Genomic DNA, 288,358 nt, shown 5'->3' on the forward strand with positions numbered 1-288,358 from the left:
ATATCGTATAAAGAATGTTGCCTACGTCATAGTAAGACTAACGTCAAAAACGTATCAATACGCCTGACGTTACGTTTGAATTTTGTACAATATTACGTCCTTTTAAAGGTTAAATGATCGTTTTTATCTACAATGAAGTGTAAATAATTAAATTATAAGCAATGAATTCAATATTTATTAGTTTTATACGATATAAAATGGTTTGGAACAGTTTACGCTTTTTTATAAACCGCTTCGCGGTTTATAAAGCGTAAACTGCCCCAAACCATTTTATATCGTATAAAACAAATAAATATTGAATTCATTCCTTAAATAAAAATATTTACATTCTACTGTGTTTTTCCATTAAATTCTGTGATCTTCAAATGCCTCTAAATGCAACAAGTAGTCAAAGGTCAAATTGACAAGTTTTATTATGACGTCACAAGCGTTGAACGCTGTAAACTGCAACGTCACAAGCGAAAATCAAAGTTCACGCTTGTGGCTGTTACTGTGGCTCTTCCATTAATATTAACTTACCCTTAGGATAAGATAGGAATTTTAAGGTATGGATCACATTTGCAGACAAGGCAGGAAGTTTAAAAAAATGTAAATATAAGCATTAAATCATGATTTTTTGAAGTATACACTCTCATAACTGCAGCGGTGTGTGCATACAAATTTTCATAACGCGCTAACGCGCGTTACTCAATTTGTATGCACACACCGCTGCAGTTATGAGAGTGTATACTTCAAAAAATCATGATTCAATGCTATATTATGAGTTTACTATGACGGTCAACTCTTTACGTCGATTCCTATTGTGACGTCAGCAAACCCGCGAGCTACGTTAAATTTTTAACGTCGTAAAATAAGGGAAAAGATTCTTCAAATCAATTATGACGTCATAATGGTTCTAGCACCAAAAAGACACTTTGGAATCGTTTACAAGATCTTGACCCAAATCGATTAAAAAAATTTATTTTTCAAAATAAACTCATCGAATAAACAGTTACAAAACTAACTGACATGACTTGAAGAGCTTAAATTACCGAGACAGCCGTCTGTCTCGGGCAAGTTGTACAGTGATGATAGCATATCAAACCACAGGCTAAATGTAACTAACAAACAATAGAAAAAAGCAGCCCTTCATTTACATATCCACGTGCCGAACATAAACATGTGGCTTAAGTTTTTGTGCTTCAGTCACACTTTATATGAATGAAAGACATTTATTGTAAACAAATGAACAATTAAAACAGTTAAATGTAAAATATTGAAAATAAGAAAAAGGAGTGTCATGATTTATATAATCAAAGTACTGAAGTAATGACGGGATTTGATTTTATCGATTATTATTTATCTTAAAATCAACGATATGTTATTTTGCTTGGCAAGTAGTTTATAATCTCTATTTGAATTACGCACATTTTTATAGTATGGATTCTCGGACTTTCGAGAAAACCTCTTCGAGTTATGACTCATGTTGTGTTATATTAAAAAATAGAATTGATTTCATCCATCTGTGTATCGGTATTCGAAATATTTCAAAAAGTGTATGGATCCAACCAATAATGAACTCTAGTCTCGTTCAACCAGATGCTCGACTGTCTCCGATAATCTCCGACAGGTAAGAGATACCAGGTCACGTGATAGCTTGATGATGCAAGCTCTAAATATAGACTGACTCTCTGCTTGTCGGAGATGTACGGAGACATCCGATGGTTGAACGAGACTATATTGAACTCTGGCGTAGGAATACATACGACTGCAATACACTTCTAAATTGTTCGTACTGTTTAAAATCTGACTATTTCTTAGGTATTTATAAATAAGTTTCCTTAAAAAATGCTTCAGCGTACATTACATCGAATTTATCGATTATTTTCAAGAACTACCTCTTGTCAGCGGTGATGATTTATGCTTAGGTCCAAACACTGTTTCAGTTTCGGTTTGCCAGAGTAACTGCATAGGAGAGTTGATTAAAATCAACTCCCAAAAATAGATACTTACGTGACATATATTCGAACACAAAAACATTAGAAAAATGTTTCAGATATATAACAGATGAAGTTGAAGACTGCTGTTATGATTATGTAAAAATCGGGAACTTTTGTACAGGTAAAAACATCAATTTGATTTTTAAACAGTTAAATTACTGTGGAATCATTAGAATTCGTGGTGGCTCAATTTTCGTGGATTTCGTGGGTACCTCTCATCCATGAATTAACATCCTCCACGAATAATATATTAGGGTTATAAAGTCATATTTCGTTTTGTAGGTATAAGAAAATACACGAAATTACGTCCCCACGAACCTATAAAATTTCAGCAATCCACGAAAATTGGCCCCCACGAAAATTAATGATTCCACAGTAATACTTTTTACTGGCTAGACCAAATTCAACAGAACTGTTCATACATGTACGTTTGTTCAATAACTTAACTTTATTAGTAATATCCATCTCTATGTACTTTCCATTGTAAACTACTATACAGTTGTAAATTGTTATACTTGGTAAGAACCTCGTAAGTTGTAAGAACTTGTGTTCGAACCATTTGTATATGTTTATGCAATAAAATATGTTCAGACCAAACAGTTAATACGATGATTTTGAAATAGAAAGAGGGATTACACTGTATAAATACACTTATATATTGATAATAGTTGTTGCAGATATATCCCAATATAGAATTATTTTTGCAAGAAACATAAAAATCAGAATTATCAGGGTTTTAGTAATATCTATATTTTTCAGCATACATATGTTTTCTATGTAGCTTGTCCAGCTGGTTATTTTGGAGAGAACTGCTCCAAACCGTGTCCTTCACAAATGTATGGTTTTCGCTGCACCCAAGAATGCACTTGTTTCCATTGTCATCCTGTCCATGGATGCAATGAAAGAAACGGTAAAAATATCAGCCAATTTCGGTCCCTTGCAGTCGCAATCTTTTTTTATAAGTACAAGATACATAAAAGTAAATAGTGCGTTTTTGTTCTTTCTATGTTGCATTCAAACTACTTGTTGTAAAATTTGTCCTTCTGTCCATGAATGTGCTGTAAGAAAAGAAAACAGCTTCTGATTTTTCACTATACTGGACCAATTTTTTTCAATTTCATTTGCATTTTAGAAACAAAGACACAAGAACCTTCAAAACCGACGACTATTTTTGTACCAGATGAAGTGAAATATTTCAAGCATTCAGTGTCTTCTTTTCACTTGCGGATTATAATCATATCGTGTGGGACATTTATATCTCTAGTGTTTCTGTCGTTGATTGTACGCGAAATACGCAGATATATCCTACTATAGATCTGATCTGTAGGATATCCAAAATGTTTTTGATGATAATATCTAATCAGATATGACAGGAAACAAAAGTGACATTGAATTACAGTGGAATCATTTTTATTTATGGGGGTCAATGTTTGTGGTCAGCCGAAATTTTCCTAGTTCGTTGGAATGTAATTTTGTTGTTAGTGTAATTAGGGTAATTTTAATAAATATTAAACAAATAAGTGTTTATTAGGTTCGTGGGGTGTACATTCGAGGGCAAGGGTTACCCATGAAAGCCACGAACATTGGTCCCCCACGAACAGTGATGATTCCACAGTAAACGAACATTATCGGCATCGACTAACAAGCTTTGCATGTGTTTATAGCGACTCCAAAAATGCTAATTATATACCAATGCCAATTTAATGTTGAAGCAATAGGAATTGCAGCACGGAGTCTATCGCCAAAATTCGGAACGTATTGGTACTTTTTGTATTCAAATGAAAAATGAATTTTGTTTGAAAGGCGGATGTGGTACATTTATATGTCTAGTTCTGTTGTTAACAAATGTGCGAATACATCTTAATACTCTGATCTATCGGACACATTAAACAATTTTTCTGATGATAAAATATCTAAAAGGATATAGCAGAAACCAAACGTGACATCAAACTGAATGAAAATATATAATCTCAATCAACTAATAAATAAACCATAAGCCTAAAAATGACACTGATAATTAAGGAATAAGGAATCATTCTTTGAGTATTATGAGGTGATAATTTTGGTTGTGGCGTGATCAAGTCCAATAATATTCGAAGAATGATTCTTTATTACTTATACGAGTATTTAAATAATTTTCAGCCATTATCCGATTAAATCTTTAAATATAAAAAAGCAAACCTCGCTGGCGCCCCATTTGAAGTTATTGGACTGTGTAGTACAAAATCGATACGTAGCGTTATCACAGGCAAAGACACTGAGACATGTAAATTATTGCATATTACAAACAAAAACCAATTCAATATTAATGCAATATTGCAATATTAATAGATACTGCAGCTTGGAGTCTAAAGCCAAAATTAAGAGCACGTTTGTGATTTGTGATTTCAATTTAAAAATGAATTTTGATTGAAAGGCGGAAAATTATAGACGATTTTTTTTTTATATAAATAGATATATTTTGAGCGTTTCGTCAAGCAAGTTGCAGGAAATATTTTTGCTTTTGTGAAGATCATTTTAATTCACAAACTAAACGAAGTATATTTTTTTCGATAATGATACGTAACGTAATCTTGTATCTTATCAAAATAATTATTTTTTATAATGATCATTGTTTTCCATATTCAAGTTTGTTTCTATGATTATAAACAGAATGTTCTCAGTACAATATTGACATTTCCTGTTTTATTTTTATGACTGAAATCCTTTTTGATGATTTTCTATTTATTTATGTAAACAAAATACACCCCTTCATGCGGAAAAGGATTATATTAACTCTATATATATATATATATATATATATATATATATATATATATATATATATATATATATATATATATATATATATATATATATCTGACGAAGCAACATTGAGATTAATAAGAGAGTTTCAAAAATTTTGAAGTAAAATAATAAAAAACCAAAGTTACCACTGATCTGCAGTGTAATTTTTTTCTTCAAATGAATTCATTAAAATCTGAGGTAAAATTATGTTTTGCGTGATATACTATGATGAATTAACAAGAGGCCCATGGGCCACATCGCTCACCTGAGTACAGGCAACTCTGGTACATGTGCAGTTGGTAAAATTATTGTGCACTTTAATTTAGCAAGTTTTCGGAAAAGTTTCAGCTTTCCTGGTTTTATGGTTCATGAGAAGAAGAGTTTTGAAAAATTTCTCGAACATTTTCATAAATTCCTAATTATCTCCCTTTGCAAAAGGGCGTGATCCTTAATTTTCACAACTTTGAATCCCCTTAGGCTAAGGATGCTTTGTGCCAAGTTTGGTTGAAATTGGCCCTGTGGTTCTAGAGAAGATGTTGAAAATGTGAAAAGTTTACAGACAGACGGACAGACGGACGGACGACAGACAAAATGTGATCAGAATAGCTCACTTAAGCTTTCAGCTTGGTGACCTAAAAACTAGCGATGTGCTTTGAGATTCCACTGCTTTGGTATGTGATTTCAGTGCTATGTTATGATATATAAATGCTATGCTATGGTGTATGGTTGTGTTTGGAGTATGTTGTAAAAGTTATGCTTGAACTAACTGTATAGTGTCAAGCAACTCACAAGCCCCCCCCCCCCCCCCCCCAAAAAAAAAAAAAAAACCAACCCAAAAAAACCCCAAACAAACAAACAAACAAAAACACGAATCTTTCCCAGCTAGTCTCTATTATAGTTTTATAAGAGATATATTTTACAAATGAAATAGTAAGTAAGTAAGGAATTTATTTATTTATAGTGACATGTGTATACATTTCCAGGTGTAATATTAACAACAGTCAGCATAGATTAAACACCCGGCCCGTCGGGACTATATGCCACTTTGAACACATAATACACGAAAAAAGAAAAGAAAATAACACAGCATCAAGCGGTAAACAAAGATATGATTGAAAATATACATGTATGAGTATAAAACTTTCTTCAGAACCTTGAGTTTGTATAGTTTATATAATACAGTGTATGTTTATTTTATAAACAATAAAGATTGTCTACGTGTAAAAGAGTGATACTATATAGATAGTGCATGTTTGGGAGGGTAACTGTTGAAATCGGCACCCCGAGAAAACCACTGTCAACCGACGCGAAGCGGAGGTTCACAATGGTTTTCGAGATGTGTCAATTTCAACAGTTACCCTGGCTCCCAAACAGGCACTATTTATTTTATTATACTGAATGTCTTAATTTTAAAGAGAATTTTACTGCTTTTATATAGAAATGAAGTGAATTCTACGACGAACCGTACGCGCATAATTTAGGCGCATGTAAAAATTCGTTGTGTTACCCGTTGCCAAGTGTGTTGCTAACGCTGAGGGTAATAGAACGGATTACCAACTGAGTCTTAGCCAATCAGATTTCAGTATTTAACATGAAAATATAATAAAAGTATTTGGCAACCTGCCGAGGATAATTTGAAATAAGAACAATTAGTGCATCTGTATCTGACAAATCTGTAATTGATTAAACCCAGTATTTTCGAAAATGATTCTTCTATAGTCGTTATATAAAGGACAATGTAATAATCAAAGTACTGAAGAACTGACGGGAGTTGATTTTATCGATTATCATTGATTTTAAAATCAACTTATCTTGCATGGCAATTATTTTCTAGTCTGTATTTGAATTACGCGCTTTTTTATTCTATGAATTTTTAAACTTTTCCGACAAGAATTTCGAGAAACCCCATATGAATCAAGTTGTGAAATATTTAAAAATAGTTTTCAATCTATGTATCAATTCTAAAAATCGTATGGATCCAAGCACTATTGATATCGAATTCTTGTCTCGCTCAACCAGACGCTCGGCTGTCTCCGTTAATATCTGACAAGCAAGAGAGCCTCTCTGCTTGTCGGAGATTTACGGAGACAGCCGAGCGTCTGGATGAACGAGACTTTATTAAACTCTGGCGAAGAAACATATGAGACTACAAAAATATCTAAATTGTTCGTATTACATAAAATCTGACTATTTTCAAAGTGTTCATATAGATAAGTTTTCTTGAAAAACAATGCTTCAGCATACACTACATCGAATTTTTTTTATTACTTTCAAGAACTATGTCTTGTCAGCGGTGATGATTTGTGCTAAGGTTCAAACACTGTTTCACTTTCGGTTTGATAGAGTAACTGCATAGGAGAGTTGATTAAAATCAACTCCCAAAAAGTGAATTTCGTTTTCTATACTATTTTTAAAACAAAAAGTACAAATTCGCTCTTCAACAGGTTCACCGTACCGTGGTATCTACCCGTCTCAATTCTCAATGGCAAAATCCCACATCTTAACTGAGCCAAAATTGATCGCAATTGTTTAGGTATATCTAAAACTACATAATATTCTCTACCAAAATATGTTTTAAAAAGTGCTTAAGTACGTATAGTTTTGGAATATTGCTAATCTCACTGTTCCAGAAATTTGAATAAAAGAAGTGCATTTTTGATTGAACTATATTTGTGTCTCCGGTCATTCTAGAGTCAAAGTAGTAATCTAAATCTAAACAGTGAAACATTTCTTTTAAATCACTACACCAATTATTCCTACATCTGTTGTAATCAATTTCAAATACATTTCTTGCGATCCGTTCATTGTCAAAGGACAAAACTCTATTCCAATATCTAATTACATTAATCCAACGTCTATATTGACTAGGTATCCATCCAGTGTCTTCATAAATTGACAAAGTTGGCGCAAAACGATGAACTCCAAGAAAATAACGAATACCTCTATTTTGAATGTTATCTATCGATTGAAATTTTTTGAACCCCCAGACACTGGATACATAGTCCAAAACTGGAATAGCACAAGAGTAGAATAATTTCTCGTATGAGTTAAACCTTAAGTCTTTATTATTATGTATTGAGGAAATAATCTTCCCAAGAACACGCCCCCGTTTTGCTAGCCTTTCTCCATTTTCTATAAAGTTTCCTGAGTAAGTAAATGTTATTCCCAGATACTTATAATTATCAACTGTTTCTAGTTTATTAGACCCAATAGTAAATTCAAAATTCGTTGCTCTTGCCCTACTTTTTCTAAAATGCATACATTTTGACTTGTTGGGGTTTATAAGTACACTCCGACGTCTGCACCACTCCTGTAATTTATTTAATATACATTGTAAATCTTCTGTAGATTTGGCTATCAAAGCACTATCGTCTGCGTGTTATAACATGGATAATTTACGATTTACAAGATATATTCCTACATCTAGATTATTAATTTCCTTAGCAAGGTCATTGATGAAAATTGTAAATAAGGTTGGAGATAAATTATCCCCTTGTTTTACACCAGTTTTACAATCAAACCAATTTGTGAGGACACCATTAATTCGTACACATGATTCTGAGCTCTGATATATATTTTTTATCGAATTATACACTTTACCATCTATGTTATTGATTAACAATTTATATAACATCATATCCCTATCGACAAAGTCGAAACATTTTTGTAGATCAATAAATGCAACATAAATGTTTGAGTTGTTATGTATTAAGCTATTCAAAGTAAATAAGTGATCCTCGCATGACCTATCTTTTCTGAAACCGTTCTGTTCGTCTGCTAATACGTCTTTCGACTCTAAATTACACACGATTCTTTTGTTTATAAAAGAACTGTAAAGTTTACTTATGCAGGACAAGAGGCTCACTCCACGGTAATTCATAGGGAGACGTTTATCTGATGTAGGATCCTTGAGGATCGGACAAATTATTGCTTTCCGCCACACCGACGGAATAATGCCTGAATCAAAAATATGTTGAAAAAGATGCAGCAACGTTTCGATGACTACGGGGAATTTTAGGACACTGTAAGGAATTCCGTCGAATCCATGTGATGATTTAGATTTGGCGTACATCACAACATTAGATATTTCTTGAAAAGATATTTCGCAATTTATTTCTTCATTAACCTGAAAAGACTCTTCTTCCATGTTGATTTCTTTAGTATATTTATCAGATTTCGTAATATTGTAATGGTCGTTATCAAATTCGTTGCTTGTGCCTCCATTATACAAATTTTCAAAATCGAGTCGCCACCTTTCTAACACGTCCTCTTCGTTTGTTATAATATTGCCATCGTTGTCTAATACCTCCATTGGTATACTGTGATGTTTCCTGGGTCTTAGATTTTGTATTTTGTTCCAAAAGTCGTTGGGATTTCTAGAGCTCATGTTTTCAATATCATTAGCAACTGATCTTCTATATGCGCGTTCAGTACGTCTAAGAGATTTATCAAATTTATCTCGTGCTTTGATGTATTTCCTTCTTAAAACAGATTTGACTTTCCTTCCACCGTTATATCGTAATAATTTATTTTCGGTTTCTCTAGTGGTTTTCCAAAATTCAGCGCATTAAGATTGCTTGAAATCGTAATATTTTTTTATAAATACAAAATTTTTGTTTAAATGATATTTAGTACTTATATTTACACTTGCAAATGTTTTCCCTTATATAACACTGTTTGCGCAACTGTTTGCAACATAACATCATTATGGGTCAAGAGGTCAAAGTAGCACATGAATAATCTAGGTCACTACTTTTTCTATGTTCTCAAACTAACCGACTTTTGCTTCGGGCTTTATGGAATTTGATCACGTGACCAGTCCGTATTTATATCCCGATATACATCCAACGATGATACCATATTTCTTGAATATTATAAAAATCCTATACAGTTATGTGAATAATCAACCAGTAAGTGTTATTGTCAGAAAATAAATGTCAACTAGAGATGTTTGTGAAACATTTATGGCCCCCTCCCTTGGAAACATCCACAAAGAAAATGAACGTAAACTGCAAATGATTGGAATATTTTTAAGTCCAATGGGCATAACTCTGTCGAAAATTTCACAATCGTACCCAATATCCAACTTGACCTAGACATTATATTATGTTAAACCTGTATACCAAATTTCATTTCAATATAATCATCCTCTGCGGCGAAAATGAGCGGAAACTGCAAATAACTGGAATTCTTCTACGTCCAAGGACTACAATTTTGTTGAAAATTTCACAATTGTACGCAATATCGAACTTGAAATAGATATTATCATGATAAACCTGTATACACAATTTCAGTTCAATATGTTCATCCTCTGCGAAGAAAATGAACGGAAACTGTTGGTGGACCGACCGACAGACAGACGACCCCCCCCTTTCTTCGAAGGAGGGAGAGGATATTAAAAATTGATTCAAAAATATTTTATTTTTATGATAGAGTTAGCCACACAGGCGTTTCGAAATTTGATGTTGACACAAGTACCTACTAGTAATGAAATGGATTATCTGAAGAATGCAATTGGTAAACCATTTGTTATACATGTAATAACATTTGTATTAGATATGTTACTTCTGGATATCATCTTTTTATTTCCATGCCAGGCACGTAGCATCGTTTTTGAAAGTGGGGGGGGGGGGGGGGGCAGACTCATCCAAAATATCTTGACAAGCAAAAAAAAAAAAAAAAAAAAAAGGAAAATTTAAAGTTTCCCAAAATCTTCAAAAATCCTAATCCGGGGGGGGGGGGGGGGGGGGGGCTGGCGTAGTATATAACTTACATTCTACCAAAAAAGTTTCACTCTTCATTTCCTTATTCTCTTATCAAGTTTTTACATACTACCAAAAAAGTGGGGGGGGGGGGGGGCAACTCCATGATTCTTCAAATTTTAAAAAAAATTGTTGCTGCGAGAAAAAGTGGGGGGGGGGGGGGGGCCAGGCCCCCCCTGCCCCCTCCCCCCCCCCCCCTGATGCTACGTGCCTGCATGCATGAGACGTTGTGTGACATACATGTAGTATGGAGATGAACTTTATTTAGCTAGATTTAGCAACCTATTTTTACACTTTAGATGCATAGATATAATACCAGTGAAGCTTTGACAAATTGCTAATTTAAAATAACAGATTGGAACCTACCGAAATGATGATACTAATTATCGTGAAAAGATAATGTAATCTTTGATAAATGGTCACAATGTTAGATCGGTCATGCTGTTAACATGTAAATCATACTCATACATCTAGTCGGGTGTGACGTGTTATTAAACATCAATTGTCACAGGTTTCCAATGCAAACATTACGGGAAATGTATAGTGAATGTATACATGTATTTATCAAATTGAACGGATATATATCTACTTATATCGCAATCAATAAACAAATTAAACAGAAGTCTAAAATTGACACCAATAATGCATGTTACCAAGAAAAACCAATTCAATATTAACATTTCTTATATGAATTTCTAGCAATTTTTTTTCTCCTTAGATATTTATATTTCTTAGAATAAACTCAGCTGTTTATAAAAGGGCGTGCAGGATTAAACAAAATTAAAGGATCTAATGGGATCTCACTATGTTTAAAGAATCTGAGTGTAATCAATGAAATCTTTCCAAATACATGTATAACTATAGGTCAGTTTAAAATACATGTATCTGTATTTTATTTAATACTGGAACTTATTGCATCAGGTAAAAAATTATTATTTTTCCACAACGCTGTTTTTACACACGAGTTATCATTATCATAATTTGAATATATTATCGTTATTCACACATGTTTTAAACATTGTATATCTCTATGTAATAAATGATTTCAGACATCTTAGGTTTGCATATTACATATACTAAGATAACCTAAGTTTGACTTAGGATGTACCTCAATTTTCCTGAAATTTGTCTTAGAAACTTTGTTAAAAAGAATCTGGGAAACTTTCGGATGCATGTAGATTTGAAAATATTAACTTTGGGTACGTAAAACCCAAAGGCTTACGTGTGAGTATCTATTATTGCCGGTACCCATTATTGCCGATCGCATAAAAAAACCCCAAAAACAATATCCCATTCGTTGTTTTTGAATTACGGACCAACATATATATTAATGATGCGATTCTTTAAGACACTAAGAGCTTGGAAGAAAGGAAATATGCATCAAACATATCGTAAATCACCATAAAAATGTAAGCTTATGAAAACGTTTCCTTTCGTACCCGGGCAATTGCACGTGTTACTGAATGTTCGACTTAAAATCCAATTTATTATGTAATGAAAAAACTCCAAAATGCTGGATATTTTGCAAAGCAATTAAAATCTGGATATTTAAAAACAATTAGTCTTTTATTTAAAGCATCATTTTTTTCTCTTATCTTCATCTTGCATTACTGGTAGCAGGTACAGCTGCTTCTTTTGGACCGAACTGCTTCAAACCGTGTCCTTAACAAAGTATGGTCCAAGCTGCACTAAAGCTTGCACTTGTTCCTATTGTCAACCTGTCTCTGGATGCTAAGAAAGAAACGGTAAAACATCATATGATTAAATTCCGTGAATTACAAGATATTAGTCGGATGTTCTTTAGATTATTTTACTTTTATGATGGAGGCAACACAGTTGTTTCGAAAATTTACCAGATAAAGTGGAATATTCGAAGAAAACCACTGATAAAATATTTTCATGTACAACATCCGAAATATACATATTAAGTAGTTGATGAAAGACGTAACAATACTGAGTAGCTTGCTTTTTTCTTGTCACTGCATGCTTGATTATACCAGCGAGAAAACAGATTCACGTTTGTTTGATAAATATAACCATCAAGAAATGGTTGTAAGGTCTTTCTTAACTGTCCCAGTTATCAAAAACTTAAATGGATTTCTGAAGAACAACTGTTAATGCAGAAAAACGAATTGGGGAACATGTTCCAATTTCTCTTTTTGTACACGTCTAATCTCCTTACCAGCGGAAATTAACATCAACATAAAATATGCGAGGTTCCATGTACATGTAAAAAGTATGATGGGAAAAGTGACAACATCTTATGGTGGCTGTGTGGTCAACAATTAATTCAATGCAATTCATGACTAAGCTAAGTTTTCTGTTGAGAGTGGTTAATAGTTAACTTTGGTTAATGGTCAATCTATATATTTATAAAAGTTACTGAAAACACGTGTGTTTGTTTTGAATTAAGTGGGCGTGTCGATATTACATATCGATTGGCTGTTTACGGGTGAATAGGGTGAATTATTCCGTGCTACGCATGAATTGTACACATATAAAGTAGAATTCGGGGTTTTTTAAAGTTATTCGAAGTTCGATGCCACTTTGCAACAGACTATCCCCACCCACCCCTCCCAAATGATAACATTGAATTTCTGTCAGTTTTTTTTGTTTCTACATGATTTTTTCTTCTTTTGTAGAATGAGTATGATTGTACTTGTTTATGAAAGTAAAGAGACTGAGAGCCGTTTACGTTGTACTATATTATACATTATACGATTATTAAAGTCTGTTGCATTCGCGCATGCGAGCTTATCCTATAAATTATGTGTTTGTGTTTTATTTTATAAATAATTTATGTTCGGTTGAACTGGTGAATAAGAACATAATTTATAATATTCAGTTTCATATATAATTCATGCAATATGCATGCAGTTTATTGCTACAAGCAAACAATGCACTGGAAATTAAAGTTAATTTTCAAGAAGAAGTTAAAACTGTAAAATTGTTAACGGACAACACATGACAACAGCTTTCACATTCTAGGTGTTTTTTCCTCTGAAGAAAAGAAAAAACAAGATGCTTAAAGAATTATATAACATTGGAGTTTAAATTCATTTCCTTTGTACAAATTACCCCCAGCCCAATTATGGCCCTACACCCTACCCCCAGGGATCATGATTTGTAGAAACTTGAATCTACACTACCTAAGGATGCTTTTACAAAAGTAACAGCTTTTCTGGCCGACTGGTTTTAGAGAAAAAGATTTTAAAAGATTTTTCTCTATTTATTCCTTTGTAAATATCTGACCCTAATTGTGACCCCGGGACTAATGATGGTCATCTCCTAAATGTGCCAGAGACATCTATTCAGATGTCAGGTCCTCATCCATCAGCAAATGTGCCAGGTGGCAATTATTTTTACAAAAATATTTTTTATAGAGTTTGGTCAGTAAAATCTTAGGTTATGATAGGGTAATTTCTGAATATTTCTTTCCTTTTTAGTAAATATTGTATGCATGATTCTTTTCTACATGAAAGAGCAATTTCAAACATTAATACAAGAATAAAAGAATGGAAGACCATTTTATTGCAATGCAGCAAGTGTCTTTAGTTTTATTTCTTTTTTGAGTTTTATGCAAGACCGATGTCTCCAAACTTCATTTGGGAGACTTAATAATTAAAATATACTTACTTCTTCCTTAAGATGTGCACCTGATCCTGCTTTTTTCAGAATAGCTCTTTTCCATGACGGTTTTGGATGCAACCAAGCCAATACAAAAATTCACTGACTTCTGCTCTATCGGCTGCTTTCAGCATTTCAAAAGGTCTCGTATAGTGAATGTTTCCTCGACTTTTGAGTAGAGAACCTGCTTTATGATGTTCTTTTGGCATTTTTAGGTAGACAAATATGAACTGCAAAGTTAAGAAATATAGAAATATATTGAAAGAGTCCAAAATCCATTTCCACTAGAACAAGAGGCCCATGGGGGGGGGGGGGGATATCACTCACCTGAGCAACAAGAGCTATTAAAATAAAATCAGCTTTATGGAGTAATAAACAAACAAGTATTTATTTTTTATCCACAAAAAAACAAACACATGTCTCCCCTTCTCTCCTAGGTTTTTAATATGACTTAGCTGGACCCTACCAAAAATTTGACCCTGACCTACTTTTTGAATTTTCAAGGTCAAATTTAAAATGATTGTTTGGTTAATCCTGAATGTACACTGGTTAACTAACATACTTTTTCACTTATTAATTTAGATCGATCACAAGTCCAGCGGCTTCATCGTTTCTCCGAGTAACATTTGTCATAACTCTAATCAGCAAGCAGAAGCAGCATTTGGAATCAAAGACAGGCTATCCATTCTAACACAAATCTATTTGTTTCATCTGATTACAAGCCATTCACATCTTCTTGCTTATTCATTTTAGTTTAATTCAATATAATTATTTTATTTGTGCATCTACCAAAAAAAAAAAATACAATTTGAGAAAATACAACTTGCATTGTTACAATAAAAATGATTTCACCAATAAAGAGGAATAATAGATGGTCCCCATCATTAATTACAGACTAGCTAGTCTATTGTTTGAAAATGCATAATATGAAGATTTTGACCCCCACCTTTATTTGAATTCATTATTAAAAAAATGTCTAACCTATTAATGTTTTTATATAAAATAGATAATAACATTACAAACCTAATTTACAAAACTTTTAGGCCTTGTTTCCTCTCCTGCCACTCCAGCTACTAGCTGTTCACTTCAGAAAAAATTTCTTCTGTAAATAATCCTATAAATCACCCCATCCACCTAACTGCCTAATTATGACCCACAGGGGTAAAAACAATACTTATAAACATAGAATTGGGTATTTTAGCTTTATTCTTATCTATTTGTCTTTTGATATTTCAAAAGAACTATTTAAGCGTTGTTTTATACTAATGTCTTATTTTTTTTATGAACTTTGAACCTGTTAGGGCCTCTTTATGACCCCCTGGCTAAGGTGAGCTAAAACTATGTGGAAACATTCTCAGGTAGTGTATTATCAAGTTTGTTCAAGTCATTATCCCTGGAGGTAAGGTGGGGCCACAAAGCTACAATTTTTCATATTTTTTTTCAGATGATTTTAAAGAATTAAACCTTTTATGTTAATTTCTGTGTAAACATTTGACCCCCCATTGTGGCCCAACCCTACCCCTGGGGATCATAATTTTAACAAACTTGAATCTACACTACCTAAGAGAAAGCTTCCAAATAAGATATTTAACTTTACTAGCCAAATGGTATTTGAGAAGAAGATTTCTATTATAGATTTTTCTCTATATGTTCCTATGTAAAAATTCTGCCCCTCTCCCTCTATATTGTGGCCCCACCCTACCCCAAGGATTCATAATTAATACAAACTTAAATCTATACTACCTACTGATACTGAAAAATCTTCTCAATCTTCTCAAATAAGCTGTGACTACAGGTCAGCTCTGTTCTCATCAAAAGTTGTTGATGAGTGCTTCGCTTGTCATTAATGTTTATATACAGTTAACAAATGTAACAACATAATGACAAAAAAAAAATAAGGAAAACTTACTGTGGTTTCCATAAATACTATTCCCAGGGAATTTGGATACAAAGCTGAGCTCTCTGTTTCTGCAATAAGCTCAGATCCAACTTGCCCAAGAACACAAGAGTCAAGTCGATCTTCCAGACATTCAGATGAGAGATTGTTGATTGGTTTTCCTTTCACCTAAAAATATGACAATATATATTATTATACTTTCATGTTAAACAATAATTCTGATTGGATTAGACGCAGTTGATAATCCGTTCTATTACCCTCAGCTTTAGCAACACCCTTGGCAATGGGTAACACAACAAATTGTTACATGCGCGTAAATCATGTGCGTACGGTTTGCCGTAGAATTCACGTCATTTTTATACAAAAGCAGTAAAAATTTCTCTAAAATTAAGACATTCAGTATAATAAAATAAATAGTGCCTGCTTGGGATGATAACAGCTGAAATTAAAACCCCTCTAAAACCATTGTCAACCTCCGCTTCGCGTTGGTTGACAATGGTTTTCTCGGGGTGTCAATTTCAACTGTTACCCTCCCAAAGAGGCACTATTTATATAATGAAATATTAAAACTATCAGCAATCATGTTTGGAAATTTAATTTAAGAATTATTTTATTCAGATATAATACATATAGATATACTGAATACACTATAGTTACTGTATACCTGTGTTAAGTACATCTCTTTTCAATTGTTTTTTTTACTAGAATACTTTTAAAGACTTTATATTAATCTTATGTAAAATTTTTACCTGCCCCCCATCCCCCAAATTGTGGCCCACACTACCCCTATGGATCATGATCGACCAATCTTGTATCTAATTTACCTATACTTAAAAGATTTTTTAAGTGTTAATAAAAGAACATTTCATCTACCCAAAACTAAGTTTTGTATTGTTGAAATTGAAGTAAAGTTACAGAAAATATGAATAAAACTTAATGTTAGACAATTTTTCTATGTTATGGATATAAACTTCTGGGTACTATAATTTTGGAACCAAAATTACCACAATTAAAATTTTCCAGAAAAAAACTTTCCATCTCTCGAACTATTGATCTCTCAAAGTTTAATCATGGTCCCTTGGAGGTCGAGTTATCCAGAGTCATCTGTATGTAACATATGAGAAAATATTTATTCTGAATATGTTTAAGTTGAACATGCAAGATGAAGATGTTTGCTTCATAATATAATATTTACATTTTCTGGTGTCTTTGTTTGTGAAAACACTATGAATCGATTTTGTAATGGATAGTCTACTACATTTCACCAATGACTATCTCAATAGCTTAATTGTACAGTTGCTGAAATTATATAAATATTAGTAATCAGGAATCTTCTTTGAATATTATGAGGTGATCATATACAGCCGATGTGATCAAATCTATCATAAAGCCCTTCATGCTTGGATTTGATAACCCAAACCGTATTTGATCACCTCAAAATACATAAAAGAAAGAAGTCTTTCTATTCTGAAGGGCCAGCACCTTTCACTTGATTTCAGAAAAAGCTCATGTAACCTTTTAACACACAATTTGTTCAATCTTATAATATATTCATTACTACATTAAATAAATTGTCAAAAGTTTCAGTGCTAAAGAGCAGAAATTAAAAAAAAAAATTTATGGAACATTACTGGAATTCTCAGGTACATGTATTATGCACATCTACACATTGTGTCCTTAATCTCTACAATGTTTCTTGAAATTCTGTGCAGCTGCTAATGTTGAATTGCGCTTACAGCAGGAGTGACAAATAGGACAAAAAACATTATATCTCCTGCAACAATGTGTGTGGGCTAAAATTAAGTCTGTTTTTCTGTTGGAAATGGAAGACCTTCATCAAATACCTCAACTACAAACAGCAGTGTACAATTCTGTAGGTTTCGTCCTTCTTGTGGCACCGGTGTTAATGGATATGCTAAATCTGGAGTACTATTCACTATTTTATCACCAATAACAATGATTTTTTTCATCACTCCTCTGCAATAAAAAAGGCTGTAGATAATCAAAGATTATTTTGGAAAATTATGTCAGGCCTGTGGGCCTCTTCTTTGAATTCAAATAAATATACGTAAGTACATGATTTAACATCTGCTTGTGTAAAAAAGACATAGGTAAGGATTCTTAAAGCAAGAGGCCCAGGGACAACATCGCTTACCTGAGCAACAATGGCCTAACTGATCAGAAAAGCTACAGACTCCGACACATGCTACTACAACTTGAAAACGAACAATACCGTTCTTTGCAAGAAATGAACCGTACAAATTAAATCTGCTCTAAATAAAAGTATGTATGTAATCTTTTGTTCTTTAAAATGCATAAAAAATCTCTCCACTCTTTTCAGCAGATTCATTGATAGTCTGAGTTGTTCGGATTTTGCAACTTCCAGTCGTACAATCCCTACATGGCTTTTGAGCTTCACACAACGTAATAAAATACAATTGCTCTTAATTAAAAATAATATATCGGATTTAAGTAAAACTGTTCTTTTAAGCAATAAAAAACCTTCTGCAACAAAATTGTGTTTCTTACTAAAATCTTTAAATATGTAATTTTCTTTATTTTACCAAATACAGTTAATTTGGCATTGTATAATATAAATATATAAATAGAATTAATATATGATGCTTACTTTTCAGACTAGAGGTGACCCAAAATCATGTCTACTTAAAAGCAGAGGTTTAAAGATCGACCTCTTTAAGTGGAACCCTCTGTAATGTGAATAGCTTCAAGAACGCAGGTGGTCTTAAGATAAAACTTGATGACATATCAGGATTACAATGGCAAACATACATATTCATAATTTTATATATACATACTTTTGTTCCAGAAAGAAAAGCCCACCAAACATTGCCCAATTATGTTTGAAAACACTCTCAGAAGGTTGTCTTATTTCAGTGCTTCTTTCTGCATTTTTCCTTCTCATATATTTAGATTTTCTCCTTTTCTTTTTGATAGACCCTTTTCTTTCTGTAACAGAGTCATCCTCATCAGTTGGAAACAAAGTGGTTTTGATAACCGACAACGTTGATGACAAAAAGGTTTTAACACCTAGGAGCCATTTTCTGTCCAACCTTTACAGAAAAAAATAAATTCTTCATAATACGAGGGTCAATCAAAAAATACAAAGACAATGTTGTTGTCTGTCATATAGTTTTCACAACTAACACATTAAATCAAACTATTCCACCAGGGGATGCTGGTTAACCAAGGTTCAATAATAACTAGGCATTGGACAAGGGAGTTAGCGTATATCAGGTTTTTTCCACGTCATGTTTTTTCCGCAAATCAGAGCCTGAAACGGTATATAAAATTTACGCAAATCAAATTTTCACTATTTCACAGTCACATTGAAAATATAATTCACAATTGTTTAAACCTTTGAGGTAAGAGGGGAAAAGTATCTAAATTGTCGCTCTTTGTAAGGAAAAATTCGGACAATGAAACCATTTACACGATTTCCTTAATGTGAAATAATTATTGATATTATTTTCAGAGACGCAAACAGTCATAGATAAATAAATCATGTACCGTTTCATATACCAGTAGCTCAGGTATTATAATTAGACATCTGTTTACGCAAGGAAAGTGACTGTTTTAACTAGCTTGTCAATGGATTATTGAATAAACAATGAGGCTTACAAATCTATTATCTGGTGCTTGTCTTCCGATCCCGCAATTTGTACCTCTAACTAAACTAACTGAACATAGTTCATTGTACTTTTAATTACCTGTTTACTTTATCAGGAAAGAGAGAACTCTATTACAAAAACAAAACTTTGTATCAAATTTACGCTGATTTATTTTCCGCGATTCGGAAATTGTCGCAAACAATGCGGAAATTGGATACACATGGAAAAAACCTGATATACGGTAATTCCCTGCTCAACCTACATAAAAATATGTAAAATTCATATACAATGCAACAGAAATGAATGATAAATGTTATTACTTATTTATAGCCAGTAATAAAAGTTGAATATGAATACCACTTACCAATCAGTGAGATCCATTTTTTTGTCCACTTCTTTTGCCTTTTCGAAGTCAGATTTTATATCTTTTACAATTTTGTATTCCCGATGCATTTTGAGCATAAAGCAATCATTGATCCTCTTTTTAATTTCATCAAAGTCCCAAGAAAACAACAAACTCTCCTTGGTAAGTCTGCTAAACTTTTTCACAGAGTTTTCAAAATCTGGAATGTCTGGAAATGTCTCCAAAATGTCAGTTTTAATATTCTGCATTAGTTCCTCGAGAGGGTCAAATTTTTCATTATAAAAAATGTTGATATTTTTTAAATCTATGTATTTTAATTTACTGGCAGGAAAAGTTCCTTCCTTTTCATCCGTTAATCCTCCTTCTGAAGAACTTTCGTCAGTGTTGTCATCATTTTCATCAGATGTAAAAAACCATTCTGCTGAAGAAGATGACCTTAAAGATGATGCCCTTTTCTTTGCAGAGCTTTCCTTGTGTTGCAGTTGTGCTGTTTTACTCTCTTCAACCTTTAAACAAAATTATAAAATTATACATTATAGACATATAACATCTGCCATAATTCAGGTATCTTTGGGTTAAGTTCAGGCCCCTGGGCCATAAAAAGTTAGACGAGCTCACTTTTGATCTCAGTCTCTCTTTTACATAAGGAATATATAGTGGAAAAGTGAGACTAAGATCGAAAGTGAGCTTGTCTAAGTTTTATGGCCCCGGGGCCAGATCAGAAAAACTAATTAAAACCTTTTTTCCATTTTTTCCAGTTCGGTTTACTTTTAGGTCATCTGAGTCACTCAGGTGACTTAAATATTACAATTGGTCTTCGTCCCTTATCGTTCATCATCTGTTAACAATTTCAGATTTTTAACATCTTGAAAACTACAAGGCCAATTGTTAACTTTGGTTTGAAGCATCTCTAGGATAAGAGGAATATAAATTGTGAAATTTATGACCATACCACCTTAGGGCCTCATGGGAGGGCCAAAATAACCAATTAAAGTGAAATTGTATTAAATCTTAGATAATCCTCTTCTCTGACTATATTCATATACAATTTAGAAAAACTAAGTGCATGCATGGTTACCATAATGATGATTATAAAACTCTCTACCAAAATTGTGCAATTAATTGTCCCTTGGTCAGGGTTTCAGGCCCTTGGACGGGGCAAATATAGCCCTTTAGTGAAAATCTAATAAATCTTAGAATAACTTCTTCCCTCTATCCAAAGCAACGGGAGATAAAACTAAATGCATGAATCTGATGTTCATGAAGCCCTCCACAAAGATTGTGAAATTCTTTGCCCCTGTTTTGATGGTTCAGGCCCTACGTTGGGGCTAATATGGGCATGTACTAAATTGAAAATGTATTTATAATCTTAGAAACTCTTCTTCTCTTCATTCACAGCGGGGGAGATAAACTGAATGACATTGTATGGACATGATATTCATGAAGCTCTCTACCTAATTTATGAGATTCAGGACACTTGGGTAGGGCCAATATGATCTCAAAGTGAACAACTATTGAACTTTAAAATATTTTCTTCTGTACTTTCACAGCCGAGGGAGATAAACTAAATATATTGTTATTATGTATATCCCCGACCGACCCTAAAAATATGCCCCGACCCTAAACATTTTATCATCGATATATTAATCCGGATATCAACGATTCCGGTTTTACTTTTAGAAATTCTAATCTTTGTCACTTCCGTGTTTGAGAAAACACATACTCTACACCAAATTAAAGATTTATTTTGACAGCGATTTCTTGTGGAAAATGGCATCGTGCTTGCCAAGCACATTGTTGGCAATAATAATTCGAAAGTGTCATCACCGGGGGGGGTAAAAACTTGATGTGACGGTAAAAAACGATGCATCATTGTTCAGTGTTTTTGACATGTATCACGAGGGGCCATCTGACTGGCCTAAAGGCAGCAAAACTTCGATTTTGTGCTGGCCAAGTAAGCCACATACAAAAGACACAGATCCATATGAGGTCCAAGGCAGTGTATCGGTGGGAGATTTGGTTGGATTTCAGTGTCAAGTGTCAAGTTTCAGGATACACAGGAAGGAAGACCTTCATTAAAAGGTGAAAGTGAAGAAAGCAAATAAGATTCAGGAGATGGACCAAGAGAACACATGGAGGCACCGGAGAGAGATGATGAAACAGAAGAGTCGAATCAGGAGGTATTAGATGTAAATGAACCCAGTAATTTATCCAAACCAGAGCTTCAAGTCATAGAAGAGCCAAAGTTTGCAGACTTCCGCCTTACTACGCCTCAGCATGCAAGAGCAACAATTCTTTGTGTAGAGTGCAGAAAACCAAGAGTATTATACTCCAAGCATGTGTTAACCGAAAGACAGATGGTTTCTCTAGTAATCATACTCAGCGAATTTGATTATACTTGTGGTGCCCCTATTACACCGCCACACCATTTACTGCATGGAGTTGTGATGACGAGATCTCAAATGTCATGTGCATCCGCTGTTGAAGTAACATACTTCAGTGGAGACATTGGTAGAAAAGACACATGTTGCCATTGTGGAGCAGAGGGAGGCGAAATATCATAAGATTATAAAAAACAATATAAAAGTGTTCTTCCTCTGTGCAATGACTGCTATACTCTGGGAAAATTGCCAGTTGTAAGCCGCCCTTTTGGCAGAAAAAAATAAACTCATCTTTTCCAACTTGTTTATTGTTGTTGAAGTGAAAAAAAAATAAAATGTTTAAATAAAATAAAATGTTTTCCTTACCTACGTACCCTATTTTTTTTCAAGCTGGAATAGGAAACACACTATCAATTTATTTTGGCCATATGTATTTTTTTTTAGGTCACTTGATTGAGTCACTCGGGTAACCTATTGCCGTTTGTTCTATTTACAGAAATCTAGCTACTATAATTTCCTGTTCATTGTATGCTTGCATGAACTTTAAAATATTTACGGTTTGTTATTGTCATTTTTTCATGAAGAAACAAACTGAGTGTATGCATATTGTGTGCATTAAACATGAAACTGAATATTATAAAAGATTGACCATTAAAGGCGTGCAGGTTTTTTTATTTACCAAAAGTTTACAATGTTTGGTCCCTGAAGCTAGGGAATAGATAATCCAAGATTCCTAGGAATCTTTCCCCCCCCCCTTTTATGGCATAGATGTTTCTCAAACATCAGACAATAAAAGGCTGACGTAACAGTCAGAGGAGTCAAAGATTAGGGTTAAAACTCCAAAATGAAGCTTTAAATGCAAAAATGAGACCCTCTGCCACTTAGCATAAGGGCTATGGTATTCGGGTGACCATCACGGCCTGTAGGCCTCTTGTTATGTTATATAATGACATTATCAATTCAATTTAAAAGATTGATGGATGAACAGACAAACTTTTGTATAAACAGACATACTGATGGATGAACAGAATAATGGATGAACTGACTGACTAATGAATGTCGGATGAACAGACTGATTAATTCACACATGAAATAAGACTGATGGATGAACAGATTGACTGAGTGACTAACAGACCACAGGTGCTTGACGACAGAACCCCCCACCCTACCCCCGATTTAGACCCATGGGTTAGTTGACTCTCATTTTAATTGAACTTCCTTTAATCACATAAACAACTTGTTCCTTTCAAAATATATGAAAATCAGCAGAAAATAATCGATTTGTGTAAAACTCACTCCAACCTGCACATAATTATGAAAAGAAGAAAGGTATGCCACTCCACTAGGTAACTGCAACGGAAGTAAACATCTTCTGGTCACTATGGTACGATGAAATCCAATAAAATCGATTTTACATGTATTGACACATGAAGTAACTCCTTGGATTTTATCCTACCAGATTGAACATTACGTCACTGAAAGATGTTGGCTTCCGTCTCAGTAAAGGCCCTGTCACACCAAGCTGCATCCCCATGGCGTGTTTACAGCGTTGTATAATTCATGGAATCGCCGTAGGATCGCAAGGAAAATTCAGAAAAAATGTACAGTTTTATTTGAAAATTTCACATGTGGAGATGTCACGGCGTCCTGACAGCGACCGAGGCGTTCTTACAGAGCTCCCATGGTGTGTAACTGCATTTCCATGGAGTTCTTGTTGCCGATTAACTGCGCTCTCGCTGAGTCTCCTCCGAGCGCTCATGACGTGCTAGGAGTTTTGACTGCGCGCCACAGCGTGCTCTGCGCGCTGACTGCATGCACAAGATGTTCTTTACTTCTTGGTTGATTAATATTAATTTGTACAATTGTATGGGGAACAAACAAGAATTTACAACTAGTAAATAAATGATTAAAAAATTGTTTTGATTTTATGAAAAGGTTCATTGTTATTGAAGCATAACTACTTCTAAACAATTTGTGAAGAGCTAGGACAAAACTCTTAGTAGTCAGGTCTACAAAAAAGATCTGCTTTTAGTTGTTAGAAAACATAGAAAAGGTGTGAAAACATCAAAACCAAATGGCTTGAATTCCATCTACGTCCACTGATAGGTCTTCGAATACTAGCAAATGCTACTTTTTACATAGTCATCTACATCCAGTTTGATAATTATTACATCACTTGCTATTGTACAACAACCATTGTTCGAGTTTTTGTGGTCTTGATGACAACGCACTAGAAACGCTATGGGAGCGCAGTATAATCGCAGAAGAAACGTCACGAGCGCAATGAACGCAGCAACAACTCTTTGGGGTCGCTGGGTGAACACAGCCAAATGAAAAACAACTTGTTCATATGCTGCGGATGCGCAGTGAGAGCACGATAGAGACGCAGTGAGATCCCATAGGACTCCGTGAGGTCTCAATGCAAGCGCAATTGACCTATCACTGTGTCTAGAGTGCGATTAGCTGCGTTCCTTGAGAGCGCCGACGGAGCTCTCGTGGCGCTGTTGGAGATCTTACGGCGCTGTCACGGCGACCTCACTACGCTTCTACGGCGTGTTTATCAGAACGCAGAGCCACAGCGCGTACTTTGTGCATGTTCAAAGTCACTGTGTAACAGAGGCTAATGAATGAACAGAACTATTACAACAGTGCTCATTCAGAGATAACATAATGAAAATATTTCTATTTACCTGAACTCCTGATGATGAGGATTCACTGTATTCTTCGTTTTGTAGTTTTCTTTTCTTTTTACCAACAGTTTTGGATTCTGTTTTTACAAATGACTCCATGTCTCTTAAAATAAAGAATAAACATGGAATTATGTTCAAACCACCCCAATCTGCCATGAAAATAAATGCAGATAGGGAGATTATTTGCAATAATTTCAGTCCATGCAAGTGAACTATTCTTGAGATTAATAGAGTTGTTTTTAATTACAAAAATACATGTAGCTTACTCTTTAAAATTAATTCATGTTTTATCTAAAAACCAAAATTCTGCATTGATTTGAAAGAAGGGTCAGTAAATACTTCATGCTGAAAAATTATCTGGAGATCTGTGATGTAGATACTTGTATCATCCATTATATGTATGAACTACTTTTAAAATTAATGAAAAAAAAAAAAATAGACAATACATCTTAGCAATTGAAATTAGCATTCTCTTTAGAGACGTGGCCAGTCATATACACAAGTCTTCATTCACAGGATAGAGGTTTTGTCTGTCTACTTTTCTAAAGTCAATAATTCAGACATATGCAGATAGAATCAAAATAACAAAAAAAAAATGCAGATAAAATCTAGCTGTCCCAATATTCTTAAAGATTGCTTAATTATTTGTTCTTCATAAATACCTCAAACAATATGCATTAACTAGAATGGAAAAAAAATACAAATTTTTGTATTTCAATTGCCCGCCCTCTCACTCTACATTGTTGGGATATGGAGATTCGCATTGCAATTGATATAAAATAAGGTCTGGATGATAACACTTAAAAATTGTGCGATAAAGGGTTGCATTTAAAATACACTATACGTAATTTGTGTATTAAAATATATACCGTTTCCTGATGAAACGCACTGTCTAATTACAAGATCCAATAACTGAATAAGCAACCAAAGCCTAGCTACTCAGCAGCAAAAAGCTGCTCAGCAATAACGATATTTGTTTACGTTTATCGACTATTTAAACAGAATTTTCCGATCCCGATTGATAAAAAAATCTAACGATGGCCCCTAGCCCAAAGTATGACTTGTGCCGCCCATATGACATCGGATTCTTGATCGTGAATGGCTCAGGTTGCACCACAAAATGCACTAATCACTTGTTATCATTGTCATCATCTTATTGGAATCGATGCGATGGAGAAAAAAATCAGATATCTTGTCCGTCTGATTAAAATCAAACTTTCGACTAGCTCCTTTATAATTTGATGGATTGCTTCCACGTGACAATCAAAATAAAGGAGTATTGGAAGTTTGATTTTATTCAGACTGATTTCTTGCACAATTTTACAAGAACGTTTATAACTTAACTTCAAGAAATGTATGTAAGGTCTTTGTTAACTCTCCTAGATATCAAGAGCATTAATCAGTAATTTCTGAAAATTAAATGACTAAGTGAGGTTACATGTAAACGGAAAAGTAAAAAAATAAAAAATAAATTGACATCTTAAGAAGACTGGATGGTGCATATTTAATGCCTAAAAGGTTTAATGCCTAAAAGTTTTACACATGATTCATTAAACTATATATATACTTCGTAAAGCAGAAGTCAACAGTTTTGAGTATTTTCCTATATGTTGATTCAGTGCTCTTCTAAAACAAGACCAAAACAGTCAATAAATGGAACATGGTCACGGCTGTTCAGTCTGTTTAACTTTATTTGAAACATATTTTTATTCATTAATTATATGAAACATTAAGGACTTTTTCCCGACAAAACATTCCGTTTCCTGTTTAATTCAAGTAACTTTGCCTTTTTATACACACTAATATGAAGCATTATATGCGCAACTAACAAACAATTAAAAAATTGTTTACGACAAATTGATTTTAAACTAATATAGCAATTGAAACATAATGATTATAATACAAAACTATTCCTGCTAGTGTCTAATAAAGTTTTATAAGAGTTATATTTAACAATTGAACTTTTTACCGGGAAGAAATATACATTGGAAAGTTTTTGTGGGGAAAACTTTTTGATATAGTTCATATAGCTTTTATGTAATTGCTGACCCTAATCATTGAAGAATGTCTGCTTGTTTCGTGTTTTGCTGCACAATCACAGTCTTACTGATGTTCTCAGTTGAAGGAGAAAGTTGCTCCGAAGGGTAAGTTTGTCCAATATAATCTCTATTTATACCTTTCATCTAATCATGTTATATATCAACATCAAATCAAAATCAGACTATTATCAAAATTCATCGAATCAAAACTGATTCAAAGACTGATTCCAAATGTCCATGATACTGAATATACTACTGATTCTTAATATTGATTTATACTATTGTTTTCTTTTTATTTTACGCGAGGACTCAGTTTCGCAATTCCGCTCTTTTGCATCAAATCGCAACATGTAAAATCACATGAACCAATTTTTTCTTATAATTCCATATAGCCCAAAACTTTTTGAAAAATAAAAGCGATCGAGATTTTGAAATTTGCGACAGATTTTACGCGGATATTAATTCATGGCGTTTAGTAAGAAGTTTAAAGTATTTTAAAATGTCCCAAGCGCTAAATCAAAAACAGTTAATAAAATGTTGTTATCTACATGTACATACATATAAGCTAGATTATATACATGACCTTAAATCGACTGTAAATTTGTGGATAGCTTCATCTTCTTCATTTATTCAAATTGTGATTTGTTTATTAAAGTAAGTAATTTAAAGTAAGTGATTTATCTTTTCTAGTGACATTTCTGCATATTTACAATTGTGTTGTCTAATATGATTATTTATCAAACAGCTGTATATTTATATAAAGGCTTACTACGACAAATAAGAAAGGCACGTATCATTGGGTTTGAAAGTGGGCGGGGGGGGGGGGGGGGGGGCACACTTGCCCTAAATTCTTGAGATGCAAAACACTGTATCCTTCATTTAAATAATCATCCGAGGGTATGTCAATTTAAGAGTTCCGATTTCTTGAAAAAGTGTAAACAGATTGACAGATCGAATTTTGAACTAATCATCATATTATAGAGCTTTAAATTTAATTTGTTATAGTATTGTTATTTTGTTGAAGGAAGTTGTATGTAAGAAAAATTGTTTCAGTACTTTAACCGATGGAGCTGAAGACTGCTGCTATGGTTTAGTCAAAATTGGGAACATTTGTAAAGGTAAAAAACATCAATTTGCTTTTTAGAATAATTAATACAATGATCAAATTTATTTCTTTATATTGAAATTGAAAAAAGAAATGTCGGAACACTGCTTTTGTTTGCTTCAATAGGCGGTGGATGTTACCCATATAAAACATCTTTGATATTACAATGTGTATTACCTGCGCGTGACCTAAGATGTGAACAAAACATTTGACTATAATTTACATTTACCCCCCCCCCCCCCTTTATCAAATTGCATTGATTTATTTGGGTGATATTTACGCATAACACAGAAGACCTAATCATCAAATCTGGTGCGTATGAATACAGTCTTCCTTTAGTATATCTCGAAGATCCTCGCGACTTCATGCCAGATCACGACCTGATATCATACCTACGCTGTTTAATATTTCTTGATGTAAATATATTTTAACAGTAAAATGAATTCAATTGATTGATTTCTTAGTATACCAAAAGTAAATTTATCAAATTACAGAGTGAAAAAAAATTTCTTATAAGTTATCAAATCTCTGAGCACTATTTTTCAGCATGATTCGGCTGTTCCAATGGCTCCTCCGTTAATTGCACATTACTCGTTGAATAAATCGTTTTGAAAAATCAACATGTTTCCAGAAAGAGAATAAATGTTAAAAACGAAAATATAAGCTTTGAATCATTATGTTTTGAAAGATGTAATCTCACAACTCCAACAGTGTGTGCAAACAAATTTTCATAACGCGCTAGCGCGCGTTCTTCAATTTGTATGCACACACCCTTGCAGTTATGAGACCATATCTTTCAAAAAAAATAATAATTCAACGCTTAAATAACTTAAACCATCTGACGGTTAAAAAAAGTCAATGTAATAAGATAATACTGGCGATGACTTTAAGCAGCTGACATTAAAAAAACACCCCGAAGTAAAGATGATGAGATAGCACTGAATTTGATGTCTATTTAAAGTCGCAAAAACATAAAAAAAAAACCAATTGTTGCTGTTTTGATCAGATGATCCGATGATTTACCTGCCTCCGAAAAACAAGTTATATAATTATTCATTTCGCTCTTCGGGCTTCGTGAATATTGTACTTCTTGTGTAGCTAAATGCATCGAATTGACCTCAAAACACCAATAATGTTAGTATATCATATTATGATTTTTGCAAATGAAAACAATAGAAAAAAGAACATTAAACAATATGTAATTTTATTTCATTATATTAAATTTATATGTTAAAAGTGATATTTGTTTTCTTTTATCAAACATAATTATATATTTCATGTAGCGTGTCCAGCTGGTTATTTTGGAAAAAACTGCTCTAATCCGTGTCCTTTACAATTGTATGGTCCAGACTGCACCCAAATATGCTATTGTTCCTATTGCCATCCTGTCTATGGATGCGATGCAAGGAACGGTAAAGTATATCATTATACATTATCATAGTTTTAATTTTGCAAAGCCTTTACTAAATATACTTTGACCTTTTAAAAATTCAAAATCATTGATTTTTATGCTAGATACAGCAACACAGACTTATCAAACTTTCAAACTATCAACTTCTATATCAGATGAGGTGAATGATTCCAAGACTAAAATGGGTAAAACATTTTTTTTTACAAGCACACGTGTAATAGAAATGCTTCTTATAATTATCAACGCCTCTTCAATTTCTTTGCATAAAGAGTGACACAATTTAGAGATACATGTTTATTTTGCTACGGTTAGTACACCGTATTACGTGTGGTTATACTAGCACTAGCAGCTTTATATATAAGATACTCACAAAAGTTTTCACTAAAATGAGTGCTAATTAGAAACTTGAGAAAACGTGTTTCAAACGGTGATAACTGGGCGTAAATATCAAAGGGCTTGCCAATAATTATGTCCTTTCCGATATATTTCATTTAATATAAAGTAGTCATGTTGTACATTTTTCTGATGAAATGAAATATATCGAAAAGGACAATTACTTTCACTGTTTATTAGTCATCCCAACTTTTAAAAAATATTGACATGTAGCATGCCTATCTAGTGCCTTTTAGAGACTCTTATTTGATTGCATCCAAAAACCTATTGTGTTTTCCTTGTCTTCCTATACATAAATGCGGTGCATAAAATGAAAGCAACAACTCAGAATTTTACAGTTTTAGGAAAAATCTTGTTAAATATCATTTGTATCCTAGACACAATGACACAAGAGCCTTCAAAAATGATGACAATTAATGTACCAGATGAAGTGAAAGATTTAAAACGGATTATAATCTTATCGTGTGGGACTTTAATATCCGTGGTGCTTCTGTTGTTGATGATACGCGAAATACGCAGATATACCTTACTATAAATCCGACCAGTCAAATATCAACAATTTTTCGATAATAATAAATCTATTCAGATTTAGCAGTAACCCAAATCGACATCCAATTGAACGAACATTATTGGTATCGCCAAACAAGCTAAAGATGAGACTAAACATTACACTTAAAATGCAAGAATTGATGCCAAAGAATATTGAACAAGGACCGTAAAAACCAGCGGATGGGGCATGCCATATTGTTGAGTATCACAGGTTTGATAATTAGCGGAAGATATCCCATCTTTGACACTTTGTGAATGCATACTACTTGCCAAATTATCATGTTTTATAAGTTCAGATCGATTTTAGCCACAATACTGAGTTTTCCATTTTTATATTGCATAATTAGGATCGTGGCAAATTCTGTATGTTTATTTAGTCACAATCCTTTCTAACACATGATTGTATTGTGTTTTTTGTCTGTTGTATTTTGAACTGTTTTAATAGTTTTTTTGGCATGATACTTTATTATTCATGCAGGCTTAATAAAATACCATTTCAATTCCTCAAACAATATGTGTTGTAATTATGTCAAACAAAGCACCATCCTATCAAATATCCATAAAGAATACTGCAACACGGATTGTATAGCTACAATTCAAAGCGAATTTGTGATTTCAACTCAAAAGTCAATTTTGTATAAAAGGCATTAATTATACGGAAGAATATATGTAGCGCATTCTTTCAAGTGGGTTGTTGGGGAATATAGTTTTCCGTCAATTTAAAATTAATTGTCATTTACAAAATATACGAAATTTTTATTCATGTAATGATAGAACAAAAATGTATTCGTTTATCTTATCAGATTTTTTTTAAAAAATTTGTTGTTTTTCATAATTCTGAATTGCGATGTCATCCCCAACAATCTTACCTTGATCCCAACTTATGACAGTTCAATGCTTTACATACAGGTGCTACTTTCTAAGATCAAATTTTACATTAAAAAATATATAATTATTCCAATTTATGCAAAAAAAAAGGAAAAAAAGGGATAGGAAAGTACCTCAGAACACACTTTGATGAGAACACTTGAGTTAAAAAATGGATCACAAAACTAGATTATTCATCTGATTAGGAATTTAACGAATTTGTTACCATTTGATGAAAACTATTAGAAATATCTGAAAGCATTTTAAAAAATTTCTTTTAATATAAGGTTTATTTAATTATTGCTATTTGATATGTTGTTATCGCGTTTAATGGCAACAATAAATAAACAAAAATCACCTCCATGCATGTTTTGAAATGAGGAATAATTGTAACGAAATGAAATAAATATAAACTACGTGATATTATAAGCAGCTTTCAGGCCGTGGAATATACAAGCCTTATTATTCAACGTAAATTGGTAAAATGGAAACCAGACTGTTTCTACATTGTGCAATGATAATGTACAAAATATTCACAGTATAACATTGACATCAGCATATTCATAGTAATACTGTAAATTCCTAATTAAAAGCGAGGAATTAATATCAGCGTAAAATCGCGAGAAGCTCGTCTCGCGAATTCAGTTAAAATTTCGCTTTTAATATTCCGACACATGTAAACTACATGAAACTATGATAAAATTTCGGCATTCGCGATTTCATGTTCTCGCGATTTGATGGAGAATCGTTGAATCGCGGATATAAGTACTCGCGTAAAATAAGGAATCTACAGTATTTGCTTTCTTTTATGTTTGTTTATAAGGATTTTGTATTTCTTTACACATTCTTGTGAAAAAAAATCTATCGCACATGCGGTAGAGTGAACATTGTATGAAACTAAATTGAGATTAATAAGTGGGAACCTCCGGTAGGGGCACAAAAAACAAATTTTATGTCTGAAAACTCGAGTTTAAATAGTAAATAATGTTAAGTTACGTGTACTTTTCATAAATTCACTAAGCCTCCTACTGGTTACATCTGCGATGAAATTTATGTCAAAACATAAACACACTACTCTACCTAATAGTGAAATAGTATTTATGAGTATCCGTGATATCGGACTATGGTAAATAGTCACAGGAACTATTCAACGGCGGCATTCGATTTCCCTTGTTTTAAAGCTCGAAACTCTTCTGGTGGAATCCAAATCGCGCTACGTACAATGGAGTAATAAATGTCCGATTACTCTTATTAGTTTACAAAAAAAAAAAAAAAAAAAAAATCAGCATCGCCGTAAATTTTTCTTCGGTATAATGAAATACACTGTACCTACTTACTGTATATTGGATAATAACAAGTGTACTTTCCATCCTTCGACAGCAACTTTTCCCTTGTCGAGGGGTACAATAATCTGACTATCGTCGACATAGCAAGTAAATAGGTATATATTATACTATATTTATTCAGAAAGAGATTGATATAGTATAAAGGAGGCCATCACCACCCATCCCACTTAATTGAACATATTAAATATGTAACAACAAGATGACTGCTCTGAATTTTATCTATTCGAAAGAATGTACATGTATAACATATTGTATTTATTGTGTTTCTCCTTCACAATTAATGTTGGATTACTTGTATATATAATAAACTTGATGACTTATGTTAGTTATACGTATACCCTCAAGGTTTATGTACGAAGGTACATGCAACAGGAAATGCTCGCTTGGTTTTTTCTGCTTTTTTTTCATAACGTCAAATTAGCTATAACCGTTATGTGTTGAGGAAGAAGTAAACAGCATTTTTTGCTGATTGAAAGACGTATGACGTGAATAGGATAAATATTCTGGTACAATTCTTCTTGATCCAAATCAAACTCCGTGGTCTTCACAGGTATGTGGCAACTCTCTCTCTCTCTCTCTCTCTCTCTCTCTCTCTCTCTCTCTCTCTCTCTCTCTCTCATGTAAACATTTTTTTCTGGTCTCACTGGGGCATTAATTGCATAAGTTTAATTTGTTTATCATTTGCAATAATATGTGGGTAGTCCTGTCATTTATAAATTTTTTTTTCAATGATTTAAAAGAAATAACCACTCAGTATAAAAATTAAAAGTTAAATCGAATTATTAATAAAAAGAAAGCTTTTAAAATTGTAAAACATTATAATAATAACAATGAAAAATTGACAATAAAATATTCGTATACGAGGGATGTTCGGAAATTATATCAACTCTCTATTTACTTTTGCTAATCGACAGTATTCTGTAAAATTTGACATAGACGTTGAATAAAATAGACAATAAAGTGTTGATAAAAAATAGTTTTTTTTTTCTTTCAAAACGGCACATAAACACCTGGTGCAGAACGCATGCTCAAAGAAAAGATATCTAAAACTACTACTCAAAGCTGCTAAATAGACCTACAAGATAGGAAGATTTGATAGGAAATTCATATCAATATATAAATATGCCCTTTTGCCTTCATTGTAGCGAACTGTTGTAGAAGTCAAAACTAGAATGATTTGAAAAATTGACCGCAATATATAATTATAAGTGTATGTGTATTGTATTACATAAATTTCCATAATATTTTGACGCCAAAAGCGGCGTAGCTGACAAATTATAAAATCTTTGGAAAACACCTTATCATTGCAGACCAATAAGCTTTTTCCAATACGGTGAAAGGTGTAAGTATATAAGTCATATTGATTTATTAACTAAAAAGTAAGCTCTTCTTGCACTTGACCTAATTTAATACAACAGTATTACATGCAGAATAACCTCGGAAGACTTTTCACATTACAAAGACATGTATCAATTGTACAAATTTTATTTACAAAAAAAAAAAAGGATACAGAGCCCGTGTACAGTTGGCTTCCTAAGATGCTTTTTCGTTCTTTTAATTATATTGACAATGTGTTTAGAAGATTAAAAAAAAAAAAAAACAAAGCATTAAAATGATGTTTCATAAGTCAGAAAATGCTTCATGCAGGTGAAACGATCTTATGACGTGGCTGACTTGAATATTTGTACATAAGTAAAATGAGTAACGTTTTGCCATTTTCATTCTATGGTCTGCTTTTCTTAAACGGTAACATAAACCTTGGACAATTTTCCAGATAGCACCTGTGCCCACACATACCCCCGAATAGAAAGACTGTATGAAGACGAGACAGACTCATACTGTTATGAATCACTTGACCAAGATACCGGGTGCAATGATTCATTATGAACTAAAAGTGACACTTGTACACGCGTATACAGTCCTAATCGACGTCTTCTTACAATGAATAATAATAACACGTGTTGATGTCTCTGTACATATGTTTCCTACAGTGGACGTCTTGACAATCTATATGACATAACAAAATTATCCGTTTCGCTACCTTACAAAACACATTCTTTTAAGGAAAGGTCCCTCTGAATGTTTTTGGCTCTTAGAATAAAAATGAACCAAGTCATTCATATAAAAACATGGTACAAATTGCGTTTGAATTGTATTTTCAATTGATGTTTGTAAATATAACTCATTAAAAATCGTATACTTTTGATGCGTTTAAGGAGCGTACATTTTTAATAAAGTAAAAAAATTTTTAAACTGTAAAAATACACACATGTATCTCACAATGAAACTCATATAATACTAATTATAAATTTTTTACTTTTCTAAAATAAATTTTGGATTTGCTCAAAGGCTTAATTTTCAGAAACACTATCAGTAAACATACTTTTATTTTCACGCTCGGTTCTTGCAATTTTCAATTGTTTTCAACTTTTGGACTGAAATTGCAAAAACACAATCCAACAACTCTGTGCTTCATTTCAGTATTAAGGTAATAAACCACATTAACTCTATTAGCTGTACAAAAAATATCCCTATAGCTTGCAAGGAATAACGAAGATTCAAAACATGAGCTATTTAATAACCAAATGATAAAAGAAAGATTTCTTTTATCATTTGGTGTTTAAATAGTTCTCTGTGTGTGTATATGTGTGTTGCGTGTTGTATGTGTGTATTATTCAGTAGTATATTAATACTATAACTGTTTGCTATTCCCTTATAAATATTTTTCTATATGAATCTTACGTATGAAAAGTCAAATTAAACGAATGTTTTTTCAACCAGTCTGACAATTTCAATGTTGACCGGTCTACTAGTCCAACGTCAAAACTGTTTGAGTTTTTGTCCAAATTCGGGAGATCGGAAATAGCCGAAGATGAGTGCAGAAAGAGTTGCATTTGGTATGATACAAAAAACGACGTCACAGGCATATTTAAGTCATATATTTTAAGTGAAGAGTATAACAAAACAGTCATTGACTGGGATATGGGCAGCGTATGAATTGTTGGACCTAAAATTGATATTGTAGGGTTCGGTCTGCGGCATCAGATAACATTTTTACCTTGGGGACCAATGATTCATATGTTGCCCTCATACCCAGTCATTAACTGTATAAAATATAATCGCTGCATAACAAGGTCAAAATGTACCCCCTTTGCCACCTCGGTTGCTTAAGCATGTTAAAAACAACTTTGCTTAAAACACATCGTATATTGACATATGCAAGCAATTGAGCATGCTTAATCGGATAAATGATGGGCCGTTGATGTGACCTTAAATTACTGGTAAAATAACAGTACGGTATGAAGAATATAAATTTAAAAAAGCGATGATCTTAACTTCAACTCACATTAATCTTTTATGATACACTTTGTGGTCAAACAGCAATGGAGAGGAGACGCAAGTCAGAACATTGCTTGATATGAGGAACATACATGCATGCTTAACTCTTCATTTATGCAGTTTGAAACGAAAAAAAAGTTTCAATCTTTTTGAGAAATAACTTTACCCGTGAATGACTAGAATATACAAAACACTATCTGCAGTGGTAGAAGTAAAAATGGACCAATTAGATAATTTTTATGACTTTAAATAAATATGTTTTATGCTGATACCAAACAAAAGCTTCTTTTCTTATGAAATTAAACTAGGTCTAATCAAATACTTTATTCAGGAAGAAACATGGGAATACTAAGGCTGAACGTCAGAATCACTCTCTGTATTCTTTACTTGATAAAAGTCGTTCTTTCTCAAGGTAAGATTTCTTTTCTTTTCACTTTCATATCACCTACAACTTCGCAGAATGTTGACAGAAATGCTTTTGCTAATCTAATTTATAGAAGAAGATATGTAATGTTTTCTTACCCCTTAATTTCAATTTTTTTTCCTGTTAACTTTATTATTAAATTATACAAATTTAAAAGAATATATATTTTGAATATCTTTAGGGAAGTTGTTGGGAAGGAGTAGATAGTTCCGTGGTATCAGTATAATCTCTGTCTCAAGAAATCCTTGTTATTGCAGAGGAAACAGTGTTAACATGCAGTTCCACACCGCAGGAAACTGTGCTGAACAATTTGCGCGAAGTCTTTAAATATCCAGAGTCCGGACAATATCAACAGTAAGCATTGCAATGAGTATGTTATTCCTTCTACCAGTGAGTGCGAGGTATTCGTTTCTTTTGATACATTTTTTCAATAATATTGAACTATTAAAAATACATTGTATTTCAGTCAAAACCTGAAATATTGATAATTATTCATATCGTTTAAAATTCATCATTTATAGATATAATTGATCACTTATAAACTGATCTAAGGAAAGTTGATAAACTCAGTTTATAGCTGGTAAGTAATGCTCATCTTTGAGTAATGTTATATATTTGAATGCATTCGATAATGTTTTCTAAAACCATAAAGAAATTCTCAAAATTTTTGCTCCGATTCATTATCAAGTTTTCATAATCATATGTATATTTCATATTTAATCTGACCAGCGGTATGTTGATCAAAGTGGAATGCCAAAATTTGTTTTTTCTGCTTAAAGTAGCTTAAAACAGTCTAGTCGCAATATGGAGCTAAAAATCAAGGTCGTATGTCGCGTAAGGCATGGTATCCTAAATTATGTATTTCCAAATAAAATATACAATGTATAAATGTATATTAATTAAGGCACCAATCAAACAAGGCTTATATACTCAACAAGGCTCAATGGTCTAGGACATTTTTCAAGGTCATATATATATATATATATATATATATATATATATATATATATATATATATATATATATCAGGCTTGGGGCGAATTACATTGTAAAGTAATGCATTACATTACCATTACTTCATGAATTTGGGCATTAAATTACCATTACCATTACTTGATTTTCTTGAAGTAATGCATTACATTACCATTACATGAGTAAAGTAATGCATTACCATTACCATTACTTTTTTTTTTTAAAGTAAAGCTAATAAAGAGTTTTTGCAAATGTTTCAAATATACAACACTCTTTAACATATCTACAGCTTCATGCTCAGTATCAGGTTCAAAATCAATGAATAAACAAGAGTCATTTTTTATTTGCTCAATATATAATCATATTGTAGCAATATGAACAACATATTACATAAGTAAAATGATATTTATAGACATTTGGCATGATACAATATCAGATATGAAATAGAGACACAGGATAACATGCGTAACAAAAACAATTTATGAAATAATGTTGCGGTTTTTAAAAGCTTAATATAGATATATCCCAAGATTACACAAATCTTTATAATTTTGGACACTTAATTTTATTACTTTAGAAACAGATCCTTTTTCCCAGTTATATTTAAGGTCTTCCGTTTTCCAACGGAAGACCTTATTGTTTTCGTTCGGTTTCTTTTTCCCTATTATTATTATTTTTTTTTTCTTACAAAATTTGTGCAGGCGATTTCTCGGAAATGGCTGAACCGATTTTCGTGAAACTTTCAGATCTAATAGATATTAGTCCGAACTTAATATACATTTTTTTATTTTGATGACGTCATTTCCGTTCTTGAGAAAATGACGTTTTAGCGATTTTCAGAGGGTCGGCTTGTCCAGGGATCTCCTCCTAAACGGTAAAAGATATTGAGTTCAAACTTTCAGGGATTGAAGACAAGAGATTGTAGATGTGCAATTTGGCATTTATATTTGTCATGCTCAAAAGGCGTTAAAGCTCGCCTGGTCCGGAAAATTGAGACTAAAAAAACGTCGTAATTTTTCATGGTTTTCTTAGTTTATCTCTTTTCTGAAAAATATTTTGTTAAAACATGTAATGCAAAAAAAGTTTATATTTACAAGACCTTTCATTTGATATCAAGAAAACGGGGCTGGCCCCTAATATTAGGGAACCAAAGGGCTCTAAAGTCTTTCATCTGTAGCCTTTTACTGAGGGATATTTTGTGAACAGTTATAGAAGCAAATATGTTTATTTTACAGTTATGTATCCAAGCAATGTAATGATTTTATCATGTGTTACGTAATTAGGGGTTTTTAGGGGCCAAAATTATAGAATTTTGATCACATATATCTCAGAAAGGAAAAATATTTTAAAATGCAGTATAGAAGAAAAGATGCTCAGAATGATGTATTAAATCATATGCAATTTTCAAAATTTCGTTAAACGGTCCCTATAAGGAGTTCAGGGATCAGCCCCTAAAATGTTCTTTCTCATATATCTCAAGAACGGTAACGAATTTCTAAAAAGTTGTTGAACAAAATGTATTGAGATTTTAATGACCTTTTATTTGATATCAAGAAAAAGGGGCTGGCCCCTCAAATTAGGGGACCAAAGGGCTCTAAAGTCTTTTATTTGTAGCCCTTTACTGAGGGATATTTTGTGAACGGTTATAGAAGCAAATATGATTATCTCACAGTTATGTATCCAAGCAATGTAATGATTTTATCATGTGTTACGTAATTAGGGGTTTTTAGGGGCCAAAATTATAGAATTTTGATCACATATATCTCAGAAAGGAAAATTTTTTTGAAATGCAGTATAGAAGAAAAGATGCTCAAAATGATGTATTAAATCATATGCAATTTTCAAAATTTCGTTAAACGGCCCCTATAAGGAGTTCAGGGATCAGCCCCTTAAATGTTCTTTCCCATATATCTCAAGAACGGTAACGAATTTCTAAACAGTTGTTGAACAAAATGTATTGAGATTTTAATGACCTTTTATTTGATATCAAGAAAAAGGGTCTGGCCCTTCAAATTAGGGGACCAAAGGGCTCTAAAGTCTTTTATTTGTAGCCCTTTACTGAGGGATATTTTGTGAACGGTTATAGAAGCAAATATGATTATCTCACAGTTATGTATCCAAGCAATGTAATGATTTTATCATGTGTTACGTAATTAGGGGTTTTTAGGGGCCAAAATTATAGAATTTTGATCACATATATCTCAGAAAGGAAATTTTTTTGAAATGCAGTATAGAAGAAAAGATGCTCAAAATGATGTATTAAATCATATGCAATTTTCAAAATTTCGTTAAACGGTCCCTATAAGGAGTTCAGGGATCAGCCCCTTAAATGTTCTTTCTCATATATCTCAAGAACGGTAACGAATTTCCAAACAGTTGTTGAACAAAATGTGTTGAGATTTAAATGACCTTTTATTTGATATCGAGAAAAAGGGGCTGGCCCCTAAAATTAGGGGACCAAAGGGCTCTAAAGTCTTTTATCTCTAGCCCTTTACTGAGGGATATTTTTTGAACGGTTATAGAAGCAAATATGTTTATCTTACAATTATGTAGCCAAGCAATGTAATGATTTTATCATGTGTTACATAATAAGGGGGTTCTAAGGGCCAAAATTATAGAATTTTGATCACCAATATCTCAGAAAGGAAAACTATTTTGAAATGCAGTAAAGAAGAAAAGATGCTCAGAATGATGTACTAAATAATATGCAACTTTCAAAATTTCGTTAAACGGCCCCTATAAGGAGTTAAGGGATCAGCCCCTTAAACGTTCTTTCCCATATCTCTCAAAAACGGTAACGAATTTCTAAACAGTTGTTGAACAAAATGTGTTGAGATTTAAATGACCTTTTATTTGATATAAAAAAAAGGGGCTGACCCCTAGAATTAGGGAACTAAAGGGCTCTAAAAATTTTCAACTGTAGCTCTTAACTGAGGGAAATTTAATGAAAGGCTATAGAAGCAAATATGTTTATCTTACGGTTCTGTATCAAAGTAATGTATAATGATTTTATCATGTGTTATGGAATAAGGATTTTTTAGGGGTGATCAGTCCATAAACTATGACCAGCTATATCTCAAAAAGGAAAATATTTTGAAATGCAGGGTAGAAGGAAAGATGCTCAAAATGATGTAATTTACAAAATGCAACCTTCAAAATTTGGTTCAGCGGCTCCAATAAGGAGGTTAGGGACTGGCCCCTAAAAATTTATTTTCTCAGATATCTCAAGAACGGTAACGAATTTCTAAACACTTGTTGAACAAAGCTCTTATCCCTGAAACAAAATAGTATCTGGCCCATAGAATGTAGACCCCGTTGTTCTATTCTATATCATGTTTAGCTGTTAAATAGCAAAATCAAGATCGAACATGTATCTCAAATTCTAAAATCAGACGGAAGACCTCCTCGTTGCTCGCAACGAGATCGTGTCTAGTTTTTAATATATTTTAATCGTATTTCTTTTTACGGAGGACACTTTAAGACAAAAGATTGCTGTTGCACTTTATGATCGAAGTTTCAAAGGGTTCATCTTTTAAATGCATCCATCTTCCGGGCTATACTAAATAAATGTTTTGCAGGAGCAGTCAAAGCTTGGACTGGAAAATACTGTTTGACGATCTTTATCTTAGGATTTATTAAGTGCAATAATAGATTATATACATAAATCTTGTATTTTCTATAAGTCCAAACTAATGTACAGTGTAATTAATATACAAGAGAGAGAGAGAGAAAGAGAGAGAGAGAGATAGATAGAGAGAGAGAGAGAGAGAGAGAGAGAGAGAGAGAGAGAGAGAGAGAGAAAATAAGTAAGATTATTTTCAAATGGGTTATAATATTGGAAGTGATATTGATTTTCATCATGGATGGACAGTGAATTCATTTTGCTTTTAAAGGTGCATGTCTGTCTCCTATTCTATTGTGACATAGCGAAGGGAAGGGGATTGGGGTGTTTAGCACTTCTTATAACAATAGATTGTTTTGATACTTAGATTATCCTGGGGGCATAGTGTGTTGTTGACACATTTCTTATTGAAGTGCAAACTAATTGGAGTAAATTGTTTAAAAACTCTTAATAACAACACTCTTAAAAATGTTATGAAATTGTGCTGTTATCTTTAGTAATATAAACAATTCAAATATTAATTTTAAAAAACCTTTTTTAATAAAACATGTACAATTAAAACATTTTTTTCTCAATTAGAATTATTTCTTTCTTCTTTAAAAATAAATTTAATAAAATTCAATTTCAACTATTCATTTATTCATCACATTTTTTAAAGTGAACATGCATAAATATGCATAGTAATGCAAAGTAATGCCATGTAATGCCACCATTACACTAGATTTTGGAAAGTAATGCATTACATTAGCATTACTTGTAATGCTAATTCTGAGGCATTACACATTACTAGCATTACTTTGAAAACATGTAATGCATTGCAATGCATTACCATTACATTTAGCATTACCCCAAGCCTGATATATATATATATATATATATATATATATATATATATATATATATATATATATATATATATATATATATATATATATATATATATATCTCATACGTGTGGTGTATATTACCCGTGCGATAAACCTTTGCTATATCACACGGGTGATGCTATATCAAATACTTCCGGTCGGAACTACTTTTGACACAGCCCCTCGCTTCAACGCTTCAGTGACCTATTTTCGAAAATTTGCTAGTACTTTCAACATAACTATATCTACTACAAAAATTAATATAAAATTGATTTTGTCAAAGTTACAAATATGAAGGAAAACACATAACTGCGTAGCACAGGCGTCGGAACCGGGGGGCTATTGTGAGGGGGGGGGGGGGGGGGAGGTTAGCCCCCCCCTACCTTTTTTGCAAAGATATTCAAAACCGTAACCACAAGACCCTTTTTTCTTGTTTATCAAGATTTTTGATAAATTTAGCCATTTCCAACTTTCAATTTGCTTTGTGAAGTTTATAAAACAAACACAGTTACAAATTACGTTAACTGTCAAGGATTGAGTTCATCCTGACGACGCGATGAAAACAGAGCGCTCTGGTTGTGTTTATATACAAGAACTTACCGAAATAATGTTTCATAAGACTTTTATTCCACCACCAGTAAGCATCCTTATTCTTGAATCATAAGGCTAGCCTAGTGTTTGTTTTATGAAACATCATGCATCAACAACTGTTCCTCGTTCGAGTCAATTCAAACTAACGAGCATTCGCAACTTTGTGTATGTCAACAAAACTGATTATTCAAGTCTTCTAATCGGAATTTCCATTTAATCAAGTGAATAAGCTCTAAGAAAAATTATCTAGAGCTAAAAAATTATTTTAAGGTTTATTTCAGTGAAACTTTACATTAAAACAGTTAGATTTATCTCAGGAATGACGTACTAAATTGTATTGCGCAAGGTCACAATAGCCGCATAACACAACGTTGCATCATCGTTTTTAATCTTTGATAAAAAAATCCAATTTGGGTCACACAAGGGACTGTCTCAAAAGCTTCATAATATAAATCAAATTGTATGAGATAAATAGAACATCTATAATTGTGTGATTTTATATTTGCTCTATCCAACTCGTTGAAATGGTTATATTCGCTCGGCAAGCCTCGCGAATATATATCCTCGGAGGTCCATGAGTCGTTACCCTAAGAATGTCTTCCACTTTAATCACTTAATGAAAATTTTGACACTAAATTATTAATAGCATATCTAAAGTACATCTATTTTTTCGTAAAACTTTACACTGTATTCATTATTTTTTATTTGATAAACAAAGAAGTGAGCAGTCTAAGCACCAACGAAGCGGAGATGGCCATTTTGAAAACTGGTCCTAGAGTCGTGACGTCAGATATAAACAAAACTATGGGGCCAAAACAATTTGAACATTAGTTGATAATGGACAATAGTGCTAACAATAACGAATTGCACAATATAGCAAATTATGAAAATAAATTATAAATATTTTATAAGTTACAAATTAAACAATATAGCCTAATAAACCGTAACACAATAACACCGGATACTTTCAAAAAACTAGTCTCTGGGTCAACTTTATGCAAAACTCTATCTCTGAGAGTAGCATTGATGCCTTTTTCACTGAAATTTTCATGTTCTTTAACCATTTTGTATGCATTTGTGAAATTTGTTGGGGAATACATTCAGTTATTGTTTCTTTTTGGAAACGGGATTAACCTAACAATAACACAAAACAAACTTCAAATGCTATAAGGAACTTTACTTCTTTTAACTTAAAATTATCCTTGTTTGGCCTTGAATGTTTAAATCAGATCACATGAATTTCATTGACTGGATGTCAAGAAAAGAGACAACCGCTGTTACATTCTTAAATTTTAGGTTTAGACGAGTATTTTGGCCATTTTCATCTGTAACTTTATTTGGGAATAAGAAATCTCAGCAATAGTTGATAAATAAAATTTGAAGTAAATATGTTACCTTTTTTGATCGCATTATCGATTGCTGTATAGTAAGAAGTTATGTCACATATTGTAGTAAATTTTTTTTTTCACGGAATGCCTAGCCTAGAACCTAATCTCGAGAAATACGCAAAGAAAACAAAAGGGACACGACTCAAGGACCGTAACGAATTTAGGACCTCCGACGATACACCATTTCAACTCGTTGGATAAAGCAAATATAAAATCACACAATATAGATATCCTCTCTCTCTCTCTCTCTCTCTCTCTCTCTCTCTCTCTCTCTCTCTCTCTATATATATATATATGAACTTGAGTCGCATTTATTTGATTATTATCCGTTTACAACAACTATATGATTATGGAATTACTTTGTGGAAACCTTCACATTGTGGTGATAGGGAAAAAAAAGGAAGATAGGTCGCATCTGACCTTAACAACAAAACGTGCAAACGGTCGTCGCCATTTTTATTGTCATGTGACCGAAAGAGGTCCAACATGGTAACGTATTATTACATCCGAGGTTTTTACTCGACTTGACAGAGAGGGCCGAGCGATGACCTGATTGTGTACATCTATTGATATATCATTTAACTATACAGCATCAATTATAAGCTTAATGAGTACTGTAGAATTACTCTTGTCTATAATGCAGTTCTGTGTCAGAACTTCCTTTTTTTACAGAGGGGGAAGCTGCAAGTGGTTATTCAGTGCTCCAGAGACAGATCTGAAAATAAGATATCGGTTTACTACCATAAATGTAGATTGCGGTGACGTATTAAACACCTATGACGGTGAGTACATTAAATGTTAAATGAAGAAATTTTATTACTCTTAAGGTAGTATAAAACAGATAAGCTAGAATTTCCCTATCGTTTGAATTTCTGATATTTCAATATTTTGTTATTTGGAATGGAATATAAAAATATGTAAAATTAGGAAAAAATCCGCCCTGACAATTTTTGCCCACGTCGCCTCAAACCTACCATTTGAATTCCCTCTCAGTGGAGTGCAAAATGAAATAGTCATTGTTCGAATTTGTTTTTTTTAAGTTGTAATATCCCTCTGCTATTAATTTTTACCATATGTTTAAAAAAAACCATTTCGTATTTATTTTCATCAAAGTCAATACCAAGAGATTTAAATGAAAGAAAGTTATTGCGATGAAGCGCTGCTAGATTTCTCAAAAATTGATACCGTATGTGATCATAGTATGAAGAAAATTAGACATAATGATTCAAAAATCCAAAATTTTACCATCGCAGCATAAAATTAAAAATATTCAATGTACATGTGTATATGAAAATAATATGTAGTTATATACAATGTCAAATCGTGTTACAAAACATATTGAAGCGCTGAGTTTTAGTTCAAAATAGCACTTTGTTGTATAGGTTTGTAGCAAAAACTGCTTCAATCAGCAAGAGTTATCTTTATTACAACTACTGAAGGTTTTACATACAGTATATGATAAATTACAATAGTTTTTAATTTTTCAGAAAAGGTTTTCTGTTCTTAAATTTGGATACGATAGTAATAAATGGATCCATACGTTTTATAATGATAAAAATGAAAACCAGAGCACTTTGTTATAACACAAAAAGGGGATCAAATGAATGATACTCAAGTTATTGGTATAATCTCAATATAGGAACATATTATCTTAAATGAAATGTGATATTGTTCCTTTTATAATTTTGTTTTCTCATATCTGTTCTCTCAGAATAGAAAACCCTTATTCAATTTTAGACATTTGAAAAGCTGTAAGTTTCAAATGATGATGACTAAGTCTGCTTAAAGTTGTGGTTTAGTTCTTTCCTCTTTCTGTATTTGAATTTAAATAAATGTCGCCTTCCGGCATAAAATGGGGCCCTGCACCGCTATCTTGTTTTTACATGCTTTAATAATTAGGAGTTAACAGAAACAAGGTGTGAATATTTTCTACATAAGTTATCTCTCCTATCAGAGGGACATTCCACTTTAAGTTATTACAAGTGTGTTATACTATTAATATCCTGGTGCAAAAAATATGTAAAAATAGCACTTGTAAAGCATCTTTTAAGACGAAAACTTGCAACACTTGACAGTTTCTAAAAAGAATATGTATAGTTCAAATTTGAATGAAATTAAGCAGTATGACTGTCATCACCCCGTAATTGAAACATTATCAAAATAATGAAAATTTGACTGTGGGTTTTAGATTCATTGAGGTTTAAGTATATTTGACGGATGTTAAAATTGATAAAAATCCTGTCTTCATATTTTACCGTTGACCTTTAGATATGACCTTCAAATTTAATGGGCGTAAAGCCTGAACACTGACGATGATTGTTTTCAAAAGACTGGGCTGGGTTTTACAAAAGTATCGTAAGATTTGTCATAAGACGGATCTTCAGATTGTCATAAGATCTGACTTGTGACAATCATAAGATCTATCACTTGCGTTTCAAAAAATAATCTTAAGTGTTATAAATCTTAAGATATGGTAATACGTGTATATATTTTTAAAACATATACAACTTTTAATGCGATACGTTGAAAATAATGCACTCACACTGGGATTATTTTCAATTCATTATTTATCTATAATTTATGTTGATTTTTAAAACATATTTAACTTATCTAAACAATTTTCATATGTTGTACTTTAAAAAAAACAACACCTTTTTAAGTTTTTAAAATTAGATTCAGTTGCATTTAAGCTTTTTTCGGAAGTAAAGGAATTGTTGTCTTGCTATACTAGTATACAATGTACGCACATTTGATAACATTTTGAAAAAAATACAAATTAAAATATGATATTTTAACCGAAAATAAGAGATCTAAAATATATTGAAATCATACATTTAGCAATACACATGTGATCTACCCCTGCATTTGTGTCTAAACACGAAAAAACACCAAAGCCTCGTGTTTGACATTTTGTTTTCAAAACAAAACTCCGCTGTCTCAAATGCTTTAAAGCGAGATGCATGGAAAGAACACAACAGGGTACGTTAGGACGGGGGAAGAAATGAAGAAGAAGTGGATTTGCTTGAGCAGTGAACGTAGGAAAAAGCTAGCTTTGAATAGGAGAGAGCAGAGAAAGACGGGAGGTGGGTTTTTGCCATCAGAAGCTACACTACGACCCATAGACAAGAAGAAGGGAATTATCGGAGAAACGTTCATATCCGGAGTTGAAGGTGGCATTAATGTCCTAGACACTTTTACGACCACGGATGCATTATATGTATCTCCAAGTAACATGACACATGCCTCAATAGGTAATTACATGTGCACTAAGCTATTTTGAAACACGCCTCTTTGACGTGGAATTACTAACATAATTTTATATTCTAAATACTTAAAGAAGTAATATTAATATTTACATTGTTTTGCATTGTATATAGAATTTTTTTACAGAATGCCAACCTTCAGTTGGAAACTCGCGTGTAAGCGGAAAGGGCACACAAAGAACCGTTAGTAGTGAATCGCAGCAAAGGGATGACCTCATGACGAGACTTGTGAAAGAAGAAGAGGATGAGTATTGAGAAAAGAAGACTTGAGAGAGAGGAAAGAAGACTTGACACCGAGGAGAAGCGTCTCAAGATTGAGGACCGGCGTCTTTCGATTGCTGAGCAACAGCTTCAGATACAGCGTTAGCAGCACTCGATTCACCTGTGTCAACTCGGAATAGTAAATAATGCCACCCCAAATGCCACCCTTTGACTGAAAATGAGTAATAAATTGAAAATATGTGTTTGATTCATTTTATATCTTGTTCATTAAGCATCCCTTAATTAAAAATATATAAATATACACGAATATACACATTTTAATCCAATTAGTCCAATAAGTGAACAAACTTGTTTGTCACAGGTTCATTTTAAAGCGGAGTAAGGAATCATACACATTAATGACATCATGGTTTTAGGAAAAAATTCACTGAAGTTACACAAATTCTTTCTTCGAACTAAGGCCTTAATATCGAATATGGATCAGTCTTCGACGAACCTCCATCCCATCGTTATTTGGGCCTTGATACACACAATTGTCTGGCGAAATAAATCGATTTCCCTGAGGGTTCTGTGGTCGTGGTGCCGGTCCATGCTTAATAATACATATTTTATATAAAACCGCACAAGCAGTAATGATTCGGCATGCTCTTGACGGATGAAAGAGATGTGTTCCCCCTGAATGTCGATGCAACGAAAACGCATCTTTAGAACCTCTTTCAATTGAATTTCTCGACCTGGCATGGGCCTCGTTATACGCTTCTTCGTTGGCGTTACTTGGGTTCAAGCCAGGGGTCAACAAATATTTTTTAAGGGGTATGCACTGGCGTAGAATTTGTCCACACAAAAGCATCGTTTGATGAACCAGGCCATCTAGCAACTTAGTTGGTGAATTTCAAACTAGCATCACAAACCGCCATAACGTTCATAGAGTGAAATTTTTTCCGGTTGACAAAGAGATATTCGTCATCTTTTGGAGCTTTTATAGGAATATGAGTTTAATCTACGGCACCAATGACATAAGGGAAATTGGATATGCGGGAAAAGCCCAGTATAGTGTCTTTTATGCTGCTGTCATCGCGTGGAAATCTTACATAATTTGGGCTTAAAGTTACTTAAAGTGCTTATGTTACAGTATTTACAATTCTAGACACACTAGGTTTGCTTATACCATGGACATCCCCGTAAACAGTCTGGAAGTTCCCACTGGCATAAAATCTGAGTGCCACCATGACTTGCAGGGATGAGGGTATGGCAAGTTACCTACGGTTGGGTGTTCCAGATGGACCCTGAGCTCCACACAAAAATCTAGTATCGAGCAGAAAACGCGGAAGTCGAAACTTATCTTTTATATCTACGTCGTCCATATAGTCAAAGTGATTATTTCTATCTCTAAACACCCGTTTTTTCTTAATTGTTTTCTGTTTTGAATCAAAACAAAGGCTGCCGCCATGTTAAGTTTGGACTTATGACATGTATATGATTGTCTTAAGATTAAGACGGATGATAATCGTAAGATATGACAGTTTTGTGAAACAGCAAAGATGAAAACTTTTCGCAAAGTTTGGTCTTAAGACAGATCTTAAGTCATAAGGTTGTTTTGTGAAACGGACCCGTCTTTACTATGAACGGAACATAAGTTACACATTTTCAAATGATTGAAGGCTTAAATGCACAAATATTAAATGACCACCATTCCAATGTACAACTATTAGGTTTAAAACCATCAAAATACGCTGTACTCCAATTTTTTCAGCTATGAGTAATTTACAGGTATGATTTATATTATTTTCTTAAGATAATGGATTTAAATTTTCTTTTACACAAAATTAAGCAATTAATTTGTGTATTTGAAAAAAAAATCAAATTTTTAAGTTTTACGGGTTGTTCATACTACCTTATTACATAAGAAATTATCTATGAAGACGCATCGTCGCAACACACGGTTTTGAGCACACTAGCTGAATTAAACGTGGGTTATCGGCGATAAGTAACAAAGAAAACGAAGATACAACTACGATGAGAAAGGAAGTGAAATATCGCTACTTTTTTGTATCACTGGATTGTGAGGATATTTAGAATGTTATAAATTCAAAGTAGTATTTTTATATGAACAGGCAGTATAATAAAAGAACACTTGTGAGGTGCACATATCGTCAGTCCTTTCTCCTGTATTGTGTTAAATCATTTAAATTTGTGATGGGTGTTTGTTGAAATTTTTGTGGATCATGAAGTGTTCGTTGGGAAGGAAATTTCATTATTAAAGGGACTTGGACACGATTTGACTTAAAATTTTCGAATTTGATTTTTTCATTTTCAATGTTTATACTGATAAATATAGAAGTTTATAATGCTATGTCAAAATTTGAATGTCAAATATCAAGTTATAAGCAAGATACAGAGTTCATAATTCTTTGTTTTGTAAACAAAGCTTGAATTTTGTCAATTTTTACATATGTGTTGTATTGGTGTAAGTTTCAATCAAATATATCTTTCTTTAGTTGATAATAGTATTTATGAAGATACTGAATCATTTTAAATTATTTTACAAGTCATTTTGTCTACGAAATGGTAATTCTCTACATTACATTTTTGTAAACAACTATAAGACTCGACTCTTGTTTACATTACAAACAATTCTTACCTCTGTATCTCGCTTGTAACTTGACTTTAACATTCAATATTTTGGTCAATCATTTAAAATGCACAAGTTAACCATTTTATACATAAAAAATGAAATAAAATTTTTGATCTCAAATCGTTTCCAAGTCCTTTTAATAGATGTAGACCATGTTTCGTAATTCGTTCGTAACCCACCATGAATTCCAGTGATGCTACATTATATGATGATATTTAATAGTTTGAAAATTTTGATGTTAATATTTAAGGAGTGTTCCAATTTATTTAATTTAGGAGACAGCGAAACTGATCCTAAGTTGTCAGATTCCGTATGCGGCGTTGGTGGTAGCATACCCGGCGTCACAACTACTCAAAAAAATCTATTCATTGATTTTTTCCCAGATTCCACCCCACATTCTAACGAGCTAGGATTTACATTAGAAGTTATTGCCGGAAAAGACCTTTGTAAATATCTATGAGTTTCAAAAAATAAGAAGAGCTCATTTTAATTTGATATTGGTAAAATTCACATTTGTAGATATTTATGCCACTTAGTAATACTATTTAAAAATAATCTTTTGGTGTTTCAGCTGACTGTAGCGTAACTGGAACCACAGAAGCAATATCTCTTGCAGATGCATATGTCCTTACTTCACCGAAATTTCCAGACGATTATCCTGTGTGAGTATCCATTATTAAAAAAAGAGGTGTTGACTTTTTGTGAAGACTGGATGGTCTTGGCCTGTTTTAGAGCATATTGATCTCTTTTTGAAGAAGAGCTCTGTATAGAAATATCAGAAAAAAAATCATATTTTAATCCGTATATACTTGGAATATTTCATTACAAATAATTCGTTTATAGCCTAAAGTATCATAAAGTAGAATTGATTGGTAATTTATTAGCAATTCAATGACAATTGATTTGTAGGCAATATAACTGACTAAAACAGCAAAAACCAATGGGACAAAGACAAAAATTTCTCGGCGCAAAAGAAAAAGAAACTTACTCTGTCAATATTAAAACTCTTTTTTTATAATCTGACATATTTCTTTTAAAATAAAAAAAATCGATATAAATGATTTAAAGATGCCAATTGAGATTCATACAGAGAGATAGTGACGCTAAGCGCGCACAAAAAAGATATCATTTAATCAAAATAACTGTATTATTTGGTGCTCACTCAACATGATTTGATTACTTTTTTTTTTTATTAAAGCGATTGGACTTGTACTTACACCTTTACTGCTGAAAATGACGTTGATCAAATACAATTTGACATGGTTTACATAGACCTGGAGGATGAAACAGAATGTTTCGATTCTGTTAAACTGTATGATGGTAAGAATATTAGGATAGGAACTATAAAAAAAAAAACCCCAAGGTATTGTTAGAATTTAGCACTTCCATTTTCTTCAAAAAGATTTTGGATTTTGTGATATACATTCAATTTGCCCTGATCGAGATTGAAGATTTGAAGGATTTATCAATTTATTGGTGATGACACGTCTTGATTTCGCTTCTATTTGATTAACGTGTACTACACTTATAATGGGGAAAATAGTTCTTGAATAACACTCGCTTTGTGTGACTATTTCTGCTTTTTCAGCTCTACTGACGTAGATCCGTGACCTATCTGTCGTGGCTGCAATCCAAAGTAGAGGAAATACTTTAAAATAATTTATACAAGTTTATATTTTAGTTAAGTATAATAATTCTAAAATCTGGTGACCGTAATAGAGATATAAACAATCATAATAAAATAACATCTCAATTATAATTGAGGATAATTTACAAAATTATAATATTTAACGCAAAAGAAAAATATTTCAAATCTATCTATACCGAAATAAAATGATCAACGATAAACATTAGAGAAAATTCGAACTTGGTACATCATTGTATAAAACTTGAATAAAACCTAAGCGATTACTAATATATTGAAAGATAAAGGTCTAAATAGCGTCAGCATAAGAATGTGACCTAAGTCCTTTGTCTAAACGTAATGAACACTTACAATTTACTCGAAACATAATTCCCTTAGGTTGCACTACAGTATTAAATTTTACTATATATTCTTACCAAAATTGCACAACTTTATATACAGATTAAAAATTCAAAACGAACTTCTGGAAAAAATCCTCTTGACATCTTTTTAAACAAAGCTTCATTTACAATTTTCTAGCAAAATACACACGTGCATCCAGCAAGGCGTGAGACTTTGTTTACCTCGAAGTTACACATGTGCTTAAAAATCAAGCCCGGGCCTTTTCACCCCCTCCGGAAACAACACGCATCAAAAATTCAAATGACCTCGCATTATTACAAAACTGGGATAGTTAGACCTCTTACACATTGTTTTTCATCTCATAAAAAAAATCAGCTCCTGTCTCGAGCGGAAACGACCCATATTCAAAGGAAAATTCGGGAATTATTTTGCCTCACCCATGTTTTGTCGTGAACCTTCAGTGAAATACAGTAACTGTAGTGACACCCTTACTTGTTTCCCAAAATAAAAACTTTTATTTACCTCTTTTACTAAAGAGTCGTTTAAATAAACAAATGGCGCTAAATTTAAATTATGATTTGCCACGCATCAAATGCAATAAACAAATATATTAAACCAACCTGTAATCTACAACTACTAAATTCAAAACTACTTTTACTTCACATGCCTTAACAAAAACTATAAAGAAACGCAACGGTTTTCCAATTAAAAAAAGACCCTTAGCTAATCTAAATAATGACTTATTTCATGCATAACAAAGCTGAAATTTAGAAACTTGATAATAAAAAGTAAAAAATATTTATGCAAACATACATATAATATATAACAGTGAATTATTATAATATCTTTTGCATTTGAAACTTTTATGAACTAGCAATTAAAAATAAAATAAAGATAGACAGACCTGCAATCCAAAGTAGAAGAAATACTTTAAAATAATTTATACAAGTTTATTCGAAGAAGCGTCACATGGAAGTGACTGAGAGGTCAGATTTCCAGCGACGACCCTACACCTTTGGATTACAGGTTATTGACCAATCAAAATTAAGTATATCCACTTTTTTAAAGGACATCAACTAGCTGTAATTCATAGTTCAGTAGAAACTGACATTACTGAAAGCTGTACACGCCCCGTTTATCGATTGACCGAAACCTTCATTGACCTGAGAAAAATCACGGACTGCACGAAATAATTAGTCAGCCCACAGGCTGACTAATTAAGTTGGGATGAGACTTCAATTGGGACTAAATAAAAATCTTATTACAGGAGACTCTACATCCTCTACTGTTCTGGCGGAGTTATGTGGAACGTCTCCCTCTGTACAGTCCTTCACCTCCACAGGTCCTTCTCTTACCGTTCATTTTGAGTCTGATGAGCGAGCAACGACGCCACAAGCAGGTTTTTACGCTAATGTCTTTACTTTAGGTACGTTTATTTTCATATCCATATTAGTTTAACTGAATACCTGTTACAGCTCGTACCAGTTAATTTTAAACCTTATATTTTGCGATAAGTCTCAACGGAAATCATAGAGAATTTATTAAAGATAAAAGTTAATTCAATCTCAACTACAGGGAAATAGGACATATGTAAGAAAATTAGCTTAAATTGACATAAATAAAGAAAACTAGATACGACCTCGTTACGAGTAACGAGTAAGTCTTCCGTCCGATTTTTTTTTTAGTTTAAATGATACCATGAAATATCGATACAATTTCAACACCCCCCCCCCCCCCCAAAAAAAAAATGAGATAAAGAATAAAAATCCCTAATTACGTCAAACATGGGCCTGACGATGACTTTTTCAAACCGATAATGTAGAGATCAACCACTTTGATTTTATAATGCGTAACAAAATATTTATCGTTTTCAAGTTATTCGTAATAGACTTTTCGAGTCTCTTGGTCCCTAATTAAAGGGGCCAGCCCCTTTTTCTTGATTTTATTGGATAGAACCTTTGATTCTCTACTACTTTTGTTCTATATGTCTTAACATAATATCTACTGATAAAAAGATACTGATCAAAACATATGAAAATTTTGATTCGAAATTTGAACCCCATTTTCGTGCCTAAGCGAGCTCCAAGGAATAGCGCCACTGGTGCAAAGCAACTAAATAGTGCACAACTTCAAACCATGCTCTACCTATCCTGAAAATTTCAAAGTCATATCTCTGATAGTTTCTGAGATCAGCTCTGCACAAAATTGGTCGTAAAAAATTACAAAATCGACCGTAAATCCGGACCGGAAGTGATGACGACAAAAAATTCTAAAACATATAAAATTCAGATAATGTCCCATCATCTGTGAACAAATTGTTGAGATCAGTTGAGTAGTTTTCGAGAAATCGCGTGCACAAAATTTGGAAAAAAAAATAATAAACAGTACGAAAACAATAAGGTCTTCCGTTGGAAACGGAAGACCTTTAAAAACAATCCGAGTTTTACCGCGGCTCATGGATAGTATTTTTGTAATTTATGAATTGTGATGGGGACTTCATCTTAGATGGTGCTTTTTCACTTTTACTACTTTCTTTTAGTAGAGGCCTTTAATAAAAAGCCATATGATAATGCCACTGCGAAAGTGGCAGTTTTTTTATTTATCTAAAGTTAAATTTTTAACAAAAATTGTAAATGGCACCAGGCATCGATGATCTTGATTTCTACCATTAAATGAAATAAACAATTCACCTTATTATCCCATCAACATATAATTAAAGGTTTCTTCCTACCGGATATTAAGAATTTTCTAACAGGGTTTATTTTCCCATCAGAACTCAAATTTCGATACTTTGTGAAAAAACCACAGATGATTATCAAATTTGTCAGGATTTTTCTTTAGAAAACTCGTACAGCATATTTGAAATGTCCCAATGATTTTTTTTTCGTTTTAAGGAATTACTATTTATCGTCTAAACAAACGTTTGAGTTACCAATACAATGAATAACAAATCAAAATTTTAAGATTCTTCGAAAAAGGCCAAAACTAGAATTTAGTTAAAAACAAGAATTTTGTTAAAATACACAGCAAAATGTGCCATATACGTTTCACATACGTTAATCAAGTGTGATACGTAGTGACCTCACGTACGTTTAACGTGATTTATAAGTACCACGTGTGTTTAACGTACGTTAATGAACATATGTGAAACATATGTTACACATGTGTCAGACATATTTGGTACATGACATACGTTTTACGTATGTGGATCCAACGTACGTTTTCCATATGAATTACATACGTATCACATGTATATTGCTTTAAATTGAATTATTGAATATATTTAATTTTTAAGTTCATTCTTGATATACTTCATCAACGTATGTGTTACATACGGTTTGGCTTTACGCGTGTATAACGTATGTTTAACCTATGTTGTACATGTGCATGTGTTAGGTTCAAACATATGTGACACGTACGTGGCACAATTAGCCGTGTAGTAGCATAAAACAAACAAATATTTTTATATATTTTTTTATTTAATATTTGGGTTGATCGCAGTAATTAAGGAAAATAACTCAATTAATTTTTTGCAAAGTGTGGATTTGGAATATTGTAAATAGTTTTCCAACGTTTACAATAAGGTCGTTTTATTTTTAATAAATTTGTTAAAATCTAATTTTTTTCTCTTTAATTTGTATCTGTTGTCTAACACCTAATTTGAGTAATGTTAGATTTGGGGATTAAATTTATATGTTGCGACATTCCATCCTCCAACAATGAAATAAATGAAATTTTATGAAAACAGGAGAAGAAACAACAACAACAACGTTAACTACAACAACAGAAACTAAAGAAGAAGAGGAAGTAACAACTAACACCAACCCAGAAGTAACTGAAGGAGAAACAGGATGTAATCGTACCTTCTTTAGTTTTTGGAATCTTTGCTGCAACTTAGCAAGGTTATGCAACAACTGGTGGATCTTTTGCAAGACCATGACACAATGCTGCAAATATTGTGGCTTATCGAGTTCGTCTTTGTCGAACTAAACGATTGCAAACAAATATCGTCAGCTGAAGCTAGCAAATATGCAAACGTTTCAAATGTGTTTGAATATGTTTATCTATTGCTGAAGACGAATTAAAAACGACAAAATCTGTTTGCAATTTTAGAAAGCTTATTTCAATAAACCATTGATGTAATAGTTGCTTTTATAAATATTAGAATCCATAAATAGAATATTGCGAGATGTGTATTGTGTTACATGCATCTCCAATAAGATCGAATCATCCTCATTTAAAACATATGTTTTTGATCATTTTGAAATTCAGGATACACAATTTCTTATTAGGTGACGTATAATGTTTCTACAGTTTTGTAAATTTAACTTTGAACTGTCACGGTCGTAGCACACGCCTAATGTAAATGCGACTTTCTAAAGCTTTCATTAGAATTGAAATGCAAAAAAAAACAAAAAAAAAAATGAAGAATAAACGATTTAAAATAGCCAACTCATTGACGACACTTTTTGTCCCTTACAATATTATTTCTTTGATCAGAGCGTAGTTCAATCTAGTAGCTTTTGATGTTCTCAGCCGTCTTGGAATAATAATTTATTCGTTAATTCGAGATCTATTAGAAGAGTCGCGATTCATCGACATATCGAACATTATAACTGTAACCCACTTGCATTAGTATTGTAACTAAGTTTACAATTATTGAAACTATTGGTGGTTTTATATTTTTTTTACCAAATCACGTATTATTTAAAATTATACCAGTCAACCATGTACATGTAGGTTAAGATTGTCTGAAAGAACAGTTATAATTATAGACAATAATACAGCATAAACTACCAATTTGTTCACGAACCCTATTTTTCAAAGTTAAACACGCATTTAACAAACGAACTGAAATCAACTTATTGAGCAGGTTAAGGAGGTTGTTTTGTCAACAAATTAACCATCAGATCTGCCATAATCTTTGACAAATGTTAGTTTTGGTCATAAACTAACATTTAGTAAAGAAAAACATTTAAATATTTTAGCTTTAAAATTTTAGCATTTTCCTCAATATTTATTAAAAGCTCTTCTCCATAAGGAGGTAACTATAGCCTAAAATGGCCACGACCATCCAGCCCTTTTAAATGGCAAATCAATAACACCACAATTACATGTAATCAACTGATTGACCAATGTCCAAATTATCAGTTGCGTCCATATGCAATCGAATAATTAAATTGTGGAATGAAACCACTTTCAGTTTGCATAAAGGGGAATAATGACTGTGTTAGGTGGACCCCGGGAACGGTTAATCATCTTTTCCCAAGTCTTTGAACAGGTTCAGGTAACAGCTGCTTAGATCAACAATGAAACAATATATTTAAACTCATTTCTCAAATTTAACAAAAAAAAAAAAAAAAAAAAAAACCATTTATCACACTGTTGACATTCACAACAATTTTGTTAATTCATACTTACAATCAATGTATTAATTTGTTAATTTACAGAATGAATTTGAATGAATCACCAAAAAAAGCCATTTATTGTGTAAATAAACCCTTTCATTTCGTTACACACAGAGAGCACCTTAAACTCGTGGCCGACTTGTTGGATTCTTTTCGTGGTCTTTGATTTTGTGCATCTATTCCTTGTTTTATGAACATTTTTTGTTTGTAAATACTGCATTAACATGAACATGTAAATTTGAATTTAGAATTCTGCTGGAAAAAGTGCGTAAAATTTTGATTATTTCCTCAGAACGGCAATGTAAAGATGTACCTCTACACGGGTGAGATCTAAAGCAAAAAACTTTGAACTGCTAAAGTAAGAGATTAAAATTCCGCTTATATAGGGGTTGTAGAGGGAAGCGGCAATGAAATACAAATAGGGCGGACAATGCCTTTTACGAGTAGTGTTCAGCTTTAAGGAACCGGCAGTTGATTCAAAGTATGTTTTCTAAGAAAAATCTGTGATTAGGTATATGGACGGGGATGTGGCGGATGAAAAAGAGCAGGGATAAATAAATAAAATAATTAGCTTAATATTCGCATATACTTGCTCCTTCCTTAAATAGTTTATTTACTCGGAAGGGGGGGGGGGGGTAATGAGTAAAATCGGTAATTGATGAATTGCTAACAGTATTATTTCTCTTTATTTTTCTTGTTTTTTTTGTAGTGTAATTTTTTTTTATATGTTTCATAAATTTTGTTTTAATTTGTCCATTTTTGTAGTTTCTCCTTTTCATTAGTTTTCCAAACATCTCTTGTTTTTGTAGAGGTCCGTATTTGCTCTGCTCCTGTTTTGTATTTCTCCTTTGGACTTTTGATTTTGAACACTATTCGTTAACATAACATTTCATTTGTAATACAGTTCCCTGGAAATTTATCTTAGAAATGTTAACACTTTTTGAAAAGTAATAAAAAATCAATCTTTATATTAAAAACTTGTAGAATTGTTTTATCCCAATAATTCAGTCTAGAAAGAGCAGGGTGCTCTTATATTTTCAAATCCATTTGCGAAAATACTTAGTATTATGATATAAAATAAACAAATATATTAAAGATGTTTTATTTAATGGTGAGGAGTATATTAGATATCACAATACACAGATAATACTCTGTTCTCTGTTCATCTTCTATTTACTGTAAGACATTATTGGAATTTAACAATATCTGGCAAACATTTCAAGATTAAAGTTAAAAATTTCAAACTATCAAAACAATCAAAATATCAAAAACAAATATTTGTTTTAATTTCTAAAAACGTGTCGAAGAAAATGTGTTTGAAATTCTATGTTTATGCAAAGGAACATTTAAGCATGTATTATAATTTCAAGATAGTTACAGACCATTTTTGCCTCTGTAACATATTACAAAATATTCCCAAGTAATGAGCTATATAGTGTAGACTTTAGAGCCATCTGGGCTTCAAATGTGAAAGACCTACCCCTTTTTCTCAATGTCAAATGAAAGCTTCTTTTAAACACAATTTGCTCAATAACTGTTTTGATATTGTTCAACATTCTTTAGATATCTGAAAAAGAAACGATTTATTTGTCGACCTTTTTCTTCTTCTACGGACTGATATACCTAACTTTAATGTAAGCATATTGTTATTTGTACATAGACAGTCACTCTGAATTTTAGCCACTGCAGCTCTTTATCTAATATTATCTTAAGTGGGTATAAACAGAATTCAATGTTTAAGACTTTAAATCCATGTTCCTAGAAGTTCCTTTAAAAAGTTACTCTGTATCAAGAAGTTCATAAACATAATCCAAGAAGAGCAGAAGAAAGGATACACAATGAAAAATCATATATATTCATCAAATTTTAATACGTCAAATATGTCTCAAAACATATTATTAAAGAAGGACGAAAAGAAAACCACGCTAAACATACAATATATAGCGACTTCATCTTGTTAGTAAAATGTTTTGTTCTCTATTATTTACATCTACTAGTACCTAAATAAACACCTGTTGAATTACGTGAGCTCCTTATTACAATTCTTGTTTATTTCGATGCATAAATATGAATATACATAACAAATGATAATTCACAATTTTGCAGCGAGGATATCATTAAGCAATCCTCGGTGTAAAATTGAGAATAAAATCTGCTAGACATTATAAAATCGCAAAAATGAGCAAAAACAACACATGTAATTTTTTAAAAGGCCAGTAGAAAGTTTTTTTTAAAAGAAAATAATGGCTATCTATACTACTATATCAAAATAATACACTCGAATTTTTTAGCTTTAATAGCGAGAAATCGGAAGACTACTGTCTTTTGTTTTATATATTTTTTAATATCATTGGTACTTGGAGATTACCAATTTGTTTTTATTTTTCACAATCATGCTTCGCTAATTAATATCAAAGAAAATTCCATTAAAAAATCCGGAAATCGTCTGAATTTTTCGGATTTTACAATCTTGCGCATGCGCATTCAAGCCAAATCACGGAATGCTCTTTAGTTTTTGTTTCCACAATATCACATTTGCATGGATAAACTAAAAACGATACATGTAATACAAATACGTGTAAATTTTCACTCAAAACTTGCTACATATATATATATATATATATATATATATATATATATATATATATATATATATATATATATATATATATATATATTCTGTTTATAAAAGAAAGATAACTCAGTGATTTTAATATGAAAAATTCCAAGATTTCTGAATGTCAACATAGTGTGCGAATTTGATGTATCTATTTCGTAAATGCCCGACATAATATGCAATGTCAACCCGTGCACGCACGGGTCAAAGTCTAGTGGCTATTAATGTTATATATATAAAATAAATGTAAGAGAAACAAGACAATGATGTGATGTTCCTGACTGCCCTTATCTTAGACCCTTCTACATCTTAACGTACAGTGTATGTACGAACAAAAGTGTTGAATTAAACATACAGGTCAGAGCTACATTTTATGCAAATAGGATTTTAATCAGTTAGATTAAGGAAAACATTTCTATATAAGACATTTCAAATACAATTTTAAAGATATGCTGTAAAATAACATTTCTAACTACAAAGTCTGATATTTGTAAAGAATAAATTCAACACTTAAGTACAAGAGTTACATACAGGTAATATTCATTTTGGTGTTTGATCCTTAATTCCTCTTTTTGTTCTGTGATACCATCCATTGAACTCCATTTCCTTAAACACCGTCGCTGGTGCCCACACTCCCTTTTTTAGTGGATTGGAAAGCTAATATACCGGATGTTTTTAAAATAACAAGGATAATCTCCAGAAAATCAAGAGTAAAATCAATGGAAGTAAAAATGATTAAAATTTCATCTGCATTGTATCGATCAAATAGACGATAGCAATACAAAAACATGAAAAAACCAGAAATAAATCCTAACAATTTAGTCCCAACAGAGATCTTCATTGCTAATGCAAGTGTCTCTTCATCTTCGTCTGTTTGTTCGTTCAATCTATCTCTTGAATTCAGAACATTCTTAATTTTTGGTCGCATTGGATCCTTAATTAAAGCAACGTTCACGCAAACGAGAATTGCGAATCCAATGAATACAAAGGACAAGATAATAAAAGAAAACATTGCTTTACACATGTCGTCAGCTAGAAATGTTCCTCCATAAGAGGTTCCAACGGTGACAATTTCTATGAAAAGGCATGCTTCAACGACTAGCAATCTAATAAATGCTGTATGAAGATAAAGTTGTTTCAAAATTTTCCCTCCGCAAGTATGGATGAATATTGCAGTAAATATGTCAAAGATATTCGTCTCCATGATGCTGTTAAATCTTAGATGCTTTGTATTTTCAGTATAACAATTAACCTGGAATTTTTTAAAAATAAAAGTCATTTAATCTGACAATTAAATCTAAAATAGGGAGGAAATAGGACGCTGAAATAAGTAATCTAAACGGAAAATGCAGAATTACTCATTTATCTTGCAAATCATCACCATGTTTTTTTTTTCAAAGAATGACGGGAGTATTTTGATCGCAATATATGTTTTTTATTACATATACCCCTTTGAATGTAGTTTTAAGCTCACCTGAACCCGAGGTTCAAGTGAGCTTTTCTGATCACCCGTTGTCCGTCGTCCGTCCGTCTGTCCGTCTGTGAACTTTTCACATTTTCGACTTCTTCTCAAAAACCACCTGGCCAAATTTAACCAAATTTGATACAAAGCATTATTATGGTAAGATGATTATAAATTGTTAAAATAAAGGGCACAACACTTTTTAAAAGGGAGATAATTGTGAAACAGTGAGTATAGGGTGTGTATCCTAAAAAATCTTCTCTAGAACCACTGCATCAGAAATGCCAATAATTACACAAAAGCTTGTGTATATAGTGAAGATTTAAAATTGTAAAAAAATTGTGATCCTCAGACTAAAACTGGGGCCCAAGTTGGGGTTCAAAGTTTAACATAGAAATACCAAGGAAAAATGTTTAAAAATCTACTTTTCAAGAACCACTGCACCAGAAATGCCATTATTTACACCAAAGCTTGTATATATAGTGAATAGTGAACAATCTAAATTGTAAAAATCGTGACCATAGGACCAAAACTAGGGTCCCAGGCGGGGTTCAAAGTTTAACATAGAAATACATAGGAAAAATGTTTACAATATTTGTGTTCCATTTATTCAACTAAATTAAGCACCGAAAAACCCAACTGTGTCTTACTGATTATTAACAACTCATTGCATAAGTATATAAAAGTATGTTTTTTTTTATAATTAGGGAAACACTGTTTATGTGTTACTCTCGTATACAAATGATGAACCCGTGAAATTTATTCAAGGACTGTTTAAAGCAGAAAGAAGATAATTTATTTTTGAACTTTAAAATTTCTTCGATTTTTGTAACCATGATGAGTTATGATTCATTGTATTACAAATGTATTACAAATGCATCATTACGTGTTTTATAAGGAAATATACTGAGTATACAATCACATGGTGATGTTAAGATTGCATATAAAAATATAGTTGCATATTGTGGTATATATGGACTTATCATACGTACGACCTAACTAAGGCTTGACGTCAGACAGCGCGAATTGCGCACTGATCTTTATCTCGCAGACTCCCTTGTCGAGGACTGATGTGTCCCGGTGCATGAGGTATAGAATAGGCTCCTTTTTATATACTATAACCAGGCAATATAACCAGCATGTGCGCATGCGTAAACCAACGTTCCATCGGGATCGGTAAACTATTTGGAGGAAATTCGAAAACTATTTGGAGGAACTTCGAACTGATATAAGTACAATTTAAAAACACGAATTTTATAGGAAAAGTCCGTTAAAAGTGATAAAAATGTTATGTACATTAGATTTTACACCAAAAACCTTTTTAAGACCATGTAAAAATTGAAATGAAAGAGAGGAAATAAACTGTGAAATTGAAGTTAAAGGTACACTTAGCCCCCTACCCCCACGGATTAGGATTTTCAATTATTTAAAAAGTATTTTTGAGTTGTGTTTTTTTGCAAGTCAAGATTGGATGAATCTGTCCTCAACCCACTTCGCTACGATGCTAGGTGCCTGAACAAAATATCATGGTTTCATCACATACATGTATGCTAGTATAAAGACTTTATGTAAACCAATATTATCTCGTGCATTGTGCCATTCACCAGGTTCTACAAACACCTTAGTCCAAAATAAATAAAAAATCCAAGGCTAGGAGGGGGAGAGGGGACAAATCTATTTTCCTTTTTTTTCTTACTCAGGAGCTATTGGGGGGGGGGGTATTAGGGGTGAACAGGTTACTGACCCATTGTAGATCTATCCATGACCTATCACAAGGGTCTGTATACACATTACCAGGGTCAGTATACCCATAACCAGGGCATCCAGGGTCAGAGTACGTATCACCAGAGTCTGTCAGTCACCAGAGTCTGTACACCCATAACCAGGGTCAGTATACCCATCACCATGGTTCTTCATACCTATCACCAGGGTCAAAATACTTACCACCAGAGTTTGTGTGCCCAGTGTCAATATACACATAACCACAATTAAAAAATCCAAGACTAGGAGGGGGAGAGGGGAAAAATCTATATTTTCTTTTCTTTTACTCAGGAGCTATTTTGTCTGGGGGGGGGGGGGGTATTAAAGGGGTGAACATGTCACTGAACCCTTGTAGATCTATCCATGACCTATCACCAGGGTCTGTATACACATTACCAGGGTCTGTATACCCATCACCAGGGTGTCCAGGGTCAGAGTACGTATAACCAGAGTCTGTGTGTCAGTTACCAGAGTCTGTACGCCCATAACCAGGGTCAGTATACCCATCACCAGGGTCTCCATGCCAATCACCAGGGTCAGAGTACGTATCACCAGAGTCTGTATGCCCATCACCAGAGTCTGTACACCAATAACCAGGCTCAGTATACCCATCGCCAGGGTCTCCATACTATCACCAGGGTCAGAGTACGTATCACAAGAATATGTATGCCCATCACCAGAGTCTGTATACACATAACCATAAATAAAAAATCCAAGACTAGGAGGGGGAGTGGGGAAAAATCTATATTTTCTTTTCTTTTACTCAGGAGCTATTTTGTTTGGGGGGGGGGGGGGTATTAAAGGGGTGAACATGTCACTGAACCTTTGTAGATCTATTCATGACCTATCACCAGGGTCTGTATACACATTACCAGGGTCTGTATACCCATCACCAGGGTGTCCAGGGTCAGAGTACGTATAACCAGAGTCTGTGTCAGTTACCAGAGTCTGTACGCCCATAACCAGGGTCAGTATACCCATCACCAGGGTCTCCATACCTATCACCAGGGTCAGAGTACGTATCACCAGAGTCTGTGTGCCCATCACCAGAGTCTGTACACCAATAACCAGGCTCAGTATACCCATCGCCAGGGTCTCCATACTATCACCAGGGTCAGAGTACGTATCACAAGAATCTGTATGCCCATCACCAGAGTCTGTATACACATTAAAAGGGTCTGTATACACATTACCAGGGTCTGTATACACATTACCAGGGTCTCCAGGGTCAGAGTACGTATCACCAGAATCGATGTGCCCATCACCAGTGTCAGTATACCCATCAACTGGGTCTGCATACCTTTCACCAGGGTCATTATACCCATCCCTAGAGTTTGTGTGCCCAACACCAGGGTCTGTACACCCATAACCAGGGTAAGTATAAACATCAAAAGGGTCTCCATACTATCACCAGGGTCAGAGTACGTATCACCAGTGTCTGTGTGCTCATAACCATGGTCTGTACATCCGTAACCAAGGTCAGTATACCAATCACCAGGGTTTTAATACCTATCACCAGGCTCATTATACCCATCACTAGAGTTTGTGTGCCCATCACCAGGGTATGTATACCAATAACCAGGGTCAGTGTACCCATTGCAAGGGTCTCCATACCTATAACTAGGGTCAGAGTACGTCTCACAAGAATTTGTGTGCCCATCACCAGAGTCTGTACACTCATAACCAGGGCCAGTATACCCATCACCAACGTCCTAATACCTTTCACCAGGATAGTGTACGCATCAATAGGGTCTGTGTGCCCATCACCAGGGTCAGTATACCTATCACAACAGTCAGTGCACTTATCATCAGGGTTTGTACATCCATTGCCTAAGTCAGGTAATACTGACCCTGTTGATAAGTAAAGTGACCCTGGTGATGGATATATACTGACCCCGGTGATAGGTATACTGACCCTGGTGAAGAGCACACATACCTTGGTGATACGTACACTCATGACCCTTGTCATAGCTATACTGACTCAGTTGATGGATATACTTACCCTGGTTATAGATTCTGAGATTCTGGTGTTACGTATGCCGATCCTTAGAATATCTACACGTTTATGTATACTCTACTCATGTGATAGATACATACTGACCCCTGTGATTGGTTACAGACCCTTGTGATACGTACACTGACTCTGTCGATAGATATACTGACCCTGGTGATAGATATACTGGTGATAAATGTACTGACTCTTGTGATAGGTATACTGACTTTGGAGATGGGCACACAGACCCTCGTGATGCGTACACTGACACGGCCGTTAGGTAAACTAACTCTGGTGATAGGTAATAGGTACAATTATCATGGTGAAAGTCTACTGACCAAGGAAATGGATGTACAAACCCTGATGATAAGTGCACTGAATGTTGTGATAGATATACTGACCCTAATGATGGGCACACAGACCCTATTGATTCGTAAACTATCTAAACTATCCCTGGTGACAAGTATTTAGACCCTTGTGATGGGTAAACTGACCTTTGTTTTGGATATACAGACCATGATGATGGGCACATAGACCCTAGTACTATGAACACTGACCCTAGTAAAAGGTATAATGACCCAGGTGATAGGTTTACAGTTCTGGTGATAGGTACCTGACCCTGGAGATAGGTAAACTGGCCCTGGTGATGGGCACACTGACTCTGGTGATACCTACACTGACCCTGGTGTTAGGTATTGAGAACCTGGTGATGGGCATACTGGTCCCGGTTGTGAGTGTACAGACTCTGGTAATACGTACTCTGACCCTGGTGTACGTATGGAGACCCTGGTGATGGGTATACTGGCCCTGGTTATGGGTGTACAGACTCTTGTGATGGGCACATAGACTCTAGTGATAGGTATAGAAACCCTGATGATTGGTTTACTGATCCTGGTCATGGGCATAAAGACTCTGGTGATAGGCACACACTAATCATGGGTATCATGACCCTGCTGATAGATTTACAAACCCTGGTGATACGTATGCAGACCCTGGTGATGGATACACAGAGGTTTGTGATATGTACGCTGACCCAGGTAATAGATTTACAGACCTTGGTAATACGTATACTGACCCTGGTTATGTGTATACAGACCCTGGTGATGAGCTCAAGGACTCTGGTGATACGAACCTTGGTGATACGTATTGAGACCAATTGATGATGGGTATACTGGTCCTCGTTAACCGCATACGGACTTCGTTGATAGGCACACAAACTCTAGTTTAGAGACCCTGGTGATATGTTTACAGACCCTGTTGATACGTATTCGGACCCTGATGATGTGTATAAAGACCCTGGTGATGGTCACACAGACCCTGTTGATAAGTATACTGATCTCGATGATAGGTTTACAGACCCTGGTGATACGAACTCTGACCATGGTGATTGGTATACTGACCCTGGTGATGGGTATACTGACCCTGGTGATACGAACATTGACCCCATTTGGTACTGAGATCTTTTGATGGGTATACTGACACTGGTTATTAGTGTTCAGACTCTGGTGATGGACACGCAGACAGTAATGATAGGTATAATGACCCTGCTGATAGATTTACAGACCCAGGTGATACGTATTCAGACCCTGGTGATGGGTTCACAGAGTTTGTTGATATGTACTGTGACCCTGGTGATGGATTTACAGACTCTGGTAATACGTACTCTTACCCTGGTGATGGATTTACAGACCCTGGTGATACATATACTGACCCTGGTTATATGTATACAGTCCCTGGTGATGAGCACACAGACTCTGGTGATACGTACTCTGACCCTGGTGATAGGTAATGAGACCCTTTTAATGGTCATACTGACCCTGTTTATGGGTGTACAGACCCTGATTTTGGGCACACAAACTCTAGTGATGGGTATAATGACCCTGGTGATAGGTGTACAGGCTCTGGTGATAGGCACACAAATTCTGGTGAGACGTACTCTGACCCTAGTGATAGCTATGGAGCCCTGGTGATGGGTATACTGACCCTGGCTATGGATGTACAGATCCTAGTGAACACACAGACTCTGGTGATACGTACACTTTCACTGGTTATAGGTATTGAAACCCTGGTGATGGGTATACTGACCCTCGTCATGGGTGTACAGACCCCGGTGTTGGGCACACAAACTTTAGTGATGGGTATAATGACCCTGGTGATAGGTATTGAGACCCTGGTGATGGGTAAACTGACTCTGGCTACGGATGTACAGACCCTGGTGATGAGCACACAGACTCTGGTGATACGTACTCTGACCCTGGTGATAGGTATGGAGACCCTGGTGGTGGGTATAATGACCCTGATTATGGGTGTACAGACCCTGGTGATGGGTAAACTGACCCTGGTTATGGGTGTACAGACTCTGGTGACTGACACACAGACTCTGGTGATACGTACTCTGACCCTGTAGACCCTGATGATGGGTATACTGACCCTGGTTATGTGTATACAGACCCTGGTGATAGGTCATGGATAGATCTACAAGGGGTCAGTGACATGTTTACCCCTAATTCCCCCCCCCCCCCAAAAAAAAAAAAGAAAAAAAAAAAGAAAAGCAAAATAGATATTTTTCTCTCTCCCTCTTCTAGCCTTGGATTTTTATTTTTTTTTTTTGGTCTAAAGTGTTTGTAGAACCTTGTTACAGACACAATGCACGAAATAATATTGGTTTACATAAAGTCTTTATACTAGCATACATATATGTCATGAAACCATGATATTTTGTTCAGGCACGTAGCATCGTAGCAAAGTGGGGTGGGGACAGACTCATCCAAACTTGACTTGCAAAAAAAAAATAAACAACCCCAAAATAATTTAATAAAATCAAAAATTCTAATCCGTGGGAGTACGGTGCTAAGTGTACCTTTAACTTCAATTTCACAGTTTATTCCCTCCCTTTCATTTCAATTTTTACATGGTCCCAAAAACATTGGGGGGGGGGGGTAGCATCTCTATGTTAATTTACTTTTTTATAAGTAAATTCAAGAAAAATGTTTGCTGCGAGAAAACGTGTGCTGGAGGGGGGCAGTCCCGCCCCCTGTCCCTGCCCCACTCCACCCCCTCCCCTCCGATGCTAAGTGCCTGATGTTTTCCTGTAACCCTGCTTTTTATTGTTCTCTCAATTATCTATTTAAGTTTTTAGTGTAAATCTAATGTACATATCATTTTTATCACTTTTAATGTATTTTTCATATAAAAATCGCATTTTTAAATAGTACTTATATTAGTTCGAAGTTTCTCCAACTAGCTTTCGAATTTCCTCCCAATCGTTTACCGATCCCGATGGAAAGTTGGTTCATGCATGCGCACATGCTGGTTATATTGCCTGGTTATAGTGTATAAAAATAGCCTATTCTATACCTCGGTGCATGGCGTGGTCTATTTTGAACTCTTGTGAATGAGCCCATGTTTTATGTGTATATTTGCATGTTGTCTGCTTGGCAATAAATACTATAATATGTACGAATTTAATTTAGTTTCACAAAACATTTTTATTCTAATATTAATTGATATACTACTATTGGTACAGAAATTTTAAATAATGATATCTATATTAAAGAAAATGTCAGCTCAACGCCTTTGTGGCCTTTCCGGCCTTTGCTATATATAGTGAAGATTCTAAATTGAAAAAATCGTGACCCTAGGACCAAAGCTGGAGAGCTCCAGGGGGTTCAAAGTTTCACATAGAAATACATAGGCAAAATGTTTAAAAATTTGCTTCTCAAGAACCACTGCACCAGAAATTCCAATATTTACACAAAAGGTTGTATATATAGAAAGATGCTAAAATGTAAAAATTGTGACCCGGGACAAAATGTTGGTCCCAAGGAGGGGTTTAAAGTTTAACAAATAAAGGAGAATGTTTAAAAATCTTCTTCTCAAGAGCTATCATGCAACAGTTTGGAATATTACTATGCATACATCCTTTAATAATGTAGATTCTAATTTGTAAAAATCGTGACTCCCGGATAAATACTGGGGCACCAAGAGGGGTTCAAAATTTTTACATTTTAAAAATATATAGGTAACATTAAAAACGTTCTTCTCGAGAACCACGATGTTATTATAGTTTATGGAATTACTATGCATACATCCCTGGTTTATGTAGATTCCTAATTTGTAAAATAGAGACCCCCGGACTAATACTAGGGCCCCAAGAGGGATCAAAAATTTGTAAAGATATATATAGGTAACATGTTAAAAAATCTTCTTCTTGAGAACTTGGATGCTACAATTTGTAAATTTACTATGCATACAACTTTGGATAATGTAGATTCGATAGTTTTAAAGTAGTGACCCCTGGACTAATACTGGGGACCCAAGATGGGTTAAAAGTTTAGTGTAGAAGTATATATGGAAAATGTTAAAAATCTTCTTTTCGAGAACTACAATGTTTCAATTTGTCAGATAACTACGTAAGCATCCTCAAATTGTGTAGATTCGAAATTATAAAAGCCGTGACCCTCGATCTAATATTAGGGCCACAGGAGGTGTTCAAAGTTAAACATAGAAATATAGAGGGAAAATGTTTAAAAATCTTTTTCTAGAGAACTACAATGCTTCAACTTGTGAGACATTGTGACTTGTTACTATATAAGCATCCTTAAATAATGTAGATTCCAAATCAATAAAGCTTTTGCACTGGACTAATACTGGGACCCCAAGAGAGGTTCAAAGTTTAACATAGAAAGATATATTGAAAATGTTTTTAAATTTTTTTCTCTAGAACTTCAATGCTACAGTTTGTGAGACTACTATGCACGGATCCTCAAATAGTGTAAATTTTAATGTAATTTTTTTGATGTTGTTCTGTACAGTTAGAAAGTTATTTCTCTTTATTAGGAACTCTTCTACGTTCAGTTTTTCACGCTGTTTACGTGTGATCCCACCGCAGTGCTACATATTTTTATTCTTGTGTTACTATACACCCCTGCGAATGTTATTGTCATTTAAATTTTAGAACACGTGGTTTTATTTGACCCTTTCTGTTTCGCAGTAAAAATCGTGCCTCGTGTTTATAGTCTATTTTGGAGAATCTAGGTACTTGTAGCCAAATATAAATTCTAGAGGTTTATTGATTTTATACTTTATCTTCATTAATTGGTGGATAAAATATATTTTAGAAATAAACAAGACAATACAAAAAAAATAGTTTTTTTCTGCTGTTGCGACAATTAACATGCGTCCCCTCTAAGAATTAATTTTCGATCCGCACCTGACCTAGTAATAATATCAATAGTGAAACAGACTGTACTATTTTATGCAGAAGGTTCCTTGAAAATGGCTCTATACACTAAGTTTTTAGGCAAAACATTCACCCATTAATTTTTTAAAAACATGGTATTGCACACCACAATCATCAAACATGGCTATGATTTTATGAAGCAACCCAATGTCTATATTATCAACCACTCTACACGTGGTTGAACACGAACGATAACTCTGTTCTGAATATCATCGTTTAATTTAAAAAGCCGCTAGATGGTGAAATAAGACATACATCTTAAAAGATGTTGATGTTTTAACATAAATCAAACTAGAATATGATATGAAAATCGACCAGTACTTACAGTAATTTCATGCATATCTTTTACAATTTAATGCTATGCTATGGTATGCGATTTTAATGATATGCTATGAGATTTGTATGCTATGCTATGAGAAATTGAAATAAAGGGCTTAATGATATGGTATGCTATGATATGCTATGGTATGCTATGAGATTTTAACAAAATCGCCTCCATACACAGAAGAGTTCCCCCCATTTCGAATAAAATAATCAGAAGCCAAAGTTTACCACAAATCTGTCATGTAAACATTTATTTTTTCAAATAAAAACATTTAAAACCGAGTTAAAATAATGTTGTATGCTATGCTATGGTATGCTATCGTATGATATGACGAATGCGATTATATGAGATTGTATGCTATGGTATGAGATTCCAATGCTATGCTATGAGATTTCAATGCTATGCTATGAGATTTCAATGCTATGCTATGCTATATTGTATGTTGTAAAAGATATGCTTGAACTGACTGTACGTATTTTGAGAATATTATCCGAACACGTATACTTCCGCTTGAAATGTCACAGGAACTAATTAAATCTCGGTGAAGTCTCGTGAACTTTCATTCGAGCACCTCTGGATTTATTACATACTTAGCAACGCTAAAGAAAACATTCCGAACACATTCGCAGGGGTGTATATATGTCGTTAAAGCCAACTATAAACCTCGGACCAATACTGAGGCCCCAGAAAGGAGTTTAAAATAGAAATAACATATGCTACGAAATAGAATGTTACAAAGAACTGCTGTTCAGGTGAGCGATGTGACCCATGGGCCTCTTGTTAAAAGATTGATTTCGTGTACAAATCCAATGATTAAATTACAAAAAATTGAAATAATAATATTTAACAAAGCTAATCAATTCAAATAGCTTGATGTCTTTAGGCCCGCTAATTATACGTTCACAGTACCGTATGGATGGTATTGATTTGACCTACACATTATTATTATTTATATAAGCAGAAGATGAATTATGATCAGCATATGAATATAATCGCAAAACATGTACGTAGTATCACACAACATATTTGAATCCTTTAATTGAATATGCCAGACTTGGTTTAATTTTTTTGTATATATGTCCAACAATTGAAATATTTCTAAAAAATTTCCAGTTAGCTATGTTTAAAACCCTGTCAGGTTTTCGAATTCCTAAGTAAATGTATAGAATGTTATTGATCGTCTGAACAGAAGGTATTTGAAATAAGTTTAAATGTTCGGGGACCACGGTGTATTACCAATGTGTTTAACGTGTTTGTTAACATATATCTATGGACTCGATTGAATTTGGTTTATCAATCGTATCAAAGAACTCCACTAAAATTGAAACACTATATGTACTAAACATTGAAATAATTTTACAATGTTGTTTACGATTACAAACAAAAAGCATTTACGTCATGTTTTGTCATTAAAGTATATGTTTATTTTGATAAATGTGGTCCAATTGACTTTATTTTGCAATGAAACGTCGTAAAATAAATGTATTACACTAAAACCACAGAATGGAGCAGTGCTTCACACATGAAAATTGGAAATCAAAACACAAGTATATATATATAATAAAAAAAAAATTTTAATTTTTTTTTTATAAAAACGATATTTTAAGTGTTGATGATATATAATTTTAAAATGCTATTGCCCGAACTTGAAACATCTCTGATTCTAAAGATTGTCAATAACGTTAAATAATAATGATATTTCGGCGACGACGACAGAAGTTTATCACGCAAGATTGTTTATCTTATTTCTATTCGATAGAACTTATTCATTTTTAACACATTGTACATGTACCAATTTTATATTCTCTATCTTTTTAAAGCTATAGAATCCATACAAATTGTCAGTCAAGCTTTTACATACAGAAAAAAATGTCTTTTAACAGTTATCCGTAATTGCAGTGTTTAAATATGTGCATTGAGAATCAACAATTTTTTTTTGACAATCTTGTTAAAGGTATCGGTTCTCAAACCTAGTTGCTACTTGTGACAAGTTTAACCTTGTCTTTTCTTGAATAAGGATTGTTTTGGACGATCGGTACTTTAAAAAAAGTGACTTCCAACTTGTTTGATAAAAAAAAAATTCTTTGGTCTAAAATATCTCAATAGTAAAATACAACTTATGTTTCCTGTTTTCCTGTTCAATCTTGCAGAGTACGGGAATCTATATTCCATCAGAAGGATATATTGGTATCGTGGTTTGTTGAGACAGAATCTTATTGAATGCAATAAATTTATACAAAAATAAAATGATAATCAAATCTATTTAGTTCTTTTTTTTTATTGAATTAAAAATATATCGATGAAATATAATTAATATATAGGCTTTTTTAGGATATCGTTTTGGTTTTACGAATTTTGCATCGCAGTTCAAATGTCAAAACAGAGAAAATGATCCGAAAAAATTACTAAGTGTAAAATAAATTAAAATGCTTGTTTGAAGATTATAAATGATCAATTTTACGATGCAATGAATACCTATCTATTAATTGTATAATACGAATAAAAGGGAAAAAGTTGAAAATACTTAACAATGAGATACTGTTTTCAACTCATAAATCAAAGAAGCCAATATTAAAACGAAAGTAGAATTTGTTATAATGCATATATTCTCCAATTAAAAACAGCTTAATCTTGAAATTGAAAAAAGAAGAAATTAAACATGAAACATCTCATAAAATTGAAAAAAAAAACTAAAATTATAAAAATTGTCTATTTTAAAATCAAAAGTTTTTATAAATGAATACCTACCTTGACAACTTTCTGCTTGTGTACGTCTTTTGGTCTGTTCACGGAATTTAAATTCAATGAAATTCTAACAACATTGTATATGTTAATGAGAAGAATGTTTATAAGCAGAAGATCAGGTATCTGGTATATTGACACAGTATTGAGCAAAGGGTATTATTCCTTCTTTATTTTATTTCTCATATCCTATCGATAACACTTTATACTTAAGCGTTGTCGAACTTGGAAATTAAAAGACATTGTGCACTTCTGGATTTAGTACGTGGTTTCAGCTATGTCAATTAATTTATTCCTTATAGGAATACTTATCAATAGAACCCGGGATATTATGTTGTTAACGTGGTTTACAAATATTACACTATCTTTGTTCTTTGTTAACTCGATACTTTTAAAAACAAAGAGTTTGTGACTGATTTATAAAACGATTTGAATTAGACTAAAAAACCCCCATTTTTTTCTCTATTTAACATTCAACACGTATGCTTTTTAAAACTAAAATAAATAATTTAAAGTTCCATATTTATACCCTGTTAAACATAAAGTTCAATTATGACAATTGAAACAATGGATTTAAAGAGTAAACCAAATGCAACAATATACGGGGAGGTATCATATATTTAACCCTTCCATTAGCCAGTCAGAAATTCAGTCAGTCTTGGGTTTTTCTTAGGTGTGTTTTTTTGTCAGTGCAATATATCCTAAACCGCTGCACAGAATTTCATGAAACAGTAGATATTTAGGTCCCAACATGTAGTTGTGCTTATTTTGGTGTTTCGGCCCTTTTGAACTTAGTACTTTGGTCATTTTGAACATAGAGATGAACAGTTTGTCAGCGCATCTCTTCTTGAGGAGGCGGCGTTGTCAACAAATTAACCGTCAGATCTTCCTAAAATTTGAATATATGACTTTATTAGCTATAAACTATCATTAAGTACGGAAAAAACTGATATACATGTGTTTCGCATTTTAAATTTTGGTATACATAGAGCATTTTTTAAAGGAGAGACATTCTAAATACATTCTAAAAATGGCAACGACGATCGAGCTCTCTTAAATGCTGCTTATATTCCATGGAATGTTGTAGAAATAAAGATGTGATACTATCACGAAATTTGGATTCCATAATTTTGTTGGTAATGTTGGTCATTTTAATCTTAAAAGGGCTGGTCAGTATTGGAAAAAAATTGTCAGCGCATTTCCTCTTAAACCCTGTATATAATTTTCAAAATTTTGTAGATAATTTAGTACATGATGCATAAATATGCATATTTTCAGAAAATTCTGCAATGTAATGGACAGGTTACATTCATCTGTAATATAATAAGCCTAAATCTGTCTGGAGAAAAGATTGCAATCAAGTTGAAATCCTATAGAGAAAAAAAGGTAGAAATATTAACCTTGAATTGGTATCAAGAAGTAATCTTAGAGTTACTTAGATTTTTATGAATAGTTTTATTTGTGTTAAGAAAATGCAACTTATCTATCCGTAATCAGTAAAGAGACTGGATAACTGTAGATAAAAAATAGAACGTTTTTCACTATCACAGTTTTTATCATTCAAAGGCACAACTCCATGTAACAACGCAAAGCATATAGTTTCTCGACACATAAATGAGTATGTTGTGGTTTCATTGATATTCGTTGATCTCTAATTATGATTGAAAACGTCGCTGACTGAAATGAAATAGTTAACAAAGGATAATATAAAAACAAAAAATGGTTAAGATTCCGTGAAAATAAAATGCTTTAATGTGGTATTTATTCAAATATACTTCTTCAAAAATGTTAATACTAATTAATATACCAAATTAGATGCCCCCCAATATTGGTTGACATAATGACAATATATTTTATAATAACTAATATCTTTTTTAGGGTAACATGTAACATTATATTTATGAACAAACAAATCATAACAACTTCTATCGATAAAAATGTCAGTAGAATAAAAACCTTCGAAATATTTAATTAATATTAAAACAAAATATAAAAAAGAAAAATACATACCAAAACATCATTTTTAATTAATCGTAGGTTAAACAATTTCGTTTTTTATTAACCTGAAGGCTCTTAACAAAATAATCATATGCATGCAATTTTGTCTTGCTTTATTGATTTTGATTTTCATGATATTGGTTTTTGTTTCTTAGAAATAAGAAAATATAATTTTAAACTTCTTTAATTTTGAATATCAAATGTATGGCAAGAATCTGCAAAAAACATAACACAACAAAAACAACTCTTTTATAACATTATGAGTCCAAATAAATGTTTTGTAAAATAATGCAAGGAACTTTCGATTAGTAATTTCTTTAAATCTAAACAAATAAAAAGAAAAAAATGCCAGATATATGCATGCTTCTTAATCAAAAACAGGTTTAAATATAGTGGCAATATACGTATTCGAACACGGGGCATTTGACTACATATCTTACGAAATTGAGAATACTATGAGGGTCAATCAAGAAATACAAAGACAATGTGGCTGTCTATCAAATATTTTTCATGAAAGTAAAACCTAACAGATTAATCTGTGCACCAACACTTATTTTACTGATATGTGAAGTTTTAATCCATTTGACGAAAAGTCATTTTTGTTACTTCTTTTTAAAAACAACCTGTTTTGTCACCACGGCGCACGGTAACGGTCAAAACATGGCGTCAAGCACGCACAGTTTATTGATATACCCTATCTTTATATCACGCTTAGTCTCTTTTTTGCGTTTCACCTTACAAAATAAAATGGCACCGTACCATTTAACATCTTATTTACACACATTTGTTCGAGAATCATAAGTTAATTCTTCAAAGTTTCCATTTCTTAACCATGTATCTCTTAGCTTAAAATAAGGATAATCCTAAACTTCGGCTGACGTTACTTATTTTTTTTTCAAATATTTTCAGATATTCTACTCTCTTTCGGACTGTTTGAAATTCAAAATACGATTACCATCACCCCCACAAAATGTATTTCAGTTACACCAACTTACAAATAATTGTTTTATTAATAGTTTGCACCATCGAGCATTTTTACAGTTTGTATCGGCTTTTCCCCAAGTTAAATCCATTCTGTGTATACTTCTCGTTGCGCAGTGAGGTCCGGCGACGTCAATGATTTTAGTTAATTCCAAAGAGTTCTAAAAATTCTAAAAATGTTTAACAAAACAATATTTTCAGTCTTTTTTTGTACATAGAATACCATTACTATACTTAATTTAAGGTTTCAAAATTATCTGGTTTTAAGCCCAATCTATAGAGATATTCGTTTCATCATTATATGGTTTATTGTTGACACCACACAAATTTTGACCGTACGCCGTGACCTCATTTTTGCAGGATTAGATTCTAAGTAATTCTTAGAAATATAGTAAGATATTAACATTTTTCTTCCAAATTGTTTGAAACCATTGCGAAATTACGCATATACCAGATTTAGTAATAATATGCCGTTAAGTAACATAGCTATGACAAAAGTCTTCGTATTTTTTGATTGACCCTCGTAGTAGATCTCATATATCAGCTGAAATACGGTTAACAAATCTTGTAAAATAAAAAAGATAGTACATTTACTTTTATCTATATCACATCCTTTATCAGCCCCAAAACTCTATTTAAAAGCCAGAGGGCTGAAATTGGTCGATGAATCATAATACGGAAAAATCAGAGGAGTTGCGAAAAGACTTTAATACGGATCTGCATCCGTCCTGCAGATCTACGATCCGAATAAGATATCGGCATGTTAAAGGAAAGTATTATAGAAACATCCCATTTTTATAGATATGTAATAAATGTACATATTATGTTTCTTATTGAAGACCGAAGAAACCATACAGTTTATTGATAACATTCATATCAGATACTTATTTTGTTTAAGGATACAAGAGACTTGCGAAGTAATTTGATACATGTAAACCAGTTCCTTCATTGACCTTTCACTGCTTTTGAACAGAGGACCGCAATAAGTCAAATTGATTGTCACCTTGATGGAAGTCTACACTTCCAGTGACTACGTATTGAGTAGCTTTATCTATGTAACGAACCATTAGCTCTGTTCCTCCAAACTCGAACTCAATTTTACCTCTGACTTTATCAGGCCATCTTCCATTAGGCGGAGAAACAATGATACGTCCATGGCGAGAACAACTTTCCTCAGTTACGTACTTGGGATTTTCTTCATGTGACGAAAAAATTTCAATTTCTTTGCTCATCATTCTCATGGCATCGGATTTTCCTTCGTAACTTTCATAGACAGAAATGGATCGCTTTGTTCCAACCTCTACCAGTTCATTTATCGTGAAGAATTTTTCAAAACAACCAAGAACAATTCTTTCATCTCCCACAGTTACTGTTTTTGAGAAATCATGTTTCTTTTCATTGAAGCTATCGTACAGCGATATTCCATAGGTAAGGGGACTGGCACGAGCTGTGACGGTTTCCGTGTTAAAACCGTAGAGGACAGCTCCTTTTAAAACCGACAATCCTGCATCTACAGGGTTTATGATTTTCTTGTCCGGGAAATTAGATCGCATTTCATCTTCGACCAAAGGTGACTCAGAAAACCCGCCCACCATAAGAATATATCTCACATCTTTGCATTCTGGTTTGTTTAGAATCATTTTTACGTGATTCACAATTCCTTGAATTGTTCTCGTGAAAAACGAACGGAATTTTTCGGCGGATATTGCTAACCTTCCTCTCTGTACATCGATGTCCTTGTTGTAAATGGACCCTTTAATTGTCTGTGCTAAAGTTTTTGATGTTTTTTCCATGAATATTTCCAAAAGAGAAGCTGGTAGCTGTATAACTATTTCTTCAGTTGTATATTTCCCAATGGAACGCTTTTTAGTTTCAAATTGCCCATTTAGAAAAAAGAAATCAGTTAAATTTTCTTTTACAAAACTTTCTAAGATATCCCCGCTGATAACCTCAGAGATGAACTTTAAAAATGCCTGGTTTACTTTGTTTCCTCCCCATAAACCGCCTGTTGCTTTGTGAACATGCTTCAGTTTCCCGTCAAGTGTATTCTGTTCAATTGTCATATCAGCTGTACCTCCTATTAACATACAAAAAGCAAGAGGACCATAAGCCGCATTGCTCATGTCAGAAATTATAACAATACTCGTCTTTGACAAAACTATCAGCAAGATAATTTGAAAAAAAATTCTAAAAAACCTTATTTCAGAAGAAATATTGGGCGTTCATTCATGTATTGTGACCATATCATCGGCATTAAATTTCATTAGTTTTTTTTAAATGTGAGACCGTCTTTTTCTGAATAAATGATATAATGTTTCTTGAACAATCAATATTTAGAGTTATATTAGACAAATTCCAAGTCTGCCGAATATCATTGTGATTATCCTTTAAGAACAAAGGAACATTATCCCTTCAGTGTTCTAACCGTATAATATTTCTATTTTCAGTGAATTTGAATGCGAAAAATCGAATACAGACCATGTTATCTCTTACATTCCACTCCATGGAATGGGTGTGAACAAACATACAGTCACTATATATATGTATATCTATATATATATCCGGTTTTATTTAGAGAAATTTTTAAAATTTTTAAAAATTGTCTTTCATTTTTAAAATTGTCTTTCTTTATATATATATATATATATATAGAGAGAGAGAGAGAGAGAGAGAGAGAGAGAGAGAGAGAGAGAGAGAGAGAGAGAGAGAGAGAGAGAGCTGAGTTTTATTTGCAAAAAATATAATTTCTAGTGCAACTTGATAGATATAAAGACATAAAAAAGCAAAAAAAGAAACTACCTCCCAAATCAAGAACAGCAAACTTTATTCCTGGTTTAAACATTTCCTCTAGCCTCTTTGTTGAGCCACTTAGATTCTCGGATGGTATTGATCTACAATGAAGCGCTGCAACCTCTGGTTCAAAAGCCAATTCTAAATTATTTGGTTTGATGCCAGCCTATATACAATGAAAATACCATATAATTATGTATTTACTGGCTATTGGTGAAAAAGGTACATGTACTTTTCTTACCCAAGACAGCAACTATTCCCCGAGGCTCCAAAGTTGAGGGGCCTGGTTATTGTTATGAGGGACAATAATATGTCATGTTTTTATAGATATCATTATCTATTGGCAAGACAGATGAAGTTTTAATATTTGATTATGGAACAACATTTAATTTGTTGTACTTGTATAGGTGAACTGTTTAAGTTTATGTCATTGATTTTCAAAAGGTACAAATAAGAGAAGATATTTATAACAATTTATCTAAATCAATTAAACTTTTTTACCATACATGCCGAATCCCGCATTATTTGTTTGGCAACATCTGACCAAATGGCAGGTATTGTCAAAATGTAATGAATATCGTCTTCTTCATATTCAAAGCCTTTTTTATTTAGAGTTTCCAAGAAGTGTTTCCTAAGGAAGCGGATAGATTCCATAAAAAGACCATGAGCTGGTACAAATCGCTTTAAGATATCTTGGACCAACAGATGCCTCTCAAGACCCTGTATTTTAATTAAGAAAAAATGCAGTCGTAAATTCAAAATATGAAAAAATTATCCTCCGCTTTAGTTTCTAAAAAAGTTTTAAAAAGTAACAATGAAAAAACTAAACAACAGTTAACAAAAATAAATGAGTTATCAGAACTTTAAGAATAGTCAAAATAATAACCATTAGATCTTCCTTAAACTTTGAAATATAATTTGTTTGGATATAAACAATCGGTTAGTAAAGAAGAACTAAAACAATGTTAGCTTTGATATTAAAACATTTTGCTATATCTATATCATAGAGAGCTCTCCTTCGTTGCAGATAAATATAGTTTAAAAATGGCCACAACTATCCAGCTTTCTTAATATTCCAATATCAATACATTGTAAATCAACAGTGCCATTAAATTGAAGATACCTGATCGTTTGCAAGCTGCGTTTTGAAATCCTTTACAAAGAAAAATTTATCCTTTTTTCTGTTTTGAACTATTTTAGAAAACTCTTCTTCGGCGTCATATCCAAACGCTACAAAGTTGTATGTTTCGTTTAAAAGAATGGAAGATGGTGCTTTGTGGGAAAAGCCATCGTTTGCATGCGATTTCCAATTGTTCACGATTACTTCTTGAGGTCTGCTCCGGTAGGAGAAAGCATATCCAGAGTACGCGGTTCCCACATCTATGGCCACAACAATTATTTTATTACTTGTTGGATGTGTACTAGGCATTGCTATGAAAGAAAAAAAAACCAAACATGTCTGTCCAATTGTAAAACTGATCTGAGTGCTTAAGTTTACACACTATATTAAATGTAATGTGGCTCAAAATTTTGTAGATAAAAAATAAAATACCTCATAGGAGACTCAGAGGGTCGATAAAATATTCCTATAATCTGATAAGTTATTGTTTTAATTTGATTGGGGTTATCGCAATTTCCCTTTTGAAGTGTAGAATAAAACTATAAAAATGCCATGACCTCCTGGTCTCGCTAAAAAATGAGTAAACGGAAATAAATGAATATTTAATTATTTTTTCTTGAGATAAATTTCCGTTCTAAATTTTTTAAGAATATTTTTAGTTGAATTAGGCAGATGTAAACTTATTTTTTTTAATTTTTACGATTTAATCAATGTTTATAAAGATGCAGATCAATTATTTCAGGAGTATATACTTGATGAAAATAAACAGAAACAACACTTTCTGTGTTTAACGATTGATTATTTTCAAAACGAAAGTACATGTATACGCTAATTAAGAATGTTTATAAAATTGAAAAAAACCAAATACCACTTCACCGCAAAAACAAATGAAACCGATCTGAAATAAGAACCAGGACTTTCAAAAGGGTGAAGAAGGGGAAAAGAATACTTTGTAGGTTGTTTACCTGGGCGACTGGCCGCCATGTTAGACACGTTCTATTTTTGTATGCCTATTTTGATCTAATTCGTGTATTTAAATAGAGGGCCATCCCAGCAGAACTCGGTATTGATTTTACCTACATCCATTTAAATTTTTCACGTAAAGGAAGTCAAAGGAATTGATCTAATGAATTATAGCACACATAATATGACCCACATAGCGAGTTTTAGGAACCAGATGACAAATTCATATATTTATGGATTTAAAAAAAGGAGGGGTAAAGATAAAAATAATTCACATTCACACCAGTGAATATCTGGATAGTAAATTTCTATTTCAAATTAAACAAAGCTCAAATCATATCTCTTTATAACTGTCGCTTTATGGCATGGCCATATCTTTAGTGGGACGTGAAAGTAATTAATATTGGTATCTTTAAACAATAAAATGATTTTATTTCGAGTAAGGAGATAGCTTGCAAAAAAAAACCCTCCAAAAACCCATAACCCGCATGAGCATATAGCTACCTTCACAGTCAGAATAAAGCATAAAAGTAATCAAACATTGATATCAAAGCATTAAATTACAACCCTGGATATTTCTTAAAAGTAGAATATCTTAAAAGACTTAAGAGCGCCTTTTGTCAATCGGGCTATACTGTTAAATTGAGATAGGTATGCTGGAACATGCGTCAAAAGATGTTTTTAAAAACAGTGAAAGAAAAAACTGGAACTGCACAATACATTTGTACATCGAATATCCATCGCAGCTCTGCCACAGAAAAGCCTTTCAGGTAGCTGCAATTAGATTATTTTAACTTTAGATTTGTATCGACACAAGGCTTAACAAATACAAAGCAGCTGGAAACCGTTAGTGTACTGTCGCATTCATTGCCTACTCATGATCAAACATAGGTATTTTTCCTGTATGTCCAGTAAAAACACTCGATCCGTTGTACACATTTCCATTTTCCTCTCCTGGGTAGGAAGGGCGGGGGGGTGGGGGGGGGGTCTTAAAGGTGCAATATACAATCAAAGTACTGACAGGAGTTGATTTTATCGATTATTATTCATTTTAAAATCAACGACATGTTACTTTGCTTGGCAAGTAGTTTATAATCTGTCTTTGAATTATGCACATTTTTATAATATGAATTCTCGGACTTTTCCGAAAAGAATTTTGAGAAAAAACCCGTATTAATCGTGTTGTGTAGAATTAAAGATAGAATTAATTCCATCAAAATATGTATAAGTAATTGAAATATAAAAAAAATGGTATGGATCAAAGCAATAATGAACTCTAGTCTCGTTCAACCAGATGCTTGGCTGTCTCCGTTTAAAATTTCCAACAAGCAAGAGAATGTGTACACCAGGTCACGTGATAGCTTGATAAGCGACCTCTAAATAAAGAATGACTCTATGCTTGTCGGAGATTTACGGAGACAGCCGATGGTTGAACGAGACTTTATTGAACTCTGGCGTATGAATACACACTCGTGACTGCAAAAAATATCTTAATTGTTCGTACTATTTAACATCTGACTATTTTCAAGGTATTCATAACCAAGTTTCTTAAAAACCAATGCTTCAAGATACATTACATCTAATTTATCGATTATTTTCAAGAACTAAATTTTGTCAGCGGATATGATTTGTGCTTAGGTCCAAACACTGTTTCACTATCGGTTTGCCAGAGTAACTGCATAGGGGAATTGATTAAAATCAACTCCCAAAAACCTTGTCACTTGACTTTGTTTTGTTTAAACAATATTGTATTCATTTTCTTTAACTAGAGGTCACATTTTGACGTTGAACATTTCCGTTCGTTTGAAATTCATTATTCATAAGAACCAAATTGGTACTTTTGGTTAGCCGTAGAAAGATTTTTAAACTTGAGAGTCGTTAGTTTAAGTCTCGCTGTATGCACCTCCGAGCCTGAAAATAGTACACAAGAGTGAAACCCGCTGTAATTGCTTTCTCTCTCTCAGTCTCTTTCTTTCCAAAAAAACAAAAGAGTATGTGTATACAGTATCTAAAACCATCTTAATGTAATAAAATTTATCTCAAAAGCAACAATTACTTAAGCCGTAATATGTCCAAGTCGACCAAAATATTTATATACATGTAATTGTTTCGTATAATCTGCTTGTTTTAAGGAAAAAGACAATTTGTATCAGCAAACTCTTATCTGTGTAAAAATTAACTTTAAATGAATTTCTTGTCAGTTTAAGGGTTTTAGAGATCCTTTTGTGCCGCCGTAATATGTTGTGTACTAGTATACCAGATATTGCGCAGTTGGTATGGACTGCGTATGTATTTAAAGCAGAATAATTCGACTAGAAACAAGTATTACTAGTGGACAATATATACCTGCAAGATTTTTCAAGAGGTGACTATATTGACCATGGACTTTGAAATGTATACATTAAGCAATCAAATATATATTGCACAGATATGAAGTGAAAAGATAAATGGGTTATTAATATTTAGGCATACGCAATATCATTGGCCAACAAAAAACGTCGGACAGGTAAGTGGCAATTGTTAATGGTTTTTATTTTTGATGATTAAAATAAATAAAATTCTACTTGTAACAATTATTTAAAACATTTTCCTCTATTTCGTAATTATCAGTATGACTACACAATTTACATGTTACGGTCGATACATCCAATGTGAATAGAAAACGAAACAAGTTCGTTTCTTGTAAACGTATTGGTATTTTGAAACTCATTTTTGTAGATTGAATTGCAAAACCGGGTTTAAAAATATGTCGATTTAGAGCATATCTTTTTTCATGTACATTAAATCTTAGTTTTTTGTAACCGTGATTTAATATCATATTTAATGTCTAAAACGCTAGTAAATGCTTTAACAATTCGGAACAAGGTAGTTTAACGGTGCATGTCATTTGTTTAATAACAAAGCGTTTTAAATCGATTAGACACAAAGGTTTGTGTACTCAATGCATGAAATGTATTTACACTGCAGCGTAGAGTATTGATTGTGAGGTTTGTTTACATAAAATTTCTATACGTTTCTTTTCAAGGCAATAAAAATAAAACTTTACCTACATAGAATTCTATGTAAATGTGATTTTATTGCGCAGCTTAACTTATAAATTATCAATTAAAAAACCTGCAAAGAAATACGAAAGATTCCGACTTCTTTTACGGGACAATATTATTTAGCCATTTAAAAGGTCTCGATGACCGTGCCCAATTTTAGATTGTACTAACTAACCTCCTTGAAAAAGAGAGTTCTATATTAAAATATATTAAAGATGAACTATGGATTTTTTCGTTACTATAAACAGTTTGCATATGTTTGTGCATGTTTTGTTTTGTTTTTTTCTCTTCTTGTATTGTTTTTGTTTTTTGTTTCTTTTTTATTGGGGGGGGGGGAGGGGGGGTACATGTACATTTGGAAATAATTTGGTATTTAAAGAAGTCCTCTTTTATCGTTTTGATATCTCTAACTCAATATGTTTAAGTTAATTGCAATTTAAAGATATCGAGAAAAAAACCTCATTTATGCCCCCCCCCCCCCCCCCAAACAAAAAAACAAAAACAAAAAAAGTTATATGATAAAAAAATCATTTAAGTGCAATCATGTGCCATACCTCATAGGTACAAAAACTGACATTCCTTTTTCTTGACATTTTTAGGGTATGATTTTTCTACATATTTTATTGATAAACTTTTAAAAATATATTTTACACAACATTGAAAACGAAGACAGTTGAAACAGTGAACAATTCTAAATGGCAGGAACTTGAATTTATTACTTTTTTATCTATAATATATTTATGGATAACTGATAGGGTGATGCTCCGTTTGACATGTACTTGTTGACACATTAACACAACACATTTTTCAGGAATTAGAATGGTTATTTATTGAGGAAATAAATGACAAAGAATATTTAAAACAAAGGAATGTAACCAACTAACAATGCTACACTCCTAAAACAAAATACATATATGCACAATACATACACAAACAGAAATGAAGTTATAAGAAAAACTACCTCATCAAGCAAAAAACATGTATATACAATAGTACTGTTTAGAACCTAAACAGTCCAAAGGTTAAAATAACAGTACCATAATTAATACCAGAATCAAGTCAAAAAGTACCTGATGAAAAAGATATTCTGATTCCAAAATTATTTTTAGGTCAATGAAAAGTTATTGGGATGCATGTAGGTGTACCTTTTCCCAAGATTTGTTCAAATTGGATACCATCTAGTTTTATGGATCTGAAGCAAAACAAGTTGAATTAAACAATATATAAAAAACAATATCGAAAAATAATGAAAGAAAATATATTCGATTTAAAGAGGTTCGATCCACTGATTTTGGGTAGCCATTTTGTGTCACCTCTAGTCTGGAAATTCTGTGTCAAATATGAATTCTACTTGTAAATTCCTTTTTTACAATGCCAAATAAACTATATTGAATAAAATAGTGAAGGAAAAATTCCCTATTTAGAGAGTGTAGTAAGGGACTATATTTTGTGGCGGAAGGTTTTTAAGAAGAAAATGCATATTTTTCATTACTCAGTTGTTTTAGAGTACCGTCATTTTGGCTTTCTTAATTTCTGTGCAGACCAAATTTTCAGATAGTTTATGCATTGGGATATCTTCGTGTTGTATCAAAAAACATATTTCAACAATATTTCAATATGTATATCGACATGTATTGGCATGAATAAGTGATATTTCATAAAAGTAAAGAAAAAATCCACTCCAATTTTCCCTTAAAATTAGCTTATTTCATGCCATATCTCAAAATTTACATTATAGACCCATACTTTTGGTTTTATTTTCTGAATATTTAAGTTTTTTTGACAAGTCTGTCAGAATTTGAGAAAAAGTTTGAGACTTTTTAATTATTTAATTGCATGGTGAATAATTTATGAAGAAAAATAGTATTTTTTCAGTGCAAAAAGGTCAAAATATCCATAAGGTGAAGTAAATGCAAACTTTTTCATTATGATAATTTTAATTTTATTAATTCTAAATAATGTAAATTTGTATTTGATACCATGGATCATTTCAATAAAAAGTTATAGGGGGAAAAGCAATTTATGTGCAATTTGCACTTTCAGTGCAGAAAGGTCATATTAGGTCATATTACAACGTAGCACCGAAAGGAGCATATAGACCCCAACATTTTGTTTTGAATTTTGGTTTAGATATATGTGTAGATGTTAAAAAATTACTTTAGAAAAAAACTTAGAGACTTTTGATCGCAGGATCAAACGTCCTTAAGTTCTTATTTATGATAAAAGAGTTTACCATAAGCTGGTTGTTGCACATTATTAATTGATATAGCATTAAGACTTGTTTTATATCTGTTTATGTCAAAGTTATATTTTGTGTGTTAAGAGTTTTCCTTTTTTATTTACGACAATCATCTACAACATGTTTTATTAAGTCAACTGGTGGACAAAAATAGGCTTCTTTACGTCATAAACGTTTTAGCAGAAAGTAGCACATTTAAATATGATACCGCTTTTATATAAACAATGCTCTTCATAACGTTACTCTTAAAAAACAAATACTTTGTTTTTAATTAATCATTATGCCGTTGATTTGATCTAGCATGGATGAAACAACTAGACTTAAGGAAATAGAAGAGAGAGCAGCGATTGCTCTCTATGCAAATGATGCCCAGAATGCTTGGGAGTTGTATTCGGAAGCTGCGTCGATATGTTTGAAAAATGACCTTGAAGAAGATTATAAAAGGGTTTTATCTTGTAAATCAATGATGGCAACCATGCTGCAAAGGAACGAAGAAGCTTTGCTAGATTCCATATCATATTTCATGTTAGACCAGCGCACTGAGCAGGTATGGGCGGTTTTATAATTAAAAAAAAACACCGTATAATTTTGTTTATAATAATGAAATGTACTTACGATACACCCGTATTGCTTGGATCGGGTAGTATATCTGCAACAAACATTCTACAATGATCCACTTTCTAGATTTGTGTCATTTCTAAAGTTTAACATTAGAAATGTGCTATTGAATTACATATGTCAATTATACAGGATGCACTAGCTAGTTACGTGTCTTTTCCAGGGTTATTGGCTTGCTGCTATGTCGCATATAAAACATGGGAAGAAGAATTTAGCGTTGGGCTATTTCCTGAAAGGGTTCAAAATAGCACTGGAACCAAGCCTTTTCTTGGTGGAAATTGTTCGTTGTTTAGTCACACTTAGGTCAACAAAAGGTATACATTTGTTATTGCGATGAGAAAATTTCAAGAGTATAAGCTCCAATTTTTTCTATGTTTGCTGGTTAATTTGACAATGACCAAAGATGACGACATGCATAAAACTACTCTTTCTAACATTCTTTATTATAATTTTGCATTTCAGTTGTAGTGTTAAGTTATCTTAACAAAACGAATCTCAAGTTTGCTTTAAAATGTTATCCTTTTCAAAGAACTTTTGAAAGCTTTACACATAATATAATTAAAACAATAAATTTTAAAATAAAACATTCAACAAGTCTAATATTTTTACGCTTTATTTAAATCATATGCTTTATTTTATTGGTTAAAAAGACAATAATATTTCGCTTATCAGAAATTGAAAAGTGACAAATTCGATCAAATTGTAGCATACTATAATTAAAGTCTATAAAAACGTTCATAGAATAAGGAATATTAATGCACACGAAATCGCGATCAAAACAAAAACGTGCTTGTATAACCTTTACAGCATTGATTTAAATTTCATGTTCAATGTTATTTCAAAATTCTATTTAAAACTAAACACAAATGTTTGATATCAATGTTGCAAATGTATATTTCTATGCATATAGAACGAATTTTTCCTCTTGCATAATATTTTTCTAAGATCATAAATAAATATTTATCTTATCTTTTAGAAAAAGAGGAATTCACTCATCTCTTCGGACAACATCGAGACCTAAATGTCAATGAAATCACAACTGACACGCTGAAACGTACTCTACAGAAACTTAACGAAACAGAATCTTGGAAGTGTCTTTGTTTATTAGTAATAGGAAAGCACCCTGGACCTAAAACTGATTTTGATAAGTTAGCATGCCAATGTCCTGCTTCTCACATTTTCGTTGGGAAAATGCTGAACAAATTGTCGAGAAAAAATAAGCAGAAATTCGGTTTTCAGCTCGCCATAGCTTTTCTTAACAACGGAGCGTCCGTAAAAGAAATAGAAAACGTTTACGAAACACCTGCCGTGCATGTTGGCTTACGAATGTTTTTAGAAACAGGTAGGTGGAAACTTTATGCTCAATTTTTAAAAAAAAAACATGTTATACAAGAAGTCGTCTATACTTGGGGTCTACTTTTTATGTGTTTCAGAAAAAGACATTTTACTTTTGTGGCTCTTCAAAAATTTTCTTTCTGAGCAATCAATGAAAGACAGAAGAGATGTCAACGGTAATACAGCTGTTCATTCTCTGGTTAAGTCTACAGTTGAAGATATAAAGCTCAAGCAACGTGTTCTAAAATGTCTGCTGGAATACGGTTGTTCTCCTGGTCTTTGTGATATGGATGGGAAACTACCAAAAGATTGCATCACTGCAGATGATCCTTGTTTTCAAATTCTAGAGTCAACAGCATCTCATATTGGTAACTAAAATAACATCATGTATTTTGGCGGGGTCGGGAGCATAATTATTCATGTAGTTAATTACATGTGATTGATAACATTTGTGATTTTTTATACCCCCTCTCCTTAAAAAAGGGGTATACTGTTTTACTTTTGTGTGTCTGTCCGTCTGCTTGTCCGTCTGTTTGTCTGTCCGTAACGAAACTCTCTGTTGCATTGTTATCAGACGTCAACATCCTGTTAAATGAGACTTTGTATATCTTAAGCCTTAATTTTCAATCAAATTTTCTTTAACGATTTCTTTGCAGCTATTTATCGCAGGTTGCTTGAAATTTTAAAACACTCTTTGCTTAGACATGCCATATATTGGGATTTGTTATTACACCAATTAAACGTCAGCTTCCTGTTAAATATCGAATATGTTTGTTTTTTTGCCAAAAATTTTAACAACGGAAATTTTTTTCTCAGCAACTATTTATAGCAGGTGCTTGAAATTTTAAAACACTCTTTGTTTAGGCATGTCATATGGTGGGATCAGTTTTGTATCAATCGAATGTCAACTTCTTGTTGAATGGCGAATTTGTTTGTTGTTAGCCTATATTTTACAAATTTTCGTTTTTTGTCTTCGCCACTATAAATTGCTGACACACTCTTTGTTAAGCCATGGCATAATGTGGAATATATTTATGTACCAATCAGAAGTCAACTCCCTATTAAATGACGACTTTGCTTATTTTGTATATTCACATAAGAACGGGGGAATTACTGGTAAGCATTGGCTCACGGATGTGTCGTTTTTCTTTTGAACATTCTGTCAAATATTGCTTCATTGGTAATATACAGAATTATAACAATGTAAACCAAAAATTTAGAATTCAACAAAAATTTTGTAAATTAGAGTAAATAAATAGTACTAGTGTGAGATAACATAGATGTAGAATTTATATTTATTCCTTGTTTATACTTACAAAGTACAATTTTTTTTATAGATCAAACGAGTCTCAACAATATAATAGATGATTGGACAAATGCAGAAATCATTCAACATGCAAACAAATTGTTTGACCAAAGTAGATTTAATGATGCATTGGAGTCATATATTAAGGCCAGGGAGATGCTAACTTCCGAAGAAAATGATGTTGAAATCCAATGCAATATTATAGAATGCTACCTCAATATGAAGGATTATAAACGGGCACTTGAGTTATGTTTGTCAGTAAACGAATCTTCATGTGGACCAGGAATAGAAAAGGTATTTGCATTATAACACTTGTCATGGTCTTTATATTAGTTCTCAATAAGTTGTGTAAGTTGTTTTTTTCTTCAAATTATGATATATTTTCATTCTGTACTCTAAAAGCTTGCAAAAATAATCGTGAGAAGATTTTTGACCTCTGCTATTGTCTGACGTATGACTGCCTTTAATTTAAAAATTCTTGCAGTGAATTACAAATGCCAAAAGTTCGGTAAACGTAGCAAAGTAACATCATATTGTCATCAGAAACTATTCAACAAACAAATGTACTATAAATAAGCGGTCTATTTTAGGTAAATGTTTTACGTGGATATGCGTTGAAAGGACTAAAGAACTGGCCAGAAGCATTCTACGCTTTTCTTAATGTGGCAATTAAGTTTCAGGACAAAGGAATCTTTGAAAAGGACATCGTTGTAAATATTGCTGACACATACATTGAGTATTCAACCTTTGACGATGGTACGATTTTATCAAAAATGAAACACTAAAGCGGAATCGTATTTTTCATAGTCCCCGGATTTCTTGTAATAAAAAATGATAATATTTTTTTCAGAACTTGACACAGTACAAGTTGAAAGACTTTGTGATAGAATGAAATGCTATATTGTTTGGGAACTTGTTAAACGAGCTTACTGGAATGTTGCTCATCGGTTTTTCAAACAAACTGCTGGTACCGGGAGTAATTCACGGGAATGCGCAGTTATGATTATAAGTGATTTAAAACCAATCTGCACTTTTGCTGTTCTTTCGGAGCATCGATGGCTTTCATGTTTTATCACATGTCTTATCAAGAATGGCATGCTCGAATTCCGAAATATCAAATACAAAGCGCAAAGGAGGAAATCCTACAAGGGCTTACATGCTTGTGTAATGATATCATCTGTAACAGGTACGTCTTAATTTGTCGTATATATTAAAAAAGAGGAAGATGTTAAAGATAAGATTTGAATAATGAATACTTTCATTTAATAAAATGTTTTGATACATTAAAAAGTGAAGATTTAAGAGCTTTGAAATATCGTTAAATTACAAGTGAATTTAAACACTTTGTTGTTTAGGAGATACAAGTCTTGTTGATTTGGTATCAAAACAAGCTAAAGAGTGCTTCCAGCATAATGAACAAGACTCGGAGGGAAACACGGCACTTCATCTGGCAGTATTTGTATATCGGGATTTGTCTGAACATGCAATCGCACAGACCGTTGTAGAATGTCTGTTAATGAATGGAATTAATCCTTTGCTGAAAAATCATGAAAGTAACACAGCGAGAAATTGCATCGCCGAAACAAACAAAGAATTATCAAAGATTCTTTTGAAATATGAAAGTATGATTATTTCATTTAGATTTCTGAAGATTGTGTTTTAAATATCAAAATGTTTCAATCATATAATAGGTTCACATGAATTTTGTTAGTGTAGAAAATGCTTAAAGGTAAAATTATAATTATCTTTTATGAAATAAAGATATTTATAATGATTAAATTAAAAGACAAAAACAAAATAAACAGTAAAATATTTGCATTAAGTACATGCCGATAATGTTGAATATCTTTAAATCTTTTACAAAAGTTTATGCTTTTTAAAGTCATTATGTGGAGGTATTTTCTACAGAACAAGGTTAATCGTGTAATTTATTTTCAAAATCTTATTTTCAAATACCTAGTATGTTAAAGTGTTAACTAATATTTTAAACTGTCATTGAGATAACACTTTGTCAAATGATAGTTTTAAATGAAGTTTAACTTAATAGTTGGTGTTAAAAGGTTTTTGTTTTCAAAATTATTAATCGAGATATGAATAAGGAAGTTGCTTTTTATTTGAACAGCGAGGTTAATTAAACAAATATCAAAAGAAGAGGAAATGAATGAGCGAAAAAGGAAATTTGAGATATGGAAATTACATGAGGAAAACCCCCAGAAAATAGACAAGTAAGTTTTTACTTTTCTGAATGTAGATCAGAATCACGGTTTTTCAATTCATTTTTTAAGGAGGCTGGGGGGTCAAATTATAATGTAACATAGAACCATCAGATTTATTTGAAAATTTTATATGCGATTTCTGAAGTTATCAACTACTATTTGATAAAGAAAAATTTCATATATTTTAATATAAAATTTCATCACTTCCCATTATCTTTATATGGAGCTCTTCTTTTAAAGGAGATCAATATTGTCAAAAATGGCAGCCACCCCCAGCCCCCTTAATATGATAAACAGCTTATGTCAAAATTATACTCATATGCATTTTATTTGATTTTTTTATTTGTTTTTTTTTCATTTTTATGTAGCTTCAAAACATATGTCTTTGTTAAAGTCGACGAAACACCTTCTGAAAAAGTAAATTCAATTTATAAATGTGACTGCAAATTCACATTACAAAAAATAAAGGAAAGCGGCAACATTTCTGAAGAACAAAAAATCGGTCATCTGATAGAAGTGATCAGAAAAGATCACAGATTGAGTACACATCATAAAGTACAACATGAATGTGTGTCGCTGATAGCCAATGCTGTATCCAAGGAGGACGCACCAGGTATTTTCAGATGATCAAATCATATCTTCTAAAACCGTAAAAACATTAGAGGTCTTTCCACTTAAATAGTTTTTATCTTTACTTCAAGATACCGATTTCGATTTATCAAATAGCTTTCTAGATTCCTAGATAGGGTATACAATTTAGACTGTCAGGTATCACAATTAGATCTTCATTCAGGTCATTTGATAACTCAGGTATGACATCAATAAAAAGAGCTATATTTAGTCATCATTTCCACTTTTTAAAAAACTTTTTGGGAGTTGATTTTAATCAACTCACCTATGCTCTTACTCGGGCTAAGCGAAAGTGAAACAGTGTTTGGACCTAAGCACAAATCAATACCGCTGACAACACTTAGTTCTTGAAAATAATCGATAAATTCAATGCTATGTATTCTGAAGCATTGTTTTTCAGGAAAACTTATTTAATAATACCATGAAAATAATAAGATTTTAAATTGTACAAACAGTTAAGAGATTTTTAAAAGTCGTATGTATTCCTACGCTAGAGTTCAATGTAGTCTCGTTCAACCAGACGCTTGTTTGTCTCCGTTAATATCCGACGAAACAGAGTCTGTCTTGTTTGTCGGAGATAAACGGAGACAGCCACGCGTTTGGTTGAACAAGACAAGATTTTAATCTTGCCTGGATCCATTCAATTTCTCAGAAATATTTCAATTACTGATACTAATTGCAATGCAAAATCACATATCCTTGATTTTGAATATATGATAATCGATAAAATCAACTCCCGTCAGTACTTCAGTACTTTGATTACCTTATCTTATCAAACATTGTTGCTTAGGTTTGAGCTACTTAAACAGTAAAAGCTCAATAAAACTATTATACTACTGATGTATGTTGTAGAATTGAAGAAAACCACAAAGCCATCAATGATTATCATATTTTTTCCAGAAAAAACTACTTTTTAATTTCAAGCTTATTCAAGAATGTAAAATAACACTTAACACTTAAGTAACCACATGACCTTGATGTAAAAACTGACTGACTCAAGTGTACACCGAACTGATTATTCCAGCAAACTATTGAAAACTCAATCAGTAATCTGTAATTCGCTGTGAAGCATTTCTATTATAATGGAATTTATGAAATATTTCCCCTGTATTACCTTTATATTTGAACTTGCCATTTGACCTTTCTGTCATTTTGATCGGCAAATGTACATGCATACGCCTCTATACTAAATTGTATAAAGTAGTTACGGCGAATAGTAAAATCTAATGTTTTAGGTAAATTTAGATATTTCAAGGGCAATAACTGAAAGAAGGGGGGTTTGATCTCTTTGGTACGATATACTGAAAAATTCCTCAAAGTGTACTTAAAACATTGGTAAAACTTCAAAGTCTCTATTTTTGATGGTTTTAGAACGAAAGCGATAACACGTATTCATATAATAGGGGCAATATCTTAGTGACTATTTTAAAATAGGAGCTAAAGAGCTATGTTATGTAATCTCTAATGATGCCCTACTACCAAAAAAAATGAAAAAATTCTCTACCATCCTAATCAAACGAGATATAAAAACTCATTTGACTTTTATAGCATTCTGTTATGCCATTGTAGATGCTCCCATTACAGGTGGCCCTAAGTCTCTATGATAGATATTAAAACATTGGAAGTGATTTAATCGAAATTTGAATCCTTTCAGAGGCAATAATTGAAATTAGAATGTTACCTGATATTCTTTCGGCATGAATAAATTGGTCATTACTATTTTCTTTAACAAGTATTTAGTTTTTAGAAAACAATGTTGTTTTATGTACTAAGCATGTTGAAAGAGAATATGTGTAGTTTTTTTTTTTATACAGAATCAATTTTGAGTTTCACTTATATTTCTATAAATTTATTTTCATTATTTTTAAAGAAATCATGAAGACAATGCTGGAGATAAGTGAACCAGTTTACGAAGCATATCTACACGAATTATGTCACTTAAAAAGGTGGGAGGAATTGCATAAAATTCTCAAGTCCTATCGAGGTAAATTATCCAACAGTTCGTTGCAAATGCTGGCCAGAAGTTGTTCAATTTACACTCTAATAGAAGCAGTTGATAAAGAAGAAACAATTGCTGAATTGCTAGAAATTTTTTTGGAAGGAAAAAACATAATTATTAAAGGTTTGTATCGTAATATAAAACGCTAAAAAACAACCCCGCACATGGGACCTTTCTATAAAAGACAATTAAAAAAATAAGAAATATATATCTATATCTTTTTTTTATGCAGACGATGGTATACTAGTGAACGACTTGTTGAAGCGCAAGATGTTCAGGGTACTTAGAGTGTTATTTCATCATGATGTCGACCCGACACTATTACGTATTTATCCTGGTGACACAGCAATTCATGCTGCAGTTTGTATTGGTTTCCAGTTCGAACATGGTGAGTTATTTCTATTTCCTTTTAAAACATTTGAAACACAGCTTTATTTGCTCTCTGCATTTTTCACTATTTCTTATTTACACAATATGCTACGATATTTGAAGCCGTGATTTTTTTAATAATGATATCCTTACAAAAATGATAATAAACACTAAATTCTTCAAGTGATGGGTTTCCAATTAATTAATCTTTAAATATTAACAGTCATAACGTGCCCTATTTGATTATTTAGTTTACTTTTTATATCAACACATTTTATTGCAGAAAATTTTGCCATTTTCGGAGACTTCGTTGAAATGTACAACAGGGACAAAATGAATTACAAATGTTTAAACCCTTGTCAACTTGATGATAATGGCGACAGTCTTGTTGATATGATCTCAAATGAACCAGAAACACCTCGAAAACGAAAATTAATGGAAACATTAAAGGATTTACGTGTACCAGAGAAAAGTAACGTTACAAATGATGAAAATACGGTAAAGCTTATCTATGAAGATACATCAAATAAGCTTTTTGATCACTCTTTGCTCGCTGTCTCTGTTTCTTAGTGTTTATTTCCTTGTATTTCCCGTCCGTTTGTCAAGAATTATTTTCTTTTAGTCAGGCTAATTCAAAAAATAACTTTAGAAAAACCATTCTAAGAAATAAAAGATCGAAGATAAAACCCTATTATATTAAGAAAAAAGCAAAATGTTGTATTAAATTTAAATTATTAAGCTAATTAATTTGGATCAAAGTTTTTCATAGTTGCTCAGCTAAGCAATGCGCAAATGGTCTTCTGTTTTCAGACGTACGATTATCAAGACGAAAAGATGTCAATAAATGTGAAAATCGAGAGACTGGAACAGCACTTATTAGACGAGATCTCAAAATTATCACCTGGAATTTTTAACAAATCAGAACTACGCCCCATCGTCAAATTTTCTTCAGAGGTAAATCGCACATTCACTTTACGACACATTTTATTTTCCAAAATTTTGCTTAGTTTTTTACTTTTACTTTTCGACATTTTATAATACGAATAGATAATTCATAGTTTACTGTGTCTTTTTCACTGACGGAAAATATTACTTAGTTGTGAATACACTGTGACACATACGTCAGAACCGAGGAATCTGTTCTAAGTGACATATTTAAGATTTTATATCTTAATTAATCTTAATAACAGATCGTCCTATTCTCTATATCTGATACCAATAAAATATTAGTTTTACGGAAAAACTTCAATTAGTACCTTCAACATTTTCTTGGAAATATTTACGCTTTTCATAAAACTGCTTCGTGGTTTATATAACGTTTTTTTTCTATATTTCTATTATCCATACCGGTTTCTGTTTGCAATAACTGAAACAATTGAGAATCTGTTTATAAAGATTAAGATTTGAAATATTTTTTTTTCACTTTGATAAAGGTTCCCATTGAATATTATCATTACTATCCATTTCATTTTATTTTAAATTCAAAATCTCTCGTTCATAAAAATTCAAATACATACTTTAAAACAATTTGATGAAATATCTTAATCACTTTTAGCTTTTGTTAAAATATCTGAATGACTATTTCAGAAAACAAACCAACAAAACCAGAGTGAAATGGAATGCGAAAGAAATGAAACGGGGTCCAGTTTTGATGAGGTATTGGCTATTTACATTGTATTGATTCAATCTATACAGAATCGCTCTTAAACACACTTAACAAAAGTTGTACGTTTCTCAAACACTTTTTGCGTGGTATAATGTTTTTACAATAACAAAAAACGCTTTTCTTGCAGTGCGATGTTTTATTGGTGCAGAACGCATAATGTACGTGTTCCAATGGCATTTCTAAGGGGTTCTAGTAGAGAAGAGAGAATCATTCATGCGAATAATAAAGTTCTTTCTAACGGCACAAAACAGTTTCTTAGTTGGTTGTTGTCAGATTTCTCTGCGCTTTGGGCAAATGTAAACATTCTTAATTAATCAGATTGCAAAGAATTGTAAAAGCTTAGTATCTCGAATTGATATTGACATTATGAATAGTTTTGTTGACCATTCAAGACGTGATGAAGCATTGTAAACTTCAAAAAGTAGAAAATAAAAAATTGAAAATTTTCAGCTCAAATTGTGGCCATACCTCTGTTGGTTGATTATGCAAATTCAAAGTTTATTAACAGTGTCTTTCATATTATTTTTTACTTATATTTATATAGTTTTAACATCACAAGTGTGTAATACACATTAAAATAGAGATGAGGAAAGAAATATCAGATCCATAAGAAGCTCATAAATCTACATGTGTACATTTTCAATTCAGTTAAAGTCGACGCTTTCTTTGTGCGTTAAGATTTAAAGCGTTGAATAGACAAGTATAAAGTGCCTGGTTAAACGAGACTTGCCATATTAGCTCAACAGAAATGCATAGCCTCTTTGAAAAAATGACCAATTACTGATAACCAGTAATTAAGAAGTCTGATTTTTTTTATAAATGAGAAATAAATAAAGCTGCTACTTCTACTACTATCTATTGAGACATAAAAATAAATACTGTTTGATCTATGCTTTAAACTAAATTTCAACCGTCTTGTATTTTATTCTTATTATTTACGAGTATTTCATATCTGGAAATCGTTTCATTCAGATATTTGTTCTTCTTGTCAATACTTAAAAAACAAATATATGTAAATATAAAACCACTTTACTCAATATTTGTTTTTACATTAAGGTCGATTTGAAGAGTTTTGAATCTTTGCCTTGGGAAATTGAATGTACATCTGGATTTAAAAAGGCTATTAATAGCAGACATGTTCCTGTGCATACAAAGAAAAGGGCGTTTGAATGTATCAAGAAGCTAGCAGAAGGTTACAGAGAACCACACCTTTGCAAGGCTCTTCATCATAACGGAAACCAAGATATAAAGCTATTCGAAATCAAACTTGATAAAGCCGTACGAATAATCTGGGAAAATGCAATCAACTTTTCTCCACGATGTAATAATATGAGTGCCGTTACTGACATTGAATGTGATGTCATCTTCTCTGAAGTAATAAGGATATGGGATATTGTTTTAAATCATGACAGAATACATGCTTGCGTTGAAAACATTACAGAATCCTATAAACAATGCAACATTTTTCGTCTATCATATAGCCCTAAGGAAAATTACGGTATCAAAGGATCTACTGAATTGGAGTTGCCAAAACTTTTCACAAAACGCAACACAAACAAACTCGTTGAATTCAAAGAAACCGAACGGAACTTTTATATTTCAGTGAATCCTAATGTCACAAAGTTTTATGACGTATCACCAGATCTTGTTTCTCATGCATTGAAATATTTGAACAATGATGTAGATCTACCATTCAAGGTAACTGATCTTGAATACCTATTTATCAAAATGAAATTTGATGCGCCGATTCTCTTGCTTGGACGAAGTGGTACTGGAAAAACAACCTGCTGCATATACAAGCTGTGGGCAATATTTGAAGAATATTGGAGACATCAGGAGACAAAGTGTAGTTCTAATTCTAACTTGGCCGCTTCAAAGCATTCGGATGGTATGAACATATATCAATATCAATATTAAGACACTTCATATGCATTCATGATTTCTTTAAAAGTAAAATATCTTGTTCAAATATGATACCATTTTTTTTTTAAGGAAAGCGAATGGATGACTCAGAATATTCAGAGGAAAATCAATTACGACAAATTGATCCTGAAGAGGGATTGAGGCAATTATTTGTTACAAAAAATCCGATTCTTTGTTCAGAAGCTGAACGAAACTTTATTGAATTAAGGAAGTCAAGTTCAGTTGAAAAAAACTTTTCTCCATCAGAAATTAAAACATCTTATGAAACGCTGCAGGAGATCGGCGAAAAAGGGTATCCGTTATTTTTAACGTACAAACAGCTAATAGAACTATTGGATGTTTCTATTGGTCCACCTTTTTATCTGGCAAATGAAAACTTAGTCGTAAGTAGTATTTCTTATTGTCAATTTATAAAATAAACAAGATTATGATCAATATGAAAAAGTTAAATTTATTTGATTGGAACAAATTTTATAGTATTGATATATAACTGAGACAAGGGAGAAGTTCTGTTGCGAGAATCGTATCCTGCATTACCTTTCTAATGAAAATGATGACATCAGAGCAAAACTCTTTCCATTTTACATTTTACGGATACCAAACACAATTTTTTGATAAACGATTGTCAAAAAAAAAAAGATAAAAAAAAAAACCAAAAAAAAAAAAAACAAAAACAGTGTGTCATGCAGGAAGTTTGTTACGGGGACACTAAATGTGTAATATCCCTCTGGTATTAATTTAACCATATACATGTATTAAAAAAAATCGTATTTATTTTCATCAGTCAATACAAATTTATTTTCATCAGTCAATACAAAGAAATTCAAATTAGACATAGTAGTTAAAAAACCCCAAATTTTACCATAGCAGCATAAAATTAAGAATATCAAATGTATATGAAAATACTATATAGTTATATACAATGTTAATTTATGTTACAAAACATATGCTTTTTAGTTCAGAAAAGCACTTTGTTGTTTAGGTTTGTTACAAAATCTGCTTTAATTAGCAAACGTTATATTTCTTCATCATAAACTGTTAATGGTTTTACATTAAGGTTTTACATACAGTACATGATATATATATTTTCTAATTTTTGAGAAAAGGTTTTCTGTTAAAAATATGAAAGTAAATTGATCCTAAATGCTAAAAATGTAAACAAGAGCATTTTGTTATGACACATTAATGATTTTCAAGTAATTGGTATAATCTCAATAAAGGGTTATAGGTTATGTCATGAATTCCTTAATATAAGAAGTATTACTCCTTCTTTAATTGAGAACAAATTCATCGTTATGAATCTATTCACTGGGTTAATATTTTCATCAATAATAACAATGTACACGTGTCATTAAAAAACAACAACAAAATAATAATGAAAAAAGTATCATTACAAAACAAAATTTTTATCTGCTTTACAAACATTTGCATTCTAATTATGTTAACTATTGAATTTGAAGACTTGACTGTTTTAATGGTTAAGCATGAATATGCAAAAAAAAAGCAAAGCATGTTTTTCAAAGAAACAAAACAAAAATCGGTTGATTGAAAATATTAATACTTGAACTACTAGTCTTCAGTTCAAAAGAAACTTTGATAAGATAAAGCTTAATGAATAGATGAAGAATGACAAATACGTACGTCAGTCTCCTTATGTATTTGAAGGGACGTTTTGTACAGACATACAGTGAAATTTTGAAATTTTATATTTTTGTTCAATTTTTTATTTTTTCAAATTTTCTCCAGGATTGGTCCGATAAAAACAATACTGAAGATCTTGCCCAGTTTCACAACAATGATGACAACTTTTCTGATTTTTCATCTGAGGATGATGAGTTTCAATCAGAAGGACCTTCTGAGAAATTCAAATCAAGAAATAAACTGAAATTCAAAAAACATACACAGCGAAAGCTACTAACCTATGAGATCTTTGAAAGAGACATTTGGATGAAAATAAAAAAAAGCACAACATGTCATGCTTCACTTGTCTGGACAGAAGTAAGATCATTTATCAAGGGATCTTTTGCTGCCCTTAATTCTTCGAAAGGGCATTTGACTCTTGAGCAATACAAAGAGATCGGGAAAAAAGTGGCACCATTATTTCAAGATGATAGAGAACTCATCTACGAAATGTTTAAATCGTATGAACGTGTGAAGAAACACAGTCATTATATTGACGAAGGAGATGTGACATTTAATTTATTTCACAGGTATAATTAAAAAAACTATTACTTCTCTCTCTCTCTCTCTCTCTCTCTCTCTCTCTCTCTCTCTCTCTCTCTCTCTCTGTTTAAATACACAATTTTTTGCACCGTTTTTTACTTCAAAATGCACAGAGCATGCAATATCTTTTTTTATCATTTAAAAAGAAATTAACGTTCTCCAATCCTCAGCAATTCTCGATTACTCTAAATTATCCTGAATTTTTTTACCCGTACCATAAAACTGCCTTTTGTATAGACAAATCTATTTTAGCTTGAAATGTTAATACTAATCTAAGACATTCAATGAACTGCTAATAGCTCGTTATAGGTGAGAGGGTTCGACCCACTGTTGCACCGATACAATCTTTTTTTTTCTAATTTGATCTCAACTTGTGTGCATTATATTCATTATTGCCAAAATTGCAATAACTTCGTAAAATGCATAGATCAATCTCAAAATATGTCTTTTTATTTTATTTCATTTATAAAGTTTGTCGGGTAAATATTATTTACAAACATTACATAACATAAATTGACAGGACATGACATGGCAAAACTACCTTTATGCATTAGAGGTTCGTGATTAGATATATTCATATGATTTTCTGGGTTTTTTTTAGAATGAGAAATTTAAGAAAAGACGTATATTTTCACGAGGTATATGTAGATGAAACTCAGGATTTCACTAATGCAGAGCTTTGCATCCTAATGCAACTATGTTCAATACCCAATAGAATATTTCTTACCGGAGATACGGCCCAGTGTATCATGCAAGGAATCTCTTTTAGATTTAAAGACCTTCAAGCTCTTTTATTCAAAATCAAAGAGAATGGAAGAGACACGGTTAATGTTCCAGAAAAGGTAGTCGCATTTTGATTTTGACCAATTTTAAAAAAATACAATAACAAAAATTAGTTTTAACCTATATTGTTTTAAGCTTAAAGAAATTCATTAAAGTATGAACGATGTGCCAGATAATTATGCCAGTGCCAAGGGTACATTTTGCACCCGCTTAGGCTGAAGTCTTGTAAAAAAGAAATCAATCTAAATTATGAAATAGACCATTTTCTAAAGAGTTTATAACCCCTTTTGTTTATTGTGTATCTCACCTGACAGTTGAGTTTTTCATCTTTAAAAATTAAATCGTAGAAAAACACTTATTCTTATAGGAGAAATAGTTTTCCTACAGCAAATATAAAAAAAAACAAATAATAGAAAATTTAAAAAAATCCTTTAGGAGTTGTATTTCTTGTAGAGAAAGTATTTCCTATAAGAATTTGATTCAGTCAGGTAGTTTTTCCACCAGAAACTTAAGATTTCCTATCTGATATTAAAATCTTATGAGAATTTTTTTTCAAATTGTCGTTATAAATTTTTTCAGCAATGGTCTTTCATACGACATATTTTGATTTTCCGATATATGTTGCTTAGAGAATGAAAAATGCCACTTTGGGACTGGTATAATTATCCGGTGCAGTGTTGATGTCAAAGCCTTTGTGTTGCCCTTAATATTTATATTACGTGACTTAATTTAGATTAAAGGAAATTATTGTCAGTGTAACAAATTTAAGATAATACATATGAAAATACGTATGAATAAATACGAAGTGTTTTTTAAACAAAAATTGTTTGCAAATATATAAAAGCTTCATTGATTCAAACACTATTACAGTTGTATCATCTACCGCATAATTATCGGTCACATGCTGGTATTCTGAACTTGGCAACATCTGTTCTTGATATTCTGAAGTATTTTTTCCCGGATTCCTTCGATGACCTTGGTGATGACAAAGGAATGATGATAGGTCCAAAACCAGTCATTTTACGAACAAGTCGGAAAGAGTAAATAAATACCTATCACATAACATAACTATAATTTTTTTTTTTCATTTTCCAACTTTTTTGTATTTTTATTCAAAAAATGATATCATGACAACACCCATATAAAAGTCCTTTTTGTAAATGGAAAAATAGTGTTTTTTAATGCATCAAGAAAATATTTTTTTTTCTGTTTATTCATCTGCTCATTTGCAGAAATCTTCATTTATTATTGAGTGGAAACGAAAGAGAGACGTCGAAAATTGATCTTGGGGCCCATCAGGTTGTTCTAGTGACTAAAGATGAAACGAAAAAAACAGTAAAGTCGACATTCCAGAAATGCCTTGTTTTGACCATTGATTGTGCCAAGGGACTAGAGTTTGATGATGTTCTTCTTTTCAACTTTTTTAAAGATTCACATGTACGATAACATTTTAAATTTGTTTTTAAATACAACGTGGTGGTGCATACTGAAATTCAAAACTGATCATTTCGTACATCATTATTATTATATCTTTTTAGTATAATTTAGAAAAAAAAAACTCTTTTTTTTTACCAAAAAGTCTGTGTTAAGGTATATAGTTGGTTTTTCGAAATGATTTGAAATCCTGCAAGAGGATAATCAGAAAATCGAAATTTTGATGACGAAAGTGTGCCGTACTTGTTTTAATTTTTTAATCACTATGGTTGTAGGCAAATAAAGAGTGGAGAGTGGTGACATCTTTTTTAGAAATGTTGACCAAAGAACACGACCCGTATAAATCAAAAGACAAGAGAAGTTTTATTCATAGTACGTCATATAGCTATTTTTAATAAATATACCTGAAATTATGTTGCAAAACCCATATTTAATGCTTAATTGAACATACATATTTTTTATTATAACAGGTGACATATCAACAAATCTATACCCGAGACCTCTTGAATTTGACCCTAGAAAGCACAAAATATTAAACACTGAATTAAAACGCTTGTATACTGCTCTAACGAGAGCAAGAACAAACGTTTGGATTTTCGATGAAGATGAAGAATGTAGATTACCAATGTTTGATTATTTCATTAAGAGAAATCTTGTAGAAGTTAAAGACGGTAAATTGCAGTTTTTTCATAAAGACCTAATTTTTTAAAATGTAGAATGTTTGGGATTTGTTGCGTTTTACAGTGCTAGAACTTGATGTTTTAACAGTGGGTGATTTCAATTCGATTTGAAGAATTTTTGTTGTTTACATGTCTTAATATCTTTTTTACATTCTTATTTTAAGATGCATCTCTAATAAGATTTTCAAAACAATCGGAATGTAAAGACTGGTGTAAACAGGGTGAATTTTTTTTTCGGAAAAAACGATTTGATTTGGCGGCAGATTGCTTCAAAGAGGGATCTGATATATTTAAGGCCCGTTTAGCAGGAGCATATCACGAAAAACAATTAGCTAGGTAAAGTATAACTTACAACAACTAATGAAGAAAGAACTTTCTATATTGACATGAGAAGTAATGCATGATTTTATTTCTAATTAGATGTGCAAAAACCCCAACTACTCCTACTTTCTTATTAAGACAAATTCTTATGTAAAATAAGTATATGACTGTTTTTTGCACATGGTTGCCGTTCCTCTTCAAGAAATATGAATATTAACTCCACTATTTTATGACTGCGTTCATATCTTACTCAGATCTATTGCTGGCACGTGATAAAATATACATATCGACAAAACTATGTAATACAGTACAATGATGCACTATTCCACGTTAAAATAGAGCAAACAAATAAAAAAGTATGCAGAAGCACTTTATAAAAGAGGGCGACTTTAGTTTTCATTGCGCATGTTTTTGCCCATTTTTGTAAAATTCCTTTTATGAAATTATTTTGATAACATTAATTAAAATTGTACACAATTAACAAATTGCATATGAAAATATTATGATTTTTAAAGGAAATTTTTATATTGAAACGATTGTTCCGTTGTACGATAAGTGAGCGTTGTCATTGTGCTTTTATGAAGTTATGATAAAATGAAGCTTTTAGGAGTATGTTATGAGAAATAAAATAAAGAAAAAGTAAAACAAAATTAGGCTTTTGAAATTTAACATATAGAGTATTGATTTACTTGGGATTATTTTTTTCTTTTTTAAACGAATTAATATGCGTTCTACACTTTTGATACAGACAGCTCCACATATATACAATGTAGAACTATATTGAAAACTATCTTGAAGTTGAAGATGTTTGTCCATATGTTTAACTCGTGATTATTTCTTTAAATATTATATCAATATATGCTGAGGTTGAAAGCAACAGCTTTGCGGAAGGCAATATTTCGTCCACAGAGGACTAATATAATCACAGTAAACATTTCTTTAATGTTATATGGAGAAGCAAACTAAAAATTAAATTAGGGCAAGGATATAATTGGCTGTATTATTTTTGCTGTATAGAATACACGAGTTTGATATTGCGCCCAGTCCTTTTCCGAAATGTCATCGGCATTAAACTGTCAAATTACATTTTGCCTCTAGTAGAAATTATGCTTCATTTTTTCTACTTTTTTCTACTCATTTATTTGCAAACATATCTATAGTTAGAGTGAGCTACTGCATTGTGCGTCCATTGTTTACTTGCCATTACTTGAAGCATGTCATGACGTCACATTGTTTTGAAGTCACGAAGGGTTATTTACGTCACAGACAATAGACCTACATGTACATGTTCAAATAAGATTTATTGAAATGGTGGGAATACCCAGGTATTCTCCCAATTTTATTCATAGTCAGTCAACTTTAAAAATCATTATACCTCTCTGAATATGAAATGTAAAATTACATGGAATAAACTTGCTATTCTATCTAATCGTGAGATAGTTTCCATTCTAGCTGCTTTAAGTGAATGACCAACAAAGCTAATTACAAGCATCATTCGATATCCTTCGTTTTGATTTTGGAACACATCTGATGTGGTCCACGTCGCTACCTTAACTTTTAGGTCCGATAACTCTCATGTGTTTACTACCAAGAAAATATTCATTGCCGACAAATAAAGATTTTTTCGGTACAATAAAATACCTCTTTACTGACTATTCGAACGGTAACAAATTTATTGTTCCCATCGAGAGTAACTATTTTCTTTGACCTCACCGTGTAAAATTTTTGCTGTCTACGGGAACAATAAACTTGCTATCATCCTTAATGCCAGTTAAATAAGTGTATATTATTTACTTTATTATTATTTTTTTCCCGACGAGCTTACATCTCAATTATTAGAGAGGTTTAGCAGACCAACGAATACGTTTACTTGCACGTGTAGGTTACAAGTAAGAACTACGCGTACTAGCTCACATTATTGTTCTTGTTTAGCAGTTGTAACGTGTACCTGTACGTGTCAATGTTAAATGTAATTCTAGATATCCTCTCCTACTAAGCTGAGAATTTAAGTCAGTCGAAAATTGAGAATTCTGCATATGTAAATTTTATTATACTTCATTGTTTATATCTTTATATTCTTATTTATCACAGATTAATAAGATAACAGCGCCATTGCATGTTCCTGAGGTAGAGATACATGTATTAAAATTTTAGTATCAAATTAAATTTTAATGAAAATTTATGTTTGTAGATATCAGTATTCGCATTAAATATTCAGGCTTAATAAAAATAAACATATTTGTTAAAATAAATAGCCAAAAGGAAAACAGAAGGTACAAGTTTGACTTTACGGGTACTTTGCAATTACACGTAAGCTCATTCGGATACATACGTGTAGAAATTCGTTATTACAAAAACTGATGACGTAATGCACATATCTTCCTTTCTACACGTACGCGTACACATTGGTTTGCTAAACCTCTCTATTGACAGTTTCTTTGTAACTGTATGTATAGTTAACTAGCAAGAATATACTTCTGAATATAACAAATAATCTTATGTGTTGTAGATCAATGGACGAGAAATCCCAAAAATATCATTTAATGAGGGCAGCTCATTTGTTTTTTCAATGTAAGAAAGCAATGAAAGCTGAAAAGTGTCTGCGCATTGCCTCACAATACAAATGTCTGGGACGTTTTTATGAAAGGACACAACAGGTACATGTATTCTTATTAACATTCATTACAAATACGAAACATAACTTAGCAATGTATGTCCTTTGTTTTTGTTTTTTTCCCATCTTCGTCATCGCAAAAATTCAAAGAAAGTTTAATACCGTTATATAATGTTAACTACGATCTATGCATTTCTTTCGTGCAGTATGTGTGCACTTTGTTTTATTAGTTAGTACAAATGAATGATCATACATTTGATTGATTTGACTTAAGATAAAGCTAACCTGATTTTTTTTCGTAAGCAATTGTTTCTGCAGTTAGGTATTAGGTTTTTCATAAAATATCAAAATATCTTAATACGTTCAAATCGAAAATAAACATTAAAATTCAGGGAAGGGGATACTGCATTAAACTCGGAGTTATTATTATAAATTGCAGGAATGAAAGATAGATCTTTATTCAAAGCAGAGAAAAACCTCGAAACTGTAGAAAAAGAAAAGGGGGTGCATTTTTAGAAATCTTTAACGCTGAGTCAAATTCAAAATAATTTAGCATTAATAAATCTTTATAGAATGGGAAATATAAATTGCAAAATGTATGGGCTAATTCTGTATCAAATCTTGGTTACAGTCAGTTCAAGCATATCTTTTACAACATACACCATAGCATAGCATAGCATTGAAATCTCATAGCATAGCATTGAAATCTCATAGCATAGCATTGGAATCTCATACCATAGCATACAATCTCATATAATCGCATTCGTCATATCATACGATAGCATACCATAGCATAGCATACAGCATTATTTTAACTCGGTTTTAAATGTTTTTATTTGAAAAAATAAATGTTTACATGACAGATTTGTGGTAAACTTTGGCTTCTTATTATTTTATTCGAAATGGGGGGAACTCTTCTGTGTATGGAGGCGATTTTGTTAAAATCTCATAGCATACCATAGCATATCATAGCATACCATATCATTAAGCCCTTTATTTCAATTTCTCATAGCATAGCATACAAATCTCATAGCATAGCATACAAATCTCATAGCATATCATTAAAATCGCATACCATAGCATAGCATTAAATTGTAAAAGATATGCATGAAATTACTGTATAACGAAAATAATAATAAAGGAAAGCCGTATTTCGATCAGTTTATAACTTTGGGTTCAGTATTCCATACTTCAAAAACGAGGTAGCCATGTTGGACGCATGATAAACGTGTCGATCTGACAAAGATGAATTTGTTTGTTGTGCAACAGTTCGTATGCAAAGGGAATGTTTGAAACATGCAAGATACATTGGTATCGATTTTGTGAAGTAAAGTGAGGTTAAATATTTCAATGCGTTTATAGTTTTTACATTTGACGGTGGTGTAAGCTTGACTGGATTTCGTTTCACTTTCATTATTTATGCTTTGTAAACTGGGGAACTGTCGCCTGTATTTTGTAATTTTTTACGTATCAAATCAAACACAGACTTCGGTAACTTGACTGTTTGTCTGCGCAGAAGAAGCAAAATCGGATGTATTCACAGGTACTAAAATACAATTAATTATATTCATTTGGTGATTCGATATGATCTTTTGCGTAATGCTTGATTAATGCAATGTGTTTTGTTGAGATGCAAAGCATTTTTTCGGGTTTAATCAGGTTTAACAGAGTTCAATATCGCTGACGGAAATATGTAGGGATATATATGATTCATTTTGTAAAATAAATTGTGCTCTTTATTTGTTTTAGTGCATGTTTCTTCTGTGAAACTGTTTACAATTTCTAGATACTTACCATATTTGAGTGTTAAGCTTTGAATTGTAAGCAAGATACAGAGCTTTGTTCTCACTTCTATATAAGTACACAGATATGAGGCCATTTTTTTAAATGCTGAAAAGGAAATACCAAGGTTGAAAATTTTAAGCTGATATAATAAACTCATATGAACAAAATATGACTCAAACCTAGCAGAATTGTGAGCTTTGTATCTTGCATATAATTCTACGATTGACGCTGAAAATTTGGTTGATCATTAGAAATGTCTCGCTAAATGTTGAATACTTGTACAAAAAATGAGGATGATAAGCTGTAACTACTTACTAGGGTCCCCTCTTTATACGATGAACAATATCAAATCTACATCAATTTTTATAATTTTCAGACTTGAGTAAATAAAAACGACACTGTTAAAAAAGTTTCCATAGTTATGACACATTTCTGTTATGGGGATAAATGCATTATCACTATTCCTAAGAAAATGTTACAGCTGAAAATTATCCTGGTTTTTATTCATTTGTTGTTTTTAATAAAGATGAAAATAATGGATGGGCCTTAGTAAAATAGAGTGGTACATGTATGCCTGTCAATACATCGATTATAATACCTCTTTAACATGTCACTCGACAACATTTTTCATTCGAGTGTATTCATCAATCAAGTTAGTAAGGTTATAAAACTTGCAAGAGCTTAAATCAGATAAACAACAGTTGTTTATGATAGGGAAGACCAATTAAATTTTTGGATGTTTTTGATTTGAGGGCATTGAGGTACAATTTTCTTCTTCACATCTATAGGAATTTTTTAAATAAAATACAATACCTATTATTATATATATGTTTTTTTTTTTTTTACAAAAATACAAAAACTAACAAGTAAGCTAGGAAGAAAATGTACCTATATGCTCTCAATTTTTTTGATTCCTTTATAAAGTGCGGGAAGGGGGGGGGGGCAGAACGAAAATATAGGCAATTGGAATTTAAGAATTTACCCCTATATCAAAAGTATACTTTTATAGCTTGAATAGTATGTTCTTATCTTCGGTAAAAATGGTATTCCATAAAGGTACAATGTCAAAAATTGAGAGTATGCAAAAATAAGTGTTAAATCCGAATACTTTACAGTATTTATCTTTTGTTATTCTACCGAAGGGTCATATGGCACAATATCCTTTGAACGCCAACATAAAATCATTGTTGCTCAGATGAGCGATGTTGCCCCATTGGCCTCTTGTTATGGAAATGACACTTTTTCTGCAGGGAAAACGGTAATTTTTCACCCTCGAAAAATGATCCCCGGTCGTTCTTCTTCATTGGTCATTATTCTTCTTCACATCGGCATTTAAATGGTTTAGGTCTGCATTTAGTGAAAGATTATATAATGAATGAGTATTATTTGAGGAATCTAAATTACCATGTCATATATTAAAAAAGATTGAGTTTTGCCATTAAGACAAAACTTCAAACTATTAAACGTTACATTAAAAGCCAAAATTTAATATATTTTGTCAGATGCACAATTTATTAAATTGTATGAACAATTTTTGGAGTGGCGTTGTGGCGTCGCAGAAAACTAGTATTCAACTCAGCTGAATAAATTTAAACTTTAAACGTAAACTTTACTTAAAAAGTGTTAGAATCGTACAACCATGTCATAGAGTCACCCATTTTGGTCTTCTGTAAAGCATACAGTTTACGAATACCAGAATTCTGTCGTCTTCCGTTTAAACAGAAGATCTTGATATTGCTTTTGTTGTTTTCTTCATTTTTTCCCACTATTGTCAAGGTCATCCATTTCAACAGGACGCAAGGTAGACAAGGAAGCATATGGAATCAAAGATGCATGTAACTCTGCGAAATAACCAATTTTGGTTATTAGATATTAATATTTGATACTTATTCAAATGTTAAAACATCAAAACGTAGACCAAAATCATATGCAAAATAATCCAACAGATACATGTTTTTCATGAATTAGACTTATTACGTAGATTAACACATTGATGATGTTACATGTATGACTGAAAGTGAAATGTGTAAATTTTAGAATCTAAGAACTTAAATAACATATTCTACTGTGATTTGTTGAGAATTTAACGAGAGAAGATAATAAAATATTTCCTAAAAAAGTATGAAATTTTGCTTTAATTGCTCGACCATCATTTCTTCTGCCTTTGTTTATTACGATATTAAATCCCTACTAGTACAACGCTACCCCATATATTTTGAATATTTACATTTAGCATGTATCAAGAGTTTGCTTATCTTTTGCCTTATTACAACATGCCGAGTTTTCGGTGCAAACTTTATAAGAGTTAGAAAATTTTTCAGAGAAAAGGGCAAAGTACGATTTGATTAAAATCAAATAAAATTTTAGCATTAGTTTTTATAAAACAGATGTTTTTCTTTTACTTTATATGTTTATTGATTTGTAGAAGCGGCGGGGTAGTTTTGTTCCATTTCATTATATATTAAGGAATATATGTAAGCTATTTATAGTTATCACGTGATAATGCACCGAGGTGGCAGGAATGAACTACCAAATTTTATTGCAAAAACGTCTGTTTCATTGGAAACAATTTTTTTTGGTCCGATTAAAAACAGTAATTTAAAGGTACGATTTTGTGTATTACAATCAAAATAAGACGCTAAATTGTTCATATGCTTCTTTAACCGGCCCCGAATACTTTCTTGTTATTGTTAGGTCACCTGAGTGAACTCATGTGACTATTGCTATCCGTTTTCGTCCGTCGTCGTGCGTTAACAATTTTACATTTATAAGTTCTTCTTAAAAACTACAAGGCTGATTGTTACTTATTTTGGTGTGAGGCATCTCTATAGTAAGATAAATCTAAATTGTGAAATTCATGGCTCTACCACCCCCGGGGCGCCTCATGTGGGGCCAAATATGCCCAAAAAAGCCAAATTTTCAAAAATCTTCTCTACTACCACACATGTGAGGAAAAAAATGGTTGCATAGTTATGATGTTCATGAAGCCCTCTACCAAAATTGTGAAATTTATGGCCCCTTGGTCAGGGGTTCTGGCTCTAGGGTGAGGCCAATATGGCCATATAGTAAAAATGTATTAAATCTTAGAAAATCTTCTTCTCTACTCCCATATATATTTGTAAAAAACTAAATGCATGATTATGATGTCCATGAGGTCCTCTACATAAATTGTGAAATGTATGGCCCCCTGGCTCAGGGGTTCAGGCTTTAGGGTGTGGCCAATTAGGCTATATAGTTAAAATGTATTAAATCTTTGAAAATCCTCTTCTCTCCTAACATATATTTGTTAAAAACTAAATGCATGATTATGATGTCCATGAAATCCTCTACCAAAATTGTAAAATTCATGACCCCTGAGCTGGGTTAAGGGTTCGGGCTCAAGTTGTGGCCGATATAGTCATATAGTTAAAATGTATTAAATCTTAGAAAATCTTCTTCTCTACTCCCATATATATTTGTTAAAAACTAAATGCATGATCATGATGTCCTTGAAGCCCTCTACCTAAATTGTAAAATTCATGACCCCTGGGTCAGTAGTTCAGGCTCTAGGGTTTGGCCAATATGGCCATATAGTTAAAATGTATTAAATCTTTGAAAATCTTCTTCTCTACTCCCATACATATTTGTTAAAAACTAAATGCATGATTTTGATCTCCTTGAGGCCCTTTACCAAAATTGTGAAATTCATGATCCCTAGGTCAGGGGTTCTGGCTCTAGGGTGTGGCCAATATGACCATATAGTTAAAATGTATTAAATCTTAGAAAATCTTCTTCTCTACTCCCATATACATTTGTTGAAAACTAAATGCATGATTATGATTTCCATGAGACCCTCTACCAAAATTGTGAAATTCATGACCCCTAGGTCAGGGGTTCAGGCTCTAGGGTGTGGCCAATATGACCATATAGTTAAAATGTATTAAATTTAAGAAAATGTCCTTTCTACTCCCATATATACTTGTTAAAAACTAAATGCATTATTATGATTTCCATGAGGCCCTTTACCTAAATTGTGAAATTCGTGACCCCTGGGATAGGGGTTCAGGCTCTAGGGTGTGGCCAATATGGCCAATTAGTAAAAATGATTTAAATCTTAAAAAAATCTTCTTCTCTACTCCCACTCATGTGGGCAAAAAATGGAATACATGGTTTTGATGTCCACTAACTCCTCTACCTAAACTGTGAAATTCATGGCCCCTGGATCAGGGGTTCAGGACATGAGAGGGGGGGGGGGGGGGCAATATGGCAATATAGTGCTAATGCATATAAAGTTTAAAAATTTTCTTCTCTATTCTCACACATCTGTATATAAAACTGACTTATAATTATTTTAACCAGAAAGTTCTCTACTGAAATTTTAATTTTCATGTCCCCTGGAGTATGGGTTTTGACTCTAGGACAGGGCCAAAATGGATGTATAGATGTTATTGCATATAATGTTAAAAATATTTTCTTTACTCCCACACATTTGAAAGGAAAACTGAATTCATGATTTTGTAGACCAGATCTTTAAGTTTCTTGTCAAAATTATAGGTTTCACAGTTCTTTTTGAATGATGTCAGGCAGGGAGGTAATCGTCATTACAAATTTATAATTGTTTCAACTCCAGAATGAAACCTAATTAATTAAATGCATATTTGAGACTCCTCGACAAGTTTGTGTATGGATTACATGTACATGTATATGCTAGTCAGGTAACCGTTAAGGCCAATTGGCCTCTTGTTTTCTTTTTGTTTTTTTTTCTATTATTAGGTTCTTTTGCTTCAAGGAAAGGCCTTAATTTAATATTTTTTGTTTCTTTTCCCATACTTTTATTTTTTTGTATAGCGCTTTCTCAAAAAAGCTTCATCCGAATTCGATGAAACTTTCAGATCTTAGTTTCAGGAAAAGTTTCAAGATATTTTCAATCTGATTAAAATTCAGCTGATTAACCTTAAGCGGGGGTCCTTCTGATTCCTTATACCGATGATAAAAAAGCGAATCGTTGATCTGATTTAATCAAAATGACCTTTTTTAAATGTTAGAATAAATATGTCTTTTGAAATCCATAGAAAGGGTTTAATAGAATTTGTAGAAGTGTTATGAAATGATAGCGAAGAACAACTATCCCTATAGCCTTTTTAAGATACATTAAATTGGAAAATATCTTGTTGCTCGCAAAGAGATCACATCTAATGTTGGTTTATTATTTCAATGGTAACATGTATAATAAGTTTAATTATTATTAGATGCATGATGCTGCAGACATGTACAGAAAAGCCATCCTTCCATTTGATCAAAGTCGATGTCTTGAATACTTGGGATATTTTGGAAAAGCAATAAGTGTATTAGTTGATAATGCATGCTTCGATTTTGCTCGTGCGAGTCTGAAAAAGTTTACGCAACACCAGAAAAGTGAGGTGAGTGTAGAAGTACTACGTTTTTTGTGTACATGAATATTTAAGTAAATTGCCCCAACCCAGGTTATACGAGTATAACTTGGGTAGACATTGAGTTCATTCCTTATAATTTAATTTTCTGTAATTTGCTGTACAAATTGAGTCCGTTTTACTTTTAAAAATGATATTAATCTGTTCAAAATTCAAACGTAACGTCAAGCGGATTAGTACGTTTTTGACGTTGGTGCATTGTGACGTGTCTTGTGACATGTAAACCAGGCATGAGTTTTACTAAGCTTCTTATCTTACGCAAAAATATTATTACTTAAGAACTTCGTACGTTTTAACTTAAGATAAGAATGTTCTGTTTTACTAACGTGTTCGTAAGTTTTATTCGTAACCTTAACTTACGAAACGTTCGCAAGTTTCCGTAATGGAACTCTCTGATAACGGAGGTGTGAATATTCGTAGTTATGAACGCTGCGCAAGCGCAGAGGGCACTTTCGTTTTCGCGGCTATTTACATTTCATCCTCTGCGAAACTGTTTTGAACAATGGAGAAAGAATAGGTTTACGATATAAAGAAATGATAAATAAATATGTTTAACCCGTATGAGTGTGGAGAGTGAATGTTTTTAATAAAGTATATGTGTGTAACTTTGTAATGAATTATCATGAAAAGCTACATGTAAATGTTTTATTCATTAAATTGCCCAGACTGTTCATTCATTCATTCTAATTATCTTTATTTCCTCCCATAGGAGATTGCATGAAGAATAACATTTTAACACAAATAATAAATACAGCACATGAGTTACAAAGTTGATAGAAGTTATAGTGAAACAAGAGGCCCATGGGCCACATCGCTCACCTGAGGAACAATAGGTATGATAAAATCAGCTCAATGGAGTCATAATACAAACTATCTGGACAATATACAATAATTCATGTAAATTCTGTATAAATAAAATCCATTTTCCCCTGGATATTCTTATGTTTATAATCATTAGTCCCTTTTCTAACAGGATGATTTTATAGTCATATCATGTGTTGAGTATTGCAGTTCTCAAAAAGATCCCTAACAATAGTTTATATATGGGATATAAACGTACAGTAAACTCTCAACCTTCTCGTGAGGCCAAAGAATTGTCCTGGGGCCAAAGTCTTAACAATTATAAAGAATCATCTGGCTGATTAGTTTCTGAGAAGATTTTTAAAGATTTACCCTATAAATTCCTTTGTTAAACTTTGACCCCCCCCCCATTGTGGCCCCACCCTACCCCTGGGGATCATTATTTTCACAACTTTGAATCTACACTACCTGAGGATGCTTTCACACAAGTTCCAGCTTTCCTGGCTGATTAGTTTCTGATAAGAAGATTTTTAAAGATGACTCTGTTTATTCCTATGTAAAACATCGACCTCCCATTGTGGCCCAAACCTACCCCCAGGGGTCTTGCTTTTCACAAATTTGAATCTACACCAACTGAGGATGCTTCCACACAAGTTTTAGCTTTCCTGGCTAATTAGTTTCTGAGAAGAAGATTTTTAAAGATTTACTGTATATAATCATATGTTTAACTTCAATCCCCCATTGTGGCCCCAACTTACCCCCAGGGGTCATGATTTTCACAACTTTGAATCTTCACTACCTGAGGATGCTTCCACACAAGTTCCAGCTTTGCCTTCGAATTAGTTACTGAGAAGAAGATTTTTAAAGATTTACTGTATATATTCCTATGTTAAACTTCGATCCCCCATTGTGGCCCAACCCTACCCCTGGGGGTCATGATTTTTACAACTTTGAATTTACACTACCTGAGGATGCATCCACACAAGTGTCAGCTTTCCTGGCTGATTAGTTTCTGAGAAGAAGATTTTTAAAGATTAACTGTGTATATTCCTATGTAAAACGTCGATCTCCCATTGTGGCCCCACCCTATCCCCAGGGGTCATGATTTTCACATCTTTGAATCTACACTACCTGAGGATGCTTCCACACAAGTTTCAGCTTTCCTGGCCGATTAGTTTCTGAGAAGAGGATTTCTAAAGATTTACTCTATATATTCATTTGTTAAACTTCGACCCCCCATTGTGGCCGCATTCTCAGGTGAGCTAAAAAGGTTAAGTTTACAATTCAATAAGTTGGTTTCTGGAAGAACAGATTTTGAAAATTTTCGTAATAAATATTGACAATTTTTTTTACTTTTTAAAGCGCTAAGCATAGCTCAGCCCTTTATTGTCGTTAGACTTCAACTTCCGGTGCATCGAATAACCGCCCCCTCTAAGCAAAAGTATACATCATTTAAACTGGTTAGGGAACCAGTTTCAGGGGTTTATGCACATAACTGCACGGGCTATTGTGAATCTAATTTACGGGTTATTGTGAAATTAATGTACGGGGCTTACATACATCATTGCAGGGACTGTCATGCAGTGATGAGGAAATATAGTGCGTATACAGAAGCTGAAATGCTATATACATATATCTGTTATATACATACAGAAGCTGGGTTAGCGCTTTTCAGTACTATCAGTACTTTGATTTAATCGTTAGCTTTTAAGATCTGTGTACAAACATAGAATTGTTAGCAAATCTCTGTATCTTGCTTATAATTCGAAGCAAACACCCAAAAATGGTTAGTAAATAGAGATTGTTAACAATTAAACACAAGAAACATGCACTTCATGTATAACAAATAAAGAACACAATTTATTTTTTCGAAATGAATCATATATATACATGTATATACCTACATATTTCCGTAAGCGATATCAAACTCTATTTAAACTGAATAAACTAGAGAAAATGCCGAGCATCTCAACAAAAACCTATTGCATTAATCTACCATTACGCAAAAAATAATGCCGAATTACCGATAGAATGAATTGTATTTCAGTACTCCTACATCAGATTTTGCTTAATTTGCGCAGGTAAACAGTTAACGTAACTGTTTGATTTACCGAAGTCTCTGTTTGATTTGATACGTAAAAATCACGAAATACAGACGACAGTTTCCAGGTTACAAAGCATAAATAATGAAAACGAAACGAAAATCAGAACAAGCTAACATCAATGTCATGTGTGAAAACTGTCAACGCATTGAAATATTTAGCCTCAATTTACTTCACAAAATCGGCACCAATATATTTTTCATGTTTCAAAAATTTCCCTTCATACGCGAACTGTTGCACAACAAGCAAATTCATCATAGTCAGATCGACCCTTTTTCGTATAATTTCATGGCTGCTTTAAACAAAGAACCTCGTTTTAGAAGTATGGAATACGAGTCTTGGTAAAATGGGTAAGCAAAACCGGGCCGTGGCAAAATAAAAGCCGGGGCAGATCGGCAATCGTCAATTCCAAATACGCATTATTTTGCAGCAATATTTACAGCAAATACAAATATACTGGTCCATCAAATATCCTGAAATTTTAATGAGATTGGCAGATTAATAACTGCTTATCTTTTGTTTTGCCCAGGCCAAGTCTTGTCTACCCATTTTACCGGATGCCGAATCCGAGGCTATTAAACTGATTGAAACACGCCTTTCCTTTATTATTATTTTCGTAATAACTCAGATTTGAAACAGAATTAGACATTAATTTTTGCAATTTATATTTTCCTTCCCATAAGGATAATTTATGCTAAACTACGTTGAATTGGAATCAGTAGTTCTTGAGAAGAAGATTTTTAAAAATGCACCCCCCTTTTTCTACAGTTTCAAGGTTTTCTCCGCTTTGAATACAGATCAGACTTTTATTTCTGCAATTTATATTCGCCCTCCCATAAGGATGCTTTGTGCCAAATTTGGTTGAAATTGGATAAGCGGTTTTAGAGAAGAAGTTCAAAATGTAAAAAGTTTACAGACGGACAGACAGACGGACAGACGGACGGACGGACGGACGGACGGACAGACGGACGACCGACAAAAAGTGATCAGAATAGCTCACTTGAGCTTTCAGCTCAGGTGAGCTAAAAAGGAATATAATTAAATGGAGTAAAATTAATTTACGATATTCATTGTATACTGAATATGGTGATCGATTCATGATATGAAATCCAGTAAATAGGACCTGCACTCAGTTCCATAAATTGGTAACTATATGTTTCTGTCATTGCTGTAAATGGGTTTATTGATATTTATTACCGTAAATATTTCTGATCATTTGGAATTTATAGTTTAAATATAAATTATCAAATTATCGCTCTTTGCTGATAATATTAATAGGTGACTTAAGTAAATATATGTTTTATGTCAATGTCTGTGCGATGTTTGTGTTTGTATTGTCTTTGTCGTGTACTTATATGTTTTATGTATGTGTTGTTCTATTGTGATTTCCTGCAATTACCATATTCCTACAATTTATTGAAAAAGGAATCGAACCCTATAAAATCGACTTGGTGTTATTATGTCATCTGCATCAAGACCTGGTTACAATACATGTACTAATAATTAAATGAAATAAAGACTTTTCAAAGATAAAACACATTATTTGATGCGGGGGAGGGTGGGGGGGGGGGGGGGCGAAAAGGTTCAGAATTTTTTAACCAGACATTAACACAAGTAGCGGATAAAAGTGTCATATACATTTATATCGGCTACCCCATTAGGCTTAACACAATTTTATAGGTCTATTCATTTAGTTAAAAAAAAAACCATGACAAAAAAACCTTCTTTTATTTCTTTAATTCTTTAATAATGTATTCATTTATTTCCTTGATCACCATTTTGCTATATTATGATAAATACTTGAACTATAATATTGCTTAGTATGGGTATGGAAATATATTCTAACTATACTTGACTGTCAACAAGAAATGATATGAATTTTACACAATAAATCAAAAAATTATTTATATATCTTTTAGGCAATATTTATTTTAAATTTTATTTTAAATTTGTATGGTTCACACACAATCTTGTTAAAGGGGAACAACTCGATGAAGTAATAATACAGTTGTGGCCCTTTTGTTTACTCTTAATCCTTCTTTCAAAATAGTGGACAAATAGAAATGTTTGTAAGGATATCATTCGGAATCATTCTTTGAACATAACCAACATAGTAAGTGTATTTGTTTTTATCAATATCATGAGTGTGATGTTTTATGATATTAATATTTTGTAAGAATTTGATTGATAGGATGCTTTATAAGTCCAGCTTCATTTAGAATTTCCTCTATTATTTTTTTTAAAGGTCATATCCATAAAATTATCTGGATGTGAGCTGGAATGGCATGCGACCTCAAAGGTTGTGGTTGTATGTGGTCTTTGACATCGTCTGTCAGCTGCAGAATAACTCGCCTTGGAAACCTATATCGCCCAATTAGCTCGCTGTCGGTCAACATATTTTAAAAGAACTTGACTCCTGTCTCTGAAAACGCGTTCACGACGCAATGCCTTGTCTTCATTTTCTCTCAAAACTTCAATAAACAATAAGCAGGCGGCCATTTTTATTCATTTATTTAGAAAAATACGAAACATTCTTAACTTAGAGTAGCCCATAGGCTGTCGTAAGTTACGACGATATTTTTGACGTAACTTAAAGTTAAGAAGTTTGGTAAAACAGATATTCATCGTAACTTACGGTTACGATGAAATCTTAAACTTAAGAAGCTTAGTAAAACTCATGCCAGGTTATACAAATTTAACTTAATTTTTCTATCCAATCAAATGCCGCGTTACAACCAGAATTAAATTATTTCTTGTATATTTTAGGTTCTGAGATTTTTCAATCTTACACTGTATAATACAACACCGAAAAAAGTAAACAGATATTGTCTGCGTAAGAAATTTTTAATGATAGAATATTAAAATCCGTGAAGTAATTGTTTTGTTTACTTATAAAAAGGACTATATTTAATATGGTCAAATATCCGCCTTCAATTTTAACCATTTTTAGATAGTATCCTATAAAAAAAATCTTGATAAATCATTGTAAAGAGGATGCCTTTAGCTTTAATTTTGGAATTAGTCATCATTGTTCATTAGCTGATGATCTATGACGTAAGCTAAATGACCTAATGTCGGCAATTTTGCAAACAAATGAATATGATTTATTTACTCTCATTGCCTGTTATAGGGCAATGACCAACAATATTTGTTCCAATTTGGTCTAAAGGCCAACCAATTAAGGATTGTTGTAATGGGGACTTGGTGAAACCAGGACCAGTGTACCTCTGACACAATTATCACATTCCCTACACTATCTACCTCAGCAGAATCTATTCCAATTCACTAACCCTTTCTTTACCAGATTTTCAAGCTATCTTTTTCTAAATTACCAGAATATTTTTAAATTACTGAAAGTTAAATACCATCCTATCACAAAATATTGTCTTTTTAAAAAAATATATTGCATTTGGAAACATTAAGCGCAGTTCAGCTGAAATACGATTTTTACTTATGCTGTTATTCAGCATACTTAAAAATGGTAATTGAGCAAGCCTGTGCTCGATGTTTTCTAGTATAATATCCTTCGGAAAACATCCATATTTTGTTACTAAAACAATAATTTATCAACATTAAACAATCTTCATGACATCTTTTATTTTTAATGACGTCACTGAAGTGATTATTTTTAAAAACTTTTTTCAATATGAATTCAACTATCTTCCACTTTAACTTTAAAGCTTTTAATAAAACTTTAATATTAGGGGCGAGAAATATATTATACTGAATATCGCCCTTTAACATATATTCGTTAAACAAAATTGTCGTATGCTCTCCTCTTGACTTGCACTATATGTAACACGCGGAATGATATACCGAAACTAAATTTTCAACGTCATAACAGAGAGTTGCCAGACGTTGTTTCTGTATGTAAAATAAATTGTCGAAAAACAATAATTCATTATACAGTATACTCGTATGAGATAGGGACATTCCACATCGGTGCCAGAATTCACGGTATAGGACTCGACAAAGCTTTGTCCAATATTGGGAATCTTGTATCAAAAGGATTGTTTCTATCCTACATTAAGAATAATGAATGATTCTGTTAATGTGGCTGTGTGGTCAACAAATTAGCAATAAGATCTTCGTTAAATTTTAAGATATTATTTCTTAAGCCATCAACTTGTGAAGGAAGACTCCATATATTTTACCTTTTCAATTTGGGCATTTTCTTATAATCTAAGAGAGAGAGAGAGAGAGAGAGAGAGAGAGAGAGAGAGAGAGAGAGAGAGAGAGAGAGAGAGAGAGAGCTTTCCTTTTAAAGGAGATCAATACAGACTAAAAATGACCACGATTATCAAATTCTTCTTAATTACATTTAATCAATCAACTCGGGAAAATGCAACTTGAATTTTCGGTCCACGGTGGGTTTTTAAATTTATTTTCCATGTCTAACAAAGAATATTCAAGTTACTCAAAATAAACATGTACATTGTTTGTCTCTTTCATGCGTGATGCCAAAATCCGAAGCTATAAGTTTTCCAGGTACACCAAGTTATTAGACAATATCCATATATAAAAAAAACACATCAGTAGTCCTTATTTGCAGTGACAAAATCGTGGTCTATTAAGTGCATCAGATTTACATGTTCATTGGTTCTATGCATCACCAAAGTTTTCAGACAAAATAACTTTGACACATATTTTTCAAGAGGTTGGAAACTGTTTTTTCCGCTATACTATCAGGGGCGTAAACAAGATGAAATAAGATGGAAAAGTTGAGTTTGTTTCAAGTTAATTGACCGGTATACCTCACGACATGAAGTTATTTTTCTTTTAGTTTAACATTCTTCAAACATTTTTGTCCTCTCTTGGTTTCTTTTTCTTGTCAAGTCAAGAATTGAGCATTTTTTTCTATGTTTTTAATATTTTTTGTCAAACAACCTGGTTCTTTATTAGTGAATATTAGATTAGGAATATTTTATTAATTTAGTTATAGTTACTGATGTCTAAAAGTTCGATGAGCATTTGCATTTTTGATATGTCGGTCCATAAAAAAACAATAAAAGACAATAAGATTGAAAAATTTATTTCAATTTCTTGTCATTTTTTCACACAAGTTGACCCTTTACTATTATCAAAGATTGTCTCTTACAGAAACATTTTTAAGTTTCGTTTTCTTGTAAATAAAGTTCATTGTACGGTGATTTTGAACAAACGAGCTGACAGACAATAATTTCTCAAACGCTATGTTTAATAATTTGAGTCGTTTCAACTTAGGAAGGATCGCTGGTCAACAAAAGAACTATCGGATCTACTTAAAATTATAGATTATGATGTATTTACCTCTGACAAGAGAAAAAATCCGCAAATTTTATCACTTTACTTTGGTTATCTTCCAATTTTATGATATAGAGCTCTTCTTCTTAAACAGATTAATATAAACTAAAAAATGACCCCTACCTTCAAACCTTCTTTAATCATCTTTTCAAATTCCAATCAAATTAATCACTTTCTTTTTAAAAAAAAAGTTACTTTGACAAATAGAGCATTAGGGTGTGGGTTCTTATTGCACATATGTTTAAAAGACCATATTGTATTGATAAACATAACTATCATTTTGTTTTTTATATCATTTTTTATATCATTTTTGTTTATAAGCACGTGATTTGAAGTCATTATAATATGTTATTCATAAATCTCCATTATCAATATTCGTTGAAAATTTTTCCCTCTTTCTGGCATTGCCCAGTGTACCAGATGAGAAGTAATTATGCTGCATATATATAAAAGAAAAGGATAGTTACTAACCAATGCAATTCCATATTTTGAATAATTCTAATTTCCTGAGTTGTTCTTTATGTGTTAATTGTCAATCAAACTGAAATTGAAAACCCATGCAACCACGAAATTACATTCCTACGAATAAGCAAAAACCCACAAACAACGAAAACTGGCCTCCACAAAATTTAGTTTGTTCACAGTATAAAGAGTTTGGGACCCTAATAAACATTTTTCTTTTAAAGTTATTTTTAAAGTTATTTATCTAAAGTCTTTTGATTGTCTAAAAATATTTTAATGAATGCTTCTACTTTGTGTCTGGTTGTTTTGAAATACACATATACATGATATGTACATGCTCTCATGTACATGCATGGATATTATTTCATTTGTTTAATTGTTTGAAGAAAACAGCTTTAGTTAATCATAAATACAGATCAACATACATTTACATAAAATCAAATCTGATTTTTAAACAAATGTATATACAAGATTATTGTACAAATTAAATTGATAGTTAATAAAATTACAAACAATAAGAGTTTTTTTTTATATAAACTATTTCAATAAGTTAGGTTTTGGTCATAGCTCAGCGGTGGATCTGTTAGGTTTTTTTTTGTTTCATCATAGAATTTCTACGACAAAGCGAAAATGATTGTTTGATATTATATATGCCCAAAACAAATACAAACCAGCCGTGAGATAGGGTGTCACATGTACATGAAAATCAAAGTTTTATGGTATTGTCACTTCCCTGTAAATTTATATCTTTTCATGTGTCAATCTGGATAAACAAATATGATTACAATTTTCATAAAAAAAAACCTGATTTGCAAAAATATTTTGAGTACTAGTTTTAAATTTATTTAGACGATCCATGGTGTAATATTTAATATTTAACAGTTTCTGATATTTTTTTGTTTTATTTTTAAGGACAAAATCCCGGAATCGCTTGACTCGGATTCAAAGATTTGTGCAAAGGCTGCCGATTGCTTTGGGAAAATGCAGAATAATGCACAGTTTTTGAAGTTTGCAAAAAACATTGAATGTCAAAATGAGCGATTTGTTATGTACTTGAAATACAACTTCTTTGATGAAGCATTTGAACTGAATTGGCCCAAAGGTTAGTGTTACGGTATTAAACATTACTGTGATTTTAATCTCACAATTATCCAGACAATTCACCGTAAAGATTGAACTGTGTATTCACCATCTCCGTGTTGGTCGCCATAACAGTTGTCATTAATAGATTAGTGCATTATCGGGGCATAAGTTTCCTGTTTCTTGTGGTTATTTCAACATCAGTTAAAAATGATAATCTTGAATATGATAAAACACAATTATTAATTAACAACCAATTATGACCGAAATTGCTTAACTTCATGAGTTAATCTTTTAACGCCCATCTGTTGTCCTAATGAAGCTACTTTGGAGAACACGTGCGCTAATTGTTACTTATTACCTCGGACTAGGGTGAGGATGTTATTTAACATGCTTTACATCCATGTCGTCTGTGATCGATATTCATATTGAGCAGTTCAGTTGTCGGATTACTAGTATTTGAAGCAAAAAGAGATCTTTGAATGATAAAATATAATTATGAAACAAACCCAAGTTTAAAAGCGACTACATATAGTTTCGCATAAAATCGGACCAAATAACTTTAAATGATTGATAATTATTGCAGGTACAGAAGACAAAAGAGTAGATTTTTACATGCAATGTGGAGCAGTACAGAATGCATTGCATATCCTGAAAGACAACACTCAAAGAAACAAAGACAAAAGGTTTCAGTGCATATTAATTATGAGTCAGATTGCTCTTCATAAGAAAGATAAGAAAAACCTCGACGAAATCGAGGAGAAATTAAAGCAAATAATTCATAATCATTCAAATTCAGTTACTGTTGCAAAAGCACATTTATTGATTGGTCAGTTGATGCATTTGGAACAGCATATTGGGAATGCTTTTGAATTGCTTCAAAATGACAGGCACCGCGGAATGTTCGTTCAGATTGAATGCATAGATTGGATGATAACAAAATGCAATTTATCAAAGGGAGATATACTAGAAAAAATTACTCAATATCTTGAAAAATTTCTCCCAACTGCCAAAGCATCAGAAATAAGACTTTTCCTAAATCCTGATTCATCATTTGGACAAGGAAGGTTTGATGCAATGTGTGCTTTTTTTGACTTTTATTATCATAAAGGGAATTTATTTAAATTATATCCAAGACAATTTCCGCTTGGTTTGAAGATAATCGAAGAAAAGCAAGAATGTCAGCAATTTGAAATATATTTCGATAAACCTGCTCTTGAACATTATTGCAAAACATATTTGAAAACAAAATTCCAATGCTGGAAAAACAAACTGATTGCTGCATTTGCTGAAAAACGAAAACATTTTGAATGGTTGAACAATATTGAAATGATGACGCATTTCAACATCATATCCATTAAAGCTGCAATTTGTCTTAGCAAACTTTTGTTTTGCGATGTAAAAAAGCAATGTGAAATTTTTCTATCGGATCTGTACGGTGCAGTCTTCCTTAGCACCAGTGTCAGCAGACGGTGTGAAAATGTATCTGCGTTTTTACAAGACCGTGACTACGGATTTATCAGGAGCCGTATAAAAAGAAACCTTAAGGAAAATTTGGAGAACATTAATTCATGGAATGAAAGGGGAATTGCTGATTTCATAAGATTTTTACTGATGGCACACCTATTGGACTTTAAAGATATTTTAGGCGAGCAACTCGAATGCCACATATCACATTCTGATTTGTCGATTTCCTTCAAACATTTTTTTGATTCATTGGTGCGGATTGAGCTTAAAAGAGCCGTGTGTGAATTTGATCATTTCTGCTACTTGATAAGCAAAGAAAATTCAATTCCTTTTCCATGTGACCTTTTTATGCTGTTCTGTGAAATGTTTCTTACTACTGCATTTTACATTATTGCGCGCAGTCATCGTAGGACATGTTGGTTTGTTGTACCACAAATCTATTTGGACAGTTTGAGCCATGTTGAAAATTTATTTCTTAAGAAAATTTCCGTATTAAAAAAGATAAGCCATGATAGCAAATCCGAACCAGAAACAGACTTCTTTCTAAAGCATTTGGTACACATACTATGCGGGTTCTCTTGCAAACTGCATTTGTTAAAAAACAAAAGCAAAAAACAAACGGAAGATAGAATACTGGCTTTAGGTTTTACAGTACTGTGTAACTTAGGAGGCATTTTAACAACACCAGATTGTACTGAAGTAGAATCAAATTTAGCAAGGGAAATAAACAAACATTTGAAGCGAAAAGGGCAAGAAAAAATCCTAGAGGCTATGTCGGAGGCAAAGTTTTTAATTGATTTTCATAAACCATTACATGAACTGCTAAATTCAGGAGAGCACAAACTTCTGTGGTGCAGTTGGGATTCTGAAAATGGATTAAGTCATACAACAGAGAAAGAAAATCACTATTTTAAGGACATTTCAATCAAACCTGAAACCCGCACCGCAATTACAAAGGCAGAAATCAGTACAGATTCTAAAAAATATGAAGAACATTATATTCTTGGTGAAAATCCACAACTATTTCATGAAGAGTTTCCTAAACCCAAAATAGATGGTACAAACATTTGCTCATCAATAAAAAGTTCAAAAAGAAAGGGGAGAAAAAAACGGAATACAATACACGACCTCGAGAAATCGGGAGATAATGCATCCTTAGAAAAAGATGAATCAACTAAACAAAGGACTGAAGATTGTATAAACGATTCAAATGAAGAAATCTCCACTGAAATGTCCATTGAAGATATAAATAGTCAACTTAAAACTTCAAATGACAATGGTGCAGCAACACACGAAGATTCAGATGTAAAAAAAGTGGCATTCGAAAATGGTGCAGAGCAGAACAAACTGTTTAAAAGTGGTCTACTTGATGAAATAAAAGACAGAAATCAATTAGGAAAGGAGAATAGTACTGACTGTAATGACAATTTTCATGATGCAAAACGATTAACAGATTCAGATGAAAAGGTTAAAGCAATTGGTACTGCTTCTTGTGGAGGAAATGCGGCAGTCGACACCAATTTAAATCAGAAGAAACTTGATGATGGCGATCAACTAGAAAAAAATAGGAAAATGAATAATTCATTTGGTCACAAGAATCTACCGAACGATAATAAAGACGGGTTTCCTGATGATAAACTCTTGACAGACAGTGTGTCAATTATGGCATCGCGAGATACAGATAATCTTTTCACGAAATCTGCTGAAGCTGACGAGACAAATCAGCAGATGAATAAGATGGACTTAATTGATAGAAAGTTTGATAATTCTTACAGCCAGAATGATGATAAAATTGAAGATAACCATTACAAAAAGAATTTGAGTATCAATCCTGAAACAATATTACCAGAAACAATTAAGAGTATTCATGCAAACGACATGGAATGCAGTGATCAACATACACAATGGGAAGACGATGGTGATGAGTCTCTGAACGATATAAGATACTTATTTAAAGTTTAAAATGTGGATATTATGGATGATCAGGATGCCTCTCTTGCATTTTATAAAATACCTTTTTGAGGACTTTACTCACAAAGTTGCAAATTGTAGTACAATTTAAGAATACCAAGTCATCCACAATTCCGTGAACTTATTGAATCACGTATAGCTTTTAAAAACTATAACTGTGAGAATATTTTATGAACCCCGTATGAATATCATAATATTTTTTTGGTATTATTACATTTGTAGTTTTAATGAACAATTAGAATTCATTTATTCCATTTAATTCAACGTTGTACACACCCCTTATCATACATGCGCCATTTACTTGCATTGCCGTTTAATGTAGCTTTCCGATTCATTATTTTTTAAAATTTAACCTTTTTTCAACATGTGATTCCTGATCCACAGAATAAAAAGTCTATTATTGGGACACATATTTATATTATATTTATGTTATTTTCAGATTACATATCAATTAGTAAAACATTTTATAACTGAAGGTATAATATCCCTCTAAATAGAAAGGTAATAGTTTTTTTTCCTTTCTAAATTTGACAGATTTTTTCCTAGCAATATAAGCAAATTGATTTTCTTGATATCAAAGATATGCAATGTTTTATAACTGATAATCACATATGCAAGATTCCTTATGTACAGGAAGAAATTGCAACTAAGATATTTGTTTTCTTTGTATAAGAAATTGGAGACAACAACAAGACTGCATGCAGTGTTTGCACATGGAAATCAGCAATCCATAAGTTATGTTTGTGTGTGTATCTATAGTTTTATAGAAATTTGGCTAGTTTGTAATCCAGGTATGTGTATGTAAAATATGTCAGTAGACACGATGCATATTTAGATGTTAAATTATTTGACGGTCTTCAACACCCCGTCATTTCAATGACAGTTTGTTACAACATAAAGATTTCAAACCACTGTGAATTTAACTCTTCATATCGCCAAAATCGGATGTCTACCTCTAATTATATTGCTTTGAGTACAGCCCTCTACTAACATTGTGAAATTCATGACCATTGAGTGAGAGGTTCAGACCATAAATTGGGGTCTATATGGTCATATATTGTAAATGTATTCAATCTTAGTACTTCCATGTATATGTTTGAGAAAAACTAAATCCTTGGTTACGATGTCGTCTACCTATTTAGTAAAATTCATGACCTCTAGGACAAGGGTTCAGGCCCCAAAGTTCCAACTCAAATTGTGAAATCACGGTTTCTGGGACTGGGATTCCGGTACTGGGCGCAGCCAATATCGGCATTAAGTGAAAACATTTTTCTTTAGTCTCTAGTCAAAGGTTGCAATATTCGATAATTTCAATTTGTATTTTCTATTGTATTCTATAACTTTCAAAATACCCCCCCCCCCCCGCAAACAAAGTTTGGTGTTTGGGGGGGGGGGGGTATATAGGAATCATATTGTTCGTCTTTCCCTCCGTCTGTCCGTCTAAAATTCGTGTCCAGTCCATTAATTTCTTATGGAGAATAATTGGAAGTATTTACTTCACTAAAACATTGATTATGACATAATGGTGTGTCATGACCTTGACCCAAAGTCATTTCGGAAAGGTCAAGGTCACTGAAAAAAACCTGCTAAATTCGTGTCCGGTCCATATCTTCCTGGAAGTTCTTACTTCACACAAAGATTGCTTATGACACGTGGATTTGTCATGACCTTGACCCAAGGTCATTTGGGCAAAGTCAAGGTCACTAACAGAAATAGAATAATACGTGTGTCCAGTCTATATCTTTCTTATGGGGAAACATTAGAAGGTTTTTTTAATACGAAGATTGCTTATGACCTGAGGGTGTGTCAGTCACTTGACTAAAGGTCATTAGGGCAAGTTCAAGGTGATTAAAAAAAATCTTCATTCCTGTCTGTGTCTGTCTTGTGTTAATTAATGTAAAATTCGACACAAAGCTTGCTTGTGTCAGGCCACATAAAATTCATTGTTAGATTATCATCCCCACCCACCCCTTGACAATGGCCCGGCCTGAAGTTTTTTTGATGAAAAAAAAATTGCATGCCAAAATAATCTGGGAAAAAATCAGGCTCGGTATACCAAACATTCAAGTTGTCAAATTACTGCTTAACATGTGGATTATCGTTTGATTTTAGTTACGTTTGTTATTAAAGGGATGCAATTGTCTTCATGCATTTAGAGTTAAGTTGAAATTAAATGGAATTTAAATAGAAATTGGTTTGTGTACTCATATTAGCATTGACAATTCCAAAAAAAATAGAGCAGTTGTTATTGATAGAATATGAACGGTTAAATAGATAGCATCCATCATTTTCTATAATAGGATAATACTTGAGTTATGATTTTTTTCTTAGAGAGGGGTATCATTTGTGAAATTTCTCACAGTATCTCTAGTTTGGATCTACATTTTTTTAAATAGATTTTTTCTGTATGTTTTCATATGTTTTGTGTATATTTCATTTGTATTGTTTAATTTTTTATTTGTATTGCATAAATTCTTGTTGCATTGTATAATTTTTATTTGTATTGTAAACTAATTCATTTGAATTGCAATTTTTTTTTTATATTTTTTAAGTAGCCTAAAGGATAGTTTATTTTGATGTGTTACGCAGGATTTGATTAAATATTAATCATTTATTAAACTGGATAATGCTAAAGTTTCTGGATGGTTTCACAAGGCCATCTGTCGTAGCCTTTTTTGACAGCTTCATGGTTTTTTAAAGGCCATGTTTAACGATGTTTAACAAAGCTTGGTAAATGTACATGTATAAACGAATTTTCAAATACGTAAAGTAAGATTGTTTGCCTTCGCTTTACTGACAAATAACTCTAAAATCTCAGCACCCGTAAAACATTGTTCCCCGCTTATCGTTCTTGATTTTATGGATATATGACGTTTCACAGAACCTTGTAATTTTTCGATTTAATAAAGATTTCCAACGGAAGACCTTCTTGTTATTGCTTTGTTTATTTTCCTTACTAAGTTCTTCCGTTTTCCATTAAAGACCTTGTATTAAATTTGTTTGTAATTTTTTTTTCTAGACGTTTTTCAGGACTTACAATTCTCGCTTGTTTATTGTCCTAATACGTTCAAATTTTCAGGTTATATTAGAAATACAGTTTCTTAATATCTTAATGTTCCGGTACAGAGTTATAAAACTTATTTGTCTGTTTCCAAAAATATAGCCAATCCTGTGCACGCAAAAGGCTCTGAAACTAATAATGGCATGTGTTTCAAAGTTATACATCCTAAAACAAGAGGCCCATTGGCCACATCGCTCATCTGCGGAACAATAGGTATGATAAAATCAGCTTAATGGAGTCATAATACAAACTATCTGGACAATGTACAATGATACATGTAGATCCTGTACAAATAAAGTCCATTCCCCCTTGGGTATTATATATATGTTTATAATCATTAGTTCCTTTTCTAACAGGATGATTTTATAGTCATATCATATGTTGAGTATTGCAGTTCTCAAAAAGATCCTTAACATTTGTTTATTTATGAGATATAAACCTACATCAACCTCTGAACCTTCTTGTGAGGCCGAAGAATTGTGATGGGGCCAAAGTCTTAACAATTATAAACAATCATTTGGTTGATTAGTTTCTGAGAAGAAGATTTTTAAAGATTTACTCTACATATTCCTATGTAAAACTTTAACCCCCCCCCCCCAATTGTGGCCCCACCCTACTCCTGGGGGTGTTATTATTTTCACAACTTTAAATCTACACTACCTGAGGATGCTTCCATACAAATTTCAGCTTTCCTAGCTGATTAGTTTCTGAGAAGAAGATTTTTAAAGATTTACTCTATATAATCCTATGTAAAATTCGACACCCCCCGCACTTTTGTGGCCCCACCCTACCCCCAGGGGCCATGATTATCACAACGTTGAATCTACACTACCTGAGAATAATTCTACACAAATTTCAGCTTTCCTTGCGGAGTAGTGTTTGAGAAGAGGATTTTTTAGGAATTTACTCAATATAGTCCTATGTAAAACTTTGATTCCTTATTGTGGCCCCACCGTACTCCCGGGGGGGGGGGGGGTCATGATTATCACATCTTTGAATTAACAATACTATCTGATGATGCTCCCACACAAGTTTTATTTTTCCTGACTGATTCGTTTCTGAGAAGAAAATTTATAAAGATTTACCCTATATTTTCCTCTGTAAAACTTTGACCCCCCCCATTGTGGCCCCACCTACTCCTTGGGGTGTCATTATTTTCACAACTTTGGATCTACACTGCCTGAGGATGCTCCCACTCAAGTTTCAGCTTTCCTGGCAGATTACTTTCTGAGAAGAAGATTTTTAAAGATTTACTCCATATATTCCTATGTTAAACTTTGACCCCCCCCCCCGATTGTGGCCCCAACCTATCCCAAGGGGTCATGATTTTCACAACTTGGAATTTACACTACCTGAGAATGCTTCCAAACAAGTTTCAGCTTTTCTGACTGAATAGTTTCTGAGAAGAAGATTTTTAAAGATTAACTATATACAGTTCTATGTAAAACATCGACCCTCCATTGTAGCCCCACCCTATCCCTTGGGGATCATGATTTTCACAACTTTGATTCTATACTACCTGAGGATGCTTCCACACAAGATTCAGCTTTCCTGGCTCATGAGTTTATTAGAAGAAGATTTTTAAAGATTTACCTATATATTCCTCTTTAAAACTTCGACCCCCCATTGTGGCCTTACCCTACCTCCATGGGTCATAATTGTCACAACTTCGAATCTACACTACCTGAGGATGCTTCCACACAAGTTTCAGCTTTCTTTGCGCATGAGTTTATGAGAAGAAATTATTTTAATATTTACTCTATATATTCCTATGTAAAAAGTCGACCCCCTCCCATTGTGGCCCCACCCTACCCCTGGGTGTCATGATTTTCACAACTTTGAATCAACACTACCTGAGAATGCTTCCACACAAATTCCAGCTTTCCTGGCCTAATGGTTCTTGAGAAAATCATTTTTTTTTAATTTCTCACAATTTTTCATTAATTTCTAATTGTCTCCTCTTAAAAAAGGGCAAAAAACACATTTGTGAGCATCTATAAAAGTGTTTCTATGGCAACCAGATAGCACAAAATCTCCACCTTCTTGAAAAGCAAGCTTGATAGAGTAGTTCTTTTCGCCTTTATCAAAATCAAGTTAAATATTAAATATTTTCAAACAGAGTATTGTCTTTAAAATGTTTTTACATCATTACATTACATGTACATCATTTATGTATACATCTGTAAAAAAAAGAATAGTTTCCATGACAACAAAAAGTTACAAATTTTTTCAATGTTAATAGCAGCTGAAGTTGAAGATTGTGAATGGTATTCTTTTAATCTATATTCCAAAAGTATTATATCAACAAATGAAATATGATCAATAAATAAATGTAGTTCAAGAGATTAAAATACACACACAATTAAGTTTCCATGACAACACAAACTTATTCATACAAAATGCATTACACTCAAATAAGATTCAAATATTCACTACAATTTTAACACCATTCATCAAACATGTTGTTACATGCATGCATGATGAGAGATCCTTCAGTTTTTTTTTAAGATACTGTAAAGGTTTGTGCACATACAAATAATTTAATTATGGATAGTAGAAAAATAAGCAATTTAAACTTGCGCAAATACAAATAATTTCATTGTGAATAATAGAAAAAATTAGCAATCCAAACTATTGAAATTTTTTTTTTATTATTGCATGGATTTTAGGATCTGAGGCTAAGCAGTTGATATACAAGTAATATTTAATCTAACAATGTTTACAGTTGAATGTCATTCTTCCGTCCCGCTAAGTTCTCCCTCAGAGGACTCGCTTTCATCAACTGGAGTTGGAATGTTGTTTGCATCGTCAACAAAGTCTCCCCAGTTTCGAACTCCAAATCCACTTGTGATCCTGTGCCACGCATTTCCCAAAAACAATAAAATGGCTGCAATGTGGGAACACATCCCAACAACTCTTGCCCCGGCTCTGCATTTACAGTACCATGCTGTAACACTTGCTTCATCATATCTTTTCCATAACTGGTATGATCGAGATGATACATGTCGACTCTGTAACCGTACCCTGATAAGACCTGGCTCCTCTTTGTGGACATGTATCTGGCAGTTGCCTTCCAAGTGTTCCTGTGCATAACTGGGTGAGAGTCAAAGCTGTGAGATTTCGAAGCTGCTCTTCATCAAGATACGGAAAGCCTAATAAAAAACATATCAAAGTAATTAAAGTCAAATAAATACAGGCAGAGAAAAATATATGCTAGGCTAATCCACTGTACATAAAATCAAAGATTAGCATTTGATTTGGATTAAAAAATGTTATTATGAACACTCAATACAAAACTTTGTGATTATTTGATAATTTATACATTTTTATTTTTCATAAATGAAAAAAAATATATCAAGTTATAAAATACTATAAACTGTTTATGTTTTCAAACATTTGGAGAAGACTATCTAACCTGTTTTAAACTTGTGTCTTACCCTTTTGATTTATTAAATAAATTCAATTCAAACATTTGAAGCAGGACAAGCAAAATTCTGTGTTAACTAGGGGGTACATATAGTTATTCATACATACCTTTTAGATCATCTACTGGTTCCCAACACACAGAGGGTCGATCTAGGTGATGTTCCTCCACATGTTGTTGTAAGGCGTTGACTTGCTTGGATAGAAAAAGCATTTTACATCCAAGGGACTCGTCCTCAGTAGCATTTCCGTTAAAAAGGGGTTTCATGTATCTGTAACCAACAAAAACAGAAGTGTTAAAATAGTAAAAATATCAAATAGTACAGAGTATTAGTATAAATAAATTATATTGTTCTATTTTTACCTATTGCAAATAGCACAGACAATCCTTATGAAATCCCCTATGTATGGAATCTGACTTGTTGGCAATACATGCCGAAGGTATTTCCATTGCTTGATCCGGGAGTTCGCGGATTCCACAACCCACCTGATCTGTAAAAAAATAGAGAATTCAATTTTAATCAATGCTTACATTTAAAAATGTGATATATCATTTCATATGCAGATCTTGGTACATATACTCTCTCTCTCTCTCTCTCTCTCTCTCTCTCTCTCTCTCTCTCTCTCTCTCTCTCTCTCTCTCTCTCTCTCTTACACACTACTGAGTCTTTATTTTTCACCTTTGTAACAAGACGACTTGTATTGGCACTCTCTGTTGTCATCTGTTTCTCTCCTTTGGACATAAAAGAAGGCATGGGGGCTTGGATCCCAAGCTCTTCCAAAAAATCCAGTGAGTCTCGAAACCCCACGATCAACCACGAAAATATCATCTTTCTCCACCCAGTTGCAAATGTCCTTTATGTTGGACTTCATGACGTGCTTTAGGATACTTGCGTCATTGTTCTTTGCAAGGTAGGGGCCCATAACTGATAAGTAGTAGCCAGTCGTTGAATCAATTATCAATGGCTTTACCAAAGGACGTCCCTTGTGCACATTATATGATTGCCTTTGGAATTGAAAGTTTCCGCTTTTGTTAATGTAGATGTAGGTACCATCCATTACCAAAATTGCTTGACTGCCTGGGCTGGTTTCGAACAGTGTTTGAGCTAACTGTCTTGTATGGTGCTGTATAATCTCTGCACGTGAGCTGTGCTGGAAACCAAGATTCTCATGGACAAATCTTCCAGAAAGGGCTGAGCGTACAGAACTAATGCATCTTCGAATACTGGACTTTGATACATTGAAAAGAGTTGAAAGTACTCTGTTTGATTCACCTCCCCTTAATTTCATCAGGAAAATAGCTAAGCTAGTCCGTACAGATCTTGTTGGAGTAGGCTGAACTTTTCCCTCCACGAAGAGCAGAAGACCTTTGAAAGAGTCCTTGGAAATTCCCATGAGATCACGGTACTCGGCATCACTGAGAGTTTTTTCGCTGTTAAAATCAAGTCTTGTTTTCTCTTGCCTGAATTTCTGACCTTAAAAACTTGATCAGTTGGGTGATTGTTGATCTATTCACTGTTGTTGTATCAGCTGTGGGTTCAAGATCCCCAATATTTCCATGCAGATGGTTTGGACAACACCTGGCACCAGCTGGAATAATGATTTCCTTGGATATAAATATCTGGTGTCTGATATCCCCAGGAACAACAATGAGTTTTGGTCCAGGCCTCTTGCAGATGCAACAGGAGGAGTGTCCTCTAACTGAGCTAGGGAATGGCAGCTGCACTGAAGGTGGGCTAACAGTTGTTACAGATGTGGATGGCTGAGGAGTACATGTAGAAAAATTACATGCCTGCACTTTTTTCTTTGCATTCTCAGATCCCTTAACATATGACTTGCACACATGACGACACTTGTTGCAGAGAAAATCCCCATCACTTGGTGTTTGTCCTTAAATTCTGTTAACCACAAGTCTGTGACTTTTGGATATGGTAAATCTGTCAGTCCTTTTTGTTATGAGAGACAAAGGAAGCACTTGTAGGACTTTTTACCAGGCATCTGTAGCGAAATAATTGAAAACCTAATAAGATTATTCAAAGACTACATGTACATGTATATAATTATAGAGTTTTGAATTTTCCTTCTTCCAACTTTTTATTTAATGTATACATACATATATAAATCTCTTTTTAGTTATTATGGCTAAGACTTCTTTTTTGTTATTACCAATTACCAATAGTTAAGATAAATGTGACAAAAATATGTTATGCACAGACACACAAGGGCAAAATAGCCTAATTATACTCCCTATCTCCTTCGATTCAGAGCAGGGGTATAAATAACAGTACACAAGTATGTTGTATATACAATATCCCTACTAAATATTATTGAGTAGTTGCACAGACTAATGTATATGTTAACATTAAAATCATAAGTTTAAGACTATCAATTTCTAAGAATACCAGGAAAATAAATTCCCTTATTATAGTTTATTTAAGACATGTTTTAGAATTTGGGATTAAGCATTATACATGTGTAATGTATATCAAGATTTGTACATGCACACAGCATATTTGAATTGAAAAATTAAATTAAAAAAAAAATTATTATAAAGAGTAGCAAACACATTTGATATCAAGTTCAAAATTTATTAGAATAATCTTTATCACTTTGTTAAACAATCTTTGATGAAAAAAATAGCAATTTGATGAAATGATTTTAAAACGGAAATAATTTTTTTTTAAGAACATTGAATTTGTAGATTTGTGAATTTTCTTTTAAATATAGTGGCAATATATGGTAAAAAATAATGAACTAGCACAAAGTTACAATTTATCTATTAATTATTCATTTTTTCCACAAAGTAAATACAATTTCCTAATTAATGCAGGTGTACAAAATGCACGATCCACCACTGCAACTTTGTTAGAGTTGTCCCCCTTGCAAATATTTAGAATAGCACATTCAATTCTTTACGTACGACATTTATTTATGATAACTAGCTAAAAATATTTAACAACAATGATTATTGAAAATATCAAATTACCTTTCAAAATAATAAAACTACCCATCTGTTCTCAAAGTAGTTTTATTCTACGTGTTTCAACTAAATATTCCTTAAACACCTACTGGCGTGCAACCAGTTCTCACCGACTACCATTTCTCGCCAGTACATTGTGACGTCATTTTTCGTCTATAATTTTATGTCTTGATAAAATGACGTCACAATGTACTGGCGAGAAATGGTACTCGGCGAGAACTGGTCGCACGCCAGTAATGACATACTTTCAAGTCGAATTCACCGATTGTAAACAAACTGTGTACGATGTACAAATTATATCCATAAAAGTAAAAAAAAAACACTTTTGATTTTAATGAGCACGTATTTTTACTCGTTTTATATGCTTACTGTACATTAGAAACGTCAAACAGTTGCAGTACCTTGACATTTTCTAATAAACTACTTGTTTGCATGGTTATTAAAAAGTTGGTGTTTTAAACGTATGGAAAAAGAGATACAAGTGTGAAAAAGATGTTTAAACTAAAGTTTTGTATATACGTACGCATGGTATTATAGCGAAATGACATCAGGATATCTCATATGCAGACATCAACACTCATCATGCTGATCAGTTCATCACAATTAAGCTGACAGACGACAATTTCTCCTCTTCCCGCGATAAGTCAAACGGTATTATTTCGATGACAGCGCATTCCTCGCTGATAATTTTTTTCGTTAGAAAAATTTTCTTTTGACTTTTTCTTTTAATTACACTTAAAATATTCATTTTTAAGCGAGGAATGCGCTGTATAAGAAAAAAATGTCTCTAATGTTGAAAAAAGCCGAAATTTCCGGGAAAACTACAAACTTATATTGGTTTGACTTTTGTTATGTACGTCCAATGTCCGGTTTGACCAAAAGTTAATACACATTCGATTAGGGTAAGTGTCCGAGTTTACAATGGGTGGTGAAATGTACTTCATTTTTCACCCAGTTAATAGGCCATATTTGATAGAAAGTGGTTTTTGTTCTTTAACCAGAGATCGACCAATGTGCGTTCGAACACAGACATGCACACCGTAAGTTTTCCTTTTTACCGTGGTTTAACTCTAGTTAAAGATCGAACTCCCCAATATCTCAGTTTTGTTTCGGGGAATTGATGGTTTGTTCTATTTTGTGCAATCCAAGTTTCATTTTACACAGAAAATCAATCAATCATTGATTCATGTTATAAATGTTATAAATAAGCAAATTTCTAAGAACAGATATTTCATGTTTCTTGTAAGAACATTGATCTAGACATTCCTTAATTTTAATATATATTTTAAAGCACAACATTTGTCTTTCTTGTTAATTTGAAGGCAAATCAGTTTTTTTAATACTGACACCATGAGCCAACATAAATCCAGTCATACATCCAATAGTACCTCTGCCATTTTCGAATTAAGAGGCAACAAACAGAATTACGAGATGCGAGCCTTACATACCTCCAATAGTACCTCTGCCATTTCCGAATGAAGAGGCAACAAACAGAATTACGAGATGCAAGCCTTACAAATTCCTCTACTACTTCTTACTCCCACGTATGGACTGTTTATAACGATTTCGCAGAAATTATGAGTTTTCTTGGTTCAGGTTCCAGTTAAGCAACAGGTATTGGTAAATTATATTGCAAACCTGTTTTCCAGGGACTATATGGCAACAACCGTTATAGCTTGCTTTTCTGTTGTTAGTTACATTCATTAACTTTACAACCTTAAGGATCATGTTCATCTTTTCTGATACAAAAATTGTTGTGCTCAACCCGTAAGCATATTTTGCACAACTCAGTCTTTATATATTATCAGTTACAGTTTTTAATACATTTGAATCAGCCATGTTCAAAGCAATATTTACAATGGCCTTTTATGGATTTTTGAGAGTGGGAAAAGTGACACCAGGCGGAAAGGTTGTATATGAAAATGTACTTCTTTTTTATTAGATTAATATGGAGCACGCGAGGATCACTATCAAATTTATTACACATAAGCATCATGCTATGATGGCTAACCATTTTAAAATTCATCCTACAAGTAACAAAAACTATAGTCCAATTCGTTGCCCCCGTTACTACATGAGATTAAAATACGAGAGTAAAGCAGACATCACACGCCCTCTTCCGGAACCGCAATATCGTTGCACTAGACATGTTAAGAAAATAATCGGTGAACGATTTTTTTTACAAGGCCGAACCCATTTAGGTTTCTTTCTTGCTTTATTGGATTTGATCATCATAGACCGTACTTGATCTCCTCATAATGGTCAATGTATGATTCCTTATTCCTTTTAAACAATGTTCTAGTTTTGTCAGCATTTTAATTGGATTAAATTTAATCATTTATTATTCATATTGAATCAAATATTTATCAGTTTTCTTTTTGAAACCCTCTGAACGCTAACACAAACTATAACACATAATATCTATTGCCTACCATATTTTAGGTCACAAAAATTTCTAAGTTTTCGATCAAACAGGTGTAGTCGGTATGAACTAGTGTCTTATATATGTCGCACTTGCGCTTACATTCTTCTGATTTTTTTTGTCCGTACAGGTCAATAGCCTCGTTAATTTGTGAAATAATGGCAGGAAAGTTTTCTCTTCAGTGGAAACAGTTTTCAAATAACAGGTCTCCGTATACAACTAATCGTGCTGTAATGTTATGGTTTTTTTGGTTTAATTTTGTGTCACTAAGTTTTATAAACATTATACACAATAATTGAAATTGTTAAATTTTAAAGAGATCTTGAGCCAGTACCTTCCCGGGTACATAGAAATAAAAAACTTAAAACATTAAATCAAACAACCACCCCCCTAAAAAAAATAAAAAAAACCCCCAAAAATAGCATTTTGGGGAGCTATAAAAACTAATCAAATTTTGGTACAACCGGTTCCCATTTAGGGACTTAAAAGATTACATACATGAATGAAAAAACAAAGCAAATTTTATTAAACACAAATATAATCAAGATTTTGAACTTGTTAATTGTATGCGCAGATTTGTCTGTTTCTGTAAAAAGAACCTTCCGTAGAAATTATCTCCTGATAGTTTTGATGCAACAGAAATATTGATATTTCCAATTTGCGCTCGCTATGCAGATACAAACGCCCCCCCCCTTTTTTTGGAGGGGGGGGGGTGGGGCGGGTCTTTTAACCATGTGAGAGAAAGGTCAGATATATAATTGTTCCCATAAAAATTCGCTGCCGGTATTTCAAATATCTTTTATGTACGAGATAGATGGATAAGTGATTGAATTGCAATATAAGTAGAGTTTATGTTTTCTTTTTTTTCATTTGCGTAAAGAATATTCCATTAAAAGCCGCACTCTCCGCTTTCAATTTTTTTTTCTCCAAATAAAAGAGCTTTTCCGATTTAAAGAATGTCATCATTTTATTAAGTCTATTTTTGTATTGGTTGGTTTATACACAATATCATAACAAATTTTACGAATCTTTTTTTTTTACTTGAATGCTGTTAAGTAATTTTAAGTACAATTATTTAGAAAACCATTTAAGTAAATAAATTTTTGAATTTATTCGCTCCATATATAGAAGAAATTACTGTGTTTTGTGTGATGTATACAAAATGTTCACTAATTATAAGCCCGTAAATGTAATATAGCACTGGATTTGTTTATTTCGGTTTGCTGTAATATTTTTAATCTAGTCTCTTTTTTATTAATATGTCACTTTTTATCTTTTGGATGATAAGTCTGTCGATGAGAATAACAATGAGCACTTTGAAATGAATAGTTACGTTTTCCGATGTAATCAGAAGAACATAAATCTGCACTCTTTCTAATATCGTAACATGAACATATCTACTTAAGTTATTCGTTCATGTTTTTTTAATTACTTGACGGATTTATCAGCCCTCTGCATTGCCATATATTTAAAAATTAAAAATTGCTATTAATAATAAGTGAAACTTACTTAGTTTATACGGCTAGTTTTGAGTAACTATTCCTTTCACGCGCCTTTTATGAACTGTACTATGTCTGTCGATAACAAGTCGCCGAGTTTGTAATTGTTCCTTTCTCATTTAAAATTCTTAAAATTATTACAAAATACTACTATTTCGAACATGAGATGTTTTTAAATTCAATTTTCCTACTAATTATTATGTTCCTTCACATAATATATATTTTTCATTTAATTAATAATCATATTTTTAAGCAAAATAAGACATATTTTTGGCACATTTACGCTTTCAAGTGTGTTTTCTCTTATAACACAATCTTTCCAATTTGTAATGTATTGTCCAATTCTTTTTATCAATGATTATTTTAATACTGAATCGTACATCTGCTAGAAATTTATAAATTTAAAAGATAATTATATAATATTTGAATGTATTGAGGTGATTAAATATGGTCAGGGTGTTCAAATCTGTCATGAAGCCTTTCTTGCTATATTGGATTTGATCCCTCTTGACCGTTTTTATTCTCCTCACAATTCTCGAAGCATGATTTCTTTATCCTTAAAACAATTTTCTAGTTTTTGTCAGCATTTAAATTTGATTAAATTTGAGAATAAATTATCCATATTGATTTAAATATTTATCATTATTTCTTTTTCTGATTCGAGTTGCATAGCAACATATTAAAATCATTAAATTTCTCTAACACAAATTTTAACACATAACATTAAATCTACTGTCCACCATATTTCAGTTCACAGAAAATATCAATTTCCATATTTTTTTTTGCTCAGAACAATGCAGATACCATAAACTAGCGTCTTACATGTCGCGCTTGCGTTTTCGTCCATCTCAAAAAAATGCTTTGTCCATTCCGTTAAATAACCTCATTCATTTGCGAAATGACGGTAGGAAATTTTTCTCTTCAACGGAAACATATATATATCAAATGCCAGGTCTTTGTCGAAACTAATTGTGCTGGGTTAAAAAAGCAACTAGAGCGTGTGTGCCTTTAACATATCCAATCCTTAACACAAAGGTCTTTTGAATTGAGTTTCCCTGTGTTACTTCGGTTGATTTCAGTTCAACTTGAATATTTCATACACTGTGTTTTTTTTTCAATAATACATATTGTATTGTACAAAAACTTGTGAAAAATAGCAAATTTCACAGTTAAAGTTTTTTCCAAGACTCATACATACTCTAATAAGATATTCTGGCGCTTTAGTTCTAATCCGTATACATTTTTGTACAGAAAAAAAATCTGTTTATGTCTCCACGGTAATCATTTGCATCAATTTCTTCAGCTGTCAAAAATTGCTGTCCACCGAATGTCCGATCACAACCGAATAGACGCGTTGAGCAGTGTGTTGTCCGAGTGCCCTAATACAAAAGAAACAAACCTGCGTACCCTTTATGTATTCAAACAAAATAAAACGATAAAGCACCTTTCTCACAATCGCGCTTCCTTTTGAACTTTTGAATTTGCTATTTACTTCTGAGGTAAAACGTTTTAATTCATGTCGCAGGGTCTGTATGAATAAATAACGCTAAATCCCTTGTACTGATTTCAGCTATGCACTGGTTCATTATTTCGAAGATTCGCAGCAATGTTAAGGCGTCCCGATGCTAAAATACGGCTGGAAAACGATATTATTTGAATCATCGCAAAAATACTTTGACCGGCAGTATTGACTGACTTTTGAAACCGCAATTGATGAACTTAAACAACAGGTATCTTTCAATGTGAGCATGAAACAAAGTCTATGGTACGTAATCTTTCCTTTTTTACCTTTGTTGTACATTTTTCCGAGAAGCAAGTAATATTGTGTAAAAAATAGAGAAAAACCACGTGTGGCTGTTGAAACGTAAACACGTAGTAGACCGTCATGCTTTGCGATTGATTGTCACGTGTTAAATAATGCTATTCATATAAGGTAGTGTACCCGATCTGTTTAAGGGTTTAATAAGAGTTTAATAAACAAGAGGGAGACGGGTCTTTGGGGAGTAGGACGGATTCAGCTTAAAACAAAGCTGAAATCAAGTAAGTTTATTGTCACCTTATATTTGAAACAAATCTTAACTTTCGTTTGGATCTACTGAATCATATGGACAAAGTATGATAAAACTTTTTAAGGTTAAATTAAGCACTTTATAATACGTCGGTCAACAGCTATTGTTGATAAAAGACAACTAGGGACTTAAAATACTCAAATGCTTTCAAAATTCGTATAATTCATGAATATACTGAGTTTTTACATTGTTATGGTATGGATTTTGAAGAAAAAAAAATCTTAGAAATATATTGTAACGGCATTATATCGTTTTAATGATAATATCTTTTGTTTTACCAAAGGGAAATAGAAGCTTTGTCTGTGATATTTTACAAAAAGAACAAAAATATGAACTTCAACGTCTCCAATTATAAGGATCGCATTTCATTTCAGGCAATTTCGATATTTTTAATCAATTTATTGTTAAATGTTGATACGTTAAAATGGGAGGCTATTTTGAATTTTATTTTAGTTTTTTTTAACCAAAGGCATCGTGTCTATGCAGTACTTGTTAGATTTAATTCAACCATACTTTCCAACTGAACATGCATATAATCTTAGGTCTAATGGCAATTTTTACTCTCTGCCACTATGTCGGACTACTTCTTATTACAATAGCTTTATTCCGTCTACAATTAAGTTATGGAATAATCTTGATACAGAAATAAAACATTCATCATCTTTGTCTATTTTTAAGTCAAAACTCAAAACCAAAATATACCCAAAGCTTGCAAACACTTTGGCAATAGGAAAGAAAATATTATTTTATGTCAATTACGTAATAAAGCTAGCAATTTAAATGCTCATTTATGTAAGGATTATTTTTTAATTGATGATAGTCAATGTACAAACTGTGGGTCCGAATCTGAAGGTAATATACAGTTTTTTCTTAAGTGTCCAAGATACATTCAACAAAGAGTTATACTTTTTAATCAATTTGATAACATTAGTGTACCTTTTCATATTAATTATATTCTTTGTGGTAGTTCTGACTTTTCATACAACTTAAATTGTAAAATCGTTTCTAATGTTCACAGTTATGTTATAGTTTCTAAGCGTTTTTGACTTTTTTTACTTATTAGTTCTTTTTTTTTAAAATTACTGTTTCTTTCAAAGGGGCTGGATCATGACACAAATATTCTATGTCTGTCTGTCGGTATGAATGAATGAGGTGATGGGTTTATAAATGTATAGGAATGAATGTGTTCATGTTTATGCTAAACAACAAATTAACTTACAATTTATAATCATATAACAACAGTCAAGCTATTTGTTATTATCGAATTATCCTTTGTCTTGTATACAAACAATATCAATAATATATCACTCTGTAAACTGGTAAATTATACTATATTCTAAATTCTATGATTATTTCATAACACCACTTCTTTACTTTGTATTCTGGAGAGGGTTTATATAGGCTTTGCCTGTTGCCTAATCCATTTGATTACTCAATAAAATATGTTTAAATAAGGAATTATCCATATTGATTTCAATATTTATCATTATTTCTTTTTCTGATTCAAGTTGCATAGCATCATATCAAAATCATTTCTTTAAATTTCACTAACACAAATTATAACATTATATCTACTGTCCAACATATTTCAGTTCACAGAAAATATCAATTTCCATTTTTGGGGGGGTCAAAACATTGCAGATAACATAAACTAGCATCTTAATTACATGTCGTGCTGCTTACGTTTTCATCCATAAAAAAAACGTTTTGTCCGCCCCGCTAAATAACCTTTTGCGAAATGACGGCAGGAAATTAACATGATTATATCAAATGCCAGGCCAGGTCTTTGTCGAAACTATTCGCGCTGTGTTTAAAAGCAAATAGAGCGTGTGTGCCTTTCACATATCCATTCCTAAACACAAAGGTCATTTGAAATGTGTTTCTCCGTGTTTCTTCGGCTGATAAAGCGTTGAGCAGTGTGTCGTCCGAGTGCCCTAATAAAAAAGAAACAAACCTGCGTACCCTTTATGTATTCAAACATTATAAAACGATTAAGCACCTATCTCACGATCGCGCTGCCTTTTGAACGTTTGAATTTGCTGTTTACTTCTGAAGTAAAACGTTTTAAATCATGTCGCAGGGTCTTGTATGAATAAATAACGCTAAATCCCTGGTACTGATTTCAGCTATGCACTGGTTCTTTATTTCGAGGATTGTATATTAATAAATAAAACCTATAAGTACAAACACACTCACAATCAGTTACACAATTCAAACGCATTGTTGCAGTGCTTTAGAAAACACTCGCTGTTGTTTTAGAATAAAACACGGCAATTTGTAAAATAAAATAAAATAAAAATAAAATACGCAAAACAATTTTTGTAATGCATGCACGATCCCGCACATTGCAAGAATGACCACCCACAGTTCACGAACTATTTTACGCGATTGGCTTGTGAACAATAAAGTTGTAACCAATATGAACTTAATTCTTAACTTCTTGACAAAAAATTAAAATGAATCAATATTGTTTTTGACGTTTTTGATTTTTAAAATTCAATTTAGTATATGTAACACAAATGGAAAAACATATTACATGTTTGGATAAAAGTTTTCAAAAATTCAGATTCATCTTTGTATGCAACCTCACTTTTTTAATAAATTCAAAAATACATTAAAAATTAAAATTTTGCCCGATTGACTTCAGTTAGGTGATACACGCAATAATGAGAAGTATTTTTCTTTATTTATATGATATTATGACAGGCATATGTTCTTGTTTTATATGATATATTACAAATGTATTTCAATCTAATTAAAATCAGAACTTCCATCTGTTCCCCCGTTTTTGAAACGTTGCGTGAAACTTGTACTCATTGAAAACTGGGAAGCGGAGAATAGTTTTAATTTTGATTAATCTGTTATCCTTCGTATTTAATTTTAGTTAAATGTAATACATACAGTAGATTAAGAGGACTGTTTGACTTTACTCTGTCAATAATTGTTACGGGCATCTTAGGTCTTCATTTCTATACATGTACTTGTTTTAAAGTCACTAAATATTTCTAATCCATTTACAATTGCTAGATGTATGAAAAATTGCCACGACTTTATTCCGATATTTCTTTAGTTTCCTTTGTCGTTGTCTTGATTTAGGCTAGTTATTATTATTAAAAGCATTTTTTTAAAAATTTTTATTCATTATGCTTATGATCAATCTTTATTGCGTACTGTCGCCGATCAAACACCCCTGGTGAGTAGACGATGTTAATATACACGCAATTAATGATATGATAAAAAGTGAATTTCAGCTTAGAAATTTTGAAATCAACTGTTATAAAGTTTTCCGACACGGATTTTTATTCATTTAAATATTGATGATTTTTCTGCACTTGTTCGATACATAGATCACACCTACGCGTCTATAGTCAAAATATGACTATTGGTTTTCGTTATTCCGTTACATTATACATGTACAGGTAACATATTTCTTACGATATTCACACACCTGGATACACACAATAAGTTAATAGCTTTAATTTTAATTGCGATATTTATCATTTTGTTTGACAAGAGTCCGCACACAACTGTATGCATGCGATTTAGCTGACGTTTTGCAAATGCTGACTTTCCTGTTTATATTTCATTTACCTTTTTACTCACATACCTGTTGTAAACAGGACATGGAAACATACCCGGCAATCAACAAATGAATGTTAAAGTAACAAATATATTAAGAATCCATCTAGTAACAAAGATATAGGACAGCGAGGGAAAGAGACTCTGATCGCCAGCACATCAGTTATAACCATGAAGTCGGAAGAAAAATATTGTTGAATAATTTTTAAATAGGAACACTCTTCTAAGAAGGATTTAAGAAAACATAAAACTAAAACGTTTTCATTCGATAATTTACTTCTAGCTATAAAGGAGGAACAAAGTAACACGCGGCGCATGGCGTGACCTTAGATAAAATGTTCTATCGTTAAAATGACACGGACTCCTACGGACCCGGTTTAACGATAGAATTCGTCCTCGCTTCGAAGCAAATAAAACAATGATTCCTTTTAAAGGAATGATCGGCACTGATGATATATTGATAGCTAGAAGCAATCAACATGACAGTTATATCGTGCTGTATCTTGCCTAAATTTCCATATGATTGGTCTCAAATACCTACAATGTTACTCTTTCATAATCCCATTTTACCACATTAACGGTTTTTGCAACGAAATCGCTGCTACTTTTAATCACGTTTGAAAATTCGCTGTCGCCATGTTAACGATAAAATCATAGATATTCCAAGTGAGATTTCTGACAAAATGGCAGGCAAATTCAAACGCGTATTTTAACAAAATGCTCTGGTACGACTCATTAAATGGATATTTTGTTGACTAAACTACTTATGCATGCTCAAAAAGGTTTGTAATGTATAAAATTGTGTTTTTCCTCTGCAGATTATTTTAACAGACTTAAAATCGACTTTTAACAGACTTAAAATCAACGGGAAGCTGATCCGCTTCGCGGCTGCTACATTGCAAGCATATGGAACGAATTCTTACTGTGACCTGAGTGTAGCCTGGTCACGGTAAGGTTATTCTTTCTAGGCGTGACCTGTACTGTTATACTTAAACTGATTGACATGTGAAGCACGTAGAGACCTGAAATAAAATCCTTCTCAAATAGAAACCTTCAGCGAAATAATGAAGTTCAACCTTATAATTAACACACAGGTTTCTCTCTCTCTCTCTCTCTCTCTCTCTCTCTCTCTCTCTCTCTCTCTCTCTCTCTCTCTCTCTCTCTCTCTCATCACTTGATGCTATGAAAAGTCCAGTATGAACACAATGTTCATGACATTTCATGAAAATAATCAAAATAGTGTTACCACGAATTGTGTGATATCATTGGTACATTTTAGCATGTGTTATTTATTCTCTTATAAAAATATTTGGCAAAATATTGCATTTATCTGATCAGCGATAACTTCCTCCGTATCCATCAATATACATTAGTAAATTAACCGTAAATGGAAGTTGCACACATTTGCACGGTGCGGTAGGGAGTTTTTGGCAGTTTTTGGGCGGGTCTTGCATAAATAATCTCGCACACTTTTTGTACGGTACGGTTTGTTTTGTGAAGGGTACAGTTCGCTTTGTGAACGGTGTCGTATAAGTTAAGGTCCGGTCCGTAAAATGGTCCGGCCGGACCTTTACTGTTAACATTTAAGGTCCATCTTTCACCTATAAGAAAAGGTCCTACCCATAGTAACTTTTTTTTATTCTTTTTGCTCATGTATCTAAAATAAGTCTTTGTTTATATAAACCAGTCGGCCATTAGCGTATGGTACATCACAGTATAGCCGTATCACTAAATTATTTTGTGAAATATTAAATATTGATAGCGGATTAGATTTTGACAAATTGTTTACGAATCTGAAAGTATTTTTACAAAATTTTTTCAATAGAAATATCATACTATGATTGCGCTCAAAGAACTTATTTGTCCTTGACCAGACATTTGACGTTGCATTTGCCACGTTTTATAACCCTGAATTATCTCCTCCTCTTCCTGTCGCGCTTTTCCCTGTACAGAAAGAGTAGACAAGAGACAGCTTCCAGATGACTACTATTTTATTCAGATATAACAATTCATTCGGATTAAAACTCCACAATATAATATAATGTAAATGAATAACAATAAACATTGCTTACAAAAACTCTGAAAATAAAATATTATAATTACTTGAGCTCCCTGAATCATTCCTGTTAACTTTTATTAGAAACGCGCAAGTATCTTAATATGATCTTACCTGCACAAAAAGAGGAGGCAAAAGACAGCTTCCAGAAGAATACTGGATAGCTGCTTTTCCCGCACCTCCTTTTTATACGCACGGATACTGTATCTCAAATCTCCGAACCTTATAAGTACATGAGCTCAAGTCCATATCAATGTTCTGACGCACCCTGGTCAGCCGTAGCATTTTATTGATAATTTCGGCGCAGGCAGGTTCATCACTGGACTTAATTACCCACTTTTCCATGAATATAAACAAATGCAATTAAACCAATTTCTGTAGTATTTTCATTATGTTAGAAATAATAATAAAATTCTTTGTCAGTTTTGAAGTCTAGGCAGTAAGTTTTTTTTTTTTTATCATAAACCTTTAATTAGTTCTATTACTGTTGCAGGTGTTTTCTTTACCAAGGCACCGTGTGGGATTTTTGATGAAGGACTATTCGCACATGAGGATAATTATGCTTTGCTGTTCGACTGCCAGAACTTTACAAGCTTTATTTGAATTTTTGTATAAATTTATACATATTTAGTTATTTTATTGACGCAACCTGATCCGCGAAAACTCAACCCAGTGATTGTGCCAAAAAGTCAAATTCAATGGCTTAAAATATTGACTACGAACGATTAGCTCAAGAAATTTCAAGAATACAAAGAACAACACCAGAAAATGTAACTGATCTATCCAACAACAGTAAAGTGAAACTTCAATATTCTTCGAGAAACTTTCAGGATGCGAAATCTGCCTCTTCTATGAGAAATGATGCAACGCAGGAGAATCCAATGGTCTATAATGAGTACACAACTTTTAGAGAATACTGCAAGTGAGTCAGTAGGCAAAAAACAGTACTTTTGTAAATTCTAGCCATGTCATTTCATTGTCAGAGGGGATTTCTCTTGCCGCTTCAGTGCCATAACCCATACATTTAAAAGCCAAACTCTGATCCAGTGACTTTTTAGGTCACCCGATTGATGCAAGTGACCTAAAAACCTTCTTCTTGACCTCAAATGAACTTGAATTGCAACGTTCATCATATTTAATAGCCTACATGTAAAAGCACACTATACAATGAAGCGCATTGAAGCGGTGAACGTTTCGTCTGAATGGAATGTTCTAGACTTTGTTGAATGTAATAATCTCACAAAGGTGAACAAAAAATGACTCAAACCTAGCAGAATTGTGAGCTCTGTGTCTTGTTTATAATTCTACGATTGACACTGAAATTTTGGTCGATCATTAGACATTAACTAATATATGACGCCCCTTCCTTATACGATGAATTGTATAAATTCTTTATCAATTTTGATAGGTTTTCAGACACGAGTAAAATAGACGACACCGTTAAAACAGTTTCCAGTTCTGACACATTTCTTCTACGGGGATACATTAAGAAAATATTAGAGCGGAAAATCATTCTGATTTGTAGCCATTTGTTTTTTAGATAAAAATGAAAAAAAATGAGTCGGGCCTTAGTAAAATATTCAATACATTGATTATAATAGCTCTTTAACATATCGCGTGACAATATTTTGCAATCGAGTGGATTCAGGTTATGAGGTTATTCAGGTATATTTACATCATCCAGTGTCTTTGTCTGTGATCGATAACACTGGGTATCGATTTTGTACTATATAACCCATAATACAAATGAAGGCAAATTGAGGCGCCGGCGGGGTTTGCTTATTTATAATTAAAGATTAAATTGTACGATGGCTTAAAATTATATAAATATAAGTAATAAGGAATATTATGAGGTGATCATTTCGGTCAGGGCGTGATCAAATCTATTATAAAGCCCTTCGGGCTTTATTTGGTTTAAAGAAATAAAATGCAGTAACTATTATGATATATTAAAAGAATACAATAACTAGTAGCTGAGGTATATGCTCTCTTAAATTCCGACCGCTTTATAAAATTGGGGGGGGGGGGGGGGGGGGGGGCAGCACGAAAATAAAACAAATCGGAAGTTAACTCTAACAGTGTACCCCTAACAAAAGTTTAGTTTTTTATCTTGCACAAGGGATTTTCATATTAAATTTGTTTGCAAAAATAAGTGTAAAATTCGGATACTTTACAGAATTTTTTTTTGTTATTCTACCGAGGGGCCATACGGCACAATATGGCACAAAGTCATTGTCATTGTTGCTCAGGTGAGCGATGTGGCCCCATGGGCCTCTTTTTGGTTACGGTAATTTACTGAAAACAAAAATCCAGAAACTACATGTAGAGTCAGTTGAATGTATCTGTGTCTGTTCCAAGTTTAATTTGATAAAATAGTATTTGAACTTATCACAATTAAATATATGCAATGTTATTTCAAAGTCAACATAACGTTCTGAATATTTGACGACACCGATTAAAATTCGCTACAAATGTCTTTTGTCAACAAGAAATTGGGTAAATATTCAAGTGTTGAAGTGCTACATGTATACCTGTATTACAGTTTACACAAATCTAGATTTGCTACATTGTATAATTTAAGAAAAGCGACTCCCATATTTCAGGATGATTAGGACTACTGAATATTATTGATTGATTATTTGAAAAAAAAATCCACGTGCATTTCGTTAAAATCACAATATCCATGTACTAGATATATATAAATAAAAAAATGTAAAGTTCATGGATCTACCACCCCGAGTGCCATAGGCGGAGCCAAATAAACTTCTACACATGTGTTGAAAAACTGAATGCATTGCAATGATGTTTATGAAGCCCTCTACCAAAATTGTGAAATTCATGGCCCCTGGGTCAGGGTTTTAGGGCCTGGCTACAAATGTATTGGGTGGGACCAAAATGGCCAGTTACTAAAAATAAATTAAATATTAGAGAATCTTCTCTACTCCCATATACATTTGATAAAAAACTAAATGCATGTTATAATGTTTTGAATCCCTCTAATTAAATTGTAAAATTCATGACCCCAGAGACAGAAGTTCACCCCATTAGGTGGGGCTAAGATGGTCATTCAGTAAAAATATATTAAATCTATAATTTATAAAAAATGTTCTTAATCCCCAGTGTGTGTGTGTGTGTGTGTGTGTGTGTGTGTGTGTGTGTGTGTGTGTGTGTGTGTGTGTGTGTGTGTGTGTGTGTGTGTGTGTGTGTGTGTGTGTGTGTATGTGTGTGTGTGTGGGTAAAATTAATGGTAATAATGTTCATGAAGCCCTTTACCAGAATTGTAAAATTCATGGTTCTTCTGTACTATCACAGTTTTGGGGAAAAAAATCATGCATCATTATTCTGTCCTTAATGCCATGAAGTTAAATGGTTAGATGTGTGGTCCCCAGATTAAAGATATCATGAAAGCCTTTAACAAGAGTATAGGTAAAGGATTGTAACAGTCAATTAATGAAGGTATCGTCCCTTGCTTATTCATATTTAACAATTAATCAAAATGTAAAATAATGTTATAAATCATTGTAAAATAATGTTATTAAGAAGTTAAAAGAGTAAGGCAAGTTTTTTAGCTATTTAAAAAGAAATAAACCAGTTTTTAAGACTTTTTAAAGACAATTATAAAGTTTTTAAATCAGTAAATTAAAGATTGGCTAGCCAAAATATTGTGGTTTGGTATGTGTACAATAATTTTGGAAGAAGAAAACATATTGATGTAAACATCAAATAGGCCGCAAAAAAGATAATTTTTGAATGAATCATCATTCGTTGTTTACGTGAACAAGAGGCCCATGGGCCACATCGATCACATGAGGAAAAATAGGTATGATAAAATCAGCTTAATGGAGTCATGATACAAACTATCTGGTCAATATACAATAATACAGACCCTGAAACGTACTACTACACCACACGCTCGCTGCACGCTCGCTACACGCTCGCTAAACGGTTCACACGAAACGCTGAACGGTTTACACGAAACGCTGCACGCTTTGCCCGAAACGCTAAACGATTTACACGAAACGCTGAACGGTTTACACGAAACGATTCTCGCACGAAACGATTTGCTCGCTTTTCACACGCTTTGGACACGCTTTTATCCTGATCGATTCGGGTCCTCTCGGATTTTTACCCTGCCTCTGTTAGTAAAAATCAATTTCAAGAAAACATGAAATAATAGAAATACTGATATTAGAAACATATATGTACATACGTATTGAATTGATTTATTAATTAATTTGGTACTTATATTTAAAGCAAAAAATTATTTATTCACAGAATTAGCCAAAAATATTACTTCTATAAATATATTTATTGCTCAAAAGAAATATCCATGATTCTTATTAGTCCCGTAAATAATAAAAATTCCAGAGAAAAAAGTTACCGTAACACAATATTTAAATACGAAAAATAAAATCCGTATGATTACAAACTGAAATCGGTATTTCAGTATTCGGCGGGATTTGTTTTTTCTTCTCACATTAATATTTTTATTGGTTTCAGAGAATACGATGTAAAAATACTAACTGTAAATAAACCTGTAATTATTTACATTGATAATTTGGTTTTTCAGTATTCGGCGGGATTTGTTTTTTCTTCTCACATTAATATTTTTATTGGTTTCATAGAATACGATGTAAAAATACTAACTGTAAATAAACCTGTAATTATTTACATTGATAATTTTGAAAGTTATGTAAAATAAAATTAGTCACATAAGTTAGAAAAATGCTATAAAACAACCGATTGATTTTTTTTATGTCGAATCATTCGCGTAAATAAATGTTCCGTACATAATATCACAGAGAAAATCAATGTATGAAACAATAAAGAAAGTTGTCATTACTATTTTGGATTTCGGAAAGAACAAAAATTAAAAAATATTCGTATACATAACCGGCGCCCCGCATAACGGCGTACAATATTTCTATCATAATCTATTTGAATTAAATTCCATGCATATATATTCCCATAATAATTAATTGCATGTGTACATTTTAGGAAAATTTCAGTGTGTTAATAACTTGTTGTTTTCCGTTATCAGTGTTTAAATAATTAAAATAATAACTTGTAGAAATATTTTTAATCGGGATTCAGAAGAATTTACTTCCCGCATTTCATAGAAATGAACAGAATATTTTCTTTCTATGTTTACATTTAATTTTGTTTAAATTAATGTTAAATAATCTATCATTGAAATTGTGTGCATCATCAAATACTGATTCCGACTACCTTGAAGTCATTAAATTTCTATTGGCTATTGACAAAAAAAGAGACGCGTGACCATCCAATGAAAACGAATACACAGAGTTTGATTGACAGGTTCAGCCAGGTGCAGGTCTTACCCGATGTCAGAGGTTATGTGTACTGGTTGTACACGGCCGAATAGTCTCAGTAACTAGTCTTCTTTCAATACGCGTACTTTTCTTTTGTTTGTTAAAAATTAATTCAATTTTGTAAAAAGATAAGTATATAATTTCTTATATATTTTTTTCACGAGAATATCTCAAAGGAGTTTTGCTAATCAGTTTAAAGTAATGTTTAACACGAGCGCTATTTTCAAACAATTAAATTGTCAGAGAGTTCCGAATGAAATCTGATGAACGTTTCACACGGTTCTCGCACGCTTTGCCCGAAACGATTTACACGCTTTGCCCGAAACGCTGCACGCTTTGCACGAAACGCTAAACGGTTTACACGAAACGCTTCACGATTCACACGAAACGCTAAACGGTTTACACGAAACGCTAAACGGTTTACACGAAACGTTTCTCGCACGAAAGTCGCACGCTTTTTTGGTGTAGTAGTACGTTTCAGGGTCTGTACATGTAGATCCTGTATAAATAAAATTCATTTTCCCCCTGGATATTCTTATGTATATAATTATTAGTCCCTTTTCTAACAGGATTATTTTATAGTCATAGCACATGTTGAGTATTGCAGTTCTCGAAAAGATCCTTAACGATTGTTTATATATGGGATATAAACCTACATCAAACTCTTAATCTTCTTGGGAGGATAAAGAATTGTCCTAGGGCCAAAGTCTTATAACAATTATAAAGAATCATCTGGCTGATTAGTTTCTGAGAAGAAGGTTTTTAAAGATTTACTCAATACATTCCAATGTTAAATTTAGACCCCCTATTGTGGCCCCACCCTACCCCTTGGGATTAGGATTTTCACAATTTTGCATCTACTCTACCTGAGAATTCTTCCACACAAGTTTCAGCTTTCCTTTCTTATTAGTTTCTGAGAAGAAGGGTTTTAAATATTTACCCTATACATGTATATTCCCATATAAGACTTTGACTCCCCATTGTGGCCTTACCCTACCCCCAGTAATTACGATTTTCACAACTTTGCATCTACACTACCTGACAATGCTTCCACTAAAGATTCAACTTTCGTGGCTGATTAGTTTCTGAGAAGAAGATTTTTAAAGATTTACTCCGTAAATTCCTATGTAAAGCTTTGACCCCCCCCCCCCCCATTGTGGTCCCACCGTACCCCCAGGGATCACGATTTTCACAACTTTGAATCTACACCACCGGAGGATGCTTCCCCACAAGTGTCAGCTTTCCTGGCTGATAAGTTTATATGAAGAAGGTTTTTAAATATTTACTCTATATATTCTTATGTAAAACTTCGGACCCCCCCTCCCATTGTGGCACCCTATCCCCAGAGGTTATGATTTTCACAACTTTGAATCTACACTACCTGTGAATGCTTCCGCACAAGTTTCAGTTTTCCTGCACTACCGGAGGATGCTTCCCCACAAGTGTCAGCTTTCCTTGCTGATTAGTTTATAAGAAGAAGGTTTTTAAATATTTACTCTATATATTCTTATGTAAAACTTCGACCCCCCCCATTGTAGTCATGATTTTCACAACTTTGAATCTACACTACGTGAGGATGTTTCCACACAAGTGTCACCTTTCCTGGCTTTATGGTTCTTGAGAAGAAGAGTTTTGAAAATTTCTTAAAATGTTTCATTAATTTCTAATTATATCCCTTTGAAAAAGGGTATGGCCCTTAATTTTCACAACCATGAATCACGTTTAAGATGATTTGTGCCAAGTTTTGTTGACATTGGCCCAGTTGTCTACACTACCTGAGGATGTATTCACATTAAGTTCAGCTTTCCCGGCTGATTAGTTTTTGAGAAGAAGCTTTTTAAAGATTTACTCTATATATTCTCATATTAAACTTTGACTCCACAATGTGACCTTACCCTACCCCCAGGGATCACGATTTTCACTTTGAATCTACACTACCTGAGGATGCTTCCACACAAGTGGCAGCTTTCCTGGCTGATTAGTTTCTGAGAAGAAGATTTTTAAAGATTTACTCTATATAATCCTATGTTAAACTTTGACCCCCCTTTTTGGTCCCACCGTACCCCCAGGGATCACGATTTTCACAACTTTGAATCTACACTACCTGATAATACTTCCACACAAGTTTCAGTTTTCCTGGTTGATCAGTTTCTGAGAAAAAGATTTACTCTATATTAACTCTATATATTTCTATGTAAAACTTCGACCCCCAATTGTGGCCCCACCCTACCCCCGGGGTCATGGTTTTCACAACTTTGAATCAACACTACCGGAGGATGCTTCCCCACAAGTGTCAGCTTTCCTTGCTGATTAGTTTATAAGAAGAAGGTTTTTAAATATTTACTCTATATATTCTTATGTAAAACTTCGACCCCCCCCCCCCCATTGTGGCCCCACACTACCCCCGAGGGTTATGATTTTCACAATTTTGAATCAACACTACCGGAGGATGCTTCCACACTGGTTTCATTTTTCTTGGCTGATTAGTTTTTAAGAAGATTTTAAAAGATTTACTCTATATATTCTTATGTAAAACTTCGACCCCTCCCCATTTTGGCCCCACACTACCCCAGGGGTCATGATTTTCACAACTTTGAATCTACACTACCTGAGGATGCTTCCACACAAAGTTCAGCTTTCCTGGCTGATTAGTTTCTGAGAATATTTTTTTAAAGATTTACTCTATATATTCTTATGTAAAATTTCGACCCCCTCCCCACTGTGGCCCCACACTACCCCTGGGGGTCATGATTTTCACAACTTTGAATCTACACTACGTGAGGATGCTTCCACACAAGTTTCAGCATTCCTGGCTTTATAGTTCTTGAGAAGAAGAGTTTTGAAAATTTCTTAAATTTTTTCATTAATTTCTAATTATCTCCCCTTGCAAAAGGGTGTGGTTAATTATCACAACCATGAATCACGTTTGAGATGATTTGTGCCAAGTTTGGTTGAAATTGGCCCAGTAGTTCGTTCCTGAGAAGATGTTGAAAATGTGAAAAGTTTATGGACAGACGGACAGACAGACAGACAGACGGACACGGACGACAGACAAAATGTGGTCAGAAAAGCTCACCAGAGCTTTCAGCTCAGGTGAGCTAAAAACTCACCACAAAGAAGAAATTAAAAAGTTGGGTGTACTATTTTTTATGGACATTTTAATATATATTTAGCAACACGTCTCGAAGTTTAACATTTTAATATTAGTATTAGGAACCGAGTTCGTTATTTACTGTAAGCATTTCTTACGGTAAGTGTATGACCATCGCCATATATGTAGTATAAAGTAATGGAGAACACATTGATTTGTACATTTATCTAATACAAAGTTCAACTCATCATTATTACCTTGGAGACACATACAAAGTCATTTTATTTGACGCAGAACATAGAAATTCAAATATATTATTTAAAATAAATTCATGCCATTCAGGTCTTTACACTACTGGCTCTAAAAACCCCTGTCCGTATGAAAATCCCCTGTCTTCCCCTGTCACCCCCTGTGTTTTCACTGTCATCCCCTGTACATCCCCTGTGTGTCACTGTACAGAGCCCCTGTATACCCTGGCATCCCCTGTGCGCTCCTGTACACATCCCACTGTGTGCCACTGTAAGTCCCTGTCACCCCCTGTACGCCCCTGTCATCCCCTGTAAGCCACTGTATACCCCTGTGCGTGCCCCTGACATCCCCTGTACGGCTTTTGACTGTTGTTTTTTTTAATATTATCGTCTTATTTCAACTATTGAAATCACATGTGTTATATTTTGAGCTATAAGTCAATATTTGAACTCAACAACAGCGCCGAATCACAAGACACACTGTTATCGTAATTTAGAAATCACATGTTTTAGTTGATAATTTTTTGATACTTCAATAATCATGCTAGCAACTAAACATTTGAGATGCACCGGGTGGTAAAAATATTTTTTATATTAGGTGTGCAAGCCCTCAGGGCATGTAGTCCTTTAGAGCTCGGGAACATCGCAACTCCCTAATGTTTGAAAAACAGACATAACAAATACAACATTGAGTGAATTATTCATTTTTGTAAATTGTCTACAGATATATGTACAATTTACTTATGAATATCTTTTAAAATCCTATGAATCATATGATTCTTGATAATAAACAACACACTAGAAACTAAGATCAAGCGCGGCACATGGTTTTGGATTTTGTATACATCTAAACATATATGAGCGATTAAAACCAAATCAGTTGGAATGTAGAATTCATAATCAGCTATGTGACGATAGTGTACACTTTTCCTCCTTTTTTTAAGTTCTTGGTTATACCTTTATTAATTTCCCGTGCATAGCAAAATAAAGTTTCAATAGCTTATATAAGTTTGCCTAAGAAATTATTTTAGCATGTTTGTTCAATACGTTTCTGACCGGCTTATTGGACACTTGAATTGAATTTAAACTGATGATTTACCCTAACAATCAATTTCATTAATTTCCAAACTCTAATTGTCATATTAACTCTTTTTACTGCAAAGTGGATGATATCAAAGATAATTTAATTAATTGCCCGCCAAGGTCAGAAAATATAAATGTGTTTTGTATACATGTAGGAGAGAGAGAGAGAGAGAGAGAGAGAGAGAGAGAGAGAGAGAGAGAGAGAGAGAGAGAGAGAGAGAGAGAGTTTGGGTTGATTTTGAATTAAATTTATTAATTATATATTTTACCCGGGAATTAATTTCCTAATAAGTAAACATGCAATCCAAATTAATTTTCATAATCAAATTTCTATAATTATTTAGATTAACTTAGAGCTGTCAAATTGATTTTTAATTCATCAATGTTTTATACTTCACCAGATCATTTGATCAAAAAACTTGAAGACACATGATTAACATACTAGCTGATTGAAGCTACAGTTTTCAAAGGAGAGGATGTTGACATTATTTCACTCGGTCAGTGATTATATAATAGCTACTGTACACAGCCCTTCTTGACAACATGCAGTTCACGGTATCGAGATAGGGAAAAAGAGATGATAGACACACGTGTACATGTATATATACACACACTTCCTCAGATCTGAATGGTCGGTCAGTGATCATATGATAGCTATATACTGTATACAGCCCTTCTTTACAATTTGCAGTGCACGGTAGCGAGATTAAGAACAATGAGGTGACAGACATACGTGTACTTGTATATACACACACGTCCTCAGGTCTGGATGCTCGGTAATGCTACACAATAATGCAATAATTTAAATAACCCTTATGACCTTTTTCCCAGTCTGTCAAAGAAAGAAACAAGAAATTGAAAATTTCACTTTTTCAGTTCTGAGAATATCAAACATGAAAAGATTGAAGAGCTTTAAATTCAAAACATTATTTGGCACAGTGATATTTATTAAAACTGTACATTGCTATTATTTATATTTCATTTTTCTGATCCGAAACCCTGACCATTGTTTAAGATAATGCATGTGTGTATAATTAAATGGTACCCCGTTACCGGCATTTACATACAGTCATGCATTAAATAATTCATTAACGGTATCATTGCTCAACAGTGTATATGCATGTGGACAATTCTATACAATAATGCATATAAATAACTAAACTGGAAAATGCACACTAGCTGATAGAAGTTGAAAGTGTCAATGGACCGGTCTAATCCCCCTTTCCGAAAAAAATCAACTCTCTCTCTCTCTTTCTCTCTCTCTCTCTCTCTCTCTCATGATTTATAAAAAAAACAATACTGACAGCAATTATTCGCGATCTACATGAACTTCATAAAGGCTGTTTAATTCTATGCATCATTACACTGGTCAAAACAGTCAAAATATTGGTCATCATTTCATCATTTCGATCGGTGTGTGGTTATCTGCACGTGCTGATCATGTTGTGTTATTATGCGCTTTATCTCGGTCAGGTTACATTGCACAGAACATTGCAGATTTCACATACTCCTCCACTTATTTTTCTTTCTTTCTTTTTTCCTTTTTTTTTTTTTTTTTTTTTTTTTTTTTACAAATTACATAACACGGTCATTTGTTTAAATGCATGTAATAAAATGAGCGGTTTATCGGTATACATGTATATCTTGATTTGTGTCAATGTTGAATCAAAATTATCCACGTTTGTAATAATATTGCCCTTTATGAAATGCAAAAAAAACCAAGCACCGTCTAATACATGAATGCTAAATATAAATTTTTAAAATTCCGAATTAATTAAAAGCTATTTATTTACTTAGCGAGCAGTTAAAGACCGTACAGGGGATGTTAGGGGCATTCACATGGGTAAACAGTGGCTTACAGGGGATGAGAGGGGTGTACAGGGGGTGACAAGGGCTTACAGTGGCACACAGGGGTTGTGTACAGGGGCGCACAGGGGATGCCAGGGTATACAGGGGCTCTGTGCAGTGGCACACAGGGAATGTACATGGAACGACAGTGAAAACACGGGATGACTGGGGAAGACAGTGGATTTTCATACGGACAGGGGTTTTTAGAGCCAGTAGTGTTAGTATTTCAGGTCTTAAGTATGTCCCGTATACAGATCTCGATACATTACTTTGAAAAGAATGAACAGTTCCAAAATTGTTCAAATAGACTTTAGTCTCGATTAAAAACGCACCTGACACGACAGTCTATTATCTACTTTACATTTAGAAATAAAACAAAAAATAAGTAATATTTTCTCAAGGCTTAAAACATATTTCTACATGCAAATTTACTTTAAATTCATAAAAATAAACATCACATTAATTCGATAAAAAAATAAACCATCCTTTAGAAACGCAGTTACACTATCTAAATGTATATAAAATAACGGAATAAATACCAGATGGTGTCATTGAATGAATGGTTGATAACAGAACAGGTAAAATATGAGAATTGATACAACAAAATAACTTATCAGTGGTTTTTGTTTTCGTAAAAATGTTCTGGGGGGTTGTCTTTCTTGCCCCTGACGATGGACAGATTGATTGTTGTTGTTGTAGTTTTCACTAGAGGTACTGTGAGCAAGCTCACAAATGATACCCCCCCCCCCTGCTAAGAAAAAAATCATAACTCAAGGATTTATCCGTCAATGTTCTACCAAGAACAACTGCTCTATTTAAAAAAAAAAGTTTTTGTATGAAGTTGCTTTCTGTAAATACTAGTACGTTTTAAGGACCACACTGTGAACTAGTTTTTGTAAGCTGATTGTGCTATCCAGTTTAAATAAAGGGCATTAGTATTATTATTCAATTTTTGGTATTAAGAGCTCGATTTCTTTCCACATAATTTAAAAAAAAAGATAAAATACCTTGGGGTGGGCCATTTTTAACGCGTCAGACTGGGATAAGATCTAACAATTAATTTTATGTGGCCACACCCAAGCAATTTAATTTTTGGTATTCAGAGCTCGATTTCTTTCCACATAATGTTAAAAAAAAGAAAAGATAAAATAACTTGGGACGGGCCATTTTCAACGGAGCAGACTGGGATGAGATCTAACAATTTATTTTATGTGACCACACCCAAGCAAGCTTTGAATCATATTTTACCCTCTAATTATTCAATTGATACAAGACATGACACGACCCAGACATGAAAGAAGCATTTTTCAAACAATGACATTGACATTGCCATGGTCAAGGTCATGACACATCTTCAGGTCATTAACAATTTAATTTTTCTACATAAAAGATGTAAACCGGACACAAATTTTCATGTTAATGACCTTGACCTTGCCAAAATGATCTTGTTTAAGGTCAGACACATCCCCAGGTCATTAGCAATCTTGTGTAAAGTATGAATTTCAAATGTTTCTCCGTAAGAGAGATAAAAACTGGACACGAATTTTGCACAGACCGACGGACGGACTGACAAGGTGATTCCTATATATCCCCCACTAATTATGTTTGCAGGGGGTATGCTAAAACATGTAGGTCCTATGCCGTCATCTTTAATTTATCTATGAAAACATATAAACATTGAAGTTATGTTGAAAGTTAACAAATATGGGACATTTTTTATCTAATGATATCCTAATGAGGTTAAATTAATGTCAATTTAACATATTGATAGATGGATTTGTCATGCAAGTTATCTTTTTGAAAAGATAAATGTATCTCTTATTTTTCACAGGTGTTCCAAAACTTGAACAAAGACAGTTGATGAGCACCATGCTTTAAAAAAGAGGATTTTTTTAAACAAATGTAAGGGCAATGGAAATTACCATGATTGTGAATTAAACGTACAGTTATAATTGTATTCTACTGTTTTAAATTATTTAGTTTTTCATTTTTTTCTAATTTATTAGTTGCTTACCTTTTTTAGGTGGGCAGGTCAAGTTCCATATCTTGACAGCACAATCGGAGACATCTGACATCCTGCTAAAATATATAAAAGAGGAAGTAATGTATGAATTAAGTTAAGTGATTATCATTTGCCCATGTAAATAAATTGAAGTGTCAACATAATTTGCTAAAGGAAATTTATAAGTTTACAGAGTATACGATCAGGCATGGTAGTGTATTTGTGTTAAAAGACATGTTCTATTTAAGTGTTGAGTCATTGCAATGTGCTTTTAGCTGTTAAACACCAAGGACACATGTAAACGGATAAAAGATGTTTTTATACATGTACCATGTCCTCTCACATTAGCCACACAGTTATAACGGGCCGACAGAAGGCGGTCTGTTATTCGACATACCTTTTAATTCTGAAACTGCATTTCTGCGGGATAGTTTTTTTTGTATAGAATTAATATGATGCTTATTTTTATGAATGAAAAGTTAATCTGCATGTAGAAACATGTCTTTATGCCTTTTGAAAATATTAACATTTTTTTGTTTTACTTGTAAATGCAAAGTAGGTCAAATACTGCAGTGTTAGGCATTTTTTATAAGGACTGTAGTATATTCGGAAAATTTCGGAGTTTTTCATTCTTTTCAAAACAATGTATAGGGATCGGTATACGAGACAAACTAAAGACCTTAAATACTAAAGACCTGAATAATATGAACTTTTATATGAATGATATATTTTAATTTCTATGTGCTGCTTAAAAAAAAAAATGACTTTGTATGTGTATATATTATATTTCCATGTGAAATGTAGTAGAAAAATGACATCCATATCAATTTTTACGCCCAAATGGTAAAGAACTGCACATTTTAATTGACCTGAAAATTTACTTGATTTTTTAGAATTCTTTTGAGAACCTCATGCAATTAAAAAATAATGTTTATCGTCATAAACTTAAGTGTAGATAAGATTTATGATTCCAATCAGGAAAAAAAACGGCTTATTTTTTACTTTTAAAATTGTCAATATTCTACCGGATGCGCATAATCTTACATGTGCCTTTAAAATAATTAATCCATTTCTGTTTTAATAAGTGGTCCCTTGAAATCTTATAAACTAATGCATTAAGTTTTAATTCAATACAATGCAAAAAAAAAAAAATCAAAGTGTTTGAAAATACATAATATTTAAGAGAATAATGATGAGTTGAACTTTGTATTATAATATTGTATAAATCATTGTCTTTTTCATTCCTTCATTCTATGGCAATGGTCATACAATTACCGTCAGTAACGAACTTGATTCTTAATAATAATAATAGTAAACTGTTAAACTTCATAAAGCGTTGCTGAAAATATACCGGTAATAAAATTTACCATAAAAATTAGTGCAACCAATTCGCTATTTTCTTCTTTGTGGTGTGTTTTTAAGTAAGCAACCAATGATGATTCATTTAACAATTATATTTTTTGCGGCCCATTTGACGCTTGCTTGATTTCTTGTTTTCCTAATAACATATTTATGTCACCGAATTCTGCATCCATTCTCATGCGTTTGCCGTTTACAATTTCACTCTATTTTATGTCACCTAAGTTACTCAGGCGTTAAGTGGCATATTGCAGTTGGTCTTAGTCCGTCGCGGTGCCTCTTGCGTTTTCCATCGTAGGTTTAAAAGTTTTTTTTTTTAAGTTCTTGAAAACCATTTGTTACCATGTTTGATATGAAGCATCTCTATGGTAAGAGGGATCTAAATTGTGATATTAATGGATTCATTACTCCAAGGACCTCACAGACTGGGTCAAATAAGCAAATAAACATTTTCAAAATTGTTCCTTCTACTACTAGATATATGGGAAAAAAAGTAAATGACTCGTTATGATGTCCACAAATCTCTAGAGCTGTTAAAATGTAAAACTCATAACCACCGGGTCAGGGGTTCAGACTCTAGGGTGGGGCCAATATGGCCCTATAGTAAAAATGTAAACTTTTCTCTACTTCAACATAGATTTGAGAAAAAACTTAATGTATTGTTATGATGCCCATGGACCCCTCTACGTTAATTAATGACTTAATGACTTAAGACAAAGATTCAGGTCCGACGGTTGGGCTAATATGGTCACATAGTAAGAATAAATTATTAATATTTTCTTCTGTACTATCACAGTCATGGGAGATAATCTCATGCACTATATTCATAATATCCTAATATCCAATTGTGAAATACACTGCGGTGCCATAGGACAGTTGCATTTGCATTTGGTGTGCATTATAAACGAAACTGACTATTACAGAAGATTGACCTTTACAAGACTGCAGGTGTCTTATGACGAAAAGTTTACAATTGGCTAAATTATAGATAATTCGAGATTCGTCCGACTCTTACATTTGTAAACCCTGCCTCCCATCCCTTATTTTCTTTAATGAATATGTTTAAACATTAAGTAATACATGCAGGGTAACAATCAGAGGAGTCTCAGATAAGGGTTTACACTTCGAAACGAAGCTTAAAATGTAAACATGAGAATCTCAGACATGTCAATACGAAGAGTAATGTATAGGTGAACGTAAAGGCCTGTGGGCCTCTTGTTTTATTGATTTTGTAAAAATTACAAGTCCATTTGCTACCAATGTTGGTTTGGAACGTCTCTAGAATATATAGTCTATGACTATACCACCCCGGGTATTATTTAGCTGGACCAAATATGCAAAAAATGTCAAATTAAAAAAAACAACCAAACAAACTCTCTAGTCCATAACATGTGTGTGTGTGTGTGTGTGTGGGGGGGGGGGGGGGTAGGTGGGGTGGGGCTCTAGGTTATGATGTCTAGTAAATCCTCAACAAAATTTTGAAAGTCTTTGGTCGTACTACGTCAGCAAACATTTTTTATCTTGCAAAACACAGTAGTTTCCTCTGAACAACCATGTCTGGCAAACAATTCTCAATAAGATCTAAGTACTCCCGAGAGCCTTTGAATTTCTTATCAACCTGATGAATCGGTGGATTAATATTGTAGATGTAATGTACATTCGTCATTTGTCCAAAGCAATCAGATCTTAAATTTCAATGTTTAATTTATACGATGGTTCTCTTTTTTGTAAAAAAAATTAATTACAAAACAGTACGGCTTACCAATATTCATATGAAGTCCGTAAAAATGCTGAATCATTACACTTCCGGTCTCGAAAAAAGTGATAAGAATCAAACTAAGTAGTTATAATCAAAAACAAATTATACTGTTAACATATAATCTTTAGTTTCATTAATCATTTTATTATTGAGAGAACAGATATTGGATCTTTGACTTTTTTGGATGCTTAAGGTTTTTCTTTTAAGGAATTGAACAATTTTTATGTATTCCCAAGTCTTTTTTTCCAGGACCTGTACCTTACATCTGTCATTAAAGCACGAGTTTTCAAGGGTACGGGTTCTCCCGGGTATGACTTCTCCTGATACCGTCTTCAATCTTTTTGTTTTATCTTGTGTAGAAGGTATGACAAGATTCTTCCCATAGAGTCTCCTTTGGCAACAATTGACCATAAGATCTAAGTACTTATGAGTGTCTTCAATTTTTAAACATTTTTTATCTTGCAAAACACATGAATGTGAATGTAGTTTTCTTTGAACAACTGTGTGTGGGAAACAATTCTCAATAAGATCTAAGTACTCCCGAGAGCCTTTGATTTAAATTTTATCATTCTAATGTATCGGTGGTTTGTAGATGTAATGTACATTCGTCATTTGTGCGAAGCAATCAGTACATTCGTCATTCGTGCGAAGTAATCAGGTCCTACATCTCATTGTTTACTTTGATGTTTCTCTTTTTTTTTTTCTAAAAATGAAAAACAATTATAAAACAATACGGCTTACCAATATTCTTATGAAGTCCAAATAAGTTCTAAATATTACAATTTGTTGTTTTTTATTACAGAAAAGAGATAAAAATAACATGAGATAGTAATGGTCAAAGTCTGATTTTACTGTTTACATATAATTTTTGGTTTAATTAATCATTTATTTAATATGACAGAATAGATAGTGGATGTTTGTATTTTTCGTTCGTTTCACAGAATGGTTTTATTTAAAGGAATTAAAATAAATTTTATGTATTCCCAATCTTCTCTTTGAGACCTGTACCTTACAGCTGTCATGAAGGCCCGAGTTGTCAAGGGTACGGATTCTCCCGGGTATGATTTCTCCTGATACCGTCTTCAATTTTTTTGTTTTATCTTGTGAAGAAGGTATGACGAGATTCTTCCCATTGAGTCTCCTTTGGCAACAATTGACCATAAGATCTAAGTACTTATGAGTATCTTTAATCTTTAATCATTTTTTAACTTGCAAAACACATGACTGTGACTGTAGTTTTCTTTGAACAACTGTGTGTGGGAAACAATTCTCAATAAGATCTAAGTACTCCCGAGAGCCTTTGATTTAAATTTTATCATTCTAATGTATCGGTGGTTTGTAGATGTAATGTACATTCGTCATTCGTGCGAAGCAATCAGTACAATCGTCATTCGTGCGAAGTAATTAGGTCTTACATCTCATTGTTTACTTTTATGTTTTTGTTTTCTAAAAATGAAAAACAATTATGAAGCAATACGACTTACCAACATTCTTATGAAGTTCATATAAGTGCTAAATAATTACAATTTATTTTTTTTACTGAAAAGAGATAAAAATAACATGAGATAGTTATGGTCATACACTGATTTTTCTGTTTACATATGATTTTTAGTTTAATTAATCATTTCAATAATTTGACGGAACAGATAGTGGATGCTTGTCTTTTTCGTTTGTTTCACAGAATGGTTTTATTTAAAGGAATTAAATAAATTTCATGTATTCCCAAGTCTTCTTTTTGAGACATGTACCCTACATCTGTCATGAAGGCGCGAGTTTTCAAGGGTTCAGGTTCTCCCGGGTACGACTTCTACAGATACCGTCTTCAATCTTTTTTATCTTGTGTAGAAGGTATGACAAGATTCTTCCCATTGAGTCTCCTTTGGCAACAATTGACCATAAGATCTAAGTACTTCTAAGTGTCTTTAATTTTTTTTTTGAAGATTCGGTACTTTGTTCATGTGGATGTTGTGCACTTTCTCGATTAACATTTAATAAAAAAGAAAAAAGGACCACTATGATTGTGCCAATGATATTTTCTATTTGTGGTTAGATGTCTTTACGTAATACATCATAGAAACTGTTGGTTTGAAAGATCTAGGTAGTTCTGGGCTTTCCTGAGGCTGCAAAACGCATATCTCTAATTTTGTTTTCTTACTCTGTATCCCTAAATTTGACAAATTCGCATAAGATTTAAGTATTTGTTAGTGTCACCATTCTTTATCCGAATGTTATGGTGGTTTATAGATGTCATGCACGTCTAATGTAGTGTTCAACATAAACCGAAAATGCCTAATGATTGTTGGAAATGTTTCCAAAATGTTAAATATCAAACAATAAGGCTGATATGTTCCTAATAACATATCTATGTCACCTGAGTCTTCCTCTGTCGTACGTTTGAAAGGGGGAAATAGAAAACAGCTCCTGAATTATCATTAGCTGTCCCGGAAAAAAAGAGACCAAGGTCAATAAACATGGCGAACATATACTATGCAATGCTTAGAACTCGATGTTGAAAAAAATACTTTAAAAAATGCACATGTATGTATGTATTGTTTTTAAAGAGTTGTGTAGGACAAGATCGTGTCGTTTTGTTTATTTTAAAAGTATAAAACCTCTAGTACAATGCATGATTTGTTTGTTTCATTTTTACTGAATAATGTATTTACTAAGGTATTTTCTTTTGCTGATATATTTACTCTCATTAACAACAATTGCTTTATATTTTTTTTTAATTTTAGACTTGAAATTAAACTTTTTTGCGTTATTCTAAAATGCAAATAACATTTACCAACAATTTTGTTTGGGATGTGTTTCAAATGAATGAACAGAGTTTAATATATTTAGTATATAGCCAGTTGTTTTTAATGTATTAACACTACCTGTTTCCTATGTGGACATTTTATTGTGAAGTAGTGTAATTGATAAGGATAAACCTGTAGGTACATAATTGATGTGAAAAATAAAATATGAGAAAAGTGATATATGTCATTGTTTTTGTCTTTCTGTAACTTTAAAAAATTGACCAAAAACATGTATGTCTTCATATATACCTAAAAATTATTCAGCCTTATTTCAGTAATCGATGTGTTTTACTGCCACATTACCAAACGTTTTTCAAGTATTGGAATATTTTTTCTCCATAATTACAAATTACAGGAGCAATTTGTTTCAGAAGAACATTTCAGGGACTTGCATTCTACCAGAGGCCGTGAACGCTGCAAATCTCTATACACAGGAAGCAAAGGAATACACAGGAAATAAATAAATAGTCAATTTGATCTTTGTTGGAATATCTTATTGTTCTAAATGTCTATATGCAGCGATTTTGTACGAAAATTAATCCAAGCTATCAAAAACTATTTAACATCAAAGTCTGTGTCATCCGAATTTTCTCTAAACACACGTGTGTAAACCACACATGATTAAATGCAGTATTGTAATTGTTTTAAAAATAAAGCCAGTACATCAATTTTGTTTGTTTAATGTGTAACGAATACTTGTATAAAGAACCATGCACAGTTAGAATGTGGAATGTTATTGCAGCGGTGATACGAAACAAACTCACTCTGGATCCAGCAAGTGCGTGTAAAACAATAGCACCCACTTAGAATGACGTGAACGTCCAAGCTTGTTCTGGTCAAATAATTATGTTTACTATTAATTAACTGCAGTAGCTTTTATATGTCCCGCAATGCCGTAAATATGGAAAATCAAAATTAGTCATTAGGGAATTGTAAGACATTTTAACATTTATGAACTATTTTTATTTTGACATTTTATAAAAAAACAAAAACAGTGAGACATTTTTTCTTTGGTTCTTTCCCAAACCGATCTGAATCTGCATGTGTTCTTGTACCATAAAATTCGGAAAATGGATATACACGTAAATAACATTTTCCATGTTCCTATTTTACGTATATTGGATATTTTATAGCATGCGTGAATTTAGAAAATTTTCCAAAAGAAGGGATGTCCAAGGCGGAAATTTTGAATTGTCGGAAAAGATACTCAATATTTATGTGCTGACCCAACTCTGAATTTTTCTTTTCTCTTTTAAATTTGTTTTACTTTTGAACACCATAATTTTTCAAAAGTTCATTATTTCATATGATAAACGGCTATTCTACATTATAAACCTTCTAAATTTTACATGACATGTTTGAATTTAAAAACAGCACTCTGCACTTGTGTTCTATTGTAACAGTCATTAGACGACCGTTTCACGTAGGTGATCGTTCTAGAAAAGGCGTCCCTGAAGATCATTTACAACACGCTAAAGGTTTTTTTTTTAGTTTCGAGGAAGGTTTAAAATAGGTTTAAAATATCTAAATTTGTTTGTTCATGTTAAAAAAATGATATCTTTTGTTTTATTTCAACACCCTGGACTCTTCAATCACCAACGACAAACGTTATGGTAATGTCATCCGAGAAATTTGAAGCCGTACATGTACAATATAATCTAAAAATATAGACTGTATTGAACATTCAATAAAAACACTTACAACTTTTTTACTATACCTCGTACATGTAGCGACATATATTCACTTGGAATTGAAGCGTCTACCTTGGCCACTCAAATCGACATAAAGGTGAAGGTCAAGGTTAAGAGGATATGAAGGAACTCTTTAATGGATGTAGTAGGATTTTTTAAGAAATTTCAAAATATTTATGACCATTGAGCTACAGCATTAAAATAATAGAAGACTTACTGCCTCTAATATACAAAATGCTTGTTATCACTTATCACTAATTCTTAAAAAAGTTAGAGATAGAGATTTGAAACTTTAACCAATGTCTTCAGTTCACTTACAGACTCTTTCAATCTATTCATACCGAGAGGGCCCAAGACTCCCGGCTACCTTCCATCAGTTATTGCCCCTGAAAGTTTCAAACATTTAATATGAACACCAAGAACTTATGAAACAAAAATCATAGAAACACTAGTACTGAACATTGGATCATATGTGATTGAAGCGACTCCCTTAGCCGATTGAAAGGACATATGGTTCAAAAGTCAAGGTCATTTGACAGCCTTTGTTTTAATGAATTTAATATCTCTTATGTTTAAGGTGGTATATATAAACCTTTACCTGACTATAATTGAAATTTATAAGACAGTTTTAAATGTTGCTATTTAGCCCCCACCTTAATAAAGTTTAGGGGTTTTTTGCCCCTTTTGTGCAAAATGATTGTTATCGCTACTGCTCTAAAAACCGTAAGAGATAGTGACTTTTTGATTTTTTTCTCGGTTTTATTAAAATAAAAGGATTTTAAACATATAAAGTATGAGATGGAAAGACCTTTAACTGTTAGAGAACAATTAATATATCCACTAGTTAGTTTTGTTTTTGGTGGGCTTTTTTTCGGGGGGGGGGCGGGGGCGGAGGGGTGGTCACATGGGAAACCAATTGACGTTGGTCCCGCCTTGTCCGGTAGTGCTTTAACACTAGGCTATGATATTCACTTGACCGCCAAAGCCCGTAGGCCTCTTGCTTATTGCTGATATCGGTAAAATGAGTAAAGTTTTTTGATGAAGACAATTGCTCAGAAAAACACTAAGGATTTACGGTATACGGAATACGAAATGACAAAACTACTAAGCAAACTTTTGAAACAAACTTTACACTATTTAATTCAATTATCGTTAAAAAAAAATTAAAATTATAAGTTGAAATTATCATTCATTAGTTTTATTTATATGTTTAAACAAATGCTAAGTTGAGAAAAGGTTTCATTCTCATTATAAATAGGTATAAAACACATTTTATGCTAAACGTTTGAGCGTTTGACAACTACGACGTCACACAAGATGGCACGCAGCTATCGCTTTCAAGAAATGCATATCGTAAAATTTAAAATTAAACTGCTACATAGGTTTCAAATGCAATCATTTCAACAAAACTTTAGATATAAATGGACCATTTAATAAAGTTTATTAGGAGCCATGTTTATTCTTTACATTAGATATTGTTCATATGATGAACCTATGCCCTTCGGTAAGTTGCATGACTGGGAAAGGCGATTGAATGCCAGAGCTATGTAACTTTTACCTGACAGAACGTCAGTATTTCACCTGTGGTTTTGTAATAAAGAATTCTGACACTGAAAGTCAATTTAATTTTAAAATGATATTTTAATTCATATAAATGATTTGTCAGAAATTAATAATGAGGAAAGATCGTGTGGCAACATCTGGAACAACATAAGGTACAGCTTTGAAATTTCCAACATATAGTTAGTAAATAATTTATGAAAGTGAAATCTTGTAGATTAATGAACAATAACGACTAGATATGATATTATGATGACAGTTGATGCATAAATATGACCAATCGAACACATACATGTAGTTTATCTTCGACAAAAAATGCAATTATATATTTTTGCAATGCCCTAAAGACTGTGTGTACATATATGTTTATGCTGAGTATACAATGAATAATTAAAAGCATAGTGCACCGTTTTTCAACCACATTATACAGAAGCCTACAAAATGATAAAAATAATTACACTGTAATGAAGTTAAATTTACTTTTTTTTTTAGTTATGCATTTCTTTTTGTTAATAGTTTTAGTTTTGTACTTAGTTGTATTCCATACTAGTATTTTAATTTTGAGAAGTGTTGTGTGAGTGTAATTTTTTTATTTTTCTTATGATATTTCATTTTATTTATCCTTTTTTGAATAAATGAATCAATTTGAAATTCGTTTTCATTTTTTTATTCTTCCTAATACATCAACAAAATGCATTACATCCACAAACGTCATTACACACATGCAATGGGAATCGTTTCTGGACAAAGCAAAACATATTGTGCAATTATGAGTCATTATTCGCAACTGATCATTACCTTCACATTAATAACCGTACTTCAAAACTGCGGTATTGCTCTTTGTTTTATATGTTCATACATTCGATCGAAAGAACATTAAGTGACATTCAGCCATAATTGCGCAAAATGTTTAACTTTGTCCGGACACAAGTTCCCATTACATGTGTATAACTGTTCTTCTTGTTTGCACACTTGTTGCGTGTTTATTCTTAATTTAAGTATGGTTAATGTTTGATACTTGATTGTTAATTTTTATCGATATCTTATCAAATAACAAAGGAAAGAACATAAATTAATTTTAATGAAATTTTGTCGTTTTGAGATAGTAAACATTAATTAAGGGGCATGGTCACGATTTTGGTCAAATTGTATTTTTCTGTTTTCATTATTTACAATGCTTTAGACATTCATTTCAATTTGAGAGTCAGTCATAGAGTTATAAGCAAGATACATGACTCACAGTTCTTTGTAATGAAAACAAGGCTCATGTCCTGTTTTTGTTTATATATATACGTTTCAATTTACTTTTTCAAGCTGATTTTTCTACCTTCTTATTCATTTTAAGCATAAATAAACAGTTGTGAACTTATAACACATTTAGTTCAGGCATAAAACTGAAACCTCTACTTCTACATTCAAAATGTAAACAAAAGATTTGCTAACATTGCAAAGAACATTAAACTCTGTATATTGCTTATAGCTTGACGAATGACACTCAAATTTTAGTTGCCTATTAAAAATGCTTTACTGAAGCATTTTGATTATTAAAAAACGAAAATAATAATTCTAACCAAAATTGTGGTTATGCCCCTTTAAGGACTCGATGTATAATCAGAATGCAAAAGAAAAATCCATAGATGACAATGAAAAACCACACTTATATAATATTCTATAGAACTTTGCATGAAATTTTCAAAAAACTAGATAAAAGATATAATTATTGTATTCATGGACATTTACTATTACTTTTGAAATTTAAAAAGTGTCCCTCAAAACTATAATTGAAATTTCCTTCATATTGTAATAAAGTAAATCTTCGAAGAATAAGATTTCTCTAAAAAACACATGAAAAACTATATTTCCTTGCAACTAGTAAAATTATATTTGTTATTATAGCCCTGCCGATTTCTTCAATGGAAAGCAGAATCAGACAGAAATAGCCTGAATTTCGTTTTGTTTCGAAATATGGCTAATTTTGATATAAGACTAATTTCATAATACGGCAAAGATATTTAATGTTATGTCAATATTCATTCATTTTAAAGATACTACATTTTTGTAAGTTTACATGTATCTAGTACGAATCATTCTCATGATATAAACTTAATACAGCAACAATCTAAATAAAATAAAACCCATGATAACAAAATCCTGATATAGCACCTCGCAGAAAAAATCCAGACATACATGTATTTTTTACACTAACTAGAACACAGCTCCTTACTTCCAAATAGTATGTATCGGAAGACCGCTCCGATAGTATTATTAATATTCCGCACAGTTTCAAAGTTTATTTTTTGAAGCTCTGGTATGTGTCCTGTTTTATAGATATGTAGCCCATAGCTATGCGACCATTTGTAGTTCTGGTTATACAAAACTAATCCATGTGGATAGAATGCACAATGGTGTTCGAACACATGAATGAGATCAGGAAACTTCCGGGCTAGTTTTTCGGCCATAAGTACAGAGTTGTCTCCCCATTTTGACGGATCATAGTTATTATAACTATCGATCCATTTATCAATGAATAACGCACCCTTTTCTGCATATATCAGCGCACTTCCAATGGATCTATCGTGTGCCTTACCCATTGTGCAATTCGAGTTCCTCAATTCATCCCCTGGTCTCAAGAAATACTCATCAGTGTCCACGTAAATGCCTCCATACTCTGGAATAGTTGTAAAAATTTATCTTTAAAAAAATAAAGATTATACAAGTTGGATATGATATTAGAAATAGTGCATAGCCTTCTTACGATGAATTATCTAGTAACACTAATTTATTTGTAGTGTGTTTGAAAAAAAGCAATCTCATTAAAGAATTTTAAACAATATCTGATGAGTATGGTCACTTGAAAAGAATGTTTAAACAAGCAATAAACATTTTCTACATTCTGCATCATTTGGGGTGGGGGTATTTTATATAAACTATAGCGTATGCATACTATACCGAAGTAGCATATGTATGTAGGAAAATATTAAAAGTGTCGTTAACAGGCATTAAACATAAGCCTAGAGAATGTATAGCCGGGGCGCTAGTGACTACGTAAAGGCAACCAAACCGTTTTATATAGGGAAAACGTCACCTACAGTTGACATCAAACAATTAAAAAATATTTCAATAGTTATGGAATCTTTTTTATGGTTTAAATTTTGAAGAAAAAAAATCATTATATATCATGATAGGAATTGTTACCTTGAAGTCATTAAAATGCATTTTATATTTCGTGTAATTAAGAAAGCGATACCAAAATGCAATGACATTCCATCTGCTAAACAACTCGTATTTCCGTCGAAAGGGCACTAAGTTGTCTTTCATTTCTAATATTTGTGGAAAGATTAATGACGTTTGCTAATTTTGTGTGTGTTTTTATAAGAACAGGCGGACTATTTCATTATCAAAATCAGTTTATAAAATGAAAGAGCAAACGTCTGCATTTTGACAAGTATTTATGAGCTAGACAGTAAAAACCCATCAGTTAACAACAGGCAGCATAATAATAGCAATTGTGTTGTGCTTGTAAAGTCTTGGAAAGAATAGTGATGTTTGTCGATTATTTTTGTATGCTGAATATTCAATATATAATCAATAAAATTTGATAAACTGAAAGTACAAACACTTCCTCTTTTTTACAACGTTAAGGCAGTAAAAACATTTTCATATTTCACAGTTACTTATATCCACCAGTAAACAAAAGGCAACATAATAATCGTAATACTGTAGTGTTGAACATTTTTAGGTATAAACATGAACGACACAACACTTTTAACAAATAGCTATTGTGTAATTCTCTAACTTGCAATACCAGCTAGATATTCTATTCATTAAACAAGGTTCAAAGAGGAGTTAAAGAGATGATAAAATTATGATGAACTACAAGGGATTCTATTATCTCGAACCATTCTTAGACAGCTGTTTATTAATACTCAATGGGAGAGACAGAAATAGAATCAATAAAAAAGAAATTTCCTATAAGGTTTTATTATACTTTCATGTTAAATACTGAAATCTGATTGTTGTAGACGCAGTTGATAATCCGTTCTATTACCCTTAGCGTTAGCAACACACTTGGCAACGGGTAACACAACGAATTGTTACATGCGCGTGAATTAGTGCGTACAGTTCGCCGTGAAATTAACTTCATTTCTATATAAAAGCAGTGAAATTTTCTCTAAAATTTAAGACATTCAGTATAATAAAATAAATAGTGCCTATTTGGGAGGGTAACTGTTGAAATTGACACCCCTCGAAAACCATTATCAACCTATGCTTCGCGTCGGTTGACAATGGTTTCCTTGGGGTGTCAATTTCAACAGTTACCCTCCCAAACAGGCACTATTTATATAATATCAAATACCTTTTAATATTTTAAGTCGCGTGATGTCAGCTTTGTGTTGAACAAACTTGATCTTTTTTCCAGATATTAAGGTAGGAGGCGTCATTTGAACCAACACTATATTATGCACTATATGTCGAAGAAGATCCCACCACTTGCCCGAGGGTAGAAACTCGTAATAAAGAAGTATTAAGCACGGCTTTTGGTATTTATGAACACTGTAGAAACTCACAAAATAGATAAAATCAAAAGCAATGTTTCCAAACCAGATATAATGAACAACATTAGGGACTCGTTTACCATCTTCACAAGAAGTTGAAATCACTTTTCCGAGACAAGCGTCTGGGAACTTGAAAATCTGAGTGCTTGAGTTTGAATCTATTTTGATTTTTTTCACTGTCACTGCCTCATTTGAACAAGAAATGAATGTTTGAAATTGCTCATGATTCGTAGAATTAAAAATATTTTGATCTAAAACACATGGAACCGTTTTGTTAAACAACCAATCTAATCCTCCAATTGGAATAACATCTGAAATTATAAGATAGATAGATATATATATATATATATATATATATATATATATATATATATATATATATATATATATATATATATATATATATATATATAGAAAAAGGTTTTCAGTAGACGATAACACAATAATCCATTTCTCTCAAATTTAATCCAGAGCGCTTTCGCCTGATCGGCTCTTCAGTGGATTTCAAATTGTAACAGAAATGTATATATATATTAACTTTAAATCATACGCGTTTATATTTAACACATTGATTTTCCGATTGTAATCATTCCCCCTTGGCAAACATGTTGATGAATGATTTGATACTTAAACTTGGTACACAAATAACTAAGATACTGCCCAGTCAGTGGTTGGGATCAACATTTTGAAATGACATATTAGTACGTGAATAATCTAAACATGTTCCAATCTGGGTCATTATGAAGGCTCTCTTCAATTAAAAGTAAATGCATCTCAAATTTTTAGACGCCTTTTATTAGGCAATCCTTTTTTAGGGGGGGGGGGACGTGATAGTAAACTGTTTAATAATTGTACTAAATTGATGGTATTTTATCAACGTGAAAACGAAAATTTAGATATTAGCAATTGACATGTCTTCGAACAAATTATTCATATAGCATCCATACTAGTATGCATGTATTGTTATCCTACATTCTTTAAAGTATGGACTATCTTTCAATATCCTATTGCCTTTCTTTAATCATACATTAGCTATAAAGAATAATGTAATAAGTGTCGTTTGGAAAATGATTGACCTACATATGTTGTAAATGAAGAAAATATTAGCCTTAGGTAGTTTTTGAAAGATGAGTTCATTAAGAAAAGGTGATTTAATATCTGAACAAAGAATTTGTTTATAAATGGAAGGCAGATCTTTTACTTTTTTCTTTTGCATCCCTGTAGGGAATGATGTTACATGCAAGATTTATCAATATCAATATATTAAAATGTCCATCAAAATATCGATATTAATATTGAAAAAAATGATACTTACTAGCAAGCGGGTCGGTGTAATTATCGATTGATGAATTTTTATTCATTCTTAAAAAGAGCAAAGCTGTTTCAATGTCACAGGACTCTTCCCTCAATGGTCCAGGGGGACGGGTTGTCGTAAGGGCGGTCACTACTTTCATTTTCAGCTCTGCTGTCCGATTTGAATTTTTTGTGGCCAATTCATTTTTCATTTCAAAACTTATCCCAGGGAATTTATTCAAAGTTATTCTAAATAATGAGTCGTAATGTATAAGCTGAATATACTTGGTCGGGTTGAAATAAAATACCAAGGTGCAAGAGATAATTACAACGAACAGAAAAATTGCTCTCCAAGATCTGAAAAAAAATATAATTGAAAATAGAAATTGACTTTAAGAAAATATGCAATTACTTACTTACTATTCTATGATTAATAACAACACTGAAACATGGTTGATGAGCAAGTTATAAATATTCAAACAGTAAGTAGTATTGTAACAACGGCCTTTTTCAAAATAATTATGTAACATGCCCAGTATCTTCAGTGTTTAATGTCTTTTTTTCCAAAATGTGTCATACAGCATTTTTATTGTCAACAATAGAATTTTTCATGTTGGACTGGCAGACTGGCGCCTGGCAGACCATTCACATCAAACTGTTAGAAATTGGAAGAAATGTAAAGCAAAATAATTATAAGAACATATTTATAAGGATATGATACTGGTTTACCCTTTTATATATTTCTCTTCAGTCATGTGAAATATTTATACTCTTCTTTTATCATTTATTAATAGAGATTAGATATATCAGATAGATTAGCAACATCATAGTAACGACTGTTTCTCTAAAATTTTGTCGCTTGCAAAAGTTTACCAGCAGTGTCTACGTAATATCGGATGTCTCGCCCACGAGTGTGCAAGAAATTACAGAAGTTCTAATGAAATAAAATGTGATAGATTCCTTGTCCGATGTAATCTTCTTTTTTTGCATTAATGAAAAAAGCCTGGTTTAAGACCTATTTTGTATATACTGGACACCAGTTTTTACAGCTAACGGCAAAATGTCATAATGTTGTAATTTAAAATAAAAAAATAGTGCAAATTCAAAATTAACGCCGTCTTTTAAAGAGATTATAACTCAGATTTAAATCATTTCTGCAATATCTTAAATTACCTTGAATATTAACAATTGTTTACTTGCAGTAATTTGAATTTATGTATAAAGCCTTCATTCAAGTTGTTTTCTGCCGGTTTTTATACCCGCACTTTCTAAAAAAAGTTCGGGTATATTGTTGTTACCCTGTTCCGCCCGTCCGACCGTCCGTCCGTCTGTCACGTTTTACTTTTTCAAACTACTCTTACATCTTATAAACTGAACTCTTAGAGTTTGATTTGGGGTATCATGTTGTTTTGTAAAAAGGTTTCAAAAATTCTCTGTTACAATGTAGTCCTGGGGGTCAAATAGTTGGTAAAAACACAAAAAACCTTCTTCCTCGAACTCTTCCTACATTTTCAACAGTAGACAAATCATCCCTCAGAAAATGTTATATGGTATCCTATAGATGCACAATAAGGTTTCGGAATTTTCAATTTTGTCCTGGGGGTCATTTAATGGCTGAAAATGACTTTTTTTTTTTTTTTTTTTTTTTTTTTTTTTTTTTTTAACAAAAAAAACTGGTTTCAAAAACGTCATTTTTTGGGGGCAGTAGCCAAATGATCTAGAGTATGATTGGTGTGTCATATTGAAGTGTGATCAGGTTCCAGAACTTTTTTTTGTTATTAAGGGAATCAGTGGGCAACAAAAAATGACGTTTTTTTTGCAAAAAAAAGTATGGTTCCCAGAACTCCTCTTACAACTTTTGGAGTAGCTACGTCATCTCTTGGGATATCATTGGGGCTGTCCTATAGATGTGCAATAAGGTTTTAAAAATTTAAATTTCATCCAGGGAGTCAAATAGTAGCAGAAAATTGAAGTTTATCAATAAAAAAAACAACAACACAGATCCAAGAGCTTCTCTTATGAATTTATGGATAAACACATCAAATCTTGAGATATGATAGGGACTGTTCTATAGATGTGCAGTAAGGTTTTAAACATTTAAATTTCATCCAGGGAGTCAAAAAGTAGCAGAAAATTGACGTTTATCACTTCCAAAAAAACATAGATCCTAGAACTCCTTTTATGATTTAATGGATATACACATCATATATTGGGATATGATAGGAACTGTTCCATAGATGTGCATAACGGTTTTGAAAAATTAAATTGAACCCTGAGGCCAATTACCTACATACCTTTTGATGCCCTTTAAGGATCAATAATATATATGGTTAAGGGGTGGGGATATCAACTGTTTTCGAGATATTCGTGCACTTCCTGTTTAAGGGGGGTCATGACCACCCCCGGGGCCCATGACCTACATACCGTTTGATGCCCCTTGACAGAAGGAACAAGAATATATATGGTTTAAGGGTGGGGATCTCAACTGTTTTGAAGATATCAAGGGACTTGCTGTTTGAGGGGGTCAGGACCACCCACAGGGCCCATGACCTACATAGCATTTGATGCCCCTTAACATCATAAACATGAATATATATGGTTTAGGGGTCATGATTATAACAGTTTCTGAGATATATGGTAATTTCAAATTCTTGGGGGGTGGGGATGACCCCAGGGGTCAGATCTAATAAACCCTATATATTGCCAGTAACAGTCAATATATGATTATGAAAACCCTATATTATTATCTTTGTCCGTTTTCAACTTACCATTTACAACAGAGTCTACGATTCTTCCTACAAGATTCAATGTTAGACCCCACAGCCTTTTGACCCCACCCCCCCCCCCACCAAAAAAAAAAAGTGGTTGTCTAAAATCAAACCAGGGTGCACAACTAGATATGCAGGCCTATCATAACCTAGAGTTTTGTACAATTCTGTTCAGGCATCTCTGAGAAACAAGTTCAGAGCGGGAAAGAAAAAAAAGAAGAAGACGAAGAATAATAATACATGTACATGTATTAAGAACCGTACAAAAACAATAAGTCTCCAAATTTCATTCGGGAGACTTAGTAATAAAGATTAAATAGAGATAGGATCATCAAACATCAATAATTAGGGTCTTCCGTCTTCAGCGGAAGACCCTACTATCATTCTATTGGTTTTTTTTCACTTTTCTTATTATTATGAGGGTCCTCCGTCTTCAGCGGAAGACCCTTCTATTATTTTATTGTTTCTTTTTCAATTCTATTATAAAGGTCTTCCGTTTCCAACGTGGGACCTTATTTTTCTTAAGTTTCTTCTTCCCTATTTTTATTTTTTTTTTTCTTACAAATTTTGTGCACGCCATTTCTCCACAACGGCTCATTTAATTTTATGAAACTTTCAGATCTGATAGGTATTGATCTGAAGCTTGTTGCACATTTTTTCATTGATGACGTCACTTTCGTTTTTAAGATATCGTCGATTTTATGATTTTTATAGGGGTATTTGGTCGGTGGAACTCCTCTTTAACTATTGCAGATATAAAGTTGAAATTTTCAGGGTCGGTAGAAAAAAACTGTAGTTGTGCATGAAGGTCTTTTATCATATTTATCTCTAAATGTGCGGACACTCGCCTGGACCCGAAAATTGAGATTAAAAAAACGTCGTGAATTTTCGTGCTTTTCTTTCTTTATCTCTTTTCTGAAAAATATTTGGTTAAAACATGTAATGAAAAAAACGATTAAATTTACAAGACCTTTCATTTGATAGCAAGAACAAGGGGCTGGCCCCTTATATTAGGGACCCAGAGGGCTCTAAAATCTTTTATCTAAAGCTCTTTACCGAGGTATATTTTGTAATGGATTATAGAAGCAAATATGTTTATCTTACAGTTATGAAGTTCAACAGCATAACGTCTTTTTCATGTGTTACGTAATTAGGGGTTTTAAGGGGTCAAAAGTCCAAAGCATAGATCACCTATACCTCCAAAAGTAAAAATAGTTTAGAATGCAGTATAGAAGAAAAGATGCTCAAAATGATGTACTTAACAACATGCAAACTTCAAACTTTGGTTCAGCAGCCCATATAAGGAGAAAAGGGACCGGCCCCTAAAAGGTTTTTCTCAAATATCTCAAAAACGGTAACGAGTTTCTTAACAACTGTTGAGCAAAATGTCTTTGAAATGAAATAACCTTTCATTTGATACCAAGAAAAAGGGGCTCGCCCCTTATATTAGGGACCTAGAGGGCTCTAAAATCTTTTATCTATAGCTCTTTACCGAGGTATATTTTGTAATGGATTATAGAAGCAAATATGTTTATCTTACAGTTATGAAGTTCAACAGCATAACGTCTTTTTCATGTGTTACGTAATTAGGGGTTTTAAGGGGTCAAAAGTCAAAAACTTTGATCACCTATATCTCCAAAAGTAAAAATATTTTGAAATGCAGTATAGAAGAAAAAATGCTCAATATGATGGACCTAACAACATGCAACATTCAAACTTTGGTTCAGTTGCCTTAATAAGGAGATAAGGGACCGGCCCCTTAAACGTTTTTTTTTTCTCAGATATCTCAAAAACAGTAACGAATTTCTAAACAATTGTTGAACAAAATGTCTTTCAAATTAAATGACCTTTCATTTGATACAACGAAAAAGAGGCTGGCCCCTAATATTACTGACCTTAAAGGGCTCTAAAGTCTTTTTCTATAGCTCTTTACCGAGGTATATTTTGTAATGTATTATAGAAGCAAATGTATTTATCTTACAACCTTAATCTTACAACCTTCAAACTTTGGTACAGTGGCTCCAATAAGGAGATAATGGACCGGCCCCTAAAACGCTTTTTCTCAGATATCTCAAGAACGGTGACGAATTTCTAGACACTTCTTGAGCAAGCCCCGAGTGCCAAAATTTTTTTATCATAATTTTTTGCGTAGATTAACAATTTCGCATTGAAAGACCTTATTGTTTTCGTACTGTTTCTTCTTATTATTAAGGTCTTCCTTTTCCAACGGAAGACCTATAGTTTTCGTACTGATTCTTATTATTAAGGTCTTCCGTTTCCAACGGAAAACCTAATTGTTTTCGTACTGTTTCTTATTAAGGTCTTCCGTTTCCAGCGGAAGACCTTATAGTTTTCGTACTGATTCTTTTTTTTTTTCCAAATTTTGTGCACGCGATTTCTTGAAAACCCTTTGACCGATATCAATTATTTTTTCACAATTTATTCGGTGTGATCTTAACTTCATAATTGTTTTTTTCATTTTTGGTGTCGGCACTTCCGGTACCGATTTATAGGCGTTTTTGTAATTTTTTACGACCTATTTTGTGCAGAGCTGATCTCAGAAACTATCAGAGATATGACTGTGAAATTTTCGGGATAGGTAGTCAATAGTTTGAAGTTGAGCACTATTATGTTGTTTTACGCTAGTGGCGCCATTTCTTGGAGCTCGCCTAGGCACGAAAATTGGGTACGAATTTTCATTCAAAATTTTCATACGTTTTGATCTGTATCTTCTTATCAGTTGATATTTTGTTAAAACATGTATAACAAAAATAGTAGATTATAAAAAGTTCTTTCCAAGAAAGTCAAAAAAAGGGGCTGGCCCATTTTTTTAGGGGCCAAGCGACTCGTAAACTCTATTACAAATAACTTAAAAACGATAAAGATTTTGTAATGCATTAAAGAAGCAAAGTTGATGATCGCAACAATATCTATTAGAAAAAATTATTGCCACGCCCATTTATTACGTAATTAGGGATTTGTAGGGGCCAAAGTCCTTAAACTTGGACGCAATATATCTAGAAAAGTAGACATCATAGAAGAAAAAATCTATGCATTAATGGTTTAAATTGATTCACTTATCAAAACACCAATGACTGTCCTCATAAGGGATCTACAGGGCTGGCCCCAAAAATATTCAATTATTTGTATCTAAAAAATTAACAACAATTTTAGATGGGCGTAAGAACAAAAAAATGTTAGAATTCTAGAGACTTTTTCAAAGAAATCATGAAAAAGGGGCTGGCCCCTTTACTTATGGGTCAAGACAATCGTAAACTCTATTACAAATAATTTAAAAACGATAAAGATATTGTAATGCATTATAGAAGCAAAGTTGTTGATCGTAAAAATATCTTTCAGAAAATATCATTGCCACGCCCATTTATTACGTAATTAGGGATTTTTAGGGGCCAAAGTACTTAAACTTTGACGCAATATATCTAGAAAAGGAGACATATTTTGTTAAGCATTGTAGAAGAGAAAATGTTTGCATTGATGATTTTCATCAATTCCATCAATCAAAGCACCAATGTCTGTCCCCATTAAGGATCTAAAGGGCTGGCCTTTAAAATATTCAATCATTTGTATCTTAAAAATGAACAACAATTTTTGATGGTTGTAATAACAAAAAATGTTAGTATTCGTGGGACCTTTTGAATGACCCAAGGAAAGGGCTGGCCCTTTCGATTTAGGGCCAAGAGACTCGTAAAGTTTTTTACACATATCTTAAAAAACGATCAAGAACAAGCATTATAGAAGCAAAGTTGTTGATCGTAACAAAATTAGTTTGTAGAACTCATTGCCACACCCATTGATGACGTAATAAGGGATTTTTAGGGGACTAAAACCTTAAATCTTTAATGTGCTGTACAGTACCCGCAACGTTATTTTTTACAAGAAAACGATAGGATAGGATTCACGCACGATAGGATAGCATCGACGCACGATAGAACAGTATACACGCACGAAAGGATAGGATTAACGCACGATAGAACAGTATACACGCACGATATGATAGGATTGATACACGATAGGAAAGGATAAACGATGTTCATGATAAACGTATGATTGCTTTGAACGATATTCACGAACAAACTGAAAATGGCAGAATTTAAGAGAGAACATGTACAAATAAAGAATTACGTGAAATTTCTCTTTAGTAAGAATTGCCGAGTTGTAAATCATAGATGCATTAATTAAAGAATGTATAAAAATGACCAGTTAATTTTTTTTCAGCTAAAATTATGAGCTTTAATGATTAATAAATTTTCTGTATTGTTTTCATTACCAAACACCCTAGCCGATCGCCGCGAAAATTTCATCCCAAGATTAAATCACTCGAAAAATAGCGGGTTTAATTATATAAATCCAACTCTTGTATAAAGTAAATATAAAATATATCATAAGTACATTTCTTTCTGTGTTAGAAAATGATGCATTAAAAACGAATTATTACAGACAAGTTAAATAAATATTTACACAGATACACATTCCGCGTACGATTTGTTAACATTGTTTTCATTACCACCCACCCTAGCTGATTGTCGAGAACATTTCAGCCTGAAATCAAATATCACACGGTAAATAACGGGTTCAAAATACAACTCAGGTTTTAATAAATATAAATTATATCATAAATAGTTTTGTTTCTGTAAAATATGATGCAACAAAATTATATTGCACAAAAGTTAAATCGTACGCAGGTATACACTCTGCGTACGATTTAATATATTCAATATACAGGTAAATATGTTACCTTGTTCCTAAGAACTTTGTTTTTCATTTTCAATGTTAACAGATATGATTTCCATATAATATTGGTAAATTTTGATCTAAAAAATTTAAAAATTTGTATCCTGACGGAATGTTGGATAGGATTTAACAATTCTTGTTTGATAAATATTCGTATACGGCGCACCGAACGAGTTGCAACTTATTAATAAATTACTTGCTTATGAAAAGGCACAAAACGATTAACACGATAGGATAAACGGAAGAATTGTTGAAATTAAACGATAAACCTGATATGATTAACGCACGATAGGATAGGATTAACGCACGATAGAACAGTATACACGCACGATAGGATAGAATTAACGCACGATAGAACAGCATACACGCACGATACGATAGGATTGATGCACGATACGATAGGATAGGATTGTAAAAAATAAAGTTGCAGGTACTCTATGTGAAAAAGCAAAACACTTTGTCAAGCATTTGAAAGGATATTGACAATCGTATTCATTATCTGAAAGGGAGGGGTCGAATGCAAATTCTGAAATTTCATTGATATTTTAATGGTATCGTATAAAAAATTGAACGGAAGACCTACTCGTTACTCGTAACGAGATCGTATCTAGTTATTATTAAGGTCTTTTTCCGTTTTCAACGGAAGACCTTGTACTGATTCTGTTGATAATTAAGGTCTTCCGTTTCCAACGGAAGACCTTATTGTTTTCGTACTGTTTATTATTATTTTTTTTTCCAAATTTTGTGCACGCGATTTCTCAAAAACAACTCAACCGATCTAAACTATTTTTTCACAGATGATGGGACATTATCTGAATTTTATATGTTTTAAATTTTTTGTCGTCGTCACTTCCGGTCCGGATTTACGGTCGATTTTGAAATTTTTTACGACCAATTTTGTGCAGAGCTGATCTCAGAAACTGTAAGAGATATGACTTTGAAATTTTCAGGATAGGTAGAGCATGGTTTGAAGTTGTTCACTATTTAGTTGTTTTGCACCAGTGGCGCTATTCCTTGGAGCTCGCTTAGGCACGAAAATGGGGTAGAAATTTTGAATCAAAATTTTCATATGTTTTGATCAGTATCTTTTTATCAGTTGATATTTTGTTAAGACATATAGAACAAAAGTAGTAGAAAATCAAAAGTTCTATCTAATAAAATCAAGAAAAAGGGGCTGGCCCCTTTAATTAGGGACCAAGAGACTCGTAAAGTCTATTACGAATAACTTGAAAACGATAAATATTTTGTTATGCATTATAAAATCAAAGTTGTTGATCTCTACATTATCGGTTTGAAAAAGTCATCGTCAGGCCCATGTTTGACGTAATTAGGGTTTTTATTCTTTATCTTCAAACTTGGGGGGGGGGGGGAATTTTGAAATTTTATCGATATTTCATGGTATCATTGAATTTAAAAAAAGATCGGACGGAAGACCTACTCGTTACTCGTAACGAGGTCGTATCTAGTTCTTTTTATTCTTTTTTTCTTCTAGACGTTTTTTAAAACTCGAATATCTTGCTTGTTTGTTGTCCTATAAAGTTCAAATTTTCAGGGCTTATTGGTAGTCACTATTTCTCAATATCTAAGGAAAAACGTTGAAATTAGCACTTCCGGTACCAAGTTATCCCCCTTTTAAAAAAAAAATATAGGCATTCCTGTGCACGCAAAGGCTCTAAAACCGCCCATAGCATGTGTTACAAAGTCACAAATCTTGAAAATAAATACTTTGAACGTTGGCCTCCGAGTTTTATTTTCACAATTTCCCCCTTTAAAGTTTCAAAAAATTAATTTGAATTTTGGGCTTCAAAAATGCTGATTTTTGGTTGTGTTTTTGTCTCGTAGCTCTTTAGTTTAAAATTTTCTCTGAACACATACAGAACAAAATATGTGCAAAATATCAAGGGCTTTCACTTGACACCATTGAAAAAGGGCTGGCCCTTTAAATTAGGGGTCTAGAGCCCTTAAAAGTCTTCGCTTTATAACTAAAAAATGGTTAATATTTTGTAATAGCTGTCGATTTAAATGTTGTTTATTATGGTGTTATCAATGTCGTTACAAAATTACTTTGTACCGTTAATGCATAATATGAGTGTAAAAAAGCTTGTCTTGTTAACATGTACCTGTTTTCATTTGGAAAGTAAGTGAATAGTCTTCATGCATATAACGGACATAAATTAACAGCTGGAAGTGTACCAGCATATACGGGATACTTTAATTCATTAGAAAAAGTGTCTTAAAAGTATACGTGTACATGTTTTTCTTACAGCCTTTTTTTTTGGAGTCACCTGGTTAGTTCTTATAGTGGAAAACCGTTAAGAAAAACAAAAACGAGTAAATATAAACGTTCCTTTTCTTATCTAGTGAGATACATAAAGTAGATTTAAAGAAAAATAACTTCCATGAAATAGATTTGGGTCATTTTGCTGCAAGTATTTCAAATCGACCTCAATTCTTAGTTGTGTGCGTCATTACGTAACTCATCCCTCGCCTGCGGCCGAGAAAATCGGTCGCCATGGTCGCGGCTGGACTACCTAGCGGTCAGCGGGTATCTAATACACAAGAGTCGCGTATTTCATATGTGATTTTATTTAGCCGCAAACACAGAATCGTTTTAATATTGACTACACATTAAAGCTTACACTTCTTAATTTGAATTTAACGATAGAGTATCAATGAAGAAATCGCTCTGTTCATTCACAAAATCAATGCGGGATTTAAGGAAAAAAAACCTTATATTTATTAGAGTTTAGTCATCATACTGCAAACATTTTAAACCTTCCTAGGTTCTGAGCTCTCTATGTGTGTTTTACCTTTACCTATTTATCCGATCCTTCATCCACGGCCGAGGAGATTGGTCGCGGCCGCACTACCTAGAGTTCAGCGGTTATCTAATAACATGATATACTTTGAGTTATATACAAGAACTGTTTTTATCTTATGTTCTAAAAGTTCAATTTATTTAAATAAACATATAGAACAAAATAAATTTAAGAGTCGTTCTAAAAACTGATAAAAGCGATATTAATCCAAATCAGAAACATCGTCAGACGTAAATCAATGTTGATTTTTTAAGTCTAAAATGTTCTAAAAATTATACTAATAATGTTTTAGATAAAAAACGAGAAACCACAAAGATTAAACCTTAAAATGATGATCAGCCCTCGCACATAGCCCAGGAGATCCTGCGCGAGTTGACAAGTGATCTTCGGTAGCTTCATGTTCTTCTACATGTACGTTATCACATGTGCATGTTTATTGATATTTTGTACGATCTAAACTATTTGTTTATTCGAGATTTTGACTGGTACATGTAAGATTGACTTGTGTTTCAACTTAAATTGAAACACAACTTTCAGAGAGAGATCAAAACTGGAAGCAGAATATAGAAAATAAAACACTCTCCAAGCAATCAAGGCAGGATAAAAAAATCAAATATCGAATTAACACATGAGATAGAGGCTGCCACGATAAAAGAATTGTCCGGATTGAGGGATTCAGTGATTATTCTAAGAATGTTCACATGAGTTTTGTTTAGATTTTATCGGTTACATGATCACAGTGCAAGGGCTTTATTTTTTTCAAAATGTGGCGAAAATCAATTTTTGGTGACTACTTAACATGTGTACTCTTTAATGTGTGTCACTTTCCCACCCGTGTGTTTATTCGGACAGTCTACGCTAATTCAATCCGCTCCACGTGCGACCGAAAATCTCGTGTCGCTTCAGCCCACATGAGCTCAGAATATTGCCCCCGTTCTGCAGATCAGCAATTGTTATAAAATTGAGTAACATATAGAAAGGAACTTTCACTGCAGTGGTCAATTGTTAAACAATAAGTATCTAAATATTGGATGTCAATCATCGTCACAATAAAGGTGTGATATCGTAATCTGAGAATGTGGCTAAAAAATTAACCTGTTGAACACGCTAAACTTCTATAGTTATGAACAGAATAAAATATATCGATATTATTATCAGATACATAAATGACTTAATAAGTTATGTATGTCTCTGATATTATAAGTTTACTTAAAAAGTTTTAAATAAAATTTGTTCTCAGGATTAGAAGTAATGATATACGACTACATTGTGCAATGAAGTCGGTCATCATAGAAATCATCAGAGTACTTGAACTGTCGACAGTTTGTTATTTCTTTGAAAGACCATAATTCAATTGACTTGCAGACTATAATATACCGACTTTTCCCAAAAATGTATGCACTTAATTGCGATAGATATGTGTTCTTGGGGATTATACTAACTGTTATATGCACATTGATGAAAAAATCATTAAAGTTGTGTAGTATGAGGTTTTAATGCAAATCAATTCACTTAAAACTCAACTGAATATTTTATTTTAAATATGGCTTGTCAAAATGGAAGATTATTAACTTGTAGCTTGTTAACTCTGAAAAAGTCTAGAACAGAAGAAATAGAGTCTCTATGGCTTTCGCTACATCTTCTTATCTATGTGTACGAGTACATAAAGCTATTTTAGATTTTGATTCATTATATAAAAAGTGTTGTTTTTCTTAACCTAAAATTTAGATCTATAGAAATTCAGTATCTAACTTCGCAAAAGCTTTGAAACCTTACCACTTGGAAATCATTTAGTGATGCAAATTAACAAATGCTAATGAAAAGACATCATTGTAACCCAAGGGTTTCCTATCCTTTCCGATGACGACGATGAGAAGAACTCAAATGTGTATACAAATCATACATTTACATGAATATTTATATGTGATATGATAGAAATAATTGAAAAATATAGGTCGTTTTTGTGCTGCACAAAACGGGCGAAAAGGATTTTTATACTCCACGAAAATTTATTGGGGGGAGGGGTAAAATAAAAATCACCTTGTCCGTCTGTCTGTGCAAAATTCGTGTCCGGTCTATATATCTTTCTGATGGAGAAACATTGGAAGTTCTTACTTCATAAAAATATTACTTATTAACTGACGAAGCGTCATGACCTTAACCCAAGATCATTAGGACAAAGGACAAGGTCATTGGCAGGAAAAGTGCAAAATTTATTTCCGGTCCACTTTTGAATTTCTTACTTCACACAAAGATTGCTTATGACCTGACAGTGTATAATGATTTGTCCCTAAAGTCATTTAAGGAGAAACATTGGGAGTTTCTATTTCATATAAATAAAAGATTCCTTATGACCGATGATGTGTCCTAAGCTTGATCCAGGGACAGTTGCGCAAGTTCAAAGTCATATTAAAAAATGCTTAATTCCGGTTTGTGTCATATCTTGTATTAATGGAAATGAGACAAAGCTAAAGTTTGACAGAAAAATTGCTTGTGACCTGTAAATATACCCTGTCTTGTCTGACTCACTTTAAGAAGAAGCATCAATTATTCTCCAATAGAAAAATACGTGAGTTATGATTTTTTTCTTAGCGGGAGTATCATTTGTGAGCTTACTAAAAGTACCTTTTAGATGGTCCAGTGGGAGCGCTGCCCCCGCCACCTTTCTCGCAAACAAAATTTCCCTTAAGTTAACGTTTAGAAAATTGATTTTTGGGGCATCCCCTCCCCCCCCCCCCCCCGCCACACACACACTTTTATTATAATCAAATTTATTATATACATGTTCATCTATGATGTTCTTTTTAAAGTTATCCTAAATGAAGTAAATTAAACGAAGAACTTGCTGCCTGGTATAAAAATAATACTTTGAAATTGAGTCTCGTTTTGGATTTTTTTTAACTTATTATTATCATATTAATAATCCAGTCTCATTAAAACCATTTCCCTTCCCCTTACACTCGTCAGGGTCTGATAGACCTGTATCAATAACATATCATTTCCACTTGACCTCCACATTTGTATACAATCTAAATATACTTCTTACTACCGAATATATCCCTTTATCTGTTTAACGAGTGGTGCAACTTTTCAATACTCAGTCTAGAGGTGACATAGAAAACAGGCATGAATTAATTTGTTTGTCTCCATTTGAAGAGTTCCAATCACTTTTCTAAAGCTCTAATTGGTAAGAAAAAATGGTCGTGTAAAGATGAAATTTTATTAATACAGGGTCTGTCAGGCTCTGACAAGTGTGAGAAGGAGGTGGTTTTAATCAGACTGATTGACAATCCTTTCGCGACACGAAGTTGCGACAGAAGACCTACTCGTTGCTTTGCAACGAGCTTGGCTCTAGTTGTTTTGTACTGTTTCTTCTTATTAATATTTTTTCAAATTTTGTGCACGAGATTTCTCTAAATCTATTCGACCGATTTCGACCATTCTTTCACAGATGTTTGGACGTGATCTAAACTTGATCCATTTTTGTTATTTTTTTCGTAATCACTTCCGGTACCAAATTATCGGCCATTTGTAATTTTTGACGACCCTTTTGTGCAGCTATAAACTCGGAAACCATTAGAGATATGAATATGACATTTTCAGGATAAGTAGACCATAGTTTGAAGTTGTGCAGCATGTAGTTGTTTAACGCTTGTTGCGCCAATTCTTGGAGCTCGCCTCGGCACGAAAATTGGGTACGAATTTTCATTTAAAATATTCATACGTTTTGATGTGTATCTTTTTATTAGTTAATATTTTGTTAAGACATATATAAAAAAAAAGTAGTAGATAATCAAAAGTTCTTTCAAACAAAATCAAGAAAAAGGGACTGGCCCCTAAAATTAGGGGCCAAAACACAAAAACACAAACACAAAATTGTAAATTTAATTAAATCGTGTTAAAATGACCTTAGACTAATTTTAAAACATATCTAAGTTGACTTACAATTTTGCGTCTGATGAAATCTTTCTCGAATTGATTGGATGAATTTTAATTTTTTTGAAAATTTTGAATTTAATTAAATCGTGTTAAATTGACCTCAGACTTATTTTAAAACATAATATCTATATTGCGCTTACAATTCTACTAATTGACCACATACTAATTTCAAAACATAATATCTAGGTTGCGCTTACAATTCTACGTCTGATGACATCTTTCGCAACTGAATTAAGAAAATCAAGAAAAGGGGTCTGTAAACTCTATTACAGATAACTTAAAGACAATAAAGATTTTGTAATGCATTATAGAAGCAAAGTCGTTTATCGTTACAATATCTATCAGAAAAAATTATTACCACTCCATTTATGACGTAATTAGGGATTTTTAGTGGCCAAAGTACTTAAACTTTGAGCAATTTATCTAGAGAAGGAGATATATTTTGTTCAGCATTGTAGAAGAGAAAATATCTGTATTGATGATTCTTATGGATTTCGTTAATCAAAACACCAATGTCTGTCCCCAATAAGAATCTAGAGGGCTGGACCCTAAAATATTCAATCATTTGTATCTAAAAAATGAACAACAATTCTAGATAAGTTCAAGAACACAAAAGGTCGTGAGACCTTTCGAAGGAACTCAAGTAAAATGGGCTGGCTCCTTTATTAGGGACCAAGACTCTCATAAACTATATTCCAAATAACTTAAAACGATAAAGATTTTGTAATGCATTAAGGAAGCAAAGTTGTTGATCGTTCCAATATCTATTAGAAAAAATCATTGCCACGCCCATTTATTACCTAATTAGGGATTTTTAGTGGCCAAAGTACTTAAACTTTGACGCAATTTATCTAGAGAAGTACACATATTTTGTTAAACATCATAGAAGAGAAAATGTTTGAATTAATGAATTTAATTTATTCCCCTTATCAAAACACGATTTTCTGTCCCCATTAAGGATCTAGAGGGCTGGACCCTAAAATATTCAATCATTTGTATCTAAAACATGATCAATAATTTTAGATGGGTGTAAAAACAAAAAATGTAAGTATTTTAAAGACCTTTTCAAAAAAATCAAAAAAGGGGCTGGTCCCTTAAATTAGGGGCCAAGGCACTCGTAAACTCTATTACAAATAACTTAAAAACGATAAAGATTTTGTAATGCATTATAGAAGCAAAGTTGTTGATCGCACCAATATCTATTTGTAAAATTATTGCCACGCCCATTTATTACGTAATAAGGGATTTTAAGGGGCCAAAGTACTTAAACTTTGACGCAATATAACTAGAGAAGAAGACATATTTTGTGAAACATCATACAAGAGAAAATGTTTGAATTAATGATTTAATTTGATTCGTCTTATCAAAACACGAATTTCCGTCCCCATGAAGGATCTAGAGGGATGGCGTCTAGAATATTCAAAGATTTGTATCTCAAAAATGATCAAGAATTTTAGATTAGTGTAAGAACAAAAAATGTAAGTCTTTTTAAGACCTTTTCAACAAAATCAAGAAAAAGGGGTTGGCCCCTTAAATAATGGGCCAAGGCACTCTTAAACTCTATTACAAATAACTTAAAAACGATAAAGATTTTGTAATGCATTATAGAGGAAAATTAGTTGATCGTACCAATGTCTATTAGAAAAAATAATTGCCACGCCCATTTATTACGTAATTAGGGATTTTTAGGGGCCAAAGTACTTAAACTTTGACGCAATATAACTAGAGAAGTAAAAATATTTTGTTAGACATCATAAGAGAGAAAATGTTTGAATGTATGATTTAAATCGCTTCCACAGATCAAAAAACGAATTCCTTTTCACATTAAGGATCATAAGTATCTCAAAAATGATCAACAATTTTAAATGAGTGTAAGAACAAAAGATGTTAGTATTCTTAAGACCTTTTCAAAAAAATCAAGAAAAAGGGGCTGGCCCCTTAAAAATAGGGGCCATGGCACTCTTTAAATCTATTACAAATAATTTAAAAAACGATAAAGATTTTGTAATGCATTATAGAAGCAAAGTATTGATCGTGACAATATCTATCAGAAAAGATCAATTGCACGCCCATTTATTACGTAATTAGGGAGTTCTAGGGGCAAAAGTACTAAAACTTTGACGCAATAAATCTAGAAAATGAGACATATTTTGTTAAGCATTGAAGAAGAGAAAATATCTGTATTTAGATTTCTAATCAATTCCCTTAATCAAAGCACCAATGTCTGTCCCAATGAATGATCTACAGGGCAAGCCCCTAAAATATTCAATCATTTGTATCTAAAAAATGAACAACAGTTTTAGATGGTTGTAAGAACAGGAAATGTTATTAATCGTGGGACCTTTTGAATAAACTCAAGAAAAAGGGGCTAGCCCCTTAAATTAGGGGTCAAGAGACTCGTTAAGTCTCTTAAACATACCTGAAAAACGATCAAGATTTTGTAAAGCATTATAGAAACAAAGTTGTTGATCGTAACAATATCAGGTTGTAAAACTTATTGCCACACCCATTGATGACGTAATTAGGGATTTTTAGGGGACTAAAACCTTAAATTTTTAATGTGCTGTATGTGAAAAAGCAAAAGTTTTTGTGAAGCATTTCAAAGGATATTAGTAATCGTTTACATTATCTGAATGGGAGGGGTTGAGTGGAAATTATGAAATTTCATTGATATTTTATTGGTATCGTTTAAAAAATTAAACGGAAGATCTCCACGTTACTCGTAACGAGATCGTATCTTGTTATTATTCTTTTTTTGTCTTACAAATTTTGTGCAGGTGATTTTTCAAAGATGGCTCATTCGATTTTCTTCAAATTTTAAGGGTTAATGTGTTGGCATCTGGAGTTTGTACCGCTGTTTCAATTTTTTGATAATCACTTCCGGTCGGAAGTTATCGTCCGTTTTACGATTTTTTAAAGTCAATGTTGTCGGCTAGAGATCCAAAAAACAAATTAAGATATAGGGCTGAAATTATCAGTAAAGATAGACTTCAATTTTACCTGTTGCAACATGGTCATAAAAACGTCTGCCATCACTTCCGGTCGTCACCGGAAGGAAAGATAAAAAAATCGATTCTTTCAACTTTCAACCCCCCCCCCCCCCATTGTCGAATGATCTATTAAAATCAAAATATAATTTGGGTGTCTGAAAACTTTTATAAGCTGGTAAAAAATGTTATTCTTAAAAAAAGATTACATTACACCTTGCATAATTGACAAATGATCTATTGAGATATGATCAGAGGTCATATTTCTACCTTGGGATCAATAACTGGTATTCATTGACAAGTTAAAATTAGTAACAATAAATGATTCAAATTATAAATATTTATGCTCCACATTCAGCCCCCCCCCCCCAATCTAACCTGGTTCTTAAGATTCAGTCTTCTTAATACATTCTTACATGTGTACAGTTGCAAATCTTAAATCCTTTCTTGATTGCTTTTCATCTCCTGAAGCACATTAACATTTCGGAAATTGCTTTATTCAATTTTTAAGATTTATAAACAAAATGTTATATTCATGTCTATTCGCCTATTTGGGGCAATTGTAAAGTCTCCTAAACAAAGCAGTGTCAACATTAGGCTAGGAATTACCCACATGGATCAAAAACTACATATCAATAAGATAAAATACTTTATTATTTGTAGTTCTAGAATGTCAAAGTGTCTCCAAGGGGGCATAATCTATATACAATTTTACGCGCAATGACACAAAGAGCAAGAATAAATTATATGGTTTAGGGATGAGGATCTCAGATCTCAAAAGTTAACAAAATATAATATACAGTGTATCATCATTTCCTATTTCATAAAGGCGCATTGGGGGGGGGGGGGGGGGTTAAAGACAACACCTGGGGGACATTAATGTACTTTATACCATTTGATGCACCATAATGACATTAGAAGATATTTTGTATTTTCCTGTTTCCTGGGGTCAGAACAGTCCCATAAGGTCATGACCTACATTGATGCATTATAATACATTAAGAAAGAAATACTCCTTCCTATTATAACTCATATACAAATGATAAATGTCTACACTTATTTACATGTAATACACAAATTTAATACGAAATTATTTATACAGGGTCAACATGGGGTCAACTCAATTGTGCAAGTCTAACAAATGAAAAATAACTTTTGCAATTAAAATGACAGAAACTTTACAAATGCAATAGGATAGGTAACGATGATAAGCTTATTTAAATATTAAAAAATAATGATACAGTATGCTGTCAAAGGGAGATCACATTTAGAAAGTGAAAGTAGAACTTATGTATGCTGGCATCTCATTATATTGTGCTACTGCTACTACATGTATTATGCTTACCTATATTGGTCAACACCATAATGATAATCCAATTAAAACAAAATAACGAATTCCTTTAGCTGATCTTAACTAATCCTTTTCTGCATATGAAAAACATATACATGAATGTATACACGTGAACCCATCTAATCGAAGAGCTAGGTAAAACTAGTACCCGCTAATGAGACCTGTAGACCTGTGTTGTGTAAGTAACCTCGGACAAAGAACAGTTATTTGTAACATGCATGTATTTTTATGACCTATTCTTCAAATCCACTTTCACTATTTTATTAGGTAAATAACAGCTTTAAGGTGGTGCAGGACACCTTCATATTGTGATGTATACTTCCTATTGAGATAAACAATAAAGTATATTAAATATTAATTAAATATTTACCCCCCAAATAATGTTACCTAACATTGAAGCGCAATGGGTTAGAGCGTTTACATGTCTGTAAGAGCATTGGGGTCCAAGGTGTATTTTTGGTAATTTTACTGTTGATATAAATGAATTTTCATGGGGAGGGAGTGGGTCTGGTCCCCCTCACTCCCACCCCTTCTCTAAATCTGTGCACACGATGATGTTCATGTAGGCACACTGAAGCAAATCTAAAACCGGCAACCGCCACAGGGAGGGGCATAATTTAATTTTTAATTTTGTTTGTAATAATTATATAGGCCATTATACTTTCTATGACATGAACTAATAAGATTATTGATTAACTGAAAATTCACTGCAAACAGTTCAATCCCAAATTGCACGTAAAGTTCTACTCATGTGTATTATCATATGGGAAGGGATCTCATCCTTCAGTTATGAAAATTATGATTTTTAAATGTTTTACCGGAGCTTGCATGTGGCCTTCATTTTCAATTAAACTGGTACAAAACAGGATTATTTAGGGGCAAACACTTGGTGTGGGTATTACTGTCTAATGACAGCATCTAGTTTGTTGTTGTTGTTGTTTTTTTTTCATCAAAAGGTAAGTCTGTCTATTGTTACATTGTAATCAAATCATTAACAACAAAAAGCATCATTCCAAAATAAGTTTTTTAATGATTGTATTTGTGTGTGTAAGACGTGTAGAAGTTTTCACGAAAGAAGGTTTAAACTTCAAAAGATGAGTTGAGATAAAATATTACCGGGACTCAAAAATACATTTTTCTTTTCAAAAAGTACACTCGGAGTAAACTCCAAGTGAACCCCATGAGTAAACGGATTTAGTTGAAGTTTACTCCGGTGTAAGTCTGGGTCTGATCAGTATTGTAGCTTGTATAAACTCCGACTTCCCAAATCACTTTCAAATTACCGACATTGGTGGCTGGATAGGAATAGTCATGCTTAACAGCACGTGGCTTGCGTATCTTAACCTGTGCGCTTGTCAAGTGCAATCGCTCGCTTTTTTTCAACATCCCATTATTTCAAAGAAAAAATGTGCTTATTAAATCAAGAGAATTGGAAAGTTTTGCAAAGATTTGTTGTGTATTACCCGTATTCAAAAGTTATTATAAAACGAATTGTACATGTCTCACAAATGCCTTGTTTGGTGAATCTCGAATTTTATTTTGGAAATTGGCGTGTCTCTAGTAGATAATTATAGCACATAACGTAAATGAACACATTTCACACTTGGACACACTAGATTTAGATTCAGTTATTATTATATATAATAATTATTGACACTAAGAAGACACATTTCAGAAATCGGACGCTTCACCTATCCGGACAATTTGACTTGGTATAAAAGCTTCCGGATAACTGAGATTCCACTAATATAGATACATACTACTTTATGAGAAAAATATTTAAAGTCCGTAGATATTTATTTATATTATATATTCTTATATAATGTCTATATCTTATTTATATGCAATAGTTAATGCAACATTCAAAAATGAAAAATTGAAAAAAATGGCACCACGCTTTTCGTGCCAAGAATGTTATCTGCAGAACATCTGGATAATTTAAGGTTGTCCCCGTAGTATTGTTCACAAATCAAACAAAACTGTAGAATAGCTACAAGACCCTTTTACAACAACCGTAATGGCGATCACAAAAGATAAATGGCATTCAATTTGGTGTTCAACAATAATAAAGATTTAGAAGGCTGTATTCTGTTTTTGAAACTTGTTAAAAACCAACTACCCAGAAATGCAAAATTTTATGCAGAGGTTTAAATTGGTGTAAACTTGTTTGACAATCCTGGCAATATTGCACGCTGCTATGCATACTACTTCGAACGGATTTACAACCAATAATATAACTGTTGTTATATATATATATATATATATATATATATATATATATATATATATATATATATATATATATATATATATATATATATATATATATGACTGCCGTCATGAGAACAGGGCCCTTAAGGTCAAAATTTCACAAACTCACCTTTTTTGGTTTGGTTTCGTCCCCCGAATGATTGGGGTAATTCAACCCGCATGCTATAAATCGATTGTTAAGAGAGCAAACTTCAGAAATATTAAAAACAAAACGTACACATGTTTATTTGTTATCTGTCTGATTATTTCGACCTTTATTACATGTAAATGCGATGTCAAAGTCGTAATACAACCATACCCATGTCGTTGTCATGGGTGAAATTTAACATAAGGCGAAATAACGCGGTACCATTTTGGATCGTTTGTTTGTTAGTAATTTATGTACATATTTTTTTTTTCATTGAAATTTGGCTTAATTGATTAGAAAAAAAAACTACTGCAATGTCTATTATCATACATATACTAAGAGTAACCATCGTTTAAAAGCGTGCATAAAATTTGATATAAAATCGGAACAAGCAGCTATAAGCATGTTATGACAATTTTAGTAAGACATGTTAATACTATTTTGACGTAGCTCATCGTAAACGTCGTGACGTCACGAACGTCTTTGTTTTGCATTATATTTTCTTCATTGCTACCTCTACCGTCTTTAATTGTTTAAAGTTGAATTAATCAATAATATTCTTCAATTCTAGATTTCTTTAAAACGAGAACAAAACATTTTGAATATCCAGATATAGCTTAAGTTCTGCAGCTAATCCAGGTACACTTTCAATGAATCCACATGCAATGAACCCTCCAAAAAATTAAAATAGATAGTTAAATGATATTCAAAGAAAACAAATATCAAACTTCTCCGCAACCTTAAAATACATCAAAGTTTTTAAGGGGCTGAGAAGCAAATAAGCAAACATGATGGTCAAATTCGATGCCTATTGTTCCACAATTTTGGAGCAATGCAAAAGTTTATTTTAAAAAAAGAGAAATATTTATTCTTTTTGATCAACCTTTGGCACGGAAATTTTATTGCATATTTATTGATAATACTTTTTAGGTATCTTTATAGTTCTGATGCAAGTTTAAAATCAATAGCTGTTCTTAAAACTCGGAAGTTAAATGCTATCAACACTTAATTCTTATAAAATTACAGGTGAAAAAAAATCGGCTTTGACTGTCTCACTGAAAAGTTACAACTACAAAAATTTGAACAATTATAAAATTAAATAATAGTCGTTTATAGAGTGCATACAGTTGCATACGGTATTGCGATGTTTTCAGAAATATCTCGATTCTTGGATTTTTTTATTGCTGAACTTTGTAACAAACACACATTAACATTGATTTCAGTATTATGGAAATTTGTTTCCTGTATAAAAAAGAAAAGTTTAGAGACCATCATCTATGAAGTTGAATTGTACATCCATGCATGTTATTAATTGTAAATATTGCACATGTAGTGTTTATATTTATCGATACACATGAATTTTTTATTTATAAAACGGCAATTTTATCGACTTTACATCAAAAGTATAGTTATATAATGACTGCGTTTACAAACCTGCTTAATTTATTGATCTATTCATTTATAGGAATTTTGAATCATGTAAGTAACTGGTTTGAGATGAATATAATCATATAAAAATGCAATAAATCCACGATAATGAGGTAAATTTTCAAACATGTTATGACTGATTTTTTTTTAATTTTACGTAAACTACCTGAAAAAGTACACACAACATGTGGATTTGGGTAATTAAATTGCCCAAGAAAACAAAGTATGTTGCTCTCAAATAATAAACAAGTGTTTCATCCGTACAGGTATATACTTTTATGTTATTTCATTAAAGGCACTTTACATAAAAATGTCACTAAGAATCAGATTTTTCCATGAAATCAAATGCGATATATCAGTGTAAATTTTTACGCTGTGAAATTAGTTCTCAAACTCTTTTAATCTGTTAATTACATGCGTTTTAATTCGTTAAATATTTTCAAAATTTGATCACAAAGTCATTAGTAATAGAATTATGCGATAATCTATTTTGTATGTTGTCAGAAGCACTATAATTGAGACATAGCCGCTTCTCTCGTGTTCCTTCCGGCTAATTTAATCAAAGTACTGAAAGTACTGTTAGACAGTGGCGCCGTTTGAAAGTGGCATATAACATGTATGATAATTAATTAATTTGTCGAAAATCCAAAGCCAGTATCTCATTCATGTACTAATACTTAACGCTTAATTGCACAACTGGTCGTGAGTTTCCTACATGGATAATTCTATGAAAATCGTAGTTGTGATCACAATCCACAATTTACAAATGTTGTGTCTCTTTATCGTCATCTTGGGAAAACCCATAGATTGATCACAGTAGTCTTTGTTGTATCGAAGTTTGTATCTACATGTTTGTATCTATATAAGTTGACATTAAAATTCCGTTTTCGGTAATACATCTACTACATGTATGTATTTTGATTGCCCCAGAATGACTCATTGAATACGTGGGTTGCCACCACATATTGAATGAATTAATCAAATCCAAAGCGATTTAATCACAGTACGCCCAAATATTTGATTGTATAAAGAAGGGGATTTTTTTTCCCTTTTGACCTTTGGGTTGACCCGGTAAAGGGGAACAAATTTTGAAAAGTGTGGATTGGATATAATAAATGGATAAAATACTTATCAGGTTTTTACTTATTATTTGGTAGACATGTAGTATGTTTATTGTCCCTCTCGAAAGCATTTTCCGTCAGTTTCTTCACGGGGAAAAAGTTGCAGTCTTGTGGACCATCACACTTGCTTTTGTCCTCATAGTCAGTTAATACATTTAGGTGTAAAGAAAACGGAATAGTTTACAAGAAACTGTTTCATAAAACTGGTATTGCTTCTGGAATGTACGTCATCATGAAATATATATATATATATATATATATATATATATATATATATATATATATATATATATATATATATATATATATATATATATATATATATGGGTCATTATCAAAATATGCAGCCTTTTGTGTCAGTGTCAATTTAAAGGGGGAAAATAATGTTCTGGGGAATATATACAGTACCATTGGATTTTAGAAACTTAAACCTATATTGTTGAACAAATAAATCGACAATTTTACTGCTTAAAGTATAAAGAAATATTATTTGTTATGAGATTTCAGTGAATTTATGTTGTCATTAAATTTCTCCAACGTCTTTAACCTACAATATCTTCAATAATATTGATGTTTTATTCCAAAAATCACCGTTAATTTTCAAAACATCATTCATATTTTAATTTCTGCTATGCTGCTTAACAAGTTCTCTTTTAAAAACAATGAATTTGATGAGATATATGCTTGTACAAAAAACTTTTGTCATTGGTGTTACAAGGCAAATTATATAAAAATATCTTAAAATACATCAAGTAAATAATATGGTACTACAGTTGGAATCCCCCAGATCATAGTGACATCATTACCTGCTACTAAATAGATAAATGTATCAGTGATGACATCATTGTGATAGAAACTATGGCAGAAAATGTTAATATGCTCCGAAAAATACAATGTTAACTGTGTCAATGGGATAACGTGCTATTTAAGGTTTTCTATTATGAAAGAACAAAAAAGTTTTTCACATAAATGATGAATGTTTATCACATTATAACATAGGCTATGTAGCTTTGTCTAGTATCTGTTCTCTTGGGTCATACTGCTACATTTACTATGGATACATCAGTGGTATAACGGTCAGTGGTGTAACCAAAAATTGTTGTTACACCACTGAAAAAACTTTTACACCACATGACATTATTTAATTATTTTACTTTTTCTTCCATTTCATTTATATTTTGAGCATTTTGAACAATTGTTATTTATCAATTTTACAAGTTAGACACTGTCACAATAAAGAAAGCTTGACTATTTAATTGCAATTGTGTTTTCTTAATCTGGAAAATGAGACCTGTTACACCACTGACATTATTTGAAACACCATTGACATTTTGTATGCTCTAATTATGTTTTACTCATTTAAATACTTGATTAAAAGATAAAATTAAAAACAAATTCATTCTAATAAAGAAATGAAATTATCCATATTTTATTTTTATTAAAAAATAAAACTTTTTAATGACTTATAGTGTATTATAAGATATGTTATTCCACTGACATTTCACATTCCCTATTATGTTATACTAAAATCTTTCAAATGCTTAAAGGTAACAAATGCTAACTGAGCTTCAACAAACATATATAGACAAAGAGAAAGTGTATATACGTTGTATGCATTGATTTTGGAGAAAATTGGAGAAAATTCAATTTTATTGTCCAAAATGTATGATTGATATGAGCTGGTATAGTATTGACGATGTTGTTTGTGAGATTGATGAGGCAAAGAAAGTTCGTGCTCGGTACAAGGTGGATAAAAGCGTGTAGATGCCAATAGTAAAAAATATAACATCAAAGAATGAGTGAATTCATGTAAAAAAAAATCTACATGCAATCTTTCTGTCAGTGGTGTAACACTGATTATAAGTGGTGTAACAGTGTGTCTATCTTCAGATTTAATAATGAAATTTATGAAAGAATGAGGCACGAAAACTTTTATTTAAGATCAATTTAATCACGTTTTAAATGCAATCAAAAATAGAAATTAATTTATTTTACAAAATTTAACACGCTTATCTCTTATTAATTATAGTGGTGTAACTTTTATGTCAGTGGTAAAACATAAAAATCAGTGGTGTAACATGTACATTATCTCCAAATAGAATCAACTGACAATGATACATGTATATTTGAAAACACCACTGCATTTGAGTAACATCAAGACTTTGTCTCAAATGTTATGTTGGTCGCTATGTAAATGTGTCAAATATTTTCTGTTATCTAATTCTAATAACTTTAAATGAATTTTGTTGATATAAACTTTATGTCCATCATTTTAAATAAATTATTTTATTTTATTTAAATTTTTTTCCTATACTATATACCTGTTACACCACTGACAAAATGTTCACAGTTCATTAAATTTCAGTATAATTATCGACCAAATGGTAGATTCCAATGTTTGCAAATATTTAGATGTTATACTTCATTGTTTGTTAAATGTGTTTTTTGCAATCAAAGTATTTTTTCAGCAATAAGTCTGCATATTTTGATAATGACCCATATATATATATATATATATATATATATATATATATATATATATATATATATATATATATATATATATATATATATATATATATATATATATATATATATATATATATATATATATTATAGCACTAAAAAATAACCAACGCCTCGAACAATTAAATAAAATATTGTCAAATTTTCTGGACAACCCGTCCCTTCTTCAGGACAACAAAATATAAACTACATATGAACACCCTCTACAAAACTAGCACTAATCTAAAAACTAAATAATATATAAAAACTAAATAATATATAAACACCGGATCGAAACGTGGCAGCTACATCTTTGTATTTAAGATTTCAAGCCCTAGAAAGAAAAATTCCGTCCGGCGCAGCGAACGGTCTGTGAAGAAGTGCTGAAAGATAACGCGAACGAATTAATTTGCTAATTGGGGGTTACTGTTAATTAAGTTGTACTAGTAAGATAATTCGTAGTAAAGGTTTGTAGGGAAGATAGGCTCTGTAAAAGACCACATAAATATACATAAGAGTGAAAAACTAATGAGAGTTAAATAAAGAAAATAAAAAGAATAAAAAAACAATTAAAAATAACAAAACCGATTAGGGAACGAGCTAAAAAGTTGAATAATTAACATGAATGATCGTTTGTACATGGACCCAAAGGGATGATGATGGTGATACTGCTACGAAAACAAATCAGTACTTAGTTGATGTTCATTTTGGTGAAGTCACTTAATTTGTTTATGCCGTCAGGGCGGAATGACTTCAGTCAAAGCATCCAAAAAATTTCTTTATTTTTTTTTGTCTCCGCATCTGTCCAGTCTGGGTTGTGATCAATAACCAAAACCATATATATATATATATATATATATATATATATATATATATATATATATATATATATATATATATATATATATATATATATATATGCATATATAAGTAACTAATAAAAATGAAAATTCTGTAATATTTATAAACTCGTTAATAATCGTATAGGGTATATGTGTAATTCTTTAATTTCAAAATATTTTACCTTGTACATTTCCCTGCCATGATAATCCGAATATTTAACTCTGTACTTAGCAAAGGTATGAATAAGTATCCCTTTAAGCTAAACACCGCTTGTAAATAGGTAGCGTCACCCTGGTACCTGGGTTATAAACCCTTCGATTTCGTTACAACCGATTGCACACCTGAAACTCGTGGGCGATGTATAATATTCGTTTCGTGCTTTTAAAGTGGAGAGACAAATATAGAAAAAGTCGCTTTTTTGAGTTTGATAAACTGGGTCCGATCGGTATACCTCACGGCTGAACGGTTTCCTTTTTTTAAGATATAACCTTTTTCAAACATTTCTGCCCGGTCGTAGACTTTTATTCAAGTCAATTTTTTTAATGGAAAAATATGAAGATTTGAGCTTTTCAATTAATCTGATTTTTTTTCACTTTGCTGTCAATTTTTTTTCTTTATTATATTAGGATTTTTCTAGTTAAATATTAATTGTTGTCTTAATTACCACTATTGACTGCTGTTTAAGGGGGAACAGAACATATATCACGTGACTATCACTGCAATGAAGCTTTGATGTGCTAACTGTATTATAACGTCATAATTGATTTGATTACATATTGCTATATGATGTCATTTATTCATTATGACATCATACTAGATTTGTTTGACATCTTAACTGTACTTAACGGCTCTAAAGTAGTCATTGTCAAAACACAAGGTAGTAGAAATATAATATTCATAATTTTAGAAATGTAAATGTAAGAAATCATAAGCTGTTAATATAATCAGATATGTTCTGATATTGATCTCTTCATCTTAATCGATAAATCTGAAAAATTTATTACTTCTTTGATGGTTCCAAACAGAATTTGTCACAAAAAGTCATAATTACAGAATAACGGGTAGGGGTGCTTCCTGTTGTAGTAACTTTCATAACTGCCAAGAAAGTTGCCATGATAAGTTTATAAGTTATAAAGCACATGCAAAGGTTGATATTGTGAACATTTGAAAAAAAAGTTGATTTGCTATCACATTTTGTTCAAATTTAGAATAAAAAAAATTCTGAACTTGAAGTGCTGATTCCAGCAATATATTGATAGAAATATGATATTGCTATAAAAAAAGCAAAAAATAGAAACAAATTTGAAATTTGTTTTCGTTCTGAAAATTAATGAATATAATTTGGAAATAAATTCCATCAAATAAAATAATTATTGCAGAAATTGAAAGTGTTTAAAAAATTCATAATACCAAAAACGGGGAATAATTCCCATCGAAATATCTCCTTTGCAAGGTAAAAAAGTAGTCACGAAAATGATAAATGTTGTAGTGGACATCTTAATGTAAATGTGTTAAATAAAGCAAAAGACAATTGACAAATAATTTTACATTGCAACCCCCTGTTCCCCTTTAAAAATGGTCAACTGTAATCGAATAAATAATTACTCAACCATAAACGTTTATGTTGAAAAGCGTTGAACGCGTTTTCAATAAGTTTCTCGGATGTGTTTTTCAAAAGGTTTCAATTCAATCTATTTCCTATCTTTAACTGATTGTAAAAACATTTGAAAATTAAGAAAAAATTCTGTGCATGTCTGCCGAAATATCTTTAAGATCGATTGAAGTGGTCAAGGTAGAGCTAGATTCACAATTGATTTGTTAACTTTCACAACATTTGCTGTATTTAATTTTATTCTTTAAAAATGAAGTCCTATACAATAAGACAGCTTTTCCTGAATCATAACTTTTATCACATATCGCTGGAATTTTTCACAGACATTACTAAATAATTCTAAGGCTTGACCGGAAGTTGAATGCAGTCGGAAGTGTTAAAGATTCACCATGAAGGCCAAAACGTCACATAACGATACGTCAAAATGACCGCTTCATTTGGAACTCACCTCTCTGATAAACTCCTTACAGCACGCGCAACTGCACATCACATTTTAAACCACAAGAATGGTCTTTATAGGCGGAACGATATAAATCCAAGACTGAAAAGGTCCTCAGCATTCATTTTATTTTTATTCAATCATGTGTTCTTTATCCCATGATATTCATAGTGCAAATGAGTAAAGCATGAGATATTAAAGTTGTGATTTTTTTAATCTTAGCGTACCTGTGTTTTTTTCCCTATTTTTCCATAAAGCCTAAAAAAAAATTTGATCGTGTGTTCAATAAAAAGCTTTGTTTTACTTTATTTTTCAAATTTGATCATTGCTATGGTCAAAATAATTGGAATTACGAGCAGTATTATACAAACGTGTGTGTGTGTGTGTGTGTGTGTGTGTGTGTGTGTGTGTGTGTGTGTGTCTGTGTGTGTGTGTGTGTGTGTTTGTGTGTTTGTGTGTGTATATATATATATATATATATATATATATATATATATATAATATATATATATATATATATATATATATATATATATATATATATATATATATATATATATATATATATATATATATATATATATACTGTAAATTCCTTATTAAACGCGAGGAATTAATATCCACGTAAAATCGCGAGAAGCATCCTTCGCGGATTTTAAAATCTCGCCATTATTTTCTGAGAGTTGAATAATATAAGAAATAAGGGGAAGAGTTCCACGTTCGCGATTTTATATTCTCGCAATTTGATACAAACCAGCGGGATCGCGGAATTAAGTACTCGCGTAATATAAGGAATTTACAGTATATATATATATATATATATATATATATATATATATATATATATATATATATATATATATATATATATATATATATATATATATATATATATGCCTTGTAAACTAATTAAAACTATGATTATTGATAAAGGTGATGAACATTTCTTTAACTTTCAATAAGCGACATAGTTATTGGTCGTATTTTTCAAACAGTTTTGTCCAGTTTTATAGATCTCTCATCAATTCTCATCAATTCAGTTTAATGAGACAATTAAAGTGAAGAATGAGCATATTTTGTATTTCAGATTTCAGATTGCTTGTGAAGAATTTTTAAAAATAAATTATATAAAATTTCATTTTTAGTCCTAAAATGCTGTGTAGACTGTTTTAAGCGACTTGTAGCAAATTATAAAGGCATCCCAAACAATTAAAAGGATTTCGTTTTGAAAACCTATTAGAATATTTATCACCTGTCATAATAACGGTTTTTTTCATCCCCCCCCCCATAACGAGAGGTTTTTTTTTAGAAATAAATGATAGGTGTTGATCTCCTAACATTCAAAGTTGAAAATAACCTCGAGTAAGTTTTTATTCCAATGGAAGTTTTTTGCTAACAAAATAAGTATAATTATAATAGGGATGTTTAGATACTTTCTTTTACATGTAAGTCGGAATCACAGTGCTGCTATCGTGAAAGTTGACAAAACAATCCTATCCTATATCTTGCATCCTATCCTGCAAAACAGCTCTATTCTATCCTACCCTATCCCATACTATCCATATTTAGGAATAAGAATTAAATAAAATGAAATTTATGAAAATGATTAATTTATAATAAATTTATCAACTAATGTAATAATCAAAATGTCTAATTAATGCATAAAACTGAACATATTTAGTCCGAGGTAACTTTTGTACCTGTGCGTCGATGTCATTAAATCGTACACGGAGTGTACTCAATTACGTAAACAAACATGTAAGCGATACACATGTATAAGTTTTGTTTTTATTATGTATACTTGAATAGTAATGATGAAAAAGGAGATAAGGGACTTTCATTTATAGCGTAAACAAACATTTTAATCAAATTTATTTCCTTATAATATGCACGGAGATTTTTGGCTATCGACTGATTCGGTCGCCGATAAACAGGTCTAGGCAACCTCTGGTTTTGGAGGATAGCTCAATTTCAAGATGGCTTCCATTTTGTTTTCATCCATTTATGGATTATGCATTATGGGTGAAATTATCCTCCATTTTTGAAGGAATTCATGGATATATTTCAAAGGCTTTGTGCATATCTTTAATGAAAATAGGGTTCCTAATGGAAAAAAATACGATTTTCAATTATAGTAAATTATGATTAATTGATTTATTGTACAACATAATTTTAATTTTCTTCTACTTAATCTTAATTAATCATTGATGGCTTAATGGGTTTTATTAAATTTCTACTACAACCTAGTTTTCGCAGATATTATACTTTATACTTTTTTGTAACGGTGACTGTTTAATATATTTAATATTTGATAAAACATAATGAAAAGTATAACTGTTACAACAAAATGCACAGCTTTACTTTATATAGCTCAATTTATTAAGGTCTTCCGTTTTCCAACGGAAGACCTTATTGTTTTCGTTCGGTTTCTTTTTAGGGTCTTCCGTTCCCAACGGAAGACCCTCTTGTTATTCTATTGTTTCTTTTTAGGGTCTTCCGTTTCCAACGGAAGACCCTCTTGTTATTCTATTGTTTCTTTTTATTATTAAGGTCTTCCGTTTCCAACGGAAGACCTTATTGTTTTTCTTCGGTTTTTTTTTCTCATTCTTCTCCTTTTTTTTTCTTACCGATTTTGTGTCAGCGATTACTCAAAAACTGTTTGATCGATTTTAATAAAATTTGCAGATCTTATTGACATTAGTTTAAACTTGATCGGAAATTTTTTTGGTTGATAACGTCATTTCTGTTTTTGAAATATCGACGTTTTCTTGATTTTCAGAGTGTCGGCTTGTCCAAGAGAGTTATCAAAAACTATAAAAGATATTAAGTTCAAAATTTCAGGAATGATAGACAAAAGATTGTAGATATGTAATAAGGCATTAATAAATTTCAGGCACAAAAGGCGCTAAAGCTCGGTAGGGCTCGAAAAATGAGATGAAAAAAGCGTTGTGATTTTGCTTGGTTTTCTTAGATTATCTTTTTTCTCACAAATATTTTGTTAAGACATGTAGAAGAACAAAAAATTATATTTACAAGATCTTTTGTTTGACTCCTAGAAAAAGGGGCTGGCCCCTCAAATTAAGGACCTAGAACCCTTCAAAGTTTTCACTTTATAACTCAAAAGCGGTTAAGATTTCGATATGGCTGTCGCGGCAAAAGTTGTTCATTATGATCTTATTAATGTCGTTACAATAATATTTTGTTCGGGTATTGCGTAATATGAGTGTAAAAAGCCAGACTTGTTACCATGTATTTGTATTTTATTTGGCAAATAAACGGGGTATTTGTGCGTATAACTGACATAAAGGGTACCGGTTTACACACGGAAAGTGTTTAAACATTTTAGTTATTTTCTAGTGAAACACATTATGGATAAAAGAACTGTTTCTATGCAATGCATTTGGGTCGCATTTAAAATCTAGCTGTATACCGAACTGTGTATGTTAACAATTACGTATCCGATCCCTTGCCGCAGCCGAGGAAATAGGTCACGAATGGACTAGCGAGCGGTCTGCCGTTATCTAATACACAAGATTTGCGTCTTGCTGTAATGCACACATGGGTTTTTTTATGTAGCTGCAAACACAAAACTTCCGATTTTAATGATTTTAAAAGTAAATAAAAAAGATTATACCTTTACCTAATACCATAGACAGTGTACTAGCTTGCATTCGGAAAGTGTTTAAACAGTTTAATTCTTTTCTAGGGAAATATATTATGTATATAAGAATTGCTTCTATGCAATGTATTTGAGTCGCATTTAATATCTTGCTAGCTGTATTCCGAGCTTCATGTATGTAAACAATTATACGTATCTGATCCTTGCCCGTGGCCGAGAAAATAGGTCGCGGCTGGACTAGCGAGCGGTCTGCCGTTATCCAATACACAAGATATACGCATTGTTGTAATGCACACACGGGTTTATTTATGTAGCTGCAAATACAATGAATTCAGATTTTAACGATATTAAAGAGTAAATAAAAAAAGACTATATTATTACCTACGAAGTATTGCTGTTTTGCTCTCGTAATTAAAAAAAAAAATAAATGGTATGGCTGTCATTGAAAAAAAGGCGTTCTTTGTGTTCTTGTCTATGTCATGAAACAGTTTTATTGTTGGAAAATAAAATTCAGTTATCAAACTGCAAACGTTAACAGTTCAAACCCACCACGTTGAGTGTACAGTTTCATAACACGGGCCGAGGAGATGCCGCGCTAGTGGACAGCCGATTCACTGTAGGACACATGCTTCTCGTGTTTATACGTTATCACACATTCCAATGCACATTGATTCGTTGTTATTTTCATTTCCAATTATATTGGTTATATTGGTTAACGATGCATCAAACCATTGATCTAAATCATAGTTCGTATAATAAAGGGAAAAAAAGCTGCCATCAGTGAATATAATACAATTGTACGTTTACAGTCGTACGATTTGAAATGTAAATAAATTCCGTTTGTGACATTTTGCTGCTGAGAATTAAATGCATTACACTACCAATTTCAACAAAATATAGGCGATATTCACATATCTATGATAATGTGATACTTCATTTGGCTAACAAAATATTAGAATTTTTATGAGTTATGAGAGAGAGAGAGAGATTGAGTGTTAAGCAGGATGTAGTAAGTAAAAGTTGAAATATATTTAAAAAGCGTTCGAGATAAGGCAGCTTAAGAAGTCCAATGTTACATGCTTGCGGTAGGTACGGGCACAATAAAACTAACCAGTTTTAAACAAGTTGATGTTTTATTTACATTCAGGCAGTAAAATAATAAGGGTCACAATATTGGTATAACCTCTTCTCAGTGGTAGTCAGATTCAATAAAAAGCTCATTGCTGATTTTATTCATTTATAAATTAATTTTTTTTTATTCTGAAAGAATATGTGAGTTTTAAAAATGTAATGTACATGTACATTCATTGTAAAAGTTTTGACTGTATTCGGACAGTTGAAGATCGAGTAGCGAACACTAGACTTAGTAGATTAATTGTCTAATACAAATCGAATTGGCTTTAAAATTTGCATATTCAAGCACACTTAAATAGTTTATTCATAAATTATATATAATTATATTAATGAAAACGTCTGTATGCTGTATTATGTATTTGCTGTCTGATTAGGACTGTACTTCCCCAAAAAGAAGCGCTCGGCGATCGCGTAAAAAACGTTCTGTAACATTTCAGCGGGGTTTGGGGTTGCAACAAGAGGGTGAAACGACCACGAATTTTGACAGATTTGGCTACAAAGAGTTTAAAAGAGATGGATACAAAACACAGGTGCGATTATATCTTTAAGAGATAAAAAATGATTAATCTGTTTGCCATAAATACCAATTTTTATCATAAGAATAGTTTAACATTTGGATCCGCTGAATATTTCCATTTCCCTTCATTGTTTGGTGCCTGATTTGAAATAACGTTTCGAGGTATAATAAGTTGAGAAATTTCTTACAGTATCAAATAATTTTCCTTGCAAACCTAATGAATAATCTTACAAATTTATAGACGTATTTAAACGGAAGTGCTCTCCTTTCAACGTTAGAAATATTCAAAGTAAATAAAAATAAATTTGGGGCATACAAAAACCCCCCAAAATACATCATTGGAATGTTTAAACAAGGAAACCGTTGGGTTTCATCCTCCGAATGATTGGGTTTATTCATCATGCATGTTTTGCAATGATTATAAACAACGTAAACATCAAAACTATTAATGAACAAATGTACACTGCTTTATTTTTGTTTAAATAGTCATGCTGTATATTTTATATGTTATAATAGATTATATAAAAACAACAGATGTCAAAGTCGTAATACAATCATACTAGCTTCGACGTAAGGGGCCAGTTTAAACACGCGGCGAAATAAAGCAAAACCCTTTTATGTCGATTATTTTGCGAATACACAACAAAACTTGTCTAATCCGGCGGAGGGTGGTTCTGAAAAAAAAAATGGCCGGATTAGGCAACATCCGGTTTAGAGGATATTGTTGCAAATTAATTTTAGTATTTAATGCAGTAGGTCCTGATCGTGTATTCTTGCAAAATGTTCAATTGTTCTGAATTATATTAGATTTCATCGATCTTATTTACGGTACAAATTTTCATTTTAAATATTTTTTTTCAAACAATATATCCATAACGGAATACATACGATGGAAATCCTTGAATTAAATCGTCGTTATTGATAATCTTTCAAACATCCGATTTACCTGAAAAGTGCATGCTTAACCGTAAATTGTTAAACAAAACATTAACAAGTCAACAGGTGGCTGAAATACCTGATGGCGAGAACTGTTTTGATGCAGGGAAACAATAGATAAATATTAATATAAATGAGAATTTTATATAAAAAAAATTGAACGTTTTGACAGAATAATATGCAACTCTGTACGTGTAGCCATGCAACGGGGATAACAAACGATATCGGCAGTCTTACTCCCGCAGTATCCTGAATCACGGCCTGAAAAAAATTGGGTGAACTATAATCTAATTATCCAATTGCAATTCATAACAAGACTTTACGGTATTAACTGAAAAAAGTTGCTTCTTTGGATCTATATTAACAGTTGTTTAAATCAATAGCAACGACAGAAAAATTGGTCAATAATTGAGCATTAATATCTCGCAGAATGCCGATCGATCGATAAGTGGACGGACTACGGGAGATAACTCTCACTAATAATATGCAGTAGGCTTTTTCATTGCGTCGGTTAACATAATAGATAGGATCCGGATTGCACAAATTTTTTTAAACAAAAATGATGGGAAAATGTCAAGGGGCTGAATAATGTCGCCGGATTGGGCAGCATGCCGTAATAAACAACATCCGGATTCAACGAGTTTCAACATGTACATAATTTTTTCATTGAAATATGGCTTTATTGACAGGGAAAACTACATGTACTGCAACGTATATTATTGCACACATACTTAGCATAACCATCGTTTAAAAGCGTACAATTATTTTATTGAAAATCGGACCAAGCAGCTTTAACATTAAGATTTACATGTGTAAGACACTTTAATGTGCATGATCATGTGCATTAATTATTTTCAATACCTGCTTATTCTCCACAATGATCTCCAATTTCATTCACAACTGTTGTCATTCAAAATCACATGAATTAAACAAAATTTAAAATTTTGTGTCGATCTCAACTGTTATGTATCCAAGAAATCTATTGATTTTAACATGTGTTACGTAATTAGGTAATAACGTTTTTAGGGGTCAAACTTCATTTACAAATTACCATTTTTCCTTCGTAAACATTCACAGGATCGAAAACAGATTTCCTACGGATATTTATAATGGGGAATGTTTACATCTTTCCTCAATTCGGAAGTCTTCGCACAATTTTTTAAAGTTATCATCCGGGCTTTATAATGGCTGATGCAATGCAAAATCCCCGTAGACGTTCTTTTTTTAGCCGTGTATTAAAACCTGACAAGCTAGAGGGGGCGTTTCAAAAGGGAAATCTTGGGATTTTTTCATACTATCGAATGAACATCGTCTGAATCAAGAGATATTTACAAATATCAAATAATTTAAGAGAATGTGTGGCAAAAATATCTTGGGACAGACTTTAGGTATAATACGTTTATATATCCTTACAATATAATGATTTTCTCATGCGTTACCTAACTAGGGATATTAGGGGCCAGAGGTAAAAAAGTTTAATCTTGTCTATTTCACTTGAAAGAAATGCAAGTATTTAAAAAAGCTACGTAAGAGAACTTATAAAAAGCATTACAGGTAAGCATAAGTACTTCACTCCTATTTCCATATCATGTTTTGTTGTCGAAAATTAAAGTCGATGACGTGATTTACCTTTTAAAAATTGGACGGAAGACCTCCTCGTTGCTCGCAACGAGATCGTGTCTAGTTAGGGTCTTCCGTTTTCAACGGAAGACCCTTTTGTTTTTCTACGGTTTCTTTTTTTTCTTATTCTTATTATTATTATTCTTTTTATTTTTTTTCCAACTCAAATATTTCAAAAACGCTTGCATCGATTGTTTTAAAATTTACAGGTGTAATGTGTATCTAAAAGATCTCTATGATATGAAAAAATTATTTGATGACGTCATCAATTTCGTCAGATATTGACGTTTTTCACGTTTTAAAAAGTGATTTTGTCCGGAGCTTTTCTCATTTTTGATTTAAGATAAAGCTATGAGATTTACAGAGAAGGTAAAACAATCGTTTTACTTATGACATAAGGCTGGAAACTCAATTCGGCCACTTCCGGTCGAAACCGGAAGCAAAACCAATTTTTTTGAATTTTCATGTTTTTCAATTTTTAAAATTTTACGTACGTATCTTACAGTAATTTTTATGCTGAGTTCAAAACTGAAATCCGTTTTTGAATCGGACGATGCATTACAGAGATATCGGGGTTTAAAAATTGATTTTTCCGGAAATTTTGATTCTGCGTCCTTGGTTTAAAAAATAGCGTTTTGTTTAAAGTGAAATTAACTCGTACCAAAAATAATTGCTAAGTCGTACTTAAACACATTCGGATTTTTTTGTTAAGTCGTTCTTGAAATCAGAAAGGTTTTTGTTAAGTCGTACTTAAAATGATTCGGATATTGTTAAGTCGTACCAGGAATAATTCGATTGTTTTCATCTTTTTACTTTAGTTACTTTTGTTATTGGTTTAGGAGCTCTGCTTCTTACAGGAACTTCCAGCTTTACATCCGACATTAACGGAAGACCCACTCGTTGCTTTGCAACGAGCTTTGCTCTAGTTATTATTAGGGTCTTCCGTTTTCCAACGGAAGACCCTTTTGTTTTTCTACGGTTTCTTTTTTTTCTTATTCTTCTTATTATTATTCTTTTTATTTTTTTTTCCAACTCAAATATTTCAAAAACGCTTGCATCGATTGTTTTGAAATTTACAGATTTATTGTATATCTAAAAGATCTCTATGATATGAAAAAAGTATTTGATGACGTCATCAAATTCGTCAGATATTGACGTTTTTCACGTTTTAAAAAGTGATTTTGTCCGGAGCTTTTCTCATTTTTGATTTAAGATAAAGCTATGAGATTTACAGAGTAGGTAGAACTACCGTTTTACTTTTGACATAAGGCTGGAAACTCAATTAGCACACTTCCGGTCGAAACCGGAAGCAAAACCAATTTTTTTGAATTTTCATGTTTCTTAATTTTAAAATTTTTACGTACGCATCTTACAGTAATTTCCATGCTGAGTTCAAAACTGAAATCCGTTTGAAAATCGGACGATGCATTACAAAGTTATTGGGGTTTAAATATTGATTTTTCCGGAAATTTTCATTCCGCGTCCTTGGTTTGAAAAATAGCGTAATGTTCAAAGTAAAATTAACTAGTACCAAAAATAATTGTTAAGTCGTACTTGAACACATTCGGATTTTTTTGGTTAAGTCGTTCTTGAAATCGGAAAGGTTTTTGTTAAGTCGTACTTAAAATCATTCGTATTTTGTTAAGTCGTACCAGGAATACTTCGATTATTTTTATCTTTTTTTTTTACTTACTCTTCTTATTGGTTTGAGAGCTCTGCTTCTTACAGGAACTTCCAGCTTTACTTTCGACATTAACGGAAGACCCACTCGTTGCTTTGCAACGAGCTTTGCTCTAGTTATTATTCTTTTTCTTTATTTTTCTGACTTTTTTAAACCTTTATATCTCAAAAAGTTTTCAACGGATTTACATGAAACTTTCAGAGATTATGGCACATCAATGTCCCTCAAAGATGTTAATTCTTTAACAACAACGTCACTTCCGTTTTAACGTTACGTCAATTTTTAAATTTTAAAAAAGTGATTTTGTCCAGGGCGTTTTTCAAAAACGCTTCAAGATAGAGACTTGGAATATTCTGTGTTGAAGCATTGATCGTTTTTATTTGGACATAAGGCTGGAATTTAGTTTCCGTCATTTCCGGTCCAAACCGGAAGTGTTTTAAAATTTTCGATTTTTCGAATTTTTCGTTTTAATTTCAAATGTTTACGAGATTTGTAGAGTTGGTCATGCTGAATACGAAACCGAAATCAGTTTGAAAATCGGACAATGCATTACACAGATATCGAAGTTTAAAAATTGATTTTCCCGGAAATTTTGATTCCGCGTCCTTGGTTTAAAAAATAGCGTAATGTTCAAAGTAAAATTAACTCGTACCAAAAATAATTGCTAAGTCGTACCTGAACACATTCGGATTTTTTTTGTTAAGTCGTTCATAAAATCGGAAAGGTTTTTGTTAAGTCGTACTTAAAATCATTCGTATTTTGTTAAGTCGTACCAGGAATGATTCGATTTTTTTTCATCTTTTTTTAGTTTCTCTTGTTATTGCTTTAAGAGATCTGCTTCTTACAGGAACTTCCAGCTTTACTTCCGACATTAACGGAAGACCCACTCGTTGCTTTGCAACGAGCTTTGCTCTAGTTATTATTAGGGTTTTCCGTTTTTCAACGGAAAACCCTTCTGTTATTCTACTGTTTCTTATTAGGGTTTTCCGTTTTTCAACGGAAAACCCTTCTGTTATTCTACTGTTTCTTATTATTATTTTTTTTTTTTATCCGCAAATTTTGTGTAGGCCATTTCTCGTACATTTGTTGTCTGATTGTTATGAAACTTTCAGGGTATGTAGACAATGTTAATATCTGGGGACGTTTTTTTCAAATTTTTAAAATTCACTTCAGGTTATGAGTTATTGCCCTTTAATTGAAAATTGGGGGGTCTTTTGTCCAGAGTTGATCTCGGGAACTACAAAAGATAGTTGCATGAAATTTAGCAGGATTGTTGGTAACATTTTATAGTTTTGCTGGCATGAAAATTGTGGCAAAATGTTTTTTAGTTTTTAAGCTATTTGCCGGTAAAGTTTAAGGTTTTGGGGGGTCTGAAATTTTGTTGCTTTTTGTATAATAACCTTTAAACTAAAAATAATTTGTTAATACATATAGAACAAAAGTTGTTTAGAATAATGAGAGCTTTCATTTAAAATTAAGAAAAAAGGGCTGGCCCCTGTAATTAGGGGTCAGCAGCTCATACACGTATTTTTCTAATAGCAAAAATCGTTATCATTTTATGAAAAAAAAATATTCAGTTATTGTTAATATATTAAATGATGTCATTTGGTATCAAATTTAAAAAGTTCTGTGCCCTATTTTTTTCAAATTTCATAAAACAAATATGTGTGAATCGTAACGTTACATGAACGAGTTAATTTGTCTACATAGACACACAAGCGAACAAATGCCACTTTAAGGCCCAGGCATTTACTGCATTACGTTGTGTTGCATCTTAGATAAATAGTTGTGATTCAATTTCATTTTTTTCATCTATATCATTTATGAATTCAATGAACACACATTATTTTAACGTTCTATGTGCAACTATTTGTCGGGGCGCCCCTGTTTGTAACCCCCGCGCGCGCGCCGAATGTAAACAGTAACGAACGGCATTGTAGAAAAGAGAGAGCCGTAATGCAGAAGAGAAGTTGTGTATTCTTTCGATGTACAAATGCATTTTCAATTTACTGTGAAACATATGAACATGCACAGGGAACAATACTACATATTTGTTTAAGGAGGATATTTTTCTCGTGTGAATCGTTTACGAGGAAATTCTGACAGCCACACTTCTGTCGACGATCAGCCGTTGATAAGCTACGAGTAATAAAGGAGAAAAGATGGACATTAAAGTATGTGATTTATGTGGATGTTACTGAAGAAGGTGAGGCTTTTACTCCTTTTAAAGTTTAAAGAAGTTAAAGTTAAAATTTAGTATATAGTATAGATGTACATGTAAGTACGTGCACACTGTTTGTTTTTGTTATGGTGTGGGTGTTTGTTTACTAACGTGTAATTTTTACATGTTTCATGGATGTTTAGACTCGCTCGAGGTTCATGGGGGACTGGAAAGGGTAACTGAATTTATCTATTTAAAAAAATAACAGATTGTGAATTTTCAACTCAAAATTCAAAGCAGGGTCTAATTAGAAACATATCATATATTCTTGTGCAGAAGACTCCAAATGTAGTCATGAATATCCTGTAGACATAACTTCAAGTAAATAAAATTGTATACTTCAGACTTCAGAGTTAAAACATGACTTTAATATCTTTATGATGCCAATCATTGTATCATTAGAAAGGTTTAGCAGACCAACGGGTACCCGGTACATGTACTTGTACATGTAGGTTACAAGTTAGAACTATGCGTACTATTCTACCAGTTCACATAATTTTTCTTGTTTAGCAGTTATGATGTGTACTTAAATTGTCCTTGTTAATGTTTTAAATGTAATTTTTTATTCCCTTTTTTTAATCTGACTACTGGCAGTACTGGCCTGCGAGCAGTTCTCGCCGAGGACCATTTCTCGCTGGTGCACTGTTACATCATATTATCGTATATAATTTTATGTGTTGATAAAATGACGTAATAATGCAGTGAATGCACTGGTGAGAAATGGTACTCGGCGAGAACTGATCGCACGCCAATATTGATTAATTACAGACAAAAACTGAAGGTTGCGCGTGTTATTTTTTATTGAACAACATTGTTTAAAATAATTCTTTATATATGTGATGATCAGATCGGTTTGAATACCAGTGCCAGATAGCTCAGTTGGTAGAGCACCTGACTAGAGATTCAGGGGGCCCAGGTTCAAATCCCGGTTTGGTCCTTCATTATTTCTCCCATCCTGTTACAATATTGGTGTTGTGACCAACCCCTGGAACTAACAGGTTAACTCCTGCCAGGGTTGATCTTCGAGGGTGAAGATCATTTAAGGGGGAAGGAATGTGACGGTCAGACTGGTTTGAATACCGGTGCCAGATACATGTAGCTCAGTTGGTAGAGCACTTGACTAGAGATTCAGAGGGCCAGGTTCGAATCCCAGTTTGTTCCGTCGTTATTTCTCCCATCTTTTACATATACATGTATATCAGATATATGACAGATGATTAAGGGTCATCACATGTTTTGCAAGATGCAATAAGTGTTAAAAACTTTTACTTTACAACACAATACATATAAGTGAATATTTATGTTTCTTGTTATTATTTGGTGTGGTTTTCTTGACAGTGTCGCATAAACAATTTACCCGCTCCTAAAACACAAACTTTCTTTTTGTGGATTCAGCTTACCGCTGATTGGCTGCTGTTGCAGCAGACAAATAAGATATGCACGCACAAAACACAATGAACTTATCAGAGAATGAGTTGAGTTTATTTCAACTGTTGGAATTTGTTTGTTTTTTTTTTTAAATGTATACTTGTGACAAAACATATATGTGGTACATACAGCTGTAGCTTTATGAAGAAAATTTTGGTTAGACCATATATACCTATCATGCAAGTAAATGATATTTACAAAAAACTTGCAATTTATGGCGCACGAAATATACGCTAGTTTTATAAAGATTGACATACATGTAATGTACCACATTCTGTGAAAAATAATCTATTAAAAATTCTTCATTAAGTTTACTCATACATGTTTTATGCTTATTACACATAGTATTGTTTTTAAAACATGTGATTTATAAGAAAATAAGCAAAAACCCTCGCTAATTTATTTGCAAAAAAAAAAAACACAGTAGAATTGATAAAAAATGGTATACCAGAAGCTAATACCAGTACATGTACTTTGACGCTGTTCGGTGGGTAATATTCGTTTGTAATTTACGAATTGAAATATTGACTGTTGCACTACAAGTATGGTAATAAACTCTCTCTCTCTCAAACTCTCTCTCTCTCAATTTGATAAGTGTTTATACAGTCCTATGAAAATTTTTGAATATTATATTATGACTTGATATGCAAATTTTTGATCTTTTACTGCCTAAATGTTATGTCATGTATTGGGATATTTCATACCTATTACACTGCATGGTCAGTGTATTTTTTCCAGATATACTATGCATATGTTAATGTAAACACAGCTATTACTAGTACATGTATGTAAACACAGCTAATTATTATTTTTTTTATTTCAGCTCAAAACAGACTCTTGTTACCACATGGCTTTTACCGGTACCTGTTGATTCTTGTGGGTCAGCTCCTGAGATTAACCTGTCACCTCTATCCACATGCATATTCCTTGTGTTCTACAGACTATTTACCGGTAATTCAAATTAAATCCGATAATGCATGAACAATAATGGAACTTGAAGAAAGCATCATGCCATGTTGTGGTTTGTGTTTGATAAGAAATTATGAAAACAAAATTAAGGCTGTTTATAAAGAAATTCATAATTGCTGTGAAAATTTGTTTTTCAATAAAAGTATGCAATTATGTTTCCTTTATTTTTTATTTCATAAAGATATTTAGATGTGTTTACATAATTGAAAAATCCCCCCCCCCCTCTATTTAATTGTCTGCATTAAGATTACATGTAGGATATGTAAATGTACATTTGACTTTGAAATAACATCTGCTATGATAATTACTTTTGAAATGAACAAGAAACAACCTATTTCTACCTTTCTAAGGTATATATGCATAAAAAAAGTAGAAAAACATGTCAAACTTGAAAATTTTTCATGGAAATCAACTCGATCTGTCTCCAGCTACCTGGGTGTGTTTGAATTTAATTTTAATTTAAGGCAGATGTCTAACTTGTAGGTTGTAACTTACTGTTTTAGCATGGTTAGAAGGAGACTAGAAATCAAAATAGATTAGATATTCACTAAATATGATTGTTAGCTTACTTTTTTCATGAAAACAAGAAATCACAAGCAGGACAGCTGTCTATTTGTTAATTAAAATGGTACAAATCATACAATAAACAAATAAAGATCAAATTTTAGAATCATTGATGATTGTTTTCAAATATGTGTGAGAAATTACTCAAGGAAATTGCCACACGTTTCATAAAATTAGGTAAAACATTTCAAACCATGACTTTTTATGAAAATCAAAAGATTGAGGGGTGGGGGGTATACATGTAAGGGTATTTCTAAGTGATGTGAAGCTTTTATCATGATTATATCATGTAGGCGTATGTTGTATTGAATAAGCTTCTTTTTAAAGGTGGTTGAACAAAAGTTGACCTCTAAAAGGTCAGGTAAAGATGTTTTACTATGGAGAACCCTGTAAATCTGTGTTTACTAAAGGAAATTGGAAATGGTGGGTTCACTTAAATGGCCATATTTTTATTAAACCTCAATGGAATTGGCAATATGTGGTATTCTTTTTCTCAGAATTGCATTAGCTTTCTTAGTCTTTTCATAAAAATGTTAGTGTACTAAGTTAAAGGTACAAGGAACAGTTTCGGATAAAGTACCGTCAGTATTTTTGTAAAATTGAGAGTGACTGTACTTGAAGGTTTATCATTGTTGCGTAGATTCATGAAATGAATTTTAATGATTATCAATAGTTAGAGGGATGTCTCTTGTTGGAATTGGTAAGCAATATTAAGGCCCCTAATTTTAAGTACATGAGAAGCAGAAATAAATTGTGAAACTTGCGGCTATGACAGATATGTTGACTTTACAGTGAAATTGAAGGTTACAAACGGAAGGTTATATAACATGAAATGTAGGTGGATGGGATATTATATGCCTATTTAGTATTTACTGGGTATGAGGACAATAGCAAGTTTATTGTCCCCAAAGACAGCAACTATTTAATGAGGCAAAGCCAAGGGAAATAGTTGCTGTGGAGTGGGACAATAAACTTGCTATTGTCCAAATAGTCAGTTAATTGGTATTTCATTATACAGAAGAAAACTTTATTTGTCAGCGATGCAGAATTTCTTGATGATAAACAAATTAGAGTTAAATCAAACTTTGTATTTAATGCGGCGATCTTATTAGGTCAGAGGTGTTCCGAGTTTAAGGTGATATGGGACACTTCCATGTAGTGACCTATTGTTTATCGAAATAAACAATAAAATAAAGTGTAATTATATAAGTAAATGTAGTTTCTTTTCAAAAATGGTCACCTAACTCCTTAGCACAGTGGGTTAGAGGGTTACTAGGAACCTGTAAGTCATGAGTTCGAATCCCGCTGGGGTTTTTACAATTTTTACCTTTTCAAATATTTTTAAAAGCTATTTTTTGGTTAAATATTGTAAAATTTGAAAATTCTAAACCAGTGAAAATTTTTCAATTATATAGTACTTTAATCCACATTAATATCGACAGATCTATGTCCCATACTACCTTAAAAAGGAGGGAAATCAAATTTTGCTGATGAATGGTTTTGATGACTATTCACCATGGGCAGATAGCATGGATACTATTTTAAATTAGATAAAATGGCATGTTTATGCGGGCGCCTTCTAGTGATCAATTTGTCCGTCTGTCCATCCGAGATGGCTTGACAGGAGCATAGCTTCTCTCCCCTTGGCCCAATCTGGCTCATACCTCATCCACAGGGTTCCTTTGGTTGAAGGATGTGCAGTGACCTTGAACCATGTTTTTAGGTACAAGGTTAAGGTCATAGCAGAATTATATATATAAAATCCTTGTCTGGGGCATATCTTTTTTCCCTTTGGTCCAATCTGGCTAATACTCACAGAGTGTCTCAATGGTTAAACGATGTGCAGTGACCTTGCATGAAATTTCTAGGTAACGGGTGAAGATCATATCGGATCATGCAAAAATCCTTTTTTGAGAGCATATATAATTTCTACTAACCCCTATTTGGCTCAGACTTCACAAAAGCAGAGCGTTTGAGTAAAGGGTGAAAGGGTGTGTAGTGACCTTGAACCTATTTTCAGTGAAAAGAAACTGTGAAGGTCATAGCAGAATTATATTTTTAAAAATCCTTGTCCGGAGTATATCTTCTCTCCCTTTGCTCCATTCAGCCTCATACTTCACCCACATGATGCCTTTGATCAAAATATATGCAATGATATGGAACGCCATAGCTGCCTTATGTGCCTATTTCATGTAAAGATGGTGCTTTATTATATTCTGCTGTGGTTATATCATGTGAAGATGGTGCTTTATTATATGAAGGTGGTGCTTTATTATATGAAGATGGTGCTTTATTATATGAAGATGGTGCTTTATTATATGAAGGTGGTGCTTTTTTATATGAAGATGGTGCTTTATTATATGAAGATGGTGCTTTATTATATGAAGGTGGAGGTTTATTATATGAAGATGGTGCTTTATTATATGAAGATGGTGCTTTTTTATGTGATGATGCTTTTTTATGTGAAGGTGCTTTTTTATGTGAAGATGGTGCTTTATTATATGATGGAGCTTTTTTATATGATGGTGCTTTTTTAATGTGAAGGTGGTCACTCGGAACTCCTCTTATTTTTGAATACTGAGTTAACCATTTATGTATTATCTCGAAATATTGAAAGTAAAACAAAAAATTGATGCGATCAAAATCCATTTTATACACTATTGCTAGTTCCTCTTTTTTCTAGCACAATTAGTATATAAGCTATCGAGGAGATCTAGCTCTGTTCGACTTTACCCCAACCGAACTTAAATCTATTAAATGACAACTATATAATGACGGAATATTACAAGAATTAAAGCCTAGTAACGTTATCTTGAAAAGCAGAACATTGAATTTACTAATTATTTGTGTTTAAGCGAAGGTTATGTTCTAGCAATCTGATTAAAATAAGATCTTTGATCCGCTCTTAATTGGGAGTTGATTTTAATCAACTCTCCTATGCAGTTACTCAGACAAACCGAAAGTGAAACAGTGTTTGGACCTCAGCACAAATCATCGCTGGTGACAAGACTTAGTTCTTGAACATAATTGATAAATTCGATGTAATGTATGCTACAGCATTGTTTTTCAAGGAAACTTATTTATAAATACCTTGAAAATAGTCAGATTTTAAATGGTACGAACAATTTCGATATTTTTTGTTGTCGTATGTATTCCTACGCCAGAGTTCAATATAGTATCGTTCAACTCGACGCTCGGCTGTCTCCGTAAATCTCCGACAAGCAGAGAGTCTCCCTTGCTTGTCGGAGATTTACGGTGTCAGCCGAGCGTTTGGTTGAACGAGACTATGGAGTTCAATATTGCTTGGATCCATACAATTTTCGAGAAATATTTCTATTACTGATACATAGTTTGATTGAATTAATTTTATCTTTAAATATTATTTAAGATGATTCATATGGGGGTTTCTCGACATTCTTGTCGAAAAAGTCCAAAAATTCATATTATAAAAATGTGCGTAATTCAAATACAAATTAGAAACTACATGTACTTGTCATGCAAAATAACATATTATTGATTTTAAAATAAATAAACATCGACAAAATCAACTCCCGTCAGTTTTTCAGTACTTTGATTTTGTTATTGCCATCGCCCAGTCGGTCTTCGTCATTGATGACCGTTCATCTGTAACCTAAGTGGTGAGTTTGGAGGAAGAGCTCACATTCTGAGTGTTTCAAAACAAAACATCATAAAAAAACAAACAAATAAAGGAACGGATTGAGGATCTGATTTTAAAGAGACTGATGCCCTAGCTATAGGTGATAGGATTTGACTGGAAGAGAAAGTAAGGGAAATTAAGTCACAGGGAAAAGACTACTATACTATAATATAGCTCAAAGAAAGCCCTTTTATAAGTGGTAAAGGCAAAAGTAAAATGTTAAGAAATACTTACAAAATATTGTATTATTCAATTTATCATATTTGTCAATTCAGTTGAGATTAAGTCGTACAGTTCATCTCGTAACATAAATACTTGTTATGCTAAAAAAGAGAAACTAGCAATTGTGTATTAAATGGATTTTAACTGTATCAATTTTGTTCTAGTTTCAAAATTTCGAGATAATAAATGTTTAACTCAGTCTTCAAAAATAAAGTTCCGAGTGACCATCTTCACATTAAAAAGCACCATCACATAAAAAAGCACCATCTCCATATAATAAAGCACCATCTTCATATAACAAAGCACCATCATCACATAAAAAAGCACCATCTTCATATAATAAGGCACCACCTTCATATAATAAAGCACCATCTTCATATAATAAAGCACCATCTTCACATAAAAAAGCACCATCTTCACATGAAATAACCACAGCATAATATAATAAAGCACCATCTACATATAAAATAGCCACATAAGGCAGCTATGGCGTTCCATACAATGACCTCGAATGATATTTGTAGATGAAGATTCAAGGTCATATCAGATCACACAAAAATCCATATTTTAAGAGCATAGATATACTCTCCTTTTAGCCCCTATTTGGCTAATATTTTACCTTTACAGAGTTTATTGGTTAATGGCGTGCAGTGACCTTGAACCAAGTCTGTCAATGTGAAGCCAAGGTCATAGCAGATCTTTTTAAAATTAGTTTTAGACAGTAGATTATTTTCCAAATATGCTTAATCTTGGTCAGATTGAACAAAAATGCATGTATGTTAGGGGGAATGAAATTGAACTAAAAGTTCTATGCCAGCTGGAAAAATTTCAAGTTATAGGTCAAGGTCAAAGCAGAATTCTCTGAAATAACATAAGCGGGGCCCTTTGAAATGTTCACCATTTCAATGTTGTCTGGTTCATAGTAATTTTACATAAAAAATATTCACAGAGGTACAGTAAAGTAAACTTTACATCGATAAGTTTCTGACAATTAATGACGCAACGAGCACACAGTACGAAAGGTCAACCCTTTGAAAAGCAGTGAAGAGAAAAAGTTGCTCAGAATTATGTTTTAAACAAAATTGATTTTTTACGTAAATTTTAATTTTGCATTCTGGGTTAAGAAACAAGATGTTAGTTCAAGGTAAAGTAAACTTGTAGTCTGGTACCCTTCCCACAATTCCGTTCAAGCACTCTCTACAATGTAGAGAGTGCGCGAACGGAATTGTGGGAAGGGTACCAGACTAAGTAAACTTGTTCCTAAAATGAAGTCAAATTTGTTAAGTCGAACTTAAACACATTGGTTTTTTTTTTGTTAAGTCGTTCTTGAAATGGTTAAGGGTTTTGGTTAAGTCGTACTTAAAAACATTCGGATTATGTTAAGTTGTACCAAGAATCCTTCGATTTTGTTTATCTTTTTGTACTTAGGTTTCTTTGTTACTAGATAAAGAACTCTGCTTCTTAGACGTACTTCTAGCGTTGCTTTCGACATTAGCGGAAAACCCACTCGTTGCTTTGCAACGAGCTTTGCTCTAGTTATTATTTTTTTTTTTCCCGCAAATTTTGTGCACGAGATTTCTCGAACATTTTTTGTATGATTGCTATGAAACTTTCAGGGTATGTAGATGATATTAATATCTCTAGACGTTTTTTTCAAATTTTTAAAATTCACTTCCGGTTATGAGTTATTGCCCTTTAATTGAAAATTGGGGGGTCTTTTGTCCAGAGTTGATCTCGGGAACTACAGATGATAGATGCATGAAATTTGGCGAAATTGTCGGTAACATTTTATAGTTTTGCTGGCATGAAAATTTTGGTAATTTCTTTGTTAGTTTTTGAGCTATTTGTCGCCAAAGTTTAAGATTTTTTCGGGGCTGAAATTTTGTTGCTTTTTGTATTATAACCTTTAAACTAAAAATATTTTGTTAATACATATAGAACAAAAGTTGTTTAGAATAACGAGAGCTTTCATTTAAAATTAAGAAAAAAGGGCTGGCCCCTATAATTAGGGGTCAGCAGCTCATACACGTATTTTTCTGATAGCAAAAATCGTTATCATTTTATGAAAAAAAATTAATTCAGTTATTGTTAATATATTAAATAATGTTATTTGGTATCAAATTTAAAAAGTTCTGTGCCCTATTTTTTTCAAATTTCATAAAACAAATATGTGTGAATCGTAACGTTACATGAACGAGTTAATTTGTCTACATAGACACACAAGCGAACAAATGCCACTTTAAGGCCCAGGCATATACTGCATTACGTTGTGTTGCGTCTTAGATAAATAGTTGGGATTCAATTTCATTTTTTTCATCTATATCATTTATGAATTCAATGAACACACATAATTTTAACGTTCTATGTGCAACTATTTGTCGGGGCGCCCCTGTTTGTAACCCCCGCGCGCGCGCCGAATGTAAACAGTAACGAACGGCATTGTAGAAAAGAGAGAGCCGTAATGCAGAAGAGAAGTTGTGTATTCTTTCGACGTACAAATGCATTTTCAATTTACTGTGAAACATATGAACATGCACAGGGAACAATACTACATATTTGTTTAAGGAGGATATTTTTCTCGTGTGAATCGTTTACGAGGAAATTCTGACAGCCACACTTCTGTCGACGATCAGCCGTTGATAAGCTACGAGTAATAAAGGGGAAAAGATGGACATTAAAGTGTGTGATTTATGTGGATGTTACTGAAGAAGGTGAGGCTTTTACTCCTTTTAAAGTTTAAAAAAGTTAAAGTTAAAATTTAGTATATAGTATAGATGTACATGTAAGTACGTGCACACTGTTTGTTTTTGTTATGGTGTGGGTGTTTGTTTACTAGGCTAACGTGTAATTTTTACATGTTTCATGGATGTTTAGACTCGCTCGAGGTTCATGGGGGACTGGAAAGGGTAACTGAATTTATCTATTTAAAAAAATAACAGATTGTGAATTTTCAACTCAAAATTCAAAGCAGGGTCTAATTAGAAACATATCATATATTCTTGTGCAGAAGACTCCAAACGTAGTCATGAATATCCTGTAGACATAACTTCAAGTAAATAAAATTGTATACTTCAGACTTCAGAGTTAAAACATGACTTTAATATCTTTATGATGCCAATCATTGTATCATTAGAAAGGTTTAGCAGACCAACGGGTACCCGGTACATGTACTTGTACATGTAGGTTACAAGTTATAACTATGCGTACTATTCTACCAGTTCACATAATTTTTCTTGTTTAGCAGTTATGATGTGTACTTAAATTGTCCTTGTTAATGTTTTAAATGTAATTTTTTATTCTCTTTTTTTAATATGACTACTGGCAGTACTGGCCTGCGAGCAGTTCTCGTCGAGGACCATTTCTCGCTGGTGCACTGTAACATCATATTTTCGTATATAATTTTATGTGTTGATAAAATGACGTAACAATGCACTGGTGAGAAATGGTACTCGGCGAGAACTGATCGCACGCCAATATTGAATAATTACAGACAAAAACTGAAGGTTGCGCGTGTTATTTTTTATTGAACAACATTGTTTAAAATAATTCTTTATATATGTGATGATCAGACCGATTTGAATACCAGTGCCAGATAGCTCAGTTGGTAGAGCACCTGACTAGAGATTCAGGGGGCCCAGGTTCAAATCCCGGCTTGGTCCTTCATTATTTCTCCCATCCTGTTACAATATTGGTGTTGTGACCAACCCCTGGAACTAACAGGTTAACTCCTGCCAGGGGTGATCTTCGAGGGTGAAGATCATTTAAGGGGGAAGGAATGTGACGGTCAGACTGGTTTGAATACCGGTGCCAGATACATGTAGCTCAGTTGGTAGAGCACTTGACTAGAGATTCAGAGGGCCAGGTTCGAATCCCAGTTTGTTCCGTCGTTATTTCTCCCATCTTTTACATATACATGTATATCAGATATATATGACAGATGATTAAGGGTCATCACATGTTTTGCAAGATGCAATAAGTGTTAAAAACCTTTACTTTACAACACAATACATATAAGTGAATATTTATGTTTCCTGTTATTATTTGGTGTGGTTTTCTTGACAGTGTCGCATAAACAATTTACCCGCTCCTAAAACTCAAACTTTCTTTTTGTGGATTCAGCTTGCCGCTGATTGGCTGCTGTTGCAGCAGACAAATAAGATATGCACGCACAAAACACAATGAACTTATCAGAGAATGAGTTGAGTTTATTTCAACTGTTGGAATTTGGGGTTGTTTTTTTTTAAATGTATACTTGTGACAAAAACATATATGTGGTACATACAGCTGTAGCTTTGTGAAGAAAATTTTGGTTAGACCATATATACCTATCATGCAAGTAAATGATATTTACAAAAAACTTGCAATTTATGGCGCACGAAATATACGCTAGTTTTATAAAGATTGACATACATGTAATGTACCACATTCTGTGAAAAATAATCTATTGAAAATTCTTCATTAAGTTTACTCATACATGTTTTATGCTTATTACACATAGTATTGTTTTTAAAACATGTAATTTATAAGAAAATAAGCAAAAACCCTTGCTAAATTTATTTGCAAAAAAAAAACCACAGTAGAATTGATAAAAAATGGTATACCAGAAGCTAATACCAGTACATGTACTTTGACGCTGTTCGGTGGGTAATATTCGTTTGTAATTTACGAATTGAAATATTGACTGTTGCACTACAAGTACGGTAATAAATACTCTCTCTCTCTCAAACTTTCTCTTTCTCAATTTGATAAGTGTTTATACCTATGAAAATTTTTTAATATTATATTATGACTTGATATGCAAATTTTTGATCTTGTACTGCCTAAATGTTATGTCATGTATTGGGATATGTCATACCTATTACACTGCATGGTCAGTGTATTTTTTCCATAAATACTATGCATATGTTAATGTAAACACAGCTATTACTAGTACATGTATGTAAACACAGCTAAATATTTTTTTTTTTTATTTCAGCTCAAAACAGACTCTTGTTACCACATGGCTTTTACCGGTACCTGTTGATTCTTGTGGGTCAGCTCCTGAGATTAACCTGTCACCTCTATCCACATGCATATTCCATGTGTTCTACAGACTATTTACCGGTAATTCAAATTAAATAATACATAAACAATAATGCATAAACAATAATGGAACTTGAAGAAAGCATCATGCCATGTTGTGGTTTGTGTTTGATAAGAAATTATGAAAACAAAATTAAGGCTGTTTATAAAGAAATTCATAATTGCTGTGAAAATTTGTTTTTCAATAAAAGTATGCAATTATGTTTCCTTTATTTTTTATTTCATAAAGATATTTAGATGTGTTTACATAATTGAAAAATCCCCCCCCCCCCCCCCCTCTATTTAATTGTCTACATTAAGATTACATGTAGGATATGTAAATGTACATTTGACTTTGAAATAACATCTGCTATGATAATTACTTTTGAAATGAACAAGAAACAAAACAAGAAACAACCTATTTCTACCTTTCTAAGGTATATATGCATAAAAAAAAGTAGAAAAACATGTCAAATTTGAAAAATTTTCATTGAAATCAACTCGATCTGTCTCCAGCTACCTGGGTGTGTTTGAATTTAATTTTAATTTAAGGCAGATGTCTAACTTGTAGGTTGTAACTTACTGTTTTAGCATGGTTAGAAGGAGACTAGAAATCAGAATAGATTAGATATTCACTAAATATGATTGTTAGCTTACTTTTTTCATGAAAACAAGAAATCACAAGCAGGACAGCTGTCTATTTGTTAATTAAAATGGTACAAATCATACAATAAACAAATAAAGATCAAATTTTAGAATCATTGATGATTGTTTTCATATGTGTGAGAAATTACTCAAGGAAATTGCCACACGTTTCATAAAATTAGGTAAAACATTTCAAACCATGACTTTTTATGAAAATCAAAAGATTGGGGGGTGGGGGGTATACATGTAAGGGTATTTCTAAGTGATGTGAAGCTTTTATCATGATTATATCATGTAGGGGTATGTTGTATTGAATAAGGTTTCTTTTTAAAGGTGGTTGAACAAAAGTTGACCTCTAAAAGGTCAGGTAAAGATGTTTTACTATGGAGAACCCTGTAAATCTGTGTTTACTAAAGGAAATTGGAAATGGTGGGTTCACTTAAATGGCCATATTTTTATTAAACCTCAATGGAATTGGCAATATGTGGTATTCTTTTTCTCAGAATTGCATTAGCTTTCTTAGTCTTTTCATAAAAATGTTAGTGTACTAAGTTAAAGGTACAAGGAACAGTTTCGGATAAAGTACCGTCAATATTTTTGTAAAATTGAGAGTGACTGTACTTGAAGGTTTATCATTGTTGCGTAGATTCATGAAATGAATTTTAATGATTATCAATAGTTAGAGGGATGTCTCTTGTTGGAATTGGTAAGCAATATTAAGGCCCCTGATTTTAAGTACATGAGAAGCAGAAATAAATTGTGAAACTTGCGGCTATGACAGATATGTTGACTTTACAGTGAAATTGAAGGTTACAAACGGGAGGTTATATAACATGAAATGTAGGTGGATGGGATATTATATGCCTATTTAGTATTTACTGGGTATGAGGACAATAGCAAGTTTATTGTCCCCAAAGACAGCAACTATTTAATGAGGCAAAGCCAAGGGAAATAGTTGCTGTGGAGTGGGACAATAAACTTGCTATTGTCCGAATAGTCAGTTAATTGGTATTTCATTATACAGAAGAAAACTTTATTTGTCAGCGATGCACAATTTCTTGATGATAAACAAATTAGAGTTAAATCAAACTTTGTATTTAATGATGCGATCTTATTAGGTCAGAGGTGTTCCGAGTTTAAGGTGATATGGGACACTTCCATGTTGTGACGTATTGTTTATCGAAATAAACAATAAAATAAAGTGTAATTATATAAGTACATGTAGTTTCTTTTCAAAAATGGTCACATAACTCCTTAGCACAGTGGGTTAGAGGGTTACTAGGAACCTGTAAGTCATGAGTTCGAATCCCGCTGGGGTTTTTACAATTTTTACCTTTTCAAATATTTTTAAAAGCTATTTTTTGGTTAAATATTGTAAATATTGATTACTATTCACCATGGGCAGATAGCATGGATACTATTTTAAATTAGATAAAAAGGCATGTTTATGCGGGCGCCTTCTAGTGATCAATTTGTCCGTCTGTCCATCCGAGATGGCTTGACAGGAGCATAGCTTCTCTCCCCTTGGCCCAATCTGGCTCATACCTCATCCACAGGGTTCCTTTGGTTGAAGGATGTGCAGTGACCTTGAACCATGTTTTTAGGTATAAGGTTAAGGTCATAGCAGAATTATATATATAAAATCCTTGTCTGGGGCATATCTTTTTTCCCTTTGGTCCAATCTGGCTAATACTCACAGAGTGTCTCTATGGTTAAACGATGTGCAGTGACCTTGCATGAAATTTCTAGGTAAAGGGTGAAGATCATATCGGATCATGCAAAAATCCTTTTTTGAGAGCATATATAATTTCTACTAACTCTTATTTGGCTCAGACTTCACATAAGCAGAGCGTTTGAGTAAAGGGTGAAAGGGTGTGTAGTGACCTTGAACCTATTTTCAGTGAAAAGAAACTGTGAAGGTCATAGCAGAATTATATTTTTAAAAATCCTTGTCCGGAGTATATCTTCTCTCCCTTTGCTCCATTCAGCCTCATACTTCACCCACATGATGCCTTTGATCAAAATATATGCAATGACCTCGAATGATATTTGTAGATGAAGAGTCAAGGTCATATCAGATCACACAAAAATCCATATTTTAAGAGCATAGATATACTCTCCTTTTAGCCCCAATTTGGCTAATATTTTACCTTTACAGAGTTTATTGGTTAATGGCGTGCAGTGACCTTGAACCAAGTCTGTCAATGTGAAGGCAGGGCTCGACATTAACGCTTGTCCGCTTGTCCGGTACCAGTTTAAAAAATATGCGGACAAGTGAATATTGCTGGCCACTTGTCATACTGGACAAGTGCATTTTTTATAGTAAGAAGTCTCCAACATTTAAAAAAGAAAAGAAAGTTTTGTGATAAGTTTATCTGTAGTCTCGTTATAAGTTTATCGATTAGTTATTTTGAATTTCGATCCCGACATCAAATTGCAATGCAATTGAGTTACTCTTGATCGGGATTGAAGTTCACTAATTTCAAACAACTTTCAAGGTGTGGATCTTAGTTCTTACAAAGTACCAAACACATATGTTAAGAAAAAGAAAGGAAGAAAAGGTAGCAAAGATAAAGGATTATGGAAAGAAATGTAACTTATTTTAGGTTTCATTCATCATTGATAGACTATGATGACATTCCATGTTTAGTTTAAAAAACAGCTGAGAAATCAATATAACAGTTACATGTATTTTTAAACCTGATGCTAAATTTAAGATGTCTTGTAATTTGCCATGACAAAGCTACAGCTGACAAATCATGTTTAATGTTATATAGAACAAATACATGTACATAATTATAGGAAAGACACTTTAAGTTTCCATTTAAAAAGTCAGGTTATTAATTATAGCTAGAGTATTAATCAATAAATGATTTTATTTTAGTAATAGAGTACTGTAGTTCTCAAGTTGACAATATTTGATCTTTAATATTGAAAATTTTTCGGACAAGTGAAGTTGAAGTTCGGACAAGTAAATGTTTCGGTCACTTGTCCGAATGGACAAGTAGGAAAAAAAGTTAATGTAGAGCCCTGGAAGGTCATAGCAGATCTTTTTAAAATTAGTTTTAGACAGTAGATTATTTTCCAAATATGCTTAATCTTGGTCAGATTGAACAAAAATGCATGTATGTTAGGAGGAATGAAATTGAATTAAAAGTTCTATGCCAGCTGGAAAAATTTCAAGTTATAGCTCAAGGTCAAAGCAGAATTCTCTGAAATTACATAAGCGAGGCCCTTTGAAATGTTCACCATTTCAATGTTGTCTGGTTCATAGTAATTTTACATAGAAAATATTCACAGAGGTACAGTAAAGTAAACTTAACATCGATAAGTTTCTGACAATTAATGACGCAACGAGCACACAGTACGAAAGGTCAACCCTTTGAAAAGCAGTGAAGAGAAAAAGTTGCTCAGAATTATGTTTTAAACAAAATTGATTTTTTACGTGAATTTTAATTTTGCATTCTGGGTTAAGAAAAAAGATGTTAGGTAAAGTAAACTTGTACCTAAAATGAAGTCAAATTTGTTAAGTCGTACTTAAACACATTGTTTTTTTTATACCCCCGCTCCGAAGGAGAGGGGGTATACTGTTTTACCCTTGTGTGTCTGTCTGTCTGTCTGTCCGTCCGTAACAAAAATTTCTGTCGCATTTATCTCAGCAACTATTTATCGCAGATGCTTGAAATTTTAACACAGTGTTTGTTAAGGCATGCCATATGGTGGTATATATTTTTGTACTAATCGGACGTCAACTTCCTGTTAAATGACGACTTTGCTTATTTTTTAACCAAAATTTTCAAACCAATTTTCGTCAAAGATTTCTCAGCAACTATTTATCGCAGATGCTTGAAAATTTTACACAGTATTTGTATAGGCATGCCATATCGTGGGATGTATTTTTGTACCAATCAGACGTCAACTTCCTGTTAAATGACAACTTTGTTTATTTTTTGCCAAAATTTTCAAACAAATTTCCGTCAAAGAATTCTCAGCAACTATTTATCGCAGATGCTTGAAATTTTAACACACTATTTGTTTAGGCATGCCATATTGTGGGATATATTTTTGTATCAATCGGACGTCAACTTCCTGTTCAATGACTTTGCTTATTTTTTAACCAAAATTTTCAAACAAATTTTCGTCAAAGATTTCTCAGCAACTATTTATCGCAGATGCTTGAAATTTTTACACAATATTTGTAAAGGCATGCCATATCGTGGGATATATTTCTGTACCAATTGGGTGTCAACTTCCTGTTAAATGACGACTTTGTTTATTTTAAGCCAAAATTTTCAAACAAATTTTCATCAAAGATTTCTCAGCAGCTATTTATCGCAGATGCTTGAAATTTTAACACAATATTTGTTTTGGCATGCCATATTGTGGGATATATTTCTGTACTAATTGGATGCCAGCTTTCTGTTAAATGTCGACTTTGCTTATTTTGCATATTCACATCAGAGCGGGGGTATCACTAGTGAGCATTGGCTCACAGATATCTTGTTTGTTAAGTCGTTCTTGAAATGGTTAAGGGTTTTTGGTTAAGTCGTACTTAAAAACATTCGGATTATGTTAAGTTGTACCAAGAATCATTCGATTTTTTTTATCTTTTTGTACTTAGGTTTCTTTGTTACTAGATAAAGAACTCTGCTTCTTAGACGTACTTCTAGCGTTGCTTTCGACATTAGCGGAAAACCCACTCGTTGCTTTGCAACGAGCTTTGCTCTAGTTATTATTATTATTCTTTTTCTTTATTTTTCTGACTTTTTTAAAGCTTAATATCTCAAAAAGTTTTCAACAGATTTACATGAAACTTTCAGGGATTATGTACCATTATCGTCCCTAAAAGATGTTAAATTTTCGACTACAACGTCACTTCCGTTTCAACGTTACGTCAATTTTTATATTTTAAAAACGTGATTTTGTCCAGGGCGTTTTTCAAAAACGCTTCAAGATAGAGACTTGGAATTTTTTGTGTTGAAGCATTGATTGTTTTTATTTGGACATAAGGCTGGAATTTAGTTTCCGTCACTTCTGGTCTAAACCGGAAGTGTTTTAAAATTTTCGAATTTTCGAATTTTTCGTTTTAATTTTAAATGTTTACGAGGTTTGTAGAGTTGTTCATGCTGAATACGAAACTGAAATCCGTTTGAAAATCGGACGATGCATTACAGAGATATCGGGGTTTAAAAATTGATTTTTCCGGAAATTTTGTTTCCACGTCCTTGGTTTAAAGAATAGCGTAGTGTTAATAGTAAAATTAACTCGTACCAAAAATAATTGTTAGGTCTTACTTAGACACATTCGGATTTTTTTTTGTTAAGTTGTTCTTAAAATCAAGAAGGTTTTTGTTAAGTCGTACTTAAAATCATTCGGATTTTGTTAAGTCGTACCAGGAATAATTCGATTTTTTCATCTTTTTATTTTACTTTCTCTTGTTACTGGTTTAAAGAGGTTCGATCCTCTGATTTTGGGTAGCCATTTTGTGTCACCTTTAGTCTGGAAATTCTGTGTCATTTATGAATTTTACTTGTAAATTTCTTTTTTACAATGCCAAATAAACTATATTGAATAAAATAGTGAAGGAAAAATTCCATATTTAGAGAGTGTAGTAAGGGACTATATTTTGTGGCGGAAGGTTTTTAAGAAGAAAATGAACATTTTTCATAACTCAGTTGTTTTAGAGTACCGTCATTTTGGCTTTCTTATTTTCCGTGCAGACCAAATTTTCAGATAGTTTATGCATTGGGATATCTTCGTGTTGTTTCAAAAAACATATTTCAACAATATTTCAATATTTCTATCGACATATATTGGCATGTATAAGTGATATTTCATAAAAGTGAAGAAAAAATCAACTCCAATTTTCCCCTAAAATTAGCTTATTTCATGCCATATCTCAAAATTTACATTATATACCCATACTTTTGGTTTTATTTTCTGAATATTTAAGTTTCTTTTGACAAGTCTGTCAGAATTTGAGAAAAAGTTTGAGACTTTTTAATTATTTAATTGCATGTTGAATCGTTTATGAATAAAAATAGTATTTTTTCAGTGCAAAAAGTTCAAAACATCCATAAGGTGAAGTAATTGCAAACTTTTTCATTATGATAATTTTAATTTTATTAATTCTAAATAACGTAAATTTGTATTTGATACCATGGTTCATTTCGATAAAAAATTATAGAGGGAAAAGCAATTTATGTGCAATTCGCACTTTCAGTGCAGAAAGGTCATATTAAATACACCGTAGCACCGAAAGGAGCATATAGACCCCAAAATTTTGTTTTGAATTTTGGTTTAGATATATTTGTAGATGTTAAAAAAATACTTTAGAAAAAAATGTAGAGACTTTTGATCACAGGATCCAACGTCCTTAAGAGCTCTGCTTCTTACAGGAACTTCCAGCTTTACTTCCAACATTAACGGGAGACCCACTCGTTGCTTTGCAACGAGCTTTGCTCTAGTTCCCTATTATTTTTTTTCTTACGTATTTTGTGTACGCGATTTCTCAAAAACTACTCGGCCGATTTACATGAAACTTTTAGATCTGATAGATATTGCTCTGAACCTTATTGCAATTTTTTTTTAATGATGACGTCACTTCCGGTTTTGAGATATTTAAGATTTAATGATTTTTGGAGGGTCGGCTTGTCCACGAAGGTTCTCATAAACTAAAAAAGATATTGAGTTCAAAATTTCAGGAATGATAGATGAAAGATTGTAGATATGTAATAGGGCATTTATAATATTTCAGCGCAAAAAGCGCCGATGTTCGGTAGGGCTCAAAAAATGAGATAAAAAAAGCGTTGTGATTTTGCATGGTTTTCTTAGTTTATCTTTTTTCCCGGAAATATTTTGTTAAAACATGTAGAACAGAAAAGATTTATGTTTAAAAGAGCTTTCATTTGACATCAAGAAAAAGGAGCTGGCCCCTCAAGTTAGGGACCTAGATTTCTTAAAAGTTATCGCTTTATAACTCAAACGTGGTTAAGATTTTGATATGGCTGTCGCTGCAAAAGTTGTTCATTATGATCTTATTAATATCGTGACATTAATATTTTGTTCGGGTATTGCGTAATATGAGTGTAAAAAGCTAGACTTGTTACCATGTATAAGTGTTTTATTTGGCAAATAAACGGGGTGTTTGTGCGTATAACTGACATATAGGGCACCAGTTTACATACGGAAAGTGTTTAAACATTTACATTATTTTCTAGTGAAACACATTATTGATAAAAGAACTCATTCTTTGCAATGCTTTTGAGTCCCTTTTAAAATCTAGCTGGATTCGGAGCTGCGTATGTGAACACCCTTGCCCGCGGCCGAGGAAATAGGTCGCGGCTGGACTAGCGAGCGGTCTGCCGTTATCTAATACACAATATTGGCGTCTTGCTGTAATGCACACACGTGTTTATTTATGTAGCTTCAAACACAAAAACTCCGATTTTATAATAAATAAAAAATGTTACACTTTTACCTACTACGTATACCATATAAAGCGAGTAAATAAAAGAGATTACACTTTTACCTACTACCATATAAAGTGTACAAGGTTACATGCGGAAAGTGTGTAAACAGTTTAATTCTATTCTAGGGAAACACATTATGGATAAAAGAATTGCTTCTATGCAATCCATGCATTTGAGTCGCATTTAAAATCTAGCTGGATTTCGAGCTGCATGTATGTAAACAATTATACGTATCCGATCCCTTGCCCGCGGCCGAGGAAATAGGTCGCGGCTGGACTTAAAAGCGAGCGGTCTACCGTTATCCAATACACAAGATTTGCGCCTTGTTGTAATGCACACATGGCTTTATTCATGTAGATGCAAAAACACAAAGAATTCCGATTTTAACGATATTAAAGAGTAAAAGAAAAACGATCATACCATTACCTACGAAGTAATGCTGTTTTTGTATCGTAATTGAAAAAAAAATAGTATGACTGTCATTGAAATAAGGCGTTCTTTGTGATTTTGTCTATGTCATGAAATAGTATTATTGTTGGAAAATGAAATTCAGTTATCAGACTGCAAACATGTCAAACCCACCACGTTGGGTATACATTTACATAGCACAGGCCGAGGAGATGCCGCGCTAGTGGACAGCCGATTTGCTGTAGTCTCGGACACATGCTTCTCGTGTATATACGTTATCACACAATTGAATGTTCATTCATTCTTTGTTAAATTATTTTTATTTTCAATTATATTGGTTAACGATGCATCAAACCATTGATTTAAATCAAAGTGCGTAAAGTAAAATCAAATGCAATCAATGAATATTATACAATGTTTTACAGTCGTACTAGTTGAAACGTAAATACATTCACCTGTGTCTATTTCAGAGAGAGAGAGAGAGAGAGAGAGAGAGAGAGAGAGAGAGAGAGAGAGAGAGAGAGCAAAAGATGATATATATTTAAAAAGCGTTCGAGATAAGGCAATGTAACATGCTTGCGGTAGGTGCGGGCACGATACAAGCTGCTCAAATTTTGTTACACGGCCCCGATAAGATAAGTTGAAGGGTTTTTTTATATTCAGGCCGTAAAAGACTAAGGGTCACACTATTCGTTTAACCTTTTTTCAATGGTAGTCTGATTCATAAAAAAGAATATTCATTGCTAATTTTATTCTTTTATTAATTATATTTTATTGTTTGTTATTGAAATTTTATTCTGAAAGAATATGCGAGTTTTAAAAAAAGTTTATGTACATTCGATGAGTAAAAGTTTTGATTGGATTCGGACAGTTTAAGATCGAGTAGAGGACAATCACATGATTAAAAATACTTCTTAGTAGATAAAGGGAATTTTCAAATCAGATGGGCTTTGTATATTCAGGCACCCGTTAATATTTAATACATAAATTATATATACTTTAATAAAACGTCTGTATGCTTTATTTTGTATTTTCTGTCTGATTAGGACTCTTCTTCCTTAAAAGAAGCGCTCGGCGATCGCATAAAGACCGTTCTGTAAAGTACAACACCTGATTGGAATACATGATTATATGTATTTTATAAAAGCGAAATTGTAGAGGTTATGGAGTCAATAAGCAAATCAAATTTGCCAATTCAGCAATAGCAGTTACCCGATGCCTATGATTGATAATTTTACAAAGTAAGTTAAATACATGTAAATAGGAATTTTAAAGCACTACCCGTCCCCTTGTTAAGAGCCTCCGTTTCCGACATTCTTTTCTTTTATTAACGATTTTTGTGCACGCATTTTCTCGGAAATGGCTCAAATTTTTTTTACACGGCCCCGATAAGAAAACCCCTAAAATTTCTTTCTCAAATATATCTATCAAGAGCGGTCTAAAATTTCAAACACTGGTTGCATGAATAACATTTAAGTTATTTTATGCAAATTATATGTGCATGAAATGTCAATTTTCATGTAATGTAACCAAAATTACACATTGTGAAATCTAAAAGTTTCTAAATTTATCATTGAAATTAATATTTTTAGACGACCCATGCAGTAAGTTTCTGTAGCCGAGTCTTTCGTTCAACAGCGCATCGATTGAACATTTCAGCTTGGTTTGCAACAAAAGGGTGAAACGACCATGATATTTGACAAATTTGGCTAAAAGGAGTTTAAAAGTTATGGATACAAAATACAAGTGCGATTATATTTTGTAGAAGAAAAAAATAATAATTAAAATCTACATTTGCCATAAATACAAAATTTTATCATGATAATATTTTAACATTTAGATCCGCCGAATATTTCCATTTCTCCTCATTGTTTGGTGCCTGATTTGAAATTATAACGTTTCGAGGTATACTGAGGGGATGACAAACGATATCGGCAGTCTTACTCCCGCGGTTTTCTGAATCACGGCCTGAAACAAAAATGGGGTGAACTTATAATCTAATTATGGGAAAAAATGCGTATTTATTTACAACAAGACTTAACGGTATAAACTGAAATAAGTTGCTACTTTGCATCTATATTCACAGTTGTTTAAATCGACAGCAACGACAGAAAAATTGGTCGATAATTGAGAATTAAGTATCTCGCAGAAGGCCGATCGATCGATAAGTGGCCGGACTACGGGAAATAACTCTTACTAATTATAAGCAGTCGGGGTTTTTTTTTTCATCGCGGCGGTGTACAGAATAGACAGGATCTGGATTGCACAACACTTTTTAAACAAATATGTTAGGAAAATGTCAAGGGGTTGAATAATGTCGCCGGATTATACAGCATGCCGGAATACACAATATCCGGATCCAACGAGTTTCAACATGTACACTATTTTTCATTGAAATATGGCTTAATTGACCGGGAAAACTACTGCAACGTATATTAAATTGCACACATACTTAGCATAACCATCGTTTGAAAGCGTACAATTGTTTTAATGAAAATCGGACCAAGCAGCTTTAACATTTAGATTTACATGTGTAAGACGCTTTATTAGTCATATGCATAATCATGTGCATGAATTATTTTCATTACCTTTTTACTCTCCAAAATGATCTCCAGTTCCATTCACAACTGTTGTCATTCAAAATCACGTTAAACAAAATTTCAAATTTTGAGTCGATCTCAACTGCTTTATATCCAAGGAATCTATTGATTTTATCATGTGTTACGTAATTAGGTTTCTAGGGGTCTAACGCCCAAAATTTGATCACCCATATATCATTTGATATTTGATCTTTCATTCGATATCAAAAAAAGATGGCTTGCCTCTCACAGCAGGGGACCAAAGGGGCTGTTAAGTCTTTACTGAGAGATATTTTTTGAAAGATCATAAAAGCAGGTATGTTATCTTAAAGTTACGTATCCAGGCAATGCAATGATTTTACCATGCAGTACATAATTAGAGGTTTTCAGAGGTCAAATGGCCGAAAAATTCAATTACCCATATATCAGAAAGGAAAAATCTTTGGAAATGCAGTATAGAAGCAAAGATGCACAAAACAATATTTAACCTTAAAAAATGTCGTTAAACGGCCCTTATAAGGAGATAAGGGATCGGTCCAAAAAACTTTCTTTCACATATATCTCAGGAACGATAATGAATTTCTTAACACTTGTTGAACAAAATGTGTTTAAAATTAGACGACCTTTCATTTGATAAATTGGCTGATTTGCGTATTAAGAAAAAGGGACTGTCTCCCTAAATTCGGGATCAAGATGGACCTAAAGTCTCTTATCTATATAGTTATTTACTGAGTCATGTCTTGTAATAGGTCATTAAAGCAAAATTAGGTATACGTTCATATATCCTAACAATATAAGGATTTTTTCTTGCGCTACCTAGCGAGGGATTTTAGGGGCCAGAGGTAAAAAAAATTATCTATTCTATCTAAATTGGAGGAAATGCCAGTAATTAAAAAAGCAACTTAAGAGAACTTATAAAAAAAACATTACAGGAAAGCATTAGTGGTCAACTCCTGTTTCCAGATCATGTTTTGTCATCGAAAACTGGAGTCGATGACGTCGTATCACCTCCTAAAAATCGGACGGAAGACCTCCTCGTTGCTCGCAACGAGATCGTGTCTAGTTGTTTTTATTCTTGCATAATTAAGGTCTTCCGTTTCCAACGGAAGACCTTACTATTATTCTGAAAAATTTTCAAATTTCTTATTAGGGTCTTCCGTTTTCAACGGAAGACCCTCTTGTTATTCTTCGGTTTCTTTCTATTATTAAGGTCTTCCGTTTCCAGCGGAAGACCTTATTGTTTTCGTTCGGTTTCTTTTTCCCTATTATTTTTTTTCTTACGTATTTTGTGTACGCGATTTCTCAAAAACTTCACGGCCGATTTACATGAAACTTTCAGATCCGATAGATAGTGCTCTGAACCTTATTGCAAATTTTTTTTGATAGTGACGTCACTTCCGGTTTTGAGATATTAACAATTTAACGGTTTTTAGAGGGTCGGCTTGTCCACGAAGGTTCTCATAATCTATAAAAGATATTGAGTTAAAAATTTCAGGAATGATAGACAAAGGAATGTAGATATGTAATAGGGCATTTATAATTTTTCATCGCAAAAAGCGCCGGAGCTCGGTAGGGCTCCAAAAATGAGATAAAAAAAGCATTGTGATTTTGCATGGTTTTCTTAGTTTTTCTTTTTTCCCGGAAATATTTTGTTAAGACATGTAGAACAAAAAAGATTTATGTTTAAAAGATATTTCATTTGACATCAAGAAAAAGGGGCTGGTCCTTCAAATGAGGGACCTAAAGTTCTTGAAAGTTATCGCTTTATAACTCAAAATCGGTGAAGATTTCAATATGGCTGTCGCTGGAAAAGTTGTTCATCATGATCTTATTAATATCATTACAATAATATTTTGTTCGGGTATTGCGTAATATGAGTGTAAAAAGCTAGACTTGTTACCATGTATCTGTTTTCATTTGGAACGTAAACGATGTCTGTGCGTATAACTGACATACATAAAACTACCATAGACAATGTACCAGCTTACATACAAGAAAGAGATATACTGTATGTAGAAGCATTGTAATTCTTTTCTGGTGAAACACATTGTGGCTAAAGGAAATTATTTACTTCTATTTAATGCATGTGAGTCACCATACTACATCTAGCTGGATTCCGAGCTCAGTATGTGTACTACCTTCGCCCGCGGCCGAGGAAATCGATCGCGGCTGGACTAACTAGCGGTCTGCTGTTATGCATTACACACGATTTGCGTCTTGATGTAACGCATACATGTGTTTATTTATTGAGCTGCAAACACAAAGATTTCCTATTTTAACGGTATATTAATTAATTTAAAAGTGTAAATAAAATGAAAGATGAAACCTACGAAGTTATATATGTTGTTCTATCTTCGTAATTCAAAAACGGTAGATAGTATATGCATGACTATTATTGAAAAGGGTATTGTTTGTGTTCTTTTCGGTGTTATAAAATTGTTTTAATGTACGAAAATAAAAATCAGTTATTAGAATGCAAGCATTTTAAACCAACCCTGTCGGGCATAGAGTTGCATAACACATCCGTAGCACAAGGCCGAGGAGGACAAGCGATCCGCAGTAGTCTAAATCTAAGACACAGTCTCCTCTTGTTTATACGTTATCACACATGTGAATGTTCATTGGTTTTATTTTAAATTATATTGGCTAAAGACGTATATAACTTTTGATTTATCACGTCGTCTTAAGCCACGGGTTTTGTGTCCATTCTATTTACACAAATTTGTGGAAATAGAATGGACACAAAACCCGTGGCTCGAGACGATGGAAGTGTCACTGATTTAAATGATAGTGTGTAAAATAAAACGAAACGCAAAACTGTCATCAATGAATATCATACACCGCTTTCCAATCGTACGAGAGTAAATATAAATACATTGACCTGTATCTATTTCTGACACTTCGCTGCTGAGAATTTAATTCATTCGCAATACACAGTTCAACAGATGCAGTCGACATCCATAGCCTGATCTATCCTATCTTATATAGGCATATATGTAATCTTTGAGATTTAATTTGGCTATAACAAAATATTAGAAGTCAGAGAGAGAGAGAGAGAGAGAGAGAGAGAGAGAGAGAGAGAGAGAGAGAAAGAGAGAGAGAGTAAATGGATGAATAAAGCAGTTTGTAAAAAGTAAATTGAGATGAAAATAATATTAAATAAGCATTCAAGATAAGACAATTTAAGTTTTACAATGTTACATGTATGCGGTATAATACTTACCGATTTCCGCTAAAACGGAATGAATGGAAGGAACCAGTGATTATTTTTTTACCCATCGTCGGAAACCCACAGTCAGTCTCGCTTCTCTTCTTTTGGAGAAGCGAGACCGACCGTGGGTTTCCGAGGATGTTTTTTACCAAACACCTGAATTTTAAACGACTTTGTTTAGATTCAGACCTTGAAAAAATCATCATTCAAATTTTAAATTATATGTTGATGCAGTATATACATGTATATGTACACTAAATGAAATTGATGCGAATTAAGCTATGTATAAAAAATATATACTTTGAACTCGGGAATGTGGGGGCGATCAATATTGGAAGGGGGGGGGGGGTGGTTCCTGTTCCCAATCACCTGTAATCGTGTAATGAATTTCGAATATGCTCTGTAAAGTACAGCACCTGGTTGGATTACATATGCTTGCTTAAAACATCCAATGTCTTTGATTATCACTTTTACTAGGTGAATGAAATAAATTTGAATTCTCTTATCCCTCCCCTTTGCCCCCTATAGGTAAGGGCTCCTGTTTCCAACGGAAATAGTATAAACTTGGCAAAAACTTACGGCAAATTTTTTTTAACCATGCGCGGATCTAGAGAGAATTAAGGAGGGCATGTACAATGCCGGGACGGAGGTGGGTACAGACCCCTCCCCTGCAGAATTGAAACAAAATTGTTTAAATTTACATAGTAGAATTAACAAAAATATGCCCCATGATAACCCCCCCCCCCGTCCCCGGCAAACTCAAATAATCATCGTATCCCCCTCCCCCGGGAAAAATTTCTTGATCCGTTCCTGTTAACATTAATTAAGACACTAGTGTATGATCATGTTCATGAATTATTTCAATGCCTTTTTATTTCTATAAAATTAACTCTAATATCCATTCACAATTAACTGTTACGTTCGAGTCGATATCGTTTCAATACGCGAGCTTAATTATTAGTCATGCAGTCCGTGGGCGGAATAATTTAGTTGGGATGAAACTTTAAATTTTGCACTTGCGTAAATTGGAATTCTGGGAAGGAATTAGACAGACCTTCTTAGAGAAATTCGAAGAAGTTATGAAATTGGTCACTCTCTAGGCCAAACTGCGCATCGATATATTGTCAATGGGTATCGTATACAGCCACGGTCCGGGGTCTGAGAATATCTTCCCGACTCTCTCAGTGAGATTGGAGAAAAAATATATTGGCGGTGTTTTGTGTCGGGCCCTGGTAGAGCTACAACTTTTTCAGGCGTGCAGTCAGATACTGTATGTACACTGCCACACGCAGGGTTGTCTCTAAGACCCGGGGGGGGGGGGGGATTCCCCCGCCTAAAATGACGTAATTACCAGGCTATTATTGCATTTCAAACACAATTTAGCCATAAGCTAGACACCCCCCCCCCCTCCCCCCGACCCCTTTTACTTTATAATTTCCTCCTTCTACTTCAATTTTTAGAGACAACCCTGCACACGCTTAATTATCTTCTCGCCTACATGTACAACCATAAGAATAAGGATGCAAACTAATTGTACACCCTCATATTATCATTGTTCTGGAAACTATTTATCTTGTATTTTAATAGATTGTGTATTCACTTTTGACCTAGAATTAATATTCCGCTGGCTGACTTTTAAAAACTGGCTGACTTTTTAAAAAGCTAACTCTGTTATTGCAGTAAAATGATTCCAACTTCTAGTGAGTGACAGTGTATGATACAAAACTTCTAATCTTTTATCAAACTGTGTTTATAAAACGAAATAACCAAGATGAGGAAAATTAGCTGTAGGCTAGCCGCTAGTATCTCTTTAATTAAAGCTGCTTGGTCCAACTTTTATAAAAGCGCAGCAGGCTATACGAAACGAAATACTTATTGTACAGGGTAATTTAATGCATTACATTTTTCGTACGGGTTATTTAAAAATGATGATGTCATGATCTAAACTTAGAAAAGTCGGCGTCGGTTGAGAGAAACTACGCAGATCCAATCTCTTCCTTGGGACATCGTTGAAATTAGACAGTAGACAAGATATCTGGAAGAAATATATAGCTGCTAGCATTGACTATTTATACACGTCAATTATTTGATCAGTGCATTGCAGTGTCCAATGTAAGTTTATTAGGCCTAACAAGTAAACGTGGTGAATCACAGGCACCTGATTGTTTACCAATCAGTCGCTAAATACGCATATTTTGTATATATCTAAAAATTCTACCCCTACTATATATAAATATTTATATATAGTAGGGGTAGAATTTGTCGATATATTATTTGAATAACTACAAATGCAGAATTGAACACATTGTTTTACAGTTGTACTGTTGTAGTAATATTGTTTATGAAAATGGCAATCCACAGGTCTCACAATACTAGTATCAACCTGTACTTCTATATATGTGGTATGAGTGAGCAATTTACAGACCAGTGTATATTTTTTGAGAGGATTGGTACATACTCTTGCAACATTCAACATCTTATTAGTAGAAATACAGAGGCCTTAAAACATTGCATAATATTTATTCAGGAAGGATATATATTCATTTAAATTTAAGTTTTTGTATATTAGGCCTAAGAGATAATTGAAAATGTAAAGGGCTATTGAGAGGTATATATTATATACATCCCTGCGTGGGACCATTTCACGCCATTACAATTTCTTGATTATGCATTTTTACATAATTTTTTGTAAAGATGATTTCTTTATATTTTGATAAAAGTGTCAGGACAAAGGACTGACGAGAACTCAGATCGCATGCCAGGTACATGTACTCTTTTGAGAAGTGGACAGGCATATATTGGATGTACATGTAGGTTGTGCCTGTCCACTTCTTAAAAGAGAATAGTAATACTATATTTTTATAAAATAGGAAATTTTGTAAGTGATCTATGTTTTGCTGGGTATCTAGCTAAAAGTAGGTTGCTGTGATGACAAGATGTACACAAATTATCTCATACACATGACATCTTGTATTAAAAAAACCAACTCGTATAGTATTATATATATTGTAAAAAAATAATAGTATACAAAACTGAAGAGACAAGTTCTGTACAAAATTCTTTCGCACTCAAGGCCTTAATACTTCTTTGAGCCATGAAGGAACATTTGTTGTGCTAAGCAGATAAATATTGTAGCAATTTGTAAATACTACACAAATAACCATTAATTCAAACCTCAGTTGTCGTCAAATGTAATTTTTTTTTATCAGATTGTTGGTGCGACTGACACTCTCCCCTGCCACCAAGAGTCTACATCTGATCATAGACGTAAACAACGCATGCTAATGCTTTTTAACTTACCAAAATCGTAATGTTGCATGTGTTGTAAATGGAAATTAACAATATCCTTATGCATCGAATTGATAGATCTGCATCTTTAATTAAAAAAACAAAACAAGGGACAGGTTATTGGTCCCAATGACCCATTACATGAACAACAGTCCTTTTTTATGTTATTGTGCACAGTAGAACATTTTAGGGCAATAATCATGATAATAAGTCAAACATTATACTCTAAGTTAATTGATACAGTTATATGTTAATATTTTGTATGGAAATAATGGTTTTTCACATGTTTAGGTTTGTTCATTTTGGTGATATATACCTTCATTGTTTTTAAACATTTTCTTCTAATTAGCATATACATGATCTAGCAGGCAAACTGAGTACATATGTAGTTGCATGTAGAATAAACATGGACACCAGATCTGCAATATCGATGGTCCTGAACTCAAGACTTCTTGTACATCAGTCATGTTATAGATTTGTTTCTTTATTGGTCTTCTTCTAATAAATTAATATAGTAATTCTTTTGAAGTCTTTTTTACAACCAGACAATCTAAGTGCATATATACAAAAATATAGATTGAGTTTTCAAATCTTTGAGAGAGTCATAGCCCTAGTGGCAGGGTATTGGATGGGAGGAGGCTTAAACAGAATATTGGCTGTCAATTTTTTAAGGCGTCGAGCTAATGCTCGGCAGCCTTGTAGCGATCGTCTGGATTGGCAATCGTCCAAAATTTAACGCTCTGCACCGCCTTTAAAATGCGCATAAGAAAAAAGTTCCTTAAAGTATTAAACGTATTACAAGATTTTTTCCCCATTAATTCAACTAAATTGTGTACAAAAAACCCAACTTTGCCTCCCTGGTGATTGACAACTTATTGCATAAGAATAAATTTGCTTAATCAAGAAATGGCGGATGAATACAATCAGGCCTAAGTGTAAAGATTCACTAAATATTATTTTAGTTTATTGCTTACATTTTAATTGGAGACCGTGCCTGATAGAAATAACATTTTAGATGTAAATTTATTTGTTATCAGGCACGGTCTCCAAAATAAATGTAAGCGATAAACGTATTTAGTAATTTCGTTGCAAAAAGTAAACTCGATAATGCAGTTGGTTTGGTCGAGCATTTTAGATAGCACGTGTTGTGGATTTGTTTGTAAACAACCATATTTTATAGGAAATCTTGTTTCAAACGGGAATTGAAATAAATAAATGTATGTTTTATTATTATAATTCGGAACACACTGTTAATGTATTCAAATTATGAACCTGTGAAAGTTGTTCAAACACTGTTTGAAGCAGAAAGAAACAAATTATTTTTGAACTTTGAAATTTCTTCGAGTTTTGCAATTATGATGAGTTATTGTATTAAAAAAGCACCACTACCTATTTTATAAGAAAATATACTGATTTTTGTTTTTAAAGCAGCAGAAAACATAATTCATATACTTTTCTATTCTAAGTCTAATATCATTTGATATGACTATTAGTACAGCAATTCAAATTATTGGTATCATTCTATATAAAAGAAAAAAATGTCAGCTCGACGCCTTTGTGGTTGTTCCGACCTTTGATTTTTATTTAACCAATGGCATCTAGCCAGGAATCTAAGTGTATTATTAGTCCCCTACCGGTTTCACCGGAGGGGACTATAGCTTTCCTCTGCGTCCGTCTGTCCGTCCGTCTGTCTGTACGTCCGTCAGTCCGTCTGTCTGTCCCACTTCAGTTTTCCACACTTTTTTTCTTTATGCATATGAGGAATAATATGAAACTTGCTGAACAGCTTCAAAATGTCAAACTACAGATCAAGTTTACACTTTTGTAGCGTCTGATTGACATATTTTCAAAAAAATTAAATTTTTTATATTCCAATTTTTTAATGTTCGGGTTCGTTATCAGGTTCGGTGTGTAACTGAATAAACGAGGTCAGTATGTAGTCAGTATACTGTGCGTTACTTGTACCATTCCCTTCCTGTACCATTCCTTTTATCATTTCTAACAAACAAATGAATTCTATAAAATAGTGTCAAGCATTGTGTTGTAAGTTTAATCGGCAGGGTTTTTTTGTATTATTATTACAATCGGGTTCGTTGTCGGGTTGGGCTGTTTAACTGTTTGGTTTGATTCGGGGTACAGAAGACGGTAAGAAATGATATTGTGCATAACAGTGCATTGTTTTCACAAATTTTTACCACCGAATACAGATTAGACTTGGCAAAATTACAGGAGATGAAATAAAGAGTATTATTTTACCTATTTCCTATTTAATTTCTATATCAACTATATAGTTTTAATTTCCTCTGTTCTTTTATCTCTGATTAAAGCATGACATCTCGTTTACAATAGCTCTGAAATAGTTGTGTGCTTGGAAGCTTTCATAGAATAATACAAACCGGTAGGGACGTGTATTGCTTATGCAATACTTTCAGAATGCTTGTTTAAATAGAATGAATACATTTCTTTATAAAATTATTGTGTCAGAGAACGAAGTTTTAGTATTAGTTGCTAGTGAAAGTTGCAAGGCCATCATACAAAAAGAGGGGATAATTCTTTATCTCAAAGCCTGTCTTATTGAATTTTTTTATTTGGCATTTAAAAGATAGAGGAAAGAAATATTAATTAATACATATAATTCATATTTTTCAAGCTCGGCATGATATTTGTTAAACAAGAGGCCCATGGGGCCACATCGCTCACCTGAGCAACAATGGGCGTTCAAAAGATATTGTGCCATATGGTCCCTTGGTAGAAAAACAAAAAATAAATATTGTAAAGTATTCGAATTTTACACTTATTTTTGTATACATGTAATCTTCGACATTGTACCTTCATGAAATACTATTTTTTACCAGAATAAGAAAATTCTACGCAAGATATAAAACTAAACATTTGGTAGAGGTATACTGTTAAGTTGTTAACTTCCAAATCCCTATTTTTTCGTTCTGACCCCCCCCCCCCCCCCACGTTGTAAAGCGATCAAAATATATGAGTGCATATATGTACATTTTTTTCATCAAATACTCAGTACTTACTAATTATTGTATTAAAAAAATAATAGTTGTTGTTTTTTATTTCAAAAACCCTACATGTTTAGATGTGAAGTAGAAAATTGTTCCTCAATGTGCTCAAATTAAAAACATTCAACATTTTTATTTGTCTTCTCCATTACAATTAAATGACTGTTATTTACTTCGCGTACAAACCAAGATAATTTTCCGCTGTGATATTCTTAGGAATAGCGATAATTACTTTATCCCCGCAACAGAAATGTGTCAGAAATATGGAAACTGTTTTAAAGATGTCGTTTTTATATACTCGTGTCTGAAAAACTATCAAAATTGATGTAGATTTCACATTATTTATTGTATGAAGAGAGGGCCCCAGAGAGTAGATATATACAGAATACTAGTATCATTCTTTTATTTTGTTTGTACAAGTATTTAACATACTCTAATTCATAGAGATTTTCTAATGTTCAACCAAAATTTCAGCGTCAATTGTAGAATTATAAGCAAGATACAGAGCTCACAGTTCGCCTAGGTTTGATTCATATTTTGTTCACATGAGTTCATTACATTCAGTTATGATTTTTAACTTGGTATTTCCTATTCAGCATTTAAACTGGAAAAAAAAGAATGGCCTAAGATTTTATATTCTTTTATTCACTCAAGACCAGTTCACTGGTATTTGAGGTTCAAAATCAGTTTATACAAATGTACACAAACACAGTGAAGGATCACATGTACAGTAGGAGTAATAATGACGAAAAAATGTTAAGTTTACAATACAATAAGATGTTAAAGTTGGTTTCTGAACGAACAGACTTTGAAAATTGTCTTAATAAATATTGACAAATTTTTACTTTATTAATCTTTAGTTTTTAAGATCTGTTCTACAAACATAGAATTGTGAGCAAATCTCTGTATCTTGCTTATAATTTGAAGCTTAACACTCAAATATGGTTAGTAAATAGAAATTGAAAACAAGTAAACACAAGAAACATTCACTATAACAAATAGTGAACACAATTTATTTTTTCGAAATGAATCATATATATACATGTATATACCTACACATTTCCGTCAGCAATGTCAAACTTTATTTAAACTGAATAAACTCGAGAAAATGCCGAGCATTGCAACAAAACCTATTGCATTAATCTACCATTACGCAAAAGATAATGCCGATCGAATTACCGATAGAATGAATTGTACTACATTATTTTTTGATACATCAGATTTTGCTTAATTTGTGCAGGTAAACAGTTGACTGTTTGATTTACCAAAGTCTCTGTTTGATTTGATACGTAAAAATCACGAAAGAACACAGACGATAGTTCCCAGGTTACAAGCAGAAAAATGAAAACGAAACGAAAATCGGAACAAGCTAACACCAACGTCATGTGTGAAAACTGTCAACGCATTGAAATATTTAGCCTCAATTTACTTCACAAAATCGGCAACAATATATTTTGCATGTTTCAAAAATTTCCTTCATACGCGAACTGTTGCACAACAAGCAAATTCATCATAGTCAGATCGACCCTTTTTCGTATAATGTCATGGCTGCTTTAAACAAAGAACCTCGTTTTCGAAAGTATGGAATACGAGTCTAGGTAAAATAAGTATGCAAACCCGGGCCGTGGCAAAATAAAAGCCAAGGCAGATAGACAATTGTCAATTCCAAATACGCATTATTTTGCAGCAATATTTACAGCGAATACAAATATACTAGTTCATCAAATATCCTGAAATTTTAATGAGATTGGCAGATTAATAACTGCCAATCTTTGGTTTGCCCATACCAAGTCTTGCCTACCCATTTTACCGGATGCTGGATTACCGGATGCCGAACCCGAAGCTATTAAACTGATTGAAACACGCATTTCCTTTATTATTATTTTCGTAATAACTCAGATTTGAAACAGAATTAGCACTTAATTTTTGCAATTTATATTTTCCTCCCCATAAGGATAATTTATGCTAAACTACGTTGAATTGGAATCAGTAGTTCTTGAGAAGAAGATTTTTAAAAATGCACCCCCCTTTTTCTACAGTTTCAAGGTTTTCTCCGCTTTGAATACAGATTGGACTTTTATTTTTGCAATTTATATTTGCCCGCACATAAGGATGCTTTGTGCCAAATTTGGTTGAAATTGGATAAGCGGTTTTAGAGAAGAAGTTCAAAATGTAAAAAGTTTACAGACGGACAGACAGACAGACGGACAGACGGACAGACGGACGACGGACATAATGTGATCAGAATAGCTCACTTGAGCTTTCAGCTCAGGTGAGCTAAAAAATCATATGTTCTATATATTAAGATAAATGCTTTGTTTTAAATTTTAAGCATTTTCTAAACCTATGGATGTAACTTACTATTATCTTAGCCAAACGAAAACTTTTCTGAAATTCAAAAAGTGTGGCAATTTATCATCTGTGGTATATAAAACTTTCAATATTTTAGGATAAAGAAAGATAACTCTTGTTGATCGAAGCATTTTTTTGTTACAAACCTATTTTACAAAATGCTATTCTGAACTCAAAATCATCACTTCACTATGTTTATTAATATGATTTATCAATGTATATAAAACTATATAATATCTTTATATAGACTTCATATTTGTAATTTTAGTAAAATTTTGGGTTTTTCTCTCCACGATGTCTTATTTCCCTCATATCATGATGAAGATTACTTTCAATTTTTAAAAAATTAGATAGCAGCGTTTCATCATTTCAAGATTGTTTCATTTGAATCTTTTTGAAAATCAATGTGAGGTAAATTTAATAGAAGAGGGATATTAAACCTTAAACCATTGGATGTAATTTAATTTTGTAAGTATTTAGGACACAAATTTTTAAATGTACATATTACCAGGGAATCCAAATTCTATTATTTTTTGAGAATTCCTGCCCTTTTGATTTTAGAATTTTGTCATGTTAAAATATAGTATCTGATCTTACAACTTGTTGCAGAGGGGATGTAGTGTTGCTAAGTGTTTATGTTAGTTTGTGTGTTAAAAAAGTTTGGGGTGAAATATTCTACATTTAAAAAAAAAATCTTAAGCACTTACTACAATCATAGATTGTTGCATTGCATGTTATTATAGTAAAACCCTATTAATTTACAAAGTCAAAGCTGACTATAAAATAACATTAGACAAAAGCCATCTCCCCTTCCCAACAGTTTTTCTTTCAGATCTACATTTCATAGAATTTACATTTTATAGAATTTACATATAGAAAATTGAAATACCTTGGAGTTGCTTCATGCCCCCCCACCCCCTCTAATTTTCTAGGGAGATGGAAAAAGACGCTGCCTGTCTGCTGATGTTTCAAATTTTATTATATTCATTAATTAGGCAATAAAATGCTTTCTTTGGTGATTCATTCGTGATTTGAAGATAACGACATTGCAAAAAAAAAAATACACAACCCGCTATAGCGGGTACTGTAAATTTTTTCTGCAATAATCTCTACTTTTAAAACCCGCATGAATCACCAAAGAAAGCATTTTATTGTTTATATTAACACATTTCTTTAATTAATAAATTGATTACGAAAAGTAAGTAAAATTCACTAATTTACTGTTAATGTCCATAAGTACGTTAGTTAAAAGAAACAGCCAGATTGTGTCCTGTGAGACTTTGAGTCTGACATCATCATGATTATTTCGTGCAGTCCATGATATTACTTAGGTTGCTGTAGGTTTCGACCAATCGATAAACAGGACATGTCAATTTCAGTCCTGTCACTTTCTTGTCAGTTTCAACCACTGAAGATTTCGACCAATCGATAAACGAGGCGTGTAGATATCAGACTGGCTGTTTCTATAGAGCTATGAAGTAACTATTAGTTTCCGTAGGAAATAATGCTTGTTAGATTTAAATGTAACCAAATCAATGTAAAATTTTTAGTTATACCGGCACAATGATATCACAAATTTTTAATAATGTTACATTGATTGTATATCTTGTTGTCCTGATCACAGATCTACAACTACAACCTAATGCACTATACAAATAGACAAACTGTTTTAAGAAAATAAATAGGGCCCAATTCTGTAGATGCTCTATTGTGAACAGTCTGTCCATCTGTCGATCTGATTTTCCATCCAAGATCATTTAAGATATTTACCTGAGATCTTTTATAAATAGTTTACCTCTTGAAAAGGGTCTTGATTATAACAACTAATTTTTGTTAGCATATCAGGGCTGGTTTCAAAATAAACTTTGTTCATACCTGGTCAGACTTGAACAGTTAATATAACTATGGGTGTGTAAATCAGCATAGTCGGAATCCACGGGTTTTCTATCCGTTACTCTGCTTTCAACAGTGTAACGGATAGAAAACCTGTGGGTTCTGACGATGGTAAATCTGTAAATAGAGATAGTTTCAGACAGAGATCTTGATCCCAATTTATTTTTATTCTTCCGATATTGAATCATATTGATATTGAATCATATAATAGATGTATGATATTGTATTATATAATATTGTATCATATGATATGATATTGTACAATATTGTATGATGCAATATAATATTTTTAGCTCACTTGAGGCAAAGACGCATGAGCTTTTCTTATCAAGATTTGTCTGTTGTCTGTCAGGGGATTTAGGTTTGTTAAAATGAAAGGCCACGTCCTCTTAAAGGGGTTATGATTTAGAATTACAGTTATTGAAAGTTTGTTGGTATGTTTCAAAATTTTCTCAAAAACTATTTGGCCAGAAAAGCTGAAACTTTTGTGGATGCTTTTGGGATCACTGTGTAGATTCAAGTTTGTTCAATTCATTGACCCCAGGCTGATCACTTTTTGTCCGGTGTCTGTCTGTCCGTCTGTCTGTAAACTTTTTACATTTTCAACTTCTTCTCCTGAACCACTTGGCTAATTTCAACAAAACTTGGCACAAAGCATCATTGGGTAAAGGGGATTCAAGTTTGGTAAAATAAAGGGACACACCCTATTTTAAGGGGAAATAATTAGGATTTATTGAAAATTTGGTGATTTTTTTCAAACCGTTTGGCAGGAAAGCTGAAACTTGTGTGGAAGCATCCTCAGATAGTGTAGATTCAAATTGTTCAAATCATGGTTCCCGGGGGTAAGGTGGGGCCAAAATGGGGGGGGGGTCAAAGTTTTACATTGGAGTATAAAGAGTTAAACTTTCAAAATTTACTTCTCAAAAACCATTAGGCAGAGAAGCTTAAACTTGTGTGAAAGCATCCTCAGATAGTGTTAATTCAAGTTTGTTCAAATCATTATCCCTGTGTGTAAGGTGGGGCCACAATGGACTGTAACTTGTGTGAAGTATCATCAGGTAGGGTAGATTCAAGTTTGGTCAAATTATGATCCCCTGGGGCAGGGTAGGGGCACAATTGGGACCGGTTAAATTTTATTGAGAAAAATCTTTTCATTAAAAAATCTCTTAGAAAAGGTGCAATATAAGTGTAATGCTCAATATGTAAACAAAAGGGATCAATGATAAACAGAATATCCAGGGGAAAAATTGAATTTTTGATATACAGGATCTGTTAGACTACATTGTCCATATTTTTTTTTGGTATATTACTCCATAAAGCTGATTTTATAACGTCTATTGTTGCTCAGGAAAGCAATGTGGCCCATGGGCCTCTTGTTTAGATTATCCAAACCATGGTGCCTAGGGGTAGGGTGGGGCCACAATGGGGGAATTAATTTTTACATACAAGGAATATAAAGTAAAAATCTTCTCCACAAAAACCAATTGATCAGAAAAGATGTAACTTATATAGAAGCATTTTTAGGCAACGTAGATTCAGATTTGTTCAAATTATGTTCCCCAGTTGTAGAATGGGGCTGCAATGGGAGGTTGAATTTTTACAAAGGAAAATATAGTTATAATATTTTAAAAACCTTCTTTTCAAATTCATATTATACAGAAAAGCTGTAACTTGTGGGAAACTATCATCATATAGTGTACATTAAAGTTTATTAAAAACATGATACCCAGGGGTAGGGTTTAAAATGAAAGAGGGGGGGGGGGGGTAAGGAGGTCAAAATTTTACTGGTACATAAGAAGATATAAAGAATAATCTGAAACTTGTGTGAAAGCACAAGATGTACAAATTAAAACTTTAATCAAACCATGATTTCCTTGATAAAAGTAGGGTGCAAGACACTGCAAGTGGGGTAAACATTTCAGAGAAAAATCTTTTCACAAATATTAAAACATCAAAAAGGGCTTAATATTTACCATAATGTGAATGTATATCAAATTTATTGTGCAGGACCTTTTTTACTTAAACGTGACATGATTTCGCAAAAGCATTTGATGGTCATATTAGTTTCGATTGCTCTTCAACTGTCACTGTAGTATATATACTGCCAGAGAAATTTACAGTCAAATTTTCTCTGATGACTTATAAATGATAGAACAACACAATGTATTTAAATGTAAAGATGTGTATAGGAAGCTCCAATCAATAAAAAGAATAGATGGTATTCCCAATGTATATGCAATATTTTGCACCGACAGTAGTGTGCTGTTTTACTTACCATATCATACACATTGAACACATGTTGTTCAAACAGAGTGCATAACGACAGGATCCTGTTGTAGACCACGGTCGCACTACATCCAACACAGTAGAAAAGTGATAGTAAATCCAAGGATGTATAAACATCATAATATCATGTTTATCAAATTCTAAAAAAACCACTCCGATTGATTGGGTGTTATTGCTCAGGTAAACAATATGGCCCATGGGCCTCTTGATTTGTATAATGCCATATAATATTGTGTCATATGATATGCTCTTCCTTAATATGAATCAGATATTGTTGTATCATATAATATGATATACAAATATTTACTGTTTTTTAGCAACATTGACAAAATATTGCCCAACCCATAGTAGAAGGGAATGTAATTGTCCCAAGATAGCTAATAGCATCATTGTTGCCTGAAATCACAGTCAACATTTGTTATGTCATATTTACAGACAAACCAATAAAAAAGGAATGGTTTGATAATTTTCTCAGCTCAAGATAGGACTCCCAAATTTCATTTTTTACACAAAGATCATTTTTAAAATATCATTGGCATCAAATGGTCACTGTTGATCTTCTGCCACCTATAGGAATAGCTATAGATGTTCTACCTGATTTTTTTTTTAATTTACAATAATTCCCAAATCCTGATGTTTATTATGAAAGCATACAGTCGCATTGCATGCTTTGACTAATTGCCAATTATGATGTTACCATATTCTGGAGTCTGAAAAATAATAGTCGAGGAGAAAGAGAGAATATGCCCTAGATATTTTCCTAGCATATCAATGTTAAAAGAAATATTGACAACTCAATATTTATGGATCAGTTAATATCACAATTATTGACGATTTGTTTATATAGAGATAAGTAGTTTGAATATACTACTGAGTATATCAATGTTTCATATGATTTTGTATCAAGTGATATGATACAATGGTGTATCATATTGTATCATGACACAATCATATCATACAAAATATATGAAGCAATATTTTGAATATTTAAAAATTAAATCATGTGATACATGACATGTGATACATTATCATCTCGTATATTGCAATATTGTATCATACGATAAAATATATGATATGTGATGAAATATCATTTTATTATACCCCCACTCCAAAGGAGAAGAGTGTGTACTATTTTACTCTTGTGTGTCTGTCCTTCTAACTGTCCGTAACTAAAATTTCTGTCACATTTTTCTTGGCAACTATTCATTGCGATGCTTGAAATTTCAACACATTATTTTATAGGCATATCGTATCGTGACGAATCGTGGTATATATTTTTGTACCAATCGGGCGTCAACTTCCTGTTAAATGACGACTTTGTTTATTCTTAGCCTACATATTCAAACAAATTTTAGTCAAAGATTTCTCAGCAACTACTTATTGCAGATGCTTGAAATTTCAACACACTATTTGATAAGCATAGCATATAATGGGATATATTTTTGTACTAATCATACGTCAACTTCCTGTTAAATGACGACTCTGATTACTCAAACCTAAATTTTCAAACAAATTTTCGTCAAAGATTTCTCAACAACTACTTATCGCAGATGATTTGATTAGGCATGTCATATCGTTGGATATATTTTTTGTACCAATCGGACGTCGTCTTCCTGTGAAATGACCACTTAGTTTATTCTTGGCCTAAATTTTAAACAAATTTTCATCAAAAATTTCTTAGCAACTACTTATTGCACATGCTTGAAATTTTAACACACTATTTGATTAGGCATGTCATATCGTGGGATATATTTTTGTACCAATGGAACGTCAAAATCCTGGAAAATGACAACTTTGTTTATTCTTAGCCTAAATTTTCGTAAAAGATTTCTCAGCAACTATTTATCGCAGATGCTTAAAATTTCACCACACTATTTGATTAGACATTTCATATCGTGGGATTTTTTTTTGTACTAATCGAATGCCAACTTCCTGTTAAATGTCGACTTTGCTTATTTTGCATATTCATATTAGAGCGGAGGTATTACTAGTGAGCATTGGCTCACAGATAATTTCATCTCATGTAATACAATATCATATCGTGTCTCGGTATTATACAGTATAACATGTAAATGTTTTATCAAATGACACTATTATATAGTTATTTTAGTATCATACGATAAAATATTTTATTACTTGGTAGAGTATTAATTGATATTTTATTGATATTATATGATAATGTGTTAAACCATATAACAACGATTTTCATGTACATGTATTATGATCAAGGTGGTCTCATAAAGGTGATGCCTCAACTTAGTGAGCTTAATAATCTCAAAAAATCGTGCTCAGACACGAAATCAGTCAATAAAATTTATGGATGGTTTTTCAGATGCCAAAGAGAAAAAGAGCTGTCGACAATAGATCTAAACGAGAGAAAGACAGAAATAGAAAGAGGCAGCAGAGACGAAAACCTGAAACTAAAGATGTCCCAGTTGACCAGCCTATGACTGATTCCTCTGTTCCTTGCGGGGCAGAGGAGGAAGCTGTTTCAGCTTCTCCCAGTAATTTTCTGGGGCTTGGTTCTATGGGGTTTCCACCTAAAGAGGAAAAACCCCTGGCCAGGGTGCAGGCCTCGCCTCGAGTGAAAATGCATTCACCTGCCCCGAGGTTGCCATCTCCTCGGGGAAGTCTGTTTGTCCATGAACAGGACAAGGCACCGTCCCCTGACTCCCTAGAAAGGGTTTGTGCTCCACCGAGGGCACCTGGACCGGACACCGTGCACGTGTCTGGACCAGCAGGTCAGGCGCAGCTGGAAACCTCTATGGATGGAGGGACCAGCAGGAAAACAAAAGATGAGGGCAACTTGAGGATAAACAAAAAGGAAACTGAAAGGAAATCAAATAGAACTGAGAATGAAAACAATGAGAAACAGAGAAATGAGATTGAAAACAATGAGACAAATAATCTTTCAGATAAAGATATTGAAGGAAAAACAAAGAGAAGAAATGCACATCACTTTTGGCAGAAATCATCAGTAAAAGGTAACAACAGTATGTCTTTTTCAGTGCAGGGTTCTTTTCATCAAGCTGATCCTTTGTTTGAGGATAATGCTGGTACGCAATGTGTTGCTAATTGTTTAGCAGGGCTGGCCTATCACAAATTTAGAAATGCTATAAATTGGACAACAATCGATATGGACATAATTTTAGTAACAGGCGATGAGTTGTACACGTATTTGCAAAGGAGCTCCTCAATCAATGATAGTTACCTTCTTGTAGAGGAATTGCCACAATGTTTTGAATGTTTTAATCGATCATATACATTTCGTGCACATGAATCACTAGCAAGTGTTATTATGGCTGATGATAGATTGAACTATGCAGAATTTAATGCACTACCATTAGACGAGGCATTTCAGGTTGCTCTTACAGACAATGATGGCTGTTTTGTTTGCTTTGGTGGAAACACCTTTCTAATAGGAAAAACACAAAGTGGGTTCTTTGTCTTTGACTCCCATTCTAGATCTTCTAATGGAATGTTAAGTGTGTCTGGAAAAAGCGTAAGAGTTTTATTTGATAATCTCTTTGAAGTTTATTCACACATTCAAAATCTTGCTCTTTCAATGGGATATTCAAACAGCACTGAATGCAATTTGACTGGTGTGTCCTGCACAATGAATTCTATTGAAAATGACAGTAACTTGCTGAATGTGGAGGAAGAAGCCAGTGTACCATTTGAAAAGGTTATGTTATCAGAAGAAAAAAATGTCGAATCGTCTGATCAGAATGATGATGTAATATTCATTAGCCAAGAGCAATTTCAGTTTAGTTTTTCTCCATTAAATACAAACATCAGGGAACAGCTTTGTCAAAAACTGAACATTCCTTATATTTCCATTGAAGATTCAACTGACATGCATTGTTCTAAACCAAATATAGCTGTACCAAGAACAGAGAAAGAAATTATGGGAGACGGAAATTGCTTTTTCAGGGCTGTTTCATTCAGCGTTGCAAACTCAGAAGATTTTCATAATGTAGTGCGCAGTGCTGTCTGCAAGCATATGTTAGAGAACAGGGAATTATTTCATCCATTATTGAATAATGAACATTCAGTTGAAGGTCACCTTACAGCTACTCAAATGTCACAAGATGGAACGTGGGCTACAGAGGTTGAAATATTTGCTACAGCTCACTTATTGAACACTGATTTATATACATTTTCTGGAGGACGTTGGTTCAGATTTTCAGTCAATGATGTAGAACCATCTGCACAAAACAGAAATGGAGCGATTTATTTAAATCATCGACATCAAAACCATTACAATGTTGTTCTTTCTGTGAATAGAGATGAAGCAAACTTGACACAAATACCGAATCGCAAAATTCCACATGATTACAATAGGCGATGCCGAAACCGGACCCAAATGAGAAAAACAAGGGAATCTTTGTTAGGAATTCAAGAGAAACACAGTACTGCAGAGAAAAGGAAATTGTCTTTAAGGAAGAAATACAAGGATGATGTTCAATATAGAGATCAGAAACTGAAAGCAGCTTTTGATAGATATTTGGACGATGATGAATTCAAAGCTAATGTTAGGAATGTTAGCAAACAAAGATATACTTTTGATATTGAGTACAAAACCAGAACAAAAGAAAGAAGCATAAAAAAATATAAAATAAATGCTGAACACAGAGAAAATGTAAAATCAAAAAGCAAATTGAAGTACAAACTGGATGAAGTACACAGGATGCAAGTCAATGCTGCAAGCACAAAAAGATACAGGGAAAATGAAAACTTCCGAGAGATCAAACTTAATGCAGCAGCGAAAAAATATAAATCTGATGATTCATTCAGGTCAAAAGTGAAGACTTACAGTACAAATCGGTACGATTGTAGTCCAACAACAAAAGCACCAATAAAGGAGAGAATAAAGAATCAGAGAATTGTCCGACAAACTAGACTGGAAAATCAGGGAGAGACAGTTAATGCATTCAAAGAAAAGGCTATGCAGGGCATAGATTATTCATGCTGTTGCTGTGAAAGGCTCTTATTTAAAAATCAGGTTCAGAAGTGTGAACGAAAAACATACACTAAAAACGAACAGGCAGCACGTGCTGCAGAGCTTTGTATTCAGGAAAAGTATTGTCATAAGTGTACAGAAGCATGTCCAGATGATTGTATTAAATCCAAGTTATGGATTTGCTTTACATGTCATAGGAAAATATTGAGTGGTAATATTCCAGCAGAATCGGCAGCAAACAAAATGGCACTTGAAGATATTCCAAAGGAATTTCAAGAATTGAACAGTCTTGAAAAACACTTGATAGCAATTCATATTCCGTTCATGAAACTTATGGCCCTTCCACACGGTGGTCAGCAAAATATTGGACCAGTTGTATGTGTTCCATCAGATTTGAAAAAAGTAACAAGCTTACCAATGAAACCAGATGAAGACCTGTTACTTAGAGTAAAACTGAAGAGGAAGCTGAGTTACAAAGGATACATCGAATACCAGTTTGTTAATCCAAAACACATATTTGAGGCATTAGAGTATTTGAAAAGGAACAATCACTGGTATGAAGATGTAACAATAGATACACAATGGAAAGGAAATGTCGACACTTGCCAAACAACAACTGTGAATGATGAACAATTATCAAACGATGATGATCAACTGCAGAGTGCGACAGATACTTGTTTACAACCAGTTGATATTGCTCAAGAGGTTCTCGACCACTATTTTGATGATATTTATGATATCGCTCCAGGCGAAGGAAATAATCCTATTAGAATGTTACAGGAAACCGGTAATGAGGCAAAAACATTTCCTTACCTCTTTCCTACTGGAAAGTTTACTTGGAATGACGAGAGAGAAACACGGATTACACTTTCAAGATACTTTAACAACCGCCTGATGAATACTGATGACAGATTCGCAAAAGACAGTAGTTATATCTTCTTCAGCCAGTTTATGTCCGATTTAAATCAAGTTATAGAAAAGACACAAATATCTGTCAGAAAATCGGTTAGAAGAATAGAATGTGACCAGAAAATGACCGCAAATATGGTACAAAACCCTGAAATTTTGTCAAAATTGATGAAAAATGACGAGGCTTTGCGGTTCATGCAACCCATACGTGGAACACCAGCATATTGGTCAGCAGCACAAAAAGATTTGTTTGCTATGCTTCGTCAGTTAGGAATTCCTACTTGGTTTTGTTCATTCTCTGCAGCAGAACATAGATGGAATGATGCAATTGCAACAATACTAAGACAACAACATGATAGCAGAGATCCTAGTAAGTTGGATTGGGCTGAAAAAAATGAAGTGCTGAGAAGTAATCCTGTCACAGTTGCTAGAATGTTTGAACACAGATTTCATGTTTTTCAGACAGATGTGATATTTTCACCATCACAACCGATTGGAAAAGTTTCGGATTATTTCCAGAGAGTCGAATTTCAGCAAAGAGGTTCACCACACATGCATTGCTTATACTGGGTAGAAAATGCACCAAAACTTGATGAAGATGGAGAGGAAGAATTATGCAGTTTTATTGACAAGTATGTGAGTTGTGCAATACCCTCTGACAATGAAGATTTGGAACTGAAGAATATTGTTTTGTCTGTACAACAACACAGCAAAAAGCATTCTAAGTCATGTAGGAAAAAGGGCACAGAATGTAGGTTTAATTTTCCTAGACCCCCATCTGCATGTACGTTTATAAACTCTCTAAACGAAGAAGACACACTTGAAGATGATGCTGATGCAATTCTTTTAAAAGAGGAAGACGAAAAAGCTAAACAAATCCTTTTACAAGTTTGGAATGAAGTGCAAGATGATGCAAATGAATTAGAAACCACAGAACAGGTTTTTGAAAAGTTGGGCTTGACACAGACTGATTACATAGATGCACACAAAAGGTTAGCAAAGAAAACATCAGTTGTTTTAAAAAGAAACCCATTGGAACTGTGGACCAATCAATATAACCCATGCCTTTTGAAATGCTGGGATGCTAATATGGATATTCAGTTTGTTTTGGATCCATTTAGTTGTATTGTCTACATAATATCTTACATTTCAAAGTCGGAGAGAGAAATGGGAATGGTGTTGAAGCAAACAAAAATAGAGGCAGAAGAAGGTAATGAAAGTGCCCGAACAACCCTAAAGAAAATTGGTTCTGCGTATTTAAATCATAGGGAAGTGAGTGCACAGGAAGCTGTGTATCGTGTACGTAACCTCAAAATGAAGGAATGTTCGAGAAAGGTTGTTTTTATACCTGTGGGAGACAATCCGACAAGACTGACAAAACCATTGTCCCTAATTAAAAGAACACGCGCAACAATAGATGATCAAAATGATGAGGAAGACGACGATGAAGACATTTGGATGACAAACATAGTAGAAAGATATGAAAATCGGCCAAATGAACCATTGTTTCAAACTATGTGTCTGGCAGAATTTTGCTCAGAATTCAGATTGCTTGCAAAATCACAGGTTCCCAAGAATCGAAATGAAAATGTGTTTGAAATACAAAATTCAAAGGGATTCATTCAAAAGAGAACACGTACAAAACCAGCAATAATACGATACCCAAGATTTGATGCTGACAAAATGTCAGAAAAGTTTTACCAATGTCTATTGCAATTGTTCTTGCCTTACTGGGATATTCGTCAATTAAAACCAACAGGTTTTGATCAGTATGAGATATTTTATGAAAACGGACACGTACGAATCGCAGAAAAGCAGAAGTTGGAATCAGTGAAATCAATTGTGGACACAAACAAAGCAAAATATGCACAGAATGAAGAACTAATCGCAGAGGCACAGGAAAACTTTGAAAAAATCGGGGAACCAGAAGATGCATGGGCAAATCTCTGTCCTCAGACAGAATTAATGAGACATGAATGCTCTGCAGAAAGGAATGTTGAACTTAATTTGAATGCCACGGAAGAATTGCCAGATATGCAACCAGAGACAAATTCTGATGTTCTTTACAAGGTTCAACAGAATACACAGTCAAGAGAAGAGATAATTGATGTTCTTCAAAATTTGAACGAGACTCAAATGAAAGTATTTTACTTGGTGAGGGAGTGGTGTTTGAAAAAAAGTTTTGGCGAAAAAGTTGAATCACTGCACATATTTATAACTGGTGGAGCAGGAACAGGCAAAAGTCATCTTATTAAAGCCATACATTATGAAGCATCACGTTTACTTGGAAAACAATTGACAGCTCCCGACAGTGTTTCAGTACTACTTACAGCTTTCACAGGAACAGCTGCATTTAACATCGGAGGAAATACTATTCACCATTTGTTTTCGCTGCCAAAACATATGCCTTTGCCGTACGTACCATTGCGAGAACAGAGTCTAAGCGAAATGAGAGTTCAACTTGCAGATCTGCAAATTCTAGTCATTGATGAAATTTCAATGGTGTATAAGAGATTATTATACTATATCCACGAAAGACTAGTACAGATTAAGAAATGCAAAGAACCTTTTGGTGGAGTCTCAGTAATTGCCGTGGGAGATTTCTACCAGCTTCCTCCTGTAAAACAGCGCAAAGATGAACGTCTCTATAAAGACAATCCACTATATCCTTTTGATTATTGGGTAGATCTATTCAAAGAAGTGGAATTAACAGAAATTATGAGACAACGGGAAGACGTCCCATTTGCAGAGGCACTGAATACTCTTCGAACTAGAGAAATACAACAACCACTGGAAGAACAAACCAACTCTATCCTACAGGAATGTATACGAGAGGGCCCAGACGACGTCCTTCATGTGTATGCAACAAATGATGAGGTGAATGCTTACAATTTAACAATGCTTAAGAAGAAATGTGAAGACTTTGTTGAGATTAATGCTCAAGATTTCACAAAAGATAAAACTACAGGAAAACTCAACATGAAGAGCAAGCCTTTGACAAGGTCTAGAACAGACAGCCTTCCAAGTACTTTGTTACTGGGACTGGGTGCAAGAGTTATGCTCACTAGAAACTGCAATGTAGGTGATGGTCTTGTAAATGGAGTTATGGGAGTTGTATCAAAATTTGTATATGGCCAGAGACATGCAGAGAAAACTGTTGCTGCAGTAGAAGTATTATTTGATAATATGAGTGTTGGGAAGAAAACCGGAAAGAAAAGTAGAAATGGAAATCTCGTATCAATTCAAAGAATGCAAGAGGATATGCAGGATCAGAAAACAAAAAATGTTGTTCGGCATCAGTTTCCATTGCGATTGTCATGGGCCTGCACAGCGCACAAAGTACAGGGATTGACAGTTGAGAAAGTAGTTGTAAATTTGGACCGGACATTTTCACCTGGTCAAGGTTATGTTGCGTTGAGCAGAGTAACGTCAAAACAAGGCTTATTCATTGATTCAAACAAACCAGAATTGATAAATAAAAAGATATATGCTGACCCAGAAGTCAATACAGCTTTGAAAAACATGTCGAAATTGACACTACCAAACATTGAAACATCAGGAAATGGCATTAAGATTTACCTTCATAATATTCAAAGTCTCAATAAACATTTCAATGATCTGCTGAAAGATGTTCGAAGTAAGAATGCAGAAATTATCTGCCTGACAGAAACTTGGCTGAGATCTGGACAAAACACCAATATGTTTCAAATGAATGGTTTCAAATTCCATCAAATGAATAGGGAAGATTCGTATGATTGCACAAATGCTCAATTTTTGCAATTAAGAGCCTCAAAGGGTGGCGGTGTAGCTGTTTACATTAAAGAAACTGCTATGAACAAAATTGTCAGCTTACCACCAGTAAAGAATGTAGAAGGAATCTCTGTAAAATGTTTACCAGAAGATATAGTAGTTGTCACTGTATATCGCCCAAATTCTCTAAACGTTGCACAGTTTTTAATGCAACTTGAAAAGCTGATCACATATTACAGATCCCAAAGTAAATCCCTTGTTTGTCTTGGAGACTTCAATGAAGATGCAACATCCGCAGGCCCTATTCAGATTTTTATGATTGCTCAAGGTTTTAAGCAAATTGTTGATTTCAAAACAACGGAAGGCGCTACTATTTTAGACCATGTTTATTTGTCAAACTCTTTAATAGGAAAAGTGGAAAAACTTTCAACTTACTACAGCTACCACGATGCAATAATTTTGACCATCATATCAAGCACATAGATCTTCTTAAATAAATACAAGACTGTTATTTCGCCTTGATTGATAGTGAGTATTTCCAATACGCAGCATCTGTAAAATCCCCGAACTATTAGAGTTTGGTATATCATGTGATGCTTGTGGCAAATGATCGTCGAAAACGAGACTAACTTGCATATGATTCCCGTTTTTCAAATCAGCTGAGTTAATTTAATGTCCTTAACTACTTTTCGCACCATATAATTTATCTTAATTAAACTTAATAGCTTAAAGGTATATATATGTATGCCGTTTATAACAACATTTTTGCGATGTTGAATTTTGTCAGAATTATTAAATATATGATAATGTTTATAGAAATGTTTGGATTAATAGTAACGAGGTATTGGCCATAATTTGAAAATGAATATCGGTGATTTAGCTATTCTTAAACGATTAACGTTTGAGGTGGATTTGCGCATGTCTGCGGGAAGACTAGTTCGGAAAAGCAGCATGCAGTACAAGCAAATACGACAGGTTTGTCTACAGTTGGTTGAACTCATATAAACATGTTTGTTTGCTGTTAACAGAAAAAATATTAGATATTGTCATCTGCATTTGTAACGATGGTAGCGTATTGGGGTCGATGACAATCGTCGAGCACTCGTTTGCAATTCACCATTATTTTCATACATTTGAAAACTTAAACAATTATAAAATAGAAGGTCAAAATTATATCTTCTTGCGCCCCATGACTCAAAAAATAACATTTAAGCATTCAAGTGATAGCTATACAAGTTTAATCATATTTAGACGATGAATATCGTACCATGCACATATTCACAGAGACTACTCAAGCGATTTAAACGAAACTTTATCTTATTGGAATTTTCTTTTGACGATGACATCACTCCCGGATTTGAGATTTTAACAGTTTAGCGATTTCAGAGGGTGGGCTTGTCCAGTGGTAAACTCCTGAACGATTTAAGAAACTAAATTCAAAATCCCTGGGATTATAGATGGAATGTTAAGACATTAAACATGTGGAATACATATAGTCCTGTGACCAAAAGCGCCGAAGCTCGCCCAAGCTCGAAAACTACGATTTAAAAAAGCGTCGTGATTTTTTTGGTGGTTTTCTTTCAATTACTCTTTTGTCGATAGTGTTTTGTTAAACACTTTATAACTTAAATTTTATAAAGTCAATAGTTTTCATTTGACACCCAGAAAATAGAAACTGGCCCTTCAAATTGGGGGTGGAGAGTGCTATAAAGTCTTAAAATGTTAATCTGTAACTGTAAAATATTATGTAATATGTTATAGAAGATCAAAATATTGTGCTTAACAATATGCAGCTATATTTTCTTTGTCATCCCTAAAAGGAGTGACATATTCGGCCCCTAAAACAAACTAAAATTGACAAGAGCTTATATTTGACATCAAGAAAAAGGGACTGGGTCTTCAAATTAGGGGCCAAGAGGGCTCTAAAGTCTTTAAATGATAACTTTTAACGGTAATATATTTTGTAATTTGTTAAAGGTATATGTGGCGTATATGGAGTAAAATAAATTTTTGACGTGACTTTTACTAATTATATGCATAACGCTTCTTATAATTAGACGTTTCACAAACTCTAGGCTGGTAAAACATGTTCTTTCTTCAGTTATTTGTCTCTAAATTTTGCTACACGTCTGATGAATATTAATGTGATCGGCCATTTGTAACGCCACTGCGCATGAGTGCGGGAAATCCATTGGAAGAACAGTTTGTTTACAAATAAGAATCACGTTTTTCAAGTCTTGAATTAGATTATCTTATATTAAATGATACCCGAAGCATTATTGTCCCGTTATTCATTAATGTAGAATTATATAAATTGCTAATTATGTGTAATAAAGATGAAACACTATTTTAGCATCAACGACACGGTAAAATGAGTGAATACCCCCTCTCCTGAGGGATGCATGTACTGAGAGTGTTTATTCATTCTTTATTCAAGATTTCTCTAAATGAAAATCCACTTGTGGTTCATAACTTATAAAGTAAAGACATGGAACACATGGCCATGGAGCACGTACGAACCTGACTAGCAAAATCCCTACAACTTCATGATAAAAATTTATCAAACTTAAGTTTAATTCGGCTTTAATTCCTATTCCATTAATCTACATTGTCTCCGATGACAATCTTCTCTTTGTTCCTATCCGGCTTTGTCATTCTGTCTCTTTTTTTTTCTTGGCTAAATCTGTCAAACTTAACGGTATTACGGGTATACCTCTCTTTCTCGTCGTCGCCATTGTTGTTGTGATAGACTGAGCCTGGTATCACGTGACCGATTTAAGGCGGGGTTTATATTCAAATGCTATATTTATTGTGGACACGAAAATAATTATAAAAATTATTTATTAATTTCTGTATCTTTTTAACCCGATTGATATAAACTATATTGTTAAAATATATCTTTATATTACATATTTAAATCAATCAATCAATCAAATATTTCTTAGCATGAAAAAATACGCCACAATTACCTTCATCATAACCTTATTGAACTATACAGGGTGACTGTTTACTCCTTTGTTACGTAAATACGGATTTTAAAGGTCCAGTCTTCTCCATTTTGATTTTCAAAATCTCAAAATGAAGGAAAATTTTGAAAAGCAATATTGAATAGAGGATGCTCAAAATATTGTACTCAACAATTTGCAACCATAATTTTCTTTGTTATCCGGTCCCTAAAAGGAGTTACAGGATCGGTCCCTAAGACAACATATTCTAGACATCTCGAGAACGGTACATAATTTCTAAACACTTGTTAAACAAAACGTGTTTGAAATGACATGAACTTTTATTTATAATTTGACATCAAGAAAAAGGGACTGGCTCTTCAAAGAAAGGACCGAGAGGGCTGTAAAGTCTTTAAATGATGACTATTAACTGTAAATATTTTGTAATATGTTATAGAAGCAATTATATTCATCATAATGTTATTGGCCTATACATAGCAATCGTTTACTTCTTTGTTATATATATTGATCTTCAGTATCTCAGAATGCAGGAAAACTCTGAAAGCGATATTGAACAAAACATGCTAAAATTATGTTTAAAATACACAACCATATACTGTTTGTCATCAGAACCCTAAAAGAAGTTATACGATCGGTTCATAAAACAATATTTCCAAATTATCTCAAGAACTGTTACTAATTTCTAAACATTTAAATTATTGCACAGAAAGTGTTTAAAACCAAAATACCTTTTACCTGAAATGAAAGCTTATCCCTCAAATAAGGGGATATAGTCTTTCGTTGATAGCTTTTTTAGGTCCCACCCCCATTCCAAGATATGTTTCGTTGACGAAGATCAAGGTAAACGTCATTCCATTTTCTTAAAATCGGACGGAAGACCTCCTCGTTGCTCGCAACGAGATCGTGTCTAGTTAGGGTCTTCCGTTTTCAACGGAAGACCCTCTTGTTATTCTTCGGTTTCTTTCTATTATTAGGGTCTTCCGTTTTCAACGGAAGACCCTCTTGTTATTCTATTGTTTTTTTTTATTATTAGGGTCTTCCGGTTCCAACGGAAGACCCTCTTGTTATTCTTCGGTTTCTTTTTATTATTATTTTTTTTCTTTTTCTTTTTTTTCTGACTCCTTTTTGGCTTCATAACTCAAAAAGTTTTCAACTTATTTAAAGGAAACTTTCAGGGCTTATGTGCAATTATAATGCCTCAAAGATGTTAAAGTTTCCATAACAACGTCACTTCCGTTTTGACGTTACGTCATTTTTAAACTTTAAAAAAAGTCATTTTGTCCGCGACATTTCTCAAAAACGCTTTAAGATAGAGTCTTGAAATTTTTTGTGGTTATGAATTTGGCAATTTACATGTGCAATAAGGCTGGAAATAAAAATTCGTCACTTCCGGTCGAAACCGGAAGTGAAACAAATTTTTCGAAAAAATAAATTTTCTGACCAAATCAAGAATGAATATGTGTTGTATAGAGCTTATCAAGCTGAATCTAACACTGAAATCCGTTTTAAAATCGGACAATGCCTTTAAGAGATATCGGGGTTTAAAAATTGATTTTTCCGGAAATTTTGTTTCTGCGTCCTTGGTTTAAAAAATAGCGTAATGTTCAAAGTAAAGTTAACTCGTACCAAAAATAATTGTTAAGTCGTACTTGAACACATTCAGATTTTTTTTGTTAAGTCGTTCTCGAAATCAGGAAGGGTTTTGTTAAGTCGTACTTAAAATCATTCGGATTTTGTTAAGTCGTACCAGGAATAATTCGATTTTTTCATCTTTTTATTTTAGTAACTCTTGTTATTGGTTCAAGAGCTCAGCTTTTTACAGGAACTTCCAGGTTTACTTCCGTCATTAACGGAAGACCCACTCGTTGCTTTGCAACGAGCTTTGCTCTAGTTATTATTCTTCTTGTTTTTCCTTCTGACTTCTTTTTTGCTTTATATCTCAAAAAGTATTCGACCGATTTGCAAGAAATTTTCAGGGATTATTTTGAATTCTTGTCCCTTGACGCTTTTAAAGTTTCCGTCATTAAATCACTTCCGTTTTCTAGCTACGTCATTTTAAAATTTTTCAAAAAGTGAATTTGTCCATGACTTTTCTCGTAAACAGTTGTTTATAAAGACTTGAAATTTTCTGTGATTGTAAATCTGCGGATTTTCTTATGGCATTTGACCAAAAAAATGTATTTTGTCACTTCCGGTCGAAACCGGAAGTGAAACAAATTTTTCGAAAAAATGAATTTTCTGATCGAATCAAAAATGAAAATGTGTTTTGTAGAGCTTATTAAGCTGAATCTAACACTGAAAGCCGTTTTCAATTCGGACGATGCATGACAGAGATATCGGGGTTTAAAAATTGATTTTTCCGGAAATTTTGATTCCGCGTCCTTGGTTTAAAAAATAGCGTAATGTTCAAAGTAAAATTAACTCGTACCAAAAATAATTGCTAAGTCATACTTGAACACATTCGGATTTATTTTGTTAACTCGTTCTTGAAATCGGAAAGGTTTTTGTTAAGTCGTACTTAAAATCATTCGGATTTTGTTAAGTCGTACCAGGAATATTCGATTTTTTCATCTTTTTATTTTAGTTACTCTTGTTATTGGTTTAAGAGCTCTGCTTCTTACAGGAACTTTTAGCTTTACTTCCGACATTAACGGAAGACCCACTCGTTGCTTTGCAACGAGCTTTACTCTAGTTATTAGGGTCTTCCGTTTCCAACGGAAGACCCTTTTGTTATTCTTCGGTTTCTTTTTCATATTGTTTTTTTTCTTTTTCTTTTTTTTCTGACTCCTTTTCGGCTTCATAACTCAAAAAGTTTTCAACTTACTTAAAGGAAACTTTCAGTGATTATGTGCAATTACAATGCCTCAAAGATGTTGAAGTTTCCGTAACAACGTCACTTCCGTTTTGACGTTACGTCATTTTTAAACTTTAAAAAAAGTCATTTTGTCCGCGACATTTCTCAAAAACACTTTAAGATAGAGTCTTGAAATTTTCTGTGGATATGAATTTTGCAATTTACATGTGCAATAAGGCTGGAAATAAAAATCCGTCACTTCCGGTCGAAACTGGAAGTGAAACAAATTTTTCGAAAAAATGAATTTTCAGATCAAATCAAAAATGAATATGCGTTTTATAAAGCTTATCAAGCTGAATCTAACACTGAAATCCGTTTTAAAATCAGACAATGCATTTAAAAGATATCGGGGTTTAAAAATTGATTTTTCCGGAAATTTTGATTCCGCGTCCTTGGTTTAAAAAATAGCGTAATGTTCAAAGTAAAGTTAACTCGTACCAAAAATAATTGTTAAGTCGTACTTGAACACATTCGGATTTTTTTTGTAAAGTCGTTCTTGAAATCAGGAAGGTTTTGTTAAGTCGTACTTAAAATCATTCGGATTTTGTTAAGTCGTACTAGGAATAATTCGATTTTTTCATCTTTTAATTTTAGTTACTGTTGTTATTGGTTCAAGAACTCTGCTTCTTACAGGAACTTCCAGCTTTACTTCCGACCTTAACGGAAGACCCACTCGTTGCTTTGCAACGAGCTTTGTTCTAGTTATTATTCTTTTTATTTTTTTTTTCTGACTCCTTTTCGGCTTTATAACTCAAAAAGTTTACAACCGATTTTAATGAAACTTTCAGAGATTATGTGCAATTATAATACCTCAAAGTTTATGAAGTTTCTTTGAAAATGTCACTTCCGTTTTAACGTTACGTCATTTTTAAAATTCTAAAAAAGTCATTTTGTCCGCGGCGTTTCTCAAAAACGCTTTAAGATACAGGCTTGAAATTTTCAATGCTTATGATTTGGTCGATTTACCTCTGTAATAAGGCTCGAAATGAAAATCGGTTACTTCCGGTCGAAACCGGAAGTGAAACAAATTTTTCGAAAAAATAAATTTTCTGATCAAATCAAAAATGATTATGTGTTTTGTAGAGCTTATTAAGCTGAATCTAACACTGAATACCGTTTAAAAATCGGACGATGCATTACAGAGATATTGGGGTTTTAAAATTGATTTTTCCGGAAATTTTGATTCCGCGTCCTTGGTTTAAAAAATAGCGTAATGTTAAAAGTAAAATTAACTCGTACCAAAAATAATTGTTAAGTCGTTCTTGAACACATTCGGATTTTTTTTGTTAAGTCGTTCTTGAAATCGGAAAGGTTTTTGTTAAGTCGTACTTAAAATCATTCGTATTTTGTTAAGTCGTACCAGGAATATTCGATTTTTTTCATCTTTTTATTGAAGTTACTCTTGTTATTGGTTTAAGAGCTCTGCTTCTTACAGGAACTTCCAGCTTTACTTCCAACATTAACGGAAGACCCACTCGTTGCTTTGCAACGAGCTTTGCTCTAGTTAGGGTCTTCCGTTTTCAACGGAAGACCCTCTTGTTATTCTTCGGTTTCTTTTTATTAGGGTCTTCCGTTTCCAACGGAAGACCCTCTTGTTATTCTATTGTTTCTTTTTATTAGGGTCTTCCGTTTCCAACGGAAGACCCTTTTGTTTTTCTACGGTTTCTTTCTTTTCTTATTCTTATTATTATTATTCTTTTTATTTTTTTTCCAACTCAAATATTTAAAAAACGCTTCCATCGATTGTTTTGAAATTTGCAGCTTTAATGTGTATCTGAAAGATCTCTATGATATGAAAAAATTATTTGATGACGTCATCAATTTCGTCAGATATTGACGTTTTTCACGTTTTAAAAAGTGATTTTGTCCGGAGCTTTTCTCATTTTTGATTTAAGGTAAAGCTATGAGATTTACAGAAAAGGTAGAACTATCGTTTTACTTATGACATAAGGCTGGAAACTCAATTCGGACACTTCCGGTCGAAACCGGAAGCAAAACCATTTTTTTTTAATTTTCATGTTTTTCAATTTTAAAACTTTTACGTACGTGTCTTACAGTATTTTTCATGCTGAGTTCAAAACTGAAATCCTTTTTTGAATCAGACGATGCATTACAGAGATATTGGGGTTTAAAAATTGATTTTTCCGGAAATTTTGGTTCCACGTCCTTGGTTTAAAAAATAGCGTTATATTCAAAGTAAAATTAACTCGTACCAAAAATAATTGTTAAGTCGTACTTGATCACATTCGGATTTTTTTTGTTAAGTCGTTCTTAAAATCGCAAAGGTTTTTGTTAAGTCGTACTTAAAATCATTCGTATTTTGTTAAGTCGTACCAAGAATATTCGATTTTTTCATCTTTTTATTTTAGTTACTCTTGTTATTAGTTTAAGAGCTCTGCTTCTTAAAGGAACTTCCAGCTTTACTTCCGACATTAACGGAAGACCCACTCGTTGCTTTGCAACGAGCTTTGCTCTAGTTATTATTATTATTCTTTTTCTTTTCTTCTGACTCCTTTTTTGCCTCATAACTCAAAAGGTTTTAAACCGATTTTGATGAAATTTTCAGAGATTTTTGCAAGTTGGCGTCCCTCAAAAATGTAAAAGTTTTAAAGAGAACATCACCTCCGTTTTGACGTGACGTCATTTTTAAAAATTTCAAAAAGTCATTTTGTCCCGGACTTTTCTCAAAAACGCTTTAAGATAGAGGCTTGAAATTTTGAATGGTTATAATTTGATCGATTTACCTCTGTAATAAGGCTGGAAATGAAAATCTATCACTTCCGGTCGAAACCGGAAGTAAAACAAATTTTTCGAAAAAATGAATTTTCTGATTTAATCAAAAATGTATATGTGTTTTGTAGAGCTTATTAAGCTGAATCTAACACTGAAAGCCGTTTTAAAATCGGACGATGCATTACAGAGATATCGGGGTTCAAAAATTGATTTTTTCGGAAATTTTTATTCCGCGTCCTTGGTTTAAAAAATAGCGTAATGTTCAAAGTAATATTAACTCGTACCAAAAATAATTGTTAAGTCGTACTTGGACACATTCGGATTTTTTTTGTTAAGTCGTTCTTGAAATCAGAAAGGTTTTTGTTAAGTCGTACTTAAAATCATTCGGATTTTGTTAAGTCGTACCAGGAATAATTCGATTTTTTTCATCTTTTTATTTTAGTTACTCTTGTTATTGGTTTAAGAGATGTGCATCTTACAGGAACTTCCAGCTTTACTTCCGACATTAACGGAAGACCCACTCGTTGCTTTGCAACGAGCTTTGCTCTAGTTATTATACTTTTTCTTTTTTTTCTGACTTCTTTTCGGCTTTATAACTCAAAAAGTTTTTGACCGATTTTTATGAAACTTTCAGAGATAATGTGAAATTATAATGGCTCAAAGATATAAAAGTTTCTATAGCAACGTCACTTCCGTTTTTACGTTACGTCATTTTTAAAAATTTCAAAAAGTCATTTTGTCCGCGACTTTTTTCAAAAACGATTCAAGATAGAAAGTTGAAATTGTTTGAGCTAATAGATTGATCGTTTTGCCTCTGTAATAAGGCTGGAAATGAAAATCCGTCACTTCCGGTCGAAACCGGAAGTAAATCAAATTTTTCGAAAATTTGAATTTTTTGATCGAATAAAAAACGTATATGTATTTTGTAGAGCTTATTAGGCTGAATCTTACACTGAAAACCGTTTCTAAATCGGATGATTCATTACAGAGATATTGGGGTTTAAAAATTGATTTTTCCGGAAATTTTGATTCCACGTTATTGGTTTAAAAAATAGCATAAAGTTAAAAGTTAAATTAACTCGTACCAAAATTAATTGTTAAGTCGTACTTGAACACATTCGGATTTTTTTTGTTAAGTCGTTCTTGAAATCGAAAAGGTTTTTGTTAATTCGTACTTAAAATCATTCGGGTTTTGTTAAGTCGTACCAGGAATAATTCGATTTTTTTCATCCTTTAATTTAATCTACTCTTGTTAATGGTTTAAGAGCTTTGCTTCTTACAGGAACTTCAAGCTTTGCTTCCGACATTAACGGAAGACCCACTCGTTGCTTTGCAACGAGCTTTGCTCTAGTTATTATTATTAGGGTCTTCCGTTTCCAACGGAAGACCCTCTTGTTATTCTTCGGTTTCTTTTTATTATTATTATTATTCTTTTTCTTTTCTTCTGACTCCTTTTTTGCTTCATAACTCAAAAAGTTTTTAACCGATTTTTATGAAATTTTCTGAGATTTTTGCAAGTTGATGTCCCTTAAATGTATTAAAATTTTAAAGAGAACGTCACTCTCGTTTTGACGTGACGTCATTTTTAAAAATTTAAAAAAGTCATTTTGTCCCGGACTTTTCTCAAAAATGCTTTAAGATAGAGGCTTGAAATTTTAAAAGGTTATGATTTGGTCGATTTACCTCTGTAATAAGGCTCGAAATGAAAATCGGTCACTTCCGGTCGAAACCGGAAGTGAAACAAATTTTTCGAAAAAATGAATTTTCAGATCAAATCAAAAATGAATATGTGTTTTGTAGAGCTTATTAAGCTGAATCTAACACTGAAAACCTTTTAAAAATCGGACGATGCATTACAGAGATATTGGGGTTTAAAAATTGATTTTTCCGGAAATTTTGATTCCGCGTCCTTGGTTTAAAAAATAGCATAATGTTTATCGTAAAGTTAACTCGTACCAAAAAAAAATTGTTAAGTCGTACTTAAACACATTCGGATTTTTTTGGTTAAGTCGTTCTTAAAATCAAAAAGGTTTTTGTTAATTCGTACTTGAAATCATTCGGATTTTGATAAGTCGTACCAGGAATAATTCGATTTTTTCATCTTTTTTTTAAATTACTCTTGTTATTGGTTTAAGAGCTCTGCTTCTTACAGGAACTTCCAGCTTTACTTCCGACATTAACGGAAGACCCACTCGTTGCTTTGCAACGAGCTTTGCTCTAGTTCTTTTTATTTTTTTTTCTGACTCCTTTTCTGCTTTATAACTCAAAAAGTGTACAACCGATTTTAATGAAATTTTCAGAGGTTGTGTGCAACTATAATACCTCAAAGTTTGTGAAGTTTCTTTGAAAACGTCACTTCCTTTTTTACGTTACGTCATTTTTAAAATTTTCAAAAAGTCATTTTGTCCGCGGCGTTTCTAAAAAACGCTTCAAGATAGAGGCTTGAAATTTTAAATGGTTATGATTTAATTGATTTACCTCTGTAATAAGGCTGGAAATGAAAATCTGTCACTTCCGGTCGAAACCGGAAGGGTATCAAATTTTTCGAAAAAATGAATTTTCTGATCAAATCAATAATGAATATTTGTTTTATAGAGCTTATTAAGCTGAATCAAACACTGAAAGCCGTTTTAAAATCGGACGATGCATTACAGAGATATACGAGTTCAAAAAATGATTTTTCCGGAAATTTTGATTCCGCGTTTTTGGTTAAGAAATTAGTATCAAGTTCTTGGTTAAATTAACTTGTACCTAAAAATTAAATGTTAATTCGTACTGTAACACATTCGGATTTTTTCGTCGTTCTTGAAATCGGAAAGGTTTTTTTAAGTCGTACGTAAAATTATTCGGTTTTTGTTAAGTCGTACCAGGAATAATTCGATTTTTTCATCTTTTTATTTAAGGTACTCTTGTTATTGGTTTAAGAGCTCTGCTTCTTACAGGAACTTCCAGCTTTACTTCCGACAATAACGGAAGACCCACTCGTTGCTTTGCAACGAGCTTTGCTCTAGTTATTTTTTTTTTCTTCTAGACGCCAACTTTGATCCTTAATATCTCGCTCGTTTGTTCACCGATTGTTTTGAAATTTTCAGGACTGATAACATGCCGCGTCATGTTGTCGTTGCATATTTTAGTTGAGGAAAATCCCCATTCGGTTTTGAGTTATTCCCCTTTTAGTAAAATTTAACGACTTCTTTTGTCCAGGGGGGTTTAGCTATAACGATGACTGGCAGAGTCTCAAAGATGGGCTGGTTTGGAAGCTAATACATTGAATTTGTGCAAGATATATTTTATTTATTATTTAAATGCAAATAAAAGGGGTGGTATAGATGTTGAAACAAAGGCAAGAAAAAAATTCAAAAAAATTCGCGTATTTTCCGTGTTAGTTTCCTACCTGATAAAAATTTGTTATAACATGTATTTTAAAAGATCTTGGTCTTACCAAGACCTTTCATTCGGTATACAGAAAAAGGGGCTGGCCCCTATAATTAAGGTGTTAGATGCGTCAAAAGTTTCTTGTCAATAACTTGTAAAGGAATAAAAATTTCTAATGCATTATTGAAGCAAAGTTGTAAAGAAATTAATTTTGAATCCTTCCGTGGTATTCAATTTAATGTTTTCGTAATTTATAGCCAGTATTTGCAGAAACAATTGTTGTCAGTTCGGTCGATTTTTGTGGGGGTGCGCACGTTTAGGAGGTTATGAAAGGGCTTTTTGTAATGCATTAACTGATACATGCAGCGCGCAAAAATAATTCTACATAAAATTCCCAAATGTTTTTATTCATATGTACATATTCATTTCATAAAGATGAACGTCTTTGACCTTATTTTTGTTGTTTGTTTCATAACTGTGCCCCTTTCTATATTTAGATGCATTACGAGACTCAGGTAACCGATCGATAGAAGAGTCGCTAGCTGTATTCGGGCCGTCGCCTTGACGACAGTGCATATGCTTGTAGAGCTGGACGTACACATGTTTAACGCCCCGCTGTGTTACTGTAAAAGAGACATTTTGAATTGTTTCAGTATGGGAGATGTGTTAATTAAATGGTTCGAATGCATGGTAATTAAACTCAACTTTTCTACAGTACGTATACACGGCCGTCATATAAAGCACAATGTGTATTACTGACATGACAAATGTACGCTGGCAATTTAAACGAACGCGGGATTGCTCCCGATAGAACATTTCTTTTAAAGCAAAACAAAATACTGATTTCCGATGGATATAATATTATCATCGTGGAGATGATTTTAAAAAGTGAACTTAATATTCGTATACGATAATATTTGAATCCAAAGCCGCTATTTTTAAGTAACGGTTATTAGGGATATTAATTATGACTTGCCCCGCGTTTCACGTTTTTTACTTGCAATGCATCTACAAACGAAAATACCAAACAACCTTCGGCAGCAATTTATAAATAATTTATTACATACTAGTACACAATATTAAAGAGATAATTAAATAAATTGTGCTTTATAATTGTACTCGCTATCTTCCGTGGAAATAATGGCATGGAAAAAATGTTGTTCAATGTTCATCAAAAACGATGTAGCCTTAGCAATCGAAAATAATTAACAAACTGTATATTGATAGATTGACACGTTAACAAACATTCAGACCCGCAATGTATTTTTTGCAAATTCTATAAAATGTAGACTCAATAAGTGAATTTTTCCGTTTGGGGTATTTTGAATCACATGTGTACGCTATGTGTACATGTACATATAAATTAATAGCTATATAGATAAACACTTTCAGTGTTGAATTTTTAAATGATATTTTGTACATGCAAAGCAATCCAATGCAAGGGCTATTAAATTCGAAAAATGTACATACGGTAGGGATCGAACTGATACTGGTTCTGCTTGTTCTACAAACAGCGAATGAAATGCGAAGTATTAGGGTGTTATTTTTAAACAAATAAGTATTGCTCTCTTAAAACCTTGCATTACTAAACAAAGTATTTCATCGGAAGCATTATTAGTTACCTTAGCTGCATATATGTAGCTCTCCGTCTGGAAAAATTAAGTACCAACCGAAATTTTGCATACAAGTGCTATACAGACTTGCAGCTAACATTAACTTAGAATTGCCGCTGTTCATAATTTCATTAAAAGACGTGCAGATTCAAGTGGTTATATGTCGTTTGATATGGGATTTATGATGTCTATATATATTAGTTTAATTAAGGACAGACGAAACGTTCCTCAATTTTATATAATTTTCCTTGATATTTCATTCCTTATTTATTAACATTTAAACCTGTTAATTCCAAAAAAATTAGAGTACATTACCAGGCTCGTTTTGGAGCTAGAATATTTCGACCTTCCCTTAAAATAGCACGCAAAATGCATTTGAATGCTTATAAGTAAAGTCATACTATATATTTTAATTTGAACACTTTGTATTCAAACCAAAAAAATCATATTACATAAAAATTTAATTATGAAATAACAAAGTGAAAATCTTAATTCACATTGTGGAGATAGGAAAAAATGGAAGACACATGAAGGTCGCGTTTGACCTTAATATTATACAAGCAATAGCTTTCCAAAAAGCTTGCCTGACTACCCAAATTTATTCAATGGAAGCATGCATGTATCAATTAGGCTATCTTATAAGAAATGAAATTTAATTTTCGCTGCGGATCATAAATTATTAAACTGAATGCGCAGAGTTTAGAAGCAATTTCAATCTTTTTCTTCGATCGAGTGCATGTACCTGTATATCACTGGAAATTAAATCATTTCATTATTTTAAATCATTTTAGGAATGTACATGTATCGAATAATCTCAAACAGCCAAATTGAAAATTGAATTTGTTATATATTAGATGCAAAATCAAAGACATTTTGTTATTTCTAACCATATAGGAAAGGATATTCAAACACGTACATGTAGCATCGTTATTTGAAAGTGTGTGTGTGTGTGGGGGGGGGGGGGTTAGGTGGGCAGCTTCATCAAAAAAAAATCTTGACAAGGAATTTAAAAAATGGGGAATTTTGAAAATCCTAATCCGTAGGTGGGAGGGGGTATTTACATTTTAACTTCAATTTAATTCAATTAGAATTACTTTATTTTTGGTTCCATTTATTACATGCCCCGACAAAAGTGAAAGATCCATGATATCTCTATTTATTATATGACCAGTTAAGAAAATAGAGTGGGTAAGACCATCTACACATCATGTGCTCTGGCCTAACTTGGACTCGCCCACTAATCGGCGAGCCAAAATTATGAATGAGACGTATTATGGCGCGAAGTCTTTCTTTACCATTCACGCAACAGCTGAGATCTCAGATAGATCCATCGGCATAGATCCACTGAGAGAGTGTCAACTAATAACTACATATATTATACTTTGGATTGAATGTTTTAGAAGAAATCTATCGAATTAACATACACACTTAATTGACTAGCAATTGTTAGATGTACATTTACATTTGTACACGCGAGTGAAACCCTTTTCCAGATGAATAAAATCGCCCAATTGATCGAAAATCGGGTCACACGTACCCCACTTCGGTGAATTACTTGTACGTAGCCCCTCCAGTAAATATTCCAATTATATGAATTTATATTTGTTTTAATTAATCCAAACTGATGATTCTTTGTTAATGATGATAATCCAACACCAACTATTACTTACATTGTACTACTTAGACAATGTGTATCTTCTTGTTGCGATGACACCTCCCTCTTTTTTTTTTTTTTTTTGACCTTTCAAATATGGCAATCTATTTTTAAATCAGGATTACACACGTGCAATGTGAAATGCCCTTTTAATTGAACACTCTTGCTCATCGTGCTTATTACATCCCATATAACGTTTTCATCAATTATGAATATAAATGTTGACACATTAAAGATACATCCTCAGGCAATTATTAATTCAAGCTTGTGGGTGCCCCCCCCCCCACTTTTTCTCACAGCAACTAATTTTTTTAAAATTTACTTATAAAAAATTGAATTATCAAGGATGTAAAAAATTTATATAAAAATAAGGAAATTAGGATTGAAATTGAAGTTATATACATACTACGCCAACCCCCCCCCCCCCCCCCCCCGATTAGGATTTTGAAGATTTTGGGAGTCTTTTTTTTTTTTTTTTTTTTTTTTTGCTTGTCAAGTTTTTTTGGATGAGTCTGCCCCCCCCCCCCCCCCCCCCCCACTTTCAAAAAGGATGCTACGTGCCTGCATAAAGATAACAACATTCAAGGGCCTTCCGTCATTTTCAAGCCATGATAAACATGATAAAAAGGACTCTCAAAATAAGAAAATAGACGCAAAGTAAACTGCATTCATGGCATATGTTCACATTGTATGATGTGTCTCAAAATTCCTATTTTGGACTCGTCCACTATAACTACGAAAAAATTAATGAATGAGACATTCTGATTCTGGCGTGGAGTCTTGTAGATGAAATTTCCATTGATCTGAATGGATTTTTCCGTGAGGGTCGGGGTACTAGGTATAAAAACAAATTTAATCGTTCAAAGTTTTGAATTGTTAACAACGATATATCATATCGAATGTTTTAGAACGATTCATAAATCCAAAATACAGTCATTGTTAATCTGTTGACGCGTGAGCATATGTATTAAGTAGGCGGGCATCCCTACACTCTATTAATTGAAGACAAATGAAATCGCGTCCAGCAGAACTCCCTGGCATTTTAGTGTTTGTTATTATAAATTTATGATTTTGTTTGTTAATAACAATTCAACATCAATTATTAATTAACAATGTACACTCTAGTACACAATTTTGTTGCGATGACCCCCCCCCTCCCCGGACATTATACCTATTTTTAAATCAGGATTACACACGTGCTTGCATGTGCAGAAGACAATCTGGAACTTAACTGATAACTATATCATCTCTTTGGAAATTTATTTCTCCGTAGGCAAATACGTGTAGTAACTGATACATGCAATTGTGAAAACCATAGAGGAATGCATGATCTGCGCATAATAACTAACTGCTTGATGCAATATTTCTTTTTTCCAACATGTTTTAAGTCAATGATAATATGAAAATATATGCTTGACTTCATATCGGAAATTACTCATTTTCTTTATTCCCCTTTTCAATAAACAAAACAAACCAACAGACCAAATTGATCCAGATAAATATAATTATCAAAAATAAACCTAAAAAACAAACTACACTTTCATCCTTCACCCACAATATTGCCTTTTCGATATTTGTCTTCGTGGTAGATCCGTGTAACAATCTATTAAGTAGGTGCTTGCACGACATAGAACCGGCCCTTGCTGATCAACGTTTTCATTAACACATATAAAGGGAAAAAAAATATTTAGATTTTTTCTTGGATTTATTTTGATGTAAATAAAAAAGAGAAGAAATTAGTTCTATAATATATATGCGATGTAAATCTTTTTTCCACGCAATATTTCGTATAAAACAACGAAGAGTAGTATCTTGAAACTTCATTCAAAATTTGATTAGACCTTTAAATTGTAAAATGCTAACTTTGAAAATTGTGCCCGATTTCTTTTTTTTTAAGATAAAACTTTATTAAAAAAACTGATTCTTTGAGACAAAATAAATTGACATAATCAGTTTGACATTCTCTAAGTGCAGTTCTGTAGCTCTTAGTCTGAAAAAGAATCGGATGGACGACCTAGGACCCAGATCGTCCATCCAAATTTCTTGAATATTGCCATTTCTTTCGTACGCGGACGCATGTTGGCCGAATACTCACCGAGACTAAATGGTTCGTATTTTAAGTTTTAACTGCGTTTAAAGGTAATATTGGAATTCCGATAATTTTGAAAATGATTAATTAAATAAAAATGGTTAAAATTACCGTTAAATTACCGGCATCTGTCTTCCTCATGCGCGAATCTAGAAGAGTAGGGTGAGGGTTCCAGACCCCACCCCAACCCCCGCAAAATTTCTTTCCATTACATGTACAATATAAAATTACAAAAATATGCCTCGGACATCCCCAGGCAAACTCAAATAACCGTCAGACACTCAACCCCCACCCCAGGAAAATTTTTCTTATCCGCGCATGCCCCCCCCCCCCTCAAAAAACAAAATTATTCTTCAGAACCCCCTGTAAAATTTCCAGGATCTCCGCATACATTCTAAAAGATTCATTGGCCCTTGCTTTCGATAAAAAATGCGAGTAAAATGTTTGGTCTTTTTACGTTCATACCGGGCATACCCACTGTGTGATTATAATCGTCGTCCATATTCTGTGTATATTGAGTCAATTATGATGATTCGATAAGTTTCTCAAAATAAAATGCACATGCAAAAAAAACAACATGCGGCGAATCAAACTTCAGACAACTTTTAAAGATCTGTATTTGCTTATATACATGTACTTTGTTTCTTTTACACAGTGTTTATACATCTAATATTGCACCATGGTCAGGTATCAATTTTTATATTACGTCACAAGTATGACGCAGCTACGACGGAAGACCTAATCGTTGCTTGCAACGAGCTCGTCTCTAGTTACATGATATAATTCAGAACTAAATGTCATACCTTGCCGACCAAATTTTATACCTTACTGAACAATCTAGCAAATTATTAAAACAAGTAGGCTAATTGCTCTTGAACAATTAGAGGTCTCTCCACCTCATTTTTATGTTATAAAATATTATTGTGTAAAAAGAATTGATCAAATATTTTTTTTGCGTTAATTCATAAAAAAAGTCCCCATATTAGTATGCATTTTTTTTTTTTACCTTGACCGTTGACAATTGTCATTTTGACTGTTTTAGGTCAACTTTTCATGGGAAGTGGTCGATAGTCCTACGATGTAAGGTTCAAAAGTTGTAAGTGTTTTAAACAAAATTAATAACCTTTCAGAGGCGATAACTGCTTAAAGGTTGAATAGAATCATTTTGATATGAATAGACTGACAAATCCTTAAAGTCAACTAAAATCATTCATAAAAGTTTCGAGTCTGTATCTTTAAGGGTTTAAAAAAAGTACCGATAACATGCATTTTGCTCAAAAAGGACAATGACTCTACAACTTTATCAAAATAGGGAATAGAGGGCTATATCTTAAAATGTCTTATAAAGCAATATTACATCCATAATGTCTCTATATACCAACTTAAACATAAGAGATTTTTAATTTATTGATACAAAGATTGCCAAATGACCTTGACCTTTATGTCATTTTTATCGACCAAGATAGACGGTTCCATTCCAGGTGGTAAGATGTATCTATGATAATTGGTTAAAAATTTGTTAGTGTTTTTATTTAATGTTCGAACCTTTCAGGGGCAATAACTGCTAGAAGGGTGTCTCGGGTCCTTTCGGTATGGAAAGACTGAAAGAGCCTCTTTGTGCTCCGAAGACATCTGTAAAAGTTTCAAGTCTCTACCTCTAACGGTTTATGAGCAGTAACGATAACAAGCATTTTGAACATAAGGGGCAATAACTCTATAATTGATTCGAGGTAACGGCTGAGTGGCTTATATTTTTAAATGTCTTATGAAATCAATACAAGGAGAAAAATGCCTTTATAAACAAAAGACATATGAAAATTCATTAATACACAGATTTTCAAAAGACTTTGACCTTTATGTCTTTTTGATTGGCCAAGGTAGACGCTGCTATTTAAAGAGGTCCGATACCTCTACGAGGTACAGGAAAATAATTGTAAGTGTTTTCACTGAATGTTCAAACTTTTCAGGGACAATAACTGGTAGAAGAGGGTATCGGGCCCTCTCAATGTGATAGTCTAAAGGAGCTTCTAATTGAACTAATTAGTCAAACTTTCAAGTCTCTACCGTTAACAGTTTAAGAGGAGTAGCGATAACAAGCTTTTCATATGCAATGACAATGCCTTCTAACATTCTGGGAGTTATCAAGCAAAGGGTCATTTTGTACCATAACTTTTCATTGTCGATTACATAAAGAAAAATGTATAATTCATTTTAGAAAATAAAAGCTGTACCTCGAAAAATAAATAAACTTGACTCTTGATGCTATAGCAACAAAAAGGTCATCCGGTCTCATAAACATGTATAAATCTGTAAAAAAAAAAGCTTCTTTCAAGTAGAAAATATGAAAGATTTAATATGTACTTTGAAAAAACTTTCAGAACTTACTTCCATGTCAACCAATGAAAATAAAGATAAAAAATTTTTCTAAGTAATTCCAGTGAGGAACAAAAGTTACGCTAATTCAAACAAAACATGTTTAACGTATCTACATTCATACGTTAATCATTCCACAAAGTTCGGTTGCTCAAGTTTTTACCTTTTTTGAGATCTCGGTTTATTGTTTCGGGACAGGAAAAGGACTTACGGGAGTGCTCAATTAAAATAAAAGTTTGCATTTTTTTGGACATTTGCCTATCAAACATTGCTGTTTATCAAGCTGACTAAAACTGTTTAAAAAATTTTAAGCTTATAAACCACTTGATTTGTTTGAATCCCACCAGTGAGGACCGTCAAGACCGACAAAATAAAACATGTTAAAGAGATCTTCTATCAAATGTCACTCCTCAATGTCATTTCCGTCTCTTGATTACCTACAGTTTTTTTTGAGATTTGGCAGGTACATTTTTTTAAAAAAAAAAGCTACTTTGGAAACGGAAGACCTTACAAACATAAGAAATACAAAAAGTCTTCCACCTGAAAGGTGGAAAGACCCCTTATTGTTCCAGAACGATTAGTCCACTATTTTTGTTTTTTTTTTGTTTTTTGTTTTTTTTTTGGTTATTATTTTTTGGTAGTTTGAGATTTTCAATTTGCTGAAAAAGAAAAAAATGTTAATCAAAGGCTTTTACATTTTAATGTTGCAAAAGTAATTAAAGACCACGCGGAATGAATATAAGCCAGGCATATGCCCACAAGTGGCCACTACCCTTAGTCTGGCAGCTATCACTAGTATATTTCAAATGACAATCACTCATTTAGTTTAAAATATGAATAAAATTACTTCAAATATTTTTATTTTTGTGCTGACATATCTCCAGGAAAGTAAATAAGTGTGTGTACAAAGAATAAAAAATTCCAATCTGTTGTCAAGAAGTCCATAATTTATACCTCTCAACAAAGAACCCTTTTTTTCAAATAATATTAAAAATAACTTATTTAGCATTCACTAAAAAATAATGTGATTTAGTGCATTTGTTTAATTCACAACGCAGTTTTTAATTTATTTACGTAAAATGAGTTTTTCGAATTAAACAAAGTAAACAAAGAACTCCTACTTTAGCATACTTGTGTCACAAGAACTCCTCGTTAACCACTACACCATGGTCAATGATTCTCATCAGCTTAGCACCACGGAAACAGGGTATAAGCATCAGCCTTATGCGCCTTCATGGTACGGAGAAGAATTAATTTGAACATATTTTGATGTATTTAATATCAATTACATTTGAAGTCCATTTTTGTAGGTTTTGGCAATATTGATATTTTCCTTCCTCAACAACTAAAGTTCTCATATTTGATATATATATACATACAGCGGTAGCAACGTTATTGTGACAAACAACACGCACGATTCTGGTACACGAACGATCACGCACGATACACGAACGATCACGCAAGATACACGGACGATCACTAACGTACTGAATTTTCACAATACACGAAAAAAAACAATAAAACACGCAAACGAACGATTTTACACCATTAAACAACCAAAATCAAAATTAATTTTTAAGATTAGAATTAAGGAAAGTATTGCATTAATTTGTATTGCTTTATGTTTGTATTTTATTGAAAAGTGGCATGTACAGTAGCCATGCACTGTTTTATATTTTACGAGTAAACAATTCTACCCATCCATACACAAAAATATAGGATTCATACACAAATTATTTTTTGTCTCCATAACGAATACTAACTTAAGTGTAAAAGGAAAGGAAGATAATGCATAAACTACACGAAATTATTTACATACGAGTTGAGTGTTTATGTAATCAAATTCCATTACATTCGATTTAATTATGCGAGATATAGGTTTTGTTACCTTGTTCCATAGAATTTTGATTTTACACATCCAATATTTTCATAATTTACAGAACGTTATTGATTTATTTCTATTTATTCTAAATTTTAAATAAATTTCATTTCAAACAAATGTTTATACCATGTACCAGATAAGAATGCGTATTGTATTCTTATTTGAAAGAAAAATGTTTAGTTTAAAACGGGGAATGGGTAAGCTTGACCGCTTTCATTTAACGTGTCGCTCTTGCTAATATGATTAAAATTATGTGTTAAGACACAATGAATGTTTGTTACACGAACGATCACCCACGTTTCACGAACTATTTTACACGATTGGCTTGTCAACAATAACGTTGTTACCACTGTATGTACATTGCCTAATCAATAACATTGAACATTTGTACCAAGCTTATCTGTACGTTTTGTTGATATTG

General features: G+C 32.8%; 7 protein-coding genes and 3 long non-coding RNA genes across 20 annotated transcripts; 5 read left to right on the plus strand and 5 right to left on the minus strand.

Moving 5' to 3' along the window:
- Positions 1-11,994: 11,994 nt before the first annotated feature.
- Positions 11,995-26,109, minus strand: LOC128161320 (uncharacterized). Of its 2 annotated transcripts, none has more exons than XM_052824579.1 (8): positions 25,986-26,109; positions 25,117-25,219; positions 20,046-20,551; positions 18,869-19,123; positions 17,897-18,029; positions 16,065-16,220; positions 14,165-14,385; positions 11,995-12,246 (listed from the first exon to the last, which is right to left on the minus strand). In XM_052824579.1, the coding sequence occupies exons 2-7, from the start codon at positions 25,213-25,215 to the stop codon at positions 14,200-14,202; spliced, it is 1,335 nt and encodes a 444-aa protein (XP_052680539.1). In that variant the 5' UTR covers positions 25,216-25,219; positions 25,986-26,109; the 3' UTR covers positions 11,995-12,246; positions 14,165-14,199. The 2 variants fall into 2 exon arrangements, with proteins under 2 accessions (XP_052680539.1, XP_052680538.1); XM_052824578.1 differs by having other exon boundaries at positions 11,995-12,259.
- Positions 26,110-27,126: 1,017 nt separating this feature from the next.
- Positions 27,127-31,113, plus strand: LOC128161385 (uncharacterized). 2 transcript variants are annotated; one of them, XM_052824666.1, is made up of 5 exons: positions 27,127-27,260; positions 28,209-28,273; positions 29,544-29,672; positions 29,776-29,856; positions 30,442-31,113. In XM_052824666.1, exons 1-5 carry the CDS (start codon positions 27,181-27,183, stop codon positions 30,597-30,599), a joined length of 513 nt encoding a protein of 170 aa, XP_052680626.1. In that variant the 5' UTR covers positions 27,127-27,180; the 3' UTR covers positions 30,600-31,113. The 2 variants fall into 2 exon arrangements, with proteins under 2 accessions (XP_052680626.1, XP_052680627.1); XM_052824667.1 differs by having other exon boundaries at positions 30,651-31,113.
- Positions 31,114-33,139: 2,026 nt separating this feature from the next.
- Positions 33,140-56,247, plus strand: LOC128157733 (dorsal-ventral patterning tolloid-like protein 1). 3 transcript variants are annotated; one of them, XM_052820336.1, is made up of 9 exons: positions 33,141-33,376; positions 36,497-36,577; positions 36,847-36,943; positions 44,701-44,810; positions 50,532-50,594; positions 50,720-50,810; positions 51,347-51,468; positions 53,403-53,561; positions 55,884-56,247. In XM_052820336.1, exons 2-9 carry the CDS (start codon positions 36,505-36,507, stop codon positions 56,123-56,125), a joined length of 957 nt encoding a protein of 318 aa, XP_052676296.1. In that variant the 5' UTR covers positions 33,141-33,376; positions 36,497-36,504; the 3' UTR covers positions 56,126-56,247. The 3 variants fall into 3 exon arrangements, with proteins under 3 accessions (XP_052676297.1, XP_052676296.1, XP_052676295.1); XM_052820335.1 differs by having other exon boundaries at positions 33,146-33,376; positions 50,424-50,594; XM_052820337.1 differs by lacking the exon at positions 50,532-50,594 and having other exon boundaries at positions 33,140-33,376.
- Positions 56,248-75,269: 19,022 nt separating this feature from the next.
- LOC128161630 (heat shock 70 kDa protein 12A-like) lies at positions 75,270-81,628 on the minus strand. Its single transcript, XM_052824945.1, has 5 exons — positions 81,540-81,628; positions 80,578-80,885; positions 79,956-80,174; positions 79,464-79,620; positions 75,270-78,741 (listed from the first exon to the last, which is right to left on the minus strand). The coding sequence occupies exons 1-5, from the start codon at positions 81,556-81,558 to the stop codon at positions 77,621-77,623; spliced, it is 1,824 nt and encodes a 607-aa protein (XP_052680905.1). The 5' UTR covers positions 81,559-81,628; the 3' UTR covers positions 75,270-77,620.
- A 2,171-nt stretch (positions 81,629-83,799) lies between these two features.
- Positions 83,800-130,241, plus strand: LOC128159600 (uncharacterized). Of its 6 annotated transcripts, XM_052822737.1 has the most exons (30): positions 83,800-83,902; positions 84,004-84,043; positions 87,121-87,367; positions 87,602-87,752; positions 88,415-88,780; positions 88,872-89,141; positions 90,111-90,373; positions 90,670-90,835; positions 90,930-91,265; positions 91,435-91,701; positions 92,202-92,304; positions 92,664-92,908; positions 94,796-95,047; positions 95,157-95,312; positions 95,577-95,791; positions 96,104-96,247; positions 96,881-96,949; positions 98,016-98,847; positions 98,952-99,265; positions 100,629-101,092; positions 101,707-101,947; positions 102,759-102,928; positions 103,121-103,325; positions 103,598-103,694; positions 103,793-103,993; positions 104,167-104,338; positions 106,833-106,980; positions 113,951-114,121; positions 123,712-123,901; positions 124,466-130,241. In XM_052822737.1, the coding sequence occupies exons 3-30, from the start codon at positions 87,122-87,124 to the stop codon at positions 127,306-127,308; spliced, it is 9,297 nt and encodes a 3,098-aa protein (XP_052678697.1). In that variant the 5' UTR covers positions 83,800-83,902; positions 84,004-84,043; position 87,121; the 3' UTR covers positions 127,309-130,241. The 6 variants fall into 6 exon arrangements, with proteins under 6 accessions (XP_052678697.1, XP_052678696.1, XP_052678698.1 ...); XM_052822736.1 differs by having other exon boundaries at positions 83,809-84,043; XM_052822738.1 differs by having other exon boundaries at positions 83,823-84,043; positions 94,796-94,909.
- Positions 130,242-133,342: 3,101 nt separating this feature from the next.
- On the minus strand, positions 133,343-134,631 carry LOC128159201 (uncharacterized). Its single transcript, XM_052822261.1, has 4 exons — positions 134,482-134,631; positions 134,166-134,293; positions 133,913-134,073; positions 133,343-133,530 (listed from the first exon to the last, which is right to left on the minus strand). The coding sequence occupies exons 1-4, from the start codon at positions 134,629-134,631 to the stop codon at positions 133,343-133,345; spliced, it is 627 nt and encodes a 208-aa protein (XP_052678221.1).
- Positions 134,632-142,620: 7,989 nt separating this feature from the next.
- Positions 142,621-162,451, plus strand: LOC128159963 (uncharacterized). The gene is made up of 4 exons (XR_008240215.1): positions 142,621-142,742; positions 148,900-149,328; positions 161,841-161,911; positions 162,033-162,451. It is a non-coding gene; the product is annotated as an uncharacterized LOC128159963 (long non-coding RNA).
- Positions 162,452-170,891: 8,440 nt separating this feature from the next.
- Positions 170,892-204,226, minus strand: LOC128159950 (uncharacterized). 2 transcript variants are annotated; one of them, XM_052823187.1, is made up of 4 exons: positions 204,123-204,226; positions 177,053-177,387; positions 175,539-176,048; positions 173,355-173,849 (listed from the first exon to the last, which is right to left on the minus strand). In XM_052823187.1, exons 1-4 carry the CDS (start codon positions 204,140-204,142, stop codon positions 173,383-173,385), a joined length of 1,332 nt encoding a protein of 443 aa, XP_052679147.1. In that variant the 5' UTR covers positions 204,143-204,226; the 3' UTR covers positions 173,355-173,382. The 2 variants fall into 2 exon arrangements, with proteins under 2 accessions (XP_052679149.1, XP_052679147.1); XM_052823189.1 differs by lacking the exon at positions 175,539-176,048 and having other exon boundaries at positions 170,892-173,849.
- Positions 204,227-211,872: 7,646 nt separating this feature from the next.
- Positions 211,873-212,619, minus strand: LOC128159965 (uncharacterized). The gene is made up of 3 exons (XR_008240217.1): positions 212,391-212,619; positions 212,151-212,208; positions 211,873-211,936 (listed from the first exon to the last, which is right to left on the minus strand). It is a non-coding gene; the product is annotated as an uncharacterized LOC128159965 (long non-coding RNA).
- A 3,804-nt stretch (positions 212,620-216,423) lies between these two features.
- On the plus strand, positions 216,424-220,271 carry LOC128159964 (uncharacterized). The gene is made up of 2 exons (XR_008240216.1): positions 216,424-217,705; positions 219,972-220,271. It is a non-coding gene; the product is annotated as an uncharacterized LOC128159964 (long non-coding RNA).
- The last annotated feature ends 68,087 nt before the right edge of the window (positions 220,272-288,358 follow it).

Source organism: Crassostrea angulata, chromosome 8, assembly GCF_025612915.1.
Source record: "Crassostrea angulata isolate pt1a10 chromosome 8, ASM2561291v2, whole genome shotgun sequence".
In the NCBI taxonomy this organism is placed as follows: Eukaryota; Metazoa; Mollusca; class Bivalvia; order Ostreida; family Ostreidae; genus Magallana; species Magallana angulata.

Excerpts from the sequence above, each read along its gene's own strand:
- LOC128161320 (XM_052824579.1), bottom strand. The coding sequence starts at position 25,215 with ATGGAGTCATTTGTAAAAACAGAATCCAAAACTGTTGGTAAAAAGAAA. Across the intron at positions 20,552-25,116 it reads CCTCATCATCAGGAGTTCAG|GTTGAAGAGAGTAAAACAGC; the intron begins GTAAATAGAAAT and ends TTTTGTTTAAAG. Across the intron at positions 19,124-20,045 it reads AAAATGGATCTCACTGATTG|GTTGGACAGAAAATGGCTCC; the intron begins GTAAGTGGTATT and ends TTTTCTGTAAAG.
- LOC128159201 (XM_052822261.1), bottom strand. The coding sequence starts at position 134,631 with ATGATATTTTCGTGGTTGATCGTGGGGTTTCGAGACTCACTGGATTTT. Across the intron at positions 134,294-134,481 it reads CAAGTCGTCTTGTTACAAAG|ATCAGGTGGGTTGTGGAATC; the intron begins GTGAAAAATAAA and ends ATTTTTTTACAG. Across the intron at positions 134,074-134,165 it reads GTCTGTGCTATTTGCAATAG|ATACATGAAACCCCTTTTTA; the intron begins GTAAAAATAGAA and ends TGTTGGTTACAG.
- LOC128159950 (XM_052823187.1), bottom strand. The coding sequence starts at position 204,142 with ATGGCAGGGAAATGTACAAG. Across the intron at positions 177,388-204,122 it reads ATGGCAGGGAAATGTACAAG|ATCTTGGAGAGCAATTTTTC; the intron begins GTAAAATATTTT and ends ATTTTTTTTCAG. Across the intron at positions 176,049-177,052 it reads TTACACCGACCCGCTTGCTA|ATGTTATTCCAATTGGAGGA; the intron begins GTAAGTATCATT and ends TTATAATTTCAG.
- LOC128161385 (XM_052824666.1), top strand. The coding sequence starts at position 27,181 with ATGTCTGCTTGTTTCGTGTTTTGCTGCACAATCACAGTCTTACTGATG. Across the intron at positions 28,274-29,543 it reads AATTGGGAACATTTGTAAAG|CGTGTCCAGCTGGTTATTTT; the intron begins GTAAAAAACATC and ends TATTTCATGTAG. Across the intron at positions 29,673-29,775 it reads TGGATGCGATGCAAGGAACG|ATACAGCAACACAGACTTAT; the intron begins GTAAAGTATATC and ends TTTTTATGCTAG.
- LOC128157733 (XM_052820335.1), top strand. The coding sequence starts at position 36,505 with ATGGGAATACTAAGGCTGAACGTCAGAATCACTCTCTGTATTCTTTAC. Across the intron at positions 50,811-51,346 it reads TTTCCAGACGATTATCCTGT|CGATTGGACTTGTACTTACA; the intron begins GTGAGTATCCAT and ends TTTTTATTAAAG. Across the intron at positions 53,562-55,883 it reads CGCTAATGTCTTTACTTTAG|GAGAAGAAACAACAACAACA; the intron begins GTACGTTTATTT and ends TTATGAAAACAG.
- LOC128161630 (XM_052824945.1), bottom strand. Across the intron at positions 79,621-79,955 it reads TGCGGGATTCGGCATGTATG|GCTGGCATCAAACCAAATAA; the intron begins GTAAAAAAGTTT and ends CATTGTATATAG. Across the intron at positions 78,742-79,463 it reads TGCTGTTCTTGATTTGGGAG|GAGGTACAGCTGATATGACA; the intron begins GTAGTTTCTTTT and ends GTATGTTAATAG.
- LOC128159600 (XM_052822737.1), top strand. The coding sequence starts at position 87,122 with ATGGATGAAACAACTAGACTTAAGGAAATAGAAGAGAGAGCAGCGATT. Across the intron at positions 89,142-90,110 it reads GTCAACAGCATCTCATATTG|ATCAAACGAGTCTCAACAAT; the intron begins GTAACTAAAATA and ends TTTTTTTTATAG. Across the intron at positions 98,848-98,951 it reads CGCTTCAAAGCATTCGGATG|GAAAGCGAATGGATGACTCA; the intron begins GTATGAACATAT and ends TTTTTTTTTAAG.